We start from the raw sequence: 239,103 nt of genomic DNA, 5'->3' as shown, positions 1-239,103 counted from the left end.
ACTATCACTTCACACCCCCCTTGGGGGAGATGGTTCATGAGATTGCCTAATGAGCGCAGTCACAGGGTGAATCACACACAAGCTATGCAAAGTGATGAGACTGATGTTTCCTAAGTTATTTCGACTCCAGCAGCTGTTCTTCCTTTCTTTTACTTTAATTGCTACCGATTAAAACCTCACTTTGCATTCCTGACTCAAACTCTAGACCCAACCCCATGGGGAAGAAAACATGACCTTAAGACATCATCTGACATGAGAAAAAGTTCTGGAAATAGCAGCAGAAATCGGGCTGGAGAAAAGGCGTGTTTAGCTCAACATCACAGTGCATCAAGGACAAGGCTTGAAGAATCAGGTGTGAATATAACCCTGTGCGTCTACATTTAGCATGTTGGTTTAGATGTTGCACAGCATTTTCCCATGGAAAAAACAGTAGGGAGATTTGCTCAAATATACAAAAGACAAAAAGTGAGTTTATACCAGATAGTATACATACAGCAGGGTTTTGCCATTCTCTACAGTCATGCTTTGCATATTTTAATAGGTTTGCATATTATGAGGAAATAAGCCCATTTAATCTTATTTCACGTGTTCAGAGCCAGGAAAGTTTTATTTATACAGTAAAGGTATTGTCATCTCAGGATCAGGAATTAGAGATTGCTTGCATCCTTTCTTCAGCTGTATCTTCCAGTGTTGTATCCAGTGTGACTGTAAATAATTCAAGTTTAGGAACTTAACATTTGTTGCAAATTTTTCCATTATTCAGCCTAAGCTCCCATTCCCTTATTTGTATTCTTTTATTCTTAGTGATCTCTCAGACCAGCCTAAACATCCGCGGATATCAAAAAGAGGAAGCAGGCCTTTGCCTTACATGTCCTTTGCAGCTACAGCTTCGAGCTAATACTGCAAATTCCCCTCGGGCCTTCTGAACATGCCCATGCCCTGGGTCACAGGGCAGACAGCACCATGACTGTGAAAGGGAACAGGGACACCAGCTGCAAACACTCATCGTTGGGCTCTTTTTTCCATGTTGACCACATATTTCCTCTGAAATCGTGCAAGTCTCTCTCTTACCTGGGCCTGCGTTTTGCCATCTCTGAGCTGTAATCAGCCGTAGGACTAGGAGCCGACCTGCCATCACTTACACCTCGAAAGGTGTTGGTCTCGAGTCCCCAGCTTGCTCTTGCTTTTTGGGGATCAGAAGGACACCACTACTGCCTTGAATGTGTTCAGACATCTGAGAGCCCCTGTAAGTTAAAGAAGAGATTTCAAGTCTCCCTCAGTTCTAGAGAGATCTAAGGGCATTGTTTGACCCTCGAAAATATGTCTCATTTTGTGTTTTGCCAAGAAATGAAATAGACAAGCCCGTGCCACTGGGTGAACACAGAAAAATGATGAAGACTGAGGGGAGTTTTGTAGCTGCCGGCTAAGAGGGTAATATCTTTCAGAAAGTTCAAAAACTTTCTGAAGCCCATGAAGGTCATAAGATAATGGGCCACAGTCAGAATAGCGGTGTTTGGCTTGGAATAATAACAAAATAAATCAGTAATGTTGTAGTATCAGTGTTGAACTCTCTCTGGAAAGCACACTGCGTCTCAAGATACATGAGCATACTTGAGTTTAACTCAAAACACAGGACACTGGGCACTAAAAACCATGCACAAGTTTAAACCATGCAACTTTTTAAGGCTGAAGAACCTTGGAAAGCGGCATGATTTGTAACTGAGATTAAAACAGACTCCATAGAAAAACAGCTGTTAACTAAAAGGGAGGAAATAGTGTAAAGAGGAATTACGCTTTTTCATCATAGAACTTCCCCTTTGTAATAAAAATGTTGCTTGGCAGCATAGTTGAGGCAGGTCGTACGGTGCATTTGTGCTGTGGTTACCTTTGCGTTTGCATTGCAGTTACAACAGGGTAACAGGCAGGATGCTGCAGAGAGAAAAATGGAGGCTTTCACAGACAACCTTTAACCTGAGGAGGGACAGGGTGGCCATGCGGGCTGTCAGCTCTCTCTGTTCGCTAGCAGGTTGGATTAGGTGTGTTATCCGGCTCCTTCTTCATGCTTAAAATGAAAACTGGGATTACAGGAATTGCTGTAGGTTTTGGGGGAGTTGTTTGTTTGTTTGTTCATTTTTAATTATGTTGCTAGTCAACCTGAAAATACTTAAAACCTGGAAGTCAATAACTGATGCTTTGCATAGCAGCAATGCTCCTGCAGGCGATATTGCAAAAGTTTTGGCACAGCTTAAGTGACACAAAGAGGTGGAGGAAAAATTGTCTTCTGGTGTGAAAGACTGGAGCAGAGGCATTTGAAAGACGTGAGAGTGCCAGCGCAGGTCATCGAGGAAGGGACAGGAAAGCTAGAGTATGGGGAGGAAGGAAGGGAGCTGGCTTCTCTCTGGTGAGAGGGGAGGGATCCCAAATCTCCGGTGAGAAGTGTTACCAGACAGGGTCAGGCAGCAAATGCTATCTTGGCAAAAAAGTTCTGAGGTGGGTAAACTGTGAAAGTGAGAAAGGCCAAGTGAACAGTGTTGGAAAAGAAAGGAGACATTTCAGAAGCTCTGAAATTCATTTGGCAGAAAACAAGACCGTCTAGATGCAGGGTCAGAGGCACTTCCAGTGTGTCCAGCAAGGAGGACTTATCTCAGGATAACCCTGACCAGGTTGCACACAACTCCCTGCCCAACTTGTACATGGAACAAAAAAGAAGCTGGAGTAGATATTCCCAAGGTTTAGGGGCTGGTCATAGATAAGGCATTTTGTTTTGCAGGTTTCTGCAGTCCTGCACACTGAGCTGGGGGAAGCCAACACTGGCCTGGCACTTGCCTCTTGTGCATCCACGTCTGCCAGCTGGCAGCCTGACCAGTGCTGTGCCTCCTGAATAAACAGTGCAGATCACCTGTCCATCAAGGACTTTTTTCCTAATTAGATCAGTTATTTTCTCCTGTTATGAAGAAAGATGGACAAATTCACCATTACTGGGGCTTGGGGTTATAATTAAGTTATTGTGGAGGTAATTATGGATAGTAAGCGGGACACAATAAATTCTCTAGTCTATAATACGCTCACCTATTAAAAAAGAGGTATTTAGTATACCTGAGAGACATGGACCTGTGTTACAGGCAACCTTGTGTTCTTCATATCTACCACAGTGGCTACAGATGTAGATTTGTTACATTGGCGTTTTAAAAAAAAAAAAAAAAAAAAGAAGGTGTTTAATGTAGATTTAAAAGTTGGACCCCACTGTTACCATTTTGTGTATTTTTCAATGGAAAAGTGCTTTCAAATCCTACTGTTGTAACTCAGGAAGAGACGAATTAAAAAAAAAAAAAGCCCAGCACCTGCGGCCTGATCCACCGCACCACAGCACCGCAGCAGCTTTGGAAGAACATTTACTGGTCCACATGAGAGTTTCACTGTGTGACTTCAACAACGAAATGGCAGGCACATGTCATCTGCCCTGCCATGGCACAAGCTTGCCTTGCCCACAGGGCCAGAGAGCAGCCCAGCTCGTGGCAACCACCCCTGGCCCATCCCAGCTCTCATTTGCTCTCAGGTTCCCCATTAAAGTCAGCAAACAGCAGTTAGTTGATTCCCAGCCAGGAAAGAAAACAAAGGTAAATAAGGCGTAGCCCTGGACAATGGTCCCTGATCTCTCATGAGTTTGAACCAACCACCTGCAGCAGATGTATATTTTGCTCTGCCACCGTTCCCACTCATGCCGTCTGGTTGTAGGGCCTTGGCTTGGATTCTTTTCTCTGTAGACACGCAGCTAAGAAAAAATTAAAAATCAGTGTAACATCTCAAGCCAGAGAAATCTTTTAACAAAATCCTCGTTAAACATGAAATTCTTGTTAAATGCTCATGACCCTGTGGTTTGGGCAAGAAAACACTCTCCTGACTGCTAACAGCACCACCGGCAAGGTTTGTTTCCTTCACCTCGGGCGGTCCCCAAGATCACAGAATCACAGAATGGTTGGTGTTGGAAGGGACCTCTGGAGATCATCTGGTCCAACACCCCTGCTAAAGCAGGATCACCTGGAGCAGATGACACAGGAAGGCATCCAGGCGGGTTTTGAATGTTTCTAGAGAAGGAGACTCCACAACTTCTCTGGGCAGCCTGGTCCAGTTAGCTCTGGATGCAAGTGAAGCCCCAGCATGACCTGCCACCTTCACAGAAAGGACAGCAAATAGCCCACAGTTTACACTGACTTATGCTGCTGTCCATTTTAATTTCTATATTAATGCTATTTAACTTAGATTTTTCAGGGTAAGAAGAGGAAGGCAAGGAGGAAAAAAGAAGAAGGGTTTCCGTGAAGATGTTCCCAACATTTTTTCTCTTTCTGGCCCATAACAATAACTATCCTCCTAAATTAAGCAAAATATTGTTCTTCACCCATCCCCATCCAGAATAAATAATTTTTTTTTTTTAGAATCTCTTTGTACAACAGGCTTGCTGAAAACTGCAAGCATGTTATAAAGTACAAATCATTTTTGCTCTGGCTTAGCGAACAACCTCTGAGGGTGACATCTCACTGACACAGATGTGAGCAGAAATAATCCAGCAGTCCCATCTCTGCTCCCACATCAAAGTCAGTTCCATCCCCTGTAAATTCAGCAGTGAAGTCAGAGTAACATATTGCTTACCTCCATATAACCCAAAATACATTCCCAGATACAGAAAAGTCAGGACAGAGTGAATGGAAGGGAGGTTCCCAAAACAAGGGATATCGCTAATGCGGCTTGAGGATTTTCTTGCCAAAACAAAGACATATACATCTGTTTGGGTCCTTCTTCATTACAACAGTAGTTGTGTTGATACAATGGTTGCTCACAGGTTTACAGGCTCTCCCCAGGTGGGGAGGGTTAAGGTCACAACAGTGCAGGAAAGCCCCACGCAGACACACGCACGGGTGTTTTGCAGTACCTCCACATACAAAGAACAGAATCCTCCAGGGGATGGAGAGGGAATTCAAAAACATGGGCCCTGTAAGGGATACCCCTAAAATAAGGGATAACTCATTGTCAGTGGTAAGAGGATTCAGAAGCTCTCAGGCTTGCTTTGCAACCTGCCATTTCACTGGAATGTATCAGGAGATGCAGCCCAGCTCACTGAAACTTTGTTCACATGCAAGATAATTTCTGAAGAGACATGAGAGATGTGGCAAACATCTTATGCCTATTTATTAATCCCTGAAGAGCTTTGGTGGGAAGCATCTTCGGCAATATTGTTCTAGTAGTTGGAGTCCCATATTTCTCCAAACATACCTCTCAGCAACATACCACAAAGTCTCAGGTGGTGGTTTGTGGAAATACCCCATTATTTCTGTGTAAAGTGGTATCTAAAAGCTCATATCCCCTCTTGATGCCAGCTCGTTGAACTGTCACTGGCTGTCACCCATGGCTGAATTTAGCAGATCATCCCCACATTGCATCACTTGCCATTTTCTTCTTCCCACTATGACTTTTTCAAACCTATGAACCCTTCCCTGCATAGCTCTGACCCTTGTAATTTATAGGTAAGGAGATACAACAGGTTTCTCATACCTGTGCTGTGCAGTCCATAGTTTTTTGCACCTGACTGATAACTGCATCCACTATAGAGATTTCATAACAGAAGGTCAGTTTGGAGTGTTTATAAAAAGGCTCCTTATTTGAGACACCTGTGTCCATAAACAGCTTCCTATTCTAAGGGACTTTGGGGGTGTAGGATGGGTAATTCTGTGAAATCCGAGCTTGTAGTTTGATATAAACAACAACGTGGTAAAATTGCAGGTTGTAAAAGAAAATAAATCACCACACCTTGGATTTTCAAGTTCTGTTAAAAGCTTTCTATATCTACAACTTTTTTTTTCAAGCAATAAAGCAACATGTGATTTATCTTGTTTAAAAATCCTTCATGTTAATTGGCTTCTAGTTTTTAAATGCTTCTCCTTAAACACAAATACTTTTAGGGCCTCAGGAGCTTTGCCATCCTGTTCTTTCATCAGTATCCCACAGACAGGCACATTTGGGTAGAGCATCAATCCCTGTTATCACATACATTATACATGTATCATTACAGGTGGTCAGCTCTTCCACACATACCAAATCAACTTGTCTCTATACAGAACAAACATTTAATTTCTTTTAATACCTATTTTTGTCAGTCTCTGCAAAACACAGGCGTGCTGCTCTCACAGCCAAACTGCTACTACTAATGCCTGCACTAGATAGAGGATTTGGTCAGGGCTTACTAGTGGAGATACCAGTGATTTTGCCATCCAAGAGTATTACACATAACTGAAGAAGTGCAAAGAGAACTTCAGGTTTGGATGTGAATATTAAACAAAAGAAACGGGCTATAAGTTTTGTGAAATCAAGTTTCCTAGGAATACTTTGGCCTTCCTTGGGAGTGGAAACAAGACTAAGCTGTGTTAGGATCTACAACAGAGACACTCATTTTGACACACAGACTCAAGCAGTGGGACAACATAGATCTCAGTGTTCGAGAAGTGCAAATTTCTGCACTGCAGGTGGAATAACCCCAGATGTCAGTGCTGGCTGGAACTGAGAAAAGACCCTGGGAGTTACAGCAGACACCAAGTGAAATTTGACACAACAGTGTTCGTTACGTTGTGAACTGGGGACATGGCATAATGGGCTATGTTAGGAGAGGCACGACCAGCAGACCAAGGGATGTTGTTACCCCCATTTGGCAGGGAAAGAACACTGCACTGGAGTGCTGTGACTTGAACCCTCCTAGTTCAAGAAGGGACATGCCAAGAAACTGGAGAGGATCCAGCAGAGAGCTACCAAGGTGGTGAGAAAGCTAAAGCACATAATCTGTAAGGAAAGGTTGAAGGACATGGGCTTGTTTGGTCTGGTCAAGAGGAGGCAAAGTGATGATGTAAAGCAACCTACCAGTACTTGGAAATAAGCCCCAGAGATGACAAAACCAAACTTGTCACAACAGTGATAGATGGTAAAGCAAAGGGCAACAAGGCAACAGCATCATTCTGAGGTTTGGGAGATTTAGGGTAGGTATTAAGAAAAAAAAAAAATCTTACCAAGACAGTGATGTCACACTAGAAATGGCTACCCAGAGAGGTCAGAGATGCTCCATCCTTAACACTTTTGAAGACTTTGCTAGAAAAAATGGCATAGTAACTACCTATTTCCTATTCTGTTCACAGTGCAAATGGTGGTATCTCCAAGGCAACCAAGACAGTTGCTGCCAGCAGGTGACGTTTCAGTGGTACTTCTGTGTTTGCTCCCCTTTAGAACAATATAATCTCTACAGGAATTTAAAAGCTTCTTGACATAGAGTGAAAGAATAACAAACCAGTTTATTTTCATGGGGATAGAGCTAACTTTAGCTTAAGACTAGGAAACATTTGCAATCTCATCTGCTAGTTGGGGATCCAAACACCATGTGCTGCAGGAAGCAGACCAGACCTACATTTGTTCCAACTAACATTAGCATTAATTTGGTTTGATCAATGGCAGTAGAACAAGAGGCTTTGACCTTGTAATAGAATAAAGAAAATCCCTTTCTTATCGCCTACCACAAACCTTAACTTCACAGCAAAATAAATAGTCTGTCACAGTTTTTGAATGCTTCTGTACTTCCTTGTTGTTGTTTCAATTAAGCCTACAGTTCTGCCTCAATGAAATTCCATATATCTCTTTCATGAAAGGCACGTGTTAAGACAAAGAAAAAAACAAACCTAACTTACAGACTTTCCTGAAGTGGGTCTTAAAATCATCACTACAAAAGAGCTTCCCCATATCTGTTTTCAGAATCTAATGTACTTTTGCTTGAGCCTTGATTTTTCATAACCCTGACAGCTCCCTTTACTTCACTTTTATCCTTTTGTCTTCTCCTTTCAGTATAACTCTCATAGTACAGCTATGTACTATATATATATATACTATATATATATACTAATAGCCACCATCAGTCAGAAAAGGCCAGCTTTGAAAATTCCTTTAGTCAACTCACTAATCAGGAGCTTATATGTAAGCCCCACATCAAGAAGCAGTCTCATCTCTTAAAGGACTTTGAGTCTTGCCCAGCTGATGAATGAGCAACACAGCCAGTTGTGGAAAAGGCATTAGATAAGGAGGAAACCTAACCTTGTTCATTAGCTGTTTTCACCAGCTGTAATCAATAAATGACTTCCAGATGGATCCAAGTCTTGAGCCCTCAGTGCTGATGTTCGTATAATGTGACACTGGTTTATTTAATTATAGTTACTGTGGATGTAAATTACCACATTCAATAGGTAAAAATTAGGTTATCGTTAGTTAAAGTGCTAGGACTTGGATGTATGGATTCATTTTGATTTATGGGCCTTCATTACTTTCATTTTTTTTTCCTAGAGGTAAAATCAGGGAGGAAAGGGGAGAAGGATAATAATATAATGTAGAGTCTGCTTCATTTCAAATTTTGGAGCTTCTGCAGCTAATTTTGTAACTGATATGATAACTCCACCTCAGTTTTATTCTGCTTCTTTTTTTTCAACAGCTTTGAGTTATAGACACTAGCTTACTTGGGAACAAGGTATAGACAACTGATGGGTTAAACAAGTGCCCATGGAGGCTGAGCCTAGATTTTAAACATATTTAGAAACCTAATTCCTACTTAAGCAAGGGGAATGGGAAAAGATTTGGACCTGTGGGTAGCAGTTAATATATGGGTAAGGTTTGTGCTGCATCTGTCACTTAGTAAATGCCGAACAAAGCGAAAGGGAGGAACAGGTATCACAGCTCAGGAGGGAACAGTACAGTTTTAAGAAATCATATGAAAGATCTCAATACCGAAGTAATTTACATCTTACGTCTCCTCCTCCACTCCAGGAAGAACACCACAGAAATCTGCTATTCTAACAGGAGTCATGAAGCTGGAGGTAGTTTGTTTACAGGGTAAATCCCGTGTTTCTTTCTTAGTTGGTGTAAAATTTAAGGACTATCTGCTAAAAGCCCCACATCTCAGCAGTTATGCTGTGTTGACCAACCTCTGCTATAGTTCTGCGAAAATATATGAACTAGTCAGCAGTAATTAGTAATAGGGGAGTTAGTCCTGGCCTTATAAAACTGAAATGCCTGCTGCCCTGCAGAGCACAAGCAAATAGTCCAGATGCAAATAATTGAGTGAAGGTAAATGTTTTAAGAATCACCAAAAACCTCAGAAAGTAGAATAACTTTACCCTAGAGTCTTCCTTTCAATATGTTTGTGGCCTTAATAAGCCTAGTTACCATCATGAGTTGCATGTAAAAAAAATGAGATCTTTATTCCTAAAGCACGTAGGTACTCGAAGGAAAAATCACAGAATGCCACATAGGGACAGAACTACCATTTAGTATTTCATATCTAAGCCTCTGCATACACAAAAGTACAGAGGAAATAACAACCTGAACACTGCGCTCAAATCTTATTCTCCATATAGATATTATGGTTTAGAATATACTGCAGGAAGAGAGCAACAAGTTTTACCTGTTCTTGAAGAGTTTACTGGATTCCTGCACCCAAAGGTAATCTATTTATTGTTGTTCACCTGCCAGATAATTTAAAGTCTCTTGGCATCATTAAAATCTTTTATGAACTTGATGCCCTTCAAGAAACAAGCAGTTGTGCCTGGTCTCATCTAGAAAAGCATGTCAAACTCCACAGGGACTTAACTCCATTCTACTCTAGAAGATCCACCTCAGGTTACTCTCCAGTGATCACAATCCGTGCCACTTCCATGCAAAGTACTGATGTGGTGATTTGTTGTTGTTGAAGTAGTCTTCTAATAGTTTGAAAAAGCTTATTAAAAGACTATAAATACATCAAGTAGAGTTTTCTCAGTGTCTGTTAGGAGCCCACATGCACGTGAAATGAACGTACAGAGCTATATGCTAAAAAAAAAAAAGAGAGATACCAAAGATACCAAAACCTTTCTTTAGGGCAATGGGAATATCCATAGCAACTCAATGTTTCAGTTTAGGAACAAAACAATCACCATTCCTGGCAATACTCATCCCTGTGGAGCTGGAGGCTGTAATAGCAATATCAATCAAATCTTCGCATTAAAAAATGCACAGTTAAATAACCGTATACTAACTTGAAAATCTGCAGTTGTGTTGTTTGGTGTTTGTTTGTTTGTTTGTTTGTTTTAATAGTCCTCCCTGGTTTCAGTAGGTACATCACTTTGGAAGTTAGCTGCTCTTTACAGATGTCCTGTAGCAGCAATGGACACTGCGGAACCCTCCTGAGCACACAGTACATGTGGATGGGAGGCCATACATCACCTTCCCATCCTTGCTGAAAGAAATGAGAAAGGGAAAGGTCAGTGTACTGTACAGTTATAGAATAGCCAGGCATTAGCTAACATAAAATTGTATTGTTTCAGTATTTTTTTAATAACATGTAGTTTGTTCTTACTATTAAAAATATAAATCATAGGTTTTCCAAATGTATAGGTAGCCCATCCATACTACAGCTCAACATGCCTAAACTCAGCTGTGTGAACCAGCTTGATGCAGACAGTCCTGCAGCCCAGACCCAACCTCAGGCTCAGATTAGGAAGACTACACAACTGCACCTCAGCCGTGTGACCAAAGGCCTGGAGAAATATTTCAAAAGATCAGAAAGGCCACAAGCATATGGATAAATCTGTCACTTAACATCATTTTTTTACAGTTTGGATGGACTGCAGTTTTGGTCATTTCTATCTCCCTGATCTGACTTTGCCCACTTCAATATTTAGCTGTTAAACAAACTTTGATATCAAAGGGCATCAACGTTCCAAGCAGCATTATCTGCATTCATGATCATTCAGACTGCTATAAGCACAGCAGGTTCAGGAGTTAGCTGGATGTTACTCCACCTTCAAGGTCAAATAGCTATCAACTTTTTTTTTAATTTATTTATTATATCTGACAGACAAATATAGATTAAATATATTCAGCTACTCACACACACACTTATTGTAGGAGCTTCCTCATGCAATATGCTAGCTCAAGGGCACCTTTTGCCAAAACAGCTTTCGTATCATATTGTTGATAGAAAGGTGTGAAATCTATTCAGGCACACCAAATTTCAATGTCTCTTTCTATATGTGTGTGTGTTTGTGTGTGTCTATACAAATTTATGTACAGTGGTTATAACAAGAATGTCCTCAGGAAGGAGAGAAAAAAGTCAAGCATTGAGAGTTAGGAAGGACCAGCAGTAAAATTACATTTTTTGCTCTCTCCTTTTATGTTTCCAGCATATTCTCTGCATTGGAACAGAGAAGAAGAGTTTAATCTTGAAATTAAATTACAATCTTAGTGTCAGTCTAATATCTATGTCCACAGGAATTCACAGCACTTTACAAGTAACTCAGCCTGTGTTGGCAATAGCAATTTTTGACTCTGCCTTACTGCTCACAAACACTTCACCTGGCTGAAATGCTTAGATGCCAGCTGCATATTGACAGCAGACTGTAGTTCTAGAAACCAGTGCACTTAATTTTTCTCAGCAATATTAAAAACCACACAGGATAATTACAGCAGTTCTGCAGCTCGGGCAGAACACTGAACCTGCCTGAGCCATTCTCTCACTTGAAAGTGACATACCAGTTACAAGTTTAATTTGGCTAGAAGCTTTAATTTATTACATTTCAACATTATGCTGAAGCTGTAACTTCATTTCACACTGCACGGGCGCATCCCATGCCAACAGTGGGTGAGATGCACAGATAAATGCTGAAGAGAGCTTACTTTGGCAACCCATCCCCACAGTCCTGGAAGGAGGCCTTTAGGTGCCAAGTTTAGGTTTGAGCTTCTGCTACATTTTGAACGTTGACATTAAAATGTGTCTGCAGTGCATTTACAACCACGCAGTGAAGTCCCATGCCGAAAGTTACCTGTAGAAAAGTGAGAACCGTGCATATGTACAATATCACTTTTAAATGTACTCTGCACAGATGAGCAGCAGTGACTTATCTACCTACCAGCTCCACAAATTCACTTGGCACCTAAAAAAATACAAACATAGAAAAACAAGATCCTGTTTCTCACTCACATTGCAAAGGAAAGCTAGAAGAGTAAACAGCTCAGGTAAACTAGAACAGCTGGTTTTTCCAGCCCGGTTTGGGCAAGTAACCACTTATTAGAAACAAAGCCTTTGTGTTTCAGAATACGCTTCTCATAATGATAATAGAATCATAAATGAAAGCATAGCCTTCCGAAACATCTTTCTGCTAGAATCAGAAAAACCATGCAAAAAAATAGATTCTTTTAGTATGTATAGAATCACCGAATAGTTGGAAGGGACCTTTAAAGGTCAATGTGAAACGTTGAAGAAGCTACTGCTCATCTAGGCCAGTTTTGAGCATTTCCAGAGGGAAAAGATTTTATGTTGGCTGTGTCGGAGATGTGCCAGCATGTCAGAGCAACCCTCTGGCTCTCCAGACTGCGAACAACAGTTTTCCCACAAGACGTGTGTGTGTCCTTGGTGAGGAGGCTGCCTAAAAGCAACACAGTCTTCATAGGCAGCCTCAGTACAGAAATCCACAGGCGGGACTGTTGCTGAAATATCAGTGTGGCAGTTTACCACCCACAAGGGTGAGAACCTGTCGGTGCCACCACAGCGCTGCTCTGCCTGGCAGCGAAGACACAATCCAGAACTGTCTAGAGATCCTGACTGCAAACTGCTCCCCGTTAATGCTCAGGGTGTTAAAGGCTTTGTGCAAATGTAGCTCCTTTAACGACAACGCTAAAAATGTCTTCTAAGCATTCAAGAAAACTGCATGTCTCGCTTGGCCAGAATGGAAGAAGACAGCTTAATTAAAATGACCAGATTTGCAGACAGAACACAGTATTTTGTGTTTCAGCTCTATAGTTTTAGAACTTCGCAGAAATTATTTTGCAGAAGCTGAGATCTGCTCAGATTTCTTCTTAGAATAATATGTTTCTCTTCACAGAGAATGCTCACCTTGGTGTTTATGCTAATAAAATCATTTCTCACACTTTTATTTCACCTGTGCAGTATATTCTTTTCCAGTTCTAAAATAAAGAGGGAAATGAAGAAAATTGTTCCAGCAAGGTCTGTAGCATGTCCAGCTATGTAGCCATGTAAGAAGTTTAAACTGTATTAATTTCAGTGGCCTAACTGCTTTCTTGTTACTCTCAGTACAGCATCAGAATTGGCCAAATTAAATGCCTAAGCTCATCTTCAATTTTCGTGTAGTTCATGCAGTGCTCTAAGAGGACCTTGAGCTACCAACAAAATCTTGCTAAGATAAGGGAGATAGATGAAACAAGACAAACTGGACAAAACCAAGTTAATCACTAATCCAATAAAATATATATTGTAGCTGTTAGGGTCTAGTAAAACATATACTAGAATACTTAAACTCAGATAATCTCTGGAGACAACTGATTATCTCCAGCACAAGTGGCGAGGTCCAAAAGGACCACAGAACGGCAAGCATTATGCTTATCATTAGAGAGGGTAAAAGGCAGGTCAGAATTTATAGACCAGTCACACCAACTTAATCTCTTTTATGATATATGAACCGCAATTCCAACAATGAATAACAACAGAGACCAAGAGTGCCTAATACACTGCCTGCTAAGGATTTACTAGGTGATTTCGCAATGGCTTCTGTCACCCAAATTTGAAAAATACTTCTACAATTGAAATTAAGCTGGAGCAATGGTAAGCAAGTAGACTCCCTGATTTGCCATCGCCACTGTATCTCCACACAAGCTCAACAAGACTGACATCAAGAAAAAGATGTCCTATGATTTAAGGTGAGATTTAAATGACTTTGAAGAACTGAAAGAGAAAAAAATGAATGGTTGAAACCAAAGAGAGATTGCCTCAAGGTACTATGAACCATCAGTTAATTGTACTTTGACTCTCTTTGTGAAGAATGCCTCTCCAGTCTGATCTGGTTGCTGACTAGTTTTCAACTAGTTGTAAACTGCAAGTATTTGCAATGCTTCCTTAGCAAGGTTATTCAACACATGATCATTCAGCAGTTTTATGGAGCACTCCGAAGCCCAAAGCTTGTGTTGAAGGATGTTTACTGTGGTCAACAAAGACAGTGAGCCACAACAGCATCATACAGGACAGGAAAATCTTGTGTTTCAGTCTGGATGTCATTGCCGGCTCAGAGTGTGGTTTCGCAATAGTTCAAACCAACTTAAACAGTTGCTGTTTGCTCTCTCGTGACTATACTTTGCCTTCCCTTGCATCAATTCTGACGTTTACTCGACACCTTTTTCTCTGTTTTTCACCTTCTTTGCTGTGGCTCCTTTGAGCCTGTGTGGCTCTCCAGACAGTTGCCTCGGTGTCAGGCATGTGTTCCATTAGGCCAGGCACCCACACATAACCAGGGGCAGACTGAGGCTCTGCCTGCAGATGCTCTGGCATGGTTCAATCTGGCATGTCACCAACCTTGACTATGGCTCTGACATGCACGGCCTGACAGGCACCTTACTCATCAAACGAGGAAGACTCTTGTTGCAGCACTCAGGAGAAATCAAGACCACAATGACAGTAACTGGGTCTCCTAGCTATCCTCTTTCTTGCTATTATTTCATGCAGTTGATTTATATGTGCCTTTCGGTGAGGTCACTGAGTCTCGTCACAAGTCTCCAGCCACTCTCATCGCTGGCCAGTTTGTGGTGCCACACCTGCAGGTCAGGACTTTCAAGGAACGAAAAAGTAAACCAGGTCCCATGTAGCGCAGTGTTAGCTAATCAGAAGACAAGCACTCCAGGAAAATAATATCTCAATGTTCACATGCATGCCTCTCATACCACACCATCATGTTCTTGTGGTAAGCCAGGGAAGTGGGTCATAACCTTAAATGTTGGAGTCTGCAAAGAGCTGCTCCCTTCCTCTTTCCTTCAGAGGACAAGAGGAGTCATACTTTTCAAGTCTTGTCTTGCTTGAAGCTATTTGACTCAGGTCCCAGACCTGTACTTCCTCCCTAAGGAGATGAGAAAAACCAGAAGCCTTGTTGCTTGCATTGTTTCATGATCATGGATGATGTTAATTGTCTCCAAAGTAATTAATTACAGGACGCATTGTCTTAGATTGCCCACTGAGTCAGGAACACAACCACTAAACAAGCCATAAAGATGCATATCAGAGCCCATTATTTCATTAATCTTGGAAGAGCTGCAGTAGCATGTATTATGTACAACCCACAAACATAAGCTGTTTGAATATCACCTGGTAACTTAACGGCTGGATTCTGAACCTCTGGCGAAAGCAAGCTCCTCCTTTGGATTAGCTGAGGACTTGCATGGTGGAAAGTTGCAGCAACAGACCTCCAAGAAGCTACATCTTGTCAGCCACAGGTGGGCCATGCTCTGGTAGTCCCTAGTCAAAGCTGTCACCCTACAAGAATGAACAGGATTTAGGGAAGGAGCTAAATGAATATTTTGAGGCTTGAACGAAGTGTAGGCGTCCAAGTCAAAAGCTGAACTTGTTAAAAAGGGACTTCGTTAGCTACTGCCAGGACTCACTAGGACAGTTTCTGTGGATAAACACGAACCAACATTAGGATTTTCATTAAAATAAAGGGTTGGGTAACAGGCTGTGTGTTTTCCCCTCATCTATATCTGCCAGTTAGGAGAAAATCTGCAATTCTGGTACCCAAAATATCACTAACTAATGGTACCACACTTCCCTGGTGCCCCCTCAGTCTTCTTGAACAAGCCCTAGAGGTAGAAAACAAAGCATCCAAGGGCAGCCTGCCCCAGCTGTGCCGATTTAAGCCATTCCAGATGTGGGATGGGAATAAGGGGTTCAGGTCTCCAAGTGCCACTGCTCTGGAAGGCATTCTCCTTGCTCATGGCTGCCTGAGCACAGAGGAGTTAAAAGCTCTGGGTGGGGTCATATATACACGTTAGCTCTGCGCTGTATGCACCAGGAATTGCCTCAAACGGTTTCACTCCCCTGGGTCCTTTGTCTGTAGCTGGCAAAGCAAAGCACTGCAAAGCAAAGCATATCTACGCTTGACGAGCCATATGTGATTACTCATAAGAATAAAAGGCTGTTGGAGCTATTTCATTTACAGCTGGCCAGCTGAACTCTAGACAGGAAAGCCACACCCATCCTCAGCTCCAGCTTAAATGGGCTTACTCTGTTTTTTCATGTCAGTTCTACTGAAGGTCTCTCCTCTGCTTTACTGCAGCCACGGCTTATGAGAAATCAAGGCGTCCCTGTGAATTCACAGCTGATAAGGAAATCCCCCATGGCAGAAGGAGGGCATTGCCTCCTCCCATGCCCAGCACAGCCCTTCACTGCTGCTGGGACGGACCCACTGGGTTTGCCTGAAGCCAGCCCAGGGAGCAGCGAGGAGAAGGCGTTGGCCTCCACCCGGGAACTGCCACCGGGGAGTGTGCAGTGACTCACCTGGCACTGTCTCCGCCGCCACACCCGAGGGCTTATCTGGGAGGGGAGCAATAATTCTTGGAGTCACTGATGAAAGGATGCAGCCTTACCGCTGGGACCTGGCGCCTGTTGCCACCTTACCTCTCACGGCCTCAACAACAACAGCGTGGCTGCAGCAAAGCCGGGTGCCCGGGCTGAGGGTGGAGGAGATGAAAGAAGGCCGCACCAAAGCCCTCTGCTCTTGCTGTGCCATGTCTCCCTAGGAGTCAGGTTGCAGAGGAGGCACAGCTCCAAGGGCTGCTCTGCTCTCCTGGGACACAGGGTCGCCCACAGACCAACAGCACACGTGACAGGCGCTCGAGGAGGGGGGACAAAAGAGGCACCCCCAGCCAGCCTTGCGAGCAGGGCCTGCAGCATCCTCTCCCCAGCGAACACAACGAACTGGGGACAGCGGTGCCCCTCTGCTCCTATCTGCCACTTTTAGCACAAGCAGTTCTGTACATTTGGCTCCACTCAACCCTGCACAACTTTCCCTGCTTGCTGGGCATGCACTCCCACACTGCCACAGCAGAGCAGATCCCAAATAATATTAACCCAATTGCCATGGAAGAGAAAGCATGGTGATTTCTCTTATAAACCAAATCGCAATAACGTTGGGTAAGAATTTCAGAAACCTTGAAAAGGATTTCATTTAAGATTTAAAATGGGGGAGGGGGGAAAGTGATATTTTGGGCTGAAAAAAATATTTTCCTACTTCTATTTTTTTCTTTTTGTATTACCAAAAGCAGAGGGGAGGACACACAAAAAAAAAATAAATAAAAGGGCCAGAGATACCCAGAAGTCCCCAGTGACTTCAGGCATAACCCACCCCAGGGTGGGAGAGCCCCAGTTAAACTTCTGCAGCTCAGGTATCCTAGAAGCCCACCGGGCAAATAGCAGCAGCGTGTTCCTCCACAATGCAGGGTGGTAGGACCAGCCAATCTCCCTTTCACAGATGGTGCTATAAATATTTAGCCCCAAGGTAACAAAATGAAACAATAAAGAACTAAATGCTTCCAGAACACTGGCAGGAGGGACGGGGCAGTCCAGGTCCTGTTCCAGCGAGCATTTCTTGTGAAGGCATCACGTAACACTGCCGGGAGCAATTTGCCGGGAGCAATTAATCAGAATTCCTGTGCTGCTGAATAGCAAATTTCCAGAGGTAACAGCTTTCTTCTCATTAAACCCTTTGGTTAACAAAGTACCACGAACCCTGCCCTTCCATGATCCTGGTTTCAGTAAGTTGGACTTACGTGTGCTTTCCTCATCGCAAACCTATTCATCGCTTTTCCAACAATTTTGCAAGAGGACGTGTAGCCACATAAGGCAGTTTAAGTGAATATGAGCTGGACTCCAGAGCATTTTGACAGCGAGGCTAGTAGCCTCAACATAACAGAATCAAACTATTAGAGGCATTTAGGGTGTGGATGTAACTTGAAACATATGTAGGAAATAAAACCCGACAGGCTACCACATAACAAAGTAAGAGTATTGTTTTGGGATCTTGCAGGGCCTCTGATTCTGATAAGAAGGCATCCAAGTAAAACAAGAGTAATTATGACAATAAAATCAATGTTTATTGATCTAAAGTTAAGAACTATTGTCTGCAGTTTCATGTGCAAGTACTCCTATGCCATTTCTGAAAGCTACCATTAAAAAAATATAAAAATATATTTTTTAAAATGCATTCCATCTAAAGGGGTAAAAGCACTTTTAACCAAATACTCTTATTCCTTTTTATCATACACCACCCCAGATAGATGAAACTCCTCTGTGACAGTTTAACAGTCCTTTCAGATGGTATTGAGCATTTGAGATATTGTTGGGGAATGAGAAAATGTTGGTGGGGCCAGAGCTGCTGCTGTTGGAATGTGCTCCTGTTTCCTACAAAACAAGCACATGTAAGTGAGGAGACAAAGGAATTAAGCCAGAAAAAGACACTTTTGAGCCTGGCACTCTATTCAACTTGCAGTATAACTGCTGAGGAAATAAAAGTAGTTTAACCACAAACTCCCTCCCACATACCAGCAACTGAGCTTTTAAAGGCGTGTTTATAGTGCCTTGTAGCCATTCTGTAAGAGTCACTTTGTCCAGGTAAACCAACACAGGGTGAAAAAGAGAGAGGGGGGTTGGAGAGATTGGGAAATAAAAGCAAGATGCTGAGGAGCATTACAGGACCAGGAAGATGGCAATTCCAGGTTCACATACAGTAGGCGAGTTAGCTGAAGCCAATGGGCCTTTTTGCTGCAGGCTGCTTTTTAGTTCAAGTGAAGACGACCTGGCTGGGAGAGTTAAATGCCAGTCAAAAGAAATAACTACAGCCAGCATGACTTGAGCAGAAGGCCCCTTAGCCAGGCAGACCATGGCTAGATACCACACGTTGAGTTTATAGAGAAGTATTTCCATTTCCCAATGGGGAAGAGCTTAAGGGAGAAGGGGAAGAAGAGGCTGGAGGCTGTGGAGACGGGCTTTCCTCTTTCCCAAGGTAAGGGAAGTTACCTTGGGTTCAAACCACAGAAAGGGGTAGCCGAACAGAGAGTTACTGGGAAGGGCATCACTACCCAGCACAAGTGTTGTTATGTCTTTAGATGGATAGACACAAAAGATAAATAAATCATACTTCAGATGCCAGGAATTCTGTACCCAAAAAAAAAAAAAAAAGGCAAAAAGCAACCAGGGAACAACAGAAGGCTACTGGGCAACTACACTATTAGCAGTTCACAACTATGAGATGAGAGCTTGAGGCCAGGCCCTTCATCAGCATACCTGAGGGGAACATATTTGTTGTGCTTAAAGAATATTATTCATCGAGGTCGCCCAGACAGATGACCTGGGAAGAAGTGAAAAGATGACCTGAAAAGTTCATGTTACAATTAAATCTGCCTCTGCAGTTGTTCTCGCTGTCCTTCAGACCAAACTGCCTTTCTGTATTTATGCCAAGCAGCTTTTCCTGTATTATATATCTTTGGGTTTAGCCAGACAAAGGGGAAGCAATACATTTGAGTGTATAGAACAAGGGAATAAAATGCAGAAGTTTTATACTGCTGTCTCATCAGCCTGAGAAAGCACAAGATTTTGGCTCAAGCAATGATCAAGAAACACATTGGGCAGTATTAATTCCTCTCAAGTCCTTTCTTGAGAAATAGCCCCTCTTATTTTAGCCCCGAAGTTACCTTTGTTCCTTGCAAATTTCTGCCTTAATCTCAGCAGAGGGATAGCTCTGCTTTCAGTAGTGAAAAATTATTTTCAGAGATAACAAACCTATTGTAGCTGAAATGGCAGATGGAACTAATAACCTCTAAGAGAGGAAATTCACAGAACTCAAAATTTCCCATTTTAATCATTTTCATGCATGTCTCACACCAGCAATTCATCCTACATTAGCACCGACAGTAGGGTCACAGCAGGTTCGAGGCATGCTTGCACCAATACCTGAACAAAGCTTTTTGTGCTGTAAAATCAGTTTCCTCTCTGGATTACAGGAGGAAACATGATCTGCACAACCAACATTTCTAAAACGGATGGGAGATTAAGGCTGTTTTTATATGCAGCCCAACAAGAGATTTATCTAGCTTTGAAATATTTAATCAAAGTTTTTTTTTCCACTAAGCACTAGCCTCTGCCTCTTCTGGCTGAGACATCTGGGTCATAATGTCCTGCAAGGAAGTCTGCATGTTGGAACCACAGATAGGCACAAGCAGGTGTTGAGTGAGAGTCACAGACGTGATTTGCATTAGGTGAGTGTTACTATAGCTGTGCTAGAGCAAACTTGATAGAAGCTGGTCTACTGCCCTGGCAATATCAAAGAAGAGCAAGATCGCTGCTGGGCCAGACACCCAGCACACTTCAGCTTCTCGTGGCCCAGCACGCACAGGTAGTCTGAAAGCCCCAAAAGAGCAGGATGAGGCCTTTTATAATTCTGTACGCACATACAACCTGTCCTGAAAATGTCCCTACAAAAAATGAGCAAGACCTTCTCAACCTGGGGCAACCCACTGTCTCTGTCTGTTTACCTCAATAGGAAATTGTTCCCAAAGTTGGTCTCCATCTGTTGCAATGAACTGATTTGCAGGTCAAGGCTTTCAGTATTGATTCTGACATCCTCTTAAAATCACATTCTTACACAACCTACCCGAGGAGATCGATCGTTTTAATAGAGGAAAGCTGCAATTCCCATTTTCACTCTCCTAAGGTCTGTGTGAAGGACAGCAGGCAGTAAAATGACTGCAGTTTGCATGGGACACTGTACACATTTGGAAGCAGACTTTATCTTCAATATTTAAAATTGATATATATTTAATTTGCCATTTTTGCTGTACTTGAGAAATAGTAATGAGACCCCCTCCAGGGCTAATTTAATATAGTTTTGTGAACAAAGCATCTGCTTCACATCTCCAAGCAAATGAGTTTAAAGTCTTTTACAGAGTGGATTGCATTAACCTTTCTAATTATTTTTCTCCTGAGAAAGCACTTCCAGATTTCTCCTGACAAAACATATTTCACTCCTGAAGCATATTTACCACTAGTAATTAAAACTAAAAAATGAGCAAACACACACACGCTCTTGTAAAACAGGCAGCCCCACAGCAGAACTGCGAATGCTGAAGAGCTTCACAGCACGATACAGCCTTGGAGCTGCCTGTAGCTACAGCTGATAACAAATTCCATCCAGCACAATATGTGTGCTAGCTATAGATTAACCAAAATAACCAAACCCCTTGAAGTTAAGGCCTGACACCAGGAATGTGTTTAGTCCTCTCATTTGCGTTAAAAGCAGATGCTGGATTTGCTCCACCAGAGCACTGCCTGTGCATTCCAGTGTGGCAGAGGATCAGTATTTATGACCAAAACAATCTCAGGAACATCCACGGGTCCTTAAAATGACTGAAAACAGAGTCTGTGTCCTCCCTTTCTCCCCCTATCCCAAATTGTATACAACTCTGTTTTATGTTACTCCACAGAGCAGCTAAGACTCTGGAGCGGTGTCTTCCTATGACAAATATCTGCACAAATATTGGGAACTCAGCATGTTCACTAAAGCGCAATGAACTGAAGTGACAGCATAGTGAGTCACCCAGTGGCAGCTCCTTTTGAAGGGACATGGAAATCAGACATGGCAAACCAGAAAGGATCAGCTTTCCTTTGCCTCTGTCAATGCCAGTCATAACACCACTTGAATTTTTAGCTCAAATCTACAAAGGAAAAAATTCTTTCACAATGGCCACATTGAACCAAGAAACAATGGAAAATTGCTGATTTGGTTCTATTATAAAACACAGAATTACTTTGGACTAGGCACAATAGTACTAAATTCTGTTTCAACTTGGTGTAATTATAACTGGCTGTTTATATGCTGAACTTACATCAAAGAGCAATTTATTTTGAGTAATAGCACATAATTCACCCTAACATATGTAATTAGAAATGAAACTCAACATATGCCCAGGCTTTCTGTCAAGGGAGAATGGGAAGTACAGGCTTTTTGAATTCATACTTTGTAGGAACTGCTTAATTATAGAACTGGTAAAGATTAATCATCTATCACAGTGCAACAGATCAGGTAATATTAAACAACCAAACAAAAATCAAGCTGCTCAGCACAAAGGAAATCCATTATAAACACAGCGGAAATTATACATGCCAAAGCTAAATGTATTCCTGGTATAACTCCACTACTAAGGGAAGAGGGGATCAAAAAAAAAAAGGGGGGGGGCGGGAAAAATCATAAGAAAAGTACTTGCGCCTCTGTTTCTGCAGCACATTATTCCCAAAGACAGGCTGAAGCTCTGCCTTGGCCAGAGATGTCCACCAGGCCACCCAGGACCACAGCCCTGGAGTAGCACCCCTCTTACTCCCCAGCTACAGACAGAAGCAACAGGACATATGGACAGCAAGGGCAGGATGGAGCCCACCACCCACCCCTCAGCAGGACCACAGGGGACACCACGATTGAGAGGATTAGTGTGGCCACATCCCAGCACCACTGAACACCTGCCCAGCTGCAGGAGCCTCCAGCAAGCCCTGAAGGGTCTCAGCTGAACCAGCAGCAACTGCTTGGGCTACAATTGTCCCCACAAGGAGTGTGGATGCTCTCCAGGGGTCCTGGACCTGCACTGCTGCTGCTTTTTGCATGTTATGGCTAGCCAGGTGAAACATCATCTCTGCAGCAAAACCCTGCACACTCAAAGTCTTTTTCCACCCCAAAGTACCACTGACCTGGAAGTCAGCTTTTTTTTCCCCCAGTGTTTGCACATAGTTGCTATGATGCTTTAGGTAAGCACCACAAGATACAAGGACCATGCTGCTGTGTGCCAGGCAGCAAACAAAAATAATAAATAATCAAAAGTAAAGATGCTTACATGGAAACCTCCTTGTAAACTAGAAAGTGCGAGTGGAATACAAAGGAGCAAAAAGTGAAAAGGTTTTCAACTATTAAAATGTAGCTTTACGAAAAAATGCTGCCTCCAAAATACAGTGGCTTATCTGCTTCAGATAAAATAAATGAAGTGTAAATGTCACTATGATAAAACATCTGTATCATGTAGCACATGGGGAACAAGCACGATTCATGGGTAATGACTGCTTACCTTTCTAAGTACATACTTTGTCCCAGTCTCTGGTGCCTGGTATCTTGAGCTGATGTGTCACTGAAAGTTTTGTGACTGATTTATAGTCTAACAATTCTGATTGCATTTAATGGATTCACCATTTATGTTTGAACATCTGCATTTAAATCCCTTTTATCCTGATCATTTATCAATGTATTCTTCAATTCTGTTTTGCTATATCTGTCATTCAAATCAACACTGAAATTTGGCCTCAAGAAGAAAGCAGGGAGGATCTTTACTTATCCTGAGAAAGAAATGTTATCTTATGTAAACAGGCAGTCAAGATGAGCAGAAAGGTTTCCCTCTGGTTTTCAGTATTTTTTTTTACCGTAGGACAGTAGCCACACAAAGGAAATACAATTGTGACAAAAGGCTGAGGAGATCCTGGTCAGACAAAGACCACCTTTCTTAAATCTCTCAGGTAAAGAAGTTTTCTCTGAAGTATCTTTTCCCCAGATGTTTTTCCTCACCTGACTTGGCTCTTCTGCAATATTCCCATTCTCTAGCTCTGATTTTATTTGTTCCCAGGACTTGTCAACAGTTTAAGCTGAAACAATAGTTCATGGATGGCACAAGGCTCTGAACATCTCCATTTCTTGTAGCTGGGAAGAGGGGGCCTTTCTGAGACTGTTGTGACCAGAGACATGTGGTGGAGAACTCCAAAGAACCAAAAGCAACTAGTCACTGTAAATGAAAGTGGATTTACAACATTTGTCAGTTCCTAGTAAATATCTCAACGTATTCTGGATGTAACTAGCAGTAGCTTTGGATTACCAAGCTTTCTGTACCACTTGAAGGGCCATTGCAGCAGCTGCCAAAGCTGCCCGTGCTGAGTGCCGGCACCACACTTCTGGGTGTTTGTTTTGGTTTTTAAAAGTTGGATTCTGAAGTTACCTGTGCTCTTGCTCTTTACTCAAATGTGCTTGACCAAACAAATGTCAGCAGGCCATAATTCAGCTCTTTGGAAGACAGATAGCATAGAGCCAGCTGGTTTTAGCCAGCTGGGAAAGTCTCCAACAGTGGGGTTAATCTCCCCATGCTTTGCACTTCCTTCCTCACATGAGCTTCCGTGTATTTTAAAAGGGCTACAGGGTTGTATTTATGTATATGTATGCGTATGTGTGCATATTTATTTTTACATACACTTAAAAAAATCGTATCTATATAAAGTTACATAGTAATCATGGTTATAGGTAATAAAAGTTAAAAATGATCCACTGGTTGTGAGAATGCACAATATCAAACCCACACATGCAAAAGTCTCCTTTACCTACCACTGTTAACGAAATTGCTATTTATTTTTCTATGTTTGTTTGTGAGCTCATGATAAAGATTGAATAATGAATTCCTCGGGGTTATTTGAGGTTCACACGAAAAAATTAAAGTGCTTACACAGCTGCACCTGGACTTCTTCCCTTCTATTTGGCAGCCAAGAGTTATCCTGGGCTCTGAAACAGATTGACTTATTTAACATTCATGTTGAGCAATGTAAACAGCTAACAATACCCTATAGTAGGCCATAATGCTAAGATACACTTATTGAGGACCTGTCACTCTCCTTACTTGCAAGGACAGTTGGGCAATTGCAGACAGGGATATACAGGGCCATTGTCTGCCTGGTTTTCGTGTCACTGGAGTCGCACAGAAATAAGGAGGTTTGTCCATTGCCATGATCTGTTTCAACAGGTTAAGGAAATCTCTGTTACCCAAATCATGACTAAGCAGTTTCAATTTCCATGGACTTCTCCCAGCCTGCAGCTGCTGTGTAGTGCTGGATTGGCAAAGGGAAGGTAGATCATGGGCCAAACCCCACCACTTCACAGCTCTGGGGACCTGTGGGACAATGGCCACATTTTAAGTGATAATGAGAGCAGGCATTAGGCTGGTCTAACACTCTTTAGCAGCCATCACCTCCAGGAGTTTACTCCTTGCATTGTTGGGAGGCATGAGGGCTTGGATTGAATCACCATGGAGAAGCTGGTATTTCTGGCTGCTCTTTAGTCTCTGCTGGTTTGGTCTGAGTGAACATCATAACTTCACAGCTAAAACTAGGCTTCTGGGTTGACAGACTTTTCTACCCAGGCACTTACTGAAGCTCATGGCCAGCAACACCCACTGCCTCTTGAAAATATCATGGTTCTGGGCTATCAGTTTTTAACAGTATCACACAGGAATGAGATTTAGGAATGTGCTCATGCCAAGAGCTGCAGAAGGCAGGCCCTTAGCAGGGAACTGGGAAAACAAAACACACCCTTCTGAGACACCTAGCACCCCTAGGCATCCTGTGTTTCACTGATCGACCCGCCTTTCCTACACATGCCCCATATGCCACATTCAGGCTGCCCAGCACTTTGGGGAGCCACAGGCAGGGCTGCCCCAGGACGTGGGACAAGCAGGGGGCTGAGGGCAACCCCCTGCCTGACAGACCTCATCAACGGACTCAGCCCCACAGGGTCCATCGAGGGGTAAACCAGGACCAGGGGGGTCCCATCAGGAGCAAAAGGAGATGGGGCTGGACACAGGGCTTGGCAGGGGCACCCCAGTAGCATGACAGGATAGGTGCGCAGGCCTGAGCTGCAGCAGGGTCTCAGACGGGTCTCAGACCTTGGTTAGGGTGGGGAGGCCCTAGGGGAGGCTGGGAAGGGCAATGAGGGCTCGCAGTGACCTCAGAGGCCAGAGGGGCTCCTAAAAGCTCCTAAAAGCAGGAGAGACACGCAGAATTACCTGCTGTGAGGCCTTAACACCTGCATGCTACCTACCTGCATGGGTCTCAATTTTATTTCGGCAAATCTACTGCACAGTTGCTGCCCATCCTGGAAAGAGTCCTCTGGCTGCACAGAGGTCTTTTACCACTGAAATCTCCCAATACATGAAGATCTTCCCCGACAGACCTAGAAACATCAGACACCATGACAACACTAAAAGTCACAGTGCCTAACCCAGGAGAGAAAGGCTAGGCATCCCTCCACCCGTTCACACCAGGAGGCTCCCTGACCTCTCATTAGATGAGCAGAGCACAACACGCTGTCTGCACATCCCCTGGGTTCATCAGCTAGCAGTGTTGCCAGATTCTCCAAATATCTGTTTGATTCCCTCATCTGAGCAACTTGAGCCTCATGTCCACATCTCAGGTAAAAACCATGGTTAATGGACTTCTAGGCAACAGGGAGACAGCTGATGACTCTGACACTTGTGCTTAGAGAGAAAGACCCAGTGCAGGGGCTGATCTCCAGGAGAGAGCAGACCTATTTGTGCCATTTGGTGACAGATACACCTTCCTCCTATGTGGTAGACAAATCCCTCAAGGGTGCGGTTTAAGATGTCTCCGGTTCATGCCTTTTGCCATTTTTTTTTTTTCTGGTGGAGACTTCTGCTGTACTGCAAGCCTGTTCATTACACGGGATTTCGTTTTACTGGGAGGATAGACAAAAAAATTTCCCTGGTATCAGTTTTCCCATGCTTGTAGCTTTCTGACATCAACACACAGATGTGCAACAGGAATTTAAAGTATTTCTTAATCCTCAGCTGATAAGAGCAGTTAAACATTGTGTTTGTACACAATTTTGCATTGTGCAAAAACCTCACCCACTTCTTGGACTATTATTGTAAAAATACTGACATATCTCTCCAAAAATATGGAACTGCAAAGATACATTCATTAGCCTAAATATATTTTCCATCATGCTGCAATTTAGACTATGACTATCCATCTTTTCCCATAGTTTCTTCATATTCTGTGACTGCTTGTAGCAGCTACTGCTTCACTTTATATTTGAACTATAAATGCATGTAGGCACAAACCACCTTTATTTTCCCTGTTTGTAACTGAACCTTGTAGCAAAGCACTTCTGGTGACAGAAGGAACAAGTGGATTTCCTCCTAGTTGATCCTGCTTTTGAAACAAAGATTTTCTTTCTTACAAACCTACCAGAAACATTAATTTTAAGGTTTCACCTCCTCCTGAATTCCATTCAGCCCTCATTCTGATGTCCCCATGATGTCTGACAAGCCAGATTAGATACAATAGCACCTCGATACACAGAAAATCTCTAAATGTGGTTAGATTAGAGCATCCTGAAATGTCTTTGGGAGCTGATATCATCTCCTCATCATCAACCATTCACTAACTACCTACTTTTCCGCATTGTTTATATGTATTTTAAACAGCACTGAGCTTAATGTAGATCCATGTGGGATTCCAGTTGGTAATTCCAATTGGTAAATCCATTGTGAAAAATAAATGTTTTTCTCTAGCTTTTATCAGTATTTGCAGCTCACCTTATCATGCACGTGGAGAAGTCTGTGACATGTTGGGGGAAGTCCCACAGGCCTAAAAGATTTCAGGTAGAATCCCACTCTATCATTTCCCCTTTTCACGTAGCTTTACACAAGGTGCAAATAGCTTGAACAGAATACATTGACCAGCAATTCCTGGAAAGAAAGAGCAAGCATCTCCTTTCCAGGAGTGGAGCCGGAATGTAAATTATTAGCTTTCAGACCCCAAACCCATAAAATTAATCACCTGTGAACATCAAAGACAACTATTTATATACATGGTGCATTATAAGGAAAATAACCACCAACCTGGAATGAAAGCTGACACTGTCGTCTACATCAGAGAACATCATATTTTATCACTTGCTTAAGTGGTCACCAGGTTCCTGCTCTTTGGTTAAAATATATACTGAATACCTTAAACCAGAAACAGAAATGTGCAATACAACAAATGTTCAGCATCCATGTCAAGATGCGCACAAGAAAAACAAACTATATAGTAAGAAAAGACACAGCATCATGTCACACATGAATGCCTAGTGCTGCAAGATGTTATGGGTGTTCCATGGAAATATGGAGACATACTATTCATAACTGAAGTTTACTCTGTTTGAAAACATCAACTCTAGTTTTCAAACATCATGTCCCAAAGCTCACTCTTATTTCTTCGAGCACCAGCCAACCTTTAAAGCTTATTTTATGTAACCTGCCAGGAGCACAGCCTGGGATTTGTGCGGCTGCAGGCTGTGCAGTAAGTGAAGAAAAAAGCTGATAAAATGCATGCAAATAATCTCCAGTTTGAAAACCACCTTTTGAGATGTAGAAGTGAGGACAGGAAAAAGAGGTTGGCGGGAGTAAGGAATATTTTACTCTTCTATACTATATCTTACAGAAGATATTCTCATCCCAGCTCACTGAATGTTTTATTGTGTCAAGTCAAAGCAGCATGACATCTCATATCAAATAAACACAAGCTAAGAATCCTGGTTTTGGCTGGAACAGAGTTAATTTTCTTCCTAGTAGCTGGCATAGTCCTGTGGTTTGGATTTAGAGTTAGAATAATAGTAATAATACACTGACATTTTAGCTGTTCTTAAGTAGTCAAGGACTTTTCAGCTTCACACGCTGTGCCAGGTGCACAAGAGGCTGGGAGGGGGCACAGCCAAGACAGCTGACCCAAGCTGACCAAAGGGATATTCCACACCATATGATCCTGCTCAGTATATAAAGCTGGGGGAAGAAAAAGGAAGTGAGAGCTGTTCAGAGCGATGGCACTTGCCTTCACAAGTAACTGTTACGCATGATGGAGCCCTGCTGTTCTGGAGATAGCTGAACACCCACTTGCCCATGTGAAGCAGTGAATGAATTCCTTGTTTTGCTTTGCTTGTGTGTATGGCTTTTGCTTTACCTATTAAACTGTCTTTACCTCAAACCATAAGTTTGCTCACTCTTACTCTTCTGATTCTTCCCTCCATCCCACCAGGGGGGGAGCAACGGAGTGGCTGCGTGGTGCTTAGTTGCAGTTGGGCTTAAACCATGACACTAAGTTTCAGCAGGATTTATTTGGATTTTGCTATTTAAGGTCAATTAAGACATAGCAAATGACTTCAGTGAAAGCTGATTCTCAGCCCAACAAATGCTGAATAGATAGGAGGAACAGGAGCAGAATTAAATTTGCTGATCTGAACAGAGCCTGGAAAGCACTTCACTGCCACTGCCCCACTCTCCATCTCAGGCCCCTCTGAAACACCTTCGTACAGTCCAGGAAGATTTTCTGGGTTGTTCCTGTCAACACATGCAGAAATATTTCAGTAAAGATTTCTGCGGCTGCCTCTGAATGCATAAGTCCTTTCCTCTTCTCTGCCCTTTTCATACCTTACCCATGCTAATAAGCACTAAAATTTAGGGAAGAAAAAGGTGGCTGCTACAGGAAGAAGTACATTAAAAATGCTCCTTCACAGAGGAGAATTTACAATACAGAACACCAGGCATTTCTAAGAATGGCTTTTCTTTTTCTCGAAGAAAAGTATATCATGTGTCATCTCCTTAGCACTGTACTTCCAGACTAGCAGTCATATTCTGCTTCTCTCTTCCCTTTTTAATTCACCCTTCCCAGGTATACAGGCTATTCTGTAGTTACAGCTGTCAGAGTAATGTCCAAAACCCATGGATTAATAAAAGCAGGAAATTATCTTCTACATTTGACGCTATAGAACAATTGAGATGCTTATTACAATTGACACTGAGCTGAGTTAGCCTTCTGCTTGTACAGCCAATTACATGTGTTCTCTGAGAAATGGCTCGCACCAGGGTTTATATCTAATATCTCCCTCATGAGCTGGTGAAGGTGACTGGAGACAGTTGTAAGGGAAAAGCAGAAGCCACCCAGTCCCTCAAACATCATGTCCCAAAGCCCACTTTCATTTTTTCGAGCACCAGTCAACCTTTAAAGCTTATTTTATGCAACCTGCCAGGAGCACAGCCTGGGGTTTGTGTGGCTGCAGGCTGTGCAGTATGTAAAGAAGAAAGCTGATAACATGCACGCAAACTATCTCCAGAAACAGAAGAGGCTTGAGGCACATTTTCCCAGAAGAAATCTGCTGTTATCAGCTTTGAAGACAAAGTTTGTTTATCAACTGTCTAAGCAGGCAGCTTGATGTTATCAGATATGGTTAGAGATATATCACAACCCAGGTGCCTTTCAAAAGTATGTGCCCCTGCCAAATACTGGTCCCTGTTTGTGCTGTTATATCCCTACGTCAGTATTATGCAGAGGGTAGATCAGCCAGCTGTTTCCTTCAAGCCTTTGAAATTGTGAAACCTAAATTCTGAGAGGGCAAGACCAAAGCCCCTGGCCCAGCAAAGTGTTTGAACCAGCACAGGCTGTCAATGGGCTTGCAGAAGTAGCTGTTAAAATATGTCATCCGAAATACATGGCAGTCTCAACGCATGCCCACAGCAGATCCGACAGCCTGAACACCCAGCTAACAGGCAGAATTTCATCTCGAATCCTTCTGACAGAAGTTCACATCTCAGAAGCTATTTACTTTTTCAAGTCTTCCTCCTGTGTTCCTCTCCTTTATGTTGCTATTTATTTACTAAAACACAAATGTGTGTGTTTGAAAGATGCATTTGCTAACACTGACTTCACCAGGTATCATCTGATTTGAAAATAAGAGTTCCCATAAAGTGCTCAGAGGAAAACTGGTACCATATCAAGAGAAGATAGCAGCAGGCAGGCTGTTAACACTTTTGTGCAAAATAACAAAATGCACATCCATAATAACTTCCCCATGCCCAGATAAATACTGTGGTAAATATAGTGACATGAGACATCTGCCAAGTCCACAATCCATCTCTTATGCTGGAAATCTTTTAGTCTATCTTACTCGAATGTGAAAAACAAACAAAAAAACTCCCACCTTCCGAACAGCTGTAGCTTTGACTTCTGAAAGAAGTAATGCCAACATAGAAAATGTCTTAGAATACTTTCTCTATTACAATGGACAGAAAACTAGTCCTTGAAAATAAGTGTAAAAAACAGAGATATTACTACTTTCCCTATGCCTGCAAATGACAGAAATACTTTTAATTACAAGAAAGGATGAACAAGGCTGGAAATTAAGTATTTCCAGCTGACACTATGTTTGATTCACTGTTGAATGCTCTCATAATGCAGGAAAACAAGCATTTGCCATGCTGAAACATGAAACATGAACATGAAACAAATCAAACACCTGGATGACAGAAGCAGACTTTAAGGGAGTGAAGCAAGGTCTCTGAGAATCCACACATACGAGGTGTCCAGGGCCCTTTGGACTTCAGGAAGGTCAGGAGTTAAAGCCAGAACAGGACTCACAGTGGGACAGCTGTATGTCACCAGTGCATCCCTCTTCCTAAGTTATTTTGCTTTTAACAGCAGCTGAGTTCCTAGCATAATATCTCTCATTGACTACTGAGACACTTAAATACAGATATCAATTATTAGTGACACGGAAGGCATAAATTATTGATCCAGAAAATCAGCTTAGTCTTCCTTGGCTTGTGCCTGAAGTCATTTATGCAGATATGGAGCACGTATCACACACTGGCAGACAGAGTCAAATGCTGCAGTAGCACTGCAAATATATTTACTTAGCTAACATCCCAAAGCCTAAGTTGCCTGAATGCTAAGAATGCCAACAAAATTTAGTCTATCAAGCTCTTGTATTGCCACCTTGTGGCTAATGCATGTATATCTTTATTGTGGAAAGGAAAGGAGATAAGGCTTGTACTGCATAGATGTAATAATAAACGCTGGCATAAATCAAAGCAGAATTCTAAATTTAGTTATATTTAATAATGATACTTTGCAAGGTAATGAGACTTTTCTCTGCAAGAAGAATATGAATCAAATACTAGGTGAAAACTTAAATATGAAGCGAAAACTTCAGTATCTACTCTGGTTGTGATGTGTCAGTTGTGCAGTTCGCACTCAGCCTGGCCTTCTTGCTGGTAGGACACCAAAGACAATGTTGCCACTAGTAAGTGACTTCACAATTAATCCAAGTAAGTCATACTTCTGGGAAATTCTTGTAATGATTTCCAAGGCCTCCAGGTGCTTTGAAATTCAATGGAGATAGAGACAATTGTGGTTTAAAGGAAACGTTACCTTCTTTCAAGAATTAGATAACACAATACAGTAGTGACTGAATTTGATTATGTCCACATCTACTTGAGAATAAGAAAAGGCAAAGGATCCATGGAACCAGTAAAGAATGAGGAGAAAACATAAGTGGAGAGGTGCCTGCTACCACCAGCAACATCAATTACTGACCAGAGAACTGTGTGGGTGCTCCCCAGTCTCCACACAGGCCCTCCATCCTAGCCTTTTATATTTACTTTAATTTCACATAGCAGTTCCCTGGACACTCAGAGTAATTTCCTTCAAACCATGAAGATGCTTATATACCTGCACTGGCAAGCAGAGGGGGTTTCCAATTTCAAATGTGTCTTTATGGTACTAGTCTGAAACCAGAATGGTTTCCTCCTTCGCTTCAGTGTTAGCACTGCCCAGAATCCAAAATCAGACAGCTGGGATAAAGGATTCATCCTTGAACAAGTCAACTGGAAAAAATAACATTCTTATTCTCATTATTAGCTCTTGTTAGTTCTTGTGCTAATCTATGCTATTTATCCAAGTACATTGTCATAAAAATAATTATCCTTTTGTGGCTATGCTATCTAGCGCAAGGAAAGCTGAGCCTTTATTATCAGTTTTTTATGTTTTTGTGCAAATGCTTGCAAGTCGCATGCAAAAATCATTTGCTTACAAGGCTAAGATAAATTGGTTTATGATTTATAGGAAGATGATCACACACGAAGCTTGATGATTCATAATAAATAGGCTAAGCACCTTAATCATCTCTGTCTAACAGTATTCACACTTCTTCTGCATAGGCTTAGCCTGTCTCCTAATAGGATTAAGACTTGAATAGTTCCTACTTTCCCTGGTTATGATACTGGTATCCCATAATACAGCCAAGAGAGATCACCCTGGGCATTGTCTTACTCTTTTAAGCGAATGGTTCTTAGAACACATAATTTGACAGTGACAGTATGGCAGCATGGTGAAATAGTCACAAAAACTTTCTCAGTAATGCCACAAGCAAGTATTTTGTTAGCAAGTGATACCAACCTGTAAACCTTGGAGGAAAATATGCACTATGTGCATATACACATTATACAATTATTCACATTTCAGCATCATTAGCATAGTTTATTTAAAATTATACATTTCCCAAATCTTGGGAAATGGGAGAGGTGCCTGAGGACTGGAGGAAAGCAAATGTCACTCCAGTCTTCAAAAAGGGCAAGAAAGAGGACCCGGGTAACTATACACCAATCAGCCTCACCTCCACCCCTGGGAAAGTGATGGAACACCTTATCCTTGGTGCCATCTCAAGGCATTTCAAGGATAAGAGGGTCGTTAGGGGCAGTCAAGATGGCTTCACCAAGGGGAAGTTGTGCTTGACCAACCTCATAGCCTTTTATGAGGACATAATGAGGTGGATAGATGATGGCAGAGCAGTGGATGTGGTCTACCTTGACTTCAGTAAAGCATTTGACACCGTCTCCCACAGCATCCTCTCAGCTAAGCTGAGGAAGTGTGGTCTGGATGATCGGGTAGTGAGGTGGACCATGAACTGGCTGAAGGAAAGAAGCCAGAGAGCCATGGTCAATGGGGCAGAGTCTGGTTGGAGGCCTGTATCTAGTGGAGTGCCTCAAGGGTCAGTTCCGGGGCCAGTATTGTTCAATATATTCATCAATGACTTGGATGAGGGAATTGAGTGTACTATCAGCAAGTTTGCTGATGACACCAAGCTGGGAGGAGAGGCTGACACGCCAGAAGGCTGTGCTGCCATCCAGAGAGACCTGGACAGGCTGGAGAGTTGGGCAGGGAAAAATTTAATGAAATATAACAGGGGCAAGTGTAGAGTCTTGCATCTGGGCAGGAACAACCCCAGGTTCCAGTATAGGTTGGGGAATGACCTATTAGAGAGCAGTGTAGGGGAAAGGGACCTGGGGGTCCTGGTGGACAGCAGGATGACCATGAGCCAGAACTGTGCCTTTGTGGCCAAGAAGGCCAATGGCATCCTGGGGTGTATTAGAAAGGGGGTGGTTAGCAGGTTGAGAGAGGTTCTCCTTCCCCTCTACTCTGCCCTGGTGAGACCTCATCTGGAATATTATGTCCAGTTCTGGGCCCCTCAGTTCAAGAAGGACAGGGAACTGCTGGAGAGAGTCCAGCGCAGGGTCATGAAGATGATGAAGGGAATGAAGCATGTCCCTCATGAGGAAAGGCTGAGGGAGCTGTGTCTCTTTAGCTTGGAGAAGACTGAGGGGAGACCTCATTAATGTTTATAAATATATAAAGGGTGAGTGTCACAAGGATGGAGCCAGGCTCTTCTCGGTGACAACCAATGATAGGACAAGGGGCAATGGGTTCAAACTGGAACACAAGAGGTTCCACTTAAATTTGAGAAGAAACAACTTCTCAGTGCGGGTAACAGAACAGTGGAACAGGCTGCCGAGGGAGGTTGTAGAGTCTCCTCCTCTGGAGACGTTCAAAACCCGCCTGAACACTTTCCTGTGTAACCTCATCTAGGTGTTCCTGCTCCAGCAGGAGGATTGGACTAGATGATCTTTCGAGGTCCCTTCCAATCCCTAACATTCTGTGATTCTGTGATTATAGCCATACACATAACATAGACATAATTCAGTGATATTAAAAGGCCAGTGTCTGACATATGTGACCATCATCTCTGATAAGTTAGTCCTAGTATCATGCAGTGAGTTAAATGTAGTCTAACAATGTTGGCTGGAACCAAATGAGTCTTTCCAGCAGTATAGCATTCTTTGCAAACTTCTCCTACACAAGTTCTCTCTCCATCTTTGCCAGAAGTGATGGGCATGCACTCAAAACAGACTGAGGTGCAATTGCAATGGGCGTTACATTTCTGATACTTCCATGGGTTTCTACATGACCCAGGGGAAGGTGTTGCAGTTAAAATGGGAGATGCAAAACTTTCTTCTCAAGACTTTATTTATCTTACTTGAAAATTAAGCCTGTGCATAACTGTGAAGAATAGAGAGATTTTGGACTTATGATACTATCATGTTATTTTTACATTTAGCACTTAGCATTTAGCTCTGTAAAGGTCCCCTTACAGGATGCCTGTAGCATTGCACACTCATACCTACATACGAGTGGCATGTCCTTGGAAATTACAGCCACTCTTCATGCCCTTGCTGCACACATGCATATACACACACACTACCATGCTACCCTGTACCAAAATCTTTTTTCCAGCTGCCTTCTCATTTTCCACACTAAGCGCAGAGCCTACATGTTTTCATAGCAGATAACAGAGGGAAAGTGAAATGAAGAACAGAGGTTTGCATGTACCTTGAGTGAGAGAAACAAATACATGCCCAGTCATAGCAACATCCACTCCAACAAGAGTACCAAGTAGTATTCTCCTTGCCATTTGGTTTGTGATGGTTTGTTCTTACCATCTCCAAAGAGAACACAGTCAGAGGACACATTGAAAACTGCAAACACTTTTTTTTTTAATAACATAACCTTCATTTTAATCCCACATAAAACACTTTGATGATCTCACTCTAAAGAAGCTATGTAAAAGGAATAATTGCTGAAAGCCAACAAGCCACAAATAATAGCATGCTCACTATGATAATTTAAAAATCAATAGGATTCTCATAGTTGATTTTAGATTTGGAGTCACCCTAGAAAAATCCCAGTATTGAAAGTGCAGTTGAGGGAGTCTAAAGGCAAGGACAAAAGCATCTGTCAGTGCCGTAGTCTGGAAACCCCTGGCTCATTTAGATCAAAATGATTTAGCCTGGAAAAATACAAAAGTATATTCCACATTAATTGGTCTGGTGTTTCAAGGACAGAGATCAAATTTAAATCTAAAACACGATCAACACGGCACGAAGACAAATTAAAAACACGTATGCACCTATCAGAGGACATATAAAGAGGATCATGAATAAGAAATAAAATTAAGCACTATATTCCACAAGGAAAGAGGAAAGAACATGTGAGCACCAAATACCCCCAGGGTAAGAGACACAGGGAAACAGGGAACTCTTCACTTTTCAGCTAAAAAAATTACAAGGTAAAAAAAAAATTGAAAAAGAACAAATGAAATAAGTGTGAGGGAGGGTAGGAAACTGCAATAAATGAAAAATGCTCATTCAAATGCTCTGACTAATGCAAGAGAAGAGAAGCTGCAGAGGGAATGCAGCTGCAGAAAACAAACACTTGCCTTCATGGCTACAGACACCACACAATTAGGCATGACTACCCTTGGAGGTACATCGAACACAAATGCTTTTCCCACCTTTTGGGCACAGACAGAGCAAATCCCCATAGAGCACAGCAGAAGTAATAATAAGGCAAGAGGTGGCAGGGGGATTGGTATGGGGTGTGCTTCTGGAAGGGAGGAGGCACAACCAGAGCGGCTGCCATCGCAAGGTGATTATCCCAACACCACTGAATATACTGGAGGGCCCAGGTGCACTGGATCCTAAAGGTCATGTTGACATTGTGGAGCTTTATTCTCGTTCACCAGCAGCAGCAGCCACAGACGCCCCCTCTGAAAAGAAAGCAGAAGTACAGCAGACACGAATAAGGAACAACTGGCAAAACTGAGCTCTGTAACTGAATTAACTAGTTCATTGCAAAGGGAGGTGTGCTGACAAGATGCAGCATCTCAGGAATTTCAAATAAGTAATTTGGTGCAATCATTACGTCTTTTCTGCTTCCAAGTTGGTGTGAGCGGTCCCTGTTCCAACATACCGTTCCTCACCACCTACATAATCAAAATGTTCATGTCTTGGTCTTATGTTTAGCATGTCATGACCTCACTCAGTTTAGTTTCTTCCACTCCTCCTCTGACATGGTCGTATTTCAGAGCCAGTCATAACTGCAGCTAAACATTAATATGACTTGTCCTTTTCATTTTTGCTATTGTCTTATCGCTATGTTATTACCTGAAGGATCTTCAGCTAACCCTCTGGATTGCTGATAAGAAAAGAAAACAACACAATGAGTGGCAAACATATGTTACATATACTACCACTCCTACATTTATACAGTAACTGTATGTAACTACTCCTACATTTATACAGTCCTAAAATTACATTTGGCCCTTTGAAGGCAACTGCAAGGCTGATGTGGCCCCCAGTGAAAACGAGTTTGACACCCCGACATACACCATTAAACTGTATGAAAGACTTTTAAAAACAATTTTCTGATTTTATATTTCTATTTTATATTCTCTGATGTGCTCTTTAAAAATCATCTAGGAGGTACATTAATAGTGTGCTAAAAAGCCTCTAAAAATCAAGCTCATTAAAAATAATCTGTGCTAGTGAGCTATGTTTTGATAAAGGAAAAAATAACTCTACTTCACTAACTGTATCTCATATCAATAAAACTGTATGGTCTCAGTTCTACAGAGATCAGTATGCACATAACCCCTGAGATAATTCTTTGCAAGAATGAAAACCAGTAGTAGTCCCAATGCACTCTATCTATTAAATACAGCTGTATTAATGTAGTATCAAAGTATCACCATTTATGGCTGGTGAAATATAAATAATTCAAACTTAGTTTTCCTGTAGCAATTCTATTTGAGTGCTTGAAACAGAATACCACTGTCTTATTGGAAAAGAGTGTTTTTGAATGCAATACCTTTCCATGTTTTAATGTTGAATTCCACTCTGTGGAGAAGTTCTCACGCTTTTTGCCTTGTAGACCACTGTGTGTCCTGTGTTGCTAGTCAGAATTTTGCAGCTTTAAGAAATCATGAATTCAGAAGATTGCAAGCTGTGATGCTGCCTGCTTTGCAATACTTGTTTGGCATCAGTGTTCTTGGGCCAATGCACATCAGAGGCTTCTTCTCTTGCACTGGCATACAGGTAATGCTGGGTATTTCACATTCAATCCTGTTCTGATCTAGCCAGTCTCAAGAAAAGTACTAAAAATGTCTTTACTTGCAAAAAAAAATGTTTTGCTTAGCTTAGATTCGGTGATGAATCAGGAAAACACTTGTAATCACCTATGAATCGTCCTATGTTTTTAATACTGTCTCAAACTGGAGTGAATCTCTGAAGTTAATTCAGGGACAGTATGAACAAAAAGGAGGAGTGAGGATTATCTGAAGTCAGTGGCTTCCAGCAGCACAAAGGGAGCTACCCATCTGCTCCAACTAGGCCTTTACCTGAATCTACAGCAAGGAAGAACTGTCCATACTCATTGCTTTTACTAACAGTTAAATGTGCTACAGAATAACAACTTCAGCTGAGTGTGAAAACCATGCATGGGAGAATGTTACCAGGCTTTTTATAAGATAATGGTGATTTTTTTTGGTTTCTACTGTGCAACAGCTAGATATTCTCTTCTTGTTGGTATTATCTGGACAGTTAATAATCTAAACTTTTCTCATTCTGTACATTGTTCCCCATTGTATTATCACCTTGACGCATTACTTCTGTGACAGAATGATGAAGATTTTAGCAATGTTTATAAAGAACTTAGCACTGTCTCGAAGGTAAGAGCTGCCTCGCTGGGATATTTAGACTGTAAGACAGGCAAGTATGTAGACCCCGAATTTCTAGGGAGCCATACACATGACTTTAGCAGAACACAGAATCATAGAATAGTTTGAGTTGAAAGAGACCTTCAAAGGCCATCTAGTCCAACCCCCTGCCATGAGCAGTGACATCTTCAACTAGATCAGGTTGCTCAGAGCCCCGTCCAGCCTGGCCTTGAATGTCTCCAGGGATGGGGCATCTACCACCTCTCTGGGCAACCTGGGCCAGTGTTTCACCACCCTCACTGTAAAAAATTTCTTCCTCTTGTCTAGCCTGAATCTCCCTTCCTTTAGTTCGAAACCATTACCCCTTGTCCCATCACAACAGGCCCTGCTAGATGGAGGAACTGCCACAGCCAAAGCTGTCCCTATGCAGGTGGACAGGAAAGCAGAGCCCGTTTTGTGAGGCAGGAGGGCAGACTGGGCCCCATCTACAGCTCCATCTAAAAGCTATGTGCCTTGGTAGGCAGGGCCTTCCTTGCTTGCTGAAGGAGATGAAGAACAGCTTTGTAAGCATGACCTTTCATTGCTTGTTCCTTTCCTTGTCAGAGTGGGAGCAGCAAGCTCTACCATCTATACCCCCATGAGAAGTATCCTTCCCTTGGCACTCAACCTACCTCCAGTGGTGCAGATGAGCTTGAAGCTGGCAATGCAGAAGAGGGCCCAGCCTGAAAGGGTGAATAGTGCACAATTACCCCCCAGCAAAGAGAAAGCATGGGGTTTTTAGGAAGATGTCCTCAGGGAGGGGACAAAGGAACAGCAAGCCTTGAACCATGGCTTTTAACCACCTCTAATATCACCTACATTTCCGCCTCGCAGAGGCCAAATGACTTTTGCAATATTCTTTGCTCGGATCAGTTTCAGACAGTCATGGCAGGGTTTACGTGTAGTGATGAGCTCAGCATTACTCAGGTCTCTCTCAGAACTGAAAAAATACAATATTGCCACAATTACAAACAAGGTGTGTTTGCAAGAGAAATTATTTCCCTTGGAATCTAGAGTGGGTTCTTCACTTTTTTGTCTTCTAACACTGGCCAAGGGATGTGAATAAGGGATGTCCTGCCCATGACAAGCAAATACTTGCAGTACGTACCATGAGCTTGCCAACTTCGGACATTGATCTAGCTACTCTCTGCATACTCATAGCACTGTAAAGACAGATACTACGGTTTATGAAATGCGTATCCAGGAATCCTTTCACCACCAAACCATAATCACCTGAATATGGGAACAGGTGACAGCAGAGCGTTCAGTCAACACAATGCCCACTGAGCAGTTGTCAGAAGAGGGACTGTCAGCCAGGGACACAACCGCACACATTTGCTCTGTCAGTCTGCAGAGAAATTTCCCATAGGCAGGAAACTTGATGAACCTCAGTTTACGTGTGTCAAGGGAGGTGGTCTGAGTTGACCACCCAGCTGCAATGTCCTGCATTTCCAATGGCCGAGTAATACCAGAGCCCACACGGAAGCTCTGCTACTGGCTGCTCCCATCTCCAGCACGTGTGAAGACCCCTGCCCATAACGGCCCACAGGAACTGGGCTTACATGAGGTCAGAGACAGGGAACCAGCCGGAACCTCTGACACTGTCACAGAAGTTTGCTGGGTGTATTAGAATATAAGATCACATGGACCCAGACCTCTGTAAAAAACAAATGCACTCAGTGCCTTTTAAGAAGAAATTCCTTTCCGTGTTATGCAACATTACTTCTCCTTTCTAGGCTTTGGAAATTTCCATGGTAGGCTAGTCAGAGAGGTATTTCTTCATTACCGATGCACCCAACGCTAAGCCTTTGTCTAATTCCTTCTAAATATTTAATGAGTTCCTACCTCATAATAATTGCATTAGCTTCTGCACATACAATTGCATGCTGGTCAAAATCTGCCCCCTTGCAAAATAAACTATTCATCGACCCCTTTGGATATCCACTGTAGCCCAGAGCAACCTAGAAAGAAAGAACATATAAAAAAAAAAAGTAATGTTCTTCTGAGACTTTTAGCTATTTACAGCCTAATGTAACTCTTAAAAGCTGTTAATAACTTCACTGAATGCTGTTCATTATTATTGAGCATCCATGTTTGGTAATACTTATGCAGATCTCCATTTCAAAATGATTGACTGTAGATCCTAATCATATAGTAGTATGATATGTAAAGTTTCAGAAAATCATGAAGACTTTTTTCCCCAAAAGGATAAATCATCTTTGTTTCCAGAAATACATTTTCCTGAGAACATGAAATATACTGCTTATAAACAATCAACACAGGAAAAGTTGATTAGGAAATAAAAATGAACACGAAAGAGGCTGCTAAACACAAAGTCATTTAAAAGATTTGGAAAGCATTCACTATGTTTTCTTAGTTGTGTCCATTTTGGAAACATAAAAATAAGCATGGAATTTCAATATGATAATAGTAAAAATGTCATCAGCTCATTACTTTGAAGTTTAGCAAACATGGAACTTCACCTCTTCTATAATAACTGCTGACTATATATTAATAATCCATCAGAGTTAGGGAATATAAACTTTTTTCACAAAAAGTTGGTTTATGTTACTGCAACTCCACTAACTTATTTTTCAAGAGAGTCCATATGATGCAAGTTAACTTCCTCCTTTACATGCATAAACATAAGCCTGGTAAACTTTAGGTGCATTTCTTATGGCAGAAATTGGCTTTTTAAAACATTTCCATGCCCGACAACTTATTACATAGCAATCTTACAAGTATTATTTTCATATAAAAATAAATCATGATTAGATATTTTTATAAGAGCAGCACAATTTCCTAGACCACCTAAACCTCTACTTACAATGTTGTCCTCCTTGTAAATCACCGTTCCCACTCCATTTTTATTGTCTGAGGATAAACAGGCAAATAATCACAGTTATAAATTCATACAACGTTATATTGCAGCAAACCTGCTGGTCAAAACGTGTGACATTCCTACTCATGCTTGCTGGTCCAGACAGATGCAGAACACACCTGTTGGGACAAAAGTTGCAGTTCCTTGCTCGACCGCTTCCAGAAAATATTGAACCAGGTAAACTGCTGACAAGAAGGCTAACCAGATCAGAAGGCTAATCAGTGCACTTATCACCAGTCCTCATAGCTCGCTGTCTCCTGCAGCCCATGTCCACTGCCTTATCTGTGCTCCTGTGTAGAAGTACCAAAACCATTGACCTTCCCCATTGCTGAGAATGGCATGCTTTCTATCATTGCAGCTCAGGAGTTTAAAAACTACTTTCTCTGCCTGAACAGCAAGTTCTGTTAGGCCTTCCCCAAGGCACAGGCACATGCAATGTCATCTCCTCCCCAGGATCTCTTCCTCCCTCTTTTCCCCCACAAGAAGAAATAACCCCCAAAAAATGTCTTTCGTGAGAAAGGAAAAGGAAAACTAGAAACTTTCCACTTTCTGGTGACCATGGGGAGTTGGTGCAGGTGCGATGCTGATGGGGACTGCCTAAGATACAGCTGAGAGCCATAAGACTCCACCATTTTATCTATGAGCAAGGAGCAACTGTTACGATGATTAAAATCAATCAAAATCTGCAATGCTTTCTCTTCCATAAAGCAGCCAAACGCATTTAGCTAACAGTAGGAGAAGCATTGGGAAAGCCTTGAGAAAAGGAGGCTGAGGGGAGACCTTATTGCTGTCTGCAACTACCTGAAAGGAGGTTGTAGCATGGAGGGTGTTGGTCTCTTCTCCCGAGTAACAAGTGATAGGACAAGAGGAAATGGCCTTAAATTGCACGAGGGGAGGTTTAGGTTGGATATTAGGAAAAAATTCTTCACAGAAAGGGTTGTCAGGCATTGGAACAGGCTGCCCAGGGAAGTGGTGGAGTCACCATCTCTGGAGGTGTTTAAAAGGCGTTTAGACAAGGTTCTTAGGGACATGGTTTAGTGCTAGAGTTAGGTTACAGTTGGGCTTGATGATCCTGAGGGTCTCTTCCAAATGAAATGATTCTATGATTGTATGATTTTAAATAGTAGTAGGGATTTGGGATAAAGTGGAAAACACCTGCCACACTTCTGAGTGAACCCTATTCTCAACCTGCACAGGTAGGACTGAACAAAAACCAGCCTGATATCTCTGGTGTAACCAATCACAACCAGTCAGCCTAATGGCAGCATGAGAAAGTGGCAGATAATTATGTCCAGTTTTGTTTTCCTTTTATCTGTCATAATAGCATTTCTTCAGTTTTGCAAACCTTTAATGCAAAAATACGAAAGCTCGTCAAAAACCAGCATCAGAGCTGACAGCCTGCCATTTGATGCCACGGAGAAACTAGCCCCAACCAGAGCCTCTTGTAATCAGCCTAAGGAGTTCGAAATCCCCACCTGGCGAGCAACACAGGAGAAGCACATTCTTCCTCTTCCTCCAGTTTGGCCAGCGGTACGGAAAGGACCAACTAAACACCTCTTCACTGTATTTCTTTGGGTCTTACTCGGCCCTGGGCTCGTGCTGGAGCAACCCTCTCTTCAGCAAAGAAACCTCCATTTGGTAGTAACGACACATTCTGTTTTTATTTAGGGAGATTTTTGCCCAGTTTGCAGTACTAGCCTTCTTCAGCTAACCTGAATATGTTTTCTAAGATAATGACACAATATGACTTAATTTTGTTACACAAGAAATACTATCATGCCACTAAAGTTGGCTGGATATGCAGAGTTTCATGAATTAGCTAACAGAATGTAAAGTAATCGGTTAAAAGATTTTTTCAGTACATTACCTCTCCAAGAACAGAACTAACAATTATGTAGGATTTTTCTACACTGTGTGAATTACTGAGCTACATTTAGTAATATTATTTTACTTACCACTTCTGGATGCTAATAAATCACAGAGCTGTAATGCATGGGTGTATTCAGGATTATTCTTTACAGTGGATTCTTTTTCTTCTAAGATTATTATTTCTTCATCTTTGCAACTTGCCAGATGTTTAAAACAATTATTTGCTGTATTAAGATTTTTTTTATATTCTTCCAGTTCTTCTTTTTTCAGGTGTCCCAAGTTAAAGCGCTGTAAGGAACCTTCATGTAATACAGGTTCAATTTTACCTTCATCAGAAGGTGCTCTTTTGTTTGAATTAAGTATTTGCATCTTTCTTAGATCATCTATTGTTGGTACATATACCGCTGCAACAACATAGCTTTCCGTAAAGATGGCATTAACATGATCATTTTGGTCATTTTCTGACATGTTTGTTTCAGTATTTGGCCAGTAATACACTTGTGAGACTTGTGCTGAATAAAGAAAATAAATATGCAAGATTAATATTATATATGAAATACACCAGTGGTCCTTTTTTCCATTAATAAAGTGACATGGAATACTCCTAAGCGAGCTGCAGCTTTTCCACATAGTTGTAAAATAATATTAATTTTTTTTAATTAACACATTATTTTTATAGTAAAAACGGAACCTTTATATATAATTCATGACTTTTTTTTCAGGTGATTAAACTTTTGTTTCTACTTACATTCACCAAATGGTAAAAATTCTTTTTAAAAGAGAGAGGAAGTATTAAAGTTACTGTAGAGGAAAAATATGTATATCAATTAGGCATCAAAAAAAAAAATCCCCAAAAATTCAATATACAGGTAGTGTGTTATCATTTGTGAAGTAATACAAATTAACTTGTCTGAAAAAAAAAAAAATCGACCTACTTTCCTTGTTATCCTGAATACTAATATCTGAGGTACACTTCTTGTCTGATAAATGACTTCAATGGGAATGGCTGTTGTCTTTCTTGTTTATTTTTTGGGGTCAATTATGCATTATTTATTCAGGATTTCCACATCACTTGGGACCACTCCTTGAATTTTTTCTCTCATTTAACAAGCATCTCTACAAGCTTTGGTGGCTATTTTTTCATTTAATGACTTGCACTCTTCCTGATCAGTGTGTTAGTAAATATCAACAATTTGTACAATGACATTATGAATCAAATCTTAATATTTGCTAATAGTCACAGCTACCTGTTGTATAAGATATTTAGCTACATCAGCTTCCGACAGTGATGTGAGCGATTCATATAGAACCAACTGAGGAAAAATGCAGAGAGCAAAATGGAAGAAAATAAAGAGGAAGGGACATGACTGGCATGGCGAGGCTACCAGCCTGTACGTGTGCCACACGTGCAATCAGCCGAGGAGATATTTCAGTTCTGATACTGACCTTGAACCAGCAGTGTTGCACAATAATTGCAAGGCTTCCGAGACATGTAAACTTCACAGCCTTTCAGCGTATTAGGAAACCTTAACAGCACTTTTGGCACAGCATGAAGCTCCTCTGTTGCGCAGCCCAGGGCAATAATCCTTTTTGGCTTGCTAGCTTCGCAGACAACAATTCCTGTTTTCACAGCCTGCATACACAGACACAAATAATTGTACATGTATACAAATGAATGTATAACCATTCAGTGGATCCATCCAAATTATGTGTATGCAAAGTTATAGCAACCAAAGGATCCCACAGAAAAGTAATGCCATTTTTTGCAAAAGGATAAGGATGGAGCAGTCTAGAAAAGTGCTGATTCTTGTGGATTTTCAGTCAGTTCTGGTATGTCTAAAGCACACTAGAACAACTCAGCTGTTCTATTCTAGATCAACAGCACAAGTACTTTGACTGGAGTCCAGAAAGAGGCAAGAAGTAGACTGTTGGAAAGCCTGTAAGTCTGTAAAATCATGGAAAAAGTAAAGAGATGTGTATCCCAACAGTTGGTCCAGCAGATGACCAAACAGGAGAAAGGAGTGACAAGGTGTAGTTTCAAACAAATGCCAACATCGTTCTAAAGATATTCCATGGTAGGAACCACCAGACATCTCTGTAGCTTCAAAACCTCAAACAGCGTGATTTACCAAAAATTATTAGAGTCTAAGCATACAATTAGACTAAAATCCTAACTGCGGGACTGCTGCCCACAAGCAACCCACATTGTGGCAGGGATGATTCCAAGGGACTGCAGCCAGCAGATAACCCATGCCAGGACACAGCCAGTTGGTAAGCATTGAGAGGAAATCTGGGAAAAAGCACTGAAGAGCTGCAGACAAACCACCACGCACACAGCCTCAACCTCCTACACTACCCATTGCCTTACTGAAGGAATTGGGACCCACTGAAAAGTAACCTATGGTGAAAACAAGGGAAGCTGAGACTAGGAAGGTGGGAGGGTAGGTGTCTGGCTTAAGTTGAACCTGGAAAAAAAATGGATGGAGAAAGTTTACTTTGGTGATTAACTCCTTATGTTTTCTCTTTTGTTCCTCCGTATCTAATTCAGCAAGCAGAAGTTTGTATTTATTGGCAATAAATTGAACTAATCAAAAATTCCCCAAATTGAGATCATTTTGCCCACAACACCAAGTCAGTAATTTAAAGATTTTTTAAGATTCTAGTGGACACTATTGGGCTTTTAGCCTTGATAAAAATGGATATGCTTGAGTTCAGTTAACTCACAGCTTTTGATTTTTTTTCCATTTGCAGAGCTAAGTAAATGCACAAGTCTTCTTTCTTCAGGTGAGGAAGAGGAGAATCTAGAAAGAAACAATGGAAAGAAAAGTTTATCAAAAGAGTCTTGGAGAAAGAAGTAGGAAATGTCCTAAAATTAGCAAATAAATACTGGTAATGAGATTGAAAGGATAATTATCTAGGTCTCTAGTCCTAGGTGAAAACTCAGGGGAAAAGGTTGTAATTTCTGTGCATGGATCTCTTTTTTTCTGTTTTGTGGGGGTTTGGTTTGGTTTTTGTTTGGGTTTTTTTGTTTGTTTGGATTTTTTGGTTGGTTGGTTTTGGCCTTTGTTCGGAGTTTTTTGTTTGTTTGTTGGATTGATTGTTGGATTTTTGTTTGCCTTTGGTTTTGGTTTGGTTTTATGCTATCTACTCTTTTCTGCTAGCATAGGAAATTATTTCTATTGACTTCAAGAAGGAAGAAACAGCATATGAACACCTAATATCTAGAATGCCCAACTCTAGTCCCCTATGTCATATTCTTCTTCAAAATGTCCACCTTTCAACTCTCATAGTACAAAAACTTCCCTTCCATGGTATATTTTCTGCTAAGATTTCAATGACATTAGGTAAGACTGAAAAAAATTATACAATTACATTTACTTAAAGTAAAATTAAAATGAAGACAAATATGCTGCCCGAGAGACACATCATAAGTTCATGTATCAGCTCTCTGTACAGTCTAATATCCAGCTCACTGCTTTCAGGACAATTGCAGTTTTTCAACCCTGTTTAACAAAATGAAATTAGGGAAACCAAAAACTATGAAGATCAGTGAAAAGTTTACTAAATTTATTTCATTTTGCCTTCATCATCCCTTCCTTCTGTTCCTCCATTGTCTTCTGAATCAGTAGATACTGGAAGACAGAAAAGAAAAAGGTTGGATTAGGAATATCACCTAAAAAGAGATTACATGAAGTATAGCAGTCTATCAACCCTCCTCCTCTCATTGTCAACAGTGACAGACTATCCACTGTGAGCTGGGTGTCTCAGAAGCCACGATTGGTTTAGGTTTCGACTGTCAGGACATCGAGGTCCAGGCTCTGGTACTTTATTCAGAAATAAACTGTATTAAAATGAGTGGGAATTGCCCAGATATGAAAACAGTTAACTGAATCTCATGTTGAAAGAAATATGGCTCCCCAATGGTGTTGGTGGTGACAAGGAGGTTGGGTTTTTCTTGTTGGGCATTTTTTTAAAGGTTGAATTCCACTTTTTAAACTTATAAATCCTCAATGCTTTCCTCATGTACAGAGTGGCCAATATCTGCACTCTCTCTCTCCCACTTTGTTCTCACACTCAGGATTGCCTCTTCTTGGCTTTGATACTGAGTCTCTGCTTGTTCATTTCTGTCAGCCTGTCATCCTCCTTATGTGAACTTCATCACCCTGGTTCTCACTCTTCTCATCAGTTTGATTTCATTCTAGAGGGTGTTTCAAAAAGTTGGACCTAATTTCAGTATGTTTCACAATGGCAACGTGTTACAACTACACACAAATTACAAATGGTTTCACGATTTATCAAGTTTTAGTCATCTTTTTATAAATTCTCTATGTTCCCTCCACCTGCTGTACGGACAACATCGAAACAATAGTTGAATCTGTCCCAAACGCCTCTCAAAGTGTCTTCTTCCACTGAGGTCACTGTTGCTGTGATTCTGTTTTTGAGGTCATCCAGATTGGTTGCTAATGGTGGCACAAAAAAAGGGTCTTTGAAATATCCCCACAAGAAAAAGTCATTCGTGGTTGCAGAGATATAGTGATTTCAAATTTGGTCCATCTTTTTGAAACACTCTATACTGATAATATCTACTGTTCTCCTTGATTTTAAAATAATCTGTCCCTTACTTCTCTTCAGTTACATAGTTTTTCCCAACTCACTTGTCCATTGTATCTTCACACTCCGGGAAGATGTGGTCAGCAACTTTTTTAGAGGTTCTAATTTTAGTTTTGTTCCAATTCTTGATTTGATTTCAAATCCCTGTACTCCCTCAGTAAGGGCAATGATGCTTCATCTTATCAGTCATTAAGATTTCAAAACTGTAGTTCAGTTATAAGTCTGGTTTTGCTTAAACCAAGCAAGAACCATACAAGTTTTTTTGTATTCTCAAAATGTTGTTCAGTGTTCTTAAAAACTTCTGTTGCTTTCTACTGGTTGTCTAGTCTAAATAAAATTATAACTTAAGGCAGTTTCAGTATTAATAACATCATTCTGTGGTAGAAGACCTGATGCTCTAACTGGCATAATTCAGAACAGCATAAAGCCAAGGGCGTGGGGAGAAGGTTCAAGCCCAGTAACTCCAAGAATTTGGATATATCCATTTAAGGCTAGAAGAAATTCACAGAAAAGGCTTGAAATAAGAAAACTGTCATGAAGGATGCTGATTAGTCATTTGGGCAAACAAACATTAATGACTAAGAGAGAGGGGAAACTATTAACCCCAGAAACTTGCGATGTTATTCCTCTGTCTTTTCAACTGTAACCAGTTATGAGGTCTGGCCACTTATAGACCTCAGAAGCAACATTTCCATATAATTTTGTCTTCTGCATATTCAGAAGTATTGTGGTAGAAGTGGAATCTGCATGTCACAGATATTTATAATGTGTGGTTCCAAAAGAAGGTTGGAACACGCAGAGCTAATTTAAGGGTAACCCATTAAACTTACAGTAATTATATGCAATTTATAACCAGATTTTGTTGCATTTGTTACATGCTGCAAAAAGGGCTTTAAAGAGAAATATTCGGTAACATACTGTGCTTCTAAGTTTAAGCACCACGTAACACCAAAAGAAACTGAATAGAACAGTAACAAAGGACAATGAAATTAATCTTAAACATACCTGCTGTAGGTTGAGTTCGGCACTGTTTCCACTGGAAAAAAACAATCAAGCAAAAACTCAATAAATTTATTTAAGGCATAACTGAACACTTATTTAGTACTTTCCATAATTTCTCTGCTCAAATCTGCCACTATATCTAACAGCTGTTAATCAATCTACCCTGAAGATTTGTTGGACCACTGGACAAACGTGGGTCCTCAAATCCATTCTTGTCTATTCTGGTTCTAAAGCTCTTGTCCTGTAGAGGAAGACAAAAGGCAGTTACACAGCCTGCTCTCCTCTAAGCATTTATCCAGTTCCTCTGTAGCCTATAGTGTGGCCCAGTTCCCTTTTTTTTCCCAACTCAGACTGCTTTTCCTCCATCAGATGTATCTGATAGTTATCTGATAGAAGCAACACTTCTCTACATCATCTGCTTCCACTTCTGACATGCTTTCTACTGGCTGAACTGTTTCTTATGACATCTGGGAGTGACTGGCTCCCAAAACTACTGACGGAGTTCAAAATAATGACTGAAAAGCTCTGATGTGTGTATTGAGGTGAATACATGTTTACATGTCATCAAATGGTTCATGAACACTCAATGTATTTTAATGAAATCTAACGAACATGCACTTCTTAACAACAGGAGAAAAATAAACAAGACAAACCAGAGGAATGACACATATCAAAGTAAACTATTCTATGCTTTTATAAAATAAATGGTCAAAAATACTTTTTAGTAGTACAACCCTGAGTCTCATCTTCGATATGCAGACCTACCTCATGATAGTCAAAGTTTTTCTTTAAATCATCTAGATGACCCTAAAAGAAAAGAAAACAAAACAAAAACTTAAAAGCAAACAAATAAACCAGGCACTCACAGAATCATGGAGGTTGCGAGCCACCTCTGCAGGTATCCAGTCCAAAACCCCTGCTCAAGGAAGGGTAAACTAAAGGAGATCTCTTGGGGCCATGTCCACTCAGATTTTTAGTGTCTACAAGGATGGGGACTCCATAACCTCTCTGGGCAACTTGTTCCAGTGCTCATCATCCTCACAGCAAAAAGGCTTTTACTTCTGTTTTAGTGAAATTTCCTGTTTTGCAAATTGTGCCCATCACTGAGAAGAGTCTGGCTCTGTCTTCTTTACTCCCTCCCCTCAGGTAGTTATACATATGGATAAGATCCCACATGAGCTTCCTCTTCTCCAGGTTGACCAGTCCCAGCTCTCTTAGCCTCTCCTCATATGATGCTCCCATCACTTAATCATCTTCATGGCCTTTAGCAGGACTTGCTCTCATATGTCAACCCCTCTCTCTTGTACTGGGGAGGCCAGAACTGGACACAATGTCCCAAACACTGCCTCACCAGTGCTGAGCAGAAGGATCACCTCTCTCAACCTGTGGGCGATGCCCTGCCTAATCCAGCCCAGGGGGCTGTTGGTCTTTGCCTCAAGGGCACATTACTGCATGCTAGTCAACTTACTCACTGGGGCTTCCAGGTCCCTTTCTGCAAAGCTGCTTTCCAGTTAGTCAGCCCCAGCCTGTACTGGGGTGTGGGACTCTCCCTCCCGTGGTGCACAGGCTTTGCACTTCCCTTTGTCGAACTTCATTATAGAGTCCTGTTTTGCCATTTCTCCAATCTGTCAAGATCCCTCTGAATCGACCACCTGGTATAACAACCACTCCTCTCAGTTTTGGATCATCTACATACTCCCTGAAGGGGCACTCTGACTCATCATCCAGGTCATTAACGACAATATTAAACAGTTTTGGTCCCACTATCCACCCCAGGTGTACAGCACTGCGGACTGGCCTCCATCTGGACTTTGTGCTGCTGATCACAACCCTCTGACTCTGGCAGTTCAAATAGTTGCCAATCTACTTCACTTATGTAGTCCACACTTCATCAGTTCGTCTGTGTGGATGCTGTGGGAGATAGTGTTGCAAGTCTTGTTAAACTCCAGATCAAAAACATTTACTACTCTCTACTAATCCACCAAGCTGGTCAGCTCAACATAAAAGGATTTTAGGTTAGTCGGGCATGTTTTCCACTTCAGAAATCCACGCTAAGTACTGCCAGTCACCTTCTTGACAGGTCTCACGGTCTTGTGTGTATCTAATTTCTTTAAGTATTCCATAGCCAGATTCTACTCTACTGAGGGTAAAGCTTCATTGCTCCGCATCTTCCCACTGGTCTCAGGATATGGGATTCCTGAGGGCAAATCTTCGTAGTAAAAACCAAGGCAAAGATGACTTTGAATACCTTGGTCATGCTTGTCTTTACAGGGGTAGAATTTAGTCTGGAATACGGACATGAACTGGATACTTGGGCCTGAACCAAGACTGAGACTTACTCCTTCAGAAAGACTTTTCCAAAGCCATACACAAAGTGTTTTATTTCAATTACATCCAAATAAATCCTGCTAAGTAATTAAGGGACTTCCCTGAAAGGAATAATACTCATTTGCAAACTCAGAAAATACTTGTTCTTTCCACTAAACAGAGGGCTATACCTTGTGATGGAGCCAAAAATACTTTGTTTGGCACAGAACTGTAAACAGTGAAGCAAAACTCATCAGACACTTCGAATATGAGAATGTGAGACTTAGAAAGAAGACTGTCGTATTTACCCTGAGGGATTAAAAATTGTGTTGCAATGCAGGACAGAGGTACTCCTTCATATTGGAGGTCTTGACAAAGCATGCCATAGCTCCCCTCAGTATTTATGCTGAGGTTTCCTGCATGTAGCAACCAAAACACATATCCAGGTTGTCACCGTCATAAGAGTTCAGGCACAACCAGAATAAGCATTCAGATGCAAAATCAGGAAGCATAAGCATCTCAGAGCTCTGCTATATAGATATAACTAAACAGGAGGCTGGACTTTCACAGTGCAAGATCCTAAAGTACATAACTTTCTCCTTTCCTGACTTTAGAAGTAACTGAGTGTACAGATTTCCAAGGCAGAAAGCAAGCCATAAAATTTCAGCTGTATATGAGTGTGAAGAGTGAAGCATCTCATAGGTGATCATATACATATATATATATATATTTCCTTTCCTGTATAAAAGGGTAAGAACTGACGGGCTTTTCTGTAAGTCAACTATAAATAAACCGACCTTCCTGCCTCTAAACATATAATTGCATTATGACAATAAAAAAATAATTAAATAATATCACATATGCATACTTTTTCACTTTGTTTGGACAATTCTTCTACACAATGAATTGTTTTTATTTTCATATCCTTCAAAAGGGTCTGACAGACGTGACAGGGAGGTTTGGTGCAGTAAAGAACATCACTCTCTTCTATTTTGGGCTTTGATCTGAAAAACATAAGTATATGCACAATTAATTCATTTTCTGCAAAGCTAAAACTAAGCATAATGTTTGCATTACTTTAGAATAAATTTAGTATTTTAATTGAAGACTATTATTTCGAATTAGATTTCTCTCTATCTCCTCCTCTACGTCAGGATTTCATCTTGATTTTCCCTTGAAATATCTGATCTTTGTTGCTTCTTCTACTTCGGTGTATATGAAAGTGCTACTATGCTGAGCCATATGGTTTTACAGGCTAAAGATTCTCCAACTATTGACAGCTAGAATCGCAAGGGATCTGGCTGACTTGACACTACTCTTGCTAGCCTAAGGACCACCAAAAAAGGCTGCCAGACAGAATGCTGCAGACTATGTCTTTCAAATACTGTTTAGAGCTTCATCACAATGAGATTGGGTGATTATTCTGGCAATGTGGGAATACAAGGTGGTACCACAACTTTCTGGGGGTGGAGGAAAGGAAACACACACATTAAAAGGTTGACGGTAAGCTCAGAGCTGTAAAATGTTGAGTCTTTGAAACTGGATTAACAGGTGAAGAACAGATGGAAAAGTCAAAGAGAAAATCCATGGTTAGTCACTGACTTGTTCACACTACACACTATTCACATCGATTGTCATAAAGAATGCCTGCAAAGTCACTCCATTACTAGATTTGTAATAACAACCTGTATAGCAGAACATTTGCTTCAGCATGGAGAACAACTTCTCGTTTTGCAAATCCATTCCTTTGGCTTTTTCTCCCCGCGTAGGGTAAGTTTGCATATAATATGCCAATGGGGTATCCATTATAACCTGCCCCAAACTGCCAAAAAAACAAACGAAATAAAATAATCAAAACTTATCAGACCCTTCTAAACACCAGCAACATTTTAACCACATTTTAACTAATGCAGCTTCAAATCCTAAATACTTGCTGTCTATACATTCCTAGATACATATAACTTCAAAGTTTTGTGGCTATTTATATCAGGTTTTTAATCAGCTTTAACAGTTTGCCATGATCATCCTACCATCCCATCATGTTACCCATTTTAACACTGTCAAGAGCTAATTTTGCTTTTGCTTCCATTGAGTTCATTGTTCTCCATCAATTTCATCACCATCTTTTTGTCTCTCTCCCTTTGTGAGAGACTTAAGATCCACCTTTGAGTGGGCCTCAGACATTATTTTTGTAAAGTTGAATTATAAAATATTATCATTAGTATTACCGTATTTATTACAGGAGAATGTGTTCATGAGGGAAATTCGCCTTAACTTCTTTACATGTCTATACCTGAACTAGTCACCCTGGACTCCATTTCTATTCAAGGCGTATTCCAGACTCTGGTTTGGGATGAATGACACTCTAGATCTCCACCAACCATAAAGGGGAGCCAGGGCAAACAGCTCAGAAGTAGGAATCTATACTGTATGTGTCTACACTGGGTCGAATAAACCGCACCCCTTGGAGCACTGAATAGAAATTTTAAAAGTGTTGGAGAATTCCATCTACTTACAAAATATCCATCCTGACTGTAGAGAACACACCCCACACCGCGGTGTGGATCACCTTTTAGAAGAGAGAAAGATTTTAATGTCACTTAAAAAACATACTTCTATAATACTAAAAAGTATATTTTACAGTTTAGCATGTATCACTTTAATGATATTGAAATGGAAGCCATAGTGACTGCTCATGGGTTGAAAGAATCCCTACACGCATTTACCTTATCCATTTCTAGACAGACACCCATACACAGTAACACAATGAGGTATAGCTGTTATCAAGCACAACAAATGTCATATTTCAGAAGAACACAACAATTTAAAATCTAACTCAAGATACTCTTTGATTAGTAATTGCAGAGCATTAACTTGATACAAAATCCTGGTAGCAGAATGTAAAAGGTTATAAATACATCAAGATATTCCATTGATGAGATTTGCTGTAAGTGCAGCTAGGTACACTAACAACATATTTAGAACGCGTACCTTAATACACTATACATACATTAAAAGTATTGTTCCATCCCCCCAAAATGGATTAAGTGACAAAACATTATTTTCTGTATTTCTACGATATGTGTTTCCATCTTCTGTTTTAGGTTTAAGTTCAGTATCACAACAAATATTATAAACAATAATACTCAACATCAGCATAGTAATTACATTAATGAAAAATATTCTAGCAGTTATGTTAGGAAAGCAGGCCAATTTCTCTGATACCCACATACGTTGTGAAACATTTACTCTTTGCTGTAGCTGAATCAATCAACAAGAATAATAAAAAAATCATATACAGGAATCTATTATTTGTATTTGGTTACTATTCTTTATACACTCTCGTAATAACTTACTAGTTCTTGCTGCTAAAAAATAACAAAGCTGCAAAGCATGTCGATGAACAGCATCCTCAGGCTCTTTTTTCTCAAGTAGGGAGCATTCCAGTAAAAAATCATAGCAACGTAAAGCGTTTTCCATCCGCTTGACAAATATATCTTCACAGCTATGCATGTTAAACAGTGAACAATATTTTTTAAAGTCTTCAGTTTTATCATCAAGCAACTTGGATTTGCTGTTTGGCTCTCCATCGTATTGTATTTTTTTTGCAATCACTTTCACAGTTTCAAAACTTGTCATGGGTAAGAGAATACTGCTACTTGTATGACTTTTAAGAAGCACATGGTCACTTTGTTGAATATCTTCCTTAACCTCTGACTCATCTCCTTTTTTTTCAGGAGCCATTGGCCAGTAATAGACTGAAGAAACCGAACCTAGAGACAAACACTGAAAGTTAGTTAAAGTGCCATAGAGTTCGGTGGGACATTCAATTCAAAAGTTTTTTGGTTAAAGCGGGATAATTTTCTGTTGCATTGCAATTCTGTGGACACAGTAAAGACCCAAGCCTATAGATTATAGTTACCCACAGAGCTTAAGCCACTTCCACTGCAATGGGGTCTGAATTGAATGTAGAACTATTGCAAAAACTGGCACTTCACTTTCATAAATGACCTCACATGGTTCGCCAATCCTTTCCTAAGCAAGAAGTCGCACTTATTTCTAAAAGACTATCTGCACATGCACACACACACACACAGAAAAAAAAAAAAATGATTACTTGAACAAGGAGGGATTTATTGGACTGAGCCATGTACAACATTTTTCTAGGCATGATGCTTAGTGGGGTCATTTATGATCTTCTTATTCGAGTAGAACTGCAGTTAACATAGATGATTAAAAACGTATTATATACCTTGAATGAGGAATGTGGTACAAGTTGTGCATGGTTTCCTTGACAAATACACAGTGCAGTTACGCAAAGAAGAGGGAAGACAGTGAATAATTTGCTGTACAGCGTGCAACCCAGGTTTGGAGAAACTCATGGCTACAATTTTCTGTACTCTGTCTGATTCGCATATTACAATCCCAGTCTTATTGAACTGATGAGAATAAAAAAGAAAGATTATTTTTCACAGCAGATTTGATTTTACAAGCATGCATGCTTTATGCAGATTCAAAAACACACTATAGGTTTTGCCGCACTGTATTACATATTACTGCTCTGGAGTCCCATAATCTTTAGATCACAGCTCATCTTTCTGCAAAGTTAATGTAAATTTAGTATAAATTGATTTGTTTTCTATGCATTAGTTCTCAAGAAATCCAGTGCTGCTCCAATTAAGAAGCACATGAAATCAAAACTGGAATCAATTGGAAAGACCAAACTATAGATTTCTAAAACATTCTCAAAAGTGTTTGTTTCTTTTAGCCAAATTTCTGAAGAATAAACGCACATATATATATATATATATATATGGGTTCTTTATAAACACTGTGGTACGGGAAAAAAATAGACAATGGTATTAAAGTTAATAATGAGTATCCAGGTTCTTTAAATCTGCTATACATTCATGTAATGGCCGGTATTCTAATGCCCACTGTTGCTACAATAGTGCAAAAAATAAATCATACTGTCACTGGATACAGCCCCACTACAAAGCTGGTCGATGCACCACACAGTAACTGAGATTCAAAACAGAAATCTGGAGGTTATCTAATCCACCTCCCTGCTCAGAGCAGGGACAACTTCAAAATTAGATCATTCAGTTCTTACTTAGGTAATGGTTTTTGTCTTCTCTGTTACAGAAGTGGTTGGAATAATCTATTCTAGGTGATCACCTGTGGATTCAGCTGAAGTTCAGTAACTCCTGTAGGGAATGTCTCACTGAACACAGGATCTCCTCCCTGCCTGCCCCGGCAGATGCCTACATGGGAACTGAACACCTTATGTCATTTTTCAAAAAAGAATGGCAGCTTTGGGATTCACTAACGTCTTTCAAAAAGACTGTAAACATGTGTTTACATAAACTTCTCAAAGAAATAATAGCATAAAGCAAAGCAACAGAGATCTATTACTAAGCATCCGACCCAAGCAACCATCTGATGCATCCAAGAACCTTTCCATAACAGTAGACTAACTATTGGAGGTAGCAGCTCAAAAACTAACACATTTAAGATACACCTGCACCTCTGGAAACATGCCATAGCCTATTTTCACTATAGCAATGAATGAGAAAGGAGATATTTTACATTTGATCCTAGCACAGAAGAAATTACCGTAAATCTGGAAATGGAAACTAACTCAAGTAAAAATTATGATGATGTGACACATAGGAAAGGATGTTGTAAGAAAAGAACAAAGATAATGACTTCAGAAAGGCATATATCACCAAATTTATGAAACTTTTAGGAAGTCTCTTGGAAAAATAATCCGAGGAACATGACAGTCTCACTAGAAAAGAAACTGGAGTAAAATATCCTGATGTAAAGGAAATGTCAGTAACACCATGAGACCATTCAGGTCGTACCAACAGATATTTAACCAGAATCAACCAACCATATTAAACCAGAATCATGAAAAAAGTAAGTAAAGGTAATATGAAGAATGAGCTTAAAGGAATAGTATAGCATATACAGATAAAATTAGGAATACTAAATTACTGAAAAAATACAGATGGTTCCACTAGCAAGGGATACAAAAGTCAAAAAGAAAAGGTTATATATGAAAACACAGGAAGAAAATCAAATTCAGCACAGTCACATTACACGACAGGAAAGGAGAGCAAACAAGAATACAGAAAAGGCTGCACTGCAACAAGATTAAACTAAAATAAATTAAAGCAAGATCCTCCTTTAGAAAGAGAAACTGAACAAGCAAATACAATACAGAAACATAAGTGAGCCATAAAAGAGCCAGGATACTATTGTGAACTATACAGCTCAACAGACCAACAATACAGTGTTACTATTGACCTCCACATAGCATAAATGTTTCCAGGAATCACATGGCTGTAGTTACTCAACCTGAAAGAGTGTCATATCAGGTTTTTGTCCTACTTTAAGAAAAATACAAGCACACTGGAGAATCTAGAGAAGGAATCGTAGAAATGTAAAAGAAAAACAAGCCAAACCAACCAACCAACTAAATAAACAAACAACAATCTAGGAGAAAGACTGAAGCTTGATGTGAGAAGGTTGAGAAATTGTCCTATAAAATGGTTTGAAGATCAGGTTAGACAAGTATCTGATAAGGGTGGTGTCATTAGACTTAATCCTCCTTTGCTGCAAGAAAATGGGTTAGGTCATTTCAGCCCATTTCTATGATTTCACTGTTTCACATTCAAAGCTGTTTGTTATTAGTAGATTCCATAACAGATCAATTATTTATAAAATCAGAAATATTTAAGAAGTAGCTCCTAAACTTTTTAAAAATGTAACCATCACTGTTACTGTTATCTGCTAACTTTACCACTGTGTAATCTATAGTTTTATAAACCATTCTCAGATAACCTGGAGAAGAAAAGCTTTCTAGACAAGCGAAACAGTGTGTGGAGTTGAAGAAAAAATAGTCAATATTTTTGTATTCACAACTAAAGTTAAGCTATGATCTATTTTAACTGTGGAAACGAGAACATGAATAAATGACAAAAGGGGAGTTTCAGTTATTTCTTTCAAAAAAGGAGAACGGTCCTTAGACTGTCTGGGACCAATCTGGTTATTGTTAAACAACAGTCCAAGCCTGAACTGCAAAGTCTGTCACTCTCATCCTGCGAGGAAAGGATCAAGGAGCTCTGCTTAACAAGGTGCCGCTGCTACAGCCGCACTTAGCGCAGAGAAAGGTTTCTGTTTTCTCTTGCCTACCGAATGTCGCCCCCAAACTGTTCCTTACATGAGCGAGTTCACAGCTCTGCTGAGTTGTGCCTGAGGAAGACTCAGAACACTGAAAAATCCTGGCACACAAAAGGCAGAGCATGCTGGGCTTGATGCTACCTGTGGCATGCTCTGTTCTCACTATATAAATGGGCAAAAGTATAAAAATCTCTTCAGAGACACTCACATGAGCAATTGTACTCCCTGAGTTAAAAACTACTCCAAGGAGGAAACACATTACCACTATTCATGCTGTCTAGTACCATTCATAAATATCTCAAGGGTGGATGTCAAGAGGATGGGACCAGACTCCTTTCAGTGGTGCCCAATGATAGGATGAGGGGCAACAGGTACCGACTGAAGCATGGGAGGTTCCATCTGAATATGAGGAGAAACTTCTTTACTTTGAGGGTGACAGAGCACTGGAACAGGCTGCCCAGAGAGGTTGTGGAGTGTCCTTCTCTGGAGACATTCAAAACCCACCTGGATGCATTCCTGTGTGATCTGCTCTGGGTGAACCTGCTTTAGCAGGTGAGTTGGACTAGATGATCTGCAACTATGTGCGTCACCAGGACCACTGGGAACAGAAACTGAGTCTGGGTCAGTACTCACAGGAAGGACAGAGGGAGGCCAACAACTGAACATCATTTTTATCCCCAGCTTTCAAGTAAGCGAAGCAAACACAAGACAGTGACACTTCTCCCTGGCAATCTCCTCCTGTTCCATTACAGGGTTCATTAACAATTAGGGCATGTTTGTATGCCTCAGTGATATGACACAGTGATGGGAAATGAAAAAGCTGCTATTAATTGATACTTAGGAATCCAGTATCTTTATGTAACTTCATCAGATTACAGTGAAAATCTTAACAGCATTGATTATTACCAGCAACTTTTAAAACCCAAGACTAGAATGGACCACCTAACTCATCAGATTCACTCCACCACAAAAGCAGCAATCGCACAATAGAGGTTCATGTTGTAAATGTTTGTCTGATGGATGCCATTAGATATTTTAAAGGATAATTCTTAGTAAAATAAGCAGTAAAAACATTTCCTAGCAATGATAGCCTGTTACATACCTCATCAGATGGGGCATGACACTCTGGAAACTCCTCCATAAGACGAGCTAGAAACATATACAAATCTTTCTTTTCTAAGCGCATCCATGGACGCATCTCTGAACGGGTCCAAATAAACAGGTCATAATTAGTAGGAAAATTCAAATAGGGTCATGCTTCAGAAAACATACTGTTGATTGTTGCACGTTTGGTAATATGGGGAATGAAGGCAGAGTGTTTGGGTAAAGGAAGACATAGAAATATAGAAGACGTATTTGTTTATAGACTGCACACACAGATTAACTGTCAGAAAATACACTGAAGTGAGACAGGGAAAGGTTTATGGTGGTGTTGCCTAAGGAGCGCACCACTTACTGGTAAGCAACACTGGGCTGGTTAACAGCCATAAAGAATTACCACCACGCAAATAACAAATCTAATAAACCCCACAGAAACTAGTATTCAAAATAAAAGCTCTGGGCTGTGGTTAATCTCCTGCTGCTCACTTTATCTACCAAGAAATAGTCAAACTTCAGTTGTGATGCCTTGTTTTTGTAATATAATATTTCGTGATGCTAAGAGATGTGCCCATTTCAGCTGACTATATTGAGATGATTAACTGAAGCAAAGAGATACAAACCATTCTGCATGTCTTCAGCTCCAGGAGGTCTCCTCTTCTGAGAGAAAAAAAAATAAAGAAAAAAAGAAAAGAAAAAAAAAAAGGAAAAAAAAAAAAGAAAATAAAGTCTTAAGTTACTTTTGAAGCAAAGTACCGTAGTAAAGAGAATACACATGCACGTGTGTGTGTACATATACATATGTATACACAAACATGTAACTTTTAGTTGTGTTTATTCATGTTTTAAAAAATAATAAACACCTTTCACTGCACATAAATGCAAATAAAACATAAGGGAAAATGTGGTACCTTGTATTGCCGACGCCTTTTCTTTATCCCAGCACAATAATTCTTCAGAAAAACAAAACCAATTTATACCATCCCTGGTAAGCATTCAACTACCAGTCCAATGACAAAGTTCTTCACAGCACCTTTTCTTATAAAACACCATTAGTACACACATTAAATATTAACCATTGATCGACACTTCGTAAGTTTAGGATTAGCTCACCGATGCTTAATGGACTTAATTTTTCTGCTTTCGTTATTTTCCACCAAGACCTGATTTTCTCCCATAACGTTTATCCCCAATGTGATATAACAGAACAATTCTGTACTTCACTTACCCACTGGTCTGCTAGCAAGATGTCTTCAACGACGATAAATTTCAAGTGGCAAAACTAATGCCTTTATATCTTCCTTCTCTCCTGAGTCATAGTCCTGTATTTTTTGTTTCACTTTCGACACTGCCTTGGACCCACCCTGTCAATATTTTTCATGCCATGTGGGGATCAAGTTTGTTGAATTAGAGAAATTGACCAGGACAACTAGATGTTGACCTATGACTGCTAAACACATGTAAATGCTCTTCTTCCAACTTAAAAATGATTAATTAAAATACAGATTTGTATCAGTATCATTACTTAGCATTGCTCAAATCTCTAATAAAACATCTCTGGGCTACATGAACTCAACAGTAACTGGACAATCTAAATACCTCCTCTTTTATGATGTATATTCACCTCTGAAATACAGCCTGCCATTACTTACCTACGTAATCTATATACAAAGCAGAACTGTCCATGATTGGAAGGGCTTGTTACAAAAATGATATAATTTCTCTAAAAGACTTAATATTCTTTTCCAGAGTCAAAGATGCTGTTCACACCTTTTTTTGTTGTTGTTTTGTTACTCCTGACTTCTACCTGCTATAGTGCTTAAGGGAAGAGTCAAAGCATGCCAAGCATATGGTGTTTTCAAATTTTTCTCAGTTTCATTTCCCACTCTCACTAAATCGTAGACTCATTGTTTTGTTAAATGGAACAAGGAAGTTAGTCAAAAGGAGGTGTGAACAGTTCTGGAAAATGCTAAAAATATAACAACACGTTGTTTTTCTCGGGCTGGCAGTTAGTTCCTCGAAGCAGCGTGTGATGGGTGCAAGGCCTCTGTGCTGCCATGCCTGCAGAATTGTTTAACTAACAATACGACTGGGAAGAACAAGGAAGTTCATGGGCAGTGTTTCAAACAGGCTCAGACTTTGAAAGTTTATAAATTCTGGGGTTCACAAGTTCTAAAGCTGCAACGTTATTAATTCACGCATCTGGTATCCATTCTGCCAGGTGCCCTACTCAAAGCTGAACGCCTCATTTCCAGCACATGCATTTTAACCTGAAAGTAGTGATAGAGGGAATTAACACTTAAAGTGTTAACCACATAGCAAGTGTCTAGCTTAGAGCTTTGTGTAACCTATTATATTAGAAACAAGGCCTTGTTCAAGAGAGCAAACTCTGCAACGATAAGAAGCTCTGCAGCATCCAGCAGCATCCTTGAGTGGATGAGATAGCTAGAGTCTTCAGCACAGGGAGGATGACGATCCAGTTAAAACCAGTCCAGCAGTTTGAGCTCTGGCCAACTCAGCATACTAGGCCAAAAGTTAGAAAATTCACGAGCAGTCTTCATCCCCATACCCCAGACCACGACCACCAGCAGGCACTGCCCAGGCACAACACGGAGGAGCCAGAGGAGCAGAATATGGAAACGATTTCCCGGGACTCATTTTAATAAGAACCGCCTTTTCGGGGAAGGGTTATGCATATGTATAGGCATTCCTGAGACTACCATGAATATGTAACACCTTGCTACATTTAAGCACGCCTCGTGCCGAGATCAATTGTGCAAGATTACTGGAAAGATCCTTCTTATGCCCGGCTCCGAATAAACATACCTTCTTTATAACCTTGCAGGTTGTAAAGTTTTATAGCCTTACAAGTTGTGAAGTTTTTTCCGTGTGTCAGTAGAAGCAGAGAATCATAGAAAAGCTTGGGTTGGAAGGGACCTTCGAAGGCCATCTAGTCCAACCCCCTGCCATGAGCAGGGACATCTCCAACTAGATCAGGCTGCTCATAGCCCCGTCCAGCCCGGCCTTGAATGTCTCCAGGGATGGGGCATCTACCACCTCTCTGGGCAACCTGGGCCCGTGTTTCACCACCCTCATTGTAAAACATTTCTTCCTCATGTCTAGCCTGAATCTCCCCTCCTTTAGTTTAAAACCATCACCCCTTGCCCTATTGCAACTGGCCCTGCTAAAAAGTCTGTCCCCATCTTCCTTATAGGCCCCTTTAAGTACTGAAAGGCCACAGTAAGGGCTCCACGGGCTTAACAACACCAACTCTCTCAGCCTGTCCTCACAGGAGCGCTGCTCCAGCTCCCTGGAAAATCCTGGTATTTCGGCTTGGAAAAACCAGGAGGAGCCCACACACGCGTGTCTGCCAGCACAGTCTTTAACATCCCGGACGACAACCACCAGCCAGCGCACAGGCCCGCAGGACTCTCACCCCCGCCGTTACAGCCTTTCCCCGACTCCTCCCGGCCGGGCCATCGCACACCCGACGCCGCAGCCCGGCCCGACCCGCGGGGAAAAGCGAAGGCCGCGGCAGCCCCGCCCCGGGCCCCGCGGCCCCGCCCCGCTCCCAGCGTCCCCCGGGCAAGATGGCGGCGCCCACGCTGGGCCGGCGGTGCGGCCGGGCAGCGCGGCTGTGGGGCGGCCCGCGCCGGGTCCCGCCGCCGCTCTCGCTCCGGCGGCGAGCCCACGAACAGCCGCGGCGGGCCCGGGGCGCCGGGGGGCTGCTGGCGGCGCAGTGCGAGCGCGGCCTCTTCCAGGAGGTGTTCCCGGCGCAGAGCGCGGAGGAGCAGCTGCTGGAGCTGCTGGCGCCGGGCCGCCCGCCCCTCACCGCCTACTGCGGCTTCGACCCCACGGCCGACTCGCTGCACGTCGGGCACCTGCTGCCCGTCATGGCGCTCCTGCACTTCCAGCGCGCCGGCCACAACGTTATCGCCGTGGTGGGCGGCGCCACGGCGCGGCTGGGGGACCCCAGCGGCCGGGAGCGGGCGCGGGAGCCGCTGGCGGCGGAGCGGGTGCGGGCGCAGGCGCGGGGGCTGCGGGCCGGGCTGGAGCGGCTGTTCGAGAACCACCGGGAGCTGTTCTGGGGGGCGGGCGGCGAGCGGCTCGGGCAGGCCGTGCTGCTGGACAACTCCGGCTGGCTGGGCCGGCAGCCGCTGCTCGACTTCCTCGGCGGGGCGGGCGGGCGGCTCCGCATGGGCACGCTGCTGAGCCGGCAGAGCTGCCAGGCGCGGCTGCGCAGCCCCGAGGGCATGAGCCTGGCCGAGTTCCTCTACCCGGCGCTGCAGGCCTACGATTTCTTCCACCTCCACCAGCAGCACGGCTGCCGCGTCCAGGTGGGGGGCGCCGACCAGATGGGCAACATCATGTCCGGCTACGAGCTCGTCACCAAGTACGGCGGGGCCGAGTGGGGCGGAGGGCGGGTACGGGGAGTCTGTCCCGGGGGCGCGGCGGTGTCCCAGCTCTGTGCAGCTTCATGTGACAGGAGCAGAAGTCGCACCTCGGGGAGTTGGCACTGGGCAGTGTGCCCAGGTGGCCAAGAAGGCGAACAGCATCTTGGCTTGTATCAGCTATAGTGTGGCCAGCAGGACTAGGGCAGTGATCGTCCCCCTGTACTCGGCGCTGGTGATGCCCCACCTCGAATCCTGTGTTCAGTTTTGGGCCCCTCACCACAGAAAAGACACTGAGGTGCTGGAGATTCAGAGAAGGGCAACGAGGCTGGTGGAAAGTCTAGAGAACAAGTCTGCTGAGGAGCAGCTGAGGGAGCTGGGGCTGTTTAGCCTGGAGATAAAGAGGCTGAGGGGAGACCTGATCGCTGTCTGCAACTACCTGAAAGGAGGTTGTAGCATGGAGGGGGTTGGTCTCTTCTCCCAGGTAGCAAGTGATAGGATGAGAGGAAATAGCCTCAAGTTGCACTAGGGAAGGTTCAGATTAGATATTAGGAAAAACTTCTCACAGAAAGGGTTGTCAGGCACTGGAACAGGCTGCCCAGGGAAGTGGTGGAGTCACCATCTCTGGAGGTGTTTAAAAGACATATAGATGAGGATCTTGGGACATGGTTTAGAGGTGGACTTGACAGTGTTAGGTTAATGGTTGGACTTGATGATCATAAAGGTCCTTTCCAACCAAAACAATTATATGATTTTAAGAAGTAATTGTCCTGAACATGAGCCTGGCACGTACATATATTTTGGGCATGTTTTTAAGCCTTTTCCATGAAACATTAATGAATTTTTAACAAAAAGGGTGGGTTTTTGTTTTAGTGAACGTGTTTGCCCAAGAACCAAAATCAGATGTCCTGAAACATGAGAAAATCAAGACAAGTCTTCTGCTGGCAAACACATTATGGTGTAAACGCACTAAAGTAGAGTCAGTTGTGGTATGTTGGTAAGGATGGTTGCATTTCTTCTCTCGGAAATAAAATGAAACCTGTTGATGAGCTTTTGCTTATCCACCAGATTTGGTGTGAATCTTACAAAATTCACAGAAGTATACAAGAAAATCAGTGAGTACGTGGCAATGCTGCTACTTCAGTACGTGCTTGACTATTACAAGGCATTAGAGCATCTGCACAGAAAAGCCTTACAAGTGTCAAAGCCACACAAGCAGCTTCAGTTAGCGCTCAGAGCAGAAGACAAAACACACAGGACACTTGAACATGCTAGTGCTGTTGTTCATTAAACTACTTTAAGTACTTTGACTTTTAAGTTCAAGGTTCCTTTTTTTTTCCTAAAGCACTCTTCATAAAACAGTGTTCTTGAATCTTTTGCCCCTCTTCCCCCATCTTATTTAAATGCTTTATATCAAGGACAGAATCTTACAGAATGCTGATATTTTAGTCAACTTTACCAAGATGTGATTTTTTTTTTAATTTTTTTTTTTTTTTAACATGCAGTGACTCTTCTCTTTCTCAGGATGACAGGAACAGATGTGTTTGGAATTACTGTACCTCTTATTACCAGTACTACTGGAGATAAACTGGGGAAGACTGCTGGCAATGCAGTTTGGCTAAACAGAGAGAAGACTTCTCCGTTTGAGCTATATCAGTTTTTTGTCAGACAACAAGATAACGTGGTTGAAAAGTAAGTAGCTTTTCTTCATCTTGCTTTTCATTGTTGTTTATAAAACCTGATCCTCACTGTTGTCTGTAACTGTTTTGTGGGGATATGTGCAATCTGCGTTCCTCATAGAGGTATATGTTCATATAACTGTACATTCCTTAAATAAACAGGCATGACTGGTTCATAAGTATGCAGGGTAGTGGAATGTGTCTCCATATATTGGCATGTGTGTCATAAAATTACTATGTGGATGAACAAAGAAGCAAAGCACAATGCATTTTGTTTTACCAGTGGGGAGGCTTTATCTTCTGAGGTGCATTTGTTTCAGTACCGTAACATCACAGTATCAAAGGAAATCTCCTGCTGACTAATAAGCAACTGCAGTTTAATAGATACCAATTACTACAAGTTTTTACCTAGTACGAGGTATCCAGAAACACCACATTCTAATTGCAAGAAGCTACTTAACTGGTTATAAACAAACACATAAAGTTCAGGAACTGCATCACATTAAAAACTGCATATCCCTAAGCAACTTGAAATAATGCCTTGTTAGGAAAAAGCCAAGAAGTTCCTAATTATGATTGTATTAACTGTCTAGATTAGTGGTCTCTAAGTTTTTTTGATCATGCACCTCTATCAGTGAAAAAAAATTTAAGCATACACTCCCAATACATGTATATTTCTTTATAGATTATATAAATGTACTACTGAAGTTCTAAAATTTTCCTCTTGCACCCCAGTGTATCATCTTGTGTACCTCGTGGGGTGCTGGCACCCACTCTGGAGACCACTGGTCTAGATAAAAACATGCCTAGGGGACAGTTACACTGTCCAGCTACTACTTAAAGCTGTAGCACATAGACAAAATTCTGAATAAGCGTTACTTAGGGTAGAGCAATTCTAATGAGCAAAATATGGTCTCAGATTCATTGTGCTATCTCTGAATCTGCATCAACCACCCATAATTCATAATTCATATTCTGACTAGTGTAAAAAAATATTCATATAACGAAAACATAAAATGGTAGCAAAAATACAAGAAATACCATTTGACAGGTTGCCTTCATGGTGGCTGGCCTCCTTGCTGGTGTGCCAGTGACACGGCTGAAAATAAATAACCAATAGCTTTATTCAGGGTATTACATTAATTTTAATAAGTTGCTATATGTTCTCTCCTAAATCTGCTTTTCTTTAAGTGTTAATATCACTGTCAAATCTGAGTCTTCATAAATCTCAGACAGGTACTTCCCTTTCATATTGTGACCTGTCTCATAACTCAGTTATCTCTCTCAAAGGTTTATGCCCTGATATTTCAAATTTAGGTTCTGCATCCACACTTTCCAGGTTGATAAAAAGGGTATGTGAGTACTTAACATTAAAATGTTTCACGCGTTCAGACTTTGTAACAGTAAGGGTACTTTTCTTAATAAACTGCACTTCCTACTACTATAAGCCCATTAAAAATGGATTCTCCTTAGGTACACACCTTTAAATTCTTGATTATCCTAAATAATCTTCCTGTTGAGATACTGTCAATGCATGGCATGCTTCTGTCCCACGATCACCACAGAATGGCAGGGGTATTTTGCATTGGCATATTGTGCAGAATATAATATAAAACCTTGTTAGTTGACACAATTGCAAGAAATACTGTAAAGCAGAGAAAAACCAAGTTGTTAATTGAAATACAAGCTTTATAAAAGCATTTGACACTATCTGATGTCTGAAGACATAAATAAAACGTGAGTTATCCGGCTGAGCTTAAGCATGTGGGCAAAAACAAAGAGTTGTTTGAAAGCACAGAATATGGATTTCTTAAATTAAGAACAATTTTAGTTTAATTAATGAAGCTTGAATGAGAAAGGCAGGAAATCTGTAATAATGGCTGTATAGACAAAAATATTTTTTTCCTTGTTTGTAGATACCTGAAACTCTTCACCTTCCTTCCTCTTGAGGAGATTGACCACATTATGGAAATGCATGCAAAAGAACCTGAAAAATGGGGCCCTCAGAAACGACTTGCTGCAGAAGTAACCAAGCTTGTTCATGGTAGAGAGGGGCTAGAGTCTGCTAAGAGGTGAAGTCTGATTTGTCAAGCAGTTTTCTTTCAGATTTATTGAATGTTAATTATCTGTAGCCTTTTCAGAGACTGTTTTCATGTAGTTAGTTGTTGCTCAGCTGTAAAAGAGAAAAATGTAGTAATTCCGTAGGCTTAAAAATACATCAACAATATAAAAAAATGCAGTGCAGTGGGTTATGATGAAAATAAATTGGGATGTACTTTAGTTACTTCTGTTACTGTGTGGAGCCTCAGAAAAGCTGGTGAGGGGAATCTGATTAGTTGAGTAGTACTTTGTGCGAAGATGAGGCTAGCACAGTGTTTTGAATTATCTTTGTTCTCACAGGTGTACTAAGGCCCTTTATTACAGCAGCGTGGAGGCATTGGAAGCTATGTCTGACCAAGAGCTGCAGGAACTTTTTAAACAAGCTCCTTCGGCTGAATTGCTGCTTGAACCGGGAATGAATGTTCTTGATTTGTGTCGCAAAGCAAATGCCATTCCAGATGGACCCAGTGGGTATGTTATCACCTGTGCTCTTTGGTAATACTTCATATAAACAGGCTGTAGTGGTCTGCTTTCAGAATTTAAAGGAAGAGGACAGCCAATTCAAGTAGAAAGAGAGTAGCGATCTACATGCCAGCATTAAGGAAGAGGGGGGCAGGCGGCCTCATTCCATTTTGAAGTGAAAGTGTAGGATTATGCAATGTCGTATACCTTAGCTACACCTGATGAAGGGACAGTCTTGACAGCCTATGTTTCCTTATACCTCTCATAAAGAATGGGAGTGGTAGAGGCTAAGGTTAATTTCAGTCACTCTTGACCTGGACTGAAAGTGCAAGGGAATTAGAATTTATTCATTTATAGATCCAACCAAAAAACTCTTAACTGAACTTTTACTATTTAACAGCAACAAGTAGTTTCTTCTTGCAATGATCAGGGGGGTTTTTGGTTTTGTTTTTTTTAAGGTACCAGAAAATTACATATGGTGGAGTTTCAATAAATGGGATTCGAGTAACTAATCCTGAGACTGTTCTTATTCTCGGACAACATATTCTCAAGAATGGAGTGTCACTGCTTAGGATTGGAAAGAAAAATTACTACATTATAAAATGGTTGCAGTTGTGACAACAGAAAGTCTCCCTAAGATAATGTATCATTTCAACTCTGTTGCTTGAAGACGTTTCTATACTGTGCATTGCTATGCAGCTCACAGACTGCCCAATACCACAGTTTCATTCTCAAAATGCACCAACAGAGTTCAAATAAAGGCAACCAAGTTATACCACTGAAGACATTTTTAGAGACTCTGCCTTATTCAAAACCCCATTCATAAGCAGATGTGTACAAGAAGATGAAAAGATGAAGTCCAAAGATGGAGATGCTCTTCCTGTCCTTCAACAGCCTTCTGTGTTGTAGGAAAAGAACAGTGGCCAGGTCTCTACGGCGTAATCCACAGCAACATGAGCAAAAGCATACTGGAAACCAGTACTTCTTACAGAGGATGCTTGCTGCTGTCCAGTTTGACTTCATCCTAACAAAAGAAACCTGCAGAGTGGGTGAGGACAAGCAGCCTATGATGAACATTTTTTTTCCTGAACAGGTTTGCTTTGAAGGAGGCACTAGAAGATTCACAATAAATGAGTAGAATGATTAAGCCCTACTACGTAAACTTATTATTGGTTATACATGGGGGCAAGCCACAATAAGCTTTCCAGCCTCGATGTGGTAATACAGAACAAATTCACTTTTTGAAATGTAAGAGAATAAATTTGAGGGAATATAGAGCCTTTCAAAGCTTAAATCAGCCCAAATAATCCCTTTTATGCTTTCTGCGTGCATTGTGTGACTTAAAATGTGGGTGACACTGTAGTGCTTTAGCAATTAAAATCATCAGATCCTTCAGACAGGGCAACACGCAACAGCTGCATTTCTTCCTGAAAGAGCAGAAAATGATCCTACTGCCCAGCCAATATTTGGGATCGCAGCTTCCTCACTTTCTTGTAAAGACAGTACAAAAGTTAGAGTGTACTTCTAGAGCTGTTAGAATAACAACATCTACGTTTAAAGATAGTATTGCATTATTGCTCCGAAACACCACAGCCCCTTTTTAAAACTAGCCACTACAGCTCACTTACGCACCTGGATTCCAATAAGCATGGAGTACAACACCTTGCTAAAGACCCTTCCCATGGTGGGGTTTGGGATTGGGTTGCTTAGGTGCTATTGGTGCCACAGTACTTACAGCCAAGTCACCTGAACAACAAAACCTACAGGTGTTTACCAAGATTATTTGTAGTACAAGCTCTTATTTGAATTACTTAGAACTGGTTAATTGACTTAGAATACAGCAGCAGAGCTGGCTGGCTCAGAACTTTGTTATTAAGGGCCTCTCCTTGCCCCACTGCAGTCACTTTAGGCCTTGGTTCCACTGTTGTTTTCAAGGCTTATGGTAATCCTCGCTCTTAGGCCAAGGCAAATCATTTTCTAGTCCAAGAAACTCCTAGACAATGCAGTTTTGCAGACACAAGGGGAGAGGCCTGAACATGGTAACTCATCACCCTCTCTTTGTTGTTAGAATAAGTAATGTCAAATAATGGTATTTCAGTTGGTTTTAAACCACCCAGCCTATGAAAAGAATGAGGAAATTGTAAGAAATGTTAATAAGGTGGGGGATTTTTTTGTTTGTTTTCTTTACTTGATGTTGACCAACTTGATGTTGGCTGTAATCCCCGTCAATCAAGATTTCAATAGTAATAAATTATAGCTTGCTGCTTGTACATCACAGCTTCTTCAAATTATTAAACTGTAATATGGTAGCACATTGAGTTGTTAATATTAGTTTCTGTTTCTAGATCCCACTTATCTGCCTGATAATAAGATCTCTCTATCCCAATCTCTATGATGGAAAAAAAAAAAAAGTAGTTGAGTCATTCCTACCTTAAAAAAAAAAAAAGGTCTACAGATCCTGTTAGCTCTCATGACCAGTTTGTGTTGCTTGTTACTTTGCTTTAAACTGCAGTGATGATCAGCACTATCCTAAAGAAAGCATATGGAAGAAAAAAAAATCACAACTTTGATGGGAAAAAGGTAGAAGGAAGGAAGGGAAAATTAAGTTCATCCACTTAATATAGCTGCATTGTTTCTTAAATGGCAACAGCACTATCGCAATAGAGAAACATGCACCTGGGAACAAATGACACCGGTGCACACTCATGTTACCCTCCAGAGAAACACAACAGATCAAAGTTGACAGGTACTTTCTGGTTGCAGGAAATAAACTAGGAGTGAGTTTCATTTCTGAATATCTCCTGCCTTTTTTTCTTCATCTCCAAATGGTGCAGATACGCATATATACACAAATTTCAGCTTTGTTTAAAAGCATTAGTACCCACTTTGATGAGGTATTAAAAGGGTTTTATTTTATTTTTTTACAAATACAAAATAGGGAATTAAATTCTTTGCATACAAGGTTTTTAATAAGATCCATTAACTCCAAGAAATTCAGTCCATGCTTCCTTTTGACCAGCTCCTAGCAATCTAAACCCTTTCCTGAATCTTTCCAAAGAAACGGATACAACCACAACTCTCCTTGACTGTACAGGGTATCACAACAGAGATCTGAACACTTAGGCCAAGAATCAAGGATGACTGAAAAAAACCAAACCAAACAAACAAACAAAAAAATCGAGTATTCTTTCTTAGCTTGATCTCATTTCTCATATACCTCAATACAGGTATGGTCAGATAATCAGAGACATGGCTTGTTCAAAAAGTATTCAAGTATTAATCATGTCTACAAGTGTGTGATTTGGAAATGCAAGAATAAAAGTTATTTGGGCCAGCTATAAAAACAAACAAACAATTTGTACAGCATCTAGAGGACACCAAAAACTAGAAGATGTGAATTTAACATTGGGGCAGCTAGCAAGGAAGAGGTAAAGGTTGAACAGGTGTGCAGCAAGTCAACTAAAAGGGAGGTGTCGGCACCTGAAAGCACCTTCACTAGTTGCAACAGTCACTGGGCATAAAACCATACGCAAGTGGTTTACTGTGTTTTTATCTTAATCTTTGAAGTATTAATCATCTAGCTGTCACCTGAAAGCATAGACTTTAACTGGCAACACATTAAAGAGCACATGCATTTGAGATCTTCACTATCTACAGAAAATACTAGCTAGCAATCGCTCTTAGAGCTAAATGATTGAACTGTGGAAAAAAAAAAAAGACAATTCAATTCAAGTGACCAAGAAGGGCATGACAGACTAGCAAGTTGTTTCCTTTGCTGTATTCCATAAGGCAGGGACATGAGTTTGCAACACCCAATCTGTCATCTTTAAAAGTCAATCCTCCATAAAGCACAAGGTAAAGGCCAGTTTTACCTCAATTACTTCAGAATACAGTTTGAAGCACACAGACACCCCCCTTACCCATCTATTCCACTAAGTGAAATTTCTAACTGACTACTAAAAAACCCAAGTAAATTGACAAACTCTGTTCACATAGGTATACTGTGTTTTATTTACAGTAGTACCACACATAGGTCAGGTATTAATGTCAAACGTACTAACTAAACTTGGCTACAGTGGTTATTCTCCCCCATGATTGTGTTTCACTGGATAGCAAGTTATTTTAAGTTAGCTGAAATTCGTGCATTGATAGCAAAAGTACTTCTAGTTTAAATTAAATAAGGTGAACTAGAAGACATTTGTAAACAATCAGTCTAATCTGTCAATTTTTCAGTTGCTGCCTTCCTTCGGCTTTTTCCCCCAGTTCCACCATGATTTATTTTAAAGGTGGCAGTAACAGTAGCATTTTAAGTAGTTTAGTTCAATTCTAGACAACAGATTGTTTAGAAACCATTCACAGCCACTAGCAGCCTGTCTACACTATTACATATGCAACTATACAAGAACTAACGTCGTAGAATTACGTGAGAGCAAGTGCAAACATACGTAAGGCTGTACAAATGTAGGCAGTTGCACTGTTAACTTGTAAGAGCATACAAGTCCTGCCGCCTGAACTACAAGTCAGTTCAAAACTTCATTTCTGGAATAAATAATTTTGAGTATTATCTGTTTATTAAATAACAGGACTGTTACAGCATGGATTTTTAAAGACTTGCATTAAGGATTACAAATCCAGTTCATTTCTTGGCACTCAAACATTACCAAATCGAAAATTTCTGTGAAACTTAAACAAAAAGAGTCATAACATTTCAAAGAAACAAATTAACACTGTGGAAATGTCACATGACTTTACAGAGCCAGTTATCACTTGCAGGAATTTCTTAAATAAATGGAATTCATTTGCTTTATGCAGCATTTCAAAACTTTACAAGTCAGAGTATTTCTTCACAAGAGACTGTTGACTGAACCTTGAGAGTTAAAGCTTAGGTAGCAGTTCACTTATGGACGGCTCTCCCTTGTTCAAATCAGACTTAGATGTCGAAAGCAACAGGGAGAGAGGTGTCAAGTGAATTCCAACCAGAAATGTAGCGATTTTGACAAAATTATTAAAAGCTTTCACTGTTCACCCAAACTGATTTGAAAAGTGGCTTGCACTTGAAATTCACTACAGTCACATTTGTTAATTCTGAGAACTACCATCCCTGGAAACAACACAAGAAGTTAAAATTACTTCCCTTGTATTCATCACATGTAATGCATACATCATGACATTCTAGGCTGTTTAAAACTACAGAATATATTTGTGTTCTGCATGAATTATTTCAGATCATGCATAGAAGTATCCAAAAGTTGCATCCGTCAGACTTAACTTCTTGTGCTTTTATTGGTGCCAAACTGAAGGTTACCATGAGAAAAATAATTGTTTAAACAGACCTTCTTGTAAACTGAGGTTTTAAAATTTTCAATCCTTAGCAGTTTACAAAAAGAATTACATTTCTGTTAACTGATGAAATGGGGAAAGAACTGAATATCGTAATAAAAACTTCATTATATTGGCCCAATATTGTAAAAGCAAGCCACTGATGTTAACAGCAGTGTCCTATTTTTCATGCAAGTTGTGTTAAAGATATAAAATTTGAGCAACACCATAGTAAACATTTTTACTTTATACAAAAAAGTGAATCTGCTTGAAAAGTACATGCAAGTGCGCTGGCTGGAGTTTAAATAAATTTAAATTCATAAAAATTTAAATGTTTACTTTTTAAAGGCCAGTGTGATCAATATTTATCTGTATGAATTATAATCAGAAGTAAGTCATCAACTTAATTTGCAACAGAAAATGCCCTAATTTTAGGATTGTCCTCAAAAAAAAAAAGAAAGAAAAAGGAAAGTAAAAAGCTACTTACAGCACAGTAAAATTTCCTCAAAAGTAACTGTAATCTCTGGTATAAATATTCCAATCCCATGGACTGTCTTTCATACTGTCATACATTCCAACATTTGCAAGAAGTTGTGGGGATCCCCTTCTCCCTGGCCAATTTAATCTGTTTTTAAAAGAAACACTTATTATCCCGTAACAGTTTTGAAATCTGTTTTTATTTTTCCATTCTGCCAGAACAAATTTACTGCCGGATGGTCCAGGGGCTTGGTCCCGGGGGGAGGAAGGGGAAGGTGTTCTTGTACCTGATTATAATCCCCAACGTTTATACACAAGCTCCAGTGCACATTAATAACTTTGCACCCAACTTTTCAGTAGGCTGTTATTGTTCGCAAGCTCCAGGCTAATTCTTCCTACATGATACTCCGTTCAATGAAGCTCGAAGTTTTGTCTGCAGTTTTAACATTTGGGGGAAAAAAAACGGGGACACACATACATAGTAATACGGTAGACATCTCTACTGTGCTATAAAATTGATACCTCCATCTGTCATAGTGCATGCAATATATTCATGAAAGAAAATACTCGGTGCTCTCTTCTCTTCACAGTATTTAAACTTCTATTGTAAAGCAGCTTAAAACTATGCCACAAGACTACACCGTCCATCTTAACCACAGGCAACCTGTTTAGCAAGTCAGGCACTGGAACTTTAATGTTTTTTTTTTCCCCAAGTTCAAGTGAGACTGTCACAGGAACAGTAGACTTGGTCTGCTTTAATTTGCACCAGAAGATGGTAAGGAAACATTTAGAGCCATATATTATGTGGATTAAATACAACTTATTTTGCAAAATACAGCATATTTTTTTCTGTTTGCAAATCAAACCAACTGTCTTTACATGAGCAGATTTACACAGTTGCAGTACACAGATAAGAGTTCATAAATAAAAATTCTACTCCGTATACCATGCCTAGCAATTTTCAAGTCAAGGTAACCTCCGATGCATATAAATAGTGTGGCTGGTACAGTCTTCACCAAAGATGCGTCTCACGAATCTCTGCAATGATCTGACTGGCTCGCTGCAGGGCCTGCGCACGGAAAGACAGAAAAGCCAAAGTTATTGAGTTTTTCTGAAGAGATTTCTCAGAGATAACAGCAGCAGGATAGTAAGTGTGATGTTAAAAAGTAAGTTGAAGCTAATAATTTTCATTATGAAATGAGTGTTAACAACCTGCAACGACATTGATTGCCAACCCTGAACCCTTCCATCTGCGAATCATTATGCAAGTAGAAAATACTACAAAGCAAAAGGTAATAGTAAAACTTAGCATAGGTGTCATTAAATCATTGCTCTAGAGACATTAATTAATTGGAAACTGAACTCCCAGTTAGAAGCAAAAAGACCTCACTGTCATAATTTTGAGCAACTTTTACATACTCGGTGTTCCAAATAACACCTATGATTGTCTTAATATTTTGTATTTATAAAGAAATTCTCAAGAAGGGCAAACTTTTTCACCGCAAACAGTTTTAATGCTTTAAACCTTCCTCAAAACAAAATGGAAACTGCACCTATTTTATATCACTTTTAGCATTCTGATGCATTCATTGCAGTCTAGCCTGCTAAACTTTGCAAATTTAAAAGCTCAGAATACCAACTAATACCAACATTATTTAAAGTATTGCATTACTCCCGTTTGGGGAAATCTGAGCTAGGAGTTTGGCCCTATAAAGTTCACAGTTTAATAGACTGTGTATGTGTATGCACCTCTTGGTCTTTCTTCAGTGAGGTGAACTGGCAAGCAGGACTCTTTTCTACCCAGTTCGATCCAAAGCAGCGTTTTTCTGCTGCAGGTGTAGCAGACTCTGATACACCACATAATTGAACAATGAAGAAACGAAGAGTTCCGTAACACAGACATGTCACAGACGGACAGACACAGGGGTCATCATTAGCGCGTCCCAACATTCCCACTCTTCACATTATGGGGTACAGTCTAGATACACCAGCCACTGACCAGTAGGGTCTGGTTGAAGCATCACTTTGAATGGCACTTAAAACACTGTAAACCTAATCCCTCAAAAGAGAACTGCTGAACACGAAGTTAAATAAAAGCAAATTACTAAAACTAAACGTATAATTGAAAATAACACCAGATTACAGCTTCTGCTTTACACCCGAAATATAGTTTAAGTCACCTCTTCCCAACTAGTCAATCTACATAATCCTTTCTGGTCACATATTGCTTTAAATTCCTCTAGCAGAGAGAAGTAATACACTGGCATACTCTTAAAAACCAGCAAAACAAAACAAAACGGCAAGTCTTCAGAAAATCTCACATTTATATGGTTTCAATTTCATTAATTACTCCCATGAGTCCCTGATCTTTTTAATACCTTTAGCATGTCAGCTGCCTCTTTCCTGCGCTGTGCCATGTCCTCAGATTCTGTCAGAAGGTCATCCAACAACAAGGATTTATACAGCTGGCCCACCAGCTCACTCTGAAGAGTGTCTTTCACGTGGTTCACCAGAAAATGCATCACTGCCTTTGGCACACTGCAAGCACATAAAGATTGTTTCTTCAAAAAGAATTACTCAAAATCAGGTCTGCTCTAGATTGAAGAACGCACAGTGAGAGCAAGTGGCTACACACAAACTTGGCTCAAACTACCAGGAATTTACCACTACCATAAATAAAAACATTCTCTCAAGCAAATGCAGTATCATGTCCGATTTAGGAGCTGTTGAATTTCTTCCGAATAGGATAGCTGCGTTGTAAAGAACATGATTATATATAGTGTAAAAAAATAAAATAAGAAAAAATTACTTTGTGCACTAGAGACCAATCTGAGTCTCCACTGTGCTAGGCATGGCAAAAGCTAAGTATTTCGACCTTAGAATCAATCTTAACGTGTGCATGAGAAAGGAAAGAGGCAAAGAAAGAATTCATATATCCGATCTTAACTTAGCAGATGAACTGAAAACAGGATCACTGTTCAAACACTGGGCCACATTATCTCTGATATCAGAGAGCAGAATGTGAAGGCAAATGAAAACTGCAAAGTTTAAGTGTGAAAAATACACTTGTCTGGAATGAAGGCAGACAGCAACCAGAGAGAATCAAGAACAATCCATCAGAAAGACACTACAGAATCTGTAGAGCAACATTTTTCAGCTCTATGTCAGGCTAAAACACCAGAAAGAAACCAGTGTTTTAGCTCTGATTTCCATGCCACTAAGCTTCTTGAAGTTCCAGGTACTGAATGTAGCTGAAGCTAGTTTTCTTTGGGACTTAGGATATGTGTAAGAGTACTCTTCTGAAAAAGTGGGTGAAAAAAACCAAATCATATGAGTGCACCTCAGGTTATTTCATCAGAGTGACAGTAACCAACAGTAAAACCACTGATGATTGTTCCCAACTGGGAAATGAAACTTGTCAGTTTAGACAAGCTTGTTGCTCCAATTCTTAGCAGCGGTATTTTGCAACTAGAGTGGGCTGGGAGTTGACGTATAATCCACCGTTACTCATTAAGTACTGATGACATCGCTCTTCTCACATGCCCACAGCCCTAAATCAAAATCGAAATAATTTTTATGGGCAGATCAAGAGTTTTTGCTCTTTTTCAGTGTGCTGAGAATTGCATTGCATTGCAAGGTCTACCAAAAGAAGAGCTTAAGAAAGAAGCCTAGAATACTTAGGAATCCTGGTCATCCAGCTAAGAGTAAAAGCAGCCCAAAACTCAGGTTCAAAGCTGTGTGGGTACAGATACCATCCAAACCACCCAAGTAAGAGGCTGAATTAGTTCTGCAAGTATGATACAGGATGGACATAAGTACCGTCTTTCCTAAAAATATTTCTGAATTAGGCGAGGATGTCCAAACACATCAAATTTATAATGTTTGAGATAGCATTTTATTTTTTTCATTATGTATGTATATTTACTGCAAAAAATGTGAATGGTTTATTTAGAGTATGCCAGGAGGTAACAATACTAGTACTAACACTGCAGTAAAATTAAGGTAAACGAAGCCATTCCTTGCCGTGAAATACTAAAAATTATACCGAGGAGAATATTAGTTCACTAGATAGAATAAAATTCCTATGACTTCACTTATCTGTTCTAAACTCTGGTTTCCAGACTCCTGTATTTCCCATATATATATAAATATTTACAAATATATAGAAAAACTTAGGTCTTTCCACACAGACTTAAACAAAGAGAAGTTTTACATCATTCTTAATTTTTAAAAGTATGCCAGTTTCAAAGCAAGGCTTTAAAGGCATTTTCCATAGTTGCGTACTGCAGAAATATCACTTTTATGCTATTTCGATCCTTATAGTTAAGTATTAGAAAACTTAGGCACAGTAGTTCCTATTTGATCTCCCGCTCTGAAATAACAGGATGGCAACGCTGAGTTCTGTCAGGGCTACGCAGCACCTAGAGTTCATCCCAGTTACTTGCTGCAAATCATCCATCTGAATTGTACTATACTCTGGAAAAGCAGGCATCTCCTAAATAATTAATTAAACCTTTTATTTAATTTAACACAGAACGCAAATCGTTAGAGAAAATAAGTGCTTCTTCAGGCTGCTTAATTCTGTGAAAGGGTAAGTTTTACTGCTGCTGTCCCTTCTAAAGAAAAAAATCCCATATTTTCTCTCTGCTTAAAAACATAAGAACATAATAACAAGATTATATATGTGACTCTTGAGATATCACAACATTTGTATGGCTTAAACATTTCTAGAAAGTTTTGCTTTACCTGTCCTGAATGTTCTTCCTGACAATAAGGAAGTAAGATTTAATAAGTCGTTCAATCACTTCACAATCTCGTTGCTCACGGGCAGAAAGCTTGCGTGCAACAGGTACAGGCTATGTAAAAAGATAAAAACCTCATTTTACCAATTCTGCTCATTTGCCTAGGTAAATAAAACTCAAACAGTGCAGCCTACAACGAACTATTGCTCTTTTAGTCTGATAGTTTGATAGATGTAACCTGTCTTGCCACAGATTCCTAATTCTTCATAAATAAAATTAGAGACATGTCAAAATCCAGATCTGTGAAATGAAGGTCAGAGGGCACCACTACTAACTTTTTTTTTTTATAAGCTCACTAAAGGAACCAAGCTCTCCACAACACTTAAAGGATCTTAAATCTACTTTTACCTTAAGCGGCTTTTAATTATTCTTTTCCTGTAATATTAAAATGCCAGCTTCAGCAAAAAAAGAGCAGGCATTTGAGTTGAGACATCAGCTGTGGTTTGTTTCTGTAGAAAGAGCGATCTAGACCAAGTCTACTTGCACAAGAATTTCTAAAAGGAAGCCAGTTATCTGAAATCATAGGCTGAAACTGGAAGGGGGCAGAAATGAAGGATTGGGCAAGCAGGAAAGGAGAAGAGACTGAGAAGAGCTCCCTGTCCCTGTAGTGGTAATTATTTACAAAGATATGAACTACAAAGAGGAAATATTTGTCCTTCATGACTCACCACATCTAATAGGTTTACAGCATGTCCTTTTTGAGGACTAGCAGGTAGGGCTGCAGCTGGCTTGGATTTTTCCTCTGCCGATACCTCTTCCACTTTGGAGGGTTTCAGCATTCCTCTCCAGTTGCCTGTTCCAGGCTCCTGAGGCACATCTCCCGCTCCAGGAGCAGCCTGCACAAACAGCACAACGAAGAAAACATAGGAGAGTTAGAACCTGGGCACTGCAAAGCAGTGTCTGATCGAGTCTTCTATACTGAGCTATAGGTAAGACTCACAATTAATGAGATTTTCACATGTATATTCCCGTCATTCTATTCTTCACATTCCCCACCTTTGTTCTCCCTTTGCTGATTACAGCCGACACAAAGTAGCAGTAAAACGAAAGCTTTTAAAATTCACATTCTTCCTAATAATGGTATGAAAATGCCTCACAGAGAATCTTCCCAGTATTTTAAGGGTCTACAAATCACTTCGGAAATATGGAATGGGCTTCCTATGTCATTTGGCTTTTACCACTTTTACCATACATCCTTGCAGCAACACAACCTATACTACCAGGATCACTCTGAAAGTACATTTTGAAGATCACCACAGCTCTTGGAAGACTTGAATTTAAATTCTTTGGTATTTTATTTGAATATAAATAGAAGTTTCTTACAATAACAGCTAAAAAATATGCACATTTATGTTTCCAGGTACCAAAGCTATGAACGTATTTGTGCTGCCAAACTTCAACGTACAGATGGTGGGTTTTTGTACCAAATCGAAACAAAATAAAAATCTCCACCCTCTGGAAATGAAGATCAGGGTTTCTGGGGAGTTCCAGACAAAGAATGACTCACTCATCTCCCGAGGAAAGGACATAATACCCAACATTAGGAATCACTGGACAGAAGAAATATTAGTAGATGGTATCCACCACATGTTAAATTAGTATTAAAAAAAGACTGTTTATTTTTATGTGGAACAGTGGTAATTTTTATTTTAGACCTTTCCATAAGCCCAGTATCTGCTCTATTTACTACTATGCTTTAAAATGTATTGTTGTTTGAACTACTACAACTTATGTCTTGTTTCAGATACAGGAAAATAAGCTAAATTCATCTATGTATCTATTGTGTTTAAAATTGAACCACCACAGGCTGATCCTGAGTCTAAAAAAAGAGTGAGAAACAAAGCACAGCAAACAGAATATCAATAGTTGCATACCAGGAGGAAATCCAGCTAAACTGTTCACATCAGAAATTTTATTACAATTGCACAACTGTTCAGAGGTGCTGTAAAAAAATACACTATAAGAATTCAGATCAACCTCTACTAATAAGAGCGAGCCATTGATGAGGAAAGCTCCATTACATTATTTTTGATTGCAACACAGCTACTCAAAATGGAAAAACTCCCTATGCCGCTCTCATTCAGTATTGCTGTGGAGCCTGCTCCATCCCCTAAGTAGCTTCAGAAACCAAGCTACATTCTTTCACAAGAAACGGTGTTGAGTATGTGTCACCTCATAAAGGACAGGTTTTGTGGGAAATACAAATTAAGCCAAATTGGACAGCTTCCTTCAACTTCATAAATCCCAACAGTATCCTCGCAGTAGCTCTTGATTTCTTAGTAGATGTTTGCAGCGTGTAGAACCTCTAAAACTCTGATTAAAATAACAGTTAAAATTCTACTGCTGACTAGATTTTGACTTTAACTACTTTGTTCAGGACAGAAATGGCAGCTTTGCACTAGAAGGTGAATGTGCATATGCAATGAAGCAGAAAGCCTGAGTCCTCTTGGTACTCCTAACACACAAACTTGTGACTGCCCATCTTTTATGACTCCAACTGAAAGCAATTAGCAAAAAAAAGTCTTTACATTAATGAGCTGTTATTTTAACATGAGAGACAGCACACCTAATGCATAAAAAACAACCACTGCAGAACACATTTCACAAATATAAGTAAACCAGGGACTGAATGATTATGTGGAACAACAAAAAGGAGGTTCAGTTTGAACAAAGCCTATAAAGATTCCCTGCAGGAAGCAGGAAACTCACATTTTTAGCTTATCTTCTGTCCTCCTTCTTTAACTGTCAACACATTAAGAACATGCAGTTTAACAACCATGCTGAACACTTTTGATTACAATACTGTTGCACCAAACAATCTATTGACTACAGTCTGAGGGAAATTATGCTGCACACTTGCACCACAATATATTGCAACCAAGAGTTGAAACAGAAAGCAGTGACTCTGCCCCCTACTGACACAACTTTACCTGCCACTGCAGATACCAAAATCAGTAATGCCAAGTAATCTACACTCTGTAGGGCATAATGTGTCAGTGACAGAGCACTAAATACAAACTGCTTTCTGTACTATCTGCGGTGCACCACAACAGAAATGTGCATGCAGTGCTTATACAGGGAAGAAAAAAAAAAAAAAATTGAAGACAGACCTTGCCATCAGCCTCAGCAGAAGCAGCAGTAACAGCCTCCTGGGAAGCAGGTGGCAATGCACCTGGAGCTTTAGTAGACTAAGGAAGGTGAAAAATGCAGGGAGGGAAAAAAACAAAATTCAACTGAAGACCACCAAATCTACCTAGCAAATTTCATACACTTTTACCTACTAGCATCTTTCAAAATCCCGAAAAGAAGGTATTTTGAAGCAAAACAGTAATATAAGCAGAAAAAAAACCCAAACATCTCCAAGACAGTTAAGAGATTTTTGGCTCATCTAGCCTTTAATTTCATTTCAGCTCCTACACTGATGATATAAATATGAAGGCAATAAAAAGAAGGATCAAAGAGCACTGAAACCAATATCTAGATAGCTACCTAAAATTCCCAGTTCACCATCAGCTGGCTTCTACTGATTAAAGGCAGTAATATTAGATCCATTCTGGGACTTTGTCTTACTTTTTAAGCTAACAAACTTACTGAACTGATTTCTATCAGCTGTAGTAACTCCTGCTACAACCTGTGAGGAGCTTAAAATATGTTCAGCATATTTGGATTCTAAATACTTCTCATAATATTAAATACCTAACTGTCTAAAATTCCAGCTGATTGTCAGACCATTAATTTCTACCACCAGGCAATGTTTTCCATGACACTTGGTTCTTCCACTTGTGAACTTAATTGTCATCGAACTAATCCCAAAACCTGGTAAAAATAAGCGAGCTCCAGAGACAGAATGCATAACGGCCTTATGGTGATCCACTGAAAACGTCAACTCCACCATCTTCTCCCAAAGAAAGCAGGATTGCAATAAACTGCAGCTTTAAGAGTGACTTAAAAAAACCAATAACCAACCACCAAGTCACTATTCTGGCACACTGAATATTTTAAATCACTTGTTTATCTTTTGAAATCAGTGTCTCTCAGCCATATATTTATGCATGCAAGTTCTGACTCCATCCTTAACACCTGCAGGCATTTTAAGCCTTACCTCAGATGACATTCAAGTAATAAGTGTAATATTAATGTAAATTTATAGGCAAGTCTTCAGAATTCCCAGATTTAAAATCTGCTAAAAAACGCATCTTTGGAAGAAGAAAATAACATTCCACATCTATCTTAGGAGATTGAAAGAAAAATGTCAATACCCAAGACTGTTACTAGGGCAGCATATCAAAGTTTCCAATACTCAGATTGGATCAAAGTAGAATACAGTAAATTAATAAATAAAATTCAACATTTACTTACCTTGTCTCGTGGCACAGCAGAAGGCAATTCCCGGGCTAGCCTGTTACGCCTTTGTTCCTTTAAAAACAATCCAGCAAGACCTCAATTATGTATTACTCTGTATCAACACATCTGCAAGATTCATCTTTTACAGATGATTTACATTTTAGAGACAACATTAGTAACTTCATCTCATCCAGAGACATTTAGTCATATTATGATCCTGTGAAAGCCTCAATTATTTGGATAAAACTACTCTTATTATCTGGCCAAATGTAAATTCTCAATATAAAAACTTATGCAAAACATTTTTCAACACACTCCATAATCAAAGCTAGATCCTTTAAAAACCAAGATCAAAGATACACAGTTTAGCTTAGCACAGATACCCTACAGCCCTCATTAACCTTTAAATCTTCAACGTAATCTAAAAGGATTTGATCCTGCAGCCAGCAGGTTTAACTACGATTAGCCCAAAAGGAGGGAGGAGGCAGAATTCACTTTATAACGAAACAGAATTTGAAGCAATCAGGGCAAACAAAGGTCTGATTTTTCTTGAAATTAAGAATTGATTGTCCACTGAATAAGGATAAGATGTTTTACGTGCTTTATTTCTTCAAAAATTTCAATGTCCTGTTCAAGAAAATGTTGGGAAAGAACTAGTTTAAATAACACACAGTAACACAATAATCTCATACGTTCAACTTCACAAAGTCCTAATTTTAGTACTCATGACAGTTTGCATACACATTGTTTCTGAACTAGATTCAAGAGCAGTCTACCAAGGCAAATTAAGTTGCATACCCAGTCAATAGAAAATTCTGTATAGAAGAAAGTAAACGCTCAGAACTGAAGAGCAGAAGTGATAACACAAGCATCTCAATAAAGAACACTGCTATGAAGGAATGTGTTGGATAAGCAGGAGAACACAAGATTATTAATGAGCTCTTAGATGGATGAAATACTGCAACAAAATCAGATTGCAAGAAAGAACTGAGCGGACCAGTTGTAGAACAACTGCTTCTATAGAATGATGACAGCAACCAGTATTATCAATCAAAGCTGGGCTTAAAAAAAACCAGACTACTGAAACTGGAAAAGGCTGATGGAAGACTGATGGAGAAAATTGCTTAGGGAAGCATGGTAACACTGATATTCGAGAACAATGCCAAAAGGAAATAGAAATTAGAACCTAAATAGAGAAAACAATACTTTTATTATCCTTTAATGAATGCAAGGAACATTATAGCTATTGATTCATTCTGTCAGAGACAAAATGCAGTTACTTCAACATGAAAGAGCATTTCACAACTACTTAAAGTTTTTCTTCTAAAAATTTCACCTAATAGTAAATACCCAATTAGGTACCCATTTTATTTTCCAGACAGAAATACAGTCAGAATTGTTTTCATTGAAATACCAACCACTGTTCCCCAATTTAATATGCAATATAAATCTAACAAATCAACATACCACAAGAAAATACACCATATTTGTAACATACCACATTTTTATACTTCAAAATGTAGAAGTGTGCTTCAATGAAAGCAACTGAAGCATTTGTTCTTTTACCAATTACTTAGGCTCCCACTTAAGGGAGCCAAAAGACCTTTTTAAGAGAATGTATTTTCTTACCTCTATGTTGTTATTCATCAAACCACAGGCATCAGCAAAGTCCGGATGTTTGGTATTGATATAAGCTAATTCAATAGCCACTAGATTATGAACCTGCAACGCAACATCATTCACAGTTCAAAAATTCAGTGAGCAAATCTAATGCTAGCGATGAGCAATAACCTACAACGCTAGAAAGCACAAGCTCACTGTCCACAGCAAAAGACTGTTCTTACTGCCCCAAAGACATTGAAGTTCAGATCCAGAAGGCAAGAAGGGAATTCATTCATTCATTGCAATACATTCAGACCTTAAGCCATTTTAGATATTACAACATTTGAACCAGTAAGAGATGGGTCACTATTGGGGACAGTGAGCATATAGAACAATTTTTGCTTTTCACGTCAAACATATGCAAAGTCAATACTGAAAGACTTTGTTTCCTCCCCAATAAGCAGACTAAAGCAGACTTCTGCATTAAAACGTATTTACTCAAAGCTAGAAGTTGAATTTTTAGTTCTCACTAAAGGGCATTACAAGCAAAATCAACATTTGGTGTTGATTTTATCTGCGAAACACACGGAGTAAGGACTATAATTTAATTTTCATCATTGCATCCCGAACTCTACAGCAAATGCACAGCTTCTGTTACAAGAGAGGGAAATATATCAGAAAGACTAGGAGATGTTAAATTGAAACACAGGGGACAACAACCTGAAGAAGGCTCCCCCCACCCCTTTGCCCCTTTGTTTTTTATCTACTAGTGTAGAAATTTCAAACCATCTAGATATTAAGTATCTAGCTACTTAACAAATACAAGGTAAGATTCCTTTAATAACTTGGGTCCCTGACGTTACAGAGAAAACAGAAGCATCAAGAAAGAATCCAGAAAACACACACTTTTTCCAGCAAAATTATAGTAGATAGGAAATTACCATTTCATTTGTGACAGGAAGTCTTCTACGCAGAAGACAAGTTACTACTTCAACTATGGCATCATGCAATTTAGGAAATCTCAGTAACTCCTAAAAACAAAAAAAATACTGATTAGACTTCCAGAATCTTTTAGGGAAGTGAAGGGGAAAAAAAAAAGCCCAATAATTACAAATATAAATCCAAAACATGCTTTTTTACCTGTGTACTGTAATTACTACAATGCTGGATAATCCTCTGCATTTCTTCATGAACCAGCTCCACACAGCGCAAGCTGGGCTCTTCTAAACGTTTGATTTGCCTTTTTACCAGCAATTCAAATGAAACTTCAGGAACAAACAAGGCAGGACGGGGACCCTAGTTCAAAAGCAGGGGAAAAGCTGCTGAACTGTGTATTAAAACAATAAGCATTTTTGAGAAGTAGCATCTGATGAAGCCCAGAATAAATCAGGTCACAGTGCTCGCACCCAAAAGAACACTCAGAATAGGTCTTAAGAGTAAAATAAGTTACAAGAATAATTAAATATAAAAGTTATAAAACAAAATTATTATTTGTAAGACAAACTCTGTGATAAATAACAACTAAGCAGCATCTTTATAGAATCTTGATGATTTATACCTACTAATGTCACTCTAAGCTTACAACTATGAACAATTTTTTCACATTTTTGGATCCAAGTTTAAACTAAATCTATTATAAGGCAAAGCCATTATCTTCCTAACTTTAGAGAGAAAAGTTACCACTCTTTATTTGACAGTCCTGGGCATACACGTCTTACTGCAAAGTAGGTGGGTTTGCTGTTAAGTATAATCATAACACAGTGGTACTGATTTAGTGTTTGAGATAATTTCATTTATGACCATACAGACCAATGCTTAGCTATGCATAAAACATTTTTTACCTTAAATATCTTTTTTTTTTAATTAAATGACCTGTAGAGTACTTATTGACTGTGCAGAAACCTGAGTGCCTGTACACACCCAAAAGAACACAGTACAAAAGCAGACTTATGAGTTTGACATCCAAAGTCAAGCTCTAAGGAGTGAATATTCTATATACTGCAAAATTTAAAAGTGAACTTACTCTGTTAATTCTTAGCAACACCAGCTCCCATATTCACAAGAAACCAAGACTGTCATGTAAACACTGAACCACTGAAGAGTTGTGTCCCTTAGCTAGAATTAAAGTATCTGAATGTGGCCCAGTCCATACATCTCAGTCTGAGTCTTCATAACTAAAGTAAGTGTTTAATGTGAAATAAATGCAGAGGCAATCTTCCATCACCATTTCTGTAATACCTAATAGCTTCAGCATAGGGTTGCCAAAGCTGGGCCTGAGCTTTATTTCAGCCTGTAAATAACAGTAACGAGATGTAAGCATTCACCTTAAACTCATTCCGTTTAAGATAATGGTTGCAAATTTGGATATTGTTATTTTTCCACTTAAAATACCAAAAAGCAGGATTCAGCCTCTTCATATTAACTCATTCAGATGAGATCATTAATCCATGTCACTCGAAGAGCAAAAATTGTTGACACTTTATCTTCAAATCCAACATATAGCTACTACACTTAGCAATAGGGGAGAACACTCACAGTAGCATTTCTAATGGCAGTCAGAATGTCAATTGTGTTAAGGCCACCCAGTGGGTCAACAGATTCTAAAGTTCTTCCAAAGGTCTCATGAAAAATGTAACAGATTCTGGCTCCACCGCATCTGAAAGAATAAAATAACAACTGAAGTAGCAAACAAGAAAAAAGCTCTCATTGCAAATATTTCTTAAAGTTGCTTGGATTCAAGTATTTTTGAGTATGTTACACTCCAGTGTAGTGCTATTGCCAATGAAAGCCAGCAAGAGCCACTGGGTCAATCTAACTGCTCAGTCAATATTCTAGAAAACCATTTGGTACTTACAGCTCAGACGTCTCTATGTATTTTGCTGTTCCTTCAATCGTGTTACAATATTCTGTGGCAAATTTGGTTATAAGCTGCAATAAAGTGGCACTTTTATCCTCAACAGGTTCCCCATAGCTGTTCAGTAGCGATTGGTACTGAGCAGCTAAAACATTGATTCTGGTTTTCAGTTCTGGCAAGCAATCCCTGATATGATGCATCAGTAGTCTAAAAACAGAAAACAGTCCCTCATTAGAAGGGAGTAGTTTCAGCTTTATGATATCCATCAAAACAGAAGACAGACAGTAATCACCAAAGTAAAACATTTACTCAGGAAAATTACAGTAAATTCAGAAACTGAAGTTGGAACCAGAGTTTTCCTTAATGTATCACTGTACAGCACCAATAAAGAAAGGAGCAGTAAAAGTAATGTTTACACATATTTCTAACACACAAATGTATATCTTAGAGTATCTTTAAAAGCATACATTTTATTTTACATAATACATGATACCTGTTCAGTGTTCTAGCAAGATACTTGGTTCCGTTTCGATTGGCTAGGGAAGGATACTTCTTTTGAAGAAAACCATACTCATCACGAATGGAATCAGCTACACTCTTCTTATTATTAATATCCAACTGACTCCTGAAGTTAAAAAGCAGAGTTACGCACTATTAAAAAGATGCAAAGTAAAAACAATTTACACTCCTCCTTCTCTAGACAGGACATCTAACTGGTTTTTGCTTTACACACATAACTCATCTTGCTTACACAATAAAGGGTTTTATTTGTTGTCCCATGCAACACAGTCAACAAATCAGCGTGGGCAGCAGATGTACACAGACTAAGCAGCACTTTTATCAAAACTACATGAGATTTGACCTAGCTAATGCAAAAAAATGAAGCTAACAGTACTATAGCCATATGCAGTTATCACTAATATGTGCAAGATCTGTACTGGATCAGTGCTAATGTGAACAGCTTGACCAGGAACATTCCTCAAGCTAAAAAACAACACTGGAAAGAAGTGACGCTACAGTTCTTTTAAAATAATTGTTCCTACTCCTTTCTAAATTAGCAGTTGGTTGAGTGGAAGAACAGACAGGCTTTTGAGAAGTGAGCAACAACCTTCTCGCTTGCTTATTCAAAAGTTTATCTCAACATCAAGTAACCTTATTCTTAAAACCATATTCATGGTTTAAAAAGACAAAAGCATTACTTCATATTAACACAGTTTTAAAAATAGCTTCAGTGTGCTCACAGACCTGTTCACTACTCCAATGATGCCAAGTTTGACTGGAATCACTCTTCCCATGAGCACATCCATAGCATCAGTGCCAGCATCCATGAGATCCAGCTTTGTGATAACAGCGAGGGTTCTCCGACCTACCAAAAGGAAAACTCACACAGATGTTTTGTCTTGATCAGGGTAGCTAAAACTCATCCTTCATTAAGTTCCTCAGACAGTTGCATGAAGTGTAATGCTGCAAACCAGCAAAGATGAGCACAAGACCATGTGGTATCAGTCCATGTGGAGCCCCTTATTAACAGGAGTATAAGAAAACATTTGGCAGGTAGTGCTCCCCACAAAGATTTGGTTAAAGAGGAAGGTTTAGGCACCATGCAGTTTGACGTTATAGTCATTACTGATTACAATAAAGATTTTTGCACACTACACGAGATTAGAGGCCTTACTAAGCACTTATGGAGAAGACTAAGGCAGGCGATTCGCAAGTGTGAGTGGACTGAACATATTTGTAGCATATATGTATGACCAGACATAATGTCAATCTGTTTAGAACTGTCTTTGAAATACCACTGCCCCCTGGAGAAGCTGCTAAAAGAGGCAACAGACCCACTCCCAGCATAGTGGATCAAATACACAGCTGAAAGCCCCAAGGGACTGAACAGCTTGAAATCCATCCACTGAAGAAGCTTTAGGAGATTTAACTTTGTTAATGAAACATATTTGTATTGAATATGTGACTCAATGTTTTCTGAATTAAAACTAAGCTTCTTATCGGACACTGTGGAGGAAAAAGTAACCTAAATTCATTAAACAGGTAAATATTGCACATCTAAACAGGTAGGCTAACACACACAGGATTTGTCTGAGACAATATCTCCTGGGCTCTTGGGTCTGAAAAACACACAGCAATAACTTTTTTTTTAAATATAACAACACTTTTTGAGTCTAAAAATAAACCAGTATCTCAGGGAAATCAGTAGATTCTTAGGACCTGAAACTTTCAGATGATGCAAGTCAGAGAGTCTACCTACTTCACTATTTCAAGTTCTCATTACATACCATTATTCCTACAGAACCAGCAACATGAGCTGCCTCTCCAGACCTTTAAGCTTTAGAATTTTGGGAAGTGATCCAAAAGTCACAGCTGATCATTTTTACAGGGGTACATTAAAAGGAAAGGGTCTGCTGCCTTGAACCAGGACAATTTGACCGAGAAGACTGCCAGAAGAGGTTCTCCCTCAAGGTTACATGGCTGTGGAACCATAAAGGCTTAGGCAGACATGGCAAAGTAGACTCAAGAGTTTGCAAACAATCAAGAAATCTTATATCTGATGGGAAGAAAAAATTGAGAGTACAGCATACCAACACTAAACTTTAGCCTAATCTCAGTATATCTGTTTTCCAAGTATACTCCTCCATATTCTTTCAAATCACACAGTACCATTTATTAGTCGATAGCACTTTCTATAAACAAGGAGCAGACACCCAATAGTTTCAGACTGGTTTCAAAGTGAGTAGGTAAATATAAAATTATAATCCTCTTTTAAATTACAATTCAAATCAGTTCTGTCACATAAAGGCAGGCCATCAAAATGGATACTGATAGTAAATATTAATTTTATTCTTACTAAAAGCCACTAAACTAACAGCCAATCAGTCAATTACTAGCTGTAGGATGGCATATTTTTACTACTAAAAGAAATGACATTGGACAATAAAGCATGAACTCATCCTAACAGACCACTGTAAACTACTAAAATTCTCAAAACCCCCAACACTCTGTAATGCCATTTTGCTGCTCTGGAAGCACAAGTGGCTCCTATGGCTACTAAAATAGTTTTCTGGCCTGTTTGTAAGCCAGAAACCTATTGAATATTAATTCATCACAGCATTCTCTGAGTTGCAGAGACTGCAGCAGGAAGTCTTTAAGCAAATATAATAATTGTATTTTCTAGGAAATGCAGTGACATTTGTTGGGGGTTTTTTGTTGTGGGTTTGTTTGGTTTTTTCCCTTCACTTTTTGCTCAAACTACTTCAGTTTTATCTTAGGATTTAATTAAAAAAAAAAAAAAAAGTTGAACTACAGGATCTAGTTTTTCCTGCTGCTTACCATCTGGATCCACCTCCCGTGCAATTTTAAGTGCTTCTGAAGTAGCCATGTCTGTGTTAGCAGCTGTGACTGCCAGAATAATTGAATTTGGGTTGCTGATGAACTGAAGGATTAGCTCTCTTATTTGAAGTTCAATGTCCTTAGGCTGATCACCAACAGGCACCTAGAGAAAAAAACAACAAAGAACTGTTCAAAATTGTGTAACTATGCTTGTGTGAGACCACTCATTGAAAGTTCACACCCTATACCATGGTATAAGATAAAAGTTTTCCAGACCTTTCCTTTCCCCTTCACAAACAAACAGGAAAGAAAAGGAAGATCTTGAAAGGTATAAAAATAAAAATCATTCTTATAGAAATAAGAATCAACTATTTGATACTGCTGTCAAGATGACTTAGTATCCAAAAACCACCTGCACAACTGGCAGAGTCGGGTGTGTATGTGTGCATAGGCAGGGAAATAAGTCATCTTGTCATCTTTGTGCCACAGAAAATGATTCAGTATAAAACCTGAACAAACAGGACCTGAACATTTCTTCTAGTGTATCCTCTTTTTATATAACTTCTTACACAAAATATGCAGAGCAACTTCCAGAGAAGCAACGTGGAAAACATTTTCAAATTTGTCAACTATTCGTCTCTCTGCAGGTACAACTTTGAAACTCCGTGTGCTATCTCTTCTACTCAGAAGAACCGGCAGCCCGCATGCTTCAAACCCCTCAGTTGTATATACACAGAGGAAGAACTTAAGCAAATCTACCTCTTACAACAGCAAAGAGCACCAGAAACCCAAATCTTCCCCCAGAAGATGGTGACATCTCAAATTTATATAACCAACTACCTAACCTGAGGAAAGCTGTTTATCTAAAAATACAGAATAATGCCAAAGAGTGAACATACACACCCTGTTTCAAAATACACTGTTCACAGTGAGTCAGGAGAGAAACATTCTGCATCTTACCTTTGTCATTCCAGGTAAATCCACAAGAGTCAGATTTACGACATTAGATGAAAAAATCTTAAGATGAATAGGTTCAGGACTGATCCCCTAGAAACATATTAATAATAAAAATTAATCACTGTACTGGATTATTTAAATGCACCCTTTAGAAAGCCAGAAACTGTAGTTTCACACAAGAAAAACTTCTCTTCCATCATACACCTTGTAACTATGTGGTGAGGACAAAAAGCCAGCCACATCTGCCAACAATTCCTTTGGCTTTGGAAGCAGCCCTGTTTTCCTCCTCAATATAATCCACAAAGCTTTTATACTTCAGTGATTACATAGATATGTAAGAATAGCACACCCAATTTTATAGTTACACATAAAGCCATGTATGTGGAAAAATGGAAGCAAGTTTAACTTGAAGGTTATTTTCTACACCATTATTACAGAAACTTTGAAGTAAAGCAACAGCAATTCTCTGCAGTTTCTTTTAGCTGAAATCATTTATCTCATGAACACTGTGAAAAAATCCCAAGATAGCAAGCAGCATTACTGTGTTCTTCATTAGAATAGTTCAATGCTTTTCACTTCTAGCTGCCAAAATGTTTAAGAAAGGTTTAAGCAGCAAGAGAATCTATACTAAGACAAAGATGGACAGTGCAACAGTTACCTTATTATTTCCTGAAATCCTCTCTGTTTCATTTTCTATTTCCTGACGAATTTCATCAAAATCTGTATAGATCTGCGGTACAGAAGAAAAAAAAATGTTTAAAAATCAAAGAGAGCATCCATTTATCTAATTGCAAAACAATGCTCTCTTCTCCAAGAGACACTGCAAAACCGTAACTAAGTATACAGAACGTGAGCCCTTCAGGTTAGCCCTTAAGCTAATGCCAACAACAATCATCAGTGCTAAAAATTACAGAAATTGGAATTCTGGTATTTAATCTGTTGATTACTACTGTGAGATGACAGTTATTAGCACTTATTACCCCATCAATGTCAGACAAGGTGTAGAACAGTGTTTACCTAAAGTGAATTTCAAACACTTAATTCTATTTCTAATCTAGTTGCAATCCTTTGAGGTTAATAAACAAGTAGCCTGAACCTCTTCTCATTTCAAAGAGGATGAACAAGGACAGAGTTTCATTTCAAAGTTCTTCCACTCTTGTCAGAACTATTCTCCTTTCACCAATCCAAAATAAGCTAGTACAGAGCTACTCTTGCACAGGTTCCTGCTGCCTTCCTCTCTACATTACATTGCATTTCTGGCACTGCCTAGAAGGTGAAGAAATCAGCTTAAAGTGACAAACACTGTTCAAGGCCAGGCTGGACGGGGCTTTGAGCAACCAGGTGTAGTGGAAGGTCTCCCTGCCCATGGCAGGGAGGTTGGCACTAGATGACCTTTCATGCCCCTTCCAACCCAAACCATTCTATGATTCTACGAAATAATTCATCCACCAACAAAAATTACTTTATTCAAGCAAGGAATTAAGTTTTGACTCTCTGACTGAAGTCATAGTTCATCTCAGTTTCTGCTTCTCCCCCATGATGCGCATTAAGCTCTTCTTTCCTTTTCATCTCTTTCTAATAAATCTCTGAAGTAGTAAATTCTTCACTGGACTGTAACAACTTGTGATTATATACTTCCTTGTTTTTGCAATGTCCATTCTAATTTCCCAAGGTACAAAAAAGAGAAATCAACAAAATAACACAACAAATATCAAGATAAATAACTTGGCAGAATCAATGACCCACACAACAGGCAGCCATTGATAAACTTTTTGTCTTGAGATTAAAAGAATGCTTTCAGAAGTTTTGTACTCATAAAAAGTAAAACAGAAAATCCTCAATAGTCTGGCATATAGTATAGGAGGTAGAATAATCTCCTTTTTGGGAAAGTCAACGGAAGAGATACAGAACTAAGTATAGATACAATAGCATATTTATGATGCTGCTAGTCCATTACCTGAGTAAACATACCTTATTTTTCGTGTGAAGAAATTTACCCCACTCTTCAGCATCTATCTCTGAAAACAAATAATTGATACATGAGGAAAAGGAAGCAGATGTTTCGATGACATTTTTCTGAGAGCATGTTTGTTGAAAACATGGGTTTCTTTTTTCAAGCAGCAAGAGAAAAATTAGTCTGCTTTCCACAATTAGATGTTAAATAGTTCAGTACAAATACACTGATGATTCTGCTTATTTAAACATTGCATCTCATTACTCTTTTTAATTTGTCTCTCTTACATAAGGTCCACCTTCCTAATTGTGACTGAGCCAATCAGCTATCCTACCATTTTTCAGAAATGGTCTAGTCCACTAACTATCGGCTTGCAACAGAAACCAAAAGAATTATTAGCAATAGCTTAAAAAACCTGACAAAAAAATACCAGCTTTTAGCATCTTTTTTTTACCATGCAAGTGAGATCAAATTACAGCTGAAAGAAAAGGTTAGAAAAACCTGTAGAACCCAAACCAAGCAAACAGAAAATACATAAGAATTCTGCATAACAATGAAGTCTTAGGAGAACATGTCTCTTCCCAAATCTGTCAAGGACCAAACGTCTTAACTATTGTCAGTCACCACTGACATCCAAAATTACTTGGGGACTATTCAAGTGCGGTCCCAGAAAAACAGCAAAGGCGGTTTTGTCAATTCCTGCTCAGTAGCGCAGGCAGCAGTTTGAATCACACTGCGAGATACTGACACTTCCACAACAGGGTTTCCAGGTATTAGTGATAACTTCCATTTCAAAGTTTTTTGTTGGTGGTTATTTCCACTCTGCTCCTCGATACAGCAATCTGCTCTAGAAGATTGTCTACAAGAAATATGGCCATTCGGTAAACACACTGCTCACCTACAATCAAGTCATTTTTCAAAACATTTTTTCCACTCCAGTTGAATTTCAAGACGCTAATCAATAAGAGATTTTTTTTAAAGGATTTGGGAATTAAAAGTGCAGGAAATTCTATGAAGCAACAATGGCACAGAAGAAAAGCAAAAATCATCTCATTCTAATGCAACAAGGTCAGAAAACTAAAAATCAACCAGATCACAATAACTCAGCAAAATAATCAATCACCATAGTAGCCGAAGTGTAAAAATAAAAGTGTAATCAACAACAAAGTAGCATGAAATGTATGTGGTTTAGTGTATATAAGCATGCACTTTATGCATAGGGAGTAAAAGCAAGTGGATAAAGGCAACCTTTAGAAAGGTGTCTTGGATTTTTCCATGTAGCAGGGTCTGCGGTTAAAGAGAAACAGCATTGAATGATGTTTAAAATTTTTAATACTATTTAATATAGCATTTTATTAACTTTCAGTACCAGACTATATTACAAAGATCACAAATGCATGCAGACAGATGTGCATGCTATTCTACTACTGATGAGAACAGGTAACATATTAACAATATGCACAGAAATAAGATCTTAACTAAACGCTGACAAATGATGCATAATAATCCGATATTCTATATGACAAAGTTTACTTGATGATGACTTTATTATTGCTGTTCATCTAATGCCAACAGCTCACAATATTTTTATCTGAGCACAGAAAACAGCACCATTAGGTTCTGCAAAGCTGAACTTCTTTGGTGAAATATGTTTCTCATCATTTACTCATGGCAAGAATGTGGGAGTAAGGAAACACCTTTAATGTCACTGGAAGTAATATTACTGTATGGGAAAGAAATTTGAGGTTTTGCATCAATCTTTCTACTGCTCAATTAAAACACCAATTATGGCAGTTCTGAGACAGATTTTAGAAGAGACAACATTAGCTATCACACTTCTCAACTTTTTCATTTTCTGAAAACGTTCATGAAAATCCCATTACAAAATAAAAAAAAACCTTTTTATTGAAGAGTTGATGAGTTTACGACTCTGTATTTGTATTGTATGTGATGCCAGTGGAGCACCACAGAAGTGCAAGAATCAAAACAAACTGATGAAGACATTTTTGGCACATGCCTGTTTGGCACAAAATACAAGTAGCGCAGCAACCGTCAGTTCATCAGTTTGGAAAGCCTAATAGATCTGGGGAGTTATTTTCATGTCTTGCTCAGGTGGGTAAGTCAAAGATTTATCATCAATGGAAATATGCTGATTTAGACAGACTGATCCGTTAAGAAAATAAAACTAAAAAACAAACTACTTTTATCCTTACTGTTCTGCAGGCACAAAAGCTATGAAGAAACCATTGTTAGGAGGCAGCTTTTGCTTGTCTTGGTTGGTAAACAGGTAAAATTACATATCAGTCTCCAAAATAAGTGCAAAATGAAAGGGCTTATTAATTGTGGGTTATTAAACAGGCTTAGTCTATTTCCAGTTCAGAGGAAATAAAACAAAATGCACATACAAGAAACAACTACGGTTATCTTCAAGACTGTATTGCTCATCACCTCTTAAAAATTGTATCTAAGAAACTGAAGACAGGCACAAAGCCAGGAAGAAAAAGATACAGCAAGAAATGCCACCATCACATTTGAATGATATGGATCAAGCACTCTCCTGTGATGTCCCTCCTAGGAAGATGATGTTCACCTAGGACACACTGTTTTAGCCTTAAATTACTGTTTTTGTGGTGGCACAGGAATCTGCAGCTGGGTATTAGGCTTGGTTATTGGTATAAATAAATGTTTTGGTTTAGTATAATCTATTAACATTTAAAAATACATATAAAAATATGCATTCTAGTCAGACGCAATTTAATTAGTTAACATCTGTAGATCAAAGGAGACTGAACATTTTTGAAGCTTTAACAAGCCACAAGTTTTCTTTGCTATATATAACACAAAATTGAAGCCACGATAAATTACTCAGTCTTAACCTCAGCCTTAGTGCACAAAAAAAAAAAAGAGAAGAAACAAAAGTTAAAGAATAAATGCAGTTTCCTAAGGTGTACAGAAAAACTCATCTGGTCCAAGTATAAGCTTTTAGAATTTTCATTTTATACAGTGGGGAAACCCTTGCCCCAGCCTTCTGAGGAAGTCTGTCCTGACACCCATTTAATATTTGAGAAAGTTCCCAATAGCTCAAAGTTAATGCAAGGGAGTTTGTAAGAAAGGAGGAAGGATTTGCATTACTCCAAATGCAAGGATGCTTGAGGCAAGGAAAAATACCCTAATTAGCCTACATTCAATAACCTAATGTTCTGGTTTACATGTAGAACATTTTTTTTTTTTTATCACTAGTTTCACTGGTAAATCTGTCTTCCCTGGTTATGTTGCTTTCTGGAAGCTTTTTGGGCAAAACTTTAAGGTGAATTAATCACCCAATTACACACAAGGTTCAATGCTAGATAAAATTGTGCAGAAATGACATTTTGGTCATTATAAAATTAAGTATTACAGATTATAAGAACTTACTAAAATATCAGCTATTAAGTCCAAACAGATCCTACCTTTAAAAACAAAAAATCTCCTGAATAAAGCAACAATCTGTTTTTCTAGCTTTTCATATCTTGAAGTGAGACCTGAAAACTTTAATTAATATACTGAAAAACTAGACATGATTATAGTATCTTTCTCAGGACTGTCCTCCACCAAATTGTTACCTGTTACCTTCTATACTGCAATGTTCCTCTCAGAAACTCAAACACAGTACAATGCCACCTGACTTCAGTTATTCATGTATCTCTTCTCCCGTCCTAAAGCAGGAGAAATGTTCTTCACACACAAAAAGAGCATCAAGAAGCTGCTCAGAGTCATAAAAGGCTCATCACCACAGAGGATTTCTTGCAGCATGACAATGAGAACTTGCCAAACAGGAAAAAGGACAAAAATCAGCAAAGTATGAATAATCTCAGCTGTTTGCCTAACTTTTGAGTTCCCATACCTTCAGAAGTCTTGGACCCTGCAGACTACCATCCAAACTCTCTTATTCCCCCCATAACCTCATCCTTTCCTAGCTCTTTCTCTAAATAAAAATGAAAATCAATTTGTGAACAAAACACGTGCACATCTTCCAAACCCTTCTGTATGTTGTACCATTTTTTCCATCCTTGACAGTAACTAAACAGCAAGCTCTTTTGAGTGAAAGCTCTTTCTCTTGTGCTTCTACAAAGCTAAGTACAACGAAGAAGCCCACAGTTTGGGAGCCAGGGGTAAGAGATTTGTATTTGAAGTAGAGAGCTAAAAGCTGACAAACAGTGTTGATTTAGCAAGCAACAGATCTGTATTAATTATTCCTGTGTAATATACCAATTCTATCTGTTCAGAATGTGAACAATGTTCAGTTTCTTACCTTGGACAAAAAAAAGAACCTATAAATGTTTACTAATTGACCATTCATACATTCCCTTCCCATTTCCATTTCCTAACAAAAGGATGAGCTACTAGAATGGGTCTTAGCTACAAGACCAATTTAATAATTCACGAGAGCAGGCCCAGTTCTCCCGTAAACACTGCTTCTCTTGCAATTTGATAAGAGAATACCACATGCATGGTATCACCACAAACACACCGTATGTGCTGAATCACTAGAGGCTAACAATAAACAGCAAAAGGATAATTAGACAAAACCACACACATCCCTGTAGAATATATATATCAGTCTGAAACATGTTATGAAAACACACCACTTCGTATTAAACTGCAAATTCATCTCTCTGCTGTCTTCTAACTATCTTCATCTATTGCAGTGACCACCGTACAAGGGTATCAGTGACTTTGTGGAACAGCAGAGATATCTTAGGTGTTAGGATGGATAAACGTGAGAAACCACAAACAAAAAGGCAGTTGCATAAAAATATCTGTGCACGGAGTCCACTACCAGCACATTCAGAAAGCGGCATGCTGAGACTGATACTCTCTTGTCTAATATTTAATTTGCAAAGAAGAAACCCCTCATCTGGAGAAAATCCTTTTCTGCAAGACTATGGATAAATTTTCTTCTAGGAACCCTACCTTAACATCCACCTCATAACAAATAAAAATATGACCCCTAACAGCATAGTGACTTATTACAATGTCAGACAGCACAGCCAGGATAAGAGGTTGCCATCTTTTTTCTTTCCAAGCTACTTGATCTCATCTTCTCTGATGCAGTACCACAGTCTGTACATATGCTAAACCAGGTCAACGACAAAACCATTTAGATCACAACTTGTCTGAATTCTGGAGGGAGAAGAGAGGCACTTCAAATACAACTATAAGTCATAAGGGTTTGTCTGTTCTTATCAAACAAGCCTACGCCTCTCTCAAAAGAACACCAGGAAGAGATTATAACATACATGTTACATATTGATTTTTTCCCCAAAGACCTAAATGGGCCTCATAAATATTAATTTAGCCCAAAATTATGAAATTTAGCCCATCGTGAAATATTATCATTACCCCATTTAAAAATTTAAAATCTGAATCGCCAGATCAAATGCAACCTACAACAGAAAGGTTCTGCCTTGACTCAGAATAATTACAAAATCTTCTTTTATACCTGTGAAGTTGCAGAGCAGAACAAAATCATATTTTACCCTATAACTCAAAATCAGAGCATTCTGAAAAGTACTAAAAACTATACACTGCACAATGCAAGTAACGTAAAACCACATTTAAAGAGATCAAACATGCCATTTCTAAAAGGCTGCCCAGAGACACTCTGAATTCTCCACCCTTGGAGGTTTCAAGACCCAACTGGATGAAGCCGTGAGCAACCTGGTCTTTAGTTCAGAGTTGGCCCTTTTTTTGAGGAGGAGGTTGAACTAGAGACCACCTGAGATCATTTCCAACCTGAACGGTCCTACAATCTCTCACAATCCAACACACCCTGGATTGCATGCTGAAACTTTTTAATTGTTAAGAACCTGAATTATCTGCTTGCAGCAATAATGAGAATTGGAGCTTAAGCCTTTTAAACTGCACAGTATTAGTAACTGTTCTTCAGAAACCAAAGGCTATAAATATTACATGAAAACAAACGCTCTAAAGAACTTCTGATACCTTGACTTAGTACTGCTATAAATAAATTCCAAAAACAATGAACACAATGAGAATTAATAGTTATAGCCCCAAGTTTATCACATCATCAAAAGCCTGTGTACTTTTTACTGTCTACATCAAAAAGCTAAGATTTATCTTACGATCAGAGGGTGGATATGCCCCTACTGCTCTTTCATAAGATCAAGAGCACTAGTTAGTAAAGAATGAGCATTTAAACTCCCAAGGGACAACTGAGATTACTGTCTGCATCTGCTGAAGGATAATGTAGAAACACTACAGAAAACACAAGCTTCAAACCAGACAGCTTCAGAATATCTGAAGTGTTGTTCCTGATGCTCTTGGAATCTCTCAGTGCAGCCCAGTAACGTAGCACCTGTAAGCTACAGAACGTGCTCATTAAATTCTGTTTGTACCTCCTAGAAGTTTGTTTTCACTTCTTCCACTCTATCCAGAGTTGATCTATTTCCTAACATCCGAAAAAGTCATGTACTCATCCTCCCAAGGTAAAACGTTACTCATACAGCAAAAGAGAAGGGGAAGAAAAACACACACACAAAACCACATGTTCTCTACACTCTAGACAATCATAACTGTAACTGAAATGCTGTCTTTGGCCTGCTCTTCCCAAAAGCGTTTCCTAAGAAGAAACAGGAGAGCTTAAAACATTAAAGATATTTTGAATATCTAAAAGATTTTGACTTGGTGACATTTGCTAAATGGACAGAACAGATGTGACAACAGCTGCGTTTTCTTCCAAGTAAATTTTAAAAAGCACACTCCAGTGTTAAGGTTACAACAACTGACTTTTCAGTCAAATGAACAATAGAGATTAAAAGGCTCTTTCCTAGTGGGCAAAACACACTCTTGGATCACACTTACCATTTTCATCTCCAGCTGTTTTCCGACCATCCTCTGGGGAAACATGCACCAGCTGCAGAATAAGGGGTCTCCGGGTGACAACTCCAGTACCTCGTGGGAGCAGATCCCTCCCCACAAGACTTTCCAACACAGAACTCTTTCCACTGCTCTGAAAATTAGAATACAGCTACGTGATTTTCTTAAACATCAAAATGCTGTAAATATTTTAGTTTTAGCTTGCTTTCATCACTCATGCAAACAGTGCTCTATTCTGCCCTCTGCTATACAGTGCCTGAAGGAGCATCTGATAGACTCAGTGCTTTTAACACAGCAGTATTATACTGCATAGGCACTAAAGGACACAAGTCTGCTATAAACCAGTAATTTTCTAAACCTGCTTGATGTACTTAAAAGCCATGGGACACTTGAAAGCCATGTAGATGGATGTATTTTCTATCTTAAGGCTAAATTAAACACAACAGGTTTCAGAAAAATGAATATTCTATTTAATATTTTCTACCCCAAATATTAATCTCCCCAGAAATAGTTTTGGAAAAGAAAAAAAAATTCTTTCTTTATAATGCTCAGAAGGAAATTCTATGTCTTCTACTGTGTAATGTTCTAACGTCTTGCAGTAACACTTCACCCTGCAGACTAAGGAATTTAACCTGCTGTTAGTATTCACACGTGGTCATGTGAATACTAACAGGAGCATTGTACAAAAAGATATTAACTATGTAAACTTGAGTACATTTAGCTATTACAGTCTTATATTCTTTTCAGTTTATTTTCTTTTGTATAACACATCAGCTTCATAAGTGCAGACATTGTTCTATACTCTAAATATATAAACAAACATTGTTTTATACTGTCTCTCCCACTCTCTGTGTACCTATATCTTTTTGTAAGTATTTACAACTGAATTAACTGCAAACATCTGTCTACGTAATAACAAGCTGTAAGAAGCTGTGAAATACCTAAAGGCTGTGAAATTACAAATTTGCTTTGAGAATCTACATTTAAAATGTTTTGCTGTAGCACTTGTGTATAAAATGCAGAATTGGGCTACATGGTCCAATAAGCAGTTGTGAACACATGGGTTTTCAGAGTGCTTCAAGACTACTACCATGTTAAAACTAACAATAAACAATAGGCACCTATGTCAGCATAATATTTTGAAAGACTGACAGATAAGATTTTGTCTTTTTAATAGAACTGCATTAAACTCTTTCAGTTTTCTGCAGCTGGAAATTCAACATGGGCATGGCATGTTGAAAACCTGCTCTGACAATCATTGCTGTCAGCTAGGAAATGTTTCTGTATTAATGCTACTACTAAACAATTCTCTTAAAATTAAAAAAAGAAAACAAAACAAAAACAAACAGAACAACAAAAAAACCAAACCAACAAACAAAAAACCACACATGCTTCTGACAGCAAGAATGTGCATTACTGCTATACAACCTCAATTCAGCTTACCAGTTCTGAAAGAACAGATTTGAGACTTCAAGTAAATCATAAAACAAGTCCTTAACTTGGCATGACATGAAATAAAAGCAGTGCTGAATATCTTTTAAATATCATACATTTAGTGACACCTTGGCTGATTTTTCTAAAAACGAAAAATAGAGATCAAGCAACACAGCACCATCAGACAGCACATTTCTACTAGTGCAGTAAGTCAAGACGGGAACATACTACATGAGAGCATTAGAACCTATTAAAATATGACGTGTATGCAGAAGCACAAAAAAATATTGAAATACAAGGTCAAACCTTTAGAAAGCCTGAACAACAAATGATATCTTTCTTTTCTTCTAACACTTTACTGTATAACTATGGTTTATGGCACAGAAAAATTCTGTTTTATCAACAATATCATTTGTCTCAATAGGTGAATAACAAACCAATGCAGAGTGTGTATATTTTTCAAAGTAAATCTAATTCAGATTTGACAGCAGCGAGGTCAACTGTCTAGAAAGAGTAGGGAGAAGGACAGGGTCACAGGAAACAAATAAAGCCTTATTAAGATTTTTTGCTTCAGAAGACTCCCCTAGAAAGCAATTAATAATTTTCTTCTTCAACTGACCTTCTCCAGCTTTGGCCACCTTCCATGCAAGGAGCTTATGACAGGACATTGGGCACGGAAATCTTACCAAAGAGTAATTGAAGAACAATCTGGCCAAAGCACAAATTAGCTCTGGAAGCCTCCCTGAGAGAGCTCCTATTGTAGCACACCTCTGAAGAACTGATATTGCAGACCATGAAAAAACAAATTTCAGAGAGACAAACAACAAACCATTTCTTAACCAACTTCATAATTTAAAACAAGTGGCATGCCTGCTCAGAAAGATGAGACATGCTAAAGGTTCATCAGCTGCATTGAAACGGCGGAAGAAAAAAAAACCAACAACAAAAAAAGAAACGCCAGGGTTTCATTTCTTACAAACATCTTGAACATCTTTCAAGCAAGATTTCTTACACATGGGTAGAATGATCACTCAGTCTCAAAGGGCTGGAGGTGACTCTTGGATGAAGTGGCTTCTCCTGAACATATAACTAAGCAAAGAAGGGACCATAATAAATAGCTGAAGCCCTTACAAATAAACTCATCAAGACAGGAAACCAAAATCCAAGGGACAAGTTGCTGCACACTACTGCTCATGGTTTGGTCTTTCCAAAAGAGCGGTATTTGAAGGAAGCTGACATGGGCACACACCAAGCTACGTATGAAACTAAACCACTGTGTCTTACACCACTCCCACAGTTATCTTTGGATGTAGACGGAACGATCTGGATCCTTTGCGAATGTGAAGGCACATATCAGATGAGAATACTACAGTACTCCACACGTCAGGAAATTCATTTCAAATTGCATTACATTCCCTTATTGAAGCAATCTGTTCTTGCAACATAATATAGTATCTAAAGACGCAGTCCTTAATCTGGGCCCCACATACATCCATTACCAAGAATTGTCTGGGCACGCGGTGAGGAAAGGAGTAAACACAAAGCTGATCTTTTTCTGCCAGTGGGGGTAAGTGAGGGCTATAGGTCTGTTCAAAATACAAACTCAGTTCAGCCAGTCCTCCATACAACAGGTGTATACAGAGAATAATACTGATGATGAAAGGTAGCACGGAATTTTTAGGAATAAGTCTGCAGCAGCACCAGGCTTGTTTTGTCATCTCATTGAAATACTCGTCATGATTTTAAGCACAGACTGAAATCCATAAACTCAACTCACGATGGGTCCAGAAAAGTATTAACGAATTCTAACCTTTTGTGGCAGATCAGTCTGGTTTTCTTTCGGACTCTAATACCTGATCCTAACTTGAAATATCTGTAAGTTGTGATATCTAGAGGAACTTTATACAGATTGATCAGAAAGAAAAACAAAAGGGCAAATATAGATCTTGCTGTCTCTTGATTCTTTAACCATTGTGTCAAACTTCCATTGCTGAGTGTTCAACACTGTGCTCTGTTAACCACCACCAGTCTTGCAGATAAGCACCTGAGTTTGACGGATGGTAAAACCATTTTTCCGAGAAGTACTAAGATAAGAAGAGATGATGCACACAGGGAATTAAATATTTTATTTCAATACGCGCTGACAGTATATATGACAAATTTTATCAGGTTTCTCACTGCCTCCTTAAAAGTTATATTTTCATCATTTTCAATATCATCTTCAGATTTATCTAAAACCATCAAAGATGAAGGGTAGAATAACAGGGAAACGGTTGTGCACATACTGTCACAAATTAAAAAGCTGAAATCTGTAAGAACTGTGATCCACTCCAAAAAGCCAGCATCTTGACTGTATAACAGTCCTAATGATCTTCTTGCTTCTGCCTTCCTGTCTTTCTTTCCTTCTTTATTTGTCCCTGCATATTTCAAGTGTGTGCATTTCTTAAGTACAAAAGGCATTTGCTCCAATCCATGACGCTAATTCTTATGAGGAAATTTGGTTTGCAACCTGCCATATTGCTAACCACGTTTTTCAGGAATTCAGAAGCAGAAGGCATCGGTGCATAACTTTGTAATTGTCCAGCTTCTTTAACGGCAAGAGATGTCACTTTCAACAACACCTCATGGCTGTTGACAAGCCAAATGCAAGAGACTTTATATTGAAAAATTGAAAAAAAGTAACACTATGAACAACAATTCACATTAATCCCATTTACTTCACTGGCTTTCTTATTCTTTTTTCCAAGTCCTCACTAGCTTTCCTAATTTTGGAAGACTTGCACCCTATACCCAACAGTGTGCAAAGATGCCTTCTCCGTATCCTTCTCCTTCTCCATATCCCTGGCCCAACCCTCTTCCACTACTGATAGTTACACTCCACTTTGGGCCCTGTCTATCGGTATGAAGGCCTAGAAGACCCTGCTAGTGAAGACCAAGGCAAAGAAAGCAGCAAGTGTGTCAGCCTAGCCCATATTTACTGTTACTAATTCACCTGTCCCAGTCAGCAGTGAGGCCATATTTCCCTTGTTTCTTCTTCTTAAATTGCTGGAAGTTCTTCTTGTTGACTTTGATGTTCCTCACCAGTTTCTACTCTAGTGAAAAGTTTGCTTTCTTAATACCATCTCTGCATATGCAGGGAGTATTTTTATATCCTTGAGCAAGTTTGTCCTCACTTCTACCTCGTGCACAAGTCTGTTGCATTGATGCTTGGCCATGAGTTCCCTCCACACTGTTCTACTTACACATCTACTCGTTTTCCTGAGCATTTGTATGGACTACTGTTTTTGTGCTCCAATGAGGCTGTTCTTAAAGGCATGCCAGGTCTCTTGAGCTTCACTGTCCTGTAATGCACCAGATCCCATCAATTAGCTCATTAAATAAGCCTCAGCCTGCTAGTATTCTTAGGAAGTCTGTCCAGCAAGAAAGCAGTAAACACAAGACTCACTTGGAGTCTCACTGATGCACACGAATCACAAAATTTTTTACAGTCATTTACTCGGATTGTTGATTGTTGCATATTTCAAGTACTATTAAAATGATAACTGTATTGCCTGCAACAAATTTCAAGTCATCTTACAAGAATCTGCTGTCTTCTACCTTTATACCTCATACTCGCTTTGTGGAGCCAATGTAAAATAAATCATCTGTGGAAAAAAAACTTTATAAGGAAACATGTCCAATAAACTTCTGGGAGACTTCCAACAAGAAAATTGTTTCAAAGTGATGTAAAATTTGTTCATTGCTTTTGATAGGACAAACTGATAAGTTATTATCTGATCCAATAGCAAAAGAACTGCAAGGAGCTTCTGCAACACGATACAGATTTACTGCAGGACACCACAAGAAAGTAAAAAGGCGGAGATATCAGTATTCCCTATGACTTTTTCAGTGGCACAATAATAACAAATATTTGAGAATAACAGTAAGGAACTGCAAGGTGGGAGAGATTTCTCAGTGTGGCATAATAATTCCTGAAGAATTCTCTTAAGAAAAGCAATGTATCTACTTCGAGACCCAAAGCAGAATGGTGGCGATTTTGCAGTTTCTGTCATATAAGAATTACAAAAGTCTTGCTGGCTAAATCATGCTCTTAGCAAAACATACATATATGATTTACGAAATTTTAAATCTATTATTGGGAAATATAAGTTAGGACATTTTTGCTGGGATCTCATCCATGAGACTATTACCCAGATAGGTGCTTTGAAAAGCAGCTCTCTGCTACGCTGGAAGAGTTCAGCATACTGTAACTAAAGAGCAGCAAGGTTTTTTTTCTTTCCTTGTTTGGCAAGCATGACTTATTCTGAACTAAAATGTCAACACACAAGCAGTTCCACAAGGGAACTGCTTTGGTTGGAACAGCTATTGAGGCAAAATTTTCCTATGTGAACTAGGGACACACTAAGCAAGGCTGATCCTAACCTGCCAACAAATTTCAAAATGTATTTACTAATCAGAAGAGAATTTTAAAGTTATAAGCAGGCCTGATGAATTGTTGTAAGACATTCTTTGAAACAAAATTATACTTCTAGAAAGACTCTGAAGAGCCACAGGCTGATCTCAAGAAGGCAGTGAAACCAGCATAATGCACTTCTGGTTGATGCAAAATCCATTTTCTCTGTGAATGATCTTGTCTGGTTTACAAGACTGTTGTTCCTGCAGGCTGTTCCCTGTTCACTCGAGAGCTTTCCTGAATCAGTCAGGAAAAAACTGGAATCCACAGGAACTCCCTCCATAAAAGACAGCTTACACACAAGTAGTAAGGAAAGTCAGAATTTGTTAAAATTCTTCAGAAATCCTGTATTTATACCATATCTAAATGTAGATACATGCCAAACAACAGCAAATAGATAAAAGATTTGCAGATGTACTATTTCTCAATACATCAGTTCCCAAAGTCCTCCAGTAATTCACTTAAGAAAAAAATACCTCATGTAATTAGAAACAATGAGTACAGAAGTTCTATAATTTAGGTCATGGAACTGTGGTATTTGAAGATCCACATTTCAGAGCTTTTTGACTGATCTTACACCATTGCTTATACTATTATATTGATTACTTTTTCAGTAAAATGAATCAAAACAAGGCCAAATTGTATTTTTGAATTTAAAAAATGAAGATGAACCAGATTAAGAGGACCCTGGTAGCAAGCATACAAATGGGGGGGGGGGGGGGGGGGGGTGCGGGGGTCAAGACACACAAACCCATTTCTTTCATATCCTTCTACAACTGTGTATTCTCTTCACTCTTCCAAAATAATTGGGTATTTGCAAACAATAAAATCAGTATTTTAATTTAAAAGATGATTAATATTGTTTTCATTATCAAAAATATGTAGAGATTAAAGGCAGAATCACGGTTATTAGACCAATAATTTTATTTTAATTCACATAAAGTCTGCACATAGACACAGTGAAACTGCCATCCTTCCAATCATATAAGCCTTCGGGACCTAAAAATCATCACTGTTCAGAAACTGAGAGGGCCCATCAGAGAAAAGAAATGCAGAATGCCAAATCTTGTTTGCTCTGTATAACCTCAGCAGCAACACTGTATTACGTCTGGTAAATGTAAACAGCTAATTAATGTCAGAGTTACTTTGCTGCTTGCCTGAAACAGACACCAGAACAGTCAAATCATGATTTAACAGGAGGAAGGGATGGCAAAAAGGAAAACAGTTATGTCCACAACCAGATACAGTAAATGCCAGATATCAAACCAAACAAAAAACCACATCAGGAAGTTTGCAAAATATTTGGGAGAAAAACCAAGCTCTCCCCAGCCAGCAGAGCCAGCACTGAAGCTATTTTCTAATTATATCCCATTCTACAAATGTAGATACAAATGTCTTTTTGCATCTGCTTGAAATTCCCAGCAAGATTACTGGTCCAAAGAAATAAACCAAACACACGCACCCCCCCCACAAACCCAAGAGAGGAGGGAGGAAGATATCCCCATGTTGAGCTTGGCATGGGGTTTTTTCCTGGTTGCTTGGTACAAGCTGGAGTTTCTACCACTAAAAACTGGCTTTTTGACAACACAATGTAGGATACATTGAATAAACTGAATAAGGTGAAGTGGCTTAAATTTCTGTTCCCCTGACCTTCCTTGACAGAGAAAGGTCACAGAAGCTCTGTAGAGCATCTGAAGTTTAAGACCACAGTGCTAGACTCTCTCAAACCAGATGCTTTGATACAGCAGCCACTGGATTCTTCTCCTCATCCCAGAAGACAGGACCGTACATTAGCTTCCCATTGCTGTCATCTTCTTAACAGCCAAATTACCATCCTAACTGTTTAGTCTAACAGAATATAGTTATACATATTCAAATACTCAGGCTGTTATCTCAGATCAAGAAACCTTCCTCCCTGGCAACAACAATTGGTTTAGCATTGAAATACCAAACATGATACTTAATCGAAACAGAAACCAAAAAAAATAAATGTCATGCTCATCTGTGAGCTAATCACAGAGGCTAACAAAACAGTTCTTTTGGATGGAAACATCCAACAGAACAATCTATGTTAAATACTGTAAACTGCATCTCCCTATTTAAAGTCCCAAAAAGGGACTAACTGAAGACTGAGCAAACATACACCTGAAAGGTCATTTAAAAATCTCACCATGAATTTCATTAGTTGTTAGATGAATTTCACCATAATGTCTCTACTAGAATCAACGAAGGGACATGGGAAACAGAAAACACCCAAAGCTAAATTAAGGATTGTAAGCAGTTCCTAGTTCTACATACTCTAGAAAAGAAATAACTTGATGTACAGAAGGAGAAATAAATGAGAACTGAAGAAATACACAAGCACAAAACAATAAAAGGGTAGATAAGAGATACAGAAGTGAAAAAAATAAACAGCAAAAACTACTTTAAAAGGCTTTTTTTTTCCTCCTTGCTGCATATGTAAAGGTCATTTAAAAACAGCAATAGGTAAACTGGAAGGGAAAAAAAAAGCATAAATCAATTAACAGAGTTACAGAAATCTTAACTGGTAGCATTTGTTTCCTACAAAGAAAAATGGAGGTGCAAAATTCAAAATTGTTTGTGAAAAGTATTCAAAGATACCTGCACATGCCAGTAGACTACAAAAAAAACCCACAACCAAACCTGTGAACAAACTTAAAGGCCACACATCAGTTAACCAAAAATATCTGAAAACATCAGATCTAAGGCCATATTTGAGACATCTACAAATGAATAAAATAACAAAATTTTATTTAAATTATTTTAAGACTAATTGCATAAAATAACCATCTGCAGAATTATCATGTCAGTAAAGACAGTTATTTCTTTCAACAACCACGACTAAAAAAAAAAAAAAAAAAAACCCACAGCAACCCCCCTCACAAAAACAAAACAAAACAAAACCACAAAAAAACCACCCACAGATTGCTAGACATGTTGCTATATATTTTCACAGAGTCCCTAAAGGACTTTTTTCTGGCATGCTAAGAAATATCATACTTATTCAAGTGTTTTAATGAATATACTGAATACAGCACTGTATGGATATTAATACTGATGGGTAGGCTACTGAAGTCAAATGAAAGTCAATACTGTCTCAGCTCAGTACCTACTGTACACATGAAAAGTTAAGTAGGACAAAGTTGTTTAAAAGGATGATAATTTTAAAAGTGCCACTTCGATGCACTTCATAAAGTGAAACAGAAAATAACTTTATTAATTTTACATAGAAAAATGCCACACCTCTGCCATGCACTTTCTGATGCAGAACTAAAGTAAAACAAAAAAAGCAGCAAACAAAAACAGGGAAAAAAAGAACTATTCAAATATTTTAAATCTATTTTACAAAGTGGCTGATATAAAGGAGCCGACTAGGAGAGGTGCGCTGCTGGATCTTGTCCTCGCTAACAAGGAGGGTCTGGTTGAAGCAGTAAAGGTGGAGGGCTGCCTTGGTTGCAGTGACCATGAGATGGTGGAGTTCAGAATCTCATGTGGCGGGAGCAGAATACCGAGCAGAATTGCAACCCTGGACTTTAGCAGGGCCAACTTTGGCCTGTTCAAACAATTGCTGGAGGAAATCCCGTGGGCAAGGCTTCTTGAAGGTAAAGGGGCCCAAGATAGTTGGTTAACATTCAGGGACTGCTTCTACCAAGCTCAAGATCAGAGCATCCCAACGCGCAGGAAGTAAAGGAAGGGAGCCAGGAGACCTGCGTGGTTAAACAGGGAACTGCTGGGCAAACTCAAGTGGAAGAGGAGAGTTTACAAATCATGGAAGGAGGGGCTGGCCACTTGGGAAGAATATAAGGCTGTTGTCAGAGGATGTAGGGAGGCAACTAGGAAAGCTAAGGCCTCCTTAGAGTTAAACCTGGCAAGAGGGGTCAAGGACAACAGAAAGAGCTTCTTCAAATACATGGCAGATAAAACTAACACCAGAGGCAATGTAGGCCCACTGATGTATGAGGTGGGTGCCCTGGTGACAGAAGATACAGAGAAGGCAGAATTACTGAATGCCTTCTTTGTCTCTGTCTACTCTGCCGGAGGCTGTCCTGAGGAGCCCCGTACCCCTGAGGCCCCAAAGGAAGGCAGGGCAATGGAGGAGTTTGTCTTAGTTGATGAGGACTGGTTTAGGGACCAGTTAAGCAATCTGCATATCCATAAATCCATGGGTCCAGATGGGATGCATCTGCGGGTGCTGAAGGAGCTGGCTGAAGTCGTTGCTGGACCACTCTCCATCATCTTTGCCAAGTCTTGGGAAATGGGAGAGGTGCCTGAGGACTGGAGGAAAGCAAATGTCACTCCGGTCTTCAAAAAGGGCAAGAAGGAAGACCCGGGCAACTATAGACCGGTCAGCCTCACCTCCATCCCTGGGAAAGTGATGGAACGCCTTATCCTTGGTGCCATCTTAAGACATATCAAGGATAAGAGGGTCATCAGGGGCAGTCAACATGGCTTCACCAAGGGGAAGTCGTGTTTGACCAACCTCATAGCCTTTTATGAAGACGTAACAAGGTGGATTGACAAGGGCAGAGCAGTGAATGTGGTCTACCTTGACTTCAGTAAAGCATTTGACACAGTCTCCCACAGCGTCCTCACGGCAAAACTGAGGAAGTGTGGACTGGATGATCGGGTAGTGAGGTGGACTGTGAACTGGCTGAAGGAAAGAAGCCAGAGAGTCGTGGTCAATGGGGCGGAGTCTGGTTGGAGGCCTGTATCTAGTGGAGTGCCTCAAGGGTCAGTTCTGGGACCAATACTATTCAATATATTCATCAACGACTTGGATGAGGGAATTGAGTGTACTATCAGCAAGTTTGCTGATGACACCAAGCTGGGAGGAGTGGCTGACAAGCCAGAGGGCTGTGCTGCCATCCAGCGAGATCTGGACAGGCTAGAGAGTTGGGCGGGGAAAAATTTAATGAAATATAACAAGGGAAAATGTAGAGTCTTGCATCTGGGCAGGAACAACCCCAGGTTCCAGTATAGGTTGGGGAATGACCTATTAGAGAGCAGTGTAGGGGAAAGGGACCTGGGGGTCCTGGTGGACAGCAGGATGACCATGAGCCAGCACTGTGCCCTTGTGGCCAAGAAGGCCAATGGCATCCTGGGGTGTATTAGAAGGGGAGTGGTTAGTAGGTCGAGAGAGGTTCTCCTTCCCCTCTACTCTGCCCTGGTGAGACCTCATCTGGAATATTGTGTCCAGTTCTGGGCCCCTCAGTTCAAGAAGGACAGGGAACTGCGGGAGAGAGTCCAGCACAGGGCAACAAAGATGATTAAGGGAGTGGAGCATCTCCCTTATGAGGAAAGGCTGAGCGAGCTGGGTCTCTTTAGCTTGGAGAAGAGGAGACTGAGGGGTGACCTCATCAATGTTTATAAATATATAAAGGGTGGGTGTCACGAGGATGGAGCCAGGCTCTTCTCGGTGACAACCAACAGTAAGACAAGGGGTAACGGGTTCAAGCTGGAACACAAGAGGTTCCACTTAAATCTGAGAAGAAACTTCTTCTCAGTGAGGGTGACGGAACACTGGAACAGGCTACCCAGGGAGGTTGTGGAGTCCTGGACGCCTTCCTGTGTAACCTCACCTAGGTGTTCCTGCTCTGGCAGGAGGATTGGACTAGATGATCTTTCGAGGTCCCTTCCAATCCCTAACATTCTGTGATTCTGTGAATCTTATCTGATTTATATTGTAAAACACAGTGACAGCTGGTTGCCTCACAACCAGTTGGACACTGTAGCTGGCATTGAGCACACCTATTCCATGCTTCAGCAATGTGCAAGTTTAACATATAGCTCGTGTGTTTGAAGTCACATAATGAAATATCTGGCTGCAAAGTAGCTGGCACTACTGTTTGAGGTAGGCAGGCTATTGTCAAGTAACATCACATGTCCAATAAACACTGTTAATTTCACAGAAACAAAAAGAGAGATGCATTAACTTCCAGTTTTAGTTGTGTTCAACGTTTCGTTTTCAATTGCCTGAGGACTGCTGCAGTTCTAGTCACACACGTTCTGCTGCCACAAGTTTTGCTGAACAGATGCAAAGAGGTCTGAGCTACCTTCGGGCCCAGCAGCAGCACTATCGGGCTGAGGCGCACATGTTGTAACTGTCACAGCCAACACCGGCTGGTTTCGCCTCTCACCTTCGCCCCCCGTCATCATCCATCAGCTACGATAACGAGGTCGAAACGGCAGAACTCGCAGCGAGGGAAAACGACCCACGGCCCGCGAGGTGCCGTTCCGCTACCGCATCACTCCTTTTATTTGCTCAGCCCCCACTTCACGGCGGCTGTCACGGTAGGGAAGCCACCGACTGGCGATGGCGGTCACGCTGAAGCACAGGGCCGGTAAACGGCCCCCTGGTCCGGGGGACCGACGCGGGGCCACGGGAGAGGGAGAGACGGGCCGTCCCGGCCGCCCTCGAGAGCTCCTCGGCCGTTCAAACCGCAGGAGCCCAGGGAGGGAATGGAGTGGGGGGGAACGCGAGCAGCCAAGGGCGTCCCCCCCTTGCCCTTGGAGGAGGCGTCCGCGGGTCAGCAGCACCCGAGGCGCGACGGACGCCTCGACTTTGCCCTCAGGGCGGTGAGGGCCGGCACCGCCCGCTCCCCCGCCTCGGCCTGGCCTGCCCCGCCGCCCCGCCCCGCCTCACCTCACCTGCGTGCCCACCACCACGATCTGCGGCAGCTGGATGATGTCGGCCCCCACCGTGTTGAACACATCCTGCAGCTTGTTAATGACGGGGATCAGCGCCTCCATAGCGGCGCGGGGAGGGCAACGGCCGGGGAAGGCGTTGGCGATGAATGGGCGCGACGGGCAACGGCTCCCGTCAGCCGCCCCCTGCGCCTGCCGCCATTGGAGCCGGCCCCCGCGCACGGCGCGGCTCCCAGCAGGCTGTGCGCGCCCGCCGGGCGCAGCGCGGCCGCGAACGCCGCCGGGCATCATGGGAGTTGTAGTGCAGGGGGAGACCCTGAGGGCGCCCTCTGGCTTGGGGAGCGCCCAGGGGGCCGAAGGCATTTGGAGGTCATGGAATCATTTTGGGTGGAAGAGACCATTAAGATCATCGAGTCCAACCATAACCTAAATCTAGCACTAAACCGTGTCTCTAAGAACCTCATCTATACATCTTTTGAACACCTCCAGGGATGGTGACTCCACCACTTCCCTGGGCAGCCTGTTCCAGTGCCTGACAAGCTTTTCCGTGAAGAAATTTTTCCTAGTATCTAATCTGAACCTTCCCTGGTGCAACTTGAGGCTATTTCCTCTCATCCTATCACTTGCTACTTGGGAGAAGACACCAACACCCTCCATGCTACAACCTCCTTTCAGGTGGTTGCAGACAGCGATCAGGTCTCCCCTCAGCCTCCTTTTCTCCAGGCTGAACAGCCCCAGCTCCCTCAGCCGCTCCTCATCAGACTTGTGCTCCAGGCCCCTCACCAGCCTCGTTGCCCTTCTCTGCACTCTCTCCAGCACCTCAGTGTCTTTTCTGTGGTGAGGGGCCCAAAACTGAACACAGGATTCAAGGTGGGGCCTCACCAGTGCCGAGTACAGTGGCACAATCTCTTCTCTAGTCCTGTTGGCCACACTATTCCTGATACAAGCCAGGATGCTCTTGGCCTTTTTGGCCACCTGAGCACACTGCTGGCTCATGTTCAGTTGGCCGTCAATCAACACCCCCAGATCAGACAGCACAGTCTCTGTAGTCTTGTATTACAAGCCATTCCTAGGTTTTATTCTCTTTTTTGGCATGATGAAGCTGATCCCCTCTGAGGATCACCAGTAGCAGTCCAGCTGGCGAGTTGAGGCACCACAGGCAGCCCGTGTGGGGCAGACAGACTCTTGGTTGCCCGGGGTGCCTGCTGGAGGTAGTTGGCAGCCAGCAGCATGGGGTGCCCACATTTATTCACGGCACTATGTTTTGAAAACCCTTGAAAAGCAGGAAACAACCAACTGTGTGTCCTCACTGCCCTCACCACTGCTTCACCAGGTGTGGTGGTGCTGCTGCCTGAATACAGCGAGGAAAGGCGCTAAATGGCAAATTGCTGGACTTTGTCAGCATCTGGTGTCACAAAGCCAACAGAGCAGGAAAATAAAACTGCTGGGGACAGTGAGGAAGCATTATGGTGGTCTCTTCAAGGATGGAAAAGAACCATAGAAGATCTGGTCCTACAAACGGTGCAGCAAAAATAACCTTCTCCCGTTTCTGTTCACATATTGAGAATTACAATGCACACATTTAAAACAGCTATATTTATTCTGTTTGCTTTTTTGTGGATATTTTTGTTTTCACTGCAAATCTCTGAATGTGAAATTTTTATAACTCAGATGCACAATTGTAGGTTTGGTTGAGGTGTCTGGCAGGGCTTGGGAAGTGGGAAACTAAGGGAGACCTAATACTCAGCTGCATTATACAAGAAGATAGAATGAAACTAGAGGATGACTTGTGATGTGAGATCATAACAAATAGGCTGTCTGATCTCTAAATGTTTTTCCCTTGAATGCATTTTCTCAAAGATAAATTATGAATATGCTAGCACAGAACTGAATTCTGGCTTTATCTTTTCTTGTAAGCTAACAAAGTAAAAATGCTTCTGAAAGTTTCAAGTTCTGGAGGATATTAGATTTTTCATTCGTATTTTATGCAAGTTAACCTCTTCCAATCTTCATGTCTTGAAACCCTCAGATGTTGAAGGAAAGAACATACAAAGGAAATATGTTCTTATCTATATATCTTTACAACAAAGTTTCTTGTTCTTACCCAGGAGATTTCACACTGCTTGTCAGAGGACTAATATTTTGTAATAAAAGCCTAAAGATGGCTAAGCAAATTCTAACACTCAAATGTTTGTGTATTCAGCACAGAGAGAAAGAGGTAATACATGTAAAACTTTGTGAAGAAGGTCCTGAATGACTTATTGATGAGGAGTTCTTGTCATAGCCACACAGGCATGATTTTCCAGTAGTTTCATCCATTGGCTTTCAGTGTGCTGGAGCCTATTGCTCTCAGAGATCATCAATACCAGGATGCCATTCAGCATCTGCCTCTCCAGCTTCCAGGACAATGGTGAAAGTTCCTTGCATTGTACACCTGACACAGCAAAAAGTCTTTCTAAAGGGTTTGCCATTCCCTGTCTAGCATCGAGTCTTGTCTCCTCTCCTTCCTTGAGTCCCTGGAAGAAAAAGAAATTTTAAAAAGGTCATCCGAATAGAAGCTGCTGGCACCTAAAGTAGATAGATAACACCAGCTTATTTCTCTGTGTGATTCTCTTGTCTTGCTGCTTTCATTTTGCCAGATGACCTCGTGGACACCACTGTGAAATGCAAAAAGTGCAACCTGTTTTCTGTTTTAATTTAGACCAGAAGTGGGTCAGCTTGGAAAGAATGTAGAACTGGAAAAGGGGTCAGAGAGGGACAGCAAGGATGATGAAAGGTGTGGAACAGCTTCAGTTTCAAGACCAACTAAGCAAGCTAGGAGTCTTCACTCTACAAAAGAAATGGCAAAGGGCAGGGAGGGTTAGAGGTCTTTGTAATCATTAGCAGCCTGGAGCAGATGGAAGAGCATCAGTTTTGTTTGCTCTCCCTTCCAATACAAGTATTTGGGGAGCATCTAATGAAACTAGAAGGAGCCAGGTCAGAACAAAGCAAAGACAGTAGCCCCTCATGGGTGGCCTGTTGAGCTCCTTGCCAAAGGATGTTGTAGACCATAAAAGTTTAAATTGATTCAAGAGGTGTTTAAGGGTAAGGAACAGAAATGTATGGCATATAAATAAATAGGTATGTAGGAATCAAATCTAGTTCTGAATGTTTCTGGGCTGACAATGTTTGGAAGCTGGGACCAGTCTCATGCAGAAGCACCATGTGTACTTGCCCTTTAGTCTGTCCCATTATGGCTATTCTTAGAATTTTATCAGTATAATATTTCAAGAATTATACAGAGCAAATATCAGTTCCTGAACCAAGTTGAGATAATGTAGCCTGCCCAGCAGAGATGTTGAAAGGCCTGTCAAGGGCTGGATATATTCAAATGGAGAAGCACAGTGCAGAGGGAGGAAGTGAATTAATGAAGGAAAGCAGGAAGAAAGTACTAAAGAAGATATAAGACTAAGAAACATCAGAATGCAAGGTTGAATGCATTGTACATTTCTGGCTGAACAGTGAGAACCAGAAGTGCCTCTGCTATGATGTCCTGCACCAACTTAGAAACTCCAGCACTTACCTCAGCCCAGTTGAGGACAGTGCCAAAGCAGTCAACATTTTAACAAGCAGTGGTCAACTGTAGCTTTAATTTTCCATGGCCAACCTATGTTCTGCTGAGCAAGAAACATCAAAGACCTGATAAAAAGCAGTAGTAGTCAGACTGGTTATTTACTAAATGTTAATTGACATGAGGAAGCAGGAGCTGCCACACTGAATCTGACCTGATACCTATCTACCTCAGAATCTCATCTCTAAGACCATCCAGCATCAGCTTTCTGGGGAAAACATAAAAATAGAGGAATAAGATCTTCTGATTCCAAAATGTGTGTTAAATAATTTTGATATTGCTGTAAGACCTGAAGTAGACAGTTCAATATTTCTTCCATTTTATGTTACTGGAAACAAGATTGCTTTATTTGCCATGTAATAGGGCTTTTTTGTCCCATCACGCTAAATTCTTGGCCCCAATGACATCCTGTGACAGTAAATTTCATGATCTAATTATGCACAGTGCAAATAACCCAATTCGGTGTCAGTTTTAAATTTGTCATCTTCTAATTTCATTATAAGCTGCCTCGGTTTTATGTTCGAAGTCAAGAGAACAAAATTTCCAGTCTTTCTTCTCCGTGATATGAATTTCTTTATAGTTTTGCATCATCTGCTTCTGGTTTTGCTCGGATAGCTGGAGTCTCTTTATGTTGACATACTGACAGTAGTGGACAAGTCATTTGCTGTTTAGATTATGCCAGACAAGGAGACCACAAACTAGCACCTCAGTAAAGCATATTTCCTTGCCATTTTATTTGTTTGCAGAAAGAAACATGTGATTACTGTACTAAAATGTATCAAGTATGTAACATAGTGTTTGCACTGCATACATAATCATACTACTTTGTGCTGCACAAAAACCATTAGCAAAATACTTCTGTAAGTTATTCCTTGCTAGTGTCGCCCTTTGAAATCGTGCAGTACAGTGATTACATGGGTCTGGCAAAGCCTGATTTTTATGTGAAGCCAAATTGAATGGTGTTCTTGTGTTCTTCAGAGCGACCTCATCACAGATGTAACATGTTCTCATAGCACTTACACTAGATGTCTACACAGTGAACACCGTTAGAAGCTGAGACAAATAAATTCCTGAAATCCTTTGACGAAATGACCCTTCATTTGGATGTTCTACAGAGATTTCCCAAGCTGATGGATTGCTAAACCTTGCTCTTTTTTCCAGAAGAAGCAGAAATCAGAGGTTTCAAATCCATAGTCCAGGGACTCTGCTGAACTGCCAAAGCAAGCTCTCCTACACCCTTCAGCTCGCTGCCAAGAAGGTCACAGTGCTGATAGGAATCCCCGAGTTATGTGTTACCTGGGCTGAGATCTCATCTCTAGCAAAACAAAATAATCCTGGTGCAGGGATGCAACTTTGCTGGAGAGTATGATGGACTAAATAACTGAGAGTTCCTTATATTTTCTCACTCTGTCCACAGGGAAGTTATTTATCTAAATTCATCGAATGTTTGAGGTGTTACACAATTTTTCATAATCATGCTTGCAAAACTGAAAGCAGGTTTCAAGTCAAGGAAGGGGCAGAGCACAGAGGGGAAGAGCCACAGGGCAAACAACAGTCAAAGTTCATCAATCAGTAACAAAGCCTGAGCACTCTGGTGTTTGTAAGACATCAGCGTTTCTTACAAGGGTAACAGAGGTAAAAGCTTTGGCTGGAGGTGAAAATGATCTCTCTATCGTTCTGAGCTGCAGTACAACAGTGCTCCACCTGGCAGGTGGGGTGGTCAGATTTATTGGAATAACAAACACAACAGTAACACTCCAGTGTTTTGCAGTCCAGTTTTAAGGTGAAGACTTTTTACTTTAAAGGACCTGGGTTTTGGGAATAAAGGCAATAACCTCCTGTCTGCTACCAAGAAAGGAACTTTTTAATTGGAAAACTAAATGCACACTTAGCATTCAGCTGAGGCAATACAGCTACACAGGAAAAGAAAAAAACCTTACCCCAACCAAACCTCACCCCAACCAAAACGTGCTGATATTCAGGAAGAGTTGAGCTTGTACCTCCTACTTCTGGATCCAGTACTTTAAATAAGGCTATCTCCTGTGGTCTTTTAAAGATAAAATAATATGCCAAGAGGAACATTTTTTAATTTTTTATTTTGATAATACATGTTTTCTTGTGCATTTCTCTAAAGCAGGGACCCTTACCTAGAGTTTGGAAAACTGAGTTTGGCATAGTATGCTGAAACATGTTCAAAAGAAGAGAACACAAAACATCCAGCCTTTAGAACAAAAGCTCATGAAGTCAGAGATGCAAGTTGAGTGTTCAGCGGATCCAAGAGAAGGTTCATTCCCAGGTGTTCCCCACACAAGTTCTGCAACTGCCTGGCTCTGAGACAGGGGTAGGAAGGGGCAGAAGGGAATGTGAGGCTACAAGAGACCAAAGAAAGAGAGTGTAATCCTGGATTCCGCTCTCAAGACAATTTCTGTTTCCAGAAACCTCTGGAATCTCCAAGTAGGGTGGTATTCAGTAAAACTAATGTGAAGAACTTTCGGGATGTAGAAATCTATCTGCAGCCCACTAAGTCTTACCCTAGATTCTTAGCTAAGGCTCTATTCCATGCTTCTGACAGCAGAGATTTTCTTCGTTTAGTGAACAAAAATATACTGAAATTTGGTGGTTGAAATTCTTAATGAATTCTCTTGATAAGATCCTGATAGTTGGAGGCTACTTGAAGTTGGACTAGAGATAAGAATCATTAAAACAAATAAACAAACCAACCCAAACTACAGGGAGTGTAGCTAACAACTGGAAAACTTACCCTTGTATGTGATGGATTCTTCATAACTTAAGACTTTAAATTATGGTAATTTGAAAAATATGCTGTAATACAAATAGATAAATGAGTTTGAGATAGAGAGCAGGTAGTACATCTTGCTCATGGCACCAGAGCATTATGTTTTTGAGACATAGACAAAAATTAGCAACACAGACATGGGGCAGACCTCAAGCAAATAAACTCAGCTGAGTGTATCCTGATTTACCACATGAACCAGGTGTGATGAGGCTTAATATCGTCACAGCTGCCTAGTGGTCAGGGCCAAGGAGGCAGAGGGTGAGCGGCTCCACAACAAAATGGTCACAATCATAAGGATCGCTCCACTTGCTCATTAGACACACCACAGGAACCTCCAGAGCAGTTTCTTTACAGCAAACAAGCTCCAAATTTTGTGTTTACCGAAGGCAGGCGTGCCATTTCTCTCATGTCAGGAAGCTCACGCAATGCCAGGAACAATTCTGTGGTAATGAGGCAGAATTTGTCAGGCTCTTAGGGAGAGCCAGAGGAGATGCCACCTACCACTTACTTACGAACCCGGTAGTTGGATGGGCTCCTAGGCAATTTGCTAGAAATATCTCAGTGCTGATTAAACCTGCTGATAGGAACGAATTAAGTAGGAGCTGTGATGACAGATTTCCCGTGGTTTGAATTTTATAATTGTGTTTTCTAATTAAAGCACATTTTAAGGTAAATTCTATTATTTTTGTTTCCATGTAGAAGGCATTGCATTGTGTTTAATGAGGAAAATAGTGGTTTTGGAACAGAGTTAATCACAGGGAAAACAAAACAGAAAAATTAGTGGAAAAAATTATGTAAACGGAGAGGGAAGCATTACTTTCTTTGCTTCATCAGTACTTATTTCAAATACTAATCTGCTTACGGTATTCACAAAGAGAAGAAAAAGAAACTGAACAAAATTCTTGTACGCAACAAGAACTAACAAGCAATACAGTAAATTCTCCTCTCTGTATTTCTCTATATATGTCTTTTCTGCACCATTGTGCATTCTGTACCTGCAGAAGACCAAGAATGAATAAGATACAATCATAACAGGTTTACTGTGTACAAATGATGGAAACTGGAGGCAACTGAAAATGGTTCTGTTACAGGACACTTAGAAAAAGGAGTAGCTGCAGTTTAAGTGGCACTTCCATAAACTGAACGTGTGCTTAGCTAGCAGATGAATTTAAAGAACGGAAGTTGCCTGTGCTGAGGTTCATGATCCATCTAATTACCTGATCATTTTTGCTTTGCAGCACCACTTGTATTCAGTGCACGAGAGATGGTGCTGAACAGCTGCTCAATGTTTTGTTTCATCCTTTTGTTCAGAGCAGCACTTGAGTTATACTAAGAATGATATGGGGCTGCACTGAACACGTCCCTTTCTTTCTCCACTTTTCTATCGGGGTGGCAATGAAGAAACCCCTCAAGTACTCTCCTAACGTCCTAGTCACATGGGAGAACATTATTCTCATTATAGAAATATGGATATGAACTGTGAAGGACTGCATCTTTTCCCAGTCTAAGGTGTCACAGCATTATATACAGCCCTTTACTCAGGATCTATCTCCCACCAACTTAGCAGTACTTGTGCATAACCAGCATTTCAGCAAATTAGCTACCAATGTTTCAAAACAGATGGTCACACATAATTGGAAACACAGTTTAAAGATTTCATTAGCAAAGTACACAGTAGGTGGACAAAAAGTCAACAAGCAATACTTATTTAATGATGCTTTTATTTTACAGGATACAAATTTCAGTACTCAACAGGAATTAAAGTGCTTAATTTGTACAATTCTCCACCCACCTTATGACCCAATATACATATATTACAGAAAATATATACAATATCTTCAGATTTTTTTACATTCCTGTATTTTTTGACCATAAAAATGACCACTTACGTTTGCACAACTTACAATGGCATTTATGTTTCACCTTTTTAATATTCTTCACGTTATTGCAAAGCCAGAACAAATTTACACCTCTTCCAAATATTGGTATTTTTTTTAAGTATTTTTGCAATTAAAATTGTTTCCATAATGAAGGAGAATTAACATGTATAGCCTATAATTCTGATGTCAAACATTACAGCTGATCCAGTTCCCACTAAAATTAAATGTATTAATCCACATTGAGGGCTTCAGAATACAAAACATGCTAATAGAAAAAAAAAACCAATACTTCTATTGCAAACTGTTCCCTATAGGCAACAAATTTAACATCTTTCTTAAAAATCCTAGGGCACATACATCTAAAAATGCTTTGACATAGTTCCGCCTTTTCTAAATGTTTTTACCATAAATAGTTAATGAATCTACAAGGATGAACTATAAGCTGGAGTAGATTGGTGTTATACAGTGGAAAACATGTTTTATTCACAGAAATCTGCTTGAAGATTTTAGTAGAGAAAAACCACGTTCTACCTTCACTTGTGCTAGGAAGAGGAAGGGGTGAAAGCCAAATGCCATAGTTGAAGTCTGGGAAGAAATTTAATCCCAAAGTTTTAAAGAAAGCAGATTGAATGCCTTACTGAATTTAGCGTGTTGGGTCTTTTTGTGTGTGTGTAATTAGGCTGAAATAGTAAACATGCCACAAAAGTATATCTGCTTCTCTCATTTTTTTCCTCTGAAAAGCATACTCAACACAGTCAATATACATTATATCTTGAATGCAGCATAGTGCATTTATTGATTGTAAAATACTGCTTGAAAACAGGTCACCTGAATTATAGTCTCAAATACATAAATACACTTATATACATATACACACACATATGTGTATATTTACAAACATATACAATCATTAAGTTAATTTTACGTTCTGTTAAAGGAAAAGGATTTAGGAAACAATCTGACTAGCGGATTAAAACTCCTATCCAAGGAACATCACTACAGTCCCAGGGACCAGAACCAGGCAGGTAAATTCCTCATACCAACAGGGCCAGAGACTGGAAATAAAAAACTTAACTCCATACATTTCATTTCAGATTTCAAATAACAGTACACCACAGACTAAGAATGATGCCCATTTCACCAACGGATTTATCTTCAGGATAGTCAGTTCTGTCATGAAATTATTTCTCCAGTCATTTATTCTGGGATATGTATTTCAAGCTGCTTACATTCTCCTCTATATCAATTATCTCCAACCGAAACCTGTCTGAAGTTCAATGAGCGCTATGATTCCAGATGAGACATAGTAAGTAAGCAGCTCTCAAACTGGTGAAATCTTGATTTTCTACAAGTGTCTTTATATCATGTAAGGCAGATTGTACATTAATTTAAATCACTGAGGGTATAATAGCTCCAGCAGGTCTCCGCTAGTTTATACCAGCTAAAGATCTGTAAATACATTTATGGAGAAAACTCCTTTTTTATTGCTTAGAATTATTTCTACATGGAATGTTTATTTCTCTCTTGAAAGCCTCTCCTTCAGTATTGAGAACAACTGCCCTCTGTTCATTTTATTTATTCTTGTTTTGAAATGAAAAGCTGACCAGTTTTTATACTAGCTATGTGGTTATGTAGGTTAAGAAAACAAAAAACGACCAACAAACAAAACACAAACAAGAAAACAACAAAACCCAAAGAACCTGTCAAGTGTTTCCAAATCTTTCCCACGAATTTACATATAACTTTTTTTTTTTTTTTCCTGCTGACTCCACTTGGAACTCCTTAGAGCATACTTCTATAACCTCATCTAAAATTTACTCAGGTGCTAGTGTATTTTTTCTACATTTAATCAGTGCCTTGGCTTCATCTGTAATTTAACAATAAGAAGAATAAAAGCCCTCTTTTCTATCAGACGGATTTAGCATCTTTGAGGTGATTTATAAAGCACTTTGAGATGGTTTGCATAAAAAGGTGCCACTATTTATTAAATACATTTAAAGTGGTTTAATATTCTACTCCCAATAGAGGAGAATGTTTTGTATTCTCAATATCTATTCTGTACATAAAAATGAAATACATTTTGGAATAAACCAAACTACTCAGTGTAAAGGGATTTGAAAGTACTAGATGCTATCGATTTTACAGCAGCTCTTCAACAAAGCAGGAGTACGTGACACCAGAAAACCATTTTTAGAGGATCTAGAAGAATGGTGCAAACATGCAGATGTCACAATACACTATTTTTCCATGATAGGGGAAACATGAATAATTTTTAAAAAACATATTAATGATAAAATTAAACCATTGTTCTGGTTGAACACAGATAAAAACGCACAAAACAACTTTTGATTTGCTTTACATTGCATGGAAGACTGATCATTTTTAAAGTGAGAAACAAGCATTTCTTGAGCACAAGAATTGCAAACCTTAAATAATTCAGCAGAGCCATTCACATACATTCATGTATTATGAATGAATGCTTAGTTATAGTTTATACCTTACACACACAGCTTTATGCTAATATATGTTTAATGCCGTTAAAAAAAAAATTTAACAGCTGAAATGGGAACAACCTATCCCTTATTATAATTATGGTTTTAATTTGACTGCTTTGGTCACGATACTTGAGCCACAGCAGTTACTACTTTGAATTTGTTCCTCTGTGGTCAGAATTTACAATTTAAAGTTTTAGATGCTGTAAGGGGGGGGTTGTCTGTGGAAAGTGGAGTAAAACAGGGTGGTTAAATCTATAAGCAGCTTCTCCATCTTCTGATCTCCTTTAACGTTGATGGTACGTGCTTTTCCTACAATATACACACAAGAACCATACATTTCAGTTCCAAGATATTCTGACTCAGAAGAGAACAATTCTAACCAAACAAATGATTATGGGAACATGAAATAGTTTGCACTAGGGTAAATAAAATATCCCCTGCTATATAAACTTTAATGGCTGAGAGCAAACATGAGGCTAACATCCAAATAAATAACTCCCAATACTAACTCCATCTCAAAATTTTTATGCCCAAATGTAGGGCTTCGTCTGGGAGATGCTGAAATCACTCAAGCTGCTTCAGATACTCAATACCACTATAAACAATAAAGCAGCTGAGAAATTGCTGCTTCTAACCATTTCTCTAATCATTTATCTGGAATAGGTCTTCCTACTTGGCTCAGAATTAAGTTTGCAGGAGCTTAGAAAACAGAACGTATTACATGACTGCAGTCATACCATTGCATTATTTTCAGAGTAGCTCAGTCAGTCTTATCTGGGGACTCCTTTAAGGCAACTTCTCCCCTTACACTCAACCACTTGACCATGGGAGACAATGTTTCTATACATTAGGATGTTGTAAGATGATCCTCTCCAGATCCCACGATTGCACTTGAGACTCTTTTAGAAGATACCCACTTTCAGGAGATGACTGTGTCAGAAAGCCATGGAGAGTTGTTCTTGCTTACCTGAATGTTACCCCATCCCTCACCAAGGTATACACAAGACAACACATACTAGCTAGGGAGACCCAGGCAACAATTTGATGGTACTCACCAACATGAATCCATATGGACTTGAGCTGCCCATAAATAAAGATAAATACAGCCGACAGTAGAAATAACTTTAAATCTCTTAGAGAATTACAGAAGAGCTTGCACATCAGATAAAAGTAATACTAGGGTTACGTGCAGAATGACCTGGACACATGGAGCACCCAAAGAATAATTCAGAAATGACATGCACGAAGTCAGCTGTAGAGTTAGTACTCTACAATGCCATGTCCTGAAAATTACTAACACTAGTTTAAAGCTTCGAAGCCTAAAATCCATGGTAGATTTTGGATTTGTGCAGATGAGAGCAAAATCCAGCCCATTAACATGAAGTTGAGGGACATTCTTTTTACCGAAGAATGATACACTAAAAACAGAGGTTACTTTAACAATCCTTTAAGTGCTAAATATTTTTCCCCCTATCATGTCACAAAAAGAGTAAAGTGGGAGTTCAATTAATACTTTGTCTGGAAATCTCATTATAAAAAAGCAACAATTTAAATCTGCCCCCATGTTACTAATAAAACTGGACTTGAACCTGAGCTCTTCAGCTTGATGTGATTTAAAATACACATTGCAGTTATATTGAGAAGACTCTTGAATGTTCTTACGACAAGTTGATTGCACAAGGTACCTTTTTCCTTCCTTTGATGGGTCAGGAAAGGACAGATGGCAGTGATTTTAATTGTCTACTTGATAGTCAATCGCTGCCTCTGAATTTATCATATTTCATCCAAGGATGTTACAGTAAAAATTTTAGGGAGGTCGTTTGCCATTTTTTATAAAAAGCCTAATAGCAATGGAAGTTTATAATGGACTTAATACTGTAAAGCCAACAAGTCTTCACTCCCACAGCAGAATGCAAATAATGTCAGTTAATGCAACTTGAGATTTGCAGGCTCAGACCTCATACTAGATTTGTATAAAGCAGGCTCCACTTTACAACAGTAATCCTTGAAGACTGTTGTAATAAATATTACAGTATCTAATCTTCTGCAAAAATTAAAACTTTTAAAGTTCAAATTTTATTTTGTTCCAGTAACCGTAAGAGCAAAAATACAGGTTCCCAGAAGGTTACTAGAATCTGCTGCTTTTCCAGACCACATACTGCATTTGAGTAATGAACTACTGCACTCCTAAAAGAGAACGGTGATGGGATACCTAAGAAAGGCAACTAGTCTTTTAAGCATAACTTGAACGTATTTGTCCATTGCATGCCACTTACATTACTGCTATGCTTTTAATGCATAAAAATATCAAGACCATTAAATGTCTGCTATTAAAACAAATCACTGAACAGTATTTGTTAATTTAGGACTGTGTTTAATTTCAAATAGAAAACATGCTTTTTAAATAAATTATTCACTAATAGGAACCCAGTATCATGAAAATCAAAGCAAAAATCAAGTATTGTACATTTTTAATACTGTACATATATTATATATTGTTTTCTCATATTTTAGGTATTCGTCTAGATTGAAAAATCATTAGATTGTTTCCTTGATAAATTGAAATTTTAAAAGCCAATATACCTGTGAAAGCAATTTGCATTAATTAAAAAGAGACAAGTGAATACAACATATGTACAGATCTGTGGAATTCCATCTATAAACTACATACATTAAACCAAACTGTCCCTGGATATTTAACTACAGATCTATTTTGGCAATGTGGAGGTATATCTTTCATCCTGTTGCAAGTCCTAACATGTAAGTAGGAAGCTTCAATATTTGCGTTCTTAATGAAAGTAGCAAACACTAACCAAAGAGCAACTGGATTTTCGAAAAAATTTGCATCACAACAAATAGTACAGTAAAGTTAGTACGCATTTTAATAGCATTCACATTTTTTAAAAAGTCTCTGAAATGGACCTGTACATCACTTATTGACAGAACATAAATATAAGAAAAAGATCCCTAGAAAGACCAGAATTTTTCCCAAACATAAAGTGCTAAGATGTGTACGGTAGTAAGAAGTTTGTTTCTTTCTTTTTTTTCTTTCTTTTTTTTTTTTTTCTTCCTTGATTGAGCAAAGAAAGGTTAACACAAGGGTTAACCACAAATTCAACTGAAATCTCTTAAAAATACCACGTGTGTTCTTGAGCTTCAGCATTCAGACATTTTAGAAGATTCAGGTTGCTCTTCTAAATTCACTTGCAGTTCATTTTGACATTCTGGCGTCTCACCTTTGACAGCTAAATGGATAACTTTTAGCCATTTCTGTTTTAGTTCCTCATTGTCCGCAGCAAAACTGTGCACAGACTTAGACTGGGTCAGTTTGAAGCTGTGCGGGAGGTCGGCACTTCTTGGAGTGTCATCTACTGTGTAGCCCAGAAGTGGAATTGTAGCCAGAGCTTTAACATCCTAAGAAGGAGAAGTTCTTGATTAAGAACAGCCAACTAATCTGCCCACTACCTCTTGTTTACTATACAGGTTGGCAAAAACACTTGGGTCCTTCCTCCATTCCCAAGCCATTTGACTTCTCTTCCTCAGATGTCAGGGACAGTAATTACTAAAATATTTTCCATTTTCTCGGTACATACCTGTGGAGCACCATACATATAGAGCACAAGAGCTTCTTGTTTAGGTATAACACACCATGCTTTCTGCCAGGGCTTTGATTTTTCCATGTACTGAAGAAAGCTACATATGACACTATTTCCAGAGACTTCCGCAGATTCAATCTAGGAGACAGTATAAAACATAAAAAGGAAAATAAACTTCATTTTAAAAAGACTAAAAACACATAGAACAGAAAAGCTGAAATACATCACCATTCATATAAAATCTTAGATAACATCTGCAAAACAGCTTAAGCAAATACCAAGTTAAGGACTGGATTTATGCAGAATATTTATATAATGCATACATATAATCACAACGTGTACTCCCTCATCACATATGTAATCGATTCCTTCTTTCATCAGTAATTTTGGATTATACACTTCTAGATCACTCTAAATCTCATTTCGCCACCACAGGTAGCCTTTCTCTGTATCTTAGTATCTACAACAATATCTTATTTATAAGATAACATCATGTTAGGCATGCAAGTGCTACTAACTAGCCAATATGATAACGACTCTATTTTGGCAATCAAAATATTATGACAGGATCAGATGCAAACACATTTCTAAGAATAACAGAATGCAAGCACTAATCCTAGAGAAAAATTAGGTGAATTGCTTAAAATCTGAAGACAGAGTGACATGCTACTTGGGATAAATAGTGATCCTGAGAAGAACAGAAAGAACACAAAATGATTATGTGTTAATATTTCCTTGCATCCATTTTTTTTCCTGCCCCAGTGGTGATGCTGTCTGGATGCTGCAACATGGTACCAACTACTCCGTTGTCATGAGATTCAGCACGCAGACAGACATTTCCAGGAGACTCTATAGCTCCTTCATCTGCCTTAAAAAAGCCATCATGCCAAGAAACACCAGTCTCTTGACCATAAGGTAAGCTAGTGGAGTCCTATGCTCCTTACTCTTTCTCATTTAAGAGACCGTAGTCAAGTGTATTCAAGGCAACATGGATTATGAACTGTATATGGAATTACAATCTGCATCTTATTTTTGCGTTCTTTTTCTGTTGGTCTTCAGCTCAAGGGTCACTCCTTCTCTGCTACATCCCAAGATAAATATGTCTTGACAAAGTTAGGATGATATTTCTCTAATATCAGTCAGGCATTTTAAAAAGGCCTATAAAGGGGGATTTAAGAAACGTCATGGTTAATTGCAATTGTAAGATGCCTATTTCTCCCCTTAATCATAAGAGAAACATAGGTCTTTGTTGTCTAATTGAGACCTTGACTTTTTAGATGTCAAAGGCTGAGAGTAACTTGATGACTTAAAGGTCTGTTGTATACACTGATCAAAACAGTAACTACACAGACTCTGAACAGCAAAATTCTCCCCCATTCCCCTTCTCCTCCATCCCCAGTTTTTCAGTTTGGGTTTATGTTTTCAAGAATCGTTGTAGTAGCAGTGGGTTTTGTTGCTATGATAGCTTAAGTGCAGAAGAAGAAAACTGAAGATTTATAAGGAAAGTTAATGTTTTAACTGGAAAGAAGCAAACAAGCTAAGTTTCATAATTTCCCCTTTAAAAAAAAGTTGTCAGAAACAAAGTAGCATTGTAAAAGATGAATGGTGAAAACAAAAAATCTATTGGATAGGATGAATTTAGTCCATGTACTGTTTCTCAAACAGAAAACAACCCTGCAAGAATGCTACTATTTTTCACCTACTGAAATTGTTTGCAACTCTGCACATAGTGTTTTTAAATTACATACCTCTAAGATGCCTTTCTTCTTCTTTTCTTCACTGTCTGTACAACCGATTATAACATGATAGCAGTCCTTACAGACTTTGTTCAATTTATTGCCGTCATATTCAAGATGTGCCTTATAATCAGAACATTTCCAGCAAACAACCTTACAAACAAAAAAATATAAGCAAATATATGAAATGTAAGTCTTTATAAAACTTTATGAAAACAGAATTTAACATTAATATTATTATATCTAATTAGTAATATTTGTTTAATTATACAAAACAAGATAGATAATTGCTTTGTGGTGATTGTTATGTCAACAGTAACTTAATTGAAAAGAACGGTTTTTCCAAATTTGTGCCACGGCTTCTTAACTAGAAGTGCTTTTTACTACTTACCTGGTGGGAACTTTGTATAAAATCACATTAGGCTTTCACTTATATCTGTAGGTTAAAAAATAGAACCAGAATATAGCACAAACCATGCTGCTGGAAGAAAATCATCCAGTTTGTTTAGATGTCAGTCTGAAAAGGTACACTTATTTGGTTTTCTACATAACTTCAGAAATGTAGAACTGAGATGCACTTTTGATGATTAAAAAATTAATAAAACTAGAAATGGTTAATTTTTTAACCTAAGAAATATTAAATTTACAGTTTCAGAATCTGCTGCTGAGTACACAGCATAAACCAGTGTCACACTGGCTTTTGTCTTTTCACAAAACAGATACAGAAAACTGAAATGCAAGAAGATCTGAGAGAAGTTCTTTCACTACAAATATTTTTCCACAGAAATGTTCTTTCAGGGGAAAGAGAGGCCCTACACGAAAAGCATGAGTGCAGTTATTTCAAGAAAGAAAGGTAAACAAATGGATCTGAACCACTCAAACACCTCAACAAATTTTTACTGTGGACCAGGGCTCTGCAGTATTAATCTAGATCACTACCTTCAACTAGTATCTCTTGAGAATACTAGTTAAGTATTTCCAATTAGTTAATGCTGGGAAGACACTATCACTGATCCAAATTAATTCCCATGAAAATATGTTTAAAATCGAAGTGGAAGGAGATGTGAACTATAATAAAGGGAAGTACTTAGGAGTCTAAACAAAAGGGAGAAAAAAAAGGAAGCGTATGATCTTAAGATTAACGAAGGAGTTTTAAGACAGAATGATCTAGAAAAAAAAACAGATTACAAGTATATAATGAATAATTCAGAGCTTCTGAAAATGTCTCTAGTGTCTTGCAAAGCACAAAACCAGCATTATGAATGCAGTAAGTCTTCACACCACATGAAAACATTAGGAAGAAATCATGCAAGACAACCTGCAAGACAAATATTAAACCTGAGCTTGCACTACCATCTGCTGGAGAAAGGCATAGCTGCTGGACGGCAACTAAAGCACTCTCAAGTCATTCCACTACAGGGTGTTTCAAAAAGATGGATCTGATTACAAAGCAGTATATTTCACAATGGCAACGTGTTACAATTACACACAAATTTACAAACAATTCATTTGAAACACTATGTCCCGCCCTTTCAAGTGGTAAGTGTTTCATTCATGGGTGGTTCCTGGTTGCAGAGAGATACAGTGATTTCAAATTTTCAAATTTGGTCCATCTTTTTGATACATCCTGTATTTCATGGTTGCTTTTGAAGTGGCATATGTTACCGTAGCATTATACACGGAATGCAGCAGTAATACTCTCTTCCCCATCCCAGCCTTCTCTCCTTCCCTGATGCTGAACCCAGCTGGGAACAGCCTCAAGGTAACCCAAAGAAAAACTGCAGGGTTTCACAAGCTTCTTGGGATGAGAAGAGAGGAGATAGCAGAATGGTAAGCAGAGGCAGCCAGTGCTACCAGGGATAACGCTGGTTTATGTCAGCTTAATATGGTCTTAGAATCATAGAATAGAATGAATAATAGAATTATTTTTGTTGGTAGAGACATTCAAGATCATTAACCTAACACTGGCACTAAACCATGTCCCTAAGAACCTCATCTGCGTGTCTTTTAAACATTCCCAGGGATGGTGACTCCACCACTTGCCTGGGCAGCCCGTTCCAGCGCCTGAAGCACTTTCCTTGAAGATATTTTTCCTAATATCCAATCTAAACCTCCCCTGGCACAACTTGAAGCCATTTTCTCTTGCCCTATTGTTTGTTGCTTGGAGAAGAGACCAACACCCTCCATGCTACAACCTCCTTTCAGGTAGTTGCAGACAGTGATCAGGTCTCCCCTCAGCCTCCTTTTCTCCAGGCTGAACAGCCCCAGTTCCCTCAGCTGCTCCTCATCACACTTGTGCTCCAGACCCCTCACCAGCTTCATTGCCTTTCTCTGAACTCACTCCAGCACTTCAATGTCTTTCTTGTAGTGAGGGGAAGCTCTTGTAGTGAGTCTTGAAACTGTTGAGATCAGTGGAGGCCACTCAGAAATAAGCATGTTGTATATCCAGGGCCTTGGGACATTTTACACAAACACACATCTTCTACCACTCCAAATTACTTCCACATTTCCCATGCCAACTAAAGCAGACAGAGGAACCTTTGTGGTACGCTATACACAGCTTCTCCTTTCAGCCACAAGTGCAGCTACGAACTCTACAGCACAACAAGCAGCCCCCAGAAGTCAAGCAGATGCTCAGACCCATTCCCAAGCCCGCTCCCCAGCTACAGCACCTGAGGTTCTGCACTTACATGTCCACATGCTCGGCAGTGGTGCCGTCTCCTTGTCAGGGCATTAAAGGGCTCCTTGCATTTCATGCACATGGTTACTTCGTTGTCTCGTATCCACCTCGGTGCTCTCTTCCCAAGCTCAGCATTCTGCCAAAGGGCAGGGAAAGGATGGGAGAGGAAAAAAAAAAAAAAAAAGCCAGTATAAAAAGTTGTGCGGTACTTTAAATAGAGAAAATAGTTATCCTCTTCCTCTGCAAAGGAAATGGCAAAACACAGCTGAAAATGCATTTTGAAATCTATACAAGAAATAACAAAGAACCCAGTCAAAAAATCATTATGCATCACCGAAAGGGTACTCTGTTATACATTTCAAGAAAAAAAAAAGAGGCTTGTTTATAAGATTTGGCATCATAAAGAAAAACAACTACCAGCAAGATGACTGCTTTGTAATTCCTCTGCTATAAGAATGATAAACTTGAAAACAAAGTTTCTGCCAAGCTTTTTCCAGTTATTGAAGAACAACATGGGTACTAGGAAGGTTACAAAGGAATAGCAGCAACTTACAGAAACCTCAACAGGCATGTCTTCATATTCTTTAGCAATAGCATTTCTGAAAGTTTCATTCCTCTGCTGAAAAGCTTCTATGGTATTCTGAAGCGCCTAAGGAAACAGTGGAGAAATTCCTCAAAGATATTACATTTCTAATGGACTCTGCGTTCTGACCAACTATTAATTAGCTGAAGGAAGCTACAGCTAGAGAACATGAATATTACTTTTTTGATTGCTTCAGTGGAAAAGTGTTTATAAAATAAAGAATATAGATGAATTTACCTTTATCCATTCTTCCTTATCTTGTTCAGAACTAAAAGAAATATTTGACACATTAGTCCAAAACTAGTTCAGGAAACATTATCTTACTAACAAGAACTTCTTGCAAAAGCCAAGCTTCTAAAGTAATTCTCAGGAATTTAAACAACACTACTTGTTAACAGTCCAACTTAAAAAAACCCAAACAAAACAACAAAAACCCCACCCTAATGAACGAGCAAAACCCCCCACAAAAACAAAACAGAAAACAAAAGCTTGACTTCAGGCTTCACAAGTTTGCAACCACTAATCAGTGAATTCAAGTTGAAAGATAAATGTAAATGCATTTAAAAGTAGTAATAGTATTTGCATTGTTAGACTTTTCTTTCCTTTGAGAACAGGATAGGGAGAAAAAGAAGACAACACAAAGTTTAGGTACAGGTGTGTTTTTTCTTCTCTTATTTTATGCACTAGTAAGTTCACATACTAACACACCATTCTCCTGCATATCTCTTAAGTCTTACTCCCATCCCAACAAAAGTCATTTCCTTAATGCTTTTTTTGTTGTTGCTGCTGTTTAAACTTGTCTACAGTGTCAACAAGAGTATCCAATTAAACAAAAGGAAAAATGTGTTTTAATATTATAAACCAAACAACAGAAATTTCCCTGTTATGCATTAGAGCAGATACAGGTGACTGAACAGTAAGTACAGATGAATATAGAAACAAGACGGAGATGAGAGAGGAAGCATATTCAACTCTGGCCTTGTATGACAGCCTTGTTTTTAAAATATATCAGCAGGACTTAGACATTCCAATATTTGGAAAAGCATCTTATATCACAAGTAATAGCACTATTAGAAACTAGTGGCTCATACTAATAATGAAAACAGTTTGCCTGCAAATTTTTAGTCAGAAAAATGAGAATTAACACCACAGTGCATCTGGCTCTTCAGAAGTGTCCTCCTTGCATAATATACGAAAAAAACCTTCTGTAGCCACACAATATCAGCCATGCAAAATTTTATTTTTTTGTGGATTGCTCTGAGGATGTGAAAGAGAGCTTTTACAGCTTCTCAATAAAAATGGCTCCTCACATGTTGTTCTGCAGTATTAGCACAACTTTTAAGCAAGCAGAATCCTAAACAAGTGCTTCCCCTTCCCACTTACCATCTGCATATGAGGCAGAACAAGCCTGTCTAAAAAGCCAAAATAATTCTCTACCTGCTTACATGAAAAAACAAAAGCTGAACTGTTAAATTTTGTACCAGATCAGCAACCTTTCAAAGAAATAATCTACCAGCTGTTGAAAATGTACTCAAATAGTACTCTGAAAAATAAATAGAAGCCTACTAGTAAAGAAAAACCCAAGGGTAAACTAAACATTACAACACTGTTAATACAAGCTCATGAATTAAGGACATCAAGGTATAAGGTACATACAATACTCATATATTAACCGAGATTATTCTAATATAATTGAATACGATCTCATTTGGTACTTATTCCTTCACAATTTTGTACAGTCTTACTGCATTCTAAAAACGTTCACAAACCAAAACAAAACATGAAAACATGTTCTTCTCACACCTAAAATAATGCAATAAACTTTCAATTTCCAGTAATATGTAAAAGCTAACAAAATAAACTTACTTTGTTGTATCGTTTTTCTTCCAGGTAAACATACTTCACAAACAGTACAGCAAGATGCCATCTTTCACTACTGAAATGGGTATATGGCATAACAAGTTGCCAGATACTTAGCAAGACATCATACAGCAATTTACTGTAGATGTGACTGATAACCAAAAACATGCCCCAGAAGTCTTGCAGAACTTAGTGGAAAGCTTTTTTCCTGTCATTTTGAAAGTATATATTTAATTTTAAATTCAGTGATAGTGTAGGTAAACTTCTATATGCTCTTACCTTTCTATATTCACTGCTGTTACTCTCCTTAAATATTACAAGGTGGGGTTTTTTTCCATAAAGGAAAGTAGCTTGCAAGATAATTTGCTAGCAAGCTTTGGTTTGTCTCCAAATAGATGGTGTCAATGCAGAACTCTATCCACCATGGACATCCTCCTGCCTATTTAACCCTTGCCTCTCTGCAATGAAATCCTAACCGCTTAAGAATAGGACCTTTAAGCAGGTCCAAAAGCAGAGGTTGGAGCACTCTACTTTATTTGAAGTGAGGCAGCCTAGACAGGGAAGGTTTAGTCTCGGCAATGCAAAAAGCAGCAATGGAAAGCCAACCCAGCAAGAGAGGGATACAAGGAGTAATAAGAAAAGCAGAAAAGTCCCCGTCAGAAGAGTGCAATTGGAGGAAAAGGACCCAAGAACTAAAAAGAGAACTTGTCTTCTAGGGTGAGGTTAATACCTGGGACTGGAGGAAAACAAGTAGACTGGAAAAAGGCCGGAGGAACAGGGGAAAGCAGGTGCCCATCTACCACTGCAGAAGACTATGTTCTGTGGATGTGGAGAGTTTTGTTGTGCGGACGTGCCATGAGGTGAACAGACCCATTTGTACTAAGGTGGCTCAGGTACCAGAGGCAGCAGCACTGCCCGGAGATTAACACACTCAGTTTCCCAAAATACTTAAGGCAGAGAGATTGCCTTTGCATTGCTTAGATACGCTGCTTTCAATTTTCCAGCCAGCCCATTCACAGCTATCTTGGGTACTTCTGCAAAGCAAGGCAATGCACTATACATTGTAGATGCGTCTTCTACTCCAAGAGATCCTTGGACTGACAATTTATGATTTTTGGCAGCCTAGGCTATTTTCTATACACTGACATTGAGGTGAAGGCCATTGCATCTTTCTCCAAATCTACCAGTCTGCTCTTTTGTGTGTATATTTAATCCGCAAAAAAATCAGATACAAAGACTTTGCTTACCTGGCCTGCAACTCCAGTGTTCGCTCTTTTCCAGACACTTGAAAAGTGTGTGGATATTCTTCATTATGAGTTTCTATAATCTTCATGCCATCTATGCCAAGTCTGTTTCGAACTGAGAACTTTGATCCCACCAGGCTGAATTTGGGGACGCAGTAGAGCAACATATTGTTAAACTGAGAAAATAAACACACGGCTTTGCGTTAACAAAACCACAGATACAGAGATCTGAGACAAAATTGCACCGCCGGACCCAGTGAGTTTAAAAGCAGGTTCTTTCCTGATCAGCTGATATGTGAGAAGACCACAGCTCTCATGGAAGACAACTCAGTTTTTTTGTTTAGAAATAAGATTAAAGGACAGTTTCAGTGGACATGAGAATAATTGCTCTGTATATGCAGCAGTCTTCATAGCATTTATCAACTATACTCAGACTGGATATTTTATACCACTGTAAACCTTTCATTAGAAAAGCCTGTTCTTATGCTCCAAATCTGCAAAACCTACTGTGAACTACAAAATAAGAACTCTTTTTTTTCAGTGTATACATTTATATTTACCCTGTACCAAAAACATTTGGTTTTGTAGAAGTTATAACTAATGTTATTTGAAGACATTATTTGTCTTTTCTCCAAGATAAAAGAACATTTCTGTCTTAAAGTTTTTATTTACTGAAACCCTGAATACCACAGAGGGCAAAAAATTACATGAGTATGACAAAGATATATTCCTTCATTAAAGATCAGAACTTCCAATAATGTTTAAATGTCTAAAGCCCCAGCCTAGAAGCGCAGCTATTATATCTATAGTGTTTAATTTTCCTCACATTTTTTCACCTCACATTTTTCTCAAAATTAATTATTAAAAAGAGAAACTCACTTCAGTTAAATCCTATTTCATAGAAACCCTGTCTAGCCTGTTGCCTAGTCTGTATCACAGAAACAGCATATTTGAACTCATCACCTCTCGCAGGAAGTGCACATCATTTTAATCAGCTGTCTAGCCCCACTTGAGGTCTTACTATTCAACAGTTTCTGCTTTTGCATGAAGCACAGATAAGCAGGAGTTGTGCCTCAACCACCTGTTGCTGGTCTTTATTAACCAGAAGACATGCAATGCCAGAGGCCCATGAGCAAAAACGTGTTATCAGTTTTCAATGCATGGGAAGCAATGAACCAAAAACCTCTTCCAAGTGGGCTGTAAGGGAGCTTGGCTGTAGTTTGTTAGTTCTAAGACAGGACAGGGGCACCTGATAGGAGGATGACCTGCCGTGATAACAAGCTCCCACAGGAGCATGAGACTTACTGGGAACCCAACACACACAATCAGGTCTAAAATCCTAAGCCTTTGCATTTCAGTTTCATGAGAACATTGAAGTTCTCATGCTCTAGGATCTGCATTTGTAATCAGCAGCCACTTACTTGAAACTGAGTTGCTGGACATTGGTTCCATTTATTTAAAAAAATCTATTCTGTTCTAAATGGTGCTTTCCTGTGCTCTAATATCACTAGTGGAGAGGCACTGACATCAACTGGAAGAAGATTTCCCTCTCTCTTTGGTAGTTCAAGTCTAGAAAGGTACACAGCCACTTCTGTAGACACCGTACTTACTAGGAAAAGATACCGTTCTTGAGCAGATGTATTGCGAGCAGCAAGTTTAAGAATCTGTCCTTCTTTTATCAGTTCATTTGAAGGGTTCACAATGTCTTCCTCTTCTCCCAGCATCTCATAGATCTCTAACAATTTCTTTAGATTCTCCTTTACAGTGAAAATACAGTTATGAGACTTATTAATCAAAAGCACAGATCTTTAAAGCATGTTTAAATGAAGCGATGGGTGATTCTGCAATTCTAGAGAATGTTAGCTTTGAAAAACATGTATATACCTGGTATGTATGGTCAGACACACATAACGATTAACTTAGTTGATACAGTAACAAGTACTTCTAGAAATGTAATTTTAAAAATGCAGTTATACATATAGCCTGCATGATTTCTTGTCCAAAATACCTCACATACGTAATGAAGCACCTATCATGCCAGCCCAAGATGGTAGAGAAACAGTAACTACACTTTACAAACATTATCCTTCCACTGACAGAAAGAGATGAAACAGGAGTCCAGCATAGTGTCATCTGTTTTTTAGGGAAGATTTGCAATTCACAGTCCTAGCTTCACCAAATACTCAAATATAATATATTAAAAAATGAACAGGAAAATAAGAATCATTTACCATTTTTCTTATTGCACTATTAGAGTGACTTGCTGCAGTGGATATAATTTCCAGGGATTCTAGACAGAGGAAAAAGAAAAAAGTAAAACCAAAAAGCTGCATTTTTACATGTTTATATATTACATAGAAAAAAAATGAAATATTTAAAAATATTTCTGGCAAGTAATTTTGAACAATCCATGAAAGTATCTTGAACTGTTCTTGTGTAAATATAGAAAGGGATAAGACTAAAAATGGGTTGTTCTTCTTCCCTAACGGAGCTTAAAAATACAATATTGAGTCTAACTCCACTTTTTTACAAATAAGAGATGTATATTCCAAATGTGCCTAAAGCAAACTGAAATGCTGACCAAAGAAAGGAAAAAGTGGGGAGGAAGTGGGGGGGGAAAGGGGGGACCAAAGAATGGAAAAAAGGGGGGGACCAAAGAATGGAAAAAGGGGGGGACCAAAGAATGGAAAAAGGGGGGGACCAAAGAATGGAAAAAGGAGGGGGACCAAAGAAAGGAAAAAGGGGGGGGACCAAAGAAAGGAAAAAGGGAGGGGAAAGGAAGGGGGAAGAAAAACCACCACAAGCCCTGAACACCCACAAAGCAAACAAATCAAAATCTGTGCACTGTTCCGAAACTAAAGAAAAACTTACGTACTCCACGAGGAGAATACTAAAGGCTTTATAGTTTTTTAACTTCATCCGCTATTCAAACAGGTTTTGTTTTGTTTTTTTCAAAGAATCTTACGATACCACTGAAGGAACGCTATCATGTTCAGAGGGACTTTGCTTCTTCACTTTATTTTTCCTGAAAATGTCTTTATAGTATCCTCTTACAACTATCTTATTTCAGCTGTTTCAGTGACTAGAAGATATTTACTTTCAGCATCTTTCCGGTCTAGGGAATCCTGAGGCAATTTCCTTAGGTAGTCCTTTAGAAGCATCTCATAGCGTGGAATGCGTTGTACTGGTTCTAGCATATGATGTTGCAATGTCAAATTTCCACACACTTTTTCCTTCTAAAAAATTGTAAACATATTTCAATGTAGCAGGCAAAAATGTTATTAGGATATAGTAAAATAAAAGTTATGATTGATGCAACATAAATAACGTATTTTGAAACATGTATGACAGACCTTCTCAAGAAAATAGAACTACTTTAGCAAACCAAATAATTAGAAATTCTTTCCTAAAAACAATTGTAAAAACTTTCCTAAGTATCCGGTAGTAAGTATTCAATTCATAAATAAAAGTCCTACCCCGAAAAATCTCCCAAACTCCAGTGTATTTTAAATTTGGTTTGTAATAACTCAGACAAGAGAATTAGTACAGAATAAGAACAGTTTGTGAGCTTGTGTTAGAGAAAGTCACTTAAATGGGCTGCAAAGGCATATTTTACCTATCTGAGGAGGGAACGCTTTCCTTGAGTTTCATTTAAAATGTGAACCCGCTCAGCAGTGTTTTAAGATGCATATTCATTTCCATAATCTTAGATGTAATTAAAAGATTACATTAAAATACACATAGTTGTCTTCCCTGGTTTAGAAGCGCAAGACCCTGTAGAGCAGTAAAATTTAAGCAGAAAGACCTTATCCTATTTCCAGCTGCTCAGTCTGCCGTAGGAAGACACATACCTGCCAATTCACGGAGAAACCTACAGGGAGCACTCAAGGGTATAAAATGCACTTTTGAAGGGACGGATGCATTGCTTAACTACTAACTTTTCTTTACCTTTCGTGGCTCAGCATTTAGGATTACGCACTTACTTCCAAAGTGTAGTGCTGTGCTTAACAGCACCGGTGTGAACCAGCACAATACTTACGGATTCAGTGCAAGGATCTGTAGGTGCACTGAGAGGTCACTTTGTCCTAAAATAGTATTTGCTTTTAGTATCTACAACAAAATATAGTATTTTTTGGGCCTTCTTATGTTTTAACCTTTATACTTTGGTCATCTATTTTGCAGTGGAAAGTCTGGATTTGTGTGGGTACTTGTGCACATATGGAGAAGGAGAAGAAACAGAATATGATGTGGACAAAACCAAGAACCCTTAATTCTAAGGGGTTTGGTATTTTATTTTCTCTTTAATCCTTTTCTCACTCACAAACCTATGAATTTTTATATACACTTGTATTACTTGGAGGTCTACATTACTCTCCCCATTACCTGAATGTCTTGAATAATGAATTTGAATTGAGGTGACCGTTCAGTCCACGTTTTCACCAATTCCATTGCGTTATCAAAATTTTTCACATACTCTCCATACATCTTGAGGAAAGGAGCTAACTTTTGCAGAATATCTCCAATTCTGGGGGTGGTAGTCCTGCAAAGGAAGAGGGCGGAATCTCAGAGCAAACAGGAAAGAAAAAAAGTCACACAAGGTTATAAAATGGATTCAAGTGTTTAACAGAGAGTCCTTCTGTTTGGGACCGCCTCATAGAGAGTTCTAACATAACCATTAAAACTGACCAGAATTAACATAGAGTGTTTGTATCCTCCTGGATAATGTATAAGCATCACAGGTCATGTAGACCAGTAAAGAAAGAAAAGCTATCTATAATGAAAAACTTGCAAGGTTTTGTTTACAAAACATGGCCTAATTTATTTTATTTGCAGGTGCTTAAAACTACATTATCTTCTTTTGACGATACTTTACCCTCTCACCTGTAGTTTTGTTTGAGGACTAAATCCATACTGTACAGCTTTACTTCTGTGCCTCATATAAATAGATGTACTTACAACTTTTAAAAATAATTGTTTATCTAAGAAAACCTATGAAGTAGAGAGAATCCCTTGGATTTCAGTCTTCCGTGAGAACTTTCCCAATTACTAATAGCATCTTCCAGTAAAACAGAATAGTAGAGAAACATGATGGAGAGGCAGAGAGAAGCTGAACTCTTGATGCACACAATGAAAAGGGAATGGTACATATGCATCTCCAAGAACTACAACAGGAAACACGTCTCACATTTCATTTTCAAGGACAGAGTCAGAAATTCAGTACCTCTGGATTTCTGAAAGTCTGATATCAATGTTGTGGTAGTGGTTTAAAGCGAAATTCAGTACCTCTGGACTTCTGAAAGTCCGAAATTAATGTTGTAGAAGTGGTCTAAAGTGAAGCAATCTACTGCAATTACTTCAGCCGTCTACTCCAGCACACCACTTTTCCAAAAGAAAAGCTGTGCAGAGGAAAAAGTTATTTGAATAGTGAATATTACCAGGAGAGACAAAGGCTGGTCAGGCTCCTTCTGGGGAGTGCAGAAGGTACCTATATAAAACCTGGCAGAGGTCTGAGCTACTGCTGGGCCTGGCAACCAAAGAAGGGGACAAGATAGGCTGGGAAGTTGGTGTCTGAAATCATCATGGCTCTCCGCCCTTAATTAGCTTAATGTATTTGTTCAACCACTTTACATGCCAGCAGACACACTTCCAAAGGCAAGCTAGCAATTTAAAACAAAAACCCACTCCTTTGATTCACTGTATGCCATCTCCCTGGGTTGGAATTTTATTGCAATGTAGCAGCACAATTTTTAACTGAAAATAAAACACAAATCATGTCAATTCCAGCAGAATCAAAATAAATGTGAATATATTTCTAAAGATCACCAGGAAAAAAAAAAAAAGGCATTAAGGTTTTCTGGTAATTTTAACAGATAAGTCATTTTAAAATTTTACAATTAAAAAAACTTAAAGCAGAAAAGACCGTGGCAATCCTTTTAATCTAAAGAAACTGCCACCAAAATAAGTATACTTAGCTGTTTCACAACAGTTACTAGATCAACGTTAAAAGAAAATGTTAAAATTTTTATAAACCAAGAAATAGGTACAGTTTGCTATGCCTGCTCCTTGGATACCTATGGCTGCTCATTTACACAGAGCGCTGTGATTTCACTATCTCTGAAGATTCAAAAATTTCATAACTACTTTTCATGCAAGGCCCTCATATGTTCCAAGACTCTGAGGCTGTAAAAACACAAACCCATCATCATTTCAGGTAAGGAAGACAAGGTCCACATCGTACAAACAGCTCTGGAAGAATGGAAAGACAGGGAAGTCTCAGAAAGCAGAACCTTCTGTGAACAGTATCCTCCCTTGATGGACTTCTAAATACATATTAATCCATCTTGTATTCAAACACTACGCACCATGAGCCAAAATATTAAATTCTACTAAATGCCATCCGGTCCGGGACAGTTACTGTTCTCCTGGATAGACAGATCAGAAAGGGAGTCATTACTATGGACCCAAATCAGCACAGCATTATTGCCAGACAAAGACAGCATCGTTATGTGGGTCAGGAACTAGGACTTCTCATTGTAATGTAGGTACAGAAATACTTTGTATTTGACCATGATGGCATTCACATTTGCATTCTACAAACTCAAACATTAAATAGCTGACTTAAACATGATTTGTAACATCTCATTTAAAATTGTCGTGTCTGCAAGAAAACTCAGGAAAGGTCTGTAAAATCACAGCAAAACTGACTACAGAACAATTGCTTTCTCTTCCAATATACAAGCTAACAGGCATCCAACAAAACTGAAAGTTGCATTTTCCAAGCAAAACAAATAATGAGGTTAGCTCTGTAATTGCCATAGATTCTAGAACTTTGTGTTGAAAGAGTGAAATAATTTCTTCACCAACGCCACCCCTCAGAGGTTATCACACTCTATTCTCATACTCTTCCCCATGTTATCTGCTATTGGTCACCCCCAGGTACAAAAGGCAGAGTTAGTTAGATATTTTGTTTAACGTGGGAACACTGTTATGCTCTGTTACGTTCTTTTCATGGGAAATATATTGCAACAAGGCTGTTTCCAGTGTCTTCAAACCATATGTTGTAGAAGAGATTCGGCTCCAGCTGTTGCCCAACTCATTCAATTCAGACATTTTCATTTCCACCCAATATGCTTAGATTCACACTCTCCTTTTTCTAAGAAAGAAGAATCTGCTTCTGATCATCTATGCCAGTTGCAAGACTATATATTTTTACCTTAAGTTTTCAAAACAAACCACAACTCAGGAAAAGTGTCAAAGTTTTATCCAGTTCTTTTTCAATAGAAGGACATGAACCTACTGATAGAATATAAGTATTTTCTATGTCCAATTAAGGGAACGGCTGAGGAAAATGAACTCTCCATCTGGCAGAAGCTGTTGTGCCAGACATTTTCAGAGGCTGGTGATGGAGACAGAAAACTATCACAGATTTTTCTTTCAGGAATGATCAGAAATTGTTCCCTTCAACTGCACCCCTTCTTCTAACTCCTCCAAAAAGCATAATGTTTTAAGGACATTTAAACAGGTTGTCTCAGGTACAGCGCAGAGGTCATTTCCAAACAATGTGGGAAAGATAATATCCTTATGATGCAATTAGTTTTGCACTAAAAGTGAAAGCTCATCTGCAAAAGCACTTTTCAACCCTTGCAGCTATGTAATTATATACACATTAGTGTGCAAATTTGCAAGTACATAAGGTAGCACAACCCATCTTCCGTGCTCTATAAAGTTTCTAGCACAAAGCTTTAAGAGAACATCACAAATTTCATTTCAAATATATACAGCACTGACATAATGTAGTGTAAACTGCTTTTTAAACATCGTTGGATTAAGTCAAACTCCACCTCTCATCCAGGCATCTGTATTTCCTAACAGATTTTTTTCAACTGATCAGAAGAAAAAGGTGAATTTACCCTACACAGTCATTCTGCAAGGAACACAGGTTAAGGTATAAGCTTTGCTTCATCCCACGATGCTTAGGTTTTATTTACTTTCTTGCATTAGAGACTACACAGGGCTACCGCGTGTTTGTGCATATTAACTATTCTATTTTAAAGAAGCATTATTTTAAAGGGAAATCGTCTTGCAGAGTCAGGAGGTATACAGCTTGTTCTCGAAAGCACCACTGTGCGGTCTGAGATTTTTTCATACATGTCACAAGAATACACTATTTCTTATGTTTTTAGTGTGATTTTTTACAATTAAGGTGTTATATGAAAGTGTAACTGGAAATTATCTCTGAACAAACATTAGAATTCCTCACAATAAACCCCAGATAACATGGAATACAGCAATCAAACAGGTGCTGAGGTGAAGCAACTGAATGAAACCTTTTTTTTTTTTTTTTTAATGAGGTGTCCCCTTTTTCCAAGTAAGTTAGGGAAACAGAATGGTTTGGAACTTCTTTTTTCCCACAATTACATGAGAGACCAAAAATACATGGCTATATTTTAATATCTCCAGAATATTATACACCAAGGCAGGAGAAAGATACTGCAACAGTACAGAACATGATCATTAAATAGTATATTTACACCTCAGCTATCCTCCTTGCTTGCTGCAAACAGAGGTCCTATCCCACCTTATTACAGAAAGCAATAATATCAAAGGTTATCGCACTACAGGGGTAGCATAAAACACAGAAATTATTTATCTCAATTTAGTATTACGTGCAATGAATTCATCAGGTAGCAGAATATCAGTCCAAATTCAGTAAGGCATTTCATCGTGACTAATCTCACTGGCTTCAATGAGGCACATATCCCTTATTTTGAGCAAATGATGCAAGTCCTCTACTGAGTCAGATCCTGAAGAAGAGTGGAAGAGCAGATGTTCTCCTACCCACAGTACTTCCTGGGCCTGGAGCACTTAATTATGAAGGTACCTTCTTCCCTACCTCAACCCTGTGACAGAGTTTATACAGACATGGTTTTAGTAGTATAATATATTAACCAGTGAATTGCCTCTTACCATTCTTGCATTCTTTTCTCAAGTTCTGGAAGTAAGAATTTACTGTGGAAAGCATTTATTGATGAAATGTTAGAAAATATTTTGTTAATCACTTCAGCTGGAAATGAACCTCTGTTGGCTTCCTCAAGGAGTCTGGAATAGAATACCTGCAATACAGAAAAACAGCCCTAAACCTCTTAGCCCGTTATCTTTAACCAATGGAAGACCATGTGTCTAACTGAGACAAGATTAACATTTCAATAATATAGACAGGTAATGACAAACTCATTTATTGTCTTTCCCTCACCAGAAGTTAGAAGTTTGTCCTCCCCTCACACCCTACTTCTTCTTGGGAGCCAGGAAAGCGCTGCAGGTGGAGCAGGCATAAGGAAAGCCAAACCAAAGTATTGCCATTTTGGATGGACACCAAGCATCGTGTCTGTCTTAACAGCTAGATCATCTCAGCTTTCCCAGTCTTCCAGTCATTTTTTCCACTCTTGCTTTCTTTTCAATTAGCATGATGTCTGGTCACCATTAGCCCAACTGCTCTCTTTGTATGCTGTATCCCCTTATCCTTTTGAAATTAAAGTAGTTAGCGGACTATAAGCGGTCCCAACATATCACTTAAAGCACAAAAGGATCCCAGTTCTGAGTGAGCTTTCTGTAGCCTCTTTAAAAACATATATTCCTTTTTCATTAGCAGGGCTTTACCTGATTAGATGCAGCTACAAAATGCGTGCAGCTGTTAATATGCACATCACATAGAACAGTGCTTATGGTGCGCTACGGCCCCTCTACCTCCCTCTCCCACGCTTGAACAGGCTGCTTCTCCCTAGAAAGGGCTCCAGAAGTTTGGGAAAGAAGAGTCTGAAGACAGGAACTTGGGTAATCCCAAGTGAGACAGCAAAAAGTGTCTTAAAAAGGAAAAAAAAAGCCGCACACTTTCACCTGTACTTTAAAATATGCTCACTTGCTGCATTCCTGAGAAGACAGTTAATTTTGACCAGCTACTTTGAAGATTATAAAAGCTACATAACTATTTAACCAAGTTTGGAAACAGTCCCTTCCCAGTCCTCTGCTTTCCTCTCATTAGCAGCACTCAAGCAGCTGTGCTTGAAACTCATTTTTCAGAACTCTGTCCAGTTAATATTTAGAAAAACAGGCATAGGAGTAATGCACTTACGATCACATCAAGGAAAATAATTATACATTACTCATCAAAAACAAACTATGAAGTAAACATCTTCCTTTTTTATTTTTAAACTTCTCTACATCAAAGTGGTGTTGGTTTTTGTTTGTTTGGGGGGGCTGCAATACTTAGTCTTTTAAAACACGCATCATACCCATCCCAATGGGAGCCAGCTAGGTAAATCTACTTTTATGAGGAAAATTACTTATGTCCCCAAGCAGTCTGAACAATTATTATATGAATTGAGGCTTTTTACTTTTTCCTCAACTCTGTGTACAAGACTTATGCATTAGACCTGAGAAAATTAAACAGTGATATCTGAGAAAAACATCATGGAGTAAGGCAATGCATAGCTATAGGTATCCAGGCAAAATGGATGTAGGTGTTAAGTGAGAAAATAAGAAAGTCTTAAAAAGGAAAATACTCAAGAAATACACACTTTCACATTTAAGAAATACCAATTTGAGTCTACAGAGCAAAAGAATTAAAATCTTTCCTCGAAGAAGAGTAATTTTTGTTCACTTCAATAGGATTATTATAAACATATGGTGAGGAAAACAGGGCATATACAGTTTAGAATGGGCATCTTCCTAGGTTGGTTGGTACTAAAGTAAAATTCTGTTCAGGTGGCTCAAAGATTTAGTAATTTTCTAGTGGGCAGGAAATTCCGGTATTATAAAATTACACCCTTCTTGTCTGTGTCACCAGAAGCCAAGAAATAAGATTATCCATCCTCTTTGTTAGAAAGGCTACTAGAATAAGGTCTGCACTACTACTGCTTATGGTAACAGTTACACACACAATCTATTGCACGAATATCTACAAAATTCTATCACTTTTAAGAATCTAGTTTTTGTAAAACAGAAACACAGGCAAAGTTATGTGGAAAGAGCAAATGACTGATTGGAAAAGTCAGCAAAGTGAGGAAAAACATACCACCTCTTTTATGTAATTTATGTACACAGTTATGCATAGTCATTCAAGTGAATTCAAGGCAAGAAAATAAAAACAAATTCAAGGAAAAGGTACCCCATCGAGGAGGTCAAGTCGGCTAACATAGGCTTTTTCTGTTTGCAGAAGTTCACTGGCAATTTTGTGACGTTTCTGTTCATCTGTCTCCTGGAGGAAAATAAGAAGAGCTCTTAGGATACTGGAGGAAACATAACTGAATTCTCAAAAAAAAAAAAAAAAGTGAAAAGAGATATGATTACCTTACAGTCCAAAAAGCACCTGAAATCCAAACTTTGCATTTAGTAATAGACACCCCATTTTGAAAAATACAAACTTTCCAGCAGTTTAATCAACAAATACAAAAGTCAGAGGAGGATAAAAATCCAACTGCTTAGTAAAACTCAAAGCCTGAAACATTTAATATTTCTCAGTTTGTACAGGGATGTTTGCCAGAGGACCAACTCTTTCCTTAACAACATCCTGCTAATCGAGTACCACTGACCTTTCAGAGCTGGAAGAACTGATTTGCAGAATAAGAGGGAACAGATGGGATTAGTTGGTGTTCGCCCCCGCCCCCGTTTGAAAGCTACTTGAACTGCATGTTCTTTGCACAACAGAATTACTGAAAAATACCGTACAAAATGTTGTATAGTCATCAGTACACTCTCTGATGATTAACTGTTGACTGCAATTAGAGAACTTTAAAGATTTTCATACCAAAAAATTATTTTTTATTAAAATGTTCATTTTTGAATAAAACTTTCATTCAAATTTCAATATTAAACTAAATGCTAGAATACAAAATTATGAGTTGCTATGTGAAGTTACTTCAAAACAAACAACGAAAGCACAGCTTTCTGAAATATTAAAACATTAGGGAAATGCCTCATGCTCATAAGCATCACATACAACAAAATAACACTTCCATTATAAGATTTTTTTTCTTCCAGATTTAGTGCTAGCGCTGAAAAGTGTTCACATGTAACGTCATCTGAGTCTTTCCTAAGAAAATGACAGCCTTATCACAGTGCTTAGGGGAAACTGGTAATTTTCTAGACAAACCATAGAAAGTCTTAAAAAAAAAATAAAGGAGGAGAGCTTCAAAGAGTTATTTCTGATTTCAAACTGCACACTGCTTTCCACAAGAGCATGGTAAACATTTGCAAGTACATTTATAAAGATAGTTTAGAGAATACTGAATAGTAAAGTACAGTCTTTTCATTTAAAGGACTTCAGTGGCTTTTTTTCCCTTTTCAGTGTTCAATAAGTATTCAAAATTTGAACACATTTCAATTCTAATCTGCACTGTTAACAGCTACATTGCAAGCCTCCTCTCTAAATACAGGCTTTCAATAGTGACTTCAAAGCTGTTCATTAAATCTGTTTAAATCAGCATAGCAACCACAGTAACCTACAGAACAGCATTTTAAGTGCTGTCAAGAGACATTGCAGGGAGCTGGAGGATTAGCTATTACAGCTACAGCATGATGTTTAGTGCAGCCATTTACAAGGGATCTCTCATGTGAACTTGAGGCACAAAACCATGGAAGCTTCTGGTTCCTCGACAATTTTTTTTCTCCTCAAGACCCCATTTTCTCCATGAAGCACTGATATAGAACCAATCCACACTTTTCAGAAGAGAACATGAACTAATTAAGAGAGAGGAAAAAAACACACATAACAGACCCAAAAATATCACACAACATTCAGAAAAAGCATTTAATCCTCACCCTTAAATCAGGGCAAATCTCTCCTACTCTCCCACTGCACTCTGACCCCAGCTTTCCCATCCTCTCAGTGTCAATCTTGCACACCTTCCTAATTCTTGAACCTCAGACTCTACATCTATCACACTACCTGACTCAGGAATCTTCTACGTGGGGAAAAATAACTCATCTGCGCTGTGTATCTTTTAATCACAGTAGCCTGTTCTTATTTAAGCATAAGAATATCCACCTACAGGGTTAAACCAGTGCAAGAATAACACAAAACTGTATTGCTGCTTTTCTTTTAGGGAAGTCCTCAGCTTCCCACCTCACCATCTCAGTATTTGCCCACATGTGACATGAACTCCCAGCTGTATTTTCTGCTACTAGCTCCATCCTCCTCCCTATTCCTTTGCCCACTTCAGTGCTCCATCTAGTATCCCATCTAAAGAAAAGCACCTGGTTTCCACAAGGTGACTCCAGCTTCCTTCCTGGTGGGAACAACAGGTCACGGGGGCTATTCGCTAGTGGTGGATCCATCTCCCATGGCACTTTTCTCGATGGAAGTGTCAGCTACTTGGCCTGAGCGCGTGGGACAGACTGGGTCCAGACGCACAGGTGGATGCTTTGGATACCACATGGCAAGGCACATTTGGTGGAAAGACTCACCACTGCGCAGAGCCAGCGCTGCAGCTGGTGTACACGTGTGCATATACATATATATATATATATATATATGTTTCTTACTTTCAGGGGATTCATTTGCAGCCAACCCGGCTCTGTTGTGGGACACATCACACTGCACTGAACCTCTGCCCCCAGCTGCCCACCCACCCATCCCTCCTGGAAGCAGGCACGCAGGGACCAGTGAAGCCAAGAGCTCTGGGCAGGCAGACCCCCAAGAAAGGGCTCAGCTCCTGCAGACCCAAATGTGGCTATTCCAAGTAGGAGGGAGCAAATCTTACAATATAATTTAGAAATAAATCCTGAATAATGTTTTGTGACAGTAAGAATGACACAGAGCTATTTATTATTAGAGCCTTGAAAAATCTCAGAGACATAATGGAGGGAAATTCTTAAAAAACCACAAATAAACAAAACAAAAAACCAAAACAAACCAACCAACCAAAAAAACTTTAAAACCCATGGAAAACATGAAGATAGAACTCAGCTTCTGAGAGCTTCAATGCTTCCCCTAAAGAAATACTGTATCAAATCTGTAAAGAGCTACTGTATCAAAGCTAATCATTAACAGTAAAAAGGAATTTTAATTCTCTTTTAAGTCACAAGCCAAGCTTTCTTTTCACAGGATATAACCATAAATGCACATATCTCAAGTAGAATAATAAGATAATAGAAACGAGAGGTGTGGACACATTTTTTTCAGGAAAAGTTTCATATTTCCCTTCTATGATTTCTTTATGCTTTTAGTAATTCAGTATTTATATTGGGTTCCTTACCATTAACAAAAAGCACCAAGACAAAAAATTACTACAAGGTATACCTGGACACGAACTCTATCGCTTCAAGCACAACTTCAATGATTTCAGGGAACTTTTCAAACTTCTGTGACAATCCATAACACATGGCAACCCAACATATTAAAACAATCAGGAATGGTTAGTGTGATAAACAATGTTCACATTAGAGGCGTGGTATTTCCATGGATGATGAAACTACCAGAAGTGTGAGGTAACGTTATGTTCCTGATGTCTACTTCAAAGCAGAAAGCAGCCACATTAAAGATGTTTAGGCAGCTTATTCAAGCACTTAAGCAATTCAAAAGAATAAACGTCTGGTCTTTTTCAAATAAAAGGCAAAAGTTGAATTAGAAATAACTATTCTGTGGCTGCAACTGAACTGAATTCTTGGTTCTAATTGTCTTGCACAAAGTAAACTTTGAAAACTCCAAATTCAGAGAATTTTTAATTACATAAAGCTATAAGCATTTAAAATTTGACAAGGTGCCTAACTATTCCAAATATTATAACTTTTTATTTCCATGAAATAGTTAATATGCTAAACATGGCTATATAAACAAGAAACAACTTTATTGCTTAGCAAAGACAAGATATAAAGGTAACTTAGGTCACTTGTTACCATCATCTCTAATGACCCAAAAAAGATTTTTTTTTTTGTTGCATCATTTATTAACTGAGGTATTTAAAAATTAATAGTCTCAATCAGACCATACTTTCTGTTCTATCCAAACATTTGCCAAAAAGTTCATCAGTAAGGACTGCAAACTCCTATCTCTATATAGGATGCTTACGGTAAATATCTCACCTGGGCTTAGTTATGTATTCTTTAGTACAAAGCAACACATCCTCAGAATCATTACATTATTATGGATGCTTAAGAAATTAAAGAAAGTAATCTTTACCTAAATTGTTCTTGAACTCTCAAGTCAAGATGATGTATGGAAAATGCTGCTGAGAATATGAACTCTTTGCATCTGTGTTCATACTTCCTAAAATTGTTTTTCCATTGTCCTAAACTTGCAAAAATTACACTAATTTAAATGATACTTTACATAAAACTAAATCAAAATACAGCTATAACTTATTACCCAAACCAAACAGGAGTCATCTCCCATCAAGAAAACTATACCTACCAACTTAATAGTGATGCTGTATATGATTCAACCCTATGTAGTGTAGCCCTTGCCCCAACACAGACAGGGTAAGAGATGTAGAATAAGAAAAGATACCATCCAATCTATGTTGTGTTTGTTTGTTTGTAATGCTGGGTTTGGTCTAAAGGAACAGAGTGAGGTTTTCTTCTCTAAAACCATTCATGTCATAGCTGCTTCACGATCCAAAGCTTTCTTCCGTAAACATTGGCAATATAAATGTAAATTTCCATGAGAATTTAAGATTCCCTTCAATCTGTTGAGTCCTCAAGGTTTCTGAAATCAAGGAATGGTATAAATTTTGCAAGACATGCAATGAAAATCCTGAATGCTACCACTGCTTTCTGGCATACTAACTCCATGCAACGGTCCATTGCAGAAATGATGGGTGAGTTTCTTGCACAGCAACCGAGAAAAGCAGTAAAAATCCTGGTATCCCTAAAGGGGCAATTCTTCTCAGGAGAACTTACACATTTATATTGGGTGCTGAAGATACACAGCTTTGTTCACAAAATACTGTTGCTAAAGATGAACATAAAACTATAGAACCAGGAAGAAGCTGGTAGAACCTCTCACACATTGCAACAGTTAACATTTATTGCCAGAAAGTTAACTTAGCAAGGAAGTTTCACTCTATTTAAATCAAAACTCCTCCTTACATTCAGAAATGTATGATCTCCACCAGGTTTTGCATCTGAACACCAGAGCCCTCAATGTTGTCATTAAAAGGAGACATCAAGTAAGGACTTTAATAAAGATGCACAATGGATTCTTCTCCATTTGTGGCATGCATGCAGTCTATATCCTTGTTTCCTACCAGTCTCACAACAAATACTGAAGCATTTGTCTTCTTGTCTTCAGTTGGCTTTGGCAGCAGATTTCTCACAAGATGTTATTGAGGAAGTTAATTGATTGGGATGTTCTCGTACTATTCAGCCTCCACGTTTTAGGCAAACCAAATTTTATGACAGAAGGTGCTTCTGCTGCAAGGCAGGAAACTTATCACAAGTCAAAAAGACAATTTAAGTGAAATTTGTAGTTTGTGATGTTCAAACTAATACAGGAAATAAGGGAAATAAAGTATACTCTGCTCTGGTCATTTGGTGAAAATGTTCCTGAACACCACAAAATTTAGTAAGTTTTGTCTAAACTTTTCCAGAACCTGCCTGCATCTGACTTTAGTCACATCTACAGTGATAAGGAACAAAAAAATTAATGGCAAGAGCAACTTTATTTCAAAATAAGCTTTCTTTTCCAAGTCTAAAAAGCAATTTTTTTCTCTGGTTTTGCACCATTCCCCAATATAATTCACCCTTTCCAGCAGTGCACTTCGTTTATTTCTGCTGTACATGTATGCATTTACAATGCAACAGCACCACTTTCTTATCTTCCCTGAATTAGGAAATATGGCATACAGGAGACAAAGAAGAGACTTTGCATCAGTATCCAAAAAAAAAAAAATATATATATCTATCTATCTCTCAGATGTATAATTCAAAGTTTATCTATGACTCACATACATCTGCTTCTATTGCTTTTACCCAATTGCACCTACACTTGCTTAATTAAAAAGGGCAGAAGAGTGCTGTTAGTCTACACAGTGCAACTTCAGCTGGACTGCATCCCAGTTTTAAGATTCTTTACTGACTAAGTGGGTGCTTAGCAAAACCACAGACTGTCTAAATGGTCTTGCTTCTTTCCAGTGGCTGCTTGGACACAGTTACAGCTTAAAGCTCTACCAGATGTCTCCTGTTCCTCACCACCCTCCTCCTATTCCAGATAGCATTGCAACAGCTACTTAGACCTCCACAAGGCTGATTTCAGTCTATAGGTTGCATTAACCCAAACTGAATCAGGGTTTGATTTTGTCGAGCGTGGTCCTTAGGATCAGTCTGTGGTAGACATGCTTCTTAATCTCACTAGACTAAAGGGGACATCCTCGTATCGCAAGCGACCTTGTGTCTAGGAAGTTCTGCTGTGACCCAGCTCAGTTTTACAGATTGAGTTCTCCACTGATGCTGACTTAAGAGTCATTCTGCATAGGCTTGTTTTAGGTTACCCTTTTTATTTTTTAGCCCTTCTAGCACCAGCAAACCATAAATCTAGTAACAGTCACATTACATCTCACAATTTGACTCCTGGTCAGTATAGGGCAGATCACATGTGTTGGTCACCCAGCAGCTCAAAGACAGATTTTTATGAGTTTGCTGCCATTAGTATTTGCCCGGTTCCTTCCTGGACTTTACAAACAGGACTGCCTCTCATTTCTGCCTTTTCCTGAAAATGCTGCCAGCACCTTACTGTGTGACATGGATTCAAACTTAACATCATTGCCCACAGAGTGTTCAGCACTTTATTGGCACAGAGAGGGGAAACAGGCATCACTAAACAGGAGACAGAAATATAATGAGAGGTGTGGTAGGTTAAAGGTGCCTTGGACCGAGACCAGGCTTATGTTCAGATAAGAATCGTAATATTCATTCACCACTGGCAAAAACAACCCCCAAAACAGACAAGAAAACCCCCATACAAGAGCACCTTCCTGGCATTACCTAGGATATTTTATCCTGTAATGCACAATTTGAGACCCACCTTTCCCCTACACAGAATTTACCCTCGAGCGCATGTGTATGTGACCCCTAGCTCACCAAACTCAAGGGCTTGGAAAGGTCTATGGGTAGCTAATGCAGGTGTACTCCTGCAGGCAGTGAAGAGCTTTATCCTAGAATCATAGACTCGCAGAATGCCCTGTGCTGGAAAGGACCCACAAGGATCAGCGAGTTCAACTCCTGTCCTTGCACAGGACACCCCAAAATTCACGCCATGTGTCTGAGGGCGTTGTCCAGTCTCTTCTTGAACACTGTCAGGCTTGGGGCTGTGACACCTCCCTGGGGAGCCTGTTCCAGTGTCCACCACCCTCTGGGGGAAGAACCTTTCCCTAATGTCCAACCTGAACCTCTCCTGGCACATCTTCCTGACATTCCCTCGGGTTCTGTCATTGGTCACCAGAGAGAAGAGCTCAGCACCTGCCCCTCCTCCTCCCCTTGTGAGGAAGCTGGAGCCGCCATGAGGTTGCCCCTCAGAATCCTCCAGGGTGAACAAACCAAGTGACTTTAGCCGCTCCTCATATGGCTTCCCCTCCAAAACCTTTACCAACTTTGTGGCTCTGTTCTGGATACTTGGCACTCAGTTGTTTGGCTCTGTGGTGAAGAGGAAGGCTTGGAGGGTCCAGTCCAGCTCTCCCACCACAGCTTGCACAGCACAGCTGGACCAGAACTGTTAAACATATTCTCTGACTTACCAGTGCTTTAATATGAGAAGGCGAACTGCATAATTAAATTTTTAGAAGTGGAAATATGCAGTATTTTTCAGCAATTGATTTTCCCAAGACAGATTTTCTTCCACCCACTTATTTCCCTTAATTATTTAAAACCTTACTTATCAGGAAGCTCAAGTGGTATAAGCTCTCCTTGCTAACAAGGCATATATTTAGTATACTCTGAACCTGGTGTCTATCTGATAGCTACCAGACTGCCACTGCCTTTCCAGCTTGGACTTGACAACGACATCCAAGTTAAGGATTCACACAACAGTTCTGCATGAAGCCCTGTCATTGCAGTTTGCTACACGTGGAATTTTATTTTATATGCACCACTAACACGTGTCCCTTGTAGTCTGGCACAGCTGAAGCCTAGTGCTAAATATGTACATGTATTTCAGCTTCACTTTTTTTTAAACTCTCAGATGCCTAAGGGAGGAAGATAAAAGGGAAGATAAAACTTTTTTTTCCTCTTTTTAATTTTCTTCTATGCTCCAAGAACACATTCAAAACATCAATAGTCTTTGAATATTGATCCAAATGCTCTAGAATTTCTGTCATTTTTCCAGGCTAACAGTACAGAGTTACCTACACCAAAAAAATTTTGCCAAAGCAATCTTTTTCCTTGCTATTTTCAGAACCAGGTCACTGAATTGTCACTGGATAGTCAAACTCTTACCTCTCTTTTTGTAGTTGAAGACAAATTTACTGATGTTTTTTAAAATCATGTTTTTTAAAATCATCTTTTTTAAAAGTAAAGGAAATAGTAACAAATTTTCAACTTCAGAGGAAAAAAAATAAAATATTTTCAACTTTCTGCCCTGCTCTAAGAAGCTTATTTTTGTAAATAAAAACCTAGAGAAACCACAAAGTAGTAATACAGCAAGAAAGAAACAACTTCTTCTTTTACCTTTGTTTCTACAGGTTGTTCTTGCTTACTGACTTCCTCACTTGGTTCTTCCTTCACGTTAGTATTAATTGTTAGAGTTTCATTTTCAGATGGGAGCAGTGTATCCCTGCTTGGAGTCCTGTAGCAGCTGTTAAGCATCTGTCCTTCACAAGCTGTCACAGTCTGCAGTGACTCTCTGGAGGTACTTTCTCTTTCCCCATTTATCAAGCTGCTGTCAACGGCATGATCCGGAACCAGGGTGGAGACAGCGGAGCCACAATCAGGTAACCTGTCCTCATCTTCCGTCTGGTCTTGTGCTACTACTCCGTTGGCTGTGTGCAGCTGTGCAACCTGAGTTTTGTCGGTATTACTGTTTCCCTGTTTTTGTAGTGGGTGCTGGGAGGGGAGTTTTGGCTGAGGTGATGGTGTTGACCCATATCTTCCTTGAGATTTAGTAATGTGGAGAACAGAGGAATCTTTCTTCAAATCACTAGGATTTAACAGGCAAAAACACCAAACAAAACATACATGAAAGAAAAGTTAAACATGGCATTATAGAAAATCCCTGGTATGGGGAGTAGGAGAGTTGTACCATATAACTGATTCCTTCCCAAAACACTTTTTTTCTGTCTTAATATTAGGAAGTCCAGGCCATCGAGACTTGAACTGCATTATTCAATTGAAACACACATCTCTTACTGGAAACTCAGCATGCCATCCATATTGATTCATGACATCCTCATCTCTCTTGCATGTCCTTTGTAAAATGGAAGCCAGTGTGATCAGCTAGAGTAAAAGACAAGGGAACTGAGGCACTGACACATGCAGCAACTTGCCCAAGGCGTCCCAGGAGATTATTGGCAGAAATGGAGAAAGACTCAGGGTCTTCCAAGTCCCAGTGCTTAAACTAACAAGCAGCCTGTTCCCTAATTGTCCTTTAATTATACAAAATGCACAGAAAAACATCCAAGAACATTTAGCATCCCTTTCCTTAGTTCAGCATACTGCAAGAAAAGCTTTAAATCCTTAGCCCATTTCTTCCCCCAGATTGCTTATTTAGCAGTGTCCTTTTGTCATGCTGCATCTTTTCTGAAGGTTTTTTTTCTTCCAAATTGTATCTCTCCTTTAAACATATGTTATCCCTTTTTCATAACTTTCACTATCTCTTTCTCTGTTTTATTTTTGAGATTTTGAATTTTAGGCTAATATAAATGGTAGCCTACTCTGTAAACATGCTTGGCTTCACTACAGTTTAGAATTGGAAAAAAAAAAAAAAAAAATTGGAACCAAAATAAAATCTATACATTTTTCTCTGAAGTACATTTAACAAGCCATATTCAACTTGCAAAAGAACACCATGACTATCCTCCAACATATTGTTCCTAGTATGGACCATTTATCTTCTGGAAAGATGAAGAGTGCTTATAAACTGTATGTTTACTCCTTATTTATAGGACAGTTTACACAAATATTGTAAACATATCCTGCAATTTCATACACAGAGCTCAAAAATATCTTACACTACCTTCATCTTTTCCCATCATATAACAAAGAAATTTAAATCAGTTTTCCTTTAGCTGTGTAAAGATTACGTCTTTTCTTAAAAATAAGTTTAACTCAAAGACAGAATTAATTTACATTTTTCAATTGCATGCACACAAAGAGGTTTAATTAACTTTTTGCCATCCCTACATGTTTGTGGGCTGTACAGACTAATGAAAATATGTTATCATTATTGACAATCACAGTTTGCAGTTCATGAACATCCTACCTAGTCAATTGAAGACCAATAATTACAAGTGAAGTTTACTTTCATGGAAGACACATTTTGTGAGCTGAGCTCATTTCAAAACCAGGAATTGCTCCCACAGCCACTGTAGGATATGCCAGAACTCAGCATGCTAATTATGAAAGTTTCTCATAAGCAGAGATCATAGAGTTGGGGAGAATTTAATCATTGGACAGATTATTTGGTGTACTTAGTGAATTATGTCAGCCAAAAAGCAACTCAGCTTCTCCTAGTCCCCAAAACAAAAAACCTCTATTAAAAAAAAAAAAAAATCTACAAATAAGAAAGCTTTCCTTGCTTACTTCATAACTTCCTTAAAATGCATAATACTGAAGAAGTTTCCCTACAATGCAGCAGGGATATCTAGGAGGAAGAAATGTCGGGCTCATTGGTGTAGGGTATGACAAACCTGAGGAGTTTCCTTTCAGAAAGGATAAAATTGCTTTTCTAAGGATACTACAATGTTAAAAATATTTAGATGATGCTTTGGAGGAAGACTGGGAAACAAAGTGATAACAGGACTGGAGACCTGTGCTAGAAGAAATCACAGGACCTTCAGTACTGCAGTAATTTCTTTTTCTCATCTTTTGGCAGCTGTCGTGACAGCAGTGCAATTAAGTCTTGGTCTAATGACAGAAGTTTCTTGCAGATGAAGCTCTGAAATTATTTCTATTCCACTAGTCATACTTTTGCAATGCTTAACTGCTTCTGTATAAAGGATTAAATATCCCCCATCTTGAGGGGAAATTCTTTCAATTAAAGTCTTAATACTCTGGCTCCTCAGAAGGACGTGCTCTGTCGTACATCATGCATTTATTTTGTTCCCATGGGGGCCATGCCTTCAGAACATCAGTATCCCAAGGAAACACAAGAAAGCCACATCCAAAGCTTGCAACGCTCAGTTTTCACTGGACTCTTTGTTGAGTTGCTCCTCTGCCACAGGCTTTCTGGAGGGACGCTCTCTTTACACAGAGCAGATATTTTCAGAACTTCTGTTTCAGAGCTTATAATGCTTGTCAGATACATCTAATTAAAGACACACAGCTAACACTATTTTGTGAAAGCAGAGCTTGCTGTGGCTTCTGTTTCTCAAAGTTCTAAACGTTTCCTGTAAAAGGCAGTATCAAAATTCAAAAACATCAAGATATTCCACCAAAATCACAAAGTACTACAAAGCAGTTTAGCGAATGTATGCCGTATCAATACAAATAAGTCACACAGTTGACCCTCTTCACATGAATGATGTGAAGAGGTTAAGTTGGTATAAAGGGAAGATCAGGATTTCAGGTTTTTCTATTTGCTTATAAAAGTAAATATTTTTTTCTGCAAGAACAAAAGAATTTAAGATTGTCACCAATGTTTCACTGGAAAATTAGTACTTTTTTCAAATTGCTGATATTTTTCACAATGTTTTTAAAATGCTACAAGTTTGTCTGTTTCTTTTTTGTAAAATAAAAATCAAGACTAGCACCTTATGAAAAAGCACACCTTGTTTGTTTGGCTTGCACCATTTAAAAACATGCGCAGTTTTGCCATCAACTCCTCAGGCAGGGATGGGTTTGAGCACTATCTTGGTATCAACTGTCTTCCTCACAGGTCCAAGCTCCAATAACCCACACACAGATTTACAAACCAATTCAAATTGTTACATACCTGCCTCCCTCAAAACGATTGATGAGATCTGACACTTTACTGGACTTCTCCTTTGTGACACTAGAAACAGGGGTGGGTGTCTCTTCCTCCATTCTCGGTTTTTGATTTGATAAAGCTTTATGCCTAGAGGTTTGGTATGTAACAGCTGACAGCTTCTGCAGATGAACTGGCTTTGGAGGCACTGCAAACAACAACAAGAAGCAATTGCTCAGGAACTATTTCTTTGAAAAGTTAGAACATAGGAGATTTTTGAATAAGAACTTACTACAGCAATGAAGAAGAGCTGCTCTTGGCTTTATTTAACCTTTAAGTTACTTTATCAATACAGGGACTTCATATATTTTTTATGAACTATCTGGTATCGGGGATCTTGCTATATTTCTTGTACAAAAGCTGAATCACGTGCTACTTCAACAAGCTGGAAAATAGGAGGGCACTTTTTTTTTTTTTAATATTGTGCTGTAGTAAGCATCTGTGGCCTCCATAAATGCAGTTTTTATCATAAAAAACCATGAAGTAAGCATAATCAGAGGATCCAGCTGTGCTGTAGAGCTCAAGACAGAGATTTAAATTGCTGCCCCAAAACTCCGGTGCTCTCATTCTTTACATTCTCCCTTGTGACTTCAATAATTAGAGAGAGTGGAAAAGTTGTTTGCCTTCAGTTTTGAGCTTCCTTTACTCACTGAACCTTTTTCTATTTATCCTGCTGAAAACATGACCCCTGAAAATATTTGTTATTCTTCTTGCTTTTTCCCCATTCCTAGTCCTTCTAATCAGATTGTTATTGATCAGCCACTGTTTAATGCAGCAGTGGCTACAACACAAAAGACAAGGTGACACATAAAGCAAATAAAGTCACGTGCTGGGGATCTTTCAATTAAATTTTATCCCTTTAAGCGACTATGCAGCATTTGTGGCCAGCAAAAGCACTTCACAGACAGGGCTTGAATGTGTCCCACTATCAGAGCAACACACCTCCAGCTGCATCAAAAAGAGAGACTTAATGGAATGGTCCTTAATTCCCAAGAACAGAGCTCTGTTCATTTCCACACACACTCCCAAAATATATTGTGAGGAAAAGCGAAAGCATTTGATATGAAATTGAAAAATAAGGACTACATCTGTCCTTTATTGAAAGGCAGGCAGAAATCAGCAGGAGTAGGCAATGCAGTTCCAGCGGAACCGGTAGCCCCAGGGGTTCGGCTATTGCTCCCCACGCACCAGCCCTCCAGCGACTGCACAGACCTGCCAGGGAGCAAACACGAAGGGAAGGAGGAATCACAGAATCACAGAATGTTAGGGACTGGAAGGGACCTCGAAAGATCATCTAGTCCAATCACTCAAGGGACAGGAACTAGCATTAGGAATCACGTGCAACTCTTGTGGTAGAAAACAACCAAAAACAAGCACTAGTATAGGGTATACAATAGATGGATGTGAAGAAGCCATGCTCCTTGCATCGCTGACTCTAGAACAGCTGACCGGCTTGCCCTGAAAAACCTGTGCACCACAGGAATTAGCTTAAATCCTGTCAACTGACATTTGAAAGAGTTGTTGAAAAAAATTCTTGCACATATACTATCATAGACTATGATAAATTTGAAGGAACACTTGATTTAGGATGACTTTCCATCTCTACTGTACATTAAATTTATAGAAGGTAAGATTTATCTGTGCTTCCAATAATCTAATTGCACTTAGGAGGGATTGTAGAGATAGCTGCAGTCTGAAATTACCATGAGAGACTCTATGAAGAAATGAATGCAGCACAAAAAGCTTAAGACTTCAATCATATCAACTACAACAGATGACAAATGAAATAATCAGAGGGAGAAGGAAGAGAATTACTGTAAATCAGATGCTTTTAGTGTGTATATGTTTGGTCCTTTCAAGCTTAATGTTATGTATATTAACACAAGCAAAAAAATCAAGTTTGGAGAAGGAGGGAGTGCAGAAAGGATGACTTAAAATACTGCAATTTTCAAACAGTCACAGTGCAATGCTGAAACAAGCAGAAAATTGAATTGTGTAACTGCTTGAGTACGTGTGATAACTGAAGCCTCTCCAGAGAAGCTGCATGCACTTGCTCAGCTGCACTGCAGTGGAGCAGCTTTCCCTATATTCCCTCTTCTTCGGGAGTTCAGTGAAGGTCTGGCAGAATTAGGCCAACGAGCATCAGATAATCATCCAAGCACTGAATAGCTTGCTGTGCTGACAAAGGCGACGGGACAGCTGAAAAATGTGACACAAGCAGGCTGGGAAAAAGCAAGACATTTAATTGAGCTTGGGCACTGCCAGTCCCTTGGGGAGGAGACAGAAGGAAAAGGGACATTGGATGGATTTACAGACCAGCACTACACTAGTTGGTAGAAACACTTCTTGTTCTTGCAATGGATTTTGCATAACCTGCAGACCTGTGTATTCTCTTATTTAACAGGCTTGTACATCTCTCAAATTCTTTTGTACATCTCATAAATTGTTAATATCCTCACCAGGATATATTAAAACTACTAAACTTGAGGGAATTAGTATCTACTCATAAAGCAGAAGGAATTAGTTGGAAGCTATTTTTATACTGGATCCACTGGGACAAAAATCAAATTCTAGGACATTCTGTGGAGGTGTCGCACGCTTTTGCAGCTATTACTGAAAAACCCCCAGCTTAGCAGCATTTCAGTAGGGCAAGCATGAGGAACCTCTGGTCAAACTGGACAACCCCAGCATACTGAAAATCCCTGTAATGCCTTCAGAGGAGAATCATAAACCAGACAGCCATGCCAATTCACTAATGCAAAATATTTTCTTCTCTACTCCCTATTACCATCTAACAGACAGCATTTCTCCTAATCAACTGCTGCTGCAGCTACTGTAAGTTTCAGAAATAGAGCAATAGGAAAAGGACAGTCACAAGATCAATGAAAAGAAAAGAATCAGTAATGTAAGACAAAAAAAGCCCACAAACCTTCCTGTAAGGTCAACCTTGTTAACAGGGATTATGGAAAACAAATTCCATTAATCCTTCCCTCAATGTACTTCTGAAGTGTTTTGTTTTACTCAGATTATTTTTCAATGTGCACACAGCAAGGATCTTAAAGAAAAAAAGGGAGAGAAAAGACTGGCCCATTGTAATACTCCACATAATACAGAGCTCTGTTTGAGTCTATAAATACTCTTGTCTCTATACTGTAGAATTTTGAGCTCATTAGGAGATATGAACTGTGTATTCTGCCCAAAGAAAACCACTCAGTATACACAGGTAGCTGCTACTACACAATGCTAGCCAAAATAGCTAATCAAGATTTAAGATGCAATGCCTAGTTTTACATTCAACTTTGTACATATACATGATGAAATGGGAGACAATGGTACAAATGGCTCAAAAGGAACAATCACTTTTGCTGACTCTAAAGAATATTAGCAAAGATTGTTTATCACTTCTCTTGGAAAGTAATGTGTTCAATCTCCCTCTACGCCTTCAGCTCCTGCTGGTTAAAAATGCTGCTATGCTTTGATTCAATGAAAATAGAGAGTGAAAAGTTCCTGCAGTAAGCAACTGCAGCTCTCCTGGCTGAGTCATCCCTCATCACCTCCTTCCATGCTCCATCACCTTCAAGAAGGTCAAATGAGCACAGCTGGATAGATACCAAAGATTTACACTCACAAGAACAGTAAAAAACAGCTAGTATCCTAGACTCAGCACAAAGAGAGGAAAAAGTCATCTCCTCTTTAGAATGTACACTTCCACTTTTTTAATCACATCAGAACAAATATCTTCCAATAATATATTAAGAAAGAAGACCAAAAATAATCACGTGCTTTGTTCTCTCTTCAGTCTTCTTCATGAAGATAATGTTTGGGATTTAGCAGTTTTGATGATAAAAGAGACAATGCTACAGGTTTCTTAAAGCACCACTGAGACTGGAGAACTGTAGCTAGAAGCAGCTCTCACTATTAGTTCAAGTCACCTTTAATTGTAGAAGTTTTATTTGCCAGAGAAGCAGAGTATACATCCCAAGCCTTTAAGAGGTCTTTCAGCTTTTCTGGGCCTAGGCCACGGAATACCTTCAAAGCCATAGACTATATTATAATTAACTGAGAAAGGAGGACAGGACTGATGCTACACAGTAGACAGTCAGCTAAAACTAACTGCTGAAGTCTATGTGTTGAATGCTGTGTGTTCATATTATTTCACAGTAGCACAAACCAGTGGAAAATAATCTCCAACCCAAACAAAAATTCCTCTTCAACCTCAGCAGGAGATTCAGAAGTACTCCTAAGCATTCATTAGATAAATTTAAATGAGCAACTGATGCACAGACTTGAACTGACAAGACACTCCACTGCTTTTAAGTAGTACTAACATTTCAACGTATTTTCTATACTGCCTGGATCAGAGAAGAGTTTCAGTATTTAGTAACTGGGCATCATATAAAGCTCATGCAAGATCTTCAAAGAGCAGGGAATAGAAGAAACTAGAAAAAATTGCCAATTTGCACATGTCACATTCTGCTATTGCTGTGGTCACATTGCTGCCCAAATATTTGTAGTTAAGGGCAAATTTCAATTTATCTACCAATTTGCTTCATGCATCATATTTGCCTTGGAACTCACTAGCATAATTTGCTGTTTCCACTGACTACCTCCAGTCTAGATTAGTCCACTATATTAGAGAATGCACAGCATTGATGCAAAGGCAAAATACCGTGTTTCAGAGCTGGTACAGACTGCGACTGCTTTTCTCCACAGTCCTGATTTCTTTGCTCAACTCCTTCATCGGCCTTCAGCCAGCTTCAGGCTTTGTTCCAAATGTGCAAAGACTTTCATGAATCAAACTGTACTCAACACAGAAATCTGACATAGCAATTGCTAAATTGTTGATGAAGGGAATTATTGGTGAACAAAAATTGTTCTTCTTCTGCCAGTGTATCAGACAGCTAGTTTGTTTTCTCCTTGAGATGCCAAGGGAAAAAAATGCAAATGAAATAATTTTATATTGGATTCTGGGGATAAATTTATTCACTTGATCTAGCTACCCCGAGTGATCTGTTTCCAAATATCTCAACTACTTCTCAGAGACCAAGTACCGACAAGAGGTTCAGAGTCCAGGGTTCACTTCAAGTGCAAGATTTTGGACATTTTTCTTCTATGTTCAAGCTAAATTTACTACAAATAGCTGTACCCCACTTGTAATGCAACCTCAAAGTCATCTTTTTATCTCTCATTTTAATGATATACGTTTTGGTAGGTTAGATGAAGGGCATTTTGCAGTTAGTTCATCAACAATCAAATACACTGGTATTACAATTCAGATCTGTGACCTTGTTTCCTTTCACTATGAAAGGACACTTAGTATTTGCATGACTAGAACAACAATTTGGAAAAACACTTCCTGCTACTATAAAGCAAAAATGTTTCTGTACTTGTGCATGGAAAACTGTTCCAAAAGAAAAAAAAAAAGCAGCATCCACATTTAAACCAATTTAACTAGAGCAATTTAGTTTGCTTAGATTGTTTGGACTCTCAAATGCAATTCTCATTAATTCTATTTTGTTTTGCTCCAATTGAAAAAAAAAGCCAAACAGATAAGCTATATAACTTTGCTATGATGCACTTATTTAATAGAAACAAATGGAGAAAGACATACCCATGAACAAAGCAGGCACAAAATACTATTTACAACAGTATTGTTGAATATAATCTACACAGCTGCATTTCTTAGACTACAATGCTATTCCTAACTATGCCACATTTTAGAGCAAGCAATTTTGACAAGCACAGAAGTCATGACTGGCAAAGAGCAACAACAGCTGCGTAACTACTTGAATGAATGGGATCCAGTAATGGCCAACTCCTAATTTAACTTACAGCTAAAATTTATAATAAGTGGCCTGGCTTTGTTTTTGAAAGGCTTAACATCTTTTTATTGATTGCCCATTTCTGTTTATCCATTAACAGGTTTCTAAAATATTTTTCTTAGGAAGAACACCTTAACTTGTTAACTGAGCTTCAAAGAACACATTTCAGAGACCTAGAAACCTGTGCAGAAAGACTACTCAGTGAGTAATGTTTACATATGACTGATACGAGCATCTTAGTTTAGCGAACAATACTGGCAAAAGTTCTATAAAAACAAAAAATACAAAAAAAAATACAGCTTTATTTTGCTCTCTTTCTCCCGAAGTAAACACAACTTTCTTGACACACCAATAAATTTCTTCCCTCCTTAAATCTAAGGTGAACTCAGGACTGATGCAAAATTCAAGATGTATTTTCCCATTAATTGATACACAGATTGTTAAATCCACTACACGATGACTCTATGTGGCTGTAGTTTCTATGCATGATTTAGATGTGTTCTAGTTTTCTGTAAGTAATTCTAGTTTCTGTCATAGCAACATCATGTCTCAGAATCCAACTCACCGAGCAGGATCATGATATCAGTCTTCTAAACTTACTCTTTTTTTATAACCTGTGACATGAATGAAGTTCCTATTGCATGTCACTCCTAAAAGACATCCATCCAGATTCACTCTGAAACCAAGATTTCCAGGACGCAGTAACTTTATTGTGATCAACCTCAGCAGAATCAATATTACTGAGAAGACCACATAATAAGATGGTTTGAGGTTTAGATACAGAAAGTTGACATGTAGGTTGACCTATTTAGCTTCTAAAAGCGAAGATACTATTTATGGACAGGAAGAAGGGAAATCATCTCTGCAGACACTATTGGTCAGCTTTTACTGCAAAACCACAAAATTCCCTCCTTTCCACATACTCCTGCAGGAGGGCTCCTCTTGAACTCTGCTCGAACCCCAAAGGCCCTGAATGAATATCATCCCCACCACCTCCGCCTTGAAGCCAGCCTGCCAAAACCTCCCATTCAAAAATAGTATCACAACCTTTCAGCTCAAATACAGTAATCTTTTGATAAATAAGCCCTGTCAATAGTTTAATACAAACAAGGTGCTTACATGCATTCTCCCATCTCTACCTACTAGCTACTTCTTGGGCAGAGAACAAGTTTAAGCGCACAGCAAATTACTAGATGCTTGAGATAAAAAGTGTAGCTATGTGCTTGTACCATATTACATTAGGAAGTCCAACTTTCCTTCTGAGAACCTTTTTCAAAAAGGAAATTATTATAAGAAATTACCAATTCATAAAGCATTTACAAAACTACTGTATTTCTGTAGCAAGCTTTTTTTTTTTTCCCACTGTTTTCTTTCTGGCAAATAAAGGTGCTCTATTTCTCTTAAAGTCTGAGAAGAATAACATCCTTAACCAAAATATTTGAGACTACTTACCTTGTGGCTTTGGATTTGAAGCTGGACGTGGGGACTGTTTGACTGGCACACTTCCATTTATTCCCTGAGCCGCTTCATTGTGTACATTCTGCTCAACTAGCCTGGTTGTCACACTCGCTGTACAAGATCTAGTGAATATTAAGGACTTTGGACAGATGCTGCTGCCTGAAAAGCAAACAGGTACAAAAAACCAAGTTAGAAAACAGATTAAATATATAAGGTGGAATGATTATAAATACATTTATTTAGTGCTAACATTTCTCTATAAAGAAAAACAGAATACTTGTCCTCATTTTGAAATGTATCTCATCCTAAAGACATGCTTTGCCTTTCACTGAAATTTATTATGTTGCTTAAACCTTGAAGAGTTGGATATAAAAAGAGATCTCCACCATGCCTAGCCTAGGCTCTCTTACAGAGAGATTACAGTCTCTAACAGACTTTTTCCTATTTGAATTGCCAACGGGTTTCTTCAACTGAACTATAGAAAAACCAGCACTTTTGTTCAGCGATTCTATTTCTGTATTCGAAGTATTCACAAAATGCTATACATTCAAAATGTTTCTTTTATTATTGAAGGTAGCATCCAAAAATTAGATAAATGTATTGGAACTCCTCTGTAGGAAAGGGCTCCTATTTTAAGTATTAAAAAAGCAAAGCACAAACCAGCTGATACTGCTATTATATTTCTCCCTAGCAGAACGGAATTCAGTCTGATTAAGAGGATCAATATACTGGTACTTGTAGGAAAACTGGAAGCAAATATAAAGCAAATAATATCCAAACACTGGAAAGTGTAATAAAAGCACTTATTAGAATATGCTCACACAAGCCTAAACTGTAGGCTTTTGTTGTGGGGTTTGGAAATAATCAGTTCTGTAAACACAACAAAAAACTTGAAATACTTTGAAAGACCTTGAGATCTCAGGTCAACATTAATTCATCTCTGAATCAAAAAAATTCTACTTTTTTGTGGGGAGAAACAAGGGAAAGAGAAAAACCCACTTATTGCAGTATTGTCATAATTATTTTCATTTTTAACAAAATTATTAGGGTAGAGTTTGAACACTTAAATTTACTGGTTTTATTATTTGCCATCATTTAATCTTTGTTTGCTTGTACTAGTAGAAATGCAAATATGAGTGGAGGTTTGTTTACATGTTTCCAAAAAAGCAAATCCAAATCCCAGCCAACCATTTCACAAGGCAATTCTCTGATAGATTTTGAACAACAACTTGACTGCAGGGTCTGGGCCCTCTGATCTAATCCATCTTCCTATTCCACAGCAAAATCCATCACATCAAGCCATTCCTAGCAACAGCCAAGCCTGCTCTTAGACAAGAGGTGGAAAGAGATGCCATAGCTATTGCTCACCAATGTTTAAAGACTCTTCAGTGTTTTGTGGATTCCAACAATATTTTCAAGTATTTATATTTTATTTCTTAGAAGCTTTTTTTTTTCTTTTCCATTTCCAATACGGAAGTTGCCCTACAGCAAGAAACTGTCTCTACAAACATGGAAACTTGCAGAGGTCCACACAGAGATCAACAACCCAGCCCTACCAAAGAGCCAGTACTTGGATCACAAAGCATGCAGGACATCCGTGGCTGCAACATAGCATCTTTCCCACTTCTATTTCTTTCAATTAGCAAGAGATCTCCTGAGAACATAAAGGTGGATGCTCCCAGAACAATGCAGAGAATTTAATGAGGCCTACCACGTACGGAAGCTTCTCAGACGTTTGCGATCTCAGCCAGAAATTCCTTAGCTCTGTTTCCCTGAGTACTACAGCAGCGGGAGCTCCATCCCACACCATTCCTCAATCCCTAAGGAGATACCTTAAGTGCCATTTCTGTCTCTCCTATGGAGCTGGGAGCACTGGAAGCTCTTAGACAGACCAAAGAGATGGTACAGGGGGTCGTACCAGCAAGTCTTCCTTGTCTCTAAAGAGCCAACAGGCTGAATTCCATTTTCTACAGAATCCTATACCATACTGTCACAGTTTACACTCCAGTTGGGGTATCCCCAATTCAGAAACAAATTTAAGAAAGAGTAACTTCTGACAGGACCAGTACGATCCACAACTCAGGTAGGCAACAGAACATAATTTATAAATCTACATTCAGATCAGTCTTATAACTTTGCAATGAGGGTGAAAGTGCAAAGTCTTAGAGCTTTCTGAAAACTATTTTGCCTGCAGATTTGACAGCTAATACACTTTAAAAAAATCTCAAATTCCCCCAACTGCAGCTCAGTAAGGGGCATTGCTGCTGTCAACTGTTCAGCCCAGGGCTGGAAATCTCCCTCAAAATTGTACCTTGTTTATTAAAAGGGTTCCCTAAGAAAACAAGGTACTGCTTAGGTCAGAATAGGAACTTGTTTTACACACACAACTTTATCAAGGCACTTATTCCTGTTTTAGGTTATCACTCATGATCACTTTAAGTCAAGGCAGATACAGAGCTGCTGCTCAACAGCGCAGCTCTGTGGTTTGTCACTCCTCCTCCCTTTCTGTCACCATCCACTCCAGCTTCTGCTTCTGGCTGCTCCTTCCCCTGTGCTACCACCAGTGCTTGTTCAACCACAGAGTGAGATGAGTGGCAGAAACAATGCCGTTGAAAGCTGCAGTATATTTTAGAACGGTTCGACCTCATGGCCACCCCAGCACTACTGCTGGCACAAGGGGACAGCCAGGAATACGGCTGGAAGGGGACAGACAGCTCCTCTTGGCAGCAGCCCTTACTGAGATTGATCTGAAGCAATCATTTAAATGCAACCCCAGTCCCTCAAGTAGATATTCAGACTTGGATTCTACTTGGTTTACACATGCAAACACAGAGCCTTAATACAAAGTCCAGGAAAAAAAAAGGAACAGCTGGAAACAAACCTGTAATGCAAAAAACATGAGGCTGCCTTAAGAATTTATTTTGTTGACAGCATCGCATGCCCCTCCTAGACTGGCAAATATTAGTTGCATTCGGCAGGCAAAAGCCATTTTGTAAAGCTTGTCCACTGTAATACAAAACTGTAACACAAGCAACAGAAAAGATCACTTCTCCATAGCAGGATCATTTGCAACTGCTTACAGAAAACCAAAGCTCCGAGAGAAGTTGTGACCCAAGACATGCTCTGGCTTCACACACCTAACAACTCAGCACACAGGGTGTGCAGGGAAACAGAATGTCTTCAAATTTATTGTTGTTGTACAACATGTTACACAAATTATTCATCCTGTCTGGAAGCCATATTTCCTGGAGATGGACATCCAACAGACATTTAACCTATATTTCAAACTAGTAATTCTGTTAACCATGTCATATCCTCAAGCCATGTGTTTTAAAGAGTAACATAGCCACATCAGGATGAACAGTTTTCTTCATATGTAAAGCTGGAATGGAAAAAGGTAAATGAACTCTAGCCACCCCGTACCTCATACAAAATTAGGTAGTCAAATTCTCTGGATAAAAAGCATCCTTTAACATCCCTGGAGATGTAAGTCCTGGTTTCTAGTCAGTGGAAGGTATTACTTTCCAGGTGATGCAGGCAAGAAAATGATGGTAAAAATATAGGAATTTTCACCACAGACCTCTATCTAGTAAAAAAGACTTGTAAGTGTATTACAGCAAAAGCCCAAATCATATAATTTGCAGCACATTATAAAAATACCAAACATTTGCTCCATAGTCATCAGCATGCATTTCAGTAGGGCTGCTCAATTCTATTTCAGCACTCAGTAACACAGTCTACCTATTAGAAATACAGGTGTTGCCCTCTAAGTACAACTTAAAATACCATTAGATACGCAAAAGAGCCACACATGCTGCAAAAACCTGCAGTTTTTACTGGGCTGAATTAGGCTCCCATTGTGATTATTTCTGATCTGATTAAAGAAAGACTTGCATGTTAATGCTATTCCTATGCATTATAATAACTGAGAGATTTTACTTGAACTCAGAAATGCAACGAGTAACAATGTGTTTCCAGCCAGTTACTGTGTTCACTAGTACATGATTAATACCACTTATCATAATCAAGGATGATTAAATACACTGAAGAGGAGAGAAAGGTGGGGAAAGATTAAAAAAATAAAATGGGGGTAGGCAATAGCGTAAGCAAGAAAGAGGAGGTGATAAATAACTAACAGAAAAGAGAAACAAACACTGCATATTGGATAAGCACTTAATTATTTTGCTTATCATCTGCAAGGAAATTAGAAGCTAGAATACTTGCAAACGTGCTTGCATCCGCAAGAATGTTTGAAGTTAGGTGATGCTATTTTTTCAGAGCATTTGAATTAGAAATAACTTGGAGCCATGAACATTTAGACAAACATAATCAGCCAACTTGAAATGCCAGTAACACAGAAAAAAATTGGCTAATTTATATCCACAAAAGGTTAAATTAATGTTTTAGTATTGGACAGGTCCTCCATCAGATGTCTTATGTCATATTTATTTGCAGTCCCGCTTATAGCACATAGGATATTTACAGTCACAGCACTGTCTAAGTTTTACTGCCATTGTGATTCCACTCTGATCATACATTCTGTATGAAAGAAATGCAGCATTTCTGGGTGTAACCAAAGTCTATGGCGAAAGGGTTACTCTCTTGTGACTGCAAGGAAGCAAAATTTAAGTCTCAAAATTACTTCTCTTAAAATTACATAGCTATATATACTACTTGCCACAATGGCTACGGTCATGACGTTCTATTGCTAGATCTTTTTATGGAAGATCAATGCAAAGCCTCACCCTTCCTCACCCTGGACGTATGTGGAGGTTCAGCTATCAGTCTATCTACCAAAACACTGGTTAAGCCACAGTAACCCAACCGCACAATCTCCTGATCTGTTCAGAAGAGCATTAAGGAGCACTGAAACTACACAGACTAATTCAACCCATCCACTCACTCAAACACCACAGGAGCTGTAGCAAGGCCAGGACGAGAGTAATCAGCTTCTTGAGCCCAAACAAGAAGGCAGCCAGCGGCCTCTCACCCGAGCAGTTACGACAACAGATTTGTCAAGGCTTGAGCAGGAAATCTAGTAAATCAGGTCACGGATTTTGCCCACAACTGTGTCCAAAGCTCCCCTCAAAACTAAGTATCTAGTAACTTGGTACCTACCCTTCACAGGTTTGTCCTGTTTGTGAGAGAAACTGACATGTTGCTAAGAAGCTTATGCTGCTGATGCATATCCAAACACATTTTAAGAATAATGGAACTAAGCCCAAACTATATGGAAAATTAGGAGCATGGAGGAGAACAGTAGCAAGTCTGGAGGTCCAAGTTTCTCTCACACACACACACAAAAAAAAAAAAAAGGTCCCTTCTTCCAAACTCTATTAAATGCTACCCCTCTCAAGTTAATTACACATTTGTATTTTGATATATCTTCACCTCCCCCACCACAGTGGTGACAGAGTTGTGAATGCTTTGCAGTTGCAGAACGGTACAGAAACTTCATACTGATATTCTGCTCTGTGCACATGAGCTCTGAAGGTTAAACATCAGGCCAGTCTTTACTGCGGTGAGCCACTGCTGAAATACTGCAAACAGCTGATAACCCAACGCTGCAAAAAGAGAAAAAAATAACTTCTGCTGAAGTCAGGATGGCTGTCTCACTGAAGATATTAATTTTCTTTCTGCCAGAAGGTGCTAGCCAAAAAAATAAAAGGCAAATATCAGAAGGTTTAGAATTATCTTTGAAGAGTGGAATTTTGGCAAAGGACACAGATCAGGTTCTATTAAAGGATTAGTTCAGATACATACACTGGCAAAATTTAAAAACCTAGGGTTTTTTTCTTGCAAAGCTATTCTCCAGACACAGACAAAAATATTCTAAGTTCAACAGATGAAGGTAAACCACTTTCTGGGTATAATGAAGATGTAATGCATATAAAGTAATTATTTCTCATTGCATGGGAACATTCTGAGGACTACCAAACAAATATTAACCTCCCTTTCATAGCATTTATTGCCTGGAGTAAATAAATCTTCAAGTAAATACGGTAGGTATAAATTGCATATAGAAAAATAGTGTTTTGATATTGCTTTTTTAGTTCAATGACTCTTTCGAATGCACTCACAACATTTGATGGTGACGTTAAGCAGATGAAACAAAGTTGAACTTAAAATGGTAGGCCAAACACTTCCCCCACAATACTGCCCAAGAACTAGAAAATATTCAACTTCTTGGTAGATATGCTGCCTTACACAGTAACACAGAGCAGAGGTTTCCAAATCATGGTATGTATAACATCAAGTGAGAGCCAATTACAACAGCACAGGGAGCAGTAATACAGAAGGAGAACCGAAACAAGCAAGTTTAACCATGCACAACACACAAAAGATATTCTGAGAAACAACTGTGACTTTTGAAATAATTTCATTTCTAATAAACTAAGGTGGCTTGTGCACAATGTCAGTGATAGAACTCAATTCAAAGTAGATACATACCCATGTCTGCCTGGTTTAAGATGAGACATTACTGCGCTGGTTTGGTTTGTGGGTATTCCTGAGACCCAAGTATTCAATGTTCCCTCTTCTATGTTTTGTCAAGCTTTATAGTTATCCTGGGCGAAAGAAACCGTGAATCTTTACCACAGTAACTTTCATTTTTAGGCTAAAATAGAGCTTATAGTAATTGCTACTAAATACCTACAGTACACTAAATTACCAGCTATGGATGCCACCACATTTAATTAGGTTACCTGCTTCAAGTATAATGTCCAAGCTTTACCAGGCAGCACTGAAATATTAACAAAGTAAGATTTAACATCAATAACCTCCTATCTCAGTCTCAGTACACTGTATATCATGCAAAGTAAATGACTACATGGTGAATTGCATGTTCACTACAAATGTCCTGCCAACACTGGCTACAGCAGGCAGACTCAGCGTGCCTTTGTCTGCTGTCCTGTCTGGCTGTGATCTTTGTTCTTTTTGGTCTAATCTAATAGTCATTTCCATGCAGGCAGACCTGCGCATCTGCTATGAGCCTCAGTAAAATGAGTAAGTCAGAAAGTAATGGAATTATTTTTCAACATTTGTCTAAACTTTGGATTAGCACGATAATTCAACATGCACTGCTGGTGCTGTTCCAACAAAATGAAAATTCCAATGAAACAAAAAGCACTGTACAAGACTTCAAATGGCTTTTTGCCCAGACTGAGCCCAAAAAACTATTTCCTTAGAAGTAATTATAGTTTCTCCACGCAACATGCATTTATTACAGTCCTTTTCCTCATCAGAGAGGGCACATTCTGGAATATGGAGATGCAAAGTGAGGGAAGGAAAGTCCAAGCAAGTCAAAAAACCACCTTCAATATGTGGAGTCTTTAAAACTCAAAGTTAATTTGATAGAAGTCCAACTGGCATATACTATGAATTTTAACTAGTCATGTAAAATAAAACAGAAAAAGAAACAGTGAACAGGTTTTAAAACTCTATTAAAAAGGACAGTTTTGAGGCTTCTGAGAACAAGTCCCCCCGCAGTCACCATCTTCTACACCTTTCCCTTGCTACACCACTGCTTTCATACTGTCACCTACAGTCTAGCAGTGCCACTGCTCACTAGTCACCCAATTTTTGGAGGCAACTGGTGGTGAAATCGATACTGAGGCACCTTAAGGACAGAGAAGCTGGGGGGTTGCTGCTGAACACGGCCAGAATTACAGAGCACTGCTCATGAGACAGGTTGTGAAGGCTGCAAGTCATGGAGATAACGTGACGACCTTAGTCCTGGCCATTGCTGCTGTGGTTTTTTACTCCCACCTCTTCCCTCATCGCAGGGAGGGGAGGCAGAAAACCTTTGGGCCTTGCTACTGACTGAGCAGCTGCCCCAGCTGGCAGGACCTCCAGAAACCTGCCACAGGAGAGCAGGGGCATTGGAGGGAGCAGGCAGAACTACCCAGCTCGGCGGCTGATGCACACCAGTGTCTCCCTTGACTGGAAAACACTGATTTAGAAGAGGCTGCCAATGCACAGCTTGCAGTTTGAAAGCAGTAGCTTATGACTGAGGTCCTCTGCCAAAAACACAGCATCTCTTCCACTAAGGTTCTTATGAGTCACCTACAGTCATATACACTGGGACAATAGCTTTGCTGATAGTGGTCATTCATCAACTATTTAATGAATAACGGAGGTTTCTTATGCGCACAGAGGCAAACAATGTTCAAGCCATGCCTCCAGAAAGACTTATGATCGAAGGGAGAGCTCCAAGCAAGAGGAGTTCTGTTTACAGGAACCAAGGACTGCTCTTTCACATATTATACTTAGTTCCTGTATTACAAAACATTCCCTCAAACTCTTGTTTTCACTTTGGTCTTTGAAGATGTGTTATCAAGCCTAAAATCAAAAGACAAAAAATGCAATAATGTTCTTTTACTTGTAGAGACTTTTCATAGCCTGTTTTTCATAAAACAATGTCAATATCTCTTTCAGCAGCTTTGAAAAAAATTTTCCTTTTTTTTTTTTAATTCAGCCTATCTACAAGTCTTTAGAGTGACCACAGTTCCTGACCCTACAAGCCATATATTAATACCATGAACTTTACAGAGGTAGGAACCACAAGGTTATCAGAAAAAAACAAACAAGCAAAAAAACCAAACAAAAAACCCCACAAAAATAAAACCCACCACACCCCCCAAAAATACATGTACATTAAGTAGCAGCAGTTTCATCACTCCAGGATAAGCTGATGCTGTCACCAAAGTCAGCCACCCTGCTGCTACTGCCTCATTTCTACATCAGGTAACTTCAGGTAATTCTTCCCCCTGTGGCAGCACAGCCTTTTGCCAGTGCCGTAGCACATGATGGCTTCTCACGTGGCTGTATTTCACAAAGTCCCAGGAGCACCCCGACTACATACGTCAACCTCTTCAACTGTCGTGATCATGGGAAGAATGACAAGCTCTATATCCAAGGGTCACTTCCTCCCCTCCCCGCCCCAGCAGCTCTTTACAGCTTCCTACACGCTTGATGAAGGAAGGGGTTGAGTAAGGTTGTGTGGCTTTTTTGAATTCCTACTGCATTAATAATGAACCCTAGCATGAGGAAAGATGAACAGAGTGCACCTCCACTGAGTTTTCCCCAAACTATTTTTTTTCTTTTTACGGTTTTTTGTGTAGAGCTATGTGAGGTGAGCAGTGCTCCCTCAACTATTATTTTACTTAACAATGAAATTTTCTCACTGATTTTTCAGTTGATACTAGCTTATTTTGCACAGATGGCAATCCTAATTTTCTAAATGTCCTGAGCTCCTACTTAACAAATGAGACACCTCATTTGTGTAAGCAGACTCACTGATCACAGAAGAATCACTTGTCTGAGCAAGGGTTGTGGCACCGAGCCCTATGTGTTTCTTTCACTTTATTTGTCAAGTTTAAGATGATTTATTTTCTTCCTGTTATCATATATAAGATAAACAGCATGACACCATGCTGGGCAGTGAAGTCTAACTTCATATTAAGGAGAGCACCTGCACTACTGCAGTATTGTGAAGGAAAAACACAGCTGATTGCATCTCATACAAACCAGTGGAATGATTCAAGAGGATATATTAACATATGCTTACTAGGCAAGTGCAGTGATATCTGGGACGATGCCAAAAAGACCTTCCATTCTATAATTAATAAGCTGTTATGAAATAGTGTGCTTAGATTTTTAGACAAATACTAACAGGTTTTTTAAAAAATAAGAGGATAAATTTGATCTAACTACAAATGTCACCATTTCGCTCAGCATGCACTGCTTCAGAAGACTTCTCTAACAAGTCAGTCACTAACATTTTCATCTTCTACTCAGCCCAGTTGTCTGTGCAATTATTTCATGTTCATCTTAGCTCAGAGCTATTTTAGAAAATATATGTATGCTTTGAGACATGAGACCAGATATTTCTGTTGATAAAAGGACTGTTAAGAGAAAGCATTTTTAGAAGCAGGATGCTAAAAAACCCAAACCAAAACAAACAAAAAACCCCCCAAAATAACCAACCAAACACAAAACCAAAGGGGAGAAGGAAGAAATAATTTAATTACAGAAAGTCGAAACTTTAACTGATCTATTATTTCAGAAGATTTGAGCAGATGCTGAATAAATATACAAACTGATAGCATTCGAGTAATTTAAAGATATAAATACATAACATATCCAAGATGCAGAAGAGCTGAAGATCCAAACAGAAGTCAATTATTCAATGCAAGCCAACAAAATTACCACTGATGGATGGAAACTGCTTCCCACATCCAACTGCTGAGGCAGTCCGTGTGTCCGGCCAGCATCTGACAAGCCAAAGCCCATCCAGCAGCCAGCTGTCACGGACACAAGTTGTTCCACCCACTCACCTCCCTCCTCCTGGCTGCCTGCTCCCACCACTTTCTGTGCATCAGTGCTGGCACATGTTTAGCCCCAGAGGCAATCTGGGAAAGCTATGCCATCAGAAATGTAACCTCGCCCAAAAAAATAAAGCAGCCAGTTTCACGCATTCATTCACCTTAGATGCACCGGAGCTTGGGCAAAGATGCAAGACAAGATTCCCTTTCCAGAAGCAAGTAGCCGCTAGATAATGTTAATTCTGTCGAACCACATCTCAACGGGGTCAGAGCAAACAGTAGGGAAGGAAAAGAAAAAAATAAATAAATCTATTCTCTAAAAGTGTGCAGCTTGAGATTTAAAGTAATATGCCCTAATCAAAGAACAGGCTGCAGGGTATTAACTGTACAACATCACAACAGGCTACCAGGTGCTACTCCCTGTCATTTGAAAGACTACAAGTAAATATAATATTACGCACTTAATAAAGAACAAAGCACGGGTGGAGAGGGACACACGGCTGCTCGTCCCTTCCAGCAGCACCAGGGGTGCAGCTGTGCAGAGCTCCAGCTGCTGGGGGCCCAATGCCTGTCCCCCGCCGCCTGGGGCAGGCAGCTCGCCGTCAGGCTCCCCAAACACTTAGTTCTCCCTGCCAAGTAATTAACCACCATCATCTACGAAACACAGAAAACCAAGCAGCTCCCTGGGAATGCTCACTGCATCAAACCAGAAATATAAAGAACCCAAAGCTGGACACTTCACAAGAATTCAAGTGCTTCCTGCTTTTGACCTGGTTGGAAAAAAAAGAGTAAGAATAGCCACAAAAAAGCCTCGTTTAAGTACATTTAGGGTGTTCTTGTGAAGTTATTGAAGAAGGATCTTCCTTGTCCAGTCCCTTTAAAGCCTATCATAATTACGTCAGCTTTTACATTGTCTCTTGTCCATAAGGAAGAAGAGAGCTCATCACTTCACACTAACTCATTGGTTCATATTCATCCTTACAGAAGGAAGTCAAATACAAGTTGCCTGGAAGCCAAAGAGGAAAAAAATTCCTTAGCCCTAAATTGCCAGAGGTGACCACCGTTTGCACCATCCACAGAACTCACTCCAGATTAACAGACATGCACATCAGTACAGTTGCCTCTTGAACATCATACAAATTGAAACAGCTCTAATTTTATGCTATGAACTGGCCGAGATATACAAATTCAGAACAACTCTATTGTTTAGTCCTCTCTCCTCCCTTCACCACATCCCCATTTAAAACAGACTTTTTGTTAAAAGAAAAAAAAATACAACTGTACGATGAATTTAAAATGTCTTTTCATAAAACTTAAGTTGCAAAAAATAAAATAAGTTCTCATGCAGACTTGGATGAATATTTACCATACTGTTCCAAAAAGCTTAATAGTCATATGAATATTTATCTTTGAGCACGCAAATAGATAGGAAATGCTTTAAAAAAAAAAGTCATACAATGTAAAAAAAACATTAAACCCAACAATATTTCATGAACAGAAACAATTCTGTAATAGCTCAAGTTTTGCCCAACACATCTGAAGGATGTGCAACCTTTCGTTTTGCAAACGTTTTGAAAATGAAAACGTTTGAAAGTCTTAGAACTGACCAAAAAAGGCTGCTCAAACCCCAACAGCAGCTACCTCAGACAGAGCGAGACAGCCCCCCACCAAGAAGAGAAAGTTTTATCCCCTCCATCCTTCCACATCCCCCTAGCTCCAGCTGCTTATTTCTCACCCACTCTGACACCCGTTGGGTCTCTCTCCAGGCCAGCGTAACCCCTGCAGCCAAGCGGACGCTGGTTTTACCACAGGAGTTCTGTGCTGTGTGAGTGAGCTGGACTGGCTTGTGGAGGAGACCAAAAGTCTGGGAAAGTCCCAGGGAGGGACTGGGCAGCCTTTTGGCAGCAACTGCCCACCGGATCACTTCAGCTGTTCACACAACTGCAGCCCAACAAAAAATGTTGCTGACTCCTATGCAATATTTACTGTTTTCCTTACAGCCTCAGTTTTTGGCATCAGAAGAAAGACTATTAAAACATTCATTTAAAAAAAAAAAAAATCTGATGGTTTGCATGTTGGGAAAGAAGGTTTTCCAAAACACAGAGCAAAAAAAAACCCCACCATCTATGAAATTACTCTTAAAAATATAATGTTTGTTTAAGGCTAAACATTTAATTTCTTTTATAATACAAGGTTTGGCAATACTCCAATCTCTCTACACCTTACATGACCTTATCCAGTTGTTGCTCCTTTCTTTTTCTGTAGTGACAGATCATGGTTGCAAGGGGCTTTTCACAAGCAAAAGTAGTCACAATGTGTTAAGTATTTTACAGCAACCTAAAGGAATGATTGTTTTCCCTAACAACCTAACCTTCTCAAGATCAATCATTGCCTGTCCAACTGTAAGGAACACACAGGCACTGCTAAATTTCAAAACTCATTGTTAAAGGAATTTAATCCTTTTGTTTTATGAAAATCATAAACCGGAGGGGGAGGGAGGGAGTAGAAAAGATGGGGAAGAGGAGAATTCTATAACTATTTTGAATTTTTAGTAAAGACTCAACAAATTCCCTGGGTTTACAAGCATTGATGTAAACCATTAGACCACCACATAAAAGACTAACTTAAGACTCAGGGTGCTGCAGTCACAAAGCAAAGCATAGTTATGATACTAATGGAAACATTTAACTCTCTGCTGACCTCTGGGTCACAGTATCATTGAACTTTTCAAAATGAGATTGCCTGAAATCAGTTTTTCAGTGATGCTTTCATCCTATAGTAAATGCTACCATTAAAAAAAAAAAATAAAAAATCTATAAAGTTCCAGTCTTCAAAAGCATCAAAGCCCCAGAAAAGATGCATTCTACATATTTTCCATAGTTGTTATGGGTCTTTAGTACTTGAAAAAACTGCTTGGCTTGGGCACATTGTAATAGCAATGAATAAACTGTCATATGAATGTATACCTTCCTATAGGCACTGTCCCTTCAGGTGTGCTACTCCCCCCTCACCCAGTCCCAGCAGTCAGTACTGGAATGATTTCTTTCAATTGCAGACTGGAGGCAGCCAGTGCTCCCAGCAAGCGACTCACTGGTTCTCTCAGATACTATTTAAGAGTGTCCAGGGATATTTGTCCACTCAATTCCAAATCCACACAGACTGGAACTACTTGCTGTCACCTCTTCTATGCATACTGTCTACATCTATAGGTCTCTCACATCATTCTGAGAGGGTCACCTTAGGAGGTATCTCTATGCTATTCCATAGGCTGGTAGAAGCTCATCCCTTCTTACCCTTCAAGCCAGGTATTTGCACCATAGTCCACTCCTGCATTAACTGCTTTCATACAACTTCTAAGTGGAGTCTGGTAAACACTGCGTGGAAAATATCGTGACAGTATAACCTATGTCACCCTTAAAGCACATACAAATACATTTGTACTTCATATATTTGATCACGGGAAAACAAAACAAAACAAAACAAACAAAAGACATCACAGCTTCACCGATAACATTTGACATTCAGACTGCCACTGTTAGATGCAAACATAGTGCAAGCCTCTGCAAGCTGAAATAACCCAAAATAAGCCAAAGGGCAAAAGGGAAGATGAGTTGTAATACCGAAAATAGTATGGCACCACACTGAGCTTCCTGAAAATCCGGATGGGTTTAATGTTGCATTTACAGGAAAAGACTATGCATTACAGATCCTAGAAACAGCTCTGAGGAGCTAGATCACTTCAAAAAAGTTTTATACATCCACATGTAGACTTCTCTCATGATAGAGTGGGAGGAAAGGTGCGATTCCCATCCTTTTGGTTGATTATCAAAAGCTAGAGAGAGAAGGGCAATTTCAAACTTGATCATAAAACAGGTAAAGAGCCAACAGAATGATTTTAAAACAAGTGTTCTTTGTACCCAAGAAAAAGCAGATGCCCACAAGTACTGAAAGCAGGAGAGCTGGGGTAGAGCTATTTACATGAATCTACTTCAAGCTTCTCTAGCAAATCTCTCAAGCTCAGCCACTGACTCCCTTCCTCTGTTTAGTCTCAGAGGGCTTTCCAGAGGGAAACCAGCATTCTGAGCCCAATCCTTCCACAGATCCATTTCATCTTTCTCTCTGTGGAAAACTTAATTCAGAATATTTACAGTCTTAGAGTAAGCTGTTATGGCTAGGTAAGCATTTTAATTTAACTTAGCCTAAACTGAACTTTTCTCATAACTGAAAAATGCCCTCACTTAAAAGCAAAACAGTATTTTCAATAGTATTCATAAAAAATCAGGTACAAGCATATTTGCAATGAAAAAAATCCAACCCTTTCATGGGATGGTGCAATAAAAGAAATAATTAATTCTGGAAGCCAATCGCGTACATTAAATGTAGCATAAGCATCGGTTAAATGGATTATTGCAATATTATGTGTGAAAAGCTGAGCATAAGTCAGAAGTGCACGTTTACTTCCTAAAACAATGAGAGATATAATTTTTAGAGCAAGTTCTTACTTATAGAAGTGACCTATAGAAACTTCGCAGCTATAAACAGAGCTCAATGAACCTGGTGAATAAGCGGAAACAAAACCCACTTACAAACATCAGAAAACTGATTTGCTTTTAAGAAAGTCTCGAGCTGGTGAAAGCAGCAGCAAAACGAGCCAAAAACAGCAGAGTTCTCAGTGTGGCAGATGTATTAGGCAAGGAGTTCAAGAGACCTCAAGCTCATTTACTGAGAATAGGAGGAAAAAGCCACCGGAGCATTCCAGCCGTATTGCATCACAAGGCAGCTGAATGTTCACCGCTTCATTTGCTTCAAACCAGAAAAGTTTAACTCTTGGCGCCTCTGGGGACACGAATACACCCCCCAAGTCTTGAAGAGATGAAGGTTTAACAGAAGCATCCTGTTCAGCCTTACCTGGTTCAGAAGACATTGTTTATAAGTATAATCCAGTGTCACCGCCCAAGGAACTGATTTCACAACTGTAATAACCCTACGACAGGCTCACATATATCCTATTTACAAGACCTATAAGCGGCCAGCAAGGACTTCTTGCCAGATGTTCAGTATATGCCGACAGCTTACATGCTGGGTCTTTCAATTATGCTTTACTCCTCCTCTCTGTAGGCAAGCCTGTTTTAAGAGGAAAAACGTAAGCATGCAAAGCAGTCCACTTAGAGAAGAGAGTGAAGTCTGTTCACTATTAAAGAGGAAAAACAAAGAAATCAGCTTATGTAACGTACAAACTGCTGGAGAAAGGAGGAGAAGGAGGAGGAGGGACTACTCTAAGTTGTTTGTCTAATACCTCAGCTACTACGGAAGTTTTGTCACTATTAATTGCATTGCTCTTTGAAATTAAAGCAGTAGCAAAGTTAAAGGACAAGTTTGTACATTTCCGTGGCTGGTACTTTGTTTTCCCTTTATACTGCGCAATGCTAATTTCTAATAATCTTTTTCATTGCATAATCGGTATTTAAATTTATGCCTGTAATGAAGGAAACAACACACAAAATACTGGAGAAGTGACCAAAAAAAAGGCTACACTAAAGAATCGTTATGAAAACATTAGCTTATTTGGCACAGATTAAAATTTACTAGAATAATTTAAAATCTTTTTTTTTTTAATGGCATAAACTAGATACAGTGCTCCAGGGAAAAATACAAAAATATTACAGTGAATTCTGAACTGTGAAAATGCACATTTTTAAAAAGTGAAAGGATTAACTGAAAAGAGAAGTTACCACAAGTAACTTTTTTTCTGCCCCCCCCCCATTGTTCACACATCAGCTCTCACACCATGTGATCGCCGGCTGGCACACTTTCATCCCAGCAGGAGAAAGAAACCAGGATTTAAAATCCAGCCCTGTCAGTTTGGATAACATGAATCAGAATATCACAGCCAGCTTGTCATTTGCTGCAGCTGAGGTCATCTTCAACCACTGCCTTGGTCCAAACCACAGCTCCCTACAGCCCCTTCCATCACTGGCCACTCGTAGCCCTCACATTCAAGGCAATGTAGAAGCACATGGCTGCAGAGCTGCTTTGAAGGACAAGTACCAAGGGTATCAGGGAATACACTTGCAAAACAATCCATTGTTATGAATATCTGTTTTTCACTGAGGAGACAGCTCTCTGGAATAGGGCAGCTAATTATTTCCTTTCTATTACAGATGTTGAACAGAGGGGGTATTGCCAAAACCAGTAAAAACAACTATTTTTTCTTCAGTTATTTCAAAACTTTGGTGTGTTTTTCTTCTTGAGATGAGCAGATGCAAGTTCCACACATACAGATTTGAAATCTAAATGGAACCTATTTTTAGCACTTTGACCATGATTTGCATGTGTTGTTTTTGTTTAGAGCATTTATTTTTAAACTGCTGGGCTAGGAAGTTGCAATTCCCCATCCTTGATACTCCTAGCAAGAAACTGCAGGCTCCTTAAAGACATATACAAATTTTATTCACTTACGTCATCAGTGCATCGTTAAAACAACAGTAACTGAATTTCATAACCAGACTAAGGTAACTGTAATGCATAGGTTACATTTCTATTTTAAAGTTTACCTCCAAGAGTTCAAAGCTTGCCCTCTCGCTTGAGCTTCCACATGAAGTACATCTACAACAGAACATCTCTCTCCAGAAAAACCTTTGTAGAGAAGGCACACTTTCTGCTCAGTTTCCCACATTTGAAACAAAACCTTTTCCCCACCAGCCTGGTTTGTCCACCTGCCAGTGAGGCTTTGTCAGCCTTTCTTCATCCTGATGTACTCTGCATAACCAGGAAAAAACACTGATAATGCCTGTCATACAAGCATATGACAGATACTAAATTCAGATGGAATCAGCAATAAAGTTTTCAATTTTCACATAAGCAGTATAGTAGGTTGGAATACTGCAAGGCAAATGGCTACAAAATAATATAAGAAGCAATTAGTTCTAGCAGCTACATAAATGCTCATTACTGACCATCCTAAGTGAAGAGGAGGGGTCACCCAAGGAGAAGTAGGGGCCAGATGGGAAATCAAGTCTCTGTTTTGTGGAAACATATATAGAAACTGTTACAAACTTTGTAAAGTCGTGTGTGGGAGGGATGACATTTGAGCTACCAGACTCTGTACCCTGCAGCAGGGACGGAAGGAGAGCAATGCAGAGAACAGGCAAGAGATCAGAGATCTGATCAGCCCCGAAAGGTCCACCTTGGGCCATGCAGGCAATCAAGGAGCAACATTAAAGCAGGTGCAAAGAAGTCTCCAAAACACTACTTCAAAACACATGCTTAACTCTTCACTCCTCCTTTTTAAAAACACATAAAATATTAATTGTTTCTTCTCCATTTCATTAGTTTGCAGATAAGCAGATTTGGGAGAGATCAGAATTTATACAATTGGGACATCTCATTAACTTATTCCTCTGGTTTCACATGAGTTTTATACCCAACATTGCTTACTCTAAGAAATGTGCAAAGTACAAACTGCTCAATGCAGTTATATCAGCAAGTATTAGATGAAAAGTCATTGACAAGAGGTGCAGCTATATCTTACCTGTCACCAGAACATGCCTGTGAGCTTGAAAGCAAAGTTAATTAAAAAATAGTTAGGTTTACTAAAAAGCAGATGAAGAGGCATGGAGAACAACTAGTTAATTAAAACATTCTCATTAGTGGGTAATTAAAAATTGTACAACTAAAACAAGTGAACAAGATGGCTAGTCAAACTGTGTGTTCTTAGTCCAGAGACTTGCACAGCAGACTAGTTCTGTGAAACTAAGTTACCTTAAATCAAAATTACTGGTTCATCATATGACTTCATCACTTCAATAATTAAAAGTTTTTACAAATGTCTTGCAATAAGTATATGGCACTTACTTTGTTCTCCACCACTGTGCACTTTTCAAACTAAACATCACAAGCTTTCTCTCAGTATTTTCCCTATTTTGCAGATAAGGGGACTCAAATTAGGTACCTGACTTATTTGAATATGCTTAATATGACAAAAGAGGACTTGAGAAGGAAGTCACGTGAGTACGAGTGCTCTTAGGAAACCCAAACTAAGTATTACAGAGCTACATAGGCAGTATGCCACACTGACACACCCCCACAAAAACAAATTAGCTCATGTGATGGTGAATCACAGCCCAGCATTCCAAATGGCTGTATTCAGCTGGCTCCTCATTACTGCAGTCTCAACTTCAAGCACAAAGTGTTTGAAGAAGTTTGCTGAGGATGCTGTATCAGGACATGATATGAAGCTTCTCATGCTGGTTTGACTGAAAAATGAGTTAATTTTTCTTCATGCAGTTAGAAACCTTCCTTTTTCATGGCCAGCACAGTCATTAGACTGTTTGAGAACAAGAGATAACACCCCGGGACAGAGTTAATGTTTTTAAGTGCTCTGATCTGAGAGCCAAGGACATTCTGAGCCCTCTGCCCACAGGTGTGAGGCATCAAGGAAGGAGGCCATAGATGGGGCAGAGCTTGACTGGCATCCAGACTGATCAATAAGAGTATTCCATCCCATTAGCGTCATGCTTCATATTTAAGGAGAGTGGAGATCTTCCGGTCTCTCTCTCATGTGTTTACTTTGCCCTTTTTTTTTTAAAAAAAAAAAAAGTTCGTAGTTGGGGGAGTTCTGTTTGGGACTTTTGTTAGTTCAGCCTTTTGCAATCCTGCCGTCTTGCAGAAGCCTTTGGGCCTTTCTGCCTTTTGCCTCTTTTCTCTCTGGCATCAGCCGTTGTGACCAGGTGCTGTTTCCTGGGACTGGCTGTTCAGTGTGGATGGAGTTCATGAGGAACTGCACTGAGTATCTTTTATTTTATATTCTATTTCTATTTTATATGTATTTACTAGTAGTGTATTAGTATTTTGTTCTTTTATTAAACTGTGTTTATCTCAATCCAAGTTTCTCCCTTCCCTTTTGATTCTCTCCCCTATTTGGGGGGTGAGTGAGCAGCTATCATGGTTATATTGCTAGCTCAGGTTAAACCATGACACTTCAGCAAGCCAGTGATGGAGAAAGAGTCATTTTTGTCCTATCCAAAGGATCAGTAACCCATGTGCTCTCCTAGCACAGAATGCAGTATGAGCACTTCTGAAATTCTCTGTACCAAAAGCACTCCAACTTTTTCGCCCCGCCCCCCCCCGTGAGAGATCTTTAGACATCTCAATATGTCCAAGAGATAAAAAAAACCACAACGAGAAAGGCACCTTTCACAGGGCTACCATAAAGTAGCTATGGTTGACTCACACTGTTATCTTTCCCTCTCTCTTCTCCTTTACACCCAAGTACTTCAAAAGCACAGCACTTTGGTCCTGGGCAAAAATGAAAGCATGCTTTGTCCTTGTATTTGGTTTGCATGGCCAGGTTTTAGTACCAGGTGGGCTACAGAGGTAGCTTCTGTGAGAAGCTGCTAGGAGCTTCCTCCATGTCCAACAGAGCTGATGCCATCCGACTCCAAGACAGTCCTGCCACCAAGCTCATAAGTGATGGTGGTAGTGCCTCTGGGATAACAGAGTTAAGAATGGGAAATCTACTGCACAACAGCAATAGCAGCCAGAGGGAGGAGTGAGAATGTGAGAGAAACAGCCCTGCAGAAGCCAATAACGTTGAAGAAGGAGGGGCAGGAGCTGCTCCAGCTGCCGGAGCAGAGATTCCCCTGCAGCCCACGGAGGTCCACAGTAGAGCAGATCTCCACCTGTAGCCCACAAAGGACCCCACGCCAGAGCAGATGGATGCCCAAAGGCGGTTGCGACCCCATCGGAAGCCCATGATGAAGCAGGGTCCTGGCAAGATCTGTGGCCATGTGGAAGGGACCCATGCTGGAGCAGTTCATGAAGAACTGCAGCCTGTGGGAAGGACCCACATTGGAGAAGTTTGTGGAGAACTGGGACCCCACACTGGAGCAGAGGAAGGGTGTGAGGAGTCCTCCCCCTTGAGGAGGAAGGAGCAACAAGAGACAACATGTGATGCACTGATCGCAAACCCCATTGCCCATCCTCCTGTGCCACTGGTGAAGAGGAGGTAGGGAAATTGGGAGTGAAGTTAGGCCTGAGAAGGAGGGGTGGCAGGAAGGTGTTTTTAAGATTTAATTTTACTTCTCATTGCCCTACTCTGATTTGATTGGTAATAAACTAATTTCCCCAGGTCAAGTCTGTTCTGCCTATGATGGTAATCGGTGAGTGATCTCCCCGTGTCCTTACCTCGACCCATGAGCCTTTCATTATAATTTCTCTCCCCTGTCCAGCTGAGGAGGGGAGTGATAGAGCAGCTTCGGTGGACACCTGGAGTCCAGCCAGGGCCAACCCACCACAGTCCTTATCCCAAAAAAGTTTCTGAGGTACTACTAAAAGCCTGGCAGTAGTCTGTAGAGGGGTTCAACTTGGCTGCCAGCTATTCTTAGGGCAATGGGATTAGCTACTGAGACACCAAACACCCTTGCCGCAAAGTGACCCCCTACTTCTGTCAGACCTTCTATGTGCTGCACTCCTCATGATGCTTGGGATAGTCTAAAACCAGTAACAAGTGATTTAATGCAGAAGTCTGAATGGATATAAACCATACCTTTAAAAAATAAAAAAACAAGGCACACAACTTGCTAAATACTGTTGTTTTGAACAGATACTTCTGCAACAACACAAAAAAAGTCTGAAAATTCACTTGGGGCGCAGGCACACAAATCAAAGGACACCTTTGGATCTGCAGATATGTACACTGGTCTTGGTTAAAATTTGGGAGAAAGCTGCAGTGCTTCAAGCATGCTAAAGGGAAGGTGATCATCCACCCCTTCTACCTGCGCCTTCTTGCTGTACTAAAGTGATGACTATCCTCTACTTTTTGAGCACTGTGCAAGAGCTCAAAGCAAGGCCTACCACTGGTGCTTTGTTGTTTCTTTTGATGGTAAGGGGTTATACAATGGGAATTCCTGAGTCTAATCACCATGGGTGGATAGTAAAACTGCAAAGCCAAAATGTGGCAAAGTAAATGGCTTAAAAATTCAAGCAGCCAAGTACCAAGAGCTACAAACAAGGGAAACCACCACATGGATGTTCAGGAGTTTAACATGTCTGCCAAAGAAAAGGACATGAAGCCCAAAAGAATATGGTTAGTGTTGCATTTCAGTTTAGTGTTTCTGCTTCCAAGATTAACAGATCCCACTTCCATCATTCACCCCTGCAGCTAATATCACGTTCCTTCCTTAAAAGAATGTCCAGCCCACAATAAGCCAATGCAAACTAGCAGGCAAAGGAAAGTGCATTGCTCCAGGTGAGCAACCTGAATCAGTGTTTTGTACAATGTGACAAACTCCAGGAGGTGTGTGGTGGGGACCACAGTGCTGCATAGTTCAGCAAAGAGAGAAGAAACATGATGGCCCTTCCCAGTGCCAAGCTGTCATGTTAACTCAGCTCCAGCATCTCATCCAAGGACAGCAGTGTGGGTCAGCCCAAGGTTAATGATGACTGAATGCAGTAGCTGTGAAGAGTTGACAAGGACCCTTGAATGGGTACATGAAGGATTAAATTCACACATAGTTGCCCAATATCCTTGGGAGAGACAAGGTGAGAAAATCTGTGTGCAGCCCAAGAGCTGTGTTTTGCCAAGCTAGTGGCTGGCTGCTGGCAAAGGAACATCTGGCTCTTCCTCTCCTTGCATTGGGTCTTCCCTTGCACCATAGCAAGCCTGTTCAGCTCACTAATCTGCCAGAAACTTACTCATTTTCTTTTGGATTGTTCTGTTAATTTAGCAGGCTGAGGTGGCCCATGGAGTCAGATGAGCATCAGTGTCAACAGAAGGAGAAAGTGGGAGAGAAGAACAGAGTGAGAACAAAATCCTTCCAGGAAACAGACACAGTTAATTCATTGTCTTGTTAAGCTGCATCCTTAAAGCTCTGCCACACAGTTATGTGAGGAAGAAGAAACAGTTGTTTGATAACTCAAGATTTGCAGGTATATAAGGAACAAGCAGACATGGAAAAAAATTTCCAGATTAAGCAAGTGACCAAGTGATCGCCAGGAAGAGGAAGGAGGAAGAAAAGTCCACACAGAAGTGGGCTGTGAGGGAGAGAGTTTAGGAATGGTTATTCAGGACTGCTGCAACAAGAAAAAGTAACAATAGCACCTTAAAAAGATGGGTATTAAGCCTCCAGCAAGATGACAAATGCTATGGGGGGAGACTCTGGATCTGAAGCCCAAAACAGAAATGAGTTTGTTGTAAGGACACTCTTCCTCCCAGTTCTGAAACCAAAGACTATTTCAATATTCCCTCCCCTAGCTCTCCTGGTTCTCCTGCAAGGAACTGGGTTTAAGACAAGCAATCTCAAGGCAGGTGTGACGAACAATTACAATGCCATAATTAGAAAGTAAATAGCAGTATTTTTCCTTTTTTTTTTTTCCTCTCCTTACAGCTCAGCTGTATCATGTGTCCCAGAGGGAAAGCCAGTGGCAAAGCCTGCACAAAAACCCAAAGGACAGGCAATATAATTTCTCAGGAGAAAAGCCTGCTGTCTTGTCCTATGTTTGCACAGCATGTGTTATTGTAGCATCTTGATGTCTGCAATTTGGTTGAAGCATAAAAGTAATACAAGGAACTACAAAACTCAAATAATCAAATGGTTGAGTTCTACAAAATCAAAGAACTATATTAAAGATCATAGAGTGTCATGTCACATATCTATTCTATCAGGAGTGCTTTTGCTATGGCAACTGTATGTTTTACGCTAACCATATAAAGCTGTTTTTCTGTAGCTTAAAGTATTTCCCATACTTAAATAAAAATCCAGGAATCTGTGGTTCATTTTTCAATTAATCTTCTCTAGCAAAGAAAGATCAGCAATTGTTAAAGGATTTTGGTTTTAGATGTGGGAAGTGGTCAAAGGCTTTGCCTTTATCAACTGGGTTTGATTTGCCAATTCTCCTGCTTAAAAAAAATGGCTTAACAGTTCACTATTTCTTATACCTCATTTTTATCTACCTATCTGTATATTACAAAATTGAGAGAAAGCTTCAAGTTATGATTTAAGGAGATTGCTGTTCATCGTGTTATCTGTTCAATTACACTAACACACAATTAGCAAATAAATACAAAGAGAAGACTCTCTGGCCCTGCAGCTCTGCCTTTTCTCATATCGCCTTCACTGCTTTCTCCTTCCCACACTTTCTCCCTTGAGAAGGCTGCTTCTTCAGGCCTCCTACCTCCACCGCAGCTGCTGCCCCTTTCTCAGGGACAGTATTACCTCTGACAGTGACATTCCTGCTTGCCACCGCGCTCTCCTGCCAGCTGTACACGGTTAGACCAGCAGAGCTGGGTGGTGCAAAGCCAGGAGAGCAGCTCTGGTGCCTCACCAGTTTGGGACCCTGTTGTAGTTGCTAACCACAGAAACCCATACCTTTCTTTAAGGAAGAGTGGAAAAAAGGGAAGAGGAAAAAGCTTGTGACCTACCCTAATAGTGTTGTGCCACCCATCTTTATTCACCTCCACAGACTAAACGCATCACTCATTTAACATCTTTGCAAAACAGCTTAAGGGCACAGACTCATTTTCCAGTTAATTTAGCTTTTGGTCATACACACAAAATATACACACACCCCCCAAGAAGACCAAAAAAACCCCACAACCTGAAACAGAAAGACAACCACACAGGGCTTTCCTTAGGTTCAGCAGTAGAGTGAAAGGCTGAATCCACAACTTAAATATTATGCCGCCACATCAGGAATCCAAATGATAAAAGACTCATAAGTGAAACAGGTCAGAATGCAGTGACAGCGATTTTGCTTCCATATAAAAAACCAAGTCTGGGCAGTGATAGATACTAAAAATAAAGTACAAATTTATTCTTAGTTTGAGTTAATAAAAAACAGCATGGAAGATCCACAAGAAACGTCAATATATTTATAAAGTAGATAAGAGTGTATGAACCATGGTCAAGAAAAAAAAAAATTAAAAAATCATTAAATCAAATACTCTGTGTCTGAAAACAAGAAGTAGCAAATGTTTGGGTAACCTACAGCAGAAGGCAGCAAACACACAATTATCTTTGCCCCAATCTCCACAGCTTCCAGCATCAGTTTTCAGGGATCACCCATGTCAGCAAATGCATTTGTGTAACTGTATTTTACCAGTTGCTGGAAGACATATCCACCATCAATTTGCTTAATCTCCTCCTGAGTCCCATTTATACTTCCACATAATATGTGACAGTATAGGCATTTTCAATCTATTCTATCTTAACTCTCACTCCATGCTTTCTGGCAAAAAGAAACTTGACAGCACAACACATTGTGTTCCCTTTCCACCTTTCTCCATCCTCCCTGTCACATTATAGAAAGCATCAGACTAACTTTCTCCAGAACACATCAGTTCCTAAAAGTCACAGAACCACAGAATGGTTTACATGGGAAGGAACCTTTAAAGATCATTCAGTTCAGCCCCCATGCTGTGAGCAGGGACATCTTGCAGTAGACCAAGGTCTCAGCACGGAAAATTCTACTATCTGATCATGACTATTTCCTCCTGCCTCAAATATATAAACAGCCTTAGTCTCCTGATCTTGTCCTGCTAGGGCCAATTTAACCTAATACTCATAGGACAGTCAACATATTGGGACTTTCTTTACCAAGCTTTTTCTCCCCTGCCACTAATACATAGTCCTGCTTTCTTCTAGTCCATCTAGCCTTGTGTCTCCCAAGCATTCAGAGAAAAGTGATCAAAAGGAATTCCCCAAAACAAATTCTTTCAAAAACAGAAAATAACAATACAGACAGTGGTGACAAATAAGAAAAAAGCAGAAGTGTATTTCAGCTTTCGGTGCAATAAAGGTGCAAGATCAGAGACAGTTGTGACTGTTTTACATAGTGAAGTTGTGCTAGTAGTTAAACACAGCCTTTACAGAGACCACATCAGCACTAATGAAACTATAATTTCCTTTAAATTATTGCTATCCACACCCCAGACCTCATCAGGCAGACAGTAATAGCTTTTCATCATTTATTTTAACACAGAAGCAATCAATAAGCTTTTCCCTCCAGTTCTTTTACTGCTATCTATGAACGCTATAAAGCTAGAATCAGAGAAGATGCCAGCTACAAAACAGAGTCAAATTTTATTGTTGTTTTTCTTACAGAAAGAGATTCTAAAATGCCACCCGGTTTTGAGATAAACTGGATTAAAGCAGTTTCAGTGATCTACAAAGAAAATCTTAATCCATCAAAACATGATTAATACACTACAGTATCAAGCAACTAAGTAGATAATGTTGGACTGAGCGGCTTTTCCATCTCATGACTATGTCCTGTGCATTGTTTTGCGCTGAAAAGGTCTAATACCAGATTGCAGTACCATCACACTTCGAAAGCTCCATGGATCATTCACAGAAGCTGAAGATGTCCCACAGAAGACACATACACAAAAAAACCCTTTCATCTCCCACCTAAAGTTTTACTACCGTGTTAAGTAGCATGCAAAAATGCATTCTGCAGTCTTCAGAATTTTTCAACAGTACAAAATATTTGGAATATTCTCATTCAAACCAGGGAAACATCAGCAGTAAGAGAAGTCTGGAAATTTAAGTCAAATGTTTATAAATACTATATTTTACAATCAGTAAGATCAGCTTCATAAACACATACAAAAAACCACAGACAGTAAACATCCTGTTATGGCAGAAATTAGGCCACAGCTTGCAGAACAAGTGGTAAAATGGGGAAAAATTGGTGGACAAAGTGCTTTGACTACAGTGTTCTAGACTGTTTTTAAAAAGAGCTTTCACCCAAAATAATAGATACTAGCAGACAACAGAAGGGTGCAGCATTGCCGATTTTACTAAGGGCAAACAGTGCTCACACTGCTAACTGTGATTATTTCATCGTGTTAGCATTTAACTGCTGTGTTCCAATTCTTAGGTAAAGCTCTAATTCCACCACTAAGTCTTCCATTTTATTTTTGCCTATAGCAGCTATCTTTAAGAATTTGTTTGTAGCAGCTTCCCCAGTTAAAACTGACACATAGAAATGTTGACAAGCCAAGGGACAAAAACACTTGCTAGTTGCATTACAGTGGGTGGTCAAGTCCTGACAGCAACATAGGGCTCCAAGCAATGGTGTGAACAAGAGCTACTGAAGAGAACAGACATCAAAATTAGTCATGGAAGCTGCCTTGGCACATCGAGATGTCAGAGAACTATTACAGCTGTAAAGAAAAGCAGCACAGGATTTTAAAGAATCTTATATAACCTATAAACTCTTTTGACATTTTAGGGAGCTTAACAAGTATACAATACTTGACCATGTTGAATGCAAGTAAAAATAGCATCAAATTATTTATTCTAGGTAATAAACCTCAGCCTCAATGTAACTCCTGCAAACATGATATGGGAAGCCATCAAGGTATTTTGAATTACAGAAAAGACACTTCATGCTTCCACTCATCTTCCTGAGCATCAGTGACCTCCTTAATAAAGGGAATAGGAAAAAAACACACAAAACCAAAACACACACCACCACACCAAAACACACACACCACCACCACCACACACACAAAAAAACCCACGACCAAAAAAACCCGCAACAACCTGCAAAAAACAAACATCATGTAGGAAATGGGGCTGGGCTGTAGGAGCACGAGAGATGCTGGGACTGAGGAAGACATACAAAGAAGAAAAATTCCAAGTGATAAGTTCAGGTCATGCCCTGCAGGAATAACTCATTACAAAATCAACTTGTTCTTTCAAGTAATATTACAAGCTCTTGAGCTAATTTTCCCTCTACTACTCAGACTGCGGCTATGTTCAACACGACTCCAGGGAAAACACCACACCACCCATGGCAATACTTACTGCCTGCAAAACAAAACCCTTAACTGTAGAAGAGACTGGAATTCAAGTATTTTGAAGCCTCAATACCCAGTTCCTGAGTCTTGCTAAAAAGGCTTGCATGGTACTTTGTTACAATCGGAGCTACCAAATATAAACCAGATACTCAGAACTATAATCACAACTACTTATTTGGACACCTCCAAAGCATCACTACAAGTTCTGACATTTTAAAACTAAGGTTGGCTGCATCTATATGAACTTCATGAAGGTAAAGTGCTTCTTTGGCATCAAAGTACAGTCCAAAGGATACACAGGCCAGCAGATGTCTACAGATAGTCAAGAGTAAGCATAAAAAACTGCAGTGAATGATCCTCCAAAGATCAGCAGTTGGAAAAGCACTTCTACTACTACTGGCCATCTGACTGGACTAGAAGACTCTTCCCTCTGCTTCAGAATTTGGCCCCTTTGGGTTCCCTTTCCTCTGAAGCACTGGAGACTGGCTATGGCTATTGAGTCCAGGTAAGCATCCTGCTGGTAGTAGAGTTTTTTTTCTGAAGTGTCTGCTAACAGGAATCTCATGACACTGGCAATTACTTCAATCTTTCTTGCTCAGTTTCTGAAGCACAACATAGCATTGGCTTTTGGTCACTATAAAGTTTTGTTTAAAGTTCATTCATCTCCTATAGCCAGTAACAGCCTGTGGTTCTCAGCGTGCCAGAAGAAAAGTCCACTGAACGTCTAAATGAGATGTAAGTTATACGGCTGCCTGTCACTGAAGGGGGGCGGGGGGGGCAGGGAAAAAAAACCACAAAAAATCCTCAGTGACCAAATGGCTCCTTCCAGTCCTGAGCTCCACATTCCCAAATGTACTCAAGTACTCACTTTGCTCAGATATTCATCAAAAAGTAAACATTTCCCATGTATCTTTCAGTCCAGGAAGTATTTTTATACTTAAAATGAACAGCTAATTATCGCATTTAGTAAGAGCAACTGGATGAACTGGAAAAAAACAAACAAATGAACAAAACAAAAACACCAACCAACCTCAAAAATAATTCCACTTCAAGATATTCTGTTGCTGGCATACAGCCATTTATCCCCACCCTGTTCTTCTCCCAACTGCGAACAAGTTCTCTCTGGGAGGAATGTTGTCTGAAACCATTTGCAGAACAGCTCTGTGTCTTCAGGTTCTTCAACTAGACACCTCAACAAGGAAGGACAAAAGTACTCCTGTACTAAATGCAAGCCCCTGTGGGAAAGACTAACAAAACCTGCCACAATTCATAGACACCTCATTAATCCGCACATTGCCATTCTCTCACATTTACTTACTCATCCTCTCACTGCACCAGTTTAGTACGGTGATCTGCTGTAGAGCAAATTCAACAAATGTGATGTTTTCTAAAATCTGCTACAGCAATTTTGAGCATTGTGGGGAAAAAAAAAAAAGTGTTAATGGCTGCATTTTGTCCGCACCCATACAAAGGATAAAAGACACAAGCAATTTTACATGACTAAGGCCCAGCAAACAGCCCAACAGCAGCAGTGCCTGTGTCAGCAGGTTTATCCTCCCACATCCAGCATCCCGAGGACTCCATTATTTCACGGGAGCTGCAAAGAGAACAGTTTGTAAACAGGCAAAAGGACTTTCCAAAACAGCTGGCCTTTCAGAGAGACCTGCAGGCTTTAACCTTGAAATAGCCGCGCTTCTATAAGGAAACAGTACAGAGCCTGGGATTTTTTGTTTGTTTTAATGTTCAGAATACATTAGTAAATGGCAGGGAAAAAAGTGTATTGAGAACTAGGCATGTTTAAGAGGTCCACCAAGTAGCAGCCTGAACACAATGTATAAATAAATCCAACTCATACCAAACAGCATTCCAGAGTCATGTGTCAAGTAGAAAGCAGAAAGACTTGTCTGTTTGAAGAAAACAATTGTGATCGTTTATATGCAAGCCAGCTTCCTATATATTGACTCAGGATTTTACCATTTAATGACAAGTGCCCTGAAGCAAAATTATTATGAGCCCACTGTATACTAGATTGTATTTCTAGGCACTATTTAGTTGAGAGTTCATTCGAAATGTCCTTTTTTTGTGAGATGATGTACCTAAATTGAGCTTATCCTCTAAGAAAAACAACAACAAAAAACCACCAAACAAAACACCCAAAAAACCCCCTACTCAGTGCGACCCATCACCTCTGCTGGCTCCCAAAGCCTGTATTTTAGAGTAAATCTCCTTCAAGAGATCATGTAACAGATTACACTGACCCTCATTTGTTTGCATTAAGCATAAACATCAGAGCCGCTTGTAATAATCTACCAAAGATTTAAAAAATCTTTCTTTAAAAAAATCATTCATTTCAAACAGACATTTAACAGTTCCTCTGTTACACAGAAATGGGATGTCTACTATGAAAGGCCAGATGCTCAAATGGATTAAAGAATGTCTAGCCTTTAAATCCTGCATCTGCAAATCAACACTGACCCAGTGACCTGAAGTAAAATTTAATAAGAAAAAAGAGTATTCAATAGCCACATATAGACCATTCAAAGAAGGAAATAAAACAAATGTTTGCTCAAGACTATGTGGACATTTACACAGTGCTTGTCAGAGAATATGATAATAGCTGGAGAATGGCAAAGGTAAAGTCCCCTATTTCTCCTTGAAACAGGTTTAGGAAAGGCAGTGGAAAAACAAGCTTCTCAGCCCACCACCAGCTAGTAATCAGGAGAAAACACCTCCAGAAGGGGTATATACAAGCCATTACCTTTATGTCGATATGATTGTTGCTCTCTGTGAAGACTTGCCAATGAGACAGTAATCCACATCCACAGTGACAGTGAATCCTGTAGGTAACAGCTACTGTACTGGAAACAGACCGGGGAACTGAAACCCATCCCACGCCAGACACAGGATAACCTTGGGGTGGTTGCCCTTCCCTCCAGCTAGGTTCAGCGTAGCATCTGAAGGGTGAAAGTCTAATCTCTTTTCAAGCAATAAAGCCAATCTGCCTCCCGTGCTCTTTTTAACAACACAATTACAGACCTGCAACTTGCACGTGTGAACACGTCCACTGCAGCCCATTAAAGGCAAGTTTTGCACCCCTTTCAATGGCAATGCAATACTTAACTTCTGGAGAAGGAAGGGGTTAAAAAAAAAAAGTCCTTTTAATTACAAGATGATGTAGCTTCCATTAAGAGTACTCACCCAGTTCTACCAACATGCAAGTGTGATATGATGTCCGAAAGGACTTCAGACACATATACCCAGCTCCTACACACACAAGAAAAGCTCATATACTATAAACAGTTAAAGTACTCAAAGAAATAAAAACCCCCTCAACCTCACACACACACTTTTGTTAGGCACCAAGACTTGGAAAGCACCGTGTAGGTTAAAAATTTATCCTAGTCAAATATGTTGCAATCGTGACTTCTTAACCCCATTGGTAACTTTCTTCCCAAACTCTAACGTACTGACATTCTACTTGCATCAAAGCAGGGGGCAGATCAGTAGAAGTTTTAATTAAAAGCTTCTAATAGTGTCCTCCCCTGTATCAAATAAAAATGGCAGTCCTGGCAACAACAGAGATGCAGTATAAGAGCTTTATTTGAAAAGGGAAAGCCCATACATCACTAAAAATATCTGCTGGAGTAATGTTTGGTTTATCTGGGATACAAATTAATTTTAATGCCTCGTTTAAGTCAGTAATTTGAACTGTACAATGTTCATCATGTATTATTAAAAGCTCCTACAGTATAACAAAAAATGTCTTCTATAGGGTACAAAAGCCTTATAAGCATATATTTCTAATTTTATTTTGCCCTTTAAAATCCTGACATCAAAACAGCCATGACATTTGCAGAACATCCTGAAAACGCATGTCAAGTCTCCATACAATTAAGCTCCATAAGAGAAAGAGTCTAAAACATTTGGTCAGTTGGTGAGTTGGAAAGAGGGTCAGAGGGTGGGAATGAAGAGTGGAAGAGCTGCTCCTGCATTCTGCCTCCCTTACGCTGCTTCCTCTGAGCAAACTGCATAAAACACCCTAAACATCCATTGTATCGCCAGCTCCGTTTGAACATTTCCCCCTCGTCTCACTCCTCATGCCAGCAGGAAAACCAAACACGTATTACATCCAAAAAAATCACTCACACAAAAAGCAATCAGCATGAAAAGGCATGTAAATCAAATAGATTTGGCAGCGAACAGCATTTCACAAAGACAAGAGATATGAATTGCCCCATTTGTGTCAGTTTGGCCAGTTATTGTTCTGACTTACTACTTTAACGACCCCAAATTAAACTGCTTGAACTGGAAGATCTTTAAAATACAATTCTCCCTCCCCACCCTCTTAACAATAAGCATTATTTCTGTGCTGCTACCATCCTTAAATCATAAAGCCACTGCACCAATTAAAAATTACCTGCATACATAATGAATTTAGTACTGACCTTGCAAAAAGCTTACTCCTCTTGGCTAGAAATCATTAATAATTTTGGTAAAACCCTTTTACGTGCTCCTCCAGCTAGCTAATTCCAGCCTTCCATTAACGCACTCCATTGCAGATAATTGCCGACAGCACACGCTCCCCTGCTTTTTGCTGGTTCCCAACCCAGCAAGGATAATCACATTCCAGCGGGGAGCGAACAGATGGCAGCCTCCATGGTAACCAGTCCTCCCCAGCTAGTGGTAGCACTGGGAGACTCCCGGGGACTGGGCAACAAGCACTCTTTGTGCTTCAGCCTTGCAAAGCCTTAGCGAAGGAAGGGAGAGCCAGCTCCTAGCGCGCACTGGGCATGCCTAGCAGGTGCCTTGCCTCCCCGAGCAGGCAGAACACCTTAACAAAAGCTCGCCAACAGGTTTAACCTTGACATTGCCCATTCCTGCGTTGTGCAAGGGGGAGGGGTGAGATAAAACACACTAAGATGGAGGTGAAGCTACTAAGAGTTTTCATTTACTATAAAAGCAGAGGGTTCAGAGAAATTAGCTGAGTGGTTTTCCCCCCCAACAAAATGATTTTCTGAAGGCAGGCTCATTTCCCGTGAGTGGGTTTGATTTCAGAACGATGGGAATGTTTGCTGCCTGATCTCTATCTCCCACATCTTGGAATTACTCCCCTCAAGAATAATATCATCTCCCAGCCTGGGTTTTCCTCAACAAGAACTGCGCAGACCCTTGCTTTTGGTCCTAGGGCTTCTGTCAGGCTGAGCAGCTCCTGCATCTGCCAAGACCGATGCTGAGTCAGCAGCAGAAAAAACCACTGTGTCTCTCTGCTGTACAGCCAGGCTGCCGGGGGAGGCGTGTCTGGAAAAGCCTTTTTTCGCATCAAAGCTGTTCCTGAAACCACTGCTCTCGCCCGGCCAGATCCTGCACAGCTACACACCTACGCTGATGGCGCGCACCAGCTCAGCGAAATTCCCACCGATGTTATCTGGAAGGGAAAGGGAAGTGGCTTTTCAAGACCAACTGATAATGATCTTGTCTGTAAAATAAAAAGAGCTTTGAAAGAACGTATTAAGGCTTTAAATACTGATGAGTTGCACAGCACCATGTCTCAAAACACTTACGGTTCGAACCACTGGTTGTGGAAAAGCATGGCAGTGCCATAATTCGTGGACTGACTGTTGACGCATTCAAACTTTCTCTCCCTCGCTCTCAAAACCATGCAGCGCTTATGACTAACAGCACGTCAAAAAAAAAAAAGTGGGTAATTTTACTTAAAGCTGAGCCAAACTTGGACTTCAAGTTCCTACATGCTAACTCAGGTCTGCTGAATTATTCTTTTGAGGAAGGGAAAATGGTTTCCTTTCTCCCTTAATGGCACCTTTGATCGTATAGCTGGTCCTGCAGGGCAGTGTTTGTTCCTGTAAAAGACTGCAAAACCCTATGCAGGAACCTACCACCACAAAAACACATGACTTTTCCTCTGGGTGGTTCCAGGCATGGAACTCAGTAATTTTCTTCCCCCCTCCAAATTTTCAGTTTCCCTCATTCTCACTGCATAAGGAAGTTAGTTTTGTTTCACAGTGAGCGCAGTGATGTTTTTCTTAACGTTGGTAAGAGACACCACTACTGAACTGCTAGTGCATTAACACTGGAAACCCCTCAGATCACTGTTCACAAGGCTTGAGCACCTGTAAGCAGTGGGAGAGTCCCCACCATGGAAAGCATGGCAGCCAAAGAGGACCCAGACTTTGGAGGGGACTCACAAGGGTGTTGCGGGTACCGACAACAGGCATAGGACCAAACCCAGGTCTACCAACTTCCCCTCCAGGACTCGCAGATCATTCTAACTCATGACGCTAATTTTGGCCCATTTTCTTCCTCTAAATAAGCCATCTTCACATCACCAAAAATTTCTCAAGAAACCATGGACACCAAACCTAATCATCCATCGGCAACAAGGGTAAAATAATGTAAGGAAGGAAGCCAACTTCCTATTTAACTTGCCAATAATATAAACTTTTCAGCATTTACAGCATTTCTTGTTTTGCCTCTTACAAATAAAGACCATGGCTCAGAAATTACTTTTAATATACTAATTGATTTTATGTCTTTATGCATTTCTGGAAAAAAAAAACCTGTAGCAATTACAACTCTTGGCAAATACACTGACTTCAAAATTACAGGGATTCAAGTTCAGTTTCAATCTTTTTTCCTTCATGAAAGAGACCTCCTACAAAGTAATTTTCTAGATTTATGTTAATTATAACTTTATATTTAAAAAATTATGTTGTTTACTGAAATATCATAAGCAATTTTGGCATTGGGAAACCTGTTCCAGACATCAACAAAAACCCTTAAACCATCTGTTTTTGAACAAGTACTAGCTGTACTCATTATAGGAGGATTGCTAGCAGAATAAAGGGCAACAGCAGTCAAAATTCATTTCAGCTTCTTACTTGGATTTTCTCTGATTCTTAAGTCTGATTTTGCACAGATACAATGCAAAAATTTGAATAAACTACATAGAGTAGCCATCACACAAAGAAAGGGGCAAATTTTAGCAAAAGCAATAGGCAAGTTACATGGAGCAACACTAAACAAGTACCCTATGTAACAAATGTTTTATTCAAGCTACTTGAAAAGGAGAGAGGAAAGCAGCACAACCAAAATGGTTTTGAAGAGGGCTGGAGAAGGGAAAGAAAACTTAGTCAACTCCCCTTATTATTTGGCCCACTCTAAGCCAGATAGGAGTTTCATAATAAATTGTTTTTAACTGGAAGATATTAATGAAAAATAAACATATTGATATCCTGTCTCCTGAATTGATTCCCTTAAAGACGTTGTCTTTTATAATACTGATATCATGTGCTTCAGCTTATTCCAGTCCCAGCTGCTACCTGATAGACCAAGACTTTGGTATTCTATGCAAGTTGGTGGGGACTCAAACCGGACTTTAGAAATGTATCTTCTTCAAACTGGATATTTTTGTGCATGTGTGATGACCACTTAAAAACTATTCACCCAAAAGAAGTTACATGAGATTAGAATAAGTCATATTGACAGAAGTTAGTCTCCATTCTCTGCATGAGATTTGGCAGCTTTATTTATAAAGCCAACCACAGCATCCCAGTAACTGACCCAAGGCCTCATGCATACATAATTTTCAACTTTTGCCCATTTCTCATACCTGTTTTTAGACGTTTACTAAAACCTCATAATTCCTGACAGCTGTACCAATTGTATGCCGGTGCCAGAGATAAAGCAACACAATAGACCATTGATCTCCTCTATTATACTATCATCTTCATTTCTAAAAAGAAAGCAGCTTCAATATAATATGTATTTCTTTTAACTTGGTACCACTTGGTATTGAGGAAGTTAATTTAAGGATAATAGGAAGTCTACATTTTTAAGAGTATAAAAAATATTTTGTAAGCAATTGAAGGGCTGAAACTTGCAAAATTTCCTCTTGTCTACAATTCCAAGATTTAACATTTTTGTGATAAGCACAGAACAGGTAAGGCTTCCACACTGGTCCTTTAAGATCCATCTGTATAGCAGAGATGCTCTTCTAGTCTTACCTCAATTAGTTGTTAAATCAAAAAACATGCTACTTTGCAGAAAGAAAGCAATGAATTAAAGCCCTGCAGACAGCACATGCTTCCTCGGCAGCATCTCCATAGATATAAAGCAAATGGAGACCTCACTCCTGGGTGAGTTGCATTCCCCTTACTTCCCAAGTGTTTCCAGGCCCCACAGTTTTGCATCAGCACAACGCCACAAGAAGCAAGAGTTTCTTCTTCTTTCACCTGGTGCCCCTGTAGGCCGGGGGGCACGTGTATGCTGGGTGTGGGAGAAAGGACAGCAAATGTTTTGCTCTTGTTCTTACAGCCACTGTTTGATTAAGCAATGTCAACATTTTGAGCGATAAACCTCTCCCTTCCAAACTGTTCCTGCTTACAAAAGAGGGATTCACAGCAGGAAGATGCGCTGTCTCCTCACCATTTCAATGACATGGACTGTTGCCATCCACTGCAGCAACTAGTCTTCCAATATTACAACAGCTGTTTATTTTTGGCAACTATCATTAAAGGATAATAAAGAAGCCAAAGAAACATGGACAGAGATCACACGAGGCCATCTTCGTGACCTATTTGGTGTACAAGTCTGAAAGTTATCCTTCTTTCATAGGCAGTTCTCCAGAATAATTTTCAAGTTAAGAAATTAAATTATTTACGGAAGTAGAATAAACAACACTTCTACTGTTATGTCTCCAAAGTTAGTTATTTTCAGATCAGGAGCAGCACCAGCCCAATATACTGAAACAGTTATTCCATAAACTGGAATTACTTTAGTTTCTAAATACTTCATGGCACCTCTCCCACTGAGCTGTATCAGTAGCATCACCGAGTTAGTAACGCCTGTCGAAAAGCACCTTGTTTATTCTTTCGAGCAACATCAAAGCATACCTAGAGTTAGTCAGGCACATTTAAAAAAAAAAAAAAAATCCATCCATCCAAACGCCCTAGATTGGACCTCCTTTCTCTAGTAAAGAAAATCCTCTTGGAAAATGCTGATCACAAAGCAACAGTTAACATTATTTTTTTTTTGGTAAACACTGAATCGTTTTTATGTCAATAGTAAAGTGTAGCACACAGAAGAGTTGTTAAGAACGTAGACTAGCACAGCCTCCTTGAAGAGGATACTTCAACTCAGGCCTGGCACATACAAGGCATGAGACAGCTCATATTGGTGGTACCTGTCCAGAAGCAAGAGGTCTGGAGCTGTTTTTGCAAGATGCGCATGAGCAAAGAGAAAGGGAGAGCTAACATCTAGGGACTTACATTCCAAAAGCAGAATAAACTGACACACTAACGCTTTTCAATCCATCTGCATTCAAAACAAAAGCAAGAAGGATGACAAAAGCAGAGCTGGATTTTAGCTGAAAACTCAGTTTGTCAAGGTAGGACAATTCGGTTCAGTGTCTGGAAGCATCCAACAATAGGGCACAGCAACCACCAGACATGCCTGATTATCTCTGCAATCGCACAGAGCGTTTCCATGGAAAAGCAGCAGCCTCCTAAGTTTGACATTCAGCATCTGACAGCTGAGCCAGCCAAAGCTCAGACACACAAGGCTCCAAGAGAGATCACAGACAGCTCTTTGGACATGGTTCTGAGCAATGCAAGAGTAAAACCAGCCCTAGGGGAGAGCCTAACCCCAGGGGCCCTGCCCTGTGCTCTTTATTTACCAGCTAAGATCCCAATGAAAGCAGAATAGACATCAGAGTAGCACACGGGTGGGAACTGTGGCCATGGGGCTTTCCTCTCTCTTTAGGCTTTACTAAAGAGTTTCTAAGAAGGGATGGGAACTACACAACTGCTCTTCTACCCTCGCTTGGACAACTCCCAACAGAACTTGTAAACAAAAGATGGAAATAATGTCTCTGGAAGAAGAACAGCCTGTACATTCCCTTCCCTATAAAGTATCCTTCAATAAAAACCATGAACAGTAGAAGAGTAAGGAAATTTAGAGAAACCACGCAACCATAAAGTAACTCGCAGTGTTATGGGTATTCAGTGTGCTAGTCTCCTCCATGCAGATACAGGAAGTTCTCGTACTTCAAACTTGGGAAGAACAACAGTTGTTTTAACTCCAGAACTTTAATTTATACTTCATAGAGGTAATCTCAGGTAGAGCAAGAGCAGTGGCATTTAAGCTATAGTAAATATTACATCAGCGTCCTTGTGCTTTAGCCCATCACAGGTAGCTAACCTACTAGTGGCAAAGAACCCAGAAAAATTCTTAACACACATTTTAGCAGACCCACTTACATAATTCAAACTGATTTGATTTAAATTCCTCTTCAAACTCAACAGGCACTGCTTTGCCACAGATTTCTAAGATCTAGAAACACCTCTGTTGGATCCAACACAAACACTATTCTGAGCAGTCTGTAACAGTTTTCTGACTGAGCAAAAGATTAATTTTACAAAACACCTTGTTTCTCCCTAGCCTGAAGTTCCTTGAGCAGGTTGACAGATCAGTCAGCAGTAACCTGCCTAAAGAAACCAGGTTTGGGTATTTGATCAGGCAACAGAGCATGCCCCATTCATGCCCACAGCCAACAGCTCCGCTGCCAGACAAAAGGAAGACCAGTATCCCAGGACTTACTGGTAGCTGCTGAGACCACACCAACAAAACCTAAAAATTCCACCTACCTCCCATGCCAGCTCACACAGCTGAGCTAGTTTTTTTACAACCCAAATTTACAGTACCATGTAGGCCAACAGTAACCATTTGTTCAATTGGAGTCACCCAAAAGGAGTCCTGTTTCTATTTTGTATACCTGTCAATGGCTCAAACTTCTCTTTGCAGTATACCTCCTCCCACAAGGACAAGCAACCAGTTCTACAGCTGCAAAAAAATGAAGGTTTTGGCAAAGACTATTTAGAAAAGTGTGATGAGTGCTGGGGTCTTGGTCACAGTTGTGGCTTCCAGGTGGACCCATGACAGATGCATGTCTTTAAACACATATAGCACAAACCCACAGGTTTTCAGATTATTTTCAAGACAAGTAATAGGCCCAGTATAGCCTATCACTGTACTGCATTTTGATCGTGGTAAGAATATAACGAAGGCTTGTATTATTATTAGCAACATACAAAGAGGGAGACATATCTTTCAATAATTTTATTCTTCTGCTACAAGGGATGGGGGAAAGGATATTAGCACATGGGTCACTCCAATATCTTGAAAGATCTAGACTTTTTCATAGTTTGTCTTTAATTGCAGAAGTACTTACTACACATAAGCATAAAGAAAAAAACCCAACACACAAACAGCATAAATCAAGCCATACCTGCAAAGAAATACTTCTACATTTTCTGAAAATTATGACTAACATATACACATACAAAGTGGAACTAATAAACTGATCTTGCTCAGAAAAAAACCTTTGGAAACACTTTTGAAGTTTTGATGGTCTTTGCTACAGCTTTGTTGAGCTCATTGAGTCGAAACCATCCAGTACAAACAGGGATGAATATTTAACAGCATTTATATGTCCCTCAAGTAATACAGTATAGTGCCAGTGTATAATGTATATATACACTACAGTGAAACACTCTCCATCCAGTCTGCCCATACTTACATTTTAAACAGCTAGAATATAGGCACAGTAATAGATGTCAGTATTATCTAAACTTCACTTTCAAGAAAAGAGCACATTTGACGATGCACTGCTAGCTAATGATGTGGGTGGGCTGTGGTGACAGCATCACTTCCCTCTCATACACAGTCTCAAAGATCATTACTATTCTCAGACTGCATGTGACAAAAATAGGAAGAAGAGGTTAGGAAAATGTCAGAAAATCAGTTCAAATTTGAACACAAGTCCATTGTGTGCTGTGAGGAAGGTCACAAGATTCAACTTCTATTGTGGAGTTAGATGCCTTCGATCAACACAGCGCTGCTCATCCAAGCAATGAGAATTCAGTTCAGTGCAACTGCCTTTGGACACTGACAGATGACTTCTTCCTCAGTGACTGCAAGAAACATGCTTTCTTGTTGATATTAGCAGACAAACTAGATCTAGACTACAGAACGCACTCCTGCATAGACAAGGTTGATCACAGGCTGCCAGAGAACTTACTTCGCTCCTGCTGTGTTCTAATTCTTTAAAAGAGATCTACAAGTATAGCAGCTACAGACCAGGATGTGAAAACTATGTATATCTTTATTTTCAAATATTTTCAAGACTCTCCCACAGCTCATAAATGTACTTCAGAAACCGCAAACTATTAAAAACAAAACAAAAACCACACCAGGAAAAAAGAGGTCTACTTACAGCTACCCATGCCATATATAGGAATCTCATTACCGCAAGCAGAAATCCTTACATTCCAATGGTTTTGCGTAAGTAACTCTACCCATCTAGGAGACAGTCTTTAAATTGGGCATAAAATGATCACTATTCAACTCACTATATAAAAAAAGGAAGTTCTGAATTTCATAACTTAGTGACATAGCTCAGGAAATAAGCAACAAGAAATATTTCAGCACGAACTACAGCAGATTGTGAAAGTGGGCACTTAAGTCAAACAAAATGCTTCTTTAAAAAGAAATTAAAATAAAATCCTTACAGGTCAAGATTCACTTGACTCAGTGCCATCAATAAGGAGAACTCTAACTATGCTCTACTCCACATTACATAAGCTATATTCCCATCACATCTTAAAGACATCTTAAGAACCTCCACTTCTTAAGAAAATAATGGGCAGCTTCGGCAATGCAGAATGCATGTCACCCAATGCAGAAGAGCAGTTCCATGTTTTGGTTTGTGAAGAACTAGAAACACATTAATAAATTCACTGAAAGGATTTATGTAAGTTGCTTCCACTTGTAGTCTTAGTACTCTTTTCATAGTATTAAACTGTCTAGTAGTAAGTTACTTATTATCTTCCAGTACTAAGAAGCTTAGGAACATGATAATTGTATCATTTGCATTTGGTGCTCTTCCATTTTTGGTTCTCATCTTTGTGGTCCTTAAACTCAACTTCAGCAGAAGGTCTCCAAGCCTTCTACTGCTACATGTTTGAGTCATGCAAAATTTAGCATAAAAACATGTAAGCAGTGACAGCCAAAACTTTCCGAGTCTTTTCTTTGTTGACTATTACTGAAGTGGTAGTAGAGAATTTTCAGGCAGAATAAAAGACTTGACATTTTCCAGCATGCCACAATAATGAACATTTTATGACAAAATCCCATGGCATCAGGCAGAGGTGATGCCAGCTGCTTTCTTTAGAAAGTTTTCTAGACAGCCAGATATGTACCTGTCACATTACCTTCTCCACACAGCTTCTTTAGAAGTCCATTAAATACTCCACTACTCATTTTAAATACATCACATACATGGAGAAAAAACAAACAAACAAACCCAAACACCATAACCTACTTCAGATTTCTGAAGAAAGGAGGTTTAAGCTGTGTCATACAAACCACTGTGCGTAAGTATAACAACAGCCTCTTGCAGACAGTCTTCTTCCTTTGAAGTTGTAATATTTTAATCCCTTTATAAGCACAACTTATAGGCATCAGCTGCCAAAAATTACTTGAAAAAAACAAGTAGTATCATTACCGTTCAACATATTAGAAGTCCCAACTCCTGGCAATAGAGCAACAAGTATAGCAAATCTGAGTTGCCACTTGAAATTTTCCCATCCTTCATATTGGGAAAAGTTTAAAATCATAGAAAAGTGATGAAAGTAGGTAAATAAAAAGATGAAATATTTTACAGTTGTTTGGGAGGTTTGTCATTTTTTTGGTTTTGTGGGAATTTTTTTTTTGTTCTTTTATTTTAAGAAACTACTGAAGACTCTATTGACTTTGATAACAGTAAGACACAACCATAATGCAAAGCAGAAAAAGACCAAAATAATACATGCTTGCAAAGTCAAGATTAATTACCCCACATATACTAAGGGTCCCTGCAAAACAGAGCCCTTCACAAAGAGCTGCACTACAAAGACTCCGGTGACACACACTGGATTACCTCATCCTGAAATTGATTTTTTTTTTAAAAACAGGAGGCACTATGAGCTAAAACAAAAAGTGGAGCATGTATCTACTGCACTATTGCTTCATTAAGTGTGAAAATTTAGATTTCTGAAAATAATACTACTAGGAGACCACATAAAATCCAATGCTCAGGCCTGAAACATAATTGCTATGCCTAGTCCTGTCCTGTGGAGACAGCTGTGAGAAAAACCACACCATCAAATGTGCACACTACATTTTCCTCAGCCTAACAGAAGAGAAAGAAAAACACAGTGCAGCCAAACAGTTCAGCTAATGAATTTAAGAATTGTTTTTTAATGGTTCCTCACTAGAAAGTCATCCGATAGTACTAGCGTAAGTCAACCACTCATTTTCTTCTAACTACTAGCCAAGCTACAGACCCTTGGCATTCCCAGAGAAAATGGAGTTTAAACATCATCGTCTCTAATACTGTGCATTATCTCACCCAGAAACCCTTCTCGCCCTTTCCTTCGTGTCCTGAAGCTAGTGTTTGAAAGCCCAGTATGAATTTTCATGATATTTTTGATCATGTTACTTCTATCAACCTCCTGCAACTTTTACAGCAGACATACTACATACACTCTTTTCCCAGCAATTTCAGGTTATAGAAGGAAGTGACAGCTGAACACAAGTGAATGAAACAAAAACTCAGCTTTTCATTTTGCAGAGTTACATTTGATTTCAGCACTATAACCATCAGAGGTGATTGCTGTCATCAACAGGAAAACACCTGCATCCGATAGTCTACAGAAAGCACTTGACTAATCTGGACCACATTGCCCAGGATACTGTAGCAGTTTATCATATATTACACTGCCATTTATTTAAACTTCTATTATTTTATTTAAGCTTACTTTAAGCCTTTTATGACAAGTAATTAAGGCTGCACTGTAAGACAAGTATTTTTTTAATCTCTTCAAATAGTCTATTTCTGTTGCTTCAGTAAATTGTAATCGAATTTTAAGGCAAGCCCATAATATGATGGGACACAGTATAGCAAAATCTGTAGTCTAGCAGGTTTCAGATTCAGTTATTAATCAGTCACTCTATTCCATAACAAGTACAGACTTTAAGTTGTGACATTCCTACCTGGAAGCTACAAAACAGAGGACCTCAAAATAGATTTTTAACTCAATCCTACATTATGCAAAACAATCTCCAAAACACATCCACTCAGAGGAAATTTAGCGCACCCAAATTTATGACAGTTGTCAAACCAAAGGCATCTACATCTGTGATTTATAAAAAGTGATGCTGAAAATGGATATAAATACTTCAGCTGACTCAACAAAACACAGAAGCAGTTGAAGACTCCCAAACTGACCATGAGCGTGTTCCTCTGAACACAATATACAGCCTGTACATTGGCTGCCTCCCCCTAAAGCAGCAGCTGACAGCTAGAAACATCCATGTTGCTCACTGAATGGAGGGGGAGACTGCTCAACATTTTATTTCAAAAGGGAAAATTCAATCATTTTGTTTCCATCATGAGCTCAGGAAACACTGAAGAAGTAGCTGAAAGAGACTCTAGTCACAGTTAGACTATGAGGACACTGTAAACCACAAGAAGCCTTGCTGCCTTCTTCAGCAATCTCTCTGGAGATTTGAGGGATTACACTGGCTAGATTTGGGAGCAGAAAGATCTGAGAAGTTGTCTTGGGATCCACAGGAAGCCTAAATAAGTACAGTACATGATGGCACACATTCCCGTTTTTTTCCCTGCACCCTTTGACAGCATGTATCTTCACTGAATATTGAAACTAAAGTCTGCCAAGGGCCTGTATTTTAGGGAGACTACCAACCTCAAGCCCAAAATAATAAAAAATGTTATGTGTGTTCAGAGGAATTTTTCCATGTTCACACCACAGTCTCTCCCATTTCCAGAGGAACAACATATTCAATAAACTACTTCTTTTTTCTTTAATAAATAACCAAGATGAAAGAACATTCCCCTTTTAGATTTTGTTGCTCATACACTACATCATATCTAAGGGATAAAGCCTTGGCTATTCCGGAAACAGGGGCTTTGCAGAATTTTGGACTCACCTAGTCAACATCCAATTTCAGTATAATAGCCAGTAAGAAAAAAAAAAAAAAAAAAGACAAATTCCCTGAAACAGAAAAGTTTTATTTAAAAAACTGAAGTTCATCCAGTCCATCATTTGGCTGACAGGTTTGCAAGCAAGAAAGCTAAAGGAAAAGATGAACTGCTAGAGAACACTGACATGCACATAAACACAAAAGTTTGTTTTCATTTCAGAGGTGAGGGGTTGGGGCAGGGGAGGAGCTGTTTGTTTCATTTTTAAGTCTATAAACAAGCCAGACTCTGAAGAGTTATTATTAATCATGTTCAAATCACATCAAGTTGCCCATATATGATTGTCCTTACATTTTTGCAACACACAAGACCATTTCATGCAGCAAGAGACCTGTAAGCTGGAAATAGCTCACAGAGCTAACCAAGCACAAATGCTCTTTGCTCTAACTTCGCTGCATGCCAAAACCCTCACGCTATCTACATTACTATTCAGCAAATACACACTAGTATTTTTTAAAAATTTATTTTTAAATAAGGAAGCATTTAGGTGATCGATGCCATTAAAAAAAAAAAAAAATCCGCCTTCATTTGTGTCTCTCTCCCTTTCCTGCAGATTCGGAACAGCTGCCCTGCATTTTGCCAAGTCCATGGCCACATACACCCACAACTCTGACTCATCATTTGAGAGTGCCAACATTGCTACTTATTCCTTAGCTGCTTCCTAATCTTTTTATGGTTTAGGACATCTTCATCATGACTTTGAAATCAGTTGCACATGGAAAGACATACTGCAGACTGAAGAGCTCTGTGGTATACACTCAAACATTTAAAAAATAAAAATTAAAAAAAGCATTTACAAACCACAAAAGAAAACAGGTCAGCTTTGCCTTTTCCAAGGATTTCTTTGATCTTTTCTGTATAGGACTCAAACATATTTATCATATTGCAATGTCCTGGGCATTGGTCAGAATAGATTGTTGAGCCTTTCTATCAACTACCTTGACTGACCAGAGATGGAGGGAGGGTAGAAATGATGAATTTTTACTTCTTCCAGAACCGAAATTATTTGTCTATATGATGATATTCCTATATAGAACTTCCAAAGGGCAACCAATTCAAGTACCAAGCAACTAAATACCTGGCTATAACATGCTTGGTTTTGCTGCTCTCATTTGAGGAATCCACTTTTGCAAGATTTGGATCACAGAGCACATCATCATCTTATCTGACATTTTATTATATACCTGGACGCCTAGAAAGAAAAATTAAAAATGACCGTTCAAGAAGAAATTTTATACTAAGTCTATAGTTCCTTCAGGACAGATGACCACTGTAATTAAAAGACCAAGGAAGATGTCTCAAGAGATAATATCACATATTATTTGATATATTCAATGAGTATATAATTGAATAGCTTCCTTACAAAATGAAGATGTGGAAGGCAAATAAAATCATCCACAGGAGGAAACTTCTTGCCGCTAATATGCTGAACTAGAGAGAGCATGAATCATGACCACAACACTCTGCATGGTTTCTATCGCTATCCAAGACAAGAGATTTTGTCCTCCTTTCTTTTCCATAGGAAGCAAAACAACTACTTTATTTGCCTTACTTGGAAGAACAGACAATGCCAAAGACTATTTCAGGAAGGTCTTCTTCAGTGTGGCCTCTGCCATAATACATATCCTTACTGTCTTACTGCTGTAAGACAGTCACAGCTCTAATTGTTAGTGCATATTATTGAAGGAAGTAAGGAGAACAAAAGAAAAAAAAAAGGAAACCATCTTTATACTTTGGACCATTTATATTTCCAGCTAAGCAGTCGGGCACCTGTACTCTTAAAGGAACATCTGCAGATCATAACAGGCAGGTTGTCAGAGCCCATCTCATTCAAGCCACGCTCCCATCTACCTTGGCTCATACAGTAATTTAGTTTTGAAGGAACATCTAAGGTCACCTGGTCCAATGGCCTGCTCAGAGTAGGGCAAACTTAGATCAAATTGCTCAAGGTCTTGGCAATTGAGCTCCAAGTGCCTCCAAGGATGGAGATCCCACAAGCTCTCTGAGCACCCCTTCCAGTGTTCGACCATACTGATGACAAATTTTTCTTCCCCGATGTATAGTTAGAATTTCACTTGTTGGAATTGCATCTGTTGCCTCTTGTCCTAACATTGTTTATCTCTAAGAGTCTCTGTCACCTCTGTACTCCCATTAGGTGACAGAAAATAGTAATAAGTTACTCCAGATATGTCTCTTCTGGACAAACCCAGTTCTGTCAGGCTCTTACATCATATGTGTCAGCCTCTGATCATCTTAGTCAACTGGACTTGCTCCAGTTGATCAGCACCTTCCTTGCACCAGGGAGCCCAGAACCAGACAATACTCCAGATGTGATTTGACAGGTGCAGAACTGTCACTGAAAGATTCACTTTCCTTGACCTGCTGCAGTTGGACCTGTTTCATCACACTGCCAACTCAACATTCCTCTTCTTCATCAGCTCCCCATGTCCTTTTCTGCAGTAGAGAGCGAGTTCTGGATAGCATACAACAGCCAGCCTGTACTATTGCACAGGGATTTTCCAACCCAGATACTAAAACTTTCATTTATCCATGATGAACTGCATGAGTTCTCTCAATCCATTTTTCCAGCCTGACAAAGTCCTTCTGAAAAGCATCCCTACCCTACCTGTATCAACTGCTCCCACCACACTTCGTATAATACCATCCACAAACTTGCTGAAGATGCCCTTCTTTCCATTGTCCAGGTAGTTAATGATAACATGGAACAGTATCAGCCCCAGTATTAACCCAGGAAAAAGGAATTTCTCTCCTTTCCCTGTCTTCCAGGCAATAGCTGTAATTTGGCTGGCCTGTCAATTGACCAGTGTCCTCCAGAGGACTAGTAAAATTGCTTTGGGAGCCAGAGCCATCCCCAGAATCACTGTCTGATCATCTTGTCCCTACCCAAAGGGCAACATTCCAAAAATGTACATACGGCAGAATAAGGTGGCTCCTCCTCCAAGCTCAAATACCACAATTTAACATTGTGCAAACCGATTGAGTAAAAAGTTCAAAGTACGACAAGAACATCAGCAGTAGCTGTTAGTCATTATCTTTCTTCATCTGCTGAGTTTCAAGTGTTTTAAGTTTTTCCGTGCCCTGAACTGTTTGTGTATGAGACAGAAAGAAAACATAAACAAGAAAGGGCCAGGAACTTTGCAGAACTCTTTTCATGGGTTTCTTTCCCAAAGGGTTCTTTGAACACTTTTAGAGTTCAGCAACTTCATAGAAGGGAAAGAATTTTTACATTTTTGGTGTATGAAGGCATGGCACAACTGTTTTTATAAAAATTAATGGACATACTAAATGTCAGATTAATATGTTAGGTTTGGGTTCTTTGGCTTTTATTGGGGGAGTTGGGATTAGGAAAAAGCAGAGAAGCATAAATAATAGCAATATCAATTTATCATTATTCATAGAAAATAAGTTTGCAGACAATTTCCATGGATGAAGCACACCACCACCTTGGACCTTAGCTAAAGTCATAAGCAAATTCCCTGGGCCATCACACATGTCATCAATCTGGAAACTAACGATACTCACAGCTGCTAAAATAACCCATAAAACAATGCAGTTCATAGCTCAGAAAAAAACCTACTTTGGACTGGTTTTCATTTGTCTGGAATTTTTACTTATGTCTAACTATTAATTCTTAAATAGTTTATTTAGGGTAGAGAGGAAAAGTTTACAGCACTCTGGGGCAACAGAGAGATTAAACTTAGACAAGAGATCATACGTTATCAAGACCATGCCATAAAAACCATGAATAAGTTAGTTGAATAAACTCCAATTCAGAAAAGTGGCTTCAGCTTCTACAAGATAGATGAGCTTCATTTAAAACTGTAATGGAGCACAAGACACATTAATCCTTTTCAAAGAAGAAAGCTCACCACACCACTGTGTCCTCCTCACATTCAAGTGCACAAACACTTTACAGATTTACAGATATTTGCTTTTCTCAGAGAAGTTTGGAACCATGAAAACAGAAAGCTATCCATTACAAAACCTGGGAAACACCATAATCCAAACAGGAATCATTGAAGGAATTACTATATTGTATCCTACACGGAGAATTTAAAACATCAAAAATTCTATGACAAAAGAGAACAAGTCTGATGGCAAGATACTGAATTACTTTAAGAAATCTAAGTTCAAATTCTTTGGCTCTACAATGAACTTTTTGTCATCAACATATTCCTCAATTCTCCATGCAGACTTCTGTGTGGGTAAACAGCATTAAACCCACTGACTACGAGCATACAAGGAGGAAAAAATCATTAATTACTTGAGGCTGTGAAGATATTTATAAATCAAGAAAAAAGAACACACAGTTCTGGATGGCACCCATGGTGGTTTTAAGCAGTTACATAAGAGAGGCAAAAAAACCAAATGTGACCCAGGAATAAAAATAAAAATCAGACTTTGTTCTAATATAGGATGGAGGAAACTGCTTTTCCATTACAGGATAAACAAATATCAACTACCTGACACAAAAGGGAAAAGGAAAACAACAGGAAAACTTGCCAGCAGGGAAAAGCAGTAGTCAAATGACAAGGATCATTTTCAGGCTGCAGCTGCTTGTCTCTGCCAAGTTTAAAGAGTTAGCTGTTCTAAAAGTATATTCAAAAAAATGCCACTAGGGAGTTTAAGTACTGACCTTGTAAGGAAATATTCCATGAAGAAAAGGGTGAATTTCCAGGATACCAGGGATTTTGTTAAAAGTCATCTCGTGATTTCCCAGGTTCAGAAGCAAAACAGCTATTTCAAAAATGCAATTAATGTTGCTTTTTTCCTGCTCACATCCCTACACACAGAGCTGCCAGTCTCCCATGTGCCCATCTGAATTCAGTTCCACACATCCCACTCCAAAGGGAACAACTTCTAGACTGGGAATGTTGCTACTACTATATCATCACAAATCTATTTTTACTGGGTGATGCATGGTGCTTCTGGGAAGGCAGCAGATATAAAATTTCTCTCAGTATTTTAAGGTTATTCATGTACAGGGCTCTCAACAACGCTCTCTCTTGAGATTTTAGAGAAGCAGTGGTGATAAGCATACTTCCAAGTATTTTAGGACTTCAAAGGGCTAAATCTAGTAAAAGAAAAAAACAAAACCCCACACCCACACCAACAAAAAGTAACAAGGTTTTCCCCACATAACAGTGCGCTTGTAACTAAACTATAAAGTATGACCTTTTTCGGATTTTTCTTTTTAAACAGAAAAATTTGTATGGCATAGCACTGATATCAAAAGTGACATGAAGGATGATCCAACCACCTTCATAGTGTTTCTGAGAGTTTAAGGAAGAAGTGATATAAAGGTGCCCAAACCAACAAAAAAGCAGCAATTCATTATATAATATCTACACCTACGTTTCAAATATATCACATCAGCTGGAAAAAGCAGAGCAAAGAAAAAAGCAGGAAGAAATCCAGACCCACAAGCACAGTGTCACGTCCTTTAACGCCCCCAGAACCAGCTGACACTTATTTTAACCATGCGAGACAACCAGGAAACATTCCAGCCTATAAACTTCTAGCCAGAAGTTCTGCTACCCTTTCTCTTGAATCAGAAGCAACTGAGTGATCTAATTTACCAGTTTTGATGGAACTGGCAGACGTTTAGACAAGGTTTTTCGGGACATGGTTTAGTGCTAGAGTTAGGTTAGGTTATGGTTGGAGTCGATCCCGAGGGTCTCTTCCAACTGAAATGATTCTATGATTCTATGTAATATTGTTCCTCTGAGTTACAAGGACGAGTACTCAATGTGTGTGGGGAGCTAATCTGCGCTGAAGATTATTATTTTCCAGAAGACTAGATGACTATCATCAGGTATTGTTATAAAAGCTTAAATATCTATGTAATAGGCATGACAAAAAGTAGAAGCCACTGGAAACCACAAATAATATAGCAAAAAAAAAAAAAAAAAAAGGGGCAGGGGGGAGGAGGCAGAATTCTACTGCTACCTAACCATTCATTATTTTACAGCATTCCCCTCCACCTTTATCACAAGAAAGAAGTAGTCACGGTTATTGTATTTCACTGCTGTTTCACAGCAATCAGCATGGCTGTTACTTTCAGTGACAGACAAATCTTTAAGGCAGTATACATTTCCTGCTGAAAAAGCAGCCAACCAGCCGTTTACTTTTCTATTTGTGGAGCAAACTGGCCCATGAAACAGAAACCTCGAAATCCTACTTCAGCCTCAGGAATCGTATCTAGGGACACAGCAGGAGACAGAAAAACTAAAGACAGAACAGAACACCAAAGAGGTTTGTTGTAAGTACAGAGTGGCTTGACTACATTTAAGAGCAATTATAAATAAATAAATTTAACATTCACACTGTACAAAATCAGTTAAAAATGCCTTCTTAACAAAAGATGGGGGGCTTTTTAGCCAGTTCTTTCCTCTGGTATGCAACAATGATATTTAAAAGTTCAAATATCAAGGTAAGTAAAAGTTCTAAGAAAGTTTATCAAGCTTAGAGATATCTATCAGACACTTGTTATATCTTCTGGAGGTATGAAGAATACATATCTGGAATACAGTCAAGACGAAGAAGGAAGTTTCAAAAATAACCACACGCTGACATTAGGTCACCAGTTTCATTTTGACTATTACAGGGAGATAAAGTATTATTGAATAACACTTTTAAAATTATTATTATTTCTTTTAAAAACTGGACACAAGTCAAGTTTCACAAAGGAACAAGCTGTTCTCTGAGATACTTAGGCAATCACTAGGAACCTCCACTACATAAACACTGCATTTCATCAGAACTGATTTGCATAGCAGTTACTGTGCTGTATGCCACAGCCTTTCTGCTACACAAACCTCAGCTACAGTGCAGTCTGATATGCGGGGGAAGACCACGAGCTGTTTCTACATAGTGTCAGAATCCTAAAGCCAAGGACAAGAATTCACAGGAAGATCACATAGCATAACAGTAGGCAACAGAGTACAGGGCTTGGACTTCATGAACTATGGCAGACAACTCAAAGAAAATTACTTCCAATAGTCCCAGGAGTTCAGGAAAGAATACCAACTTTTAAGCCAGCCAGTGCCTTGTACAAAGCAACATCTCGCAACCCCTTTACCAGGTCATTAAGGAAATCAGAAGGAAAGAAGAAAAAAGTAAAATAAATAGTAATTTAAAAAAAGAAAAACAAAGAGCCCTTGACAGAGCCACCCTAGTAGACTTAGTAGACTGACCTTTCTGGAAAGGATGGCACTGGTAGAATCAGAGGGTCATCAGCTGCACCAAAGGAGCTGCTTTCGTGTCTTCTGCAACAGCCTGGGGAAGGGCTCAGTGTCAGCTGAGGCCAAGTACGGAAACTGAAAGGTGTTGAGCTGTAAGTCTAAAAGCCAAATAAGCATGGCATGTTTCCCGTTGTGTGTAAATCAGCTAGAAAGACAAGAACATTAGGGCTCCACATGATTCATTTGGGTTCTGGTAATAAATAGTGTGCCAGCACATTTAATTGCTGAATTCAGTCAAAGCAGAACATACATATGTTCACTTCCAAACCAAAATTCAAAGGAGAAAACTCATTCTATACAAAATGGACAACTGGTAGACTGTCCACCCTCCTACTCATCCCACTTACCCTATCTTGTCACATACACCTTTTCTGTTCTCTTTTATCTGTTCTTTGAATCCGCTCTACCTCAATACACTCATTCCCCTTGCTGCACGTCTATGAATATCTGGAGTCTCTTTCACATACACACACATATATATATTATATCCCACTTGCGCTATGACCTCACACACTTCTTGCTCCACAGCCCACTGCTTATGGGAAAAAGGGTGGAAGAAATATGGAAAAAACCAATGCTTAAGCGTCTTGTGAAGGGCTTGCTGAGCAGATAGCATCACCTCCAATGCAACACAGGACTCTTAGTTCACCACCTGCTCAAAACCTGCAATCCGTATTTGGAAAGAGCTTGCATTTTTCCTTTCTCTTCATTTTTCCTTCTAAAAGCACATTACAGCTGTAAAATTTAGTTAACGAATGTGGTGTTTACAGTTTTACCTGAGAGTATTGCAGGCCCTGGGGTCATATATCTGACTAATGCCAAAACTAAATATATCTGGATTCTCTCTCAAAGTTAATACAGAAGTAATAGGTGCTTATTGTAAGCATTTTGAAGTCTCCCTTTGACAAATCTTACAAAAAGAAGTGAGTATAGGATTGGCACAAGTTGACTTCTTAATGATTTTTTGAACATACGTGGCTTGATTTGTCCTGGTTACTTCAGACACGTAAGAAGCAGATTAGGAAGATGTGAAGGTTTGGTGTGGCTTTTTTTTTTTTTTTTTAATGGGTGCCAGACAACACTTCATCTAGAAACAATGATAAGTATATCAGTCAGCTATGTTTTGTTCTTTGGCTTTACAAAAACAAAACTGAACTCCTCCTCCCACTATGCCTGGCTTCTGTAAAATTTACAGAACTGGAATTAGCAATAGAATTTTAATATACTTCCTTCTAAGCAAACATTTTCACTTGAAAATGGTATTTCATACCCAGAACATCAGTTCTTTCCACTGTGTTTCCAGAATTCCTACAAGAACTTAAATGCCTTCTTTAAGGCATCATTTTCTTCCCTCTTTACTTCAAAGCACACGCAGCCCTGCCGAAGGAGAACGACTTCATGGTCCCATCAAGGCAGCAGAGAGGAAGCACCTAAATCTAAGAAGGCCTTTCATCTGTCAAACAGTACAAACAGACCAAATATAGCTCATTCTTTAGTCATACAAAACTTGTGCTTTGAGGTTACGCTGTCCCAAACAAGGCCCTAGCTGTACTTCAAGTACGGTGAGCAGATTTACCAGAGAGAGGAAGGGGAAAAATAAGCCCAAACTGCGACATTCAATTTTAGTGAAGTTCAGTGTACTCAAAAGCTTGACTTCCTACCCTTTTTTCTTTCCTCAGTTGTACCAGCGTAAAAGACACTGCCTCTCCTGTGGCCCTCACCTGGCTGAATTCATAACTCTCTACCTATGAGCACAGAAGTAATATTTGGAGTAGCCTCCACAGTAAGATCAAGATCACACCACACTAAGTTTATCACAGAAAATTTAAAGGGCTGTAAACATCAGAACACAAGCCATCTACAGAGAAAGCCATTGATATATACACGTGTAGAACTGATTTCAACATACCAGCAGCTTGATTCCCTTAGAGTTTATGTGGGCATCTTGTAAACATCACAGAAAAGAAGTTTTAAATGTCCATCAGATTGAGCTGGTAATCTAGAGCCCACTATTAGCACCAGTGGTCTCTCACTGCACCATCTTGCAACTATTAAGTTAGAGCAGTCCTGGCATAAGTCACTTCATTTTGGTTGGAAGAGATCTTTAAGATCAAGTCCAACCCCTAACCTAACACTGTCCGCCTCTAAACCATGTCTGTAAGAACCTCATCTACATCCTCTCTTCAACTTGTCAGGAGAGTCACAAGGAAATGAACAAAACTTGTGTTCAGTTAAGTACAACTGAACAATGCACATGATGATTCAAAGCAGCACAGACGTGTAATTCTTCCCAGCTTTCTCCTGTAGCGGACCTTCACCAGGAAATTGCCAGAAGGTCTTTTCTGTTGAAATACTTGATTTTAAATGGTCATTGTTCTCACTATTAATTGAGGAAGACAATGTCTAAAATATCTGAAGCTCTTTTACATAATAGAAAAAGCAAATTAAAAAAAAATATATATATCTGAAGCTTTTTTAAATAATCAAAAAAGCGAATCGTTATACATCAAGGCAGGCTTAGAAGTGATAGACTCAGGAATCATGAACACTGCCAGCCCAGGAACTGGCAGAAGGAAGGGACATTTTGCTTTATGTGGTGCCACTCTGGGAGTACTGCACTATATCATGACCTCACCCGGCACGTTTATGTGCTGCTGCAAGAGTTTGAGAACAGCCTTGGCCACTAACAAATCACTCTAATAAGTACAACAAGCAGGATGAATTGAAGAAGCAGAATTTAGGTTTTGTACTAGTTTTTCTTACAGCAGTGTACCTATCCTGAATAAAACTAGTTTAAATGATTTGCTAATAGAGGAATTTTTCATAGAGGAATTCTTGAAAGTTCCTTGCTCCAAAAGGAAAAAAGTAGTAGCTTACCTCTTTCATGGGAAAAATGAACAGCTGTCCATCTTTGGTACTTTCTTCTGTAATTGTGGAACTAAATAGCATAACAGAGACCTCAGTGACATATTCTTCATCTTAAGACAGATTTAGAATAGCCTTAAAAGAAATGCCATGCAAAGACTTTCTAATAGAAACCCTTTCTCCATCTTTGATTCTGGCAAACTCGTTCTGACAGCTACAATAAAGAGGTTACTCCACAAGCCAACTATTCTGGTCACCTCCTAGAAGCTGGCATCACAGGAAAAAAGGCAGAAAAACAGTTCATGGGAATACCACAAATAAAGGACTGGACAAAATGCAAATTCAAGGGCAGTAACATGCCTGGCTACTGCATAGGCATCCCATACAGTTAATGGAATTACACGGCAGAAGTCTTTCTCAGCGAGGTTTTTAAATCACTCAAAGAATGTCTATAGCTTGACTGCCAAACACCTTATATTTCATTTATTCTTCCACAGCAGCAAGCAATTCACAGACTAAATAGCTCTCCTTCAAGTTATGAGGTGTAAAAAACCTGTTAGACTGATCTATTTAACAAAAAATCAAAACTACATTAAAAAAAGTGAAAATTGTTCTTAAAAGGCAGCTATTGGAGCTTGTAGACCCCACCACAAAAACCTTATAATTGTGCACACGCATAATGTACCCAGACACAGCCCTTGCAGTCATGAGTGTCTACTATTTTTCTTGAATGACTTTGAGCACTTTTGGAAAACAGGTTATTTATTCTTAAAGGAAGCATGCCAATTATTCCATGGATGAGCCATGCGAGCAGATAGCAGCTGCAGTAGCAGGTCAATAAGGCACTACATGAAGGGCAGCATTGCTTTGCTGCCCCTTCAAAGACAGATCACAAGCACTGCCTTCATTAACAAGTATTGACTGCCCTCTCTAATTACTGCATTCTAGCCCTCACATTTTCACCGCAGCACAAACCTCAGCTGTCTGCAGATGCCATTTACCCAGGTTAGATTTTGCTTTTCCCGACAATTTAGCACTCGGAAAAGAGGCAGGCAAACTTTTTTTTAGAAATGATACATACTTGTCAGATTTCAAAAAATAGCCACAATACCTAGAAATGTACTTACTGATACCAATATTTCAAATTATGTTCCTGAATCTGTTGGTTTGCATATCTAAAGTTAGAAAATAAAAATCCAGTATTTAGACTTGTAAATTAGAGAACTGGTTTTCAGAAGAGCTCAAACTTGGCACCTCAGAAAAACAGGCTATTTAGCTGTTACATTTGTACAGAAAATCCTGGCTGCAGAATGGAACAGTTCCAAACTTGCTCTCACAAGTCTCTGATTAACTGCACTGAGCAATACTTTTGCTTTCCCTAAGCATGATTTAGAAACAGATAATCCTAATTAACTACAGGTGGGAATTTAAAAGACTGTTTTAATTCTGAATAACACTGTCAGCAGAACAGAATACAGTTTAAATATTTTTCTTTTTTCTTTCTTCTTTTTTTCTTTAATGTTCCCAGGTAAACAAACCACCTCCAACCACTTTTCCCCCTTAAACATCCACTACATTAAATATCTGCCTTAAAAAAAACCTCTATGGAAAAATGACGGAACCCATACCATACCCTTCCCATTCTAAAGTACTTTCCTCTAACCCCAGTGATTTATTTACTTACCAGTGAAGACATCTAAGAGCACTTGTTATGGATTCCTTTCTTTTCCTTAGGTCAAAAGATACTTCTTTCTACACTGAGCTGACTTCCTGCTCACATCCTCAATGCCAATACCTGAGGTGGCTGCACAACCTACACACCAAAGGGCTCACTGTTTTCACTTCCTTTTGTGGCTTTCAAGGCCAAAATGAGGGTGAGCTTTTGTTCACCAGAATATCACACATTTCCAGTTACTTCATGAATATGCTGGTTTTTTAAAGTGAGAGCTTTACTCCTGCCTCCTGATACATCTTCTCATACTAGTTGGCTCCTACCTAGGGATGCATAGGAAGATGCCGAGAACCAAACTCCAAATACCTCCCTTTCATTCTTAGTGTTGTGCTTTGCATGTGTAACACATGCTCCAGAAAGCAGATAATTAAGTGAACATTAAAAGTCTGTCTGGATGAATGGAAAGTGCACTTCTGTAGCTACTAGAAGAATATATTGTTAGACTGCACTTCACCATGTGTTACAGAGCAATTTAGTTGTGTGCTGAGCATTGCCTGTTATTTCCATAGGAAAGCCTAAATTAACATCAACAAGTGTGTTTTTTGTCACCTGTACCCAAGGACCATCAGGTGTCTGAAAAAGACACCTGATCCTTGCTGGTTTATCTTTAAAACAAGGCATCCACACTGAAAAATGCACATGAGATTGTTGTAGATGTACTTAATCTTACTCTAGTTATTTGGCTGAAGGAATAAGTCGTTTTTCACAGGAGATCCAAGACACAAAAGATGTGTCAGCTTCCAGTAATGTCTTCTCAGTTTCACAAGTATTAGAGTAATGAGATCATATCAAATAGTTTTGGAATAGCCCGGCAGCTGAAACATCTTGTACTCATTGTATACAAGGTGAAAGTTTTTGAAGGACATCTCTTCACCACAATTCTGTCGAAGCAGTCTCAATATCAGCAGAGCAGTCCAAAAGAGATAACCATCTAAGTAGTTCTGGTTTCTCTAACGTAAAAGTCTGTGGTGTGAAAACACCCTAGAAATATATATAGAAATATCACCTTCAGTCTTGTACGCCATACTCTTTTCAAGTGGTTTATACAGCAACATGAAGCTTCAATGCATATTTGTCCAGTAATACAGATATATCAATTCAATAACACATAGTAGCCACCGCCTGTTTTTTAAAGGAGAGGGAGGGCTACTGATCCTTTAAGGTTTCTTTTCCTTAGACGACAACTCTGGAGGTAAAACTATACCATTCATACAGACTATGACAAATAGGTAAAAAAAAAAATTATCAAAACAAGTATCTGCAGAACCTTTGAAGGCTGATGTTTTGCTCCTGAGATGAAAAATACATCGATGAATGACAGCATTACAAAGGAAACATCGCAAGAAGAATTCAATGTATGAACATTCAATGTATGAACAAAGAATTCAATGTATGAACATTCATCTTGAATGCAGTTATTTTCCATGTCAGACAGTTTTCTGTTTTGTTAAGAACTACGAGCAAGGAGCTTAATCTGAACATACATATAAAGAAGATAAGGGGAGGTATGCAAAATGGTTTGATAACTGTCAGATGGGATGATGACAGCACTCGGAGACATATGGACCTGTTGTAATCCGTTAGAGACCACGTTCCTCCATACAGTCAAAAGCACTCCGTATACGACCAACACTGTTCCCGGTTAGCCTTTTATCGAAAGCTCCAAACCTCCAAGGAGCTTCTCCAGCTTTTAAAATTACACCCCTAGCACCCGCTAAACCAAAATGTGATCTGTAGGCCAGGCCCAAAATCACTCGTAGGACGGAACAAACAGGCCGACTTCGCTGAATTGGAGCCAGCTGGAAATACAGCAGCAGCCCCTCCAGCAGAGCACAGCACCACCGTGGCGGTGACAGCGGCCACCCCACCAGCTCCAGCCCAAAGAATGGCAGCAAGAGTTGGGAAAACGTGACAGTCAGACGTCTAAAGCTGACCCTCCCCGTTGCTGTGTGACTGCAGCTGCCGTGGTGGACACAGCGAAGACAGAATAAACCAGGCTGCGCCCTACGCATTCTGGTTCCAGCAAGGAAGCGATTTATTATTCTTTCTTCAGTAGAAGTCGGTGGAGAATTCGGTGAGCTACCATGTGGGAAATAAGGTGGTTTTACATTCAAATATGAAGTCAAAGAAATTACTGCACTGACTTTGCTTGTTTTGAGCCTAGTAAGTGCAGGATCCCTAACTAAGCTTGTGTACCAACACTGAGTTAAATATTTATCTGTCAAGACTTGCCTACATATTGTTGGATTTCATACAATGTTTTATTGATATTTGTCAATAAAGAGCATAATGCAGCTGCTCATACTTTAAGTTTCCATAGGTACCGTGTACTAATGTTGAATTTTCACATTTTCAACAAGCCACAGTTCTGTCTATAAAACAAAATGGTGCAAGTTTTGAAAGATACGGAAATTGAATAAAATTATTTAACTATAAATTACCTTATTGATCTTATTAAAATCACCTTAACTGAAGTTGAATAAAGTTCAGGTTTAGACTTTAAAAAAAATCAGGTTCTTGTCATATGTATAGAGTTAGAATATAAAGTTACCTTCATTGTAGCCTACGAGGAGCCACATAACACAGGTGTGGTTTTCTTTATTTCTTTTTTGTTGTTGTTGTTAATTCAAACACATGCATTAGAATTAACAGAACAAGTACACACCTGCCTCCTCTTTAATATCATACAGGTGAATCAGAGGGAACGTGCAGACATTGTCCACAATCCACTGATTGGGAAACAAACATGATGCATTTTTTCAGAAAGTTGTTTTGCCTGTATATTCCTAAATATCTCTGCTAACTCCTAATTAGAGAGTAGGATAATATTAAAAAAAAACCCAAAAAACCCAAACAAACAACCAAACAACCAAAACCAAATCAAACAAAAAAACCCCCAAAAAACACAACAAAAAACAACGAAATAGGAAGAAAAATACCCACAAGTTAATAGGGAGCAAACTGTGGAAGATTCTTAGATTGTTTTTGCTAAGGAAAAGTAATCACAGGGATCAATCAGTTGAAGGAACAAACCAACCAGCCTAAGGTCACATCAAGAAAAACCTCTTGTTGATTCAATACACAGTGAAAAAAGGATCTTCCGCTTATTTCTTTTACATTATAATCACTGTAGGAACCGCAAAAGCACAATAAAACAAAAAGGCAGCCTATAGTATAATAGTTTGCTGCTAAATTAAATTATTGGCAGTGAATTATTCAAGCATTTATTATACCCAGATGGATCTGGATCTCATCATGACATGCAACGTGTAAGCAAAATAAGAAATGGTCATTCTGCAGAAGAGATTATTGTATATTGATTATTCATTACATTTGTTCAGAACAAAGAGCTTGCTTTCTTTCTACACCGTGCTGAGGGGGCCGGGAAGAACATGTGAACAGAAGGAGAACCTCAGTGGATTAGGTTCCAGTGCCACCAAAGCTGCTGCCTCGCGTGCCGGTGCCTCAACACCCTGCAGAAGCTGCGGCAGACACGGTCCTTCACAACATCCACAGAAAAATCAGCCAGACTGCACAACGCTGATAAAAGTAGAGTCAAAGTGACCATTTGAAAAGGGAAAACTTTAGGCAACATTTGAGGCTCTTGATGTATTTCTAGATTTGATTGCTGTAGTAACAGACAAATGCAAGTCATTCTGCTGAGTTATCAAGAAGATTTTTAATGAAGTCAGGCAATCAAAACAGCCATGAAATTCCGACTGCTAGAACCTTTCTTATTACCTAATAAATTATCTTACAATATCAGACATGCATTAACTATTACCTTCAACAGACAAAATTCACTCGGTTTACATTTTCTACACAAATTCAATATGGTATGCAAAAGAAATACTAGCCAGTCAATAGAAAACATTCCAAGTCAGTATTAAAAAACTGGCGCTTTACTACCTTTGGCCTCATGCTTGCAGTAGCCACTGTACTAACAGGGTGGGTAGGCAGCATTCCTTAAACACGCATGAGGACAGATAATCCTGAAGAACCACCTCAGTTTGTGTAGCCCTTTCGCCTGTTACTCCACAGATATATGGCAGTTAGTTTTTTTCAGTGGAAGACAAAAAGCATTAACCGAAAGCCTCTGAATGAACTGGAGTTCAAAAAAAATCAAGTTAGATGTGGCTTATAGGCATTGCTCCTGCCCTTAACCTGCTAACATGAAGAACAGTAAGTCAGGATTTATGTCAGGAAAAAAATAATAAAAATCACATTATGCAACTGAAGGTTTAATACTTGAAAATATTAACCATACCCAAATGCTTATGTCAAAACTGTATCCATATCCAAACATATCCTAATGCTTAGGTCCACTACACTCTATCGAATTACATTAGGGATTAGATTGGTCCCCTGCTGTTTTATACACAGGGGATCTTTTCAGATTACCAATAAAACGGCCTTGGAAGAACCACCTATTACTGCAATGCCCATGACAAAGCCAATGCACTGAGACATCAGTCTTTTTGCTACAACGATGCAGCACCACAGCGGCTGAAGGAGCCTGTGCACTAAGAGCACTCTGAGCTGGGAGACACCTGGCATGAAACACGTTCTCCTCAGAGACCTTTGTATTTTCTTAATCACTATTTTCAGTTCCTTATTTTCTACTTCGGCTTGTGAAGGCGTTCCTTATTTTCCACAAACTTTTAAGCAATATTCGTGTACATTACTGTTATGTCCCAAATGGGTAAACAGTGACCCAATGCTGTTTATAAAAATAATAATTAAAAAAAAAATCCTTTTCTTTCCCTACAGCAGTTTCTGTCTGTGGCAAACCACCTATAATATTTTGAACAACAACAAAAAAAACGCCCCACAAACAAGGATATCAGACCTCTTTATTTTACATAGCACTGAAACCTCCTAATTGACCTGCACAGTCAAGGTTACAGTCCCTCAAATTGACCTCTGATTTGCTAAAAGACTTTAACTCAACTTAGTCTTTAAAAATTATGTTTTCCACAACAGGATTAAAAACAGAACCAACAAAGAAAACAACCCACACCCAACCAACCCACACTAACAGGAACCATGCTACAGTTAAACACCACACTCCCCAAATAATTAATTATATCATCATAATTTAAACAGCAGATCATTCAATGGTATAACATCCACACATAGAAAAAAGATAGGCGAAGAAGACAGTATACATTCCACACAGAAACACAGATAATTTGCTTCTATTTACTTGAATATTTGTCATTCAAGAGCTTATAGTAAAAGTGAAGGTGGTTCTTCATTAGCACAGGATTACCTAGTTTTATTCTATGTGGCTTGTTAGCAGCTGCTGTAAAGCAGTTCAGAAGTTTTAATTTAAAGTTTAACATGCTTACCAGCTATCGAAATCCTCTTGCCCTCTCTGAATGTAAGCCCACACACCAGGAAAAATAAAAAAGAAAAAAAATCCTTACGATAAAGAGTCCTTTCAGCACCATGAAGTCAGTTTGCAGTCCCCTCTCCTTACTTCCAGTTACTAAATAGCTTCTGCTTTCACAGAAAATCTAATCCCTTGTGTACCTGGGAAAAAAAACCCTTATCAGAAAGCCAATCCCGCCTCTACGCCCTGAGCCACTGTAAACACTGTATTTCAACTTCAAGCCACCTGCACTTCCACATATACTCAAAAAAAAAAAAAAAAAGTCAAATCCAACCATAGCACTTCAGACACCTCAGCTCTGGGCATTTTAGTTTCCAGTTCTGTTAGCCTTACCTATACTCAGGGTTGCCTACCATCTCACTGACTATAATAAGCATACAATCCTTGTCAGTCTTAGCAAGGATTACATATTCTCACTTTTCATATTTAAAAAGCATTTTTCCTTCCTGGAACTGAAGCCAACATTTGACAGCAAACAGCTGTTTTATTTGATTTCTTGAGGGAAAAATACTTAGACAAATTTCTTCATTTCCATCCCAAACTATATATTCAGAGTGGTACGTGGGTACAAAGGCAGCCCAAATACTCAGAATGAACAGATGGGAAGCTGAGTGGGGCAGGAGTGGGGTTTTTTTTCTTCCAATATGTACTTTTGTACAAGCACATATAGCTGAGCAGAGCATGGTAGAAAACAGAAGACTACTAAATATATGCACTCCCGTAGTCTTCAAAGAACATGTCATCTACTTCTGCTCGGGTTTCTACTCTCCTTCCCTGGGACCAAAGGAATGAAATAGTGAAAGATTTACTTTTTTTTTTTTAGGCCAGCATTGGTGTGAGCAATAGCACTCTACACCACAGGGCAGCAGAGGAAACATGATTTTTTTTTCCTGCAGCAAAGTCTCCAAAATGTCACTCTAATAGAGTATTTCCATATTTTTTCCTCATCTGTAAAATATCTCCCAAGCATCTCCAGGCAAAAGGAAACAATTGGAAAGCCTGGTGCTGCAAAGGGGAATTTATGACGTTTCCTGAGCCCGAACAAAATAACTTGAGTTTTCATTTGGAGTGCTGTATATTCACTCATCTACAAGCAAGGGTTTAGTTCCTGTAGCTACACCATATTTGAATATTCATTACATCATGCCTAGACACATTAACTGGGAAAGAGTTATATTAAACTGCTGTGCCCCTTAGCCATTCTGCATGCAGATGCTTCTGCAGCATTACCAAGCCAGTCTTCCTGACACTGGCCATTTTTCTCCGTGTCAGTTTTAAAACCACTTTCCTTTTTGAAAAGACTACATTAATATTCTCTCACAAAACCATAGTGCAAGTCATTAACTTTAGAGAATAAGAGTCTGAATTATCTGTATCAAAGAAGTTTTAGAAGACTGTGAAGGCTTTCTGATGTCTCATATAATAGGATCATGGTCCTGCTCAGTTATCAGATACTGCATGCTATGTCCCATGGATGCTGAACACATATGCCTCGACCTCAGCAGGACAGAAGCAATCAATAAGGACTTGGCGAATGCCTTTACACATGACTGTTTAACCCTGTGTGGAAAAAAAAAAGTAATCTGATAATTTGAGCTGCATGAGACACCCCTAGAAATACTACTCAGTGTTCTAAATCATGTAAATATTTAAATCAGCTAATCATAAGACAGGCACAGTGAAACTACTTAGTCCCTTTTTTCCTTTTTCATTTAGAGGCTACCACCTTCTTATCTCAACATTTTCTGTAAGTTGTGTTTAGCACAAAAAACAATTAAGATTAGTTTTAATCAGGATCCAGTCCCACACAACTGTTGAACAGCCTTTAGGAAGTAACAAAGAGGACACAATATTCACAACGGTAAGATTCACATGTTATATACCACATTCCAACATCCCGATATTACTCAGATTTTAAAATGGCAGACCTACTTTCCTGTTGCAGCGCAACTGAATTTACCGAAAACAACCAAAAACCCCATATAACACTAGTTAACTACACCATTGGTATCAGCCACATAAGCAGAAATTATACTGTTAAAAGTTAACAGTTGTCAAAACCTAGAAATAACAATATAGTTGGGATGAACAGCCACTTATTTGTTTAAGCTCTACCAAGATCCTTGGAAGAGATAACTCATTGGGGGTTTTGAACTTCCTCTAAACTCTCTGGTAATACACACAATGTTAATATTGTTCTCATTTCTATGAACAAAAGGCTTTTAATATATCCTGTGCACAAGCAGTAAAGTCCTTATACAGAAAATAAATAAGATAAAAGCTTAAAGGGGCAATTCTGCACAGTGAAGTTGAACCCTAAGGGCAGCCCATGCCAATACTAGCCAGGTCTCTTGTTGGCTCTACATGGCAGCTGGGACATTTTCCTCCCACTTTGACTGCATGTCAGGAATGCTATTCTGAAGAGATCCTCTATGCTTGATACAGGACAAGGAAAGGATAAAAGGAAGTCTAGAAATAGATTACGTGCACAACCAATGACTTGGGTGGTTGTGTTTTGACTTGCTTACACCCTTCCATTCAACCCAAGCACAAAAGCCACCACAGAGCGCTGCGGCAATTGCCTCCTGGTACCTGACCTACCTTGGCAGTCTCTAAACAGCATGTTCACAGCCAGCTCAGCCATTAGCATGCCATTCATTTGTAACACTGGTGAGCGCATGTCCACAGGATGAGATATAGATTGATAAATTATAAAGAACACTGTTTACTGCATTATCTTGCATAACTCAATAGAGTGTGAAGGTAATTACAGAGTAACAGCTGGGTCAGATTACCAGAACTTGATGAAAGTCAACTTAAAATAATTATCCATTTTAGAAAACAGGGTGGTTGTTAATGCACAAGTTTAAGTAACTAATAGATGCGACTTGCTTTCAAATTTAAAGTGCATCTTAATAAATTTCACATAGTTCTATATTTAGAATTAAAATAAGCCAAAACACAAATGCTGAATAACTTTATGCACTGATATAAATTCTCGTTTTATTGTATATACCACAAAAATTGGGTGTTTTGCAAAGCCTCCCCTAGAATCATATTTCCACCCAAGAATTTCCAAGCTTTTGGTTCAAAGACATAAAAACCCTCTTTTTTAAGAATTCAGAGGCTATAGGCTTTCAAAGGGCAAATAAACAAGATCCCTAAGAACTCTTGAAAACCATCCTCAGGTGTCTGTCATCCCATATAACTTTCTTGAATGCTGTAGCACTGATAGCCCATAGGGGAATAGTTGAAGTACAAAAGGATTCTACCTTAACGGATGAAATGTAATATCCTAATGTCAAAAGTCAATGTCAGAGTAAATGAAAAGGAATGTTCAGTATGTTTGTATTAAAATAGGGGCATTTTGGCAAAAGTCAACTGACGAAAAGGCTAGCAGCATAATTGCATAAAACTGAAAAAGCTTTCCATTCTATAAAAACCAATTCCTTCTGTCTTTATCACTGACTATGTTTTCATTCTTAAATCACCAATTCTGAAGATGAATGTAATTAGCCAGTAATTTTCATTTCCTAACTCAATTACTGATGTTAATACAAATAATGCATATATTAATATTCTATTAAGAAACTGAAGTATCACAGACAAGACAGTGAATGGTCACATGCGAGAGCAAAGAGGAAAATCATTCTGATTACTCATTGCAAGTTGTCATCAAGCCCTTCTGATACAGGACAAAACATTTTAAAATAAACTTATCTTCAAATATTATTTGCTTTAACAGTTTTACAATTCAGGTAATTTATAGTTTGTTTGGGGTTTGGTTTGGTTTGGTTGGTTGGTTTTTTGAGTCTGCTGTAGACCTTAACTTTGATTTTTTATTTAAAATACCTTTTTCATGGTGGAAGAGAATCTAGGAGTCTGAAACAGCTTAAGCAACTGAATGTCTCAGCCCGGCAGGAAGATAAAAGCTACCAATATAACCCTAAGTAAATAAATAAATAAGCTGGAGCTTAAAGACTAGACAGTCTCTGCAAGGAACAGTGACTGGTCAGGTCATGATCTTCAGCCAGAACCAGAAGCAGCAGCAGAGAGCTCTATACTTCATCCCCCCTCTTCTACCTCTAGAAGCCACGGGGTATGGGCAAGAGGATCTGCTCTCAAGTTTTCAAGATCGAGGCCTCTAATAATTCACAGAAACAGAAGACATACCAAAGATGCAGTTAGAAACTTCTCTGTTGAGTTTTCCTTCAGGTGCCACAAAGTCCCTAAAGAGATCCAGCCCACAGCAACCCCATCAAGAATGCAGAAGCACCACCCAGCACTGAACCAGGGTGTAGGACAGCCACCCGTGGAAGGGCCACCAGCAGCCCTAGTACCACAGCACCAGCCCTTGGGGCAGCTCAGACCCCGCTGGTTTCAAGCATGCGGGAGCCAGACAGAGTTAGAACATAATTATACAGCCACGAGGATAGGTGGCCTTACAGTAGCTGCAAGTCCCCACCATGAGGACTTGGTCGCAACAGCAACAACAGGACCAAAAGCCTAGCAAGGAAACATCACACACTAAACTAGTAAAAAGCCAAATATTTAAAAAGACAAATAGGAAGCCAGCTACTGAATCAGTCAGACTTATTTTTAATCGCTGGTCACCATTCTCTTTCCCCGACCCTCATCTCCACCTGGGCACGCTAACATCTATTTGAGAGGGAGGGCAAGTGCCTGCAGTTACTCATGAGGGGAAGGCTAAACGTGTAAGTTGCTGCATTATCATCTCTGCTGCAAGACATTTGTTCCGAAGTCAGGAATAAATCACAGGATTTCACATCTCACATTACAGTTCCACTGCGTTTTTCTTCTGTTCCAGGCTATTTAGCTTATTTTACATTAACATCTGTGACACACTTAGCATTAATACTTAGTAACTAACACTGTTTCGCTACTCTGCCCTACTTTCTACTTAGTGTCTTTTGCTTCCAATTTCTAATCCATTTCATGCTTCATTTTACTGAGTTTCAGTGTGATCAGAGGTGTCAAATTGCTCTGAAACTCGTTAAAAACACATTTCTTCACATGTCTGGCTTTGCAGATTACTGCAGTGGTTTAATTTTTCTCCTCTTGTGCTTTTACTCATTTCCCCATATCTTCTGGTATCGCCTTCTTGCTGTGTATTTGCGCACTGGGACCACATCTCTGATTTTTACTTGGTTCATCAACATTTCAGCAAAGCCCCATCCTCCCTCCCTTACATTAATTTCAGAAGTCGTTTCTTCTGCTAAAGCCATCTCTGTTAAAATGCTACTTCCAAGGCAGCTAGTTGAAGAAAACATTAAAAATTCCTCTTTCAATTTCCTCTTTTTTCTTGTTTGGGTTATTGACAAAACTCTCGTTCTGGGGATACTCTCTCTAAACAGAATTCTCTCTCCCCTTGTCAGAAGTAACGGAGTTTGTTGATAACAGCCTGAATAAATCGAGCTGTCCACAGCTACGCATTTGATTAAAATGTTTCGACCATCAAGAGCTGGAGGCAAAGTTTATTCATAGATTCAACACAATGGAAGGGATCATTCTGATCATTTAAATGTAACTATTCATGCTAGATCATTTCATATTCAGGAGAGATTATTACACACAGTAACCCATATTGGAACAGAAAAACATTTTTTCTTTCATAGAAAAAGGGGTCTCAGCTACAAGATTTGCAGTCAGCAGTTTGATTGAAATATTGAATTGACAATAACATTTTGAAGAAAATCTACCCAGCATTAATGAAACTAGAGGAAAAAGCCTACAAGTATCTTATTTTAAAATTTGCTTGCTTCATATTTTCCTTTCCCTCTGACAAATCCTTCATCCTGGGAAGATAATTTGTCTTATACAGCAAACGTGTAGCACTAAGACATAACAGTGCAAAATAGCGCAGTTGGAATGCTTTATCACAGATCACACTGTACCCAAGACATACTGGCAAACTGCATCAAATAAAAATACTGCCCCGTTATAAATGAGATTTTGACTGAAATGCTGGGAGATGAGATGGACCTTCACCACGACTTAAGAAGTAAGTGAAAAGTCTGACAACTGCAGTTATAAGCAGCACAGGTATTGACAAAGGACAAAATAGAAGTTGAAGGACAAAACACAACTCTTTTTTTTTTTGTATGAACCCTTTCCTTTATCAGTATTTGTGTTTTACCAGTCACCCAAAAGCAACACATTCTCCAAGCAAGCTCTCCTCCTCCAATCAAAAAAATCTCGCAACCATATTTATTTTTCTGCAAAAGCAACCTGCTTCTGTGATTTTGTACAACAAACTAATTTGTATTGCGTATGCAAACTATTACTTTCCAATTACAGATATGCCTAAAAGCACTTCAGGAATGGCATTTACCAGCACCTCTGCAATTTTGCCCTCTTGTGGCGTGTTCTAAAGAAGCCTCTCCAGAACAGAGCAGACTTATTCTATTTTCAGCAAACTCACATCAAATTGTCACTCTTCCTTGAAACCCTTTGTGTTGTCATTAGCAAGACAAGCAGTGTGAACACAAATTCTAATTTATTTAAGGAAATCACCATCTGATCACCAGGAAGCCAGTATTACAAGACCAACAACAATTATTGGGTAAAGCAGACATTGTTTGGAATAAATAGCCTTGCCAAGCCAACCCAAGATACACATAAGCTACTTTCCTGGATAGTCTATGAACCAAACGCTACATTCTTATTGGCTTCAGACAGGTTATTTTGTTCCTAAATATTTGCAGGAGAAGCAGCGGAAGAAAGGAATAAGAAAATAGCAAAATAACATTCAGGAAGCTAAGTTCCATTTCCTGGCACTTTGACACAACACATTTGCTTCAATAAGGGCCTCACGGGATTAATTTAGCCCACAGAAACAGGAAGGTCTCTAATAACAGAAGGGAAAATATATTTTCATGCAAGTTCCGCATAAAGCAATTTTTTATACTTTGCTTTCCCCTCATTTTTGCAAGGAGAGGAATATTTAGAAGCAATTTCCTATATACTCACCATCCCTTCTCTGCATTTTCAAGTATCAGCTCTCCTTGAAAAATCTCAGCTTCAGAAAAATTTCAAAAACCCTACATTCACCAGGAAGGTGTGCAGTGCAAATAGTTCTCTTTCATGGTGCATTTACAGGTTCCTATCACTGCTTAGATTAGCCTTAATGATCATATAGGTTTTTTCCTGAACACGCTGTTTAGCAATCAGATTTTCAATCACTGCAGACCAGTCTACAAAATGCAATGGGTAACATAAAGCCAGGAGCAAGGAAAATGATATTCCAAAGTTAATTGTTTAAAGAAAACAACAAACAAACAACAGAAAAACCCCACCCCACAACCAAAACTATCAGGCAGGGCATAGTTATTGCTCAAGCTTTTAAAGAATAAACCCCTCAACAATATAGACATTTTTTATAGCCTAGAGCAGCATGTTATTAGAGTCTCATTTGGTTATCTTCCACTGCAAAATAAAAACCCAAAAGACCACTGAAGTTTTGTTAAATGGATGTGATTTTATAGGATTATGTTAACAGGCAGAGATACAACAGTAGTGGTGGGGAACTACTTTTTTTCCTCGTCAGTGTTTGCAGACACCTTGCTGCAGTGAATGCTGTCCTGAATGCAAATTACCTTAGCTCTCTAAGAGGCACACCGCAATGTCTGAGACTGCCAATATGCAGTATAACACCAGTATAATGTAGCAAAGGGGAACAGGAGAAAACAGTCCGGAAAGTGTGTAAATTTGCACTGGAGCAAACAAACACAAGGAACCAGTGCAAGATTTGAATTTCACAAAGTGTTAATCTGTGCAGCAAGCACAAGGGTGACTGTACTGATACGAGGAAGAAGATGTTTTTTGCTATGAAAGTGAGTTACTGCGTCCTTGTGTCCTGAGCGATGTTTTCACTACACAGCTAAATCAAGTCAATTAAGGCAAAATACAGCCTTCTGGGATAACTTAATCCAATGCAGAATCAAAGTACTGCCATGCTCACACTTTGCAGAGCTCGTCTTGTGAAAGGTGCGACCAGGCAAGCAGTCGCCTATGTCTGCTTCTTGGCAGATAGCTAATTTTGAGTTAACATGCACACATACATTTGAAGTAAAGATTTGTTCCAGTTAGTAGCAACTCTGAATTCTAATTCAGCAGAAAAAGATGACATTAAATCCCCACTAGTTATTCCCTTCAAAAACAGATTATTAATCATGCTACTCCACTGAAAGCTCTTCTCTAAACTGTCTCTAGATATCAGCCTTGACACTTTCTAGGCATTTCAAAGTATCTCTGAAGATTCAAGTACTCTTTTGTCCAAAACTTTAAATTAATGTCAACTTCTAATAGGAAATAATTTTTGCTTTGTCCTGTAAGTAGTTTAACACACCAAGCTTTTCCAAACTCAAATGTTAACAAAATTCAGTTGCAATTTTGCACATGACAATTAACCTCAATGAGTTAGACTATAGTGTGTTGAAGAGGAGAAAGATTCTTCTGTTACAAGTCAGACACTTAGATTGCAATGCACAACGGAAGTTCAATGCTGCAACAGAAACCCCACTTCAGCATTAGAAATTTTTCAAACACCACCAAGAATGGAAATACTTTGAGGGCTTCCATCTCTCAGCATAAAAATCCTGTGATATTGTCTACTTCATCAGGCCAGTGTCAAAGGCTCTGAGGAAACTATTGAGTGTACAGGAGTTATAACAGTTGTTATTAAGTCTTCTCACTAATACACAATTTACTAGTCTGAGAAGAGTTCTGATATGCCTGCCACATATAATCCAGATTTTTTCTAATGCATTTCTAAGCAAATACAGCTGATGTAAGACATCTAGTTTCTCCAGTTGCAGTCCAGATACAGATCTGAGACAATTGCCAGAGTCCTGTCCCCAAGCAGTAACTTAAGTGACGAGCGTATTTCACAACACTTGGCAGAGACAAGGATCAGAGGTGTGTGGGCTACACTAACTTCTCCCTCCCCATAAAGTTTTCAAGCAGGTCAAAAGCATACTGCATTATACAACCCCTTTAAAATCCAGTTAGCGCTTTGTAAGCCAAAAAAAGCGTAAACACCCTGGTTTGTTTTTTTTTTTAATAAGCAAAAGAACACACCCAGCTTTCTGCTGCACCTGGGGGTTAACGTTTATGCTTGCAGAATCAAGGCAGTTTGATCACTTTTATCAATAACAGAAGTAAATGCAGGCATGCTCTGACTACAGAGAGGGAGGCTACAAAGCTATCCTGGGATTAAAGGATGCTGGAGCACATGCTGCAGTGGCCACTGCCAACAGGAGGAGCAGATAGGGAGTCAAAGTCCCACTAAGAGAAAATACACTGTTTTTATACACAAGGTTTCTTCACCTAATTTTCTAGGAGAAATGGACTACGAATGAAAAAAAAGAGAGGATTTATGTACATACATGAGAAAAGCTAAAAATCGTCACCACGTCTCCCTTTTATTTCCCATATCTTTAGGATTCATTTCCTTATTTTAATTTTGTATTTAATATTGCAATCATGATGCAAGAAAGTACTATAAAATTGATTATTGCTGTTCAGAGATATTTGGTAAGCAGCATGTTGCTCATTGCGGCCCTCACAACCTTCCTGCCATCTAAAAGCCACAAGAATGCCCACACTGAAAAGCTATGCATTGCATATATGCTTAGTAAATAAAAGTCATGGGGTGGAGTTGGTGTGTGTACAGATGAAAAGAGCAACAATAAGATATTGTAGATGAGTATGAAACTGTTACCCAGGAGTCTAAGGTAACAGTGAGCAACTGCAGGAGCCTAATGACACTAAAGTAGAAACTGACAGAAAACACAGAGTTCCTATTTTAAGTGTACCTCTATTAGAGGAAAATGAAATCCATTAAGTCTGCATACTACGCATAGACCTTTTTCCCCCAACGTAAACGCACAAGTAAAGCCTTGGAAAAAAAAAACCCACTGCTAAAAAAATTGTGCTTTCATGCACATATCCAAAGTCACTACCAGTTAAAGATCTATTAAACACGCTATGAACAGCACCGCAAGAATCTGTTCTTATCTGTGCATACTCGTTGTTAAATTAAGCAGGCCTCTTGCCTGAGAAACTGTAAAAAGACAGTGCCCAAGCAAAAAATCTCTGTCCTTATATTTGTCATGTAATCATTCCCAACAATATAACAAGCATATGTCAAAGATTTCAAGCTTTATTTCATCCACTTTGTCCTTCCACATCCATAAAAGCAAGCCACCGTGACATCACAAGCAGGAGCACAGTCTGTCACACCTGCTGTCACATCACAGAATCACAAAGTTTAGACAGATAAATGGCTGTGTGCATTAACTCGTTCATAGGCAATAGCCTTCTGAAGTTTGGATTTTACGATTGCTTGTTTTTCCAGCATGACCAAGGTAACACAGATAACCAGCCTAAGGTGACCGTCCCTTTCAGCAGTACTGAATTAAAGGTGTAGCAAGTGCCTTCTGAAGCTTAACATGTCAAACAGGTCTAACGCAGGTTTGTTGCTCAAGGGGGCAAAGAAAGAGGCATCGGGGAGGGGCAGGCGTGACACACGAGTCTGTCAGAGAAGGCAGACTGCTTTCCTGCCAGTCGAAGAGTTGTTAAAAGTACAACTTCAGAACATTTCGTGCCGAGACGGGGGATGAGCTGCGCTGCGGCTGCCCCCAACTCCGAGGGCCCGGCAAGCTGCCCCCCCACCCCATCTCGGCCCCTCAGAAAAGCGGTTCTGCAGCCGCCACGGCCGCCCGAGGGGACATTCGTGCCAGCACCGCGCCGGCACGCACGGCAAAACCTGATACGGTGAAGCTTCCTTCCCGACTTCGACGGGGAAACACCACCTGGTAGCTACACCCGCCGCCCGCTGCCAGCCTGGCGGGCAGAGGAAGCCCGTGGGAACTCGCCGCAGGAGCCAGCCCGCCCCGAACCCGCAGGGCGGCGGGACCCGGGCAGGACCGCGCCGCCGCCTTCCCCGCTCCCCCCGGGGCAAGCCGGCCCCGGCTGCCCGCCGGCACCTCCCGCCGGGTCCCCCCCAGCAGCGGGGCTCTTCCGTGTGCCCCCGCAGCGCTGCGGGGCCGACAGCTGCGCCCGCGCTGACGGCGGGGCCGGGGCAGCGGCCTGGGCCGAAGGAACCGTCAAGGCCATTACCTGCGGGCGTTCTCCGGGGGGCCGCCCCCGGGGGGGGGCCCGCGGGGCAGGTGGGCGCTGCTCCGTGGGAGGCGGCGGTGGCGGGGCCGAATTTCCTGCGGATGGCCGCCCGCCTGAAGTGCGCGCCGTCGACTCCGCTCATCCTTGGGGTTGGGGGAGAGACGGGGAGAAGGAGAGCGAGTGAGAAGCGGCGGGGTCCTCAGCGTCCCTCCCGCCGCGGGGGCGCTGGGGCCGGCATAGCCCCGAGGGCAGCGCCTCCCTCTCCGGCCGCCTCCCGCGCCGGTCCCACACCTGCCTGCCGCTCCCCGCTGCTTCCCTCCCCCCCCGTCAGCACCTGCCCGGGCGCCTCCTCCCGCCGCCCTGCCCCGCGTTACCTGCCCAGCGGCCGCCTGCCCCGGGCGCGGTCCCCCCCCGGCATGGCGAGCCCCAGCCCTCCGCCGCCTGTCCCAGGGCTGCGCGGCAACTTCCCCGAGCCGGGCACCCGCGGGCCGGCAGCGCAAATTTCCCCCGCGGGCCGCGCAGGGAAGCGGGTGCCTTGGGCTCCGCACCTGCTCTGCTGCCTCCCCGCCGGTGCTGAGCTCCCCCGCGCCCTGCGGATGCCTGCCCGGGCTTGTCACCTGGGGTGGCGGTGAACCCTGCCGTTTCCCGGTCACCCACAGCCCCACCGTGTTCCATCCACTGCCTTCTCTCACTGTTCACCTCTGTAATGTCTTCCCTGGAAGGAGGCCCAATTCCTATAAGATTTATCCGTGTACGTAAAAGAAGTTGGCTGTAACGCAGTCCCCGTCTTCCAAGGAGAAAATTCTCAAAGACACCTGAGTTCTAGCACTTAAAAGTGAGTTTTGATGCCAGAGACGAAGCTGCAATGCTTTCATCAATAATTCCACCTAAAATGGTTCATTTGGGCCAAAGCTGTTGCCCCTCTAAATTTTAATCAATGTTAACTGAGAAAGGCAATCAGAAGCCTTAGGTTCATTTATATAGTAACAGTGTCTGAAATCACCTATTTATCCACTTAACTGGGACATGATGTTTAGAGGCAGAACGTCTCCACCTGTGCCACCATGAGAGAGGGTAACAGCAGCCTGTGGTATGCAGCATGAGAGCTTCTGAGCCTGTCAGAGAGCTTGATGTGGTGCAGTTAGAGGCAAACCAGTTGTGAAGTGGTGTTCCCACTGCACAGGGGTTTCCTGGGCTTTGGAAACCCAAGGTTTTAGGGCTTTTTGAAAGATGGCCTTCTGTTTTGTAACATGCTGCCTCATTTGCCACACTTGGAGGATTTCCTCACAGAAGAGGAGCGCAGTCAGCTGCACTCCAGGGATGTTCTCCCTTTGGCTGTGGTTCAACACAACCTTTAGTTCCCAGGACACCCAGGAATTGTTGGAGCCCGGAAGAATATTCCAGGGAGGTACCCCTCTGCACTTGCCCCACTCTTATGTCTTTTTTTGGCCGCTGTCAGAGATCGGAATTGGGCAAGAGAAAGACCTTTG

At 39.7% G+C, this 239,103-nt stretch overlaps 4 protein-coding genes across 9 annotated transcripts; 1 reads left to right on the top strand and 3 right to left on the bottom strand.

Annotated features, from left to right (window-relative positions):
* Positions 1-39,227: 39,227 nt before the first annotated feature.
* LOC135988237 (cytidine and dCMP deaminase domain-containing protein 1-like) lies at positions 39,228-60,044 on the bottom strand. The gene is made up of 16 exons (XM_065634082.1): positions 60,012-60,044; positions 59,393-59,490; positions 55,355-55,541; positions 54,459-54,875; positions 53,619-53,671; positions 52,788-52,924; positions 51,971-52,106; positions 49,561-49,602; positions 48,799-48,829; positions 46,764-46,814; positions 45,907-45,983; positions 44,629-44,815; positions 43,509-43,694; positions 41,260-41,306; positions 40,278-40,393; positions 39,228-39,372 (listed from the first exon to the last, which is right to left on the bottom strand). The coding sequence occupies exons 1-16, from the start codon at positions 60,019-60,021 to the stop codon at positions 39,228-39,230; spliced, it is 1,920 nt and encodes a 639-aa protein (XP_065490154.1). The 5' UTR covers positions 60,022-60,044.
* Positions 60,045-62,960: 2,916 nt separating this feature from the next.
* On the top strand, positions 62,961-69,173 carry YARS2 (tyrosyl-tRNA synthetase 2). Its single transcript, XM_065641033.1, has 5 exons — positions 62,961-63,781; positions 65,304-65,471; positions 67,375-67,530; positions 67,859-68,029; positions 68,479-69,173. The coding sequence occupies exons 1-5, from the start codon at positions 62,979-62,981 to the stop codon at positions 68,636-68,638; spliced, it is 1,458 nt and encodes a 485-aa protein (XP_065497105.1). The 5' UTR covers positions 62,961-62,978; the 3' UTR covers positions 68,639-69,173.
* A 1,746-nt stretch (positions 69,174-70,919) lies between these two features.
* DNM1L (dynamin 1 like) lies at positions 70,920-113,312 on the bottom strand. 4 transcript variants are annotated; one of them, XM_065631651.1, is made up of 20 exons: positions 113,104-113,312; positions 100,533-100,680; positions 94,917-94,955; positions 93,686-93,732; positions 92,373-92,444; positions 91,718-91,804; positions 90,758-90,920; positions 88,664-88,784; positions 87,912-88,043; positions 87,419-87,625; positions 87,100-87,220; positions 85,705-85,860; positions 85,506-85,595; positions 84,592-84,684; positions 82,978-83,034; positions 81,729-81,806; positions 79,287-79,454; positions 78,563-78,672; positions 76,195-76,354; positions 70,920-74,885 (listed from the first exon to the last, which is right to left on the bottom strand). In XM_065631651.1, exons 1-20 carry the CDS (start codon positions 113,203-113,205, stop codon positions 74,829-74,831), a joined length of 2,208 nt encoding a protein of 735 aa, XP_065487723.1. In that variant the 5' UTR covers positions 113,206-113,312; the 3' UTR covers positions 70,920-74,828. The 4 variants fall into 4 exon arrangements, with proteins under 4 accessions (XP_065487723.1, XP_065487740.1, XP_065487733.1 ...); XM_065631668.1 differs by lacking the exon at positions 81,729-81,806; XM_065631661.1 differs by lacking the exon at positions 94,917-94,955.
* Positions 113,313-121,232: 7,920 nt separating this feature from the next.
* FGD4 (FYVE, RhoGEF and PH domain containing 4) lies at positions 121,233-237,633 on the bottom strand. 3 transcript variants are annotated; one of them, XM_065629005.1, is made up of 17 exons: positions 237,614-237,633; positions 165,963-166,127; positions 158,656-158,836; positions 155,235-155,703; positions 146,746-146,835; positions 144,549-144,694; positions 139,965-140,121; positions 138,679-138,817; positions 137,813-137,871; positions 137,192-137,338; positions 135,585-135,757; positions 132,715-132,745; positions 132,448-132,543; positions 131,905-132,030; positions 129,227-129,367; positions 127,476-127,616; positions 121,233-127,296 (listed from the first exon to the last, which is right to left on the bottom strand). In XM_065629005.1, the coding sequence occupies exons 3-17, from the start codon at positions 158,745-158,747 to the stop codon at positions 127,039-127,041; spliced, it is 2,265 nt and encodes a 754-aa protein (XP_065485077.1). In that variant the 5' UTR covers positions 158,748-158,836; positions 165,963-166,127; positions 237,614-237,633; the 3' UTR covers positions 121,233-127,038. The 3 variants fall into 3 exon arrangements, with proteins under 3 accessions (XP_065485077.1, XP_065485068.1, XP_065485085.1); XM_065628996.1 differs by lacking the exon at positions 237,614-237,633 and adding an exon at positions 181,202-181,389; XM_065629013.1 differs by lacking the exon at positions 237,614-237,633 and adding an exon at positions 178,029-178,046.
* Between the last annotated feature and the right edge of the window lie 1,470 nt (positions 237,634-239,103).

The sequence above is a fragment of the Caloenas nicobarica genome, chromosome 1, assembly GCF_036013445.1.
Source record: "Caloenas nicobarica isolate bCalNic1 chromosome 1, bCalNic1.hap1, whole genome shotgun sequence".
In the NCBI taxonomy this organism is placed as follows: Eukaryota; Metazoa; Chordata; class Aves; order Columbiformes; family Columbidae; genus Caloenas; species Caloenas nicobarica.
Note: the sequence above shows the minus strand (reverse complement) of the source record. Positions and strands in the feature narration are given on the sequence as shown.

Excerpts from the sequence above, each read along its gene's own strand:
- LOC135988237 (XM_065634082.1), bottom strand. Across the intron at positions 55,542-59,392 it reads GTCATGCCCCATCTGATGAG|TTCAATAAGACTGGGATTGT; the intron begins GTATGTAACAGG and ends TATTCTCATCAG. Across the intron at positions 41,307-43,508 it reads AAGAGCACCTTCTGATGAAG|ACAATAAAAATGGAGTGGGA; the intron begins GTAAAATTGAAC and ends GTTTATCCTCAG.
- YARS2 (XM_065641033.1), top strand. The coding sequence starts at position 62,979 with ATGGCGGCGCCCACGCTGGGCCGGCGGTGCGGCCGGGCAGCGCGGCTG. Across the intron at positions 63,782-65,303 it reads GGCTACGAGCTCGTCACCAA|GATGACAGGAACAGATGTGT; the intron begins GTACGGCGGGGC and ends TCTCTTTCTCAG. Across the intron at positions 67,531-67,858 it reads GGGCTAGAGTCTGCTAAGAG|GTGTACTAAGGCCCTTTATT; the intron begins GTGAAGTCTGAT and ends TTGTTCTCACAG.
- DNM1L (XM_065631651.1), bottom strand. The coding sequence starts at position 113,205 with ATGGAGGCGCTGATCCCCGTCATTAACAAGCTGCAGGATGTGTTCAAC. Across the intron at positions 94,956-100,532 it reads AACAGCTGGAGATGAAAATG|ACCCTGCTACATGGAAAAAT; the intron begins GTAAGTGTGATC and ends CTTTAACCGCAG. Across the intron at positions 92,445-93,685 it reads TTCTTCACACGAAAAATAAG|ATCTATACAGATTTTGATGA; the intron begins GTATGTTTACTC and ends TCTGTACCGCAG.
- FGD4 (XM_065628996.1), bottom strand. Across the intron at positions 146,836-155,234 it reads AACAACCTGTAGAAACAAAG|GAGACAGATGAACAGAAACG; the intron begins GTAAAAGAAGAA and ends ATTTTCCTCCAG. Across the intron at positions 137,339-137,812 it reads ATAGTGCAATAAGAAAAATG|GAGAATCTAAAGAAATTGTT; the intron begins GTAAATGATTCT and ends TTCACTGTAAAG.